At 45.9% G+C, this 256900-nt stretch overlaps 2 protein-coding genes across 7 annotated transcripts; one reads left to right on the forward strand and one right to left on the reverse strand.

Annotated features, from left to right (window-relative positions):
• The first annotated feature begins 112696 nt into the window (after positions 1 to 112696).
• On the forward strand, positions 112697 to 204006 carry AIFM2 (AIF family member 2, ferroptosis suppressor). Of its 5 annotated transcripts, none has more exons than XR_015878842.1 (11): positions 112697 to 112797; positions 125225 to 125407; positions 127927 to 128042; positions 137893 to 138012; positions 147422 to 147514; positions 148831 to 148939; positions 190642 to 190797; positions 192276 to 192476; positions 195170 to 195339; positions 198383 to 198488; positions 203675 to 204006. XR_015878842.1 is itself a non-coding variant. In XM_088475346.1 (10 exons), exons 2-9 carry the CDS (start codon positions 125233 to 125235, stop codon positions 195322 to 195324), a joined length of 1125 nt encoding a protein of 374 aa, XP_088331472.1. In that variant the 5' UTR covers positions 112697 to 112797; positions 125225 to 125232; the 3' UTR covers positions 195325 to 195339; positions 203675 to 204006. The 5 variants fall into 5 exon arrangements, 2 of the variants coding, with proteins under 2 accessions (XP_088331472.1, XP_088331480.1); XR_015878843.1 differs by having other exon boundaries at positions 203740 to 204006; XR_015878844.1 differs by lacking the exon at positions 148831 to 148939 and having other exon boundaries at positions 190647 to 190797.
• On the reverse strand, positions 202814 to 243279 carry MACROH2A2 (macroH2A.2 histone). 2 transcript variants are annotated; one of them, XM_088475378.1, is made up of 9 exons: positions 224987 to 225043; positions 215615 to 215839; positions 213049 to 213155; positions 211399 to 211596; positions 208651 to 208758; positions 206934 to 207033; positions 205376 to 205465; positions 204431 to 204605; positions 202814 to 203513 (listed from the first exon to the last, which is right to left on the reverse strand). In XM_088475378.1, the coding sequence occupies exons 2-9, from the start codon at positions 215784 to 215786 to the stop codon at positions 203348 to 203350; spliced, it is 1116 nt and encodes a 371-aa protein (XP_088331504.1). In that variant the 5' UTR covers positions 215787 to 215839; positions 224987 to 225043; the 3' UTR covers positions 202814 to 203347. The 2 variants fall into 2 exon arrangements, with proteins under 2 accessions (XP_088331504.1, XP_088331496.1); XM_088475370.1 differs by lacking the exon at positions 224987 to 225043 and adding an exon at positions 243053 to 243279 and having other exon boundaries at positions 202818 to 203513.
• Between the last annotated feature and the right edge of the window lie 13621 nt (positions 243280 to 256900).

Below are 256900 nucleotides of genomic sequence, written 5' to 3' on the forward strand. Positions count from 1 at the left end.
AAAGGGCCGGCTGGCTTGACCGTTAAAGGGTGCTGTAACCCCCAAAGTACACTCCAAACCAAAAAAATATATATTTTCTGTGTTTGTGAATTGTGTGCGCAGTAGCCGCACGTGCATTAACAAAGTAGTGCCAAGCATGCGCCTGTGTCATAAGTAAAGGGCCAGCTGGCTTGACCGTTAAAGGGTGCTGGAACCCCCAAAGTACACTCCAGTCAAAACCCCCCCAAAAAATATTTTCTGTGTTTGTGAATTGTGTGCGCAGTAGCCGCACGTGCATCAACAAAGTAGTGCCAAGCGTGCGCCTGTGTCATAAGCAAAGGGCCGGCTGGCTTGACCGTTAAAGGGTGCTGTAACCCCCAAAGTACACTCCAGTCCAAACCAGAAAAAAAATTATTTTCTGTGTTTGTGAATTGTGTGCGCAGTAGCCGCACGTGCATCAACAAAGTAGTGCCAAGCGTGTGCCTGTGTCATAAGTAAAGGGCCGGCTGGCTTGACCGTTAAAGGGTGCTGTAACCCCCAAAGTACACTCCAGTCCAAACCAAAAAAAAAATTATTTTCTGTGTTTGTGAATTGTGTGCGCAGAAGCGCACGTGCATCAACAAAGTAGTGCCAAGCGTGCGCCTGTGTCATAAGTAAAGGGCCGGCTGGCTTGACCGTTAAAGGGTGCTGTAACCCCTAAAGTACACTCCAGTCCAAACCAAAAAAAAAAATATTTTCTGTGTTTGTGAATTGTGTGCGCAGTAGCCGAACGTGCATCAACAAAGTAGTGCCAAGCGTGCGCCTGTGTCATAAGTAAAGGGCCGGCTGGCTTGACCATTAAAGGGTGCTGTAACCCCCAAAGTACACTCCAAACCAAAAAAATATATATTTTCTGTGTTTGTGAATTGTGTGCGCAGTAGCCGCACGTGCATCAACAAAGTAGTGCCAAGCGTGTGCCTGTGTCATAAGTAAAGGGCCGGCTGGCTTGACCGTTAAAGGGTGCTGTAACCCCCAAAGTACACTCCAGTCCAAACCAAAAAAAAAATTATTTTCTGTGTTTGTGAATTGTGTGCGCAGTAGCCGCACGTGCATCAACAAAGTAGTGCCAAGCGTGCGCCTGTGTCATAAGTAAAGGGCCGGCTGGCTTGACCGTTAAAGGGTGCTGTAACACCCAAAGTACACTCCAGTCCAAACCAAAAAAATATATATTTTCTGTGTTTGTGAATTGTGTGCGCAGTAGCCGAACGTGCATCAACAAAGTAGAACCAAGCGTGCGCCTGTGTCATAAGTAAAGGGCCGGCTGGCTTGACCGTTAAAGGGTGCTGTAACCCCCAAAGTACACTCCAAACCAAAAAAATATATATTTTCTGTGTTTGTGAATTGTGTGCGCAGTAGCCGCACGTGCATTAACAAAGTAGTGCCAAGCATGCGCCTGTGTCATAAGTAAAGGGCCAGCTGGCTTGACCGTTAAAGGGTGCTGTAACCCCCAAAGTACACTCCAGTCAAAACCCCCCAAAAAAATATTTTCTGTGTTTGTGAATTGTGTGCGCTGTAGCCGCACGTGCATCAACAAAGTAGTGCCAAGCGTGCACCTGTGTCATAAGCAAAGGGCCGGCTGGCTTGACCGTTAAAGGGTGCTGTAACCCCCAAAGTACACTCCAGTCCAAACCAGAAAAAAAATTATTTTCTGTGTTTGTGAATTGTGTGCGCAGTAGCCGCACGTGCATCAACAAAGTAGTGCCAAGCGTGCGCCTGTGTCATAAGTAAAGGGCCGGCTGGCTTGAACGTTAAAGGGTGCTGTAACCCCCAAAGTACACTCCAGTCCAAACCAAAAAAAAAATTATTTTCTGTGTTTGTGAATTGTGTGCGCAGTAGCGCACGTGCATCAACAAAGTAGTGCCAAGCGTGCGCCTGTGTCATAAGTAAAGGGCCGGCTGGCTTGACCGTTAAAGGGTGCTGTAACCCCCAAAGTACACTCCAGTCCAAACCAAAAAAAAAAATATTTTCTGTGTTTGTGAATTGTGTGCGCAGTAGCCGAACGTGCATCAACAAAGTAGTGCCAAGCGTGCGCCTGTGTCATAAGTAAAGGGCCGGCTGGCTTGACCATTAAAGGGTGCTGTAACCCCCAAAGTACACTCCAAACCAAATAAAAATATATTTTCTGTGTTTGTGAATTGTGCGCGCAGTAGCTGCACGTGCATCAACAAAGTAGTGCCAAGCGTGCGTCTGTGTCATAAGTAAAGGGCTGGCTGGCTTGACCGTTAAAGGGTGCTGTAACCCCCAAAGTACACTCCAGTCAAAACCCCCCAAAAAAATATTTTCTGTGTTTGTGAATTGTGTGCGCAGTAGCCGCACGTGCATCAACAAAGTAGTGCCAAGCGTGCGCCTGTGTCATAAGCAAAGGGCCGGCTGGCTTGACCGTTAAAGGGTGCTGTAACCCCCAAAGTACACTCCAGTCCAAACCAGAAAAAAAATTATTTTCTGTGTTTGTGAATTGTGTGCGCAGTAGCCGCACGTGCATCAACAAAGTAGTGCCAAGCGTGCGCCTGTGTCATAAGTAAAGGGCCGGCTGGCTTGACCGTTAAAGGGTGCTGTAACCCCCAAAGTACACTCCAGTCCAAACCTAAAAAAAAATTATTTTCTGTGTTTGTGAATTGTGTGCGCAGTAGCGCACGTGCATCAACAAAGTAGTGCCAAGCGTGCGCCTGTGTCATAAGTAAAGGGCCGGCTGGCTTGACCGTTAAAGGGTGCTGTAACCCCCAAAGTACACTACAGTCCAAACCAAAAAAAAAATTATTTTCTGTGTTTGTGAATTGTGTGCGCAGTAGCTGCACGTGCATGAACAAAGTAGTGCCAAGCGTGCGCCTGTGTCATAAGTAAAGGGCCGGCTGGCTTGACCGTTAAAGGGTGCTGTAACCCCCAAAGTACACTCCAGTGCAAACCAAAAAAAAAAATATTTTCTGTGTTTGTGAATTGTGTGCGCAGTAGCCGAACGTGCATCAACAAAGTAGTGCAAAGCGTGCGCCTGTGTCATAAGTAAAGGGCCGGCTGGCTTGACCATTAAAGGGTGCTGTAACCCCCAAAGTACACTCCAAACCAAAAAAATATATATTTTCTGTGTTTGTGAATTGTGTGCGCAGTAGCCGCACGTGCATCAACAAAGTAGTGCCAAGCGTGCGCCTGTGTCATAAGTAAAGGGCCGGCTGGCTTGACCGTTAAAGGGTGCTGTAACCCCCAAAGTACACTCCAGTCCAAACCAAAAAAAAAATTATTTTCTGTGTTTGTGAATTGTGTGCGCAGTAGCCGCACGTGCATCAACAAAGTAGTGCCAAGCGTGCGCCTGTGTCATAAGTAAAGGGCCGGCTGGCTTGACCGTTAAAGGGTGCTGTAACCCCCAAAGTACACTCCAGTCCAAACCAAAAAAAAAAATATTTTCTGTGTTTGTGAATTGTGTGCGCAGTAGCCGAACGTGCATCAACAAAGTAGTACCAAGCGTGCGCCTGTGTCATAAGTAAAGGGCCGGCTGGCTTGACCATTAAAGGGTGCTGTAACCCCCAAAGTACACTCCAAACCAGAAAAAAAAATATTTTCTGTGTTTGTGAATTGTGTGCGCAGTAGCCGCACGTGCATCAACAAAGTAGTGCCAAGCGTCCGCCTGTGTCATAAGTAAAGGGCCGGCTGGCTTGACCGTTAAAGGTTGCTGTAACCCCCAAAGTACACTCCAGTCCAAACCAAAAAAAAAATTATTTTCTGTGTTTGTGAATTGTGTGCGCAGTAGCCGCACGTGCATCAACAAAGTAGTGCCAAGCGTGCGCCTGTGTCATAAGTAAAGGGCCGGCTGGCTTGACCGTTAAAGGGTGCTGTAACCCCCAAAGTACACTCCAGTCCAAACCAGAAAAAAAATTATTTTCTGTGTTTGTGAATTGTGTGCGCAGTAGCCGCACGTGCATCAACAAAGTAGTGCCAAGCGTGCGCCTGTGTCATAAGTAAAGGGCCGGCTGGCTTGAACGTTAAAGGGTGCTGTAACCCCCAAAGTACACTCCAGTCCAAACCAAAAAAAAAATTATTTTCTGTGTTTGTGAATTGTGTGCGCAGTAGCGCACGTGCATCAACAAAGTAGTGCCAAGCGTGCGCCTGTGTCATAAGTAAAGGGCCGGCTGGCTTGACCGTTAAAGGGTGCTGTAACCCCCAAAGTACACTCCAGTCCAAACCAAAAAAAAAAATATTTTCTGTGTTTGTGAATTGTGTGCGCAGTAGCCGAACGTGCATCAACAAAGTAGTGCCAAGCGTGCGCCTGTGTCATAAGTAAAGGGCCGGCTGGCTTGACCATTAAAGGGTGCTGTAACCCCCAAAGTACACTCCAAACCAAATAAAAATATATTTTCTGTGTTTGTGAATTGTGCGCGCAGTAGCTGCACGTGCATCAACAAAGTAGTGCCAAGCGTGCGTCTGTGTCATAAGTAAAGGGCTGGCTGGCTTGACCGTTAAAGGGTGCTGTAACCCCCAAAGTACACTCCAGTCAAAACCCCCCAAAAAAATATTTTCTGTGTTTGTGAATTGTGTGCGCAGTAGCCGCACGTGCATCAACAAAGTAGTGCCAAGCGTGCGCCTGTGTCATAAGCAAAGGGCCGGCTGGCTTGACCGTTAAAGGGTGCTGTAACCCCCAAAGTACACTCCAGTCCAAACCAGAAAAAAAATTATTTTCTGTGTTTGTGAATTGTGTGCGCAGTAGCCGCACGTGCATCAACAAAGTAGTGCCAAGCGTGCGCCTGTGTCATAAGTAAAGGGCCGGCTGGCTTGACCGTTAAAGGGTGCTGTAACCCCCAAAGTACACTCCAGTCCAAACCTAAAAAAAAATTATTTTCTGTGTTTGTGAATTGTGTGCGCAGTAGCGCACGTGCATCAACAAAGTAGTGCCAAGCGTGCGCCTGTGTCATAAGTAAAGGGCCGGCTGGCTTGACCGTTAAAGGGTGCTGTAACCCCCAAAGTACACTACAGTCCAAACCAAAAAAAAAATTATTTTCTGTGTTTGTGAATTGTGTGCGCAGTAGCTGCACGTGCATGAACAAAGTAGTGCCAAGCGTGCGCCTGTGTCATAAGTAAAGGGCCGGCTGGCTTGACCGTTAAAGGGTGCTGTAACCCCCAAAGTACACTCCAGTGCAAACCAAAAAAAAAAATATTTTCTGTGTTTGTGAATTGTGTGCGCAGTAGCCGAACGTGCATCAACAAAGTAGTGCAAAGCGTGCGCCTGTGTCATAAGTAAAGGGCCGGCTGGCTTGACCATTAAAGGGTGCTGTAACCCCCAAAGTACACTCCAAACCAAAAAAATATATATTTTCTGTGTTTGTGAATTGTGTGCGCAGTAGCCGCACGTGCATCAACAAAGTAGTGCCAAGCGTGCGCCTGTGTCATAAGTAAAGGGCCGGCTGGCTTGACCGTTAAAGGGTGCTGTAACCCCCAAAGTACACTCCAGTCCAAACCAAAAAAAAAATTATTTTCTGTGTTTGTGAATTGTGTGCGCAGTAGCCGCACGTGCATCAACAAAGTAGTGCCAAGCGTGCGCCTGTGTCATAAGTAAAGGGCCGGCTGGCTTGACCGTTAAAGGGTGCTGTAACCCCCAAAGTACACTCCAGTCCAAACCAAAAAAAAAAATATTTTCTGTGTTTGTGAATTGTGTGCGCAGTAGCCGAACGTGCATCAACAAAGTAGTACCAAGCGTGCGCCTGTGTCATAAGTAAAGGGCCGGCTGGCTTGACCATTAAAGGGTGCTGTAACCCCCAAAGTACACTCCAAACCAGAAAAAAAAATATTTTCTGTGTTTGTGAATTGTGTGCGCAGTAGCCGCACGTGCATCAACAAAGTAGTGCCAAGCGTCCGCCTGTGTCATAAGTAAAGGGCCGGCTGGCTTGACCGTTAAAGGTTGCTGTAACCCCCAAAGTACACTCCAGTCCAAACCAAAAAAAAAATTATTTTCTGTGTTTGTGAATTGTGTGCGCAGTAGCCGCACGTGCATCAACAAAGTAGTGCCAAGCGTGCGCCTGTGTCATAAGTAAAGGGCCGGCTGGCTTGACCGTTAAAGGGTGCTGTAACCCCCAAAGTACACTCCAGTCCAAACCAAAAAAAAAAATATTTTCTGTGTTTGTGAATTGTGTGCGCAGTAGCCGAACGTGCATCAACAAAGTAGTACCAAGCGTGCGCCTGTGTCATAAGTAAAGGGCCGGCTGGCTTGACCGTTAAAGGGTGCTGTAACCCCCAAAGTACACTCCAAACCAAAAAAATATATATTTTCTGTGTTTGTGAATTGTGTGCGCAGTAGCCGCACGTGCATTAACAAAGTAGTGCCAAGCATGCGCCTGTGTCATAAGTAAAGGGCCAGCTGGCTTGACCGTTAAAGGGTGCTGGAACCCCCAAAGTACACTCCAGTCAAAACCCCCAAAAAAAATATTTTCTGTGTTTGTGAATTGTGTGCGCAGTAGCCGCACGTGCATCAACAAAGTAGTGCCAAGCGTGCGCCTGTGTCATAAGCAAAGGGCCGGCTGGCTTGACCGTTAAAGGGTGCTGTAACCCCCAAAGTACACTCCAGTCCAAACCAGAAAAAAAATTATTTTCTGTGTTTGTGAATTGTGTGCGCAGTAGCCGCACGTGCATCAACAAAGTAGTGCCAAGCGTGCGCCTGTGTCATAAGTAAAGGGCCGGCTGGCATGACCGTTAAAGGGTGCTGTAACCCCCAAAGTACACTCCAGTCCAAACCAAAAAAAAAATTATTTTCTGTGTTTGTGAATTGTGTGCGCAGTAGCGCACGTGCATCAACAAAGTAGTGCCAAGCGTGCGCCTGTGTCATAAATAAAGGGCCGGCTGGCTTGACCGTTAAAGGGTGCTGTAACCCCCAAAGTACACTCCAGTCCAAACCCCCCAAAAAAATATTTTCTGTGTTTGTGAATTGTGTGCGCAGTAGCCGAACGTGCATCAACAAAGTAGTGCCAAGCGTGCGCCTGTGTCATAAGTAAAGGGCCGGCTGGCTTGACCATTAAAGGGTGCTGTAACCCCCAAAGTACACTCCAAACCAAAAAAATATATATTTTCTGTGTTTGTGAATTGTGTGCGCAGTAGCCGCACGTGCATCAACAAAGTAGTGCCAAGCGTGTGCCTGTGTCATAAGTAAAGGGCCGGCTGGCTTGACCGTTAAAGGGTGCTGTAACCCCCAAAGTACACTCCAGTCCAAACCAAAAAAAAAAATATTTTCTGTGTTTGTGAATTGTGTGCGCAGTAGCCGAATGTGCATCAACAAAGTAGAACCAAGCGTGCGCCTGTGTCATAAGTAAAGGGCCGGCTGGCTTGACCGTTAAAGGGTGCTGTAACCCCCAAAGTACACTCCAAACCAAAAAAATATATATTTTCTGTGTTTGTGAATTGTGTGCGCAGTAGCCGCACGTGCATTAACAAAGTAGTGCCAAGCATGCGCCTGTGTCATAAGTAAAGGGCCAGCTGGCTTGACCGTTAAAGGGTGCTGTAACCCCCAAAGTACACTCCAGTCAAAACCCCCAAAAAAAATATTTTCTGTGTTTGTGAATTGTGTGCGCAGTAGCCGCACGTGCATCAACAAAGTAGTGCCAAGCGTGCGCCTGTGTCATAAGCAAAGGGCCGGCTGGCTTGACCGTTAAAGGGTGCTGTAACCCCCAAAGTACACTCCAGTCCAAACCAGAAAAAAAATTATTTTCTGTGTTTGTGAATTGTGTGCGCAGTAGCCGCACGTGCATCAACAAAGTAGTGCCAAGCGTGCGCCTGTGTCATAAGTAAAGGGCCGGCTGGCTTGACCGTTAAAGGGTGCTGTAACCCCTAAAGTACACTCCAGTCCAAACCAAAAAAAAAAATATTTTCTGTGTTTGTGAATTGTGTGCGCAGTAGCCGAACGTGCATCAACAAAGTAGTGCCAAGCGTGCGCCTGTGTCATAAGTAAAGGGCCGGCTGGCTTGACCATTAAAGGGTGCTGTAACCCCCAAAGTACACTCCAAACCAAAAAAATATATATTTTCTGTGTTTGTGAATTGTGTGCGCAGTAGCCGCACGTGCATCAACAAAGTAGTGCCAAGCGTGTGCCTGTGTCATAAGTAAAGGGCCGGCTGGCTTGACCGTTAAAGGGTGCTGTAACCCCCAAAGTACACTCCAGTCCAAACCAAAAAAAAAATTATTTTCTGTGTTTGTGAATTGTGTGCGCAGAAGCGCACGTGCATCAACAAAGTAGTGCCAAGCGTGCGCCTGTGTCATAAGTAAAGGGCCGGCTGGCTTGACCGTTAAAGGGTGCTGTAACCCCTAAAGTACACTCCAGTCCAAACCAAAAAAAAAAATATTTTCTGTGTTTGTGAATTGTGTGCGCAGTAGCCGAACGTGCATCAACAAAGTAGTGCCAAGCGTGCGCCTGTGTCATAAGTAAAGGGCCGGCTGGCTTGACCATTAAAGGGTGCTGTAACCCCCAAAGTACACTCCAAACCAAAAAAATATATATTTTCTGTGTTTGTGAATTGTGTGCGCAGTAGCCGCACGTGCATCAACAAAGTAGTGCCAAGCGTGTGCCTGTGTCATAAGTAAAGGGCCGGCTGGCTTGACCGTTAAAGGGTGCTGTAACCCCCAAAGTACACTCCAGTCCAAACCAAAAAAAAAATTATTTTCTGTGTTTGTGAATTGTGTGCGCAGTAGCCGCACGTGCATCAACAAAGTAGTGCCAAGCGTGCGCCTGTGTCATAAGTAAAGGGCCGGCTGGCTTGACCGTTAAAGGGTGCTGTAACACCCAAAGTACACTCCAGTCCAAACCAAAAAAAAATATATTTTCTGTGTTTGTGAATTGTGTGCGCAGTAGCCGAACGTGCATCAACAAAGTAGAACCAAGCGTGCGCCTGTGTCATAAGTAAAGGGCCAGCTGGCTTGACCGTTAAAGGGTGCTGTAACCCCCAAAGTACACTCCAAACCAAAAAAATATATATTTTCTGTGTTTGTGAATTGTGTGCGCAGTAGCCGCACGTGCATTAACAAAGTAGTGCCAAGCATGCGCCTGTGTCATAAGTAAAGGGCCAGCTGGCTTGACCGTTAAAGGGTGCTGTAACCCCCAAAGTACACTCCAGTCAAAACCCCCCAAAAAAATATTTTCTGTGTTTGTGAATTGTGTGCGCTGTAGCCGCACGTGCATCAACAAAGTAGTGCCAAGCGTGCGCCTGTGTCATAAGCAAAGGGCCGGCTGGCTTGACCGTTAAAGGGTGCTGTAACCCCCAAAGTACACTCCAGTCCAAACCAGAAAAAAAATTATTTTCTGTGTTTGTGAATTGTGTGCGCAGTAGCCGCACGTGCATCAACAAAGTAGTGCCAAGCGTGCGCCTGTGTCATAAGTAAAGGGCCGGCTGGCTTGAACGTTAAAGGGTGCTGTAACCCCCAAAGTACACTCCAGTCCAAACCAAAAAAAAAATTATTTTCTGTGTTTGTGAATTGTGTGCGCAGTAGCGCACGTGCATCAACAAAGTAGTGCCAAGCGTGCGCCTGTGTCATAAGTAAAGGGCCGGCTGGCTTGACCGTTAAAGGGTGCTGTAACCCCCAAAGTACACTCCAGTCCAAACCAAAAAAAAAAATATTTTCTGTGTTTGTGAATTGTGTGCGCAGTAGCCGAACGTGCATCAACAAAGTAGTGCCAAGCGTGCGCCTGTGTCATAAGTAAAGGGCCGGCTGGCTTGACCATTAAAGGGTGCTGTAACCCCCAAAGTACACTCCAAACCAAATAAAAATATATTTTCTGTGTTTGTGAATTGTGCGCGCAGTAGCTGCACGTGCATCAACAAAGTAGTGCCAAGCGTGCGTCTGTGTCATAAGTAAAGGGCTGGCTGGCTTGACCGTTAAAGGGTGCTGTAACCCCCAAAGTACACTCCAGTCAAAACCCCCCAAAAAAATATTTTCTGTGTTTGTGAATTGTGTGCGCAGTAGCCGCACGTGCATCAACAAAGTAGTGCCAAGCGTGCGCCTGTGTCATAAGCAAAGGGCCGGCTGGCTTGACCGTTAAAGGGTGCTGTAACCCCCAAAGTACACTCCAGTCCAAACCAGAAAAAAAATTATTTTCTGTGTTTGTGAATTGTGTGCGCAGTAGCCGCACGTGCATCAACAAAGTAGTGCCAAGCGTGCGCCTGTGTCATAAGTAAAGGGCCGGCTGGCTTGACCGTTAAAGGGTGCTGTAACCCCCAAAGTACACTCCAGTCCAAACCTAAAAAAAATTTATTTTCTGTGTTTGTGAATTGTGTGCGCAGTAGCGCACGTGCATCAACAAAGTAGTGCCAAGCGTGCGCCTGTGTCATAAGTAAAGGGCCGGCTGGCTTGACCGTTAAAGGGTGCTGTAACCCCCAAAGTACACTACAGTCCAAACCAAAAAAAAAATTATTTTCTGTGTTTGTGAATTGTGTGCGCAGTAGCTGCACGTGCATGAACAAAGTAGTGCCAAGCGTGCGCCTGTGTCATAAGTAAAGGGCCGGCTGGCTTGACCGTTAAAGGGTGCTGTAACCCCCAAAGTACACTCCAGTGCAAACCAAAAAAAAAAATATTTTCTGTGTTTGTGAATTGTGTGCGCAGTAGCCGAACGTGCATCAACAAAGTAGTGCAAAGCGTGCGCCTGTGTCATAAGTAAAGGGCCGGCTGGCTTGACCATTAAAGGGTGCTGTAACCCCCAAAGTACACTCCAAACCAAAAAAATATATATTTTCTGTGTTTGTGAATTGTGTGCGCAGTAGCCGCACGTGCATCAACAAAGTAGTGCCAAGCGTGCGCCTGTGTCATAAGTAAAGGGCCGGCTGGCTTGACCGTTAAAGGGTGCTGTAACCCCCAAAGTACACTCCAGTCCAAACCAAAAAAAAAATTATTTTCTGTGTTTGTGAATTGTGTGCGCAGTAGCCGCACGTGCATCAACAAAGTAGTGCCAAGCGTGCGCCTGTGTCATAAGTAAAGGGCCGGCTGGCTTGACCGTTAAAGGGTGCTGTAACCCCCAAAGTACACTCCAGTCCAAACCAAAAAAAAAAATATTTTCTGTGTTTGTGAATTGTGTGCGCAGTAGCCGAACGTGCATCAACAAAGTAGTACCAAGCGTGCGCCTGTGTCATAAGTAAAGGGCCGGCTGGCTTGACCATTAAAGGGTGCTGTAACCCCCAAAGTACACTCCAAACCAGAAAAAAAAATATTTTCTGTGTTTGTGAATTGTGTGCGCAGTAGCCGCACGTGCATCAACAAAGTAGTGCCAAGCGTCCGCCTGTGTCATAAGTAAAGGGCCGGCTGGCTTGACCGTTAAAGGTTGCTGTAACCCCCAAAGTACACTCCAGTCCAAACCAAAAAAAAAATTATTTTCTGTGTTTGTGAATTGTGTGCGCAGTAGCCGCACGTGCATCAACAAAGTAGTGCCAAGCGTGCGCCTGTGTCATAAGTAAAGGGCCGGCTGGCTTGACCGTTAAAGGGTGCTGTAACCCCCAAAGTACACTCCAGTCCAAACCAAAAAAAAAAATATTTTCTGTGTTTGTGAATTGTGTGCGCAGTAGCCGAACGTGCATCAACAAAGTAGTACCAAGCGTGCGCCTGTGTCATAAGTAAAGGGCCGGCTGGCTTGACCGTTAAAGGGTGCTGTAACCCCCAAAGTACACTCCAAACCAAAAAAATATATATTTTCTGTGTTTGTGAATTGTGTGCGCAGTAGCCGCACGTGCATTAACAAAGTAGTGCCAAGCATGCGCCTGTGTCATAAGTAAAGGGCCAGCTGGCTTGACCGTTAAAGGGTGCTGGAACCCCCAAAGTACACTCCAGTCAAAACCCCCAAAAAAAATATTTTCTGTGTTTGTGAATTGTGTGCGCAGTAGCCGCACGTGCATCAACAAAGTAGTGCCAAGCGTGCGCCTGTGTCATAAGCAAAGGGCCGGCTGGCTTGACCGTTAAAGGGTGCTGTAACCCCCAAAGTACACTCCAGTCCAAACCAGAAAAAAAATTATTTTCTGTGTTTGTGAATTGTGTGCGCAGTAGCCGCACGTGCATCAACAAAGTAGTGCCAAGCGTGCGCCTGTGTCATAAGTAAAGGGCCGGCTGGCATGACCGTTAAAGGGTGCTGTAACCCCCAAAGTACACTCCAGTCCAAACCAAAAAAAAAATTATTTTCTGTGTTTGTGAATTGTGTGCGCAGTAGCGCACGTGCATCAACAAAGTAGTGCCAAGCGTGCGCCTGTGTCATAAATAAAGGGCCGGCTGGCTTGACCGTTAAAGGGTGCTGTAACCCCCAAAGTACACTCCAGTCCAAACCCCCCAAAAAAATATTTTCTGTGTTTGTGAATTGTGTGCGCAGTAGCCGAACGTGCATCAACAAAGTAGTGCCAAGCGTGCGCCTGTGTCATAAGTAAAGGGCCGGCTGGCTTGACCATTAAAGGGTGCTGTAACCCCCAAAGTACACTCCAAACCAAAAAAATATATATTTTCTGTGTTTGTGAATTGTGTGCGCAGTAGCCGCACGTGCATCAACAAAGTAGTGCCAAGCGTGTGCCTGTGTCATAAGTAAAGGGCCGGCTGGCTTGACCGTTAAAGGGTGCTGTAACCCCCAAAGTACACTCCAGTCCAAACCAAAAAAAAAAATATTTTCTGTGTTTGTGAATTGTGTGCGCAGTAGCCGAATGTGCATCAACAAAGTAGAACCAAGCGTGCGCCTGTGTCATAAGTAAAGGGCCGGCTGGCTTGACCGTTAAAGGGTGCTGTAACCCCCAAAGTACACTCCAAACCAAAAAAATATATATTTTCTGTGTTTGTGAATTGTGTGCGCAGTAGCCGCACGTGCATTAACAAAGTAGTGCCAAGCATGCGCCTGTGTCATAAGTAAAGGGCCAGCTGGCTTGACCGTTAAAGGGTGCTGTAACCCCCAAAGTACACTCCAGTCAAAACCCCCCAAAAAAATATTTTCTGTGTTTGTGAATTGTGTGCGCAGTAGCCGCACGTGCATCAACAAAGTAGTGCCAAGCGTGCGCCTGTGTCATAAGCAAAGGGCCGGCTGGCTTGACCGTTAAAGGGTGCTGTAACCCCCAAAGTACACTCCAGTCCAAACCAGAAAAAAAATTATTTTCTGTGTTTGTGAATTGTGTGCGCAGTAGCCGCACGTGCATCAACAAAGTAGTGCCAAGCGTGCGCCTGTGTCATAAGTAAAGGGCCGGCTGGCTTGACCGTTAAAGGGTGCTGTAACCCCCAAAGTAGACTCCAGTCCAAACCAAAAAAAAAATTATTTTCTGTGTTTGTGAATTGTGTGCGCAGTAGCGCACGTGCATCAACAAAGTAGTGCCAAGCGTGCGCCTGTGTCATAAGTAAAGGGCCGGCTGGCTTGACCGTTAAAGGGTGCTGTAACCCCCAAAGTACACTCCAGTCCAAACCAAAAAAAAAAATATTTTCTGTGTTTGTGAATTGTGTGCGCAGTAGCCGAACGTGCATAAACAAAGTAGTGCCAAGCGTGCGCCTGTGTCATAAGTAAAGGGCCGGCTGGCTTGACCATTAAAGGGTGCTGTAACCCCCAAAGTACACTCCAAACCAAAAAAAATATATTTTCTGTGTTTGTGAATTGTGCGCGCAGTAGCTGCACGTGCATCAACAAAGTAGTGCCAAGCGTGCGTCTGTGTCATAAGTAAAGGGCTGGCTGGCTTGACCGTTAAAGGGTGCTGTAACCCCCAAAGTACACTCCAGTCAAAACCCCCCAAAAAAATATTTTCTGTGTTTGTGAATTGTGTGCGCAGTAGCCGCACGTGCATCAACAAAGTAGTGCCAAGCGTGCGCCTGTGTCATAAGCAAAGGGCCGGCTGGCTTGACCATTAAAGGGTGCTGTAACCCCCAAAGTACACTCCAGTCCAAACCAAAAAAAAAATTATTTTCTGTGTTTGTGAATTGTGTGCGCAGTAGCGCACGTGCATCAACAAAGTAGTGCCAAGTGTGCGCCTGTGTCATAAGTAAAGGGCCGGCTGGCTTGACCGTTAAAGGGTGCTGTAACCCCCAAAGTACACTCCAGTCCAAACCAAAAAAAAAAATATTTTCTGTGTTTGTGAATTGTGTGCGCAGTAGCCGAACGTGCATCAACAAAGTAGTACCAAGCGTGCGCCTGTGTCATAAGTAAAGGGCCGGCTGGCTTGACCGTTAAAGGGTGCTGTAACCCCCAAAGTACACTCCAAACCAAAAAAATATATATTTTCTGTGTTTGTGAATTGTGTGCGCAGTAGCCGCACGTGCATTAACAAAGTAGTGCCAAGCATGCGCCTGTGTCATAAGTAAAGGGCCAGCTGGCTTGACCGTTAAAGGGTGCTGGAGCCCCCAAAGTACACTCCAGTCAAAACCCCCCAAAAAAATATTTTCTGTGTTTGTGAATTGTGTGCGCAGTAGCCGCACGTGCATCAACAAAGTAGTGCCAAGCGTGCGCCTGTGTCATAAGCAAAGGGCCGGCTGGCTTGACCGTTAAAGGGTGCTGTAACCCCCAAAGTACACTCCAGTCCAAACCAGAAAAAAAATTATTTTCTGTGTTTGTGAATTGTGTGCGCAGTAGCCGCACGTGCATCAACAAAGTAGTGCCAAGCGTGCGCCTGTGTCATAAGTAAAGGGCCGGCTGGCTTGACCGTTAAAGGGTGCTGTAACCCCCAAAGTACACTCCAGTCCAAACCAAAACAAAAATTATTTTCTGTGTTTGTGAATTGTGTGCGCAGTAGCGCACGTGCATCAACAAAGTAGTGCCAAGCGTGCGCCTGTGTCATAAGTAAAGGGCCGGCTGGCTTGACCGTTAAAGGGTGCTGTAACCCCCAAAGTACACTCCAGTCCAAACCAAAAAAAAAAATATTTTCTGTGTTTGTGAATTGTGTGCGCAGTAGCCGAACGTGCATCAACAAAGTAGTGCCAAGCGTGCGCCTGTGTCATAAGTAAAGGGCCGGCTGGCTTGACCATTAAAGGGTGCTGTAACCCCCAAAGTACACTCCAAACCAAACCAAAAAAAAATATATTTTCTGTGTTTGTGAATTGTGTGCGCAGTAGCCGAACGTGCATCAACAAAGTAGTGCCAAGCGTGCGCCTGTGTCATAAGTAAAGGGCCGGCTGGCTTGACCATTAAAGGGTGCTGTAACCCCCAAAGTACACTCCAAACCAAAAAAATATATATTTTCTGTGTTTGTGAATTGTGTGCGCAGTAGCCGCACGTGCATCAACAAAGTAGTGCCAAGCGTGTGCCTGTGTCATAAGTAAAGGGCCGGCTGGCTTGACCGTTAAAGGGTGCTGTAACCCCCAAAGTACACTCCAGTCCAAACCAAAAAAAAAATTATTTTCTGTGTTTGTGAATTGTGTGCGCAGTAGCCGTACGTGCATCAACAAAGTAGTGCCAAGCGTGCGCCTGTGTCATAAGTAAAGGGCCGGCTGGCTTGACCGTTAAAGGGTGCTGTAACCCCCAAAGTACACTCCAGTCCAAACCAAAAAAAAAAATATTTTCTGTGTTTGTGAATTGTGTGCGCAGTAGCCGAACGTGCATCAACAAAGTAGAACCAAGCGTGCGCCTGTGTCATAAGTAAAGGGCCGGCTGCCTTGACCGTTAAAGGGTGCTGTAACCCCCAAAGTACACTCCAAACCAAAAAAATATATATTTTCTGTGTTTGTGAATTGTGTGCGCAGTAGCCGCACGTGCATTAACAAAGTAGTGCCAAGCATGCACCTGTGTCATAAGTAAAGGGCCAGCTGGCTTGACCGTTAAAGGGTGCTGTAACCCCCAAAGTACACTCCAGTCAAAACCCCCCAAAAAAATATTTTCTGTGTTTGTGAATTGTGTGCGCAGTAGCCGCACGTGCATCAACAAAGTAGTGCCAAGCGTGCGCCTGTGTCATAAGCAAAGGGCCGGCTGGCTTGACCGTTAAAGGGTGCTGTAACCCCCAAAGTACACTCCAGTCCAAACCAGAAAAAAAATTATTTTCTGTGTTTGTGAATTGTGTGCGCAGTAGCCGCACGTGCATCAACAAAGTAGTGCCAAGCGTGCGCCTGTGTCATAAGTAAAGGGCCGGCTGGCTTGAACGTTAAAGGGTGCTGTAACCCCCAAAGTACACTCCAGTCCAATCCAAAAAAAAAATTATTTTCTGTGTTTGTGAATTGTGTGCGCAGTAGCGCATGTGCATCAACAAAGTAGTGCCAAGCGTGCGCCTGTGTCATAAGTAAAGGGCCGGCTGGCATGACCGTTAAAGGGTGCTGTAACCCCCAAAGTACACTCCAGTCCAAACCAAAAAAAAAAATATTTTCTGTGTTTGTGAATTGTGTGCGCAGTAGCCGAACGTGCATCACAAAGTAGTGCCAAGCGTGCGCCTGTGTCATAAGTAAAGGGCCGGCTGGCTTGACCATTAAAGGGTGCTGTAACCCCCAAAGTACACTCCAAACCAAAAAAATATATATTTTCTGTGTTTGTGAATTGTGCGCGCAGTAGCTGCACGTGCATCAACAAAGTAGTGCCAAGCGTGCGTCTGTGTCATAAGTAAAGGGCTGGCTGGCTTGACCGTTAAAGGGTGCTGTAACCCCCAAAGTACACTCCAGTCAAAACCCCCCAAAAAAATATTTTCTGTGTTTGTGAATTGTGTGCGCAGTAGCCGCACGTGCATCAACAAAGTAGTGCCAAGCGTGCGCCTGTGTCATAAGCAAAGGGCCGGCTGGCTTGACCGTTAAAGGGTGCTGTAACCCCCAAAGTACACTCCAGTCCAAACCAGAAAAAAAATTATTTTCTGTGTTTGTGAATTGTGTGCGCAGTAGCCGCACGTGCATCAACAAAGTAGTGCCAAGCGTGCGCCTGTGTCATAAGTAAAGGGCCGGCTGGCTTGACCGTTAAAGGGTGCTGTAACCCCCAAAGTACACTCCAGTCCAAACCAAAAAAAAAATTATTTTCTGTGTTTGTGAATTGTGTGCGCAGTAGCGCACGTGCATCAACAAAGTAGTGCCAAGCGTGCGCCTGTGTCATAAGTAAAGGGCCGGCTGGCTTGACCGTTAAAGGGTGCTGTAACCCCCAAAGTACACTCCAGTCCAAACCAAAAAAAAAATTATTTTCTGTGTTTGTGAATTGTGTGCGCAGTAGCCGCACGTGCATCAACAAAGTAGTGCCAAGCGTGCGCCTGTGTCATAAGTAAAGGGCCGGCTGGCTTGACCGTTAAAGGGTGCTGTAACCCCCAAAGTACACTCCAGTGCAAACCAAAAAAATATATATTTTCTGTGTTTGTGAATTGTGTGCGCAGTAGCCGAACGTGCATCAACAAAGTAGTGCCAAGCGTGCGCCTGTGTCATAAGTAAAGGGCCGGCTGGCTTGACCATTAAAGGGTGCTGTAACCCCCAAAGTACACTCCAAACAAAAAAATATATATATATTTTCTGTGTTTGTGAATTGTGTGCGCAGTAGCCGCACGTGCATCAACAAAGTAGTGCCAAGCGTGTGCCTGTGTCATAAGTAAAGGGCTGGCTGGCTTGACCGTTAAAGGGTGCTGTAACCCCCAAAGTACACTCCAGTCCAAACCAAAAAAAAAATTATTTTCTGTGTTTGTGAATTGTGTGCGCAGTAGCCGCACGTGCATCAACAAAGTAGTGCCAAGCGTGCGCCTGTGTCATAAGTAAAGGGCCGGCTGGCTTGACCGTTAAAGGGTGCTGTAACCCCCAAAGTACACTCCAGTCCAAACCAAAAAAAATAATATTTTCTGTGTTTGTGAATTGTGTGCGCAGTAGCCGAACGTGCATCAACAAAGTAGTACCAAGCGTGCGCCTGTGTCATAAGTAAAGGGCCGGCTGGCTTGACCGTTAAAGGGTGCTGTAACCCCCAAAGTACACTCCAAACCAAAAAAATATATATTTTCTGTGTTTGTGAATTGTGTGCGCAGTAGCCGCACGTGCATTAACAAAGTAGTGCCAAGCATGCGCCTGTGTCATAAGTAAAGGGCCAGCTGGCTTGACCGTTAAAGGGTGCTGGAACCCCCAAAGTACACTCCAGTCAAAACCCCCCAAAAAAATATTTTCTGTGTTTGTGAATTGTGTGCGCAGTAGCCGCACGTGCATCAACAAAGTAGTGCCAAGCGTGCGCCTGTGTCATAAGCAAAGGGCCGGCTGGCTTGACCGTTAAAGGGTGCTGTAACCCCCAAAGTACACTCCAGTCCAAACCAGAAAAAAAATTATTTTCTGTGTTTGTGAATTGTGTGCGCAGTAGCCGCACGTGCATCAACAAAGTAGTGCCAAGCGTGTGCCTGTGTCATAAGTAAAGGGCCGGCTGGCTTGACCGTTAAAGGGTGCTGTAACCCCCAAAGTACACTCCAGTCCAAACCAAAAAAAAAATTATTTTCTGTGTTTGTGAATTGTGTGCGCAGAAGCGCACGTGCATCAACAAAGTAGTGCCAAGCGTGCGCCTGTGTCATAAGTAAAGGGCCGGCTGGCTTGACCGTTAAAGGGTGCTGTAACCCCTAAAGTACACTCCAGTCCAAACCAAAAAAAAAAATATTTTCTGTGTTTGTGAATTGTGTGCGCAGTAGCCGAACGTGCATCAACAAAGTAGTGCCAAGCGTGCGCCTGTGTCATAAGTAAAGGGCCGGCTGGCTTGACCATTAAAGGGTGCTGTAACCCCCATAGTACACTCCAAACCAAAAAAATATATATTTTCTGTGTTTGTGAATTGTGTGCGCAGTAGCCGCACGTGCATCAACAAAGTAGTGCCAAGCGTGTGCCTGTGTCATAAGTAAAGGGCCGGCTGGCTTGACCATTAAAGGGTGCTGTAACCCCCAAAGTACACTCCAGTCCAAACCAAAAAAAAAATTATTTTCTGTGTTTGTGAATTGTGTGCGCAGTAGCCGCACGTGCATCAACAAAGTAGTGCCAAGCGTGCGCCTGTGTCATAAGTAAAGGGCCGGCTGGCTTGACCGTTAAAGGGTGCTGTAACACCCAAAGTACACTCCAGTCCAAACCAAAAAAAAATATATTTTCTGTGTTTGTGAATTGTGTGCGCAGTAGCCGAACGTGCATCAACAAAGTAGAACCAAGCGTGCGCCTGTGTCATAAGTAAAGGGCCGGCTGGCTTGACCGTTAAAGGGTGCTGTAACCCCCAAAGTACACTCCAAACCAAAAAAATATATATTTTCTGTGTTTGTGAATTGTGTGCGCAGTAGCCGCACGTGCATTAACAAAGTAGTGCCAAGCATGCGCCTGTGTCATAAGTAAAGGGCCAGCTGGCTTGACCGTTAAAGGGTGCTGTAACCCCCAAAGTACACTCCAGTCAAAACCCCCCAAAAAAATATTTTCTGTGTTTGTGAATTGTGTGCGCTGTAGCCGCACGTGCATCAACAAAGTAGTGCCAAGCGTGCGCCTGTGTCATAAGCAAAGGGCCGGCTGGCTTGACCGTTAAAGGGTGCTGTAACCCCCAAAGTACACTCCAGTCCAAACCAGAAAAAAAATTATTTTCTGTGTTTGTGAATTGTGTGCGCAGTAGCCGCACGTGCATCAACAAAGTAGTGCCAAGCGTGCGCCTGTGTCATAAGTAAAGGGCCGGCTGGCTTGAACGTTAAAGGGTGCTGTAACCCCCAAAGTACACTCCAGTCCAAACCAAAAAAAAAATTATTTTCTGTGTTTGTGAATTGTGTGCGCAGTAGCGCACGTGCATCAACAAAGTAGTGCCAAGCGTGCGCCTGTGTCATAAGTAAAGGGCCGGCTGGCTTGACCGTTAAAGGGTGCTGTAACCCCCAAAGTACACTCCAGTCCAAACCAAAAAAAAAAATATTTTCTGTGTTTGTGAATTGTGTGCGCAGTAGCCGAACGTGCATCAACAAAGTAGTGCCAAGCGTGCGCCTGTGTCATAAGTAAAGGGCCAGCTGGCTTGACCATTAAAGGGTGCTGTAACCCCCAAAGTACACTCCAAACCAAATAAAAATATATTTTCTGTGTTTGTGAATTGTGCGCGCAGTAGCTGCACGTGCATCAACAAAGTAGTGCCAAGCGTGCGTCTGTGTCATAAGTAAAAGGCTGGCTGGCTTGACCGTTAAAGGGTGCTGTAACCCCCAAAGTACACTCCAGTCAAAACCCCCCAAAAAAATATTTTCTGTGTTTGTGAATTGTGTGCGCAGTAGCCGCACGTGCATCAACAAAGTAGTGCCAAGCGTGCGCCTGTGTCATAAGCAAAGGGCCGGCTGGCTTGACCGTTAAAGGGTGCTGTAACCCCCAAAGTACACTCCAGTCCAAACCAGAAAAAAAATTATTTTCTGTGTTTGTGAATTGTGTGCGCAGTAGCCGCACGTGCATCAACAAAGTAGTGCCAAGCGTGCGCCTGTGTCATAAGTAAAGGGCCGGCTGGCTTGAACGTTAAAGGGTGCTGTAACCCCCAAAGTACACTCCAGTCCAAACCAAAAAAAAAATTATTTTCTGTGTTTGTGAATTGTGTGCGCAGTAGCGCACGTGCATCAACAAAGTAGTGCCAAGCGTGCGCCTGTGTCATAAGTAAAGGGCCGGCTGGCATGACCGTTAAAGGGTGCTGTAACCCCCAAAGTACACTCCAGTCCAAACCAAAAAAAAAAATATTTTCTGTGTTTGTGAATTGTGTGCGCAGTAGCCGAACGTGCATCACAAAGTAGTGCCAAGCGTGCGCCTGTGTCATAAGTAAAGGGCCGGCTGGCTTGACCATTAAAGGGTGCTGTAACCCCCAAAGTACACTCCAAACCAAAAAAATATATATTTTCTGTGTTTGTGAATTGTGCGCGCAGTAGCTGCACGTGCATCAACAAAGTAGTGCCAAGAGTGCGTCTGTGTCATAAGTAAAGGGCTGGCTGGCTTGACCGTTAAAGGGTGCTGTAACCCCCAAAGTACACTCCAGTCAAAATCCCCCCAAAAAATATTTTCTGTGTTTGTGAATTGTGTGCGCAGTAGCCGCACGTGCATCAACAAAGTAGTGCCAAGCGTGCGCCTGTGTCATAAGCAAAGGGCCGGCTGGCTTGACCGTTAAAGGGTGCTGTAACCCCCAAAGTACACTCCAGTCCAAACCAGAAAAAAAATTATTTTCTGTGTTTGTGAATTGTGTGCGCAGTAGCCGCACGTGCATCAACAAAGTAGTGCCAAGCGTGCGCCTGTGTCATAAGTAAAGGGCCGGCTGGCTTGAACGTTAAAGGGTGCTGTAACCCCCAAAGTACACTCCAGTCCAAACCAAAAAAAAATTATTTTCTGTGTTTGTGAATTGTGTGCGCAGTAGCGCACGTGCATCAACAAAGTAGTGCCAAGCGTGCGCCTGTGTCATAAGTAAAGGGCCGGCTGGCTTGACCGTTAAAGGGTGCTGTAACCCCCAAAGTACACTCCAGTCCAAACCAAAAAAAAAAATATTTTCTGTGTTTGTGAATTGTGTGCGCAGTAGCCGAACGTGCATCAACAAAGTAGTGCCAAGCGTGCGCCTGTGTCATAAGTAAAGGGCCAGCTGGCTTGACCATTAAAGGGTGCTGTAACCCCCAAAGTACACTCCAAACCAAATAAAAATATATTTTCTGTGTTTGTGAATTGTGCGCGCAGTAGCTGCACGTGCATCAACAAAGTAGTGCCAAGCGTGCGTCTGTGTCATAAGTAAAGGGCTGGCTGGCTTGACCGTTAAAGGGTGCTGTAACCCCCAAAGTACACTCCAGTCAAAACCCCCCAAAAAAATATTTTCTGTGTTTGTGAATTGTGTGCGCAGTAGCCGCACGTGCATCAACAAAGTAGTGCCAAGCGTGCGCCTGTGTCATAAGCAAAGGGCCGGCTGGCTTGACCGTTAAAGGGTGCTGTAACCCCCAAAGTACACTCCAGTCCAAACCAGAAAAAAAATTATTTTCTGTGTTTGTGAATTGTGTGCGCAGTAGCCGCACGTGCATCAACAAAGTAGTGCCAAGCGTGCGCCTGTGTCATAAGTAAAGGGCCGGCTGGCTTGAACGTTAAAGGGTGCTGTAACCCCCAAAGTACACTCCAGTCCAAACCAAAAAAAAAATTATTTTCTGTGTTTGTGAATTGTGTGCGCAGTAGCGCACGTGCATCAACAAAGTAGTGCCAAGCGTGCGCCTGTGTCATAAGTAAAGGGCCGGCTGGCATGACCGTTAAAGGGTGCTGTAACCCCCAAAGTACACTCCAGTCCAAACCAAAAAAAAAAATATTTTCTGTGTTTGTGAATTGTGTGCGCAGTAGCCGAACGTGCATCACAAAGTAGTGCCAAGCGTGCGCCTGTGTCATAAGTAAAGGGCCGGCTGGCTTGACCATTAAAGGGTGCTGTAACCCCCAAAGTACACTCCAAACCAAAAAAATATATATTTTCTGTGTTTGTGAATTGTGCGCGCAGTAGCTGCACGTGCATCAACAAAGTAGTGCCAAGCGTGCGTCTGTGTCATAAGTAAAGGGCTGGCTGGCTTGACCGTTAAAGGGTGCTGTAACCCCCAAAGTACACTCCAGTCAAAATCCCCCCAAAAAATATTTTCTGTGTTTGTGAATTGTGTGCGCAGTAGCCGCACGTGCATCAACAAAGTAGTGCCAAGCGTGCGCCTGTGTCATAAGCAAAGGGCCGGCTGGCTTGACCGTTAAAGGGTGCTGTAACCCCCAAAGTACACTCCAGTCCAAACCAGAAAAAAAATTATTTTCTGTGTTTGTGAATTGTGTGCGCAGTAGCCGCACGTGCATCAACAAAGTAGTGCCAAGCGTGCGCCTGTGTCATAAGTAAAGGGCCGGCTGGCTTGACCGTTAAAGGGTGCTGTAACCCCCAAAGTACACTCCAGTCCAAACCAAAAAAAAAATTATTTTCTGTGTTTGTGAATTGTGTGCGCAGTAGCGCACGTGCATCAACAAAGTAGTGCCAAGCGTGCGCCTGTGTCATAAGTAAAGGGCCGGCTGGCTTGACCGTTAAAGGGTGCTGTAACCCCCAAAGTACACTCCAGTCCAAACCAAAAAAAAAATTATTTTCTGTGTTTGTGAATTGTGTGCGCAGTAGCCGCACGTGCATGAACAAAGTAGTGCCAAGCGTGCGCCTGTGTCATAAGTAAAGGGCCGGCTGGCTTGACCGTTAAAGGGTGCTGTAACCCCCAAAGTACACTCCAGTGCAAACCAAAAAAATATATATTTTCTGTGTTTGTGAATTGTGTGCGCAGTAGCCGAACGTGCATCAACAAAGTAGTGCCAAGCGTGCGCCTGTGTCATAAGTAAAGGGCCGGCTGGCTTGACCATTAAAGGGTGCTGTAACCCCCAAAGTACACTCCAAACAAAAAAAATATATATATTTTCTGTGTTTGTGAATTGTGTGCGCAGTAGCCGCACGTGCATCAACAAAGTAGTGCCAAGCGTGTGCCTGTGTCATAAGTAAAGGGCTGGCTGGCTTGACCGTTAAAGGGTGCTGTAACCCCCAAAGTACACTCCAGTCCAAACCAAAAAAAAAATTATTTTCTGTGTTTGTGAATTGTGTGCGCAGTAGCCGCACGTGCATCAACAAAGTAGTGCCAAGCGTGCGCCTGTGTCATAAGTAAAGGGCCGGCTGGCTTGACCGTTAAAGGGTGCTGTAACCCCCAAAGTACACTCCAGTCCAAACCAAAAAAAATAATATTTTCTGTGTTTGTGAATTGTGTGCGCAGTAGCCGAACGTGCATCAACAAAGTAGTACCAAGCGTGCGCCTGTGTCATAAGTAAAGGGCCGGCTGGCTTGACCGTTAAAGGGTGCTGTAACCCCCAAAGTACACTCCAAACCAAAAAAATATATATTTTCTGTGTTTGTGAATTGTGTGCGCAGTAGCCGCACGTGCATTAACAAAGTAGTGCCAAGCATGCGCCTGTGTCATAAGTAAAGGGCCAGCTGGCTTGACCGTTAAAGGGTGCTGGAACCCCCAAAGTACACTCCAGTCAAAACCCCCCCAAAAAATATTTTCTGTGTTTGTGAATTGTGTGCGCAGTAGCCGCACGTGCATCAACAAAGTAGTGCCAAGCGTGCGCCTGTGTCATAAGCAAAGGGCCGGCTGGCTTGACCGTTAAAGGGTGCTGTAACCCCCAAAGTACACTCCAGTCCAAACCAGAAAAAAAATTATTTTCTGTGTTTGTGAATTGTGTGCGCAGTAGCCGCACGTGCATCAACAAAGTAGTGCCAAGCGTGTGCCTGTGTCATAAGTAAAGGGCCGGCTGGCTTGACCGTTAAAGGGTGCTGTAACCCCCAAAGTACACTCCAGTCCAAACCAAAAAAAAAATTATTTTCTGTGTTTGTGAATTGTGTGCGCAGAAGCGCACGTGCATCAACAAAGTAGTGCCAAGCGTGCGCCTGTGTCATAAGTAAAGGGCCGGCTGGCTTGACCGTTAAAGGGTGCTGTAACCCCTAAAGTACACTCCAGTCCAAACCAAAAAAAAAAATATTTTCTGTGTTTGTGAATTGTGTGCGCAGTAGCCGAACGTGCATCAACAAAGTAGTGCCAAGCGTGCGCCTGTGTCATAAGTAAAGGGCCGGCTGGCTTGACCATTAAAGGGTGCTGTAACCCCCAAAGTACACTCCAAACCAAAAAAATATATATTTTCTGTGTTTGTGAATTGTGTGCGCAGTAGCCGCACGTGCATCAACAAAGTAGTGCCAAGCGTGTGCCTGTGTCATAAGTAAAGGGCCGGCTGGCTTGACCGTTAAAGGGTGCTGTAACCCCCAAAGTACACTCCAGTCCAAACCAAAAAAAAAATTATTTTCTGTGTTTGTGAATTGTGTGCGCAGTAGCCGCACGTGCATCAACAAAGTAGTGCCAAGCGTGCGCCTGTGTCATAAGTAAAGGGCCGGCTGGCTTGACCGTTAAAGGGTGCTGTAACACCCAAAGTACACTCCAGTCCAAACCAAAAAAAAATATATTTTCTGTGTTTGTGAATTGTGTGTGCAGTAGCCGAACGTGCATCAACAAAGTAGAACCAAGCGTGCGCCTGTGTCATAAGTAAAGGGCCGGCTGGCTTGACCGTTAAAGGGTGCTGTAACCCCCAAAGTACACTCCAAACCAAAAAAATATATATTTTCTGTGTTTGTGAATTGTGTGCGCAGTAGCCGCACGTGCATTAACAAAGTAGTGCCAAGCATGCGCCTGTGTCATAAGTAAAGGGCCAGCTGGCTTGACCGTTAAAGGGTGCTGTAACCCCCAAAGTACACTCCAGTCAAAACCCCCCAAAAAAATATTTTCTGTGTTTGTGAATTGTGTGCGCTGTAGCCGCACGTGCATCAACAAAGTAGTGCCAAGCGTGCGCCTGTGTCATAAGCAAAGGGCCGGCTGGCTTGACCGTTAAAGGGTGCTGTAACCCCCAAAGTACACTCCAGTCCAAACCAGAAAAAAAATTATTTTCTGTGTTTGTGAATTGTGTGCGCAGTAGCCGCACGTGCATCAACAAAGTAGTGCCAAGCGTGCGCCTGTGTCATAAGTAAAGGGCCGGCTGGCTTGACCGTTAAAGGGTGCTGTAACCCCCAAAGTACACTCCAGTCCAAACCAAAAAAAAAAATATTTTCTGTGTTTGTGAATTGTGTGCGCAGTAGCCGAACGTGCATCAACAAAGTAGTGCCAAGCGTGCGCCTGTGTCATAAGTAAAGGGCCGGCTGGCTTGACCATTAAAGGGTGCTGTAACCCCCAAAGTACACTCCAGTCAATACCCCCCAAAAAAATATTTTCTGTGTTTGTGAATTGTGTGCGCAGTAGCCGCACGTGCATCAACAAAGTAGTGCCAAGCGTGCGCCTGTGTCATAAGCAAAGGGCCGGCTGGCTTGACCGTTAAAGGGTGCTGTAACCCCCAAAGTACACTCCAGTCCAAACCAGAAAAAAAATTATTTTCTGTGTTTGTGAATTGTGTGCGCAGTAGCCGCACGTGCATCAACAAAGTAGTGCCAAGCGTGCGCCTGTGTCATAAGTAAAGGGCCGGCTGGCTTGACCGTTAAAGGGTGCTGTAACCCCCAAAGTACACTCCAGTCCAAACCTAAAAAAAAATTATTTTCTGTGTTTGTGAATTGTGTGCGCAGTAGCGCACGTGCATCAACAAAGTAGTGCCAAGCGTGCGCCTGTGTCATAAGTAAAGGGCCGGCTGGCTTGACCGTTAAAGGGTGCTGTAACCCCCAAAGTACACTACAGTCCAAACCAAAAAAAAAATTATTTTCTGTGTTTGTGAATTGTGTGCGCAGTAGCCGCACGTGCATGAACAAAGTAGTGCCAAGCGTGCGCCTGTGTCATAAGTAAAGGGCCGGCTGGCTTGACCGTTAAAGGGTGCTGTAACCCCCAAAGTACACTCCAGTGCAAACCAAAAAAAAAAATATTTTCTGTGTTTGTGAATTGTGTGCGCAGTAGCCGAACGTGCATCAACAAAGTAGTGCAAAGCGTGCGCCTGTGTCATAAGTAAAGGGCCGGCTGGCTTGACCATTAAAGGGTGCTGTAACCCCCAAAGTACACTCCAAACCAAAAAAATATATATTTTCTGTGTTTGTGAATTGTGTGCGCAGTAGCCGCACGTGCATCAACAAAGTAGTGCCAAGCGTGCGCCTGTGTCATAAGTAAAGGGCCGGCTGGCTTGACCGTTAAAGGGTGCTGTAACCCCCAAAGTACACTCCAGTCCAAACCAAAAAAAAAATTATTTTCTGTGTTTGTGAATTGTGTGCGCAGTAGCCGCACGTGCATCAACAAAGTAGTGCCAAGCGTGCGCCTGTGTCATAAGTAAAGGGCCGGCTGGCTTGACCGTTAAAGGGTGCTGTAACCCCCAAAGTACACTCCAGTCCAAACCAAAAAAAAATATATTTTCTGTGTTTGTGAATTGTGTGCGCAGTAGCCGAACGTGCATCAACAAAGTAGTACCAAGCGTGCGCCTGTGTCATAAGTAAAGGGCCGGCTGGCTTGACCATTAAAGGGTGCTGTAACCCCCAAAGTACACTCCAAACCAAAAAAATATATATTTTCTGTGTTTGTGAATTGTGTGCGCAGTAGCCGCACGTGCATCAACAAAGTAGTGCCAAGCGTGTGCCTGTGTCATAAGTAAAGGGCCGGCTGGCTTGACCGTTAAAGGGTGCTGTAACCCCCAAAATACACTCCAGTCCAAACCAAAAAAAAAATTATTTTCTGTGTTTGTGAATTGTGTGCGCAGTAGCCGTACGTGCATCAACAAAGTAGTGCCAAGCGTGCGCCTGTGTCATAAGTAAAGGGCCGGCTGGCTTGACCGTTAAAGGGTGCTGTAACCCCCAAAGTACACTCCAGTCCAAACCAAAAAAAAAAATATTTTCTGTGTTTGTGAATTGTGTGCGCAGTAGCCGAACGTGCATCAACAAAGTAGAACCAAGCGTGCGCCTGTGTCATAAGTAAAGGGCCGGCTGGCTTGACCGTTAAAGGGTGCTGTAACCCCCAAAGTACACTCCAAACCAAAAAAATATATATTTTCTGTGTTTGTGAATTGTGTGCGCAGTAGCCGCACGTGCATTAACAAAGTAGTGCCAAGCATGCGCCTGTGTCATAAGTAAAGGGCCAGCTGGCTTGACCGTTAAAGGGTGCTGTAACCCCCAAAGTACACTCCAGTCAAAACCCCCCAAAAAAATATTTTCTGTGTTTGTGAATTGTGTGCGCAGTAGCCGCACGTGCATCAACAAAGAAGTGCCAAGTGTGCGCCTGTGTCATAAGCAAAGGGCCGGCTGGCTTGACCGTTAAAGGGTGCTGTAACCCCCAAAGTACACTCCAGTCCAAACCAGAAAAAAAATTATTTTCTGTGTTTGTGAATTGTGTGCGCAGTAGCCGCACGTGCATCAACAAAGTAGTGCCAAGCGTGCGCCTGTGTCATAAGTAAAGGGCCGGCTGGCTTGAACGTTAAAGGGTGCTGTAACCCCCAAAGTACACTCCAGTCCAAACCAAAAAAAAAATTATTTTCTGTGTTTGTGAATTGTGTGCGCAGTAGCGCACGTGCATCAACAAAGTAGTGCCAAGCGTGCGCCTGTGTCATAAGTAAAGGGCCGGCTGGCTTGACCGTTAAAGGGTGCTGTAACCCCCAAAGTACACTCCAGTCCAAACCAAAAAAAAAAATATTTTCTGTGTTTGTGAATTGTGTGCGCAGTAGCCGAACGTGCATCACAAAGTAGTGCCAAGCGTGCGCCTGTGTCATAAGTAAAGGGCCGGCTGGCTTGACCATTAAAGGGTGCTGTAACCCCTAAAGTACACTCCAAACCAAAAAAATATATATTTTCTGTGATTGTGAATTGTGCGCGCAGTAGCTGCACGTGCATCAACAAAGTAGTGCCAAGCGTGCGTCTGTGTCATAAGTAAAGGGCTGGCTGGCTTGACCGTTAAAGGGTGCTGTAACCCCCAAAGTACACTCCAGTCAAAACCCCCCAAAAAAATATTTTCTGTGTTTGTGAATTGTGTGCGCAGTAGCCGCACGTGCATCAACAAAGTAGTGCCAAGCGTGCGCCTGTGTCATAAGCAAAGGGCCGGCTGGCTTGACCGTTAAAGGGTGCTGTAACCCCCAAAGTACACTCCAGTCCAAACCAGAAAAAAAATTATTTTCTGTGTTTGTGAATTGTGTGCGCAGTAGCCGCACGTGCATCAACAAAGTAGTGCCAAGCGTGCGCCTGTGTCATAAGTAAAGGGCCGGCTGGCTTGACCGTTAAAGGGTGCTGTAACCCCCAAAGTACACTCCAGTCCAAACCAAAAAAAAAATTATTTTCTGTGTTTGTGAATTGTGTGCGCAGTAGCGCACGTGCATCAACAAAGTAGTGCCAAGCGTGCGCCTGTGTCATAAGTAAAGGGCCGGCTGGCTTGACCGTTAAAGGGTGCTGTAACCCCCAAAGTACACTCCAGTCCAAACCAAAAAAAAAAATATTTTCTGTGTTTGTGAATTGTGTGCGCAGTAGCCGCACGTGCATCAACAAAGTAGTGCCAAGCGTGCGCCTGTGTCATAAGTAAAGGGCCGGCTGGCTTGACCGTTAAAGGGTGCTGTAACCCCCAAAGTACACTCCAGTGCAAACCAAAAAAATATATATTTTCTGTGTTTGTGAATTGTGTGCGCAGTAGCCGAACGTGCATCAACAAAGTAGTGCCAAGCGTGCGCCTGTGTCATAAGTAAAGGGCCGGCTGGCTTGACCATTAAAGGGTGCTGTAACCCCCAAAGTACACTCCAAACAAAAAAAAATATATATATTTTCTGTGTTTGTGAATTGTGTGCGCAGTAGCCGCACGTGCATCAACAAAGTAGTGCCAAGCGTGTGCCTGTGTCATAAGTAAAGGGCCGGCTGGCTTGACCGTTAAAGGGTGCTGTAACCCCCAAAGTACACTCCAGTCCAAACCAAAAAAAAAATTATTTTCTGTGTTTGTGAATTGTGTGCGCAGTAGCCGCACGTGCATCAACAAAGTAGTGCCAAGCGTGCGCCTGTGTCATAAGTAAAGGGCCGGCTGGCTTGACCGTTAAAGGGTGCTGTAACCCCCAAAGTACACTCCAGTCCAAACCAAAAAAAATAATATTTTCTGTGTTTGTGAATTGTGTGCGCAGTAGCCGAACGTGCATCAACAAAGTAGTACCAAGCGTGCGCCTGTGTCATAAGTAAAGGGCCGGCTGGCTTGACCGTTAAAGGGTGCTGTAACCCCCAAAGTACACTCCAAACCAAAAAAATATATATTTTCTGTGTTTGTGAATTGTGTGCGCAGTAGCCGCACGTGCATTAGCAAAGTAGTGCCAAGCATGCGCCTGTGTCATAAGTAAAGGGCCAGCTGGCTTGACCGTTAAAGGGTGCTGGAACCCCCAAAGTACACTCCAGTCAAAACCCCCCAAGAAAATATTTTCTGTGTTTGTGAATTGTGTGCGCAGTAGCAGCACGTGCATCAACAAAGTAGTGCCAAGCGTGCGCCTGTGTCATAAGCAAAGGGCCGGCTGGCTTGACCGTTAAAGGGTGCTGTAACCCCCAAAGTACACTCCAGTCCAAACCAGAAAAAAAATTATTTTCTGTGTTTGTGAATTGTGTGCGCAGTAGCCGCACGTGCATCAACAAAGTAGTGCCAAGCGTGTGCCTGTGTCATAAGTAAAGGGCCGGCTGGCTTGACCGTTAAAGGGTGCTGTAACCCCCAAAGTACACTCCAGTCCAAACCAAAAAAAAAATTATTTTCTGTGTTTGTGAATTGTGTGCACAGAAGCGCACGTGCATCAACAAAGTAGTGCCAAGCGTGCGCCTGTGTCATAAGTAAAGGGCCGGCTGGCTTGACCGTTAAAGGGTGCTGTAACCCCTAAAGTACACTCCAGTCCAAACCAAAAAAAAAAATATTTTCTGTGTTTGTGAATTGTGTGCGCAGTAGCCGAACGTGCATCAACAAAGTAGTGCCAAGCGTGCGCCTGTGTCATAAGTAAAGGGCCGGCTGGCTTGACCATTAAAGGGTGCTGTAACCCCCAAAGTACACTCCAAACCAAAAAAATATATATTTTCTGTGTTTGTGAATTGTGTGCGCAGTAGCCGCACGTGCATCAACAAAGTAGTGCCAAGCGTGTGCCTGTGTCATAAGTAAAGGGCCGGCTGGCTTGACCGTTAAAGGGTGCTGTAACCCCCAAAGTACACTCCAGTCCAAACCAAAAAAAAAATTATTTTCTGTGTTTGTGAATTGTGTGCGCAGTAGCCGCACGTGCATCAACAAAGTAGTGCCAAGCGTGCGCCTGTGTCATAAGTAAAGGGCCGGCTGGCTTGACCGTTAAAGGGTGCTGTAACACCCAAAGCACACTCCAGTCCAAACCAAAAAAAAAATATTTTCTGTGTTTGTGAATTGTGTGCGCAGTAGCCGAACGTGCATCAACAAAGTAGAACCAAGCGTGCGCCTGTGTCATAAGTAAAGGGCCGGCTGGCTTGACCGTTAAAGGGTGCTGTAACCCCCAAAGTACACTCCAAACCAAAAAAATATATATTTTCTGTGTTTGTGAATTGTGTGCGCAGTAGCCGCACGTGCATTAACAAAGTAGTGCCAAGCATGCGCCTGTGTCATAAGTAAAGGGCCAGCTGGCTTGACCGTTAAAGGGTGCTGTAACCCCCAAAGTACACTCCAGTCAAAACCCCCCCAAAAAATATTTTCTGTGTTTGTGAATTGTGTGCGCTGTAGCCGCACGTGCATCAACAAAGTAGTGCCAAGCGTGCGCCTGTGTCATAAGCAAAGGGCCGGCTGGCTTGACCGTTAAAGGGTGCTGTAACCCCCAAAGTACACTCCAGTCCAAACCAGAAAAAAAATTATTTTCTGTGTTTGTGAATTGTGTGCGCAGTAGCCGCACGTGCATCAACAAAGTAGTGCCAAGCGTGCGCCTGTGTCATAAGTAAAGGGCCGGCTGGCTTGAACGTTAAAGGGTGCTGTAACCCCCAAAGTACACTCCAGTCCAAACCAAAAAAAAAATTATTTTCTGTGTTTGTGAATTGTGTGCGCAGTAGCGCACGTGCATCAACAAAGTAGTGCCAAGCGTGCGCCTGTGTCATAAGTAAAGGGCCGGCTGGCTTGACCGTTAAAGGGTGCTGTAACCCCCAAAGTACACTCCAGTCCAAACCAAAAAAAAAAATATTTTCTGTGTTTGTGAATTGTGTGCGCAGTAGCCGAACGTGCATCAACAAAGTAGTGCCAAGCGTGCGCCTGTGTCATAAGTAAAGGGCCGGCTGGCTTGACCATTAAAGGGTGCTGTAACCCCCAAAGTACACTCCAAACCAAATAAAAATATATTTTCTGTGTTTGTGAATTGTGCGCGCAGTAGCTGCACGTGCATCAACAAAGTAGTGCCAAGCGTGCGTCTGTGTCATAAGTAAAGGGCTGGCTGGCTTGACCGTTAAAGGGTGCTGTAACCCCCAAAGTACACTCCAGTCAAAACCCCCCAAAAAAATATTTTCTGTGTTTGTGTATTGTGTGCGCAGTAGCCGCACGTGCATCAACAAAGTAGTGCCAAGCGTGCGCCTGTGTCATAAGCAAAGGGCCGGCTGGCTTGACCGTTAAAGGGTGCTGTAACCCCCAAAGTACACTCCAGTCCAAACCAGAAAAAAAATTATTTTCTGTCTTTGTGAATTGTGTGCGCAGTAGCCGCACGTGCATCAACAAAGTAGTGCCAAGCGTGCGCCTGTGTCATAAGTAAAGGGCCGGCTGGCTTGACCGTTAAAGGGTGCTGTAACCCCCAAAGTACACTCCAGTCCAAACCTAAAAAAAAATTATTTTCTGTGTTTGTGAATTGTGTGCGCAGTAGCGCACGTGCATCAACAAAGTAGTGCCAAGCGTGCGCCTGTGTCATAAGTAAAGGGCCGGCTGGCTTGACCGTTAAAGGGTGCTGTAACCCCCAAAGTACACTCCAGTCCAAACCAAAAAAAAAATTATTTTCTGTGTTTGTGAATTGTGTGCGCAGTAGCCGCACGTGCATGAACAAAGTAGTGCCAAGCGTGCGCCTGTGTCATAAGTAAAGGGCCGGCTGGCTTGACCGTTAAAGGGTGCTGTAACCCCCAAAGTACACTCCAGTGCAAACCAAAAAAAAAAATATTTTCTGTGTTTGTGAATTGTGTGCGCAGTAGCCGAACGTGCATCAACAAAGTAGTGCAAAGCGTGCGCCTGTGTCATAAGTAAAGGGCCAGCTGGCTTGACCATTAAAGGGTGCTGTAACCCCCAAAGTACACTCCAAACCAAAAAAATATATATTTTCTGTGTTTGTGAATTGTGTGCGCAGTAGCCGCACGTGCATCAACAAAGTAGTGCCAAGCGTGTGCCTGTGTCATAAGTAAAGGGCCGGCTGGCTTGACCGTTAAAGGGTGCTGTAACCCCCAAAGTACACTCCAGTCCAAACCAAAAAAAAAATTATTTTCTGTGTTTGTGAATTGTGTGCGCAGTAGCCGCACGTGCATCAACAAAGTAGTGCCAAGCGTGCGCCTGTGTCATAAGTAAAGGGCCGGCTGGCTTGACCGTTAAAGGGTGCTGTAACCCCCAAAGTACACTCCAGTCCAAACCAAAAAAAAAAATATTTTCTGTGTTTGTGAATTGTGTGCGCAGTAGCCGAACGTGCATCAACAAAGTAGTACCAAGCGTGCGCCTGTGTCATAAGTAAAGGGCCGGCTGGCTTGACCGTTAAAGGGTGCTGTAACCCCCAAAGTACACTCCAGTCCAAACCAAAAAAAAAAATATTTTCTGTGTTTGTGAATTGTGTGCGCAGTAGCCGAACGTGCATCAACAAAGTAGTGCCAAGCGTGCGCCTGTGTCATAAGTAAAGGGCCGGCTGGCTTGACCGTTAAAGGGTGCTGTAACCCCCAAAGTACACTCCAGTCCAAACCAAAAAAAAAAATATTTTCTGTGTTTGTGAATTGTGTGCGCAGTAGCCGAACGTGCATCAACAAAGTAGTGCCAAGCGTGCGCCTGTGTCATAAGTAAAGGGCCGGCTGGCTTGACCATTAAAGGGTGCTGTAACCCCCAAAGTACACTCCAAACCAAATAAAAATATATTTTCTGTGTTTGTGAATTGTGCGCGCAGTAGCTGCACGTGCATCAACAAAGTAGTGCCAAGCGTGCGTCTGTGTCATAAGTAAAGGGCTGGCTGGCTTGACCGTTAAAGGGTGCTGTAACCCCCAAAGTACACTCCAGTCAAAACCCCCCAAAAAAATATTTTCTGTGTTTGTGAATTGTGTGCGCAGTAGCCGCACGTGCATCAACAAAGTAGTGCCAAGCGTGCGCCTGTGTCATAAGCAAAGGGCCGGCTGGCTTGACCGTTAAAGGGTGCTGTAACCCCCAAAGTACACTCCAGTCCAAACCAGAAAAAAAATTATTTTCTGTGTTTGTGAATTGTGTGCGCAGTAGCCGCACGTGCATCAACAAAGTAGTGCCAAGCGTGCGCCTGTGTCATAAGTAAAGGGCCGGCTGGCTTGACCGGTAAAGGGTGCTGTAACCCCCAAAGTACACTCCAGTCCAAACCTAAAAAAAAATTATTTTCTGTGTTTGTGAATTGTGTGCGCAGTAGCGCACGTGCATCAACAAAGTAGTGCCAAGCGTGCGCCTGTGTCATAAGTAAAGGGCCGGCTGGCTTGACCGTTAAAGGGTGCTGTAACCCCCAAAGTACACTCCAGTCCAAACCAAAAAAAAAATTATTTTCTGTGTTTGTGAATTGTGTGCGCAGTAGCCGCACGTGCATGAACAAAGTAGTGCCAAGCGTGCGCCTGTGTCATAAGTAAAAGGCCGGCTGGCTTGACCGTTAAAGGGTGCTGTAACCCCCAAAGTACACTCCAGTGCAAACCAAAAAAAAAAATATTTTCTGTGTTTGTGAATTGTGTGCGCAGTAGCCGAACGTGCATCAACAAAGTAGTGCAAAGCGTGCGCCTGTGTCATAAGTAAAGGGCCGGCTGGCTTGACCATTAAAGGGTGCTGTAACCCCCAAAGTACACTCCAAACCAAAAAAATATATATTTTCTGTGTTTGTGAATTGTGTGCGCAGTAGCCGCACGTGCATCAACAAAGTAGTGCCAAGCGTGTGCCTGTGTCATAAGTAAAGGGCCGGCTGGCTTGACCGTTAAAGGGTGCTGTAACCCCCAAAGTACACTCCAGTCCAAACCAAAAAAAAAATTATTTTCTGTGTTTGTGAATTGTGTGCGCAGTAGCCGCACGTGCATCAACAAAGTAGTGCCAAGCGTGCGCCTGTGTCATAAGTAAAGGGCCGGCTGGCTTGACCGTTAAAGGGTGCTGTAACCCCCAAAGTACACTCCAGTCCAAACCAAAAAAAAAAATATTTTCTGTGTTTGTGAATTGTGTGCGCAGTAGCCGAACGTGCATCAACAAAGTAGAACCAAGCGTGCGCCTGTGTCATAAGTAAAGGGCCGGCTGGCTTGACCGTTAAAGGGTGCTGTAACCCCCAAAGTACACTCCAAACCAAAAAAATATATATTTTCTGTGTTTGTGAATTGTGTGCGCAGTAGCCGCACGTGCATTAACAAAGTAGTGCCAAGCATGCGCCTGTGTCATAAGTAAAGGGCCAGCTGGCTTGACCGTTAAAGGGTGCTGTAACCCCCAAAGTACACTCCAGTCAAAACCCCCCAAAAAAATATTTTCTGTGTTTGTGAATTGTGTGCGCAGTAGCCGCACGTGCATCAACAAAGTAGTGCCAAGCGTGCGCCTGTGTCATAAGCAAAGGGCCGGCTGGCTTGACCGTTAAAGGGTGCTGTAACCCCCAAAGTACACTCCAGTCCAAACCAGAAAAAAAATTATTTTCTGTGTTTGTGAATTGTGTGCGCAGTAGCCGCACGTGCATCAACAAAGTAGTGCCAAGCGTGCGCCTGTGTCATAAGTAAAGGGCCGGCTGGCTTGAACGTTAAAGGGTGCTGTAACCCCCAAAGTACACTCCAGTCCAAACCAAAAAAAAAATTATTTTCTGTGTTTGTAAATTGTGTGCGCAGTAGCGCACGTGCATCAACAAAGTAGTGCCAAGCGTGCGCCTGTGTCATAAGTAAAGGGCCGGCTGGCTTGACCGTTAAAGGGTGCTGTAACCCCCAAAGTACACTCCAGTCCAAACCAAAAAAAAAAATATTTTCTGTGTTTGTGAATTGTGTGCGCAGTAGCCGAACGTGCATCACAAAGTAGTGCCAAGCGTGCGCCTGTGTCATAAGTAAAGGGCCGGCTGGCTTGACCATTAAAGGGTGCTGTAACCCCCAAAGTACACTCCAAACCAAAAAAATATATATTTTCTGTGTTTGTGAATTGTGCGCGCAGTAGCTGCACGTGCATCAACAAAGTAGTGCCAAGCGTGCGTCTGTGTCATAAGTAAAGGGCTGGCTGGCTTGACCGTTAAAGGGTGCTGTAACCCCCAAAGTACACTCCAGTCAAAACCCCCCAAAAAAATATTTTCTGTGTTTGTGAATTGTGTGCGCAGTAGCCGCACGTGCATCAACAAAGTAGTGCCAAGCGTGCGCCTGTGTCATAAGCAAAGGGCCGGCTGGCTTGACCGTTAAAGGGTGCTGTAACCCCCAAAGTACACTCCAGTCCAAACCAGAAAAAAAATTATTTTCTGTGTTTGTGAATTGTGTGCGCAGTAGCCGCACGTGCATCAACAAAGTAGTGCCAAGCGTGCGCCTGTGTCATAAGTAAAGGGCCGGCTGGCTTGACCGTTAAAGGGTGCTGTAACCCCCAAAGTACACTCCAGTCCAAACCAAAAAAAAATTATTTTCTGTGTTTGTGAATTGTGTGCGCAGTAGCGCACGTGCATCAACAAAGTAGTGCCAAGCGTGCGCCTGTGTCATAAGTAAAGGGCCAGCTGGCTTGACCGTTAAAGGGTGCTGTAACCCCCAAAGTACACTCCAGTCCAAACCAAAAAAAAAATTATTTTCTGTGTTTGTGAATTGTGTGCGCAGTAGCCGCACGTGCATCAACAAAGTAGTGCCAAGCGTGCGCCTGTGTCATAAGTAAAGGGCCGGCTGGCTTGACCGTTAAAGGGTGCTGTAACCCCCAAAGTACACTCCAGTGCAAACCAAAAAAATATATATTTTCTGTGTTTGTGAATTGTGTGCGCAGTAGCCGAACGTGCATCAACAAAGTAGTGCCAAGCGTGCGCCTGTGTCATAAGTAAAGGGCCGGCTGGCTTGACCATTAAAGGGTGCTGTAACCCCCAAAGTACACTCCAAAAAAAAAATATATATATATTTTCTGTGTTTGTGAATTGTGTGCGCAGTAGCCGCACGTGCATCAACAAAGTAGTGCCAAGCGTGTGCCTGTGTCATAAGTAAAGGGCCGGCTGGCTTGACCATTAAAGGGTGCTGTAACCCCCAAAGTACACTCCAGTCCAAACCAAAAAAAAAATTATTTTCTGTGTTTGTGAATTGTGTGCGCAGTAGCCGCACGTGCATCAACAAAGTAGTGCCAAGCGTGCGCCTGTGTCATAAGTAAAGGGCCGGCTGGCTTGACCGTTAAAGGGTGCTGTAACCCCCAAAGTACACTCCAGTCCAAACCAAAAAAAATAATATTTTCTGTGTTTGTGAATTGTGTGCGCAGTAGCCGAACGTGCATCAACAAAGTAGTACCAAGCGTGCGCCTGTGTCATAAGTAAAGGGCCGGCTGGCTTGACCGTTAAAGAGTGCTGTAACCCCCAAAGTACACTCCAAACCAAAAAAATATATATTTTCTGTGTTTGTGAATTGTGTGCGCAGTAGCCGCACGTGCATTAACAAAGTAGTGCCAAGCATGCGCCTGTGTCATAAGTAAAGGGCCAGCTGGCTTGACCGTTAAAGGGTGCTGGAACCCCCAAAGTACACTCCAGTCAAAACCCCCCAAAAAAATATTTTCTGTGTTTGTGAATTGTGTGCGCAGTAGCCGCACGTGCATCAACAAAGTAGTGCCAAGCGTGCGCCTGTGTCATAAGCAAAGGGCCGGCTGGCTTGACCGTTAAAGGGTGCTGTAACCCCCAAAGTACACTCCAGTCCAAACCAGAAAAAAAAATATTTTCTGTGTTTGTGAATTGTGTGCGCAGTAGCCGCACGTGCATCAACAAAGTAGTGCCAATCGTGTGCCTGTGTCATAAGTAAAGGGCCGGCTGGCTTGACCGTTAAAGGGTGCTGTAACCCCCAAAGTACACTCCAGTCCAAACCAAAAAAAAAATTATTTTCTGTGTTTGTGAATTGTGTGCGCAGAAGCGCACGTGCATCAACAAAGTAGTGCCAAGCGTGCGCCTGTGTCATAAGTAAAGGGCCGGCTGGCTTGACCGTTAAAGGGTGCTGTAACCCCTAAAGTACACTCCAGTCCAAACCAAAAAAAAAAATATTTTCTGTGTTTGTGAATTGTGTGCGCAGTAGCCGAACGTGCATCAACAAAGTAGTGCCAAGCGTGCGCCTGTGTCATAAGTAAAGGGCCGGCTGGCTTGACCATTAAAGGGTGCTGTAACCCCCAAAGTACACTCCAAACCAAAAAAATATATATTTTCTGTGTTTGTGAATTGTGTGCGCAGTAGCCGCACGTGCATCAACAAAGTAGTGCCAAGCGTGTGCCTGTGTCATAAGTAAAGGGCCGGCTGGCTTGACCGTTAAAGGGTGCTGTAACCCCCAAAGTACACTCCAGTCCAAACCAAAAAAAAAATTATTTTCTGTGTTTGTGAATTGTGTGCGCAGTAGCCGCACGTGCATCAACAAAGTAGTGCCAAGCGTGCGCCTGTGTCATAAGTAAAGGGCCGGCTGGCTTGACCGTTAAAGGGTGCTGTAACACCCAAAGTACACTCCAGTCCAAACCAAAAAAAAAAATATTTTCTGTGTTTGTGAATTGTGTGCGCAGTAGCCGAACGTGCATCAACAAAGTAGAACCAAGCGTGCGCCTGTGTCATAAGTAAAGGGCCGGCTGGCTTGACCGTTAAAGGGTGCTGTAACCCCCAAAGTACACTCCAAACCAAAAAAATATATATTTTCTGTGTTTGTGAATTGTGTGCGCAGTAGCCGCATGTGCATTAACAAAGTAGTGCCAAGCGTGCGTCTGTGTCATAAGTAAAGGGCTGGCTGGCTTGACCGTTAAAGGGTGCTGTAACCCCCAAAGTACACTCCAGTCAAAACCCCCCAAAAAAATATTTTCTGTGTTTGTGAATTGTGTGCGCAGTAGCCGCACGTGCATCAACAAAGTAGTGCCAAGCGTGCGCCTGTGTCATAAGCAAAGGGCCGGCTGGCTTGACCGTTAAAGGGTGCTGTAACCCCCAAAGTACACTCCAGTCCAAACCAGAAAAAAAATTATTTTCTGTGTTTGTGAATTGTGTGCGCAGTAGCCGCACGTGCATCAACAAAGTAGTGCCAAGCGTGCGCCTGTGTCATAAGTAAAGGGCCGGCTGGCTTGACCGTTAAAGGGTGCTGTAACCCCCAAAGTACACTCCAGTCCAAACCTAAAAAAAAATTATTTTCTGTGTTTGTGAATTGTGTGCGCAGTAGCGCACGTGCATCAACAAAGTAGTGCCAAGCGTGCGCCTGTGTCATAAGTAAAGGGCCGGCTGGCTTGACCGTTAAAGGGTGCTGTAACCCCCAAAGTACACTCCAGTCCAAACCAAAAAAAAAATTATTTTCTGTGTTTGTGAATTGTGTGCGCAGTAGCCGCACGTGCATGAACAAAGTAGTGCCAAGCGTGCGCCTGTGTCATAAGTAAAGGGCCGGCTGGCTTGACCGTTAAAGGGTGCTGTAACCCCCAAAGTACACTCCAGTGCAAACCAAAAAAAAAAATATTTTCTGTGTTTGTGAATTGTGTGCGCAGTAGCCGAACGTGCATCAACAAAGTAGTGCAAAGCGTGCGCCTGTGTCATAAGTAAAGGGCCGGCTGGCTTGACCATTAAAGGGTGCTGTAACCCCCAAAGTACACTCCAAACCAAAAAAATATATATTTTCTGTGTTTGTGAATTGTGTGCTCAGTAGCCGCACGTGCATCAACAAAGTAGTGCCAAGCGTGTGCCTGTGTCATAAGTAAAGGGCCGGCTGGCTTGACCGTTAAAGGGTGCTGTAACCCCCAAAGTACACTCCAGTCCAAACCAAAAAAAAAATTATTTTCTGTGTTTGTGAATTGTGTGCGCAGTAGCCGCACGTGCATCAACAAAGTAGTGCCAAGCGTGCGCCTGTGTCATAAGTAAAGGGCCGGCTGGCTTGACCGTTAAAGGGTGCTGTAACCCCCAAAGTACACTCCAGTCCAAACCAAAAAAAAAAATATTTTCTGTGTTTGTGAATTGTGTGCGCAGTAGCCGAACGTGCATCAACAAAGTAGTACCAAGCGTGCGCCTGTGTCATAAGTAAAGGGCCGGCTGGCTTGACCGTTAAAGGGTGCTGTAACCCCTAAAGTACACTCCAAACAAAAAAAATATATATTTTCTGTGTTTGTGAATTGTGTGCGCAGTAGCCGCACGTGCATTAACAAAGTAGTGCCAAGCATGCGCCTGTGTCATAAGTAAAGGGCCAGCTGGCTTGACCGTTAAAGGGTGCTGTAACCCCCAAAGTACACTCCAGTCAAAACCCCCCAAAAAAATATTTTCTGTGTTTGTGAATTGTGTGCGCAGTAGCCGCACGTGCATCAACAAAGTAGTGCCAAGCGTGCGCCTGTGTCATAAGCAAAGGGCCGGCTGGCTTGACCGTTAAAGGGTGCTGTAACCCCCAAAGTACACTCCAGTCCAAATCAGAAAAAAAATTATTTTCTGTGTTTGTGAATTGTGTGCGCAGTAGCCGCACGTGCATCAACAAAGTAGTGCCAAGCGTGCGCCTGTGTCATAAGTAAAGGGCCGGCTGGCTTGACCGTTAAAGGGTGCTGTAACCCCCAAAGTACACTCCAGTCCAAACCAAAAAAAAAATTATTTTCTGTGTTTGTGAATTGTGTGCGCAGTAGCGCACGTGCATCAACAAAGTAGTGCCAAGCGTGCGCCTGTGTCATAAGTAAAGGGCTGGCTGGCTTGACCGTTAAAGGGTGCTGTAACCCCCAAAGTACACTCCAGTCCAAACCAAAAAAAAAAGTATTTTCTGTGTTTGTGAATTGTGTGCGCAGTAGCCGAACGTGCATCAACAAAGTAGTGCCAAGCGTGCGCTTGTGTCATAAGTAAAGGGCCGGCTGGCTTGACCATTAAAGGGTGCTGTAACCCCCAAAGTACACTCCAAACCAAAAAAATATATATTTTCTGTGTTTGTGAATTGTGCGCGCAGTAGCTGCACGTGCATCAACAAAGTAGTGCCAAGCGTGCGTCTGTGTCATAAGTAAAGGGCTGGCTGGCTTGACCATTAAAGGGTGCTGTAACCCCCAAAGTACACTCCAGTCAAAACCCCCCAAAAAAATATTTTCTGTGTTTGTGAATTGTGTGCGCAGTAGCAGCACGTGCATCAACAAAGTAGTGCCAAGCGTGCGCCTGTGTCATAAGCAAAGGGCCGGCTGGCTTGACCGTTAAAGAGTGCTGTATCCCCCAAAGTACACTCCAGTCCAAACCAGAAAAAAAATTATTTTCTGTGTTTGTGAATTGTGTGCGCAGTAGCCGCACGTGCATCAACAAAGTAGTGCTAAGCGTGCGCCTGTGTCATAAGTAAAGGGCCGGCTGGCTTGACCGTTAAAGGGTGCTGTAACCCCCAAAGTACACTCCAGTCCAAACCAAAAAAAAAATTATTTTCTGTGTTTGTGAATTGTGTGCGCAGTAGCCGCACGTGCATGAACAAAGTAGTGCCAAGCGTGCGCCTGTGTCATAAGTAAAGGGCCGGCTGGCTTGACCGTTAAAGGGTGCTGTAACCCCCAAAGTACACTCCAGTCCAAACCTAAAAAAAAATTATTTTCTGTGTTTGTGAATTGTGTGCGCAGTAGCGCACGTACATCAACAAAGTAGTGCCAAGCGTGCGCCTGTGTCATAAGTAAAGGGCCGGCAGGCTTGACCGTTAAAGGGTGCTGTAACCCCCAAAGTACACTCCAGTCCAAACCAAAAAAAAAATTATTTTCTGTGTTTGTGAATTGTGTGCGCAGTAGCCGCACGTGCATGAACAAAGTAGTGCCAAGCGTGCGCCTGTGTCATAAGTAAAGGGCTGGCTGGCTTGACCGTTAAAGGGTGCTGTAACCCCCAAAGTACACTCCAGTGCAAACCAAAAAAAAAAATATTTTCTGTGTTTGTGAATTGTGTGCGCAGTAGCCGAACGTGCATCAACAAAGTAGTGCAAAGCGTGCGCCTGTGTCATAAGTAAAGGGCCGGCTGGCTTGACCATTAAAGGGTGCTGTAACCCCCAAAGTACACTCCAAACCAAAAAAATATATATTTTCTGTGTTTGTGAATTGTGTGCGCAGTAGCCGAACGTGCATCAACAAAGTAGTACCAAGCGTGCGCCTGTGTCATAAGTAAAGGGCCAGCTGGCTTGACCGTTAAAGGGTGCTGTAACCCCCAAAGTACACTCCAGTCAAAACCCCCCAAAAAAATATTTTCTGTGTTTGTGAATTGTGTGCGCAGTAGCCGCACGTGCATCAACAAAGTAGTGCCAAGCGTGCGCCTGTGTCATAAGCAAAGGGCCGGCTGGCTTGACCGTTAAAGGGTGCTGTAACCCCCAAAGTACACTCCAGTCCAAATCAGAAAAAAAATTATTTTCTGTGTTTGTGAATTGTGTGCGCAGTAGCCGCACGTGCATCAACAAAGTAGTGCCAAGCGTGCGCCTGTGTCATAAGTAAAGGGCCGGCTGGCTTGACCGTTAAAGGGTGCTGTAACCCCCAAAGTACACTCCAGTCCAAACCAAAAAAAAAATTATTTTCTGTGTTTGTGAATTGTGTGCGCAGTAGCGCACGTGCATCAACAAAGTAGTGCCAAGCGTGCGCCTGTGTCATAAGTAAAGGGCTGGCTGGCTTGACCGTTAAAGGGTGCTGTAACCCCCAAAGTACACTCCAGTCCAAACCAAAAAAAAAAGTATTTTCTGTGTTTGTGAATTGTGTGCGCAGTAGCCGAACGTGCATCAACAAAGTAGTGCCAAGCGTGCGCCTGTGTCATAAGTAAATGGCCGGCTGGCTTGACCATTAAAGGGTGCTGTAACCCCCAAAGTACACTCCAAACCAAAAAAATATATATTTTCTGTGTTTGTGAATTGTGCGCGCAGAAGCTGCACGTGCATCAACAAAGTAGTGCCAAGCGTGCGTCTGTGTCATAAGTAAAGGGCTGGCTGGCTTGACCGTTAAAGGGTGCTGTAACCCCCAAAGTACACTCCAGTCAAAACCCCCCAAAAAAATATTTTCTGTGTTTGTGAATTGTGTGCGCAGTAGCAGCACGTGCATCAACAAAGTAGTGCTAAGCGTGCGCCTGTGTCATAAGCAAAGGGCCGTCTGGCTTGACCGTTAAAGAGTGCTGTATCCCCCAAAGTACACTCCAGTTCAAACCAGAAAAAAAATTATTTTCTGTGTTTGTGAATTGTGTGCGCAGTAGCCGCACGTGCATCAACAAAGTAGTGCTAAGCGTGCGCCTGTGTCATAAGTAAAGGGCCGGCTGGCTTGACCGTTAAAGGGTGCTGTAACCCCCAAAGTACACTCCAGTCCAAACCAAAAAAAAAAATATTTTCCGTGTTTGTGAATTGTGTGCGCAGTAGCCGCACGTGCATCAACAAAGTAGTGCCAAGCGTGCGCCTGTGTCATAAGTAAAGGGCCGGCTGGCTTGACCGTTAAAGGGTGCTGTAACCCCCAAAGTACACTCCAGTCCAAACCAAAAAAAAAAATATTTTCTGTGTTTGTGAATTGTGTGCGCAGCAGCCGCACGTGCATCAACAAAGTAGTGCCAAGCGTGCGCCTGTGTCATAAGTAAAGGGCTGGCTGGCTTGACCGTTAAAGGGTGCTGTAACCCCCAAAGTACACTCCAAACCAAAAAAATATATGTTTTCGTTGTTTGTGAATTGTGTGCGCAGTAGCCGCACGTGCATCAACAAAGTAGTGCCAAGCGTGCGCCTGTGTCATAAGTAAAGGGCTGGCTGGCTTGACCGTTAAAGGGTTCTGTAACCCCCAAAGTACACTCCAGTCCAAACCAAAAAAAAAATTATTCTCTGTGTTTGTGAATTGTGTGCAAAGTAGCCGCACGTGCATCAACAAAGTAGTGCCAAGCGTGCGCCTGTGTCATAAGTAAAGGGCCGGCTGGCTTGACCGTTAAAGGGTGCTGTAACCCCCAAAGTACACTCCAAACCAAAAAAATATATATTTTCTGTGTTTGTGAATTGTGTGCGCAGTAGCCGCACGTGCATCAACAAAGGAAAAGCGCCAAGCGTGTGCCTGTGTCCCATAAGTAAAGAGCCGGCTGGCTCATTTCTTAAAGGCTGGTGTAACCCACAAAGTGCACTACTCTCCAGCAAAAATAAAAAATATTTTCTGTGTTTAGCCGCACGTATATATCAAATCGATATAACATAAATGGAGGACCAAACTTTCTCCGATAAAAATAAAATAGAGAAAGATCAAGAACCACTTCCTCCTAGTGCTGAAGCTGCTGCCACTAGTCATGACATAAACGATAACATGCCATCAACGTCGTCTGCCAAGGCCGATGCCCAATGTCATAATAGAGGGCACATACAATCCCAAATGACAAAGTTCAGGAAAATGACCTTGAAAAAAAAACATTTAAATCAGCTGAAGAGAAACGTAAACTTGCCAATATGCCATTTACGACACGGAGTGGCAAGGAACGGCTAAGGTCGATCCCTAGTATGTTCATGACTAGTGGTTCGGCTTCACATGACGATGGAAGCCCTCCTCCCACTAAAAAAATCAAAAGAGTTAAGCTGGCAAAAGCACAGCGAAGAACTGTGCTTTCTAAGAAGATATCACAAATCCCCAAGGAGAGTCCAAGTGTGGTGGTGGTTGCGATGCCTGACCTTCCCAGCACTGGACGGGAAGAGGTGGCTCTTTCCACCATTTGCACGCCCCCTGCAAGTGCTGAAAGGAGCACCCACAGTCCACTTGCTGATATGCAAATTGAAGATGTCACTGTTGAAGTACAACAGGATGAGGATACTGGTGTAGCTGGCGCTGAGGAGGAAGTTGGCGAGGAGGATTCTGATGGTGATGTGGTTTGTTTATATCAGGCTCTGGGGGAGACAGTTGTTGTCCGTGGGATGAAAAAGCCCATCACGGTCATGCCTGGGCAGAAGACCAAACATTCCACCTCTTTGGTCTGGCAATATTTCTATCCAAATCCGGACAACAACTGTCTTGCCATATGTACCTTATGTAAAGGTGGAATAAGTAGGGGTAGGGACGTTAACCACCTAGGAACATCCTCCCTTATACGGCACCTGCAGCGCGTTCATAATAAGTTACTGTCAAGTTCAGAAACTTTGGCTAAGACCGTAAGCAGTCCAGGGACACCTAAATCCCGTTGTCCTGTTGTATCCAAGTGCCTGCAAACCACACCGTCAACTCCCTCCTCGTCAATTTCCTCCTTAGTCAGGATCGGAAGTAGTCCTGCAGGCCATGTCACTGGCATGACTGACTCTCCTATCCGGGATTCCTCCGGAGGATCCTGCATTGCTACGCCTCATGCTGCCGCTGCTGCTGTTGCTGCTGCTGGGAGTCGTTCATCATCCCAGAGAGGAAGTAGGAACACCACTACTTTTACTAAACAATTGACCCTCCAACAGTCCTTTAAGTACGACAGCAGTCATCCTGAAGCAAAACGTATAACTGAGGCCTTGACTGCTATGTTGGTGTTAGACTTGCGTCCGGTATCCGCCATTAGTGCAGTGGGATTTAGACAATTGATGGAGGTAGTGTGTCCCGGTTCCAAATCCCGTCTAGATTCCACTTCACTAGGCAGGCGATACCGAGACTGTACAGAAACGTCAACAAAAGTGTCCTCAGAGTCCTGAAAAATGCCGTTGTACCCAATGTCCACTTAACCACGGACATGTGGACAAGTGGAACAGGGCAGACTAAGGACTATATGACTGTGACAGCCCACTGGGTAGATGTATCACCTTACGCAGCAACAGCAGCAGCGTCACCAGTAGCAGCATCTCAGAAATGCCAGCTCGTTCCAAGGCAGGCTACGCTGTGTATCACCGGTTTCAGTAAGAGGCACACCACCGACAACCTCTTAGAGAAACTGAGGGAAATCATCGCCCAGTGGCTTACCCCACTTAGCCTCTCCTGGGGATTTGTGATATCTGACAACGCCACCAATATTGTGCGGGCATTACATCTCGGCAAATTCCAGCACGTCCCATGTTTTGCTCACACAATAAACTTGGTGGTGCAGAATTTTCTGAAAAGCGACAGGGGCGTGCAGGAGACGCTTTGGGTGGCCCGAAAAATTTCTGGCCACTTTCGCCATTCAGCGACTGCGTGCCAAAGACTGGAGTGCCAGCAAACACTCTTGAACCTGCCCCACCATCATCTGAAGCAAGAGGTTGTGACGCGGTGGAACTCAACCGTCTATATGCTTCAGAGGATGGAGGAGCAGCAAAAGGCCATTCAAGCCTATACATCCACCTATGACATAGGCAAAGGAGGGGGTATGCACCTGACTCAAGCACAGTGGAGAATGATTTCCGTATTGTGCAAGGTTCTCCAGCCCTTCGAACTTGCCACACGTGAAGTCAGTTCAGACACTGCCAGCTTGAGTCAGGTCATTCCCCTCATCAGGCTTTTGCAGAAGCAGCTGGAGAAAGTGAAGGAGGAGCTAAGACAGAGCGATTCCGCTCGGCATGTGGGACTTGTGGATGAAGCCCTTCTTTCGCTTTGCCAGGATTCCAGGGTGGTCAATCTGTTGAAATCAGACCACTACATTTTGGCCACCGTGCTCGATCCAAGGTTTAAAGCCTATGTGGTGTCTCTCTTTCCGGCCGACACAAGCCTGCAGAGGTGCAAAGACCTGCTGGTGAACACACTGTCAGCTGAAGCGGAACGTGACACGTCAACGGCTCCTTCTTCATTTTCTCCTGCAACTGGGGCTGCCAGGAAAAAACTTAGGTATCCTAAGCAACCCGCTGGCGGTGATGCAGGGCAGGCAGGACCAAGTTTGGACATCTGGTCCGGACTGAAGGACCTGGCAACAATTTCTGACATGTCTACTGTCACTGCATATGATACTGTCACCATTGACAGAATGGTGGAGGACTACATCGGTGACAACATCCAAGTAGGCATGTCAGACAGTCCGTACCTGTACTGGCAGGAAAAAGAGGCAATTTGGAGGCCCCTGTACAAACTGGCTCTATTTTACCTGAGTTGCCGCCCCTCCAGTGTGTACTCCGAAAGAGTGTTTAGTGCAGCCGGGAACCTTGTCAGCGAAAGGCGTAGGAGGTTGCTTCCACAAAATGTGGAGATGATGTTCATAAAAATTAATTATCAACTCTTCCAGGGAGACCAGCCTCCAGAACGTACAGAGGGACCTGTGGTGGTGGAGGATTCCAGCGGGGACGAGTTAATACTCTGTGAGGATGAGGATGTACACAACACTGAAGAGGGTGAGGAATCGGTAGATGAGTGTGAGGATGACATCTTGCCTCCGTAGAGCCAGTTTGTCCAGGGACAGATTAATTGCCAGCTTGTTTTGTGGGGGCCCAAACGAACCAATCATTTCAGCCACAGTCGTGTGGCAGACCCTGGCGCTGAAATGATTGGTTTGTTAAAGTGTGCATGTCCTGTTTATACAACATAAGGGTGGGTGGGAGGGCCCAAGGACAATTCCATCTTGCACCTCTTTTTTTTCTTTGAATTATGTACTGTTTGGGGCCTAGTTTTTCAAACTGCCATCCTGTCTGCCACTGCAGTGTCACTCCTAGATGGGCCACGTGTTTGTGCCGCCCACTCGTGTCGCTTAGCATAGTCATCCATCTACCTTGGTGCAACCTTTTGGACATAAAAACACTATTGTGAGATGTGAGGTGTTCAGAATAGACTGTAAATGAGTGGAAATTAAGGTTTTTGAGGTTAATAATAGCATAGGAGCAGAAAAATCAACACATTCTGTGATTTTAGCTGTTTTTATGCTTTTTTTAAAAAAAATACAGATCCAAAACACAAAACCCAGAACCCAAAACACCGAAGGGTGGTTTTGGCAAAACCAATCCAGATCCAAAACACGAAGAAAGATCCAGATCCAAAACCAAAACACAAAACACGAAAAGTGGCCGGTGCACACCCCTAGTTTAAATCAGTTGGGAGTAAGAAGCAAGCAAAATAATTACAAACCAATAATATGAATAATAATTCATGAGCTATAGTGCTGGTCAATTCAATTAGAGTCAAGTTGTCTTTGCAACTGCTTAGAAATGCGGGAAACGCCATTGGAACTCATCCCTCTTACTCCACAATCTCACCCCGGACATGATTTTTGTAGGTATCAGGGAGACCAGAGCTACTGTAAGTGCGGCATATAGCCTCACATAGTCACGTCTAATTGAATTGAGCGCTATGGGCCTGATTCAGAGTTGTACACTATGTAAATGTTTTCGCCGTTCAGAGGTTATCGGCCGTCGGCGCATCTGTCTGAGTGGCACTGCGCATGTGACAAAGTACATTACCGTAGCCGCTCACAGACAGTATTTATTCGTAGTGTGATTGACAGTCGGGGACGTTCAGTTTTCATGGTGGGCGATTCATATAGCAGAAAATGATAGAGAAGGCAATGTTTGGTTATGGTGAGGCAGTGGTGCAACTTTGTATCATGTTGACCATGAATGAGAACAGAAGCAAATCAAAATGTAAAGTGCATCTGTGGGCTCAGGGCTGTAAAATTAAAGCTAAGTTAATATTTGCTAAATAATTAACATACACATTATGGGGGTGACTCAAGGTCCAACGCTATTGCTATCGCAGCTGCCACCATGACAGCAGCTGCGATAGCACTATTATGGTAATGCAGCAGGAGGCACCATGCCTCCTGCATGCATTACTGTTCTGAGCTGCATCCATGGACGTAGCATCGGAACATCTGCATGATCTTCTGCCGGCTGAGTGACCCATGGGATCACTGAGGCCGACGAACGCAATTGCTCAAAAGAGGCCAGGAAATCTCTGTCAGCCGATGGAGATCTTATCCTCTTCCCTCCTCCCCAACGGCAGTGACACGCCTCCGTTTGGGGAAACAGAGGCTGTTGCTGCCCCCTCCCTGCCCAGAAATGGCAGCAGACTGTAAATCACTGACAGTCTGCTGCCGCTCTGCGTGCGATCATGCAGGACCCTTACTGCACATGCACAGTAGGGGGTCTTGCGCCGGCGCAGAACGACACAATGGGTTGATAAAACCAAAAAATGATGCTAAGGGCACATCTCTGAATTAGCCCTTATGTTCCTTATATGTATTTTTTTTTCTGTTGCTCATTTATGTTCAACAGTCAATGACATTACCATTAGATTATCATTAGATTGCTGGGGTCTCTTCATCGGAATCAGTATGATTTACCGGCAGACGCAAGTCCGGCGGTTGGAATCCCGACAGTGGCTGCCCGACACGGGTGAAAATCCCGATCATCCCTAAGGTAAGTATAGACTAACCTAATTCCCTCCCCTAACCCTCCCTTAGGGGTGCCTAACCCTAATCTTCCCCCCAGTGCCTAACCATAATCCCCCCTCTAAGTGCCTAAACCTAACCCCCCCCTTCCCCGTCGTCTAACCCTAAGTCCCCCAGGGAGGTGCCTAACCCTAACTCTCCCTCCCCGCAGCCTAACCCTAACCTCCCGGGGGGGTGCCTAACCCTAAGTACCCCCGGGAGCCCTAAACCTAACCCTCCCCCCCCGCGGCTGTCGGCACCCAGCATCCCTTCGATCGGGATGCCGGGCACCGGTAAAATGACAGGTGTCTAGATTTAGACGCCTATCATTTAACCCTCGCCGGGATAAAGCAGTCGGGAATCCAGCTGTCGGGATTAGGTCCGCCGGCTTCTCGACTGCATACCTCTTCATCAGGCATGTTATGATTTAAAAACTGAAATGCCTGATTTTCTACACACAAGTATACTACAGAAATTATTATAACCTCGACACAGATGGGAAATGTATATGTAATCAATGTATAGTTATACAAGCACAAGTAAAAGTACTGCGGAGATAACAACATTTTGTTTCAGGTATATTGTGTGTATACACAATTTTCTAAAGACTTGGAAAGTATTTCAACTGAATCACAATGTCTCACTGGTGATAAAAAATAATGAGTAGGAAGTTGGAACACTGGCATGGGAGCAAGGGCCCAAGCTGCATCCCCATATAACAACACATGTGCTCTTGCAGGTACCTCCACTGTCATAGACGCCACCTCTAGAACCTTACCCAGATCATGCCGATGACTATGGATATTTCTGTAATATTTAGAGACTTTTATAGTGTTATGGACATTACTGTGATCACAGAGACTTTCATAGCACTATTAGATGTCTGAATGGGACTGGGGAACTCCACCCTGGATGACACAAATGGGAAATCCAGTAATTATGAGTATTCAACAGGGGGTAGTCTCTATGCTGAATATGGGTGCCTCTGCCCTACCAGTCACTATTTTTGTGTTGCAAAGAGGGCAGTGGCTTTCTCAGAGAAGCCAAGAGAAGGGTACTCGCTCTGCTGGAAAGGGGATGACTATTCGGAAATACCTAAATGTTAGTAGGATCTATGTAAAGATGTTACTTTGTGCATTGAGAGGATATTTATGCAATGTTGCTCTATATATGTATATGAGGATTTCTGTGGAACATGGTGTGTTGATTGTAAAATGTGGCGTTTTCATATCTTTACCTGAGGTTACGTTAGAGGGAACCTGTTTCACATTTTGCAACAGGACCAGTTATAATATTGGGTAGAAAATTCAGCAAGCTGTCAGCAGATGCACTGTGATCTCCATGTAGATGGTCACCTACCCATTGGCCACACCAGGGGACACACATACATACGTGACGAAAGGGTGGATGCCCTGAAACGTGACATTGACGACAAAAAATACACTTGGTATGTGAGATCATTTTTCTGGAGCCCTTGGAGTGCTGTGTCTTCTTTGGATGGTATGGGAAACATTTCACACAAGCACCAGGGCCAGCTGTATGGGACAGTGCGGAGTGCTGGCAGTTTTGGGACTGTATATATATGTATATATATACAGTCCCAAAACTGGGACTGTATATATATACATATATACATATATATTGTGATAGAAGCACTGGAGAAGTGTGGAATGGCTTCTATGTATGTCCTAGGTTCCTGTCATATGTGTTCTGAAATCCCCAGGAGAAGTCTGTTTCGGAAAAACAGACTAGAAATGTTGGCTTTAGAGAAAAGCCGGTTTGGGTACTGGGGGTGTGGATGTGAGGAGAGGGAGGGCTCCATCCTCAGACCACTCCAGGTTTTGGGTCTTTCAGCCTGGTAAGAGGCTCATTAGGGCTTGCAGCTGGAAATGACTAACAAAAGCTGGGTTTGTTTGTGGCTGAGTGTCTCACACCTGGAAGAGCAGGCAGACTAGCCTGTTCAGAGACACTTGGTTACTTTCCTTGTAAGTACTGTGAACGTGTTTTGTTGATGGTGAGGGCAATAGGCCCTACCATTATTATAGAGAGGGAATCTGCTGTGTAGCTAGTGCCCAGCTGGGCTAGGACTTATGTTTATGTTTTGTTTATGGTTATATTCATTTGGCACAATAAAGACTGGCGCCGACCAGTTTGTACGAGATCCCCAGACTTGTATCCTGTTTCTACAGCTGCTGTGTGTGTAAAGAGGGAGTCCTCTCTTGACTGTGTCACATTTGGTGGAGAATGTGGGCAATCACACACTGAAATTGCAGCAAGGAAAAATTTTTGTTTAAAATTTAAAGGGACAGACACAAATTCGTCAGTGTGGATATAAAGTTGTGTGCTTTGAAGTCCATAGAGGTGGCATCTGCAGATGCTTAGTTAAGCCAGATTCTGCTTCCAACCTACACCCCAGGACAAAATGGAGGACATTGTTAAAGCCTTGCTCCAAGCTAAGGCAACTCAGCAGGAAATGAACAAACTGCAGCAAGAAGCTACCAGGGCTCAGCAGGAATCCACTCAGGTACAACCATTGGCCTTGGAGGTAGCCCAGAGACAACAACAAGTCACCATCGAGGAAACCCACCAGGCCATAGCAGAAAACAGCCAGGCCATAAAAGAGGTGGTACAACAGCTTTGAAAGAACCACTGAAAGAGAGAAGTGGCCTAAAGAGCAGTGGGAAAGTCTTGTGGCACCCTTCCTGTCTAGAGAACCACAAAAGACCTACTATGATTTATGCCTGGATGATGTCAAGGACTATGCAAAGTTAAAATGGGAGATCCTAACTCGCTTGGGAGTCACCTCATTTATTCGGGCCCAACAAGTCCACCACTGGGAGTTCCAAATGGAAAAACCTCCACGCTCACAGATGCATGACCTCGTCCATCTAATCAAAAAATGGCTGCAGTCCGAGATGCTGACAGGATCACAGATTGTGGAAAGAGTCATGATGGACTGGTATCTGCGATCACTACCTGCGTCTCTGCGCAAGTGGGTGAGCCATGCAGACCCTAAGTCCGCAGACCAGCTAGTCGAACTGGTGGAGAGGTACGTGGTGGCTGAGGTGCTGATGAGTGTTCCCCACTGAGCCCTGATGGTGCATCGGCGAACTCCCATTGACACTGGTAAGACTGTTCCAGGGGATAAAGGTGCTGGGCGGTGGAATGTACTCAAGACTGGGGGTGTGGAACCTGGAGATGGGCCAGCCAGGCCAGGAAGGTTCCTTTCCCGTAAAAGACTCGATTATAATATGATTCAGTGTTTCCGATGAGGTGACTTCGGCCATATTGCAGCTAATTGTTCTCTTACCTATGCAATGTGACACTGCTCATGTATACCACAGGGAGTCTTTCTTTGCACAGCCAGCTTGTACTGCTGACCGGCGGGCTGAGACTGTTAAGCACATGTGTGTACTCACTGTAGAAGGCAACCATGTAGAGGCTCTGTTAGATTCTGGTAGCCTGGTGATACTTATGAAAGCTGAGCTGGCGAACCCCTTGAAGCATAAGGGAAAACTGTTGGTGTGACATGCATACATGGGGACACTCACTATTATATTACTGTAGAAGTGAACATCGAGACACCATGTGGTTCCGCGATAGTCTCTGTGGGTTTGGTACGTGGCTTAATGTATGATGCAATATTGGGGAGAGACTTTGCTCACTTCTGGAAGTTGTGGGAAAGCCGTTTTTGCACAGAGGTAAATCATCCTGACTCATTTGAGAAGGTTACTGGCGTAGTAGCAGAGGAAGTTTCTTCAGAGTCAGAGGTGTTCCCATTTTCTAGTTTGATTGGTGAACTAGAGTATGCGGAGCGTGATGGTGGCTCGCCAAGTGATGTGCCTCCCACTGAGGTGGGAAGTGTTGTTAAGCCAGTTGATCATCTGCATGATTTAGAGGTCAGAAGAGAGGTCTTTGCCGTGGAGCAGTTAAATGACCCTACTCTGGTAAAAGCCAGGGAGAATGTCAAGGTGATCAATGGTAAACCCATAGACCCCGATAGTCCTTTGTCATATCCTCACATGGTAGTATGTCAGGATTTGTTGTTTCAGGTGACTAAGAAGGGGAAAGATATTGTGGAACAGCTAATAGTTCCCAAAGCTTACAGAAGAAGAGTGTTGGATCTAGCCCATGGTCATATAACTGCAAGCCACCTAGGGGTAGAGAAAACCACTGAGCGAATTATGCAGAGGTTTTTTTGGCCCGGGGTCCATAAAGAGATATCTGACTATTGTGCATCCTGCCCTGAATGTCAGTATCATGCGCCAAGGCCACATTTCAATAGTCCCCTGCTTCCGTTACCCATTATTGAGGTTCCGTTTGAAAGAATAGCTATGGATTTGGTTGTACCATTAATGAAATCTGCCCGGGGCCATCAATATATTCTGGTGATAATGGATTACGCTACCAGGTACCCGGAAACGATACCATTACGCAATACATCAATCAAGACCATTGCTAGAGAATTAGTCCATGCTTTTAGCAGGTTGGGAATACCTATGGAGATCCTGACTGACCAAGGTACCCCATTTATGTAAAAAATCATGAAGGAGTTTTGCCGCCTGTTTAAAATTGACCAGTTAAGAACCTCTGTATACCATCTCCAGACCGATGGGTTAGTGGAGAAGTTTAATAAAACTTTAAAACGCATGCTAAGGAAAGTAGTGGACAAAGATGGTAGAGATTGGGATTACTTGTTACCTTATTTGTTGTTGCCCATAAGAGAGGTTCCCCAATCCTCCACAGGGTTTTCCCCTTTTGATTTGTTGTACGGGAGACATCCAAGGGGGTTACTTGACATTGCCAAAGAGACATGGAAGGGGCAGTCCAGTCCGTATAAAACAGTTATTGAGTATGTTTCTCAAATGCAAGACAGAATTGCTGCTGTGGTGCCGATAGTAAGAGAGCACTTGGAACAGGCCCAACAGAGGGGAACAACCGCAACTTTGCTCCTGGGGACAGAGTGTTGGTGTTGGTTCCCACAGTAGAATGTAAACTTTTGGCTAAATGGCAAGGACCCTTTGAAATCTTACAAAAAGTGGGGCAGGTCAATTATAAATTTTACCAGCCGGGGAAAAGAAAGCCAGAACAGATATACCATGTAAATCTTATAAAATCCTGGAAGAATAGAGCAGCACTGTCAGCCGTCTGAGCCCCTCCAGTAAACCCAGGGCCCATGGTACCCGAAGTGACAGTGGCAAAAACCCTGTCAGCCAGTCAACAGCAGGAAGTTAAGGAATTTCTGATCAGAAATAGGGTGCTGTTTTCTGACCTACCAGGGAAAACCACAGTCATCAAACATGACATAATCACTGACCAAGGGATTAAGGTTAACCTAAAACCCTATAGGTTACCAGAAGCCAAAGAGAATCAGTGTCAAAGGAAATTTAAAAAATGTTAGAGTTGGGTGTAATTGAAGAATCGCATAGTGAGAGGTCAAGTCCCATTGTGCTCATTCCAAAACCCGACAGGGGTGTGTGATTCTGCAATGACTTCCAGAAATTGAACAGTGTGTCAAAGTTCGATGCCTACCCTATGCCTAGGGTGGACGAACTAATTGAGAGGCTGGGGACAGCCAGATATTTAACTACTCTTAACTTAACCAAAGGGTATTGGCAAGTGCCATTAACTGAGAACGCCAAAGAAAAGTCCGCTTTTTCTGCACCAGAGGGGTTGTTTCAATACAAAATGTTGCCCTTTGGGCTACATGGGGCACCTGCTACCTTTCAAAGAATGATGGATAGGATTCTAAGGCCCCATAGACAGTATGCTGCTGCTTATCTGGATGATGTGGTCATTCATAGTCCTGATTGGCAGTCTCACTTGCCCAGAGTACAAGCAGTGTTGGACTCCATCTATAAGGCAGGTTTGAAAGCCAACCCAAAAAAGTGTTGTCTGGGGATGGAAGAAGTAAAATATCTTGGGTACACCATTGGCAGAGGTTTGATAAAGCCACAGCTCAATAAGATTGAGGCAATCCAAAACTGGCCATGACCCTGAATAAAAAGCAGGTGAGATCCTTATTAGGGATCACTGGGTATTATAGGTTTATACCCAATTTTGCCACCATTGCAGTCCCACGGACTGACCTTACCAAAGGCAAACAGAAAGTCATGGTCGAATGGGGTCCTGAAGCAGAGAAGGCTTTCCAGGAGTTAAAAATAGCATTATGTATCCAGTCAGTTCTGATGACCCCTGATTTTGACAGAGAGTTTGTTGTACAAACCGATGTGTCAGATGTAGGCATTGGAGCGGTCCTGTCCCAAAGCAAAGAGGGTGAAGAACACCCGATTCTCTTCTTAAGCCGGAAATTAAATGTACATGAAAGAAACTATGCTACGGTTGAGAAAGAAGCATTGGCCATAAAGTGGGCGTTAGAGACTCTCAGGTACTACTTGGTGGGGAGAAAGTTCAGATTGATCACTGACAGTGCCCCTCTGAAGTGGATGTCAGAAAACAAGGACAGTAATACAAGAATAACGAGATGGTTCTTGGCATTACAAACCTTTACATTTACAGAACACAGGCCAAGAAGCCAGTTGGCCAATGCAGATGATTTGTCACGTGTCCATTGTTTGGGGGTTGCAGTTGTTACGCCCCACAGGTCGAAACAAAGGGGGAGATATGTGATAGAAGTACTGGAGAAGTGTGGAATGGCTTCTATGTATGTCCTAGGTTCCTCTCATATGTGTACTGAAACTCCCAGGAGAAGTCTGGGAAAAACAGACTAGAAATGACGGCTTTAGAGAAAAGCCGGTTTGGGTACTGGGGGTGTGGATGTGAGGAGAGGGAGGGCTCCATCCACAGGCCACTCCAGGTTTTGGTCCTTTCAGCCTGGTAAGAGGCTCATTAGGGCTTGCAGCTGGAAATGGCTAATATAAGCTAGGTTTGTTTGTGGCTGAGTGTCTCACACCTGGGAGAGCAGGCATACTAGCCTGTTCAGAGACACTTGGTTACTTTCCTTGTAAGTACTATGCATGTGTTTTGTTGATGGTGAGGGCAATGGGCCCTACCATTATTATAGAGAGGGAATCTACTGTGTAGCTAGTGCCCAGCCGGGCTAGGACTATTCATTTGGCACAATAAAGCCTGGCGCCGTCCAGTTTGTACGAGATCCCCATACTTGTATCCTGTTTCTACAGCTGCTGTGTGTGTAATGAGGGAGTCCATCTACCCCAGGAGAGGGACCCCTATCCTGACTGTGTCACAATATATATATATATATATATTTATATATATGTCACTCACCAGATTTTGCACATATGTAGTATTAAAGTTTAATCCTCACATAATGAAATGACAGGAATAGCACTCAACGTTTCGGTCCAATCAGGACTATCCTCAGGAGATACAGCAATACACTATACACAGCAATGTCAACCAGTCCAAAGAGATCCAGCAATAAACTGAACCCCATCTGATAGGCCCCTAAATACCCCAAATAATGAAGCAGTGGTGTCTTAGAACCAACCAATGTCCACCCTGGAACGCAGTGACATAATTAATTAACATTATTTTTGTTAACACTCGATACTAATCTTAAATGGTGCTCCAAGTAATCCGCTCCTTAAGCCACGTACACACGGAATGATATGCTCTATGAGTGTTGTCCCTTCACTTGCCGGGCTCAATGTCGCTCCGGACATTGAGCATACACATTGAACGATATCATTAACGATATCATTCAGTGACGTCACCAGCCACAGTCCCCGAACATGCAGGGTCTGACGATATCGTCAGATTGGCCTGTATGTTCGAAAGATGGCAGATATCGTTAACAATCCGCGGAAGCGCACATCATTAACGATGTCTTGCATACACACGGAATGATATTGAACGGTATGAACGATAACGATATAGTTATCATTCATATCGTTCACAATATCGTACCGTGTGTACGCACCTTAACTGTAATGTGTTCGAAAAATTACAGTTAGGTGCAGATAGGTTGGAGCAACATTTAAGATTAGTAATGAGTGATAACAAGAATATCACTCATTGATAATATGTAATATTTGTTAGGATATTGCACTATCACCGATTGTGTACCGTCCTCAATTGGAATCTTCATTCTCCAGCAAAAGGGTTACATAATGTTTCCTTAATGCTTGCAGTTGAATACATGAACCACATATACACCCTTAATTATGGAATAGAAATTTCACATTTTAGGTCCAGGCCTGGAAATAATTGATATGGATCTAAAAACAGCTGTGGGCTTATAATTTGAAGGTGTGGGTTTTTTCACAGAAAATGACAGAACATACTAATGAGTAGCTGTATTTTTAGATTGAGGAAAACAACTTCTATTTAAGGAGTCTAGAACTCAGACTGTCCAGACAAAGGACAGTACAGTGTGAGGCAGTAACAAGTGGTGTAAGTGAGGCCAGCTATATTGCTTGTTGTACTGTTCGGATCGAAAGATCAGGGTAGGCTTACATAGCCATTGTTTGGTAGCTACAATATAGGAAATTAAGTTAAAATGAATGTTTGCATCACAATGAATGATTTCATTTCTAAGTTTGCTATTAATTAGATACCGTACAAATTGCTAAATTGTATGTCATGGTGTTTAACTATCAGGTGATGACAAAGGCCCTCATTCAGACCCGGACGCAAGTGGCCATTCGTACGTTGGGCGAACGTAAAAAAATATTTAAATTCAGGCACACGCTCGTATTTTCGTTCGCATCAAAACATCCTCCCCAAACTCAGGCGACCCCTCCTCTAACTAACGAGCGTGCCAAATAGCGAGCGTACATCCCCGAAGTGGTTTGAAGGGAACGCACGCACTAGTACTACCCGGAAGTTGGACTGTCACATTTCGATTAACTGCTAGTTTATTCTGCCTACCTCCCTCAATCGTAACATGCCAATCAATATATCAATTAGCTTAACTGTTTTTTTTTTTTTTTTAACACAATGCAATAAACTTTATTTATGTCCGTGTTTGTGTTTACCCGCAGAATACGTACGGCTTAAACATTGGCTTTTAATTGTCAAAATACATGTTAGCCCCTATTAAATAATTGTTCTATTTGTTTTTATACCCGCATATTTCCTGGAGTTCATTTCTTTATGTAAATTTGCTTACGCATGTCACTGCATCAAGCCTATCATAAGTCTCCACAGATTTCTGGCCCTGTCGAACACATGACTCATACACTAACCAATAGAATTGCTCCTGTTAATTTCCTAAATACATTAGCCAATCATAAAATTTGGGAGCACTTTATCAAAAATGATTTTTAGGAAAAACTCCATTGCCATCATGAGAGCCTCCGCATTCACCAGGCGCGAGCTGCTGGTGCTTACGGAGGTGATGGATAGGCGGATCACCAGCCAGCCTCCACCCATCACCAACCACGAGAAGCGATCCGCATATGCGGAGGTTCGGGCCCGCCTGCGCTCCTTCAGCTCACGCCGCCATATCGGGCAGCTGGAGCGCAGGTGGTCGGACCTGCAACGGCGGACGCCCCGCTTGCTGGCATGCTTTCGCATGCAGATCGCTGAAAGTTTAATGGATTGTGGTTTTCATGTTTGTCTTTGTGGCCCTAACTGCATGGCCCTGTTTTCCCTGTATTTCATATTTATTCATTCTCCTCATATCTGCATGGCCCTGTTTTCCCTGTATTTCATATTTATTCATTCTCCTCATATCTGCATGGCCCTGTTTTCCCTGTATTTCATATTTATTCATTCTCCTCATATCTGCATGGCCCTGTTTTCCCTGTATTTCATATTTATTCATTCTCCTCATATCTGCATGGCCCTGTTTTCCCTGTATTTCATATTTATTCATTCTCCTCATATCTGCATGGCCCTGTTTTCCCTGTATTTCATATTTATTCATTCTCCTCATATCTGCATGGCCATGTTTTCCCTGTATTTCATATTTATTCATTATCCTCATATAATTTTTTGTTTTGTTTTTGGGGGTGCATTTGAAATTGTTTTTGGGCGCGGATTTGTGTTGGAACTAACCCCAATTTGTTTCCCATCTTTTAGGGGCCCAGCGAAGACTACGCCGTCAGCGTCCGGCCAGACGACGATCACGGCCACTCTCCCCAACCCCCATCCAACACTCCAACTCCACTCCTTCCCCTATTCCCCACTCCTCCCCAGCCTTCCTACACCCTCAGCCAGATTTTTCTGGCCTCCTTCCCCTCCGTCCCAATTCCCCCTCTCCTCCAACCACCCCTCTTAGAATGACCCCCTCCCCGGAGTCGGTCATTACCCCGCCCCGATCTTTGGGGAATGGACCCACCTCCGAGGAGGACGATGGAGGGCCTTCTGTAGCTGGCGTTGGGTCTTCCGGTATGTTTTTTTTTGCCGTTTTTTATCGTCACAAACTGTATGTAATCATGGTTGTTGTTTTTTTTGTGTTTATTTTCCCAAATTTTGTGGTTTTGGGCGATTGCCGTAACCTGTTACTGCTGTTTTCAACATACACATAGCACACCTGTCGGAATTTGGACATAGGCCTTGTATTTTTGCCCTACACCATTTTAGTTTGATGAGTTTTAATGCAGTTTTTTTTAAATGTTTTTTGTGGTTTTTTTTTTTATTTTTTTTTAATGTGGTTTCACTATTGTTGTATTAATCCCCACACTTTTCTCACCCACAGAGGAACAGAGGCTTCGGGCCAATTTATCCGCCTGTGTGGCCCAGATGCACAGCAATATCATCGGGGTGCTGGTGGTCCTTGACCGTATGTCGGTCCTCCTTAGGGAGTAGTTTTTGATTTTTGGCCCATTCTGTAAATAAATTGTTCTGTTTGAAGTTACGTTTTGGCTCATTCGTTTTTTTCAAAACCACATATTGTTTACCCTGACATAAGTAGAGTGCTCCTGCAAGGATTTAGAATTTTTGTCAATAAGAGTGTGTGTTGTATTTTTATGTCAAACAGCCACAAGAAACACCTAACAGTACAAATCTGATTTCCCTTTTTTGGTGTAGTCACAATTAGATATTTCTACATTTTACAGGTTCCTAGTTGGTGTGCAAGCAGCTTAGGGCAATATTACGAAGCAAAAGGATTGTACAGGCTTCCTTTCGGTGTTGGTTTACTTTGGACCCTGAATAAAGAAAACATTTTCGCTCAAATGGCATCAGTACTGGATTACCCCTTAGTCAAATGTAACGTGTGTGAACCTGGTTACACTTGGTGGTAACGTTCCAAAAAAGGGACAACATTTCACTCTCCAAACATTTATTATCAACATAACTGAAAAATCAAAGTGGTCACTCACAAACAAAACACACAGTGATAATCTCAAATACAACACATACCAAAAAAACCACATCACAAAAAAAAAATCAAGAACTGGTTGACGAAGGACCATGCCAACATGATTCCACATATATGGTGTGGCAATAAGGGTTCCAGAATATATCCCCAAAATATCCACATACAGGTTTTGTAAGGGTAGCAGGAAGTAGTCATCGTTGGAGTGCCTAAGATTATGTAAAAAAACAGAAGATGGAGAAAAAAATTAGTCAAAAATTAGATGTTCTCAAACAAACCCAACCACATTAGGTATCAACACTGTTTTTTTTTCAAATAATTACCTAAAAAATCTGGCCACCACATCATCGCGTATGGCCCCCCCACATACTGACCTCCGACCAACCTCGGGGGGGCCATCCTCAGGTAAGGCATCCTCTGGCTGCATTGGGACCCCACTCCTTATGGCAATGTTGTGAAATATCCCACACAGGACCACAATTTTCGAAACCATATCTGGCAAATACATGAGTTCGCCACCAGAGCGGTGGAGGCATCTGAATCGGCCTTTTGAAAGGCCGATACAGCGCTCCACCACTTGCCTGGTGGCTGTAAGTGCGGAATTATACTCACTTTGTGGCCCTGGTGTGGGAGCCAAATAAGGAGTGAGCAGGCAGGGCGTGCAAGGGTAGCCACTGTCTCCTGTGAAAATGAAAAGTCAACATCAGGCTCACTCTGTATGAAGCTTAACATTGTTATGTACTAAAGGTCTCCACTTACCCAGAAGCCACGCATCACCAGCTTGTAGGTTGGTTAATTTGTGCCATATCCCTGATTGCCGGATGATGAAGGAGTCATGTGCACTTCCTGGTAATTTTGCATTCAGGGACAGGATCTGGAGGGATGCATCACATACCACCATTACATTGAGGGAGTGATAGTGTTTCCGGTTTCTAAATATTGCCTCCAGCCATGCTGGAGGCTGAAGTGGTATGTGAGTACCATCCACAACCCCTATGATGTGTGGGAAGCTAGCTATTTGGTAAAAATTGGCCTTGGCCACACTAAGGGCACCCATATCCAAAGGCATTTGAATAAAATGATGGAGGTGCTTGAAAAGTGCCTCCATCACTGCCCTCAGGATCCGGGAAAAGGAGGATTGTGAGATGCCCGCCACTATTCCCACCGTTGTTTGGAACGATCCTGAGGCACAGAAATATAACACCGCCATAAATTGCGTAAGTGGTGGAATTGCTGTAGGACTGTCAATTTGCCGCTCAAGATCACTCTCTATTAATGAGAGAGTGTCTATGATGATTTTTGGAGGAAGACGGTATCGTCTTAAAACCTCATCATCTGGCATTCCAAAAGGGGTGACACGTGTTCGAAATATCTGGGGCCTTGCACGCCTACGATGCCTACGCCTGGGACGAGATTGAGGTTGGTCGGCTTCCGGGAGCAGGGCCAGAACAATCCGACCCATATCAACCTGAAATGACAACATTGGAATGTCAGCCTTTTTACCCCACCCACTAAAAATACATGTAACTTTGCTTGAAAATACCATCCATTGATGCTTACATGCCGGGGTATTGTCATGATATGTTGTAACTGCAAATAATAACATCAAAAATATACATCATTTTATGCTGGCCATGTCATTATCACAAATTTAAGCAAGACAAAACATAAAAGGGGACACACACACATTTGGGCAAAGAGCAAAACGACGTTGCGCACACTACGTCAAATTGAGGCCAAATGTAAGCAACCAATGCTCCAGCAAAAAAACAACATTTTTAAGGGATGAATACACATTTCACAAAGCGCTAATTATTTCGCAAATACAAGGCACAATAGGAAGAAGTAAAAATGCGCTAATTATTTCGCAAATACAAGGCACAATAGGAAGAAGTAAAAATGCGCTAATTATTTCGCAAATACAAGGCACAATAGGAAGAAGTAAAAATGCGCTAATTATTTCGCAAATACAAGGCACAATAGGAAGAAGTAAAAATGCGCTAATTATTTCGCAAATACAAGGCACAATAGGAAGTAGTAAAAATGCGCTAATTAGTTCGCAAATACAAGTCACAATAGTAAGTAGTAAAAATGCGCTAATTAGTTCGCAAATACAAGTTACAACAACGCCGCATAAATAAATAAAAAAAAAACATAGAGTTCGATTTTGCACAAACAAACGTTACATGTGTAAGGCCAACCAAAGTTGCGTACAGACAAACAAGAACATTTCAAATACAAATACAAGGCACAATAGGAAGTAGTAAAAATGCGCTAATTAGTTCGCAAATACATGGCACAATAACGCCGCATAAATAATGTTAAAAAAAACACAGAGTTCGAATTTGCTAAAAACAACGTTACATGTGGAAGGCCAACCAAAGTTGCGTACAGACAAACAAGAACATTTTCTAAACAGTTTAACAAATGAACTTACCAAGAGATAATATATAAGAAACCGGACCAAAATGTCTTTGGGGCAGAGCCAAAATAAAACCTAAGAGAGATGAAATGACGGGAAAAACTTATTAGAAAAATCGACACCAGAATGAGAGACAAATTGACCCAAAGTTAGACTTCCCCAAAGTTACCAAAACTGGAAACGACCAAAAAATTAAAAATGGAAAAAAAAGGAACGGAAAACAAAGTAAAAACCAAAAAAAAAGAAAAAACCCACAAAAAACGCAATCTCCGACACCAGCCAACAATCAACTCCAACCAACGTAACCTCCAACATTCAATAAACGCCACCTCGAGTCGAGACGCCAAAAGCCATAAATAGTGTTTCGTTTCCCGCACAAATTAAGGAAGGATCAGAGGAACGCACAATCAATGATGCGGCCGCAAAATAAGGACGCATGTATAAATACGTCACGAGACAAAAACACATTTCTGGTGTATTTCTAGTTTGAACATCACACATGGCTACAGACCAGGGAAACAATGGACAACAGTCAGGCGGTAAGTATTTCATGCATTTTGACTCAATGATTAATTAGAAACATAATATTGTGCAAGTTGTGAATTCTGCAAATTTACCCAAATAGGTGAGGAGGATGACATGGAAGAGGCTGCTGGGCCCAGTATTCCGGGCAAAGCTGCCAAAAAGAAAAGGCAGCCACAATTCACAAGAAAGGAGATGGAGGTTTTGATTCAGAAGTGTGTGGACATCCTGCCACAGGCAGACAGGAATATGAGTGCAAGCCAGAAGTGGAGAATGTGGGAAGAGGTAGCCGTGGATGTCAATAGGGTGGGTGATTATGTCCGTCTAGCCCGGGATGTCAAACGGCGGTAAGTAAACACTTGACCACCCTAAAACCAAATAAAAAGTAATGGTTCCAATTTAACCAACAGATGGCAAGACTTCAAATATCGCCTGAAACAAAAAATGGCAGACAGGGCTAGGCATGCAAGGGGGACAGGTGGAGGTCCCACCCCTGTGTCTTTGGAGTTTACTGATTTAGAAGAGCTGGCACAGGGGTGTGTGCAGCCTGTGGAGGTGTTTGGCGTGTCCAACATGGATACGGACATGCCAGACTTTGCGGCTCCTCATGTTGTCCCAGGTAAATGTTGTGATGTCACCAACTGTGAAATGTTATTGTGCCAATATGTAGATTCTAATGTGAGTCTTTTCTCATTTTTCCAACAGAGACACAGGCGGATGAGTCTGCTCCAGAGGGGAGCCTTGGCCGCAGAATTTCTGCTGGCTCTGCAGGGGAGGAACCAGTACATCCGGCTGAGGACCCTGCAGAAGCCAGTCCTGGGCAATCCCCCTCGCAGGCAGTGTCCCTCCTCACAGAACTCAATTTTAAATCGGATTTCCATACGGAGATTCTGCAGAGGATGGACGCCAGTTCGGTACGGGTGGCTGAGGCCCTGGAGCAAAATGCTGCGGCCAACGTGACCATTGGTCAGGCCCTGGCGGAAAATACCAGGGCCAACATCCGCATCGCCACTGCCCTGGAGCAGCTCGTTCGCCAGCACATGGTGGAGCCGACCTCCCTTCCTGCCGGAACATCAGGATCCTCCACCTCTGGCACAACATCAGCCAATCCTCCAAATGTGCCTAGTCCAGAGGCCACAACATCTGCCTCTGGACAGGCCAGCCCGATGACATCCCGGACCCGGTCTGGCGCCCTCCCTCCCCCAGCCAAACGGGCGAAAAAACGGTGACACCATTGGCTACTTTTCCAACACTCCTTCTGTGCTTGCCTCATATTCCTTTCTGGCCAAAACTTCCCTCTCCTTTCTTGTGAATTGTTTTTAATTTTTGCATTTACGTTTACCCAAAAATTATTGTTTGCACAATTAATAAATATTGTGGAACACTGCCAAAAATGTTGGAGTTCAATATGTGTATTTTTTTTTGGGTGGATACCAATAAATTTACCAGAAATGTACGACTTTGTATTCTGACATTATTGAAAAAATGGGTTACTTTTAATCCGGGCCCACAAGCCAACAACGTTCAAAATAAAAAATGACACATTGAAAAAAAAGTGCTCGTTAAGGAACGTTTAAAACATTACCTAGGAGGAAAAAACACCTTGCAAACACAAAATGAGGGACCAAACCTAAACATGATGACATTATTGTTACAATAGTCCAAAAACGAACACATTGCGGCCAAAATACACCCCCACAAATGTACGCTAATTGATTGTGTAATCCAGACATTAGCAGCTATGATTTCCACCTGCGTTCGGATTTGTGCTATCCAAAAAAACTGCTTTCAAAACACATACCAAGCCGGTTTTCAATCCAACACTAATTGAGTTTCTGACAAGCCGTGATTAATCGATGCAACATCGTGGAGTGCCGGGACGGAGGAGAAGGCCATCGCCACTGTGGTCGAGTTATCCAGCCCCTAAGCTGTGCGAGCATTTTGAAGGGAAAGAGGATCATCCAGTGACGTATGAGTTGGTACGAACACATTTGACGTTCGCATTTGTTAATGTATGTACGCCCAAAAAACGCCTCGCCACGCCTGCGTTTTTCCATCTCCACCCCCGTCAACGCCCAAAAACGGCCTGTTCTGTCAATCACATTTGACATGTCACTTCCTGTACGCTATTTGACGAACGAGACAAAAAAGCCTCGCAATCTGCCGTACGCACATGCGCAGTGTAACACCGACGCATGCGCGGTTACTCAACATCGGAACGCAACGAGCGTACTGCCTCTAACGAACGGCTCTGAATCAGGGCCAAAGGTAATAAGAAGTATTACAAAGTACCACATAGCCAGAAGGAAAGAGCAGGCTTTATATAATATTATTATTTATTAATTAATAAATGTATTTATTAATATTCTATATTTATAAAAATAAACTGTTATTTCATATGATGAAATTATGATACACTAAGGGGTCTATTTACTAAGCAGTGTTAGGAAACAAAGTGAAAAGTGATAAAGTGCCAGCCAATCAGCTCCCAACTGTCATCTCACAGGCTGTGTTTGAAAAATGACAGTTGGGAGCTGATTGGCTGGCACCTTATCACTTTTCACTCTGTCTCCTAACTCTGCTTAGTAAATAAACCCCTAAGTGCACCAAAGGCCCTTAACCATCTGGATGTTGTACTTTATAGTACCTCTCAATATTAGGACCACCAATTAAAATGTTAAGCTGTTTAATTTGGCACACCACTGCAGCCAGCAACCTTTACCTGCCTCCCCCTGGCATTCATTAACCATCTCAATGGCCCATGGGAGAAGCTGCTGCGGCTGGGCACGTGCAGCTGCTCCCCTTGGCCATCTTTGTGAACACCATAAGAACACCATAAGAGGAGTTGCGGCACTTGTGCTCCCACTGATAGCAGCAATGCAGAGACAAGGGTTCTGGGCACTTAGAATTCCCCCCTGAGTGTGCCACTCAGGGGCGGATCTAGCGGCGGTGCAGCCGGTGCCTTGCACCGGGGCCCGCCGTGGTGCAGGGGCCCATGGCCGCCTGTATCCGACAGCGCCGCCACCGCTACCCGCCGACCTGTTCCCTTTTTAAGTAATTGGATGGAGCCGGAGCTGGCCGCTCTGGCTCCACCATGACACACAGTAACACCCGCCGTCCTTGTGTTGACACAGCGCGTGTGAGACGAGATCGAGAGGAGCGGCGCCGGGGAAGAAGCGGTCTCTGTCAAGAAGAAGCCGAATTGAAGGTAAGTGACTGTGAGTATTGTTAGTGGCAAAACAAATCCTGGACGGGCAGCGGGAGGGGGTTTACGGGCAGCAGACGGACGGACCACCACCACCACGTGTGACAACTGACAAAAAAGGCTGGGCTGCGCAAGGGGGGGGCTGGGCTCGGGCATTGTGGGCAGCTCTGTTGCGGTGGCCTGTGGTGGTGAAAATAAAAAGGCTGGGCAGCAAGGGGGGGGAGCAGTATTGCGGTGGTGCGTGGTGGTGAAAAAAAGAATATGCTGGGCAGGGAGGGAGGGGGGTGTTGCGGCAGAGAAACTGGATTTGACTGGGGGGGAGGAGTGAGATGGTGAAAAACAAAAGGCTGTGCAGCAGGGGAGGACAGAGACTGGATTTATTGATGGTTATGACTAGAATGGGCTGCAGGGGACCTGTGATGTCACACCCATGTGACCCGGCATGAAAGGGGGAGGGGTGGGGATGTTAACGGGGGACCAAAAGTGTCCCCTTGCGGGCTCGCCAGAGTTTGTTCACCCTCTATGCCCTCATGGATGGTAACGCAGGGGCGCTCCAGCCCTCCTGCAGCGCTCACATGGTTGATATGTCACAGCGGTCCTTTCTGCACATTGGCCCTGATTCAGAGCCGGACGCTCTGACCAGAACGCTCGCTCTGAATCAGGGCCCACCTCCATTAATATGGAGCGTCCTCCTGGACGCTCGTATAGCTGTGGGTCACCACCCACAGCATATACGAGCGTGCAAATTGATGGTCGTGATGGTCTTGACCATCGCGACCATCGAAACTGCGAGCAAAAGCCTGCGGTTGGGTTTTTCAACCGCAAGGCCAGGAGTGATTTTGGCTCTATCAGAGCCAAAATCACTCCCACTGACATCACTAGTGATGTCAGTGGGGCCGGCTTCAGACGGTAGGCGTTCCCTTGGGAACGCCTCCGTCTGGCAGGCACGCCCCCGGCACGCCCACCAAAGGGGGCGTGCTGTCAGTCACCATCGACAGCACGCCCCCTTTGATGAGACACTCCGAGCGAAGGAAAGTCCTTCGCTCGCCGGGTCTCGTGCATGCGCATGACAGAGCTCCCTCCGTCGTGCGCATGCGCAGTGGGGACCATCGACCCACTTGCGAGCGGACAGCCGCTCGCGAGTGGGTCTGAATGAGGGCCATAGTATCTAGCGGAGTGAGGTGGTGAAAAACAAAAGGCTGTACTGTAAACATGCTTGAAAGGAAGTAAACAATGCAACAAGGTCCTGACGTCTCTTGTTTTTCTTCTGTGGGTTTGTCTCAGATGTTGGGGTGTGGTTGTGCCAGGAATGGGGGGGGGGGCCCAAAGCATATTCTTGCACCTGGGCCCACCACTCTCTAGTTCCGCCACTGGTGCCACTGATTTCAACTCTGCGTCAGACTGTCCAGACACAATGATAAACATCTGTTGTTCACACTTCCTATGATTACTGATAATTAAGGGGGGGTCCAAAAGTATAATTTACAATCTAACTTGACACTAAGAAAGTTAGGAGTAAAGGATTTGAAAGGAATTCAAACAGAGGGTTTATGGATTAAGGGGCCTCTTTATTTTCCTGACTTCCCCTGAAAGTTTCCATATGATTTAAGTAACTAGGCTATTTAACAAAGCTGAATGCAGGAGATATCTTCTGCTCTAGTCAAACTAATGCTGCTAACAGCACTCCCCATTATTTTTTTTTCAATGGGGACCACTGCCTGGGCCTAGTTTGGGGAGTTGTTTATTATATATTAGAGAAGTATTTACAGTATTAATGATGTCTAACAGTGAATGTGTGTTTTGGAAACAAACTTATTGGCTATAATGAGCATACGTGGATGTATCATAGGTTGCAGGCACATGTGCTACTGGTGTCGTTCTGTACTATTTTGCGATAGTTGCAGCTTTGTATGTACTCACAGTTTTTCTTAGTGGACTGCAGTTTGGGGTGCAATTGCCTCAGCCTCTTGGGCATGCTTTGTAAAAATGTTCGGGTGGGGGTGCCAATGGGTGCCCAATATCTGTGACCTAAGAAGAACTAATGGGTTTCCCATCTTAACCCAAAGGAAATAGAATTAAAAACAGTATCTCCGGCGCTGAGAATGGTTCATATATTATATATATATATATATATATATATATATTCTATATAAATACCATCAATTAAAAATATGTCTTCTAATATGCTACTAAAATAAAACCTTTTTGTTCTTTAAAGTGCAAAATAGCATCCAATATAAAGTTCTGTTTGGGAGTGTATAACATAACGTTGTTCTTTTTGCAAAACACAAAAAATTATCCCAGTCATTTGTGAGATCTATTGAGTGCAGAGTTTTAAAACTATTGCTCCAACTCCAGTCTTCCCGCCCCTCCAGGGAGGCAACATGCTCTGTTCCAACATGGCCATCAAAGTCACTACTGAGCATGTGCAGGGGTCATCTTGTCTTTACTTTGTAAGAGTGACATGACAGTACTCTCGTACTTAGCTTCTAGAGAAAATCTGGTTAATACCTACTTACTGTTCCAGCATCCTGCACCACTACCCGTTTGCAGTATACACTCACCGGCTGGTTAGCTGCATAGAACCACACTCTGCTCAAGCTTCGCTCCATCACCAGTGTGCATGTAACAGTGAGTATGGCTGTACCTTCTATACTTTAATAAACAAAAGCATTGGTTAAGTGACTGGGCTGTTCATAGTATGAGTCTCCCGCTGGTGAGTGCCTATATAACTCTGCAGTATCAACACCTGCACACACATCATTTCCAACAAAATTCTGGTTTTCGGTGCAAATTTGTCAGTCATTTTTAAAATGAAAATGATATTGAAGGCAAAAGCTGGCATGTTTTGCCTTTAATATCACTGCCATTTTAAGAAAATCAATGCCAAATTGGTACATTTTTAACACTCCCCAATTCTGATCATACATGTGTAACTGACTGCCAGCCATGAAGGTGTAAATCCAATTCCACAGCGTGATTCTGTTTGAAGACTCTGTAGTAGACTAGTAACTGACATTGGGCAGTTAACATTTAGAGTTACTGTATATTTTTATGATTTATAAAACTCGATACCACAATATATTATCTCCTCTATTTATGTATTTCATCAGTCAGTTTAGATTGCCTGCTAAGAACAGTGATATTTGGTTTTGCAACACAGAGATTCACTGCATGCAAATGCATGAGGCGCTCAGGAGTGTGACCTGTGAATGGAGACTCTGTGCAGGACTGCCAGCAGTGCAGAATAGTTATTGCTTAGAGCGTCCAGAACAGAGGCCTTATGTTCAGCAAGTTGCAGATTCTAATGTGCAGTGTGAAGGAAGAGTGTTTGCCCTATCAAACTGAGCACATTATTAAGTAGGGTTTCAATGATCACATTAATTACGATCTACAGAATGTACAGGATGCTCTACCACAAGCTTCACTTGGATTTAAATAGCTTTTTCTTTACAAGTACAGTACAGATAAAGTGAGGATGGAGGGATGTGTTTAAAATACATTAATACATCTTAGTGTATTTTGTGGCTTAAATTTTATGTCCACCCTCAATAAATGGTATGTAAGCATTTAGCAGCCAAGCCAACATAATGTTATTTTTAAAAGCGCTTTACAGCTTTGAAGGACCTGCTGCCTCATCCAGTTCTGTTTATGTGACATATTTCTTGCACGTCCAGCTCAGCTGTTCTTGACAACAATATAGTTTATATTTTATTATTATCCTTTATTTATATGGTGCCACAAGTGTTCCGCAGTGCCTTACACAGTACATAAACAAATAAGTGAACAAGAAACCAGTGACTTATAGTACAATACAATGCAGGACAAGCACATGGTTTATAAACATTGCTGCATTAGCGATCATAACACTCAAATAAGCAGCTGGGTGTTAGCAACCAAGTGTTAGGTGCCCTTTTGCAGGGCCGGTGCTACCACTAGGCAGCTTTAGGAGGCTGCCTGGGGACGCCGCCCAGTGGAGGGTGCCGCTGAGTCCACAAAAAGGATTTTCAGTCCAAGACAGATTAGTGTAGGGTGTGTGAGGGTAGTTTTAATGAGTGCTGACAGGGTTAGTGTATGTGTGTGGATTTAATGAGTGATGGCATGGTGAGTATGTATGTATGTGGAGGGCAGTGGCGGACCAGGGGGGGGTGATCAGGGCGATCGCCCCCCGTAACACAACTGCAAAATATATTTTTTTTCTTCCTCCATAAGGGGGCGTGTCCATGGACCCACGATTAGGCCACACCCCCTTGACCCAGCCGGCTTTCTTCAGGGACATGTGTTACGTGTCAAGTGCTCAGGAAGAGGAAGAGCCTGAGGAGCAGGAGCACCAGGAGCAGTAGGATGCCGAACTGGAAGAAAAAGGAGCAGTTCGGCTGCAGAAATTAAGGTAAATTGGAGGGGGTTGGTTGTTGAGGTTACTCGGGGAGACAGGATGACAGGAGCCTGGAGGGGAGACAGGATGACAGGTTGCCGGAATGTTGGGGGGCTAGAGGGGACACGAGGCTGGAATGACATGTGGCTGGAGGGGACACAGGGGGCTGAAGGCTGGAATGATGAGGGGCTGGAGGCTGGAATGACAGGTGGCTGGAAGGGACATATAGGGCTGAAGGCTGGAATGATGAGGGCTGGAGGGGACACGGGGCTGAAGGCTGGAATGACATGTGGCTGGAGGGGACACAGGGGGCTGAAGGCTGGAATGATGAGGGGCTGGAGGGGACAGGAGGCTGGAATGACACGTGGCTGGAGGGGACACATAGGGCTGAAGGCTGGAATGACAAGGGGTTGGAGGCTGGAATGATGGGGGCTGGAGGGTACACAGAGGACTGGAGACTGGAATGACAGGGGACTGGAGGGAACACAGAGCAGTGGAAGTTGGAATAACGGGGCTGGAGGGGACACAGGGGGCTGAAGGCTGGAATGAGAGGGGGCTGGAGGGGACACTGGGCTGAAGGTTGGAATCAGATGGGTCTGTAGACTGGAATAATGTGGGCCTGGAGGGGAAAGAGGGGGCTGGAGGGTACAGAGGGCTGGAGGCTGGAATTACATGGTTGGAGGGCACACAGAGGGCTGGGGGCTGGAAAGATGAGGTTGGAGGAAACACAGGGGGCAGGGGGCTGGAGGGGACCCAGGGGGCACATTTCTGGTTGAACTTCTGTTGTATGATGATGACAATGATTATATTCCTACACAAACAGGCATCTTCCGGACCATGTGATCTTCAACGTGAATAGTGACTACTGATTGAGCACACTGCCCACGGAGGACCAATTTCTTCAGATGTTCCCCATTGCCAAGAAACCACCATATAGGTGAGTTTTTATTTAGTACACACAAAAACAGTATTGATTTTTTTGTCCTTTTAAGTGGGGCACCAATGGAATTTTCACCCTGGGCTCTACTTGGTCTAGAACTGGCCCTGATATGACACACAAGGTCCCCCTCCTACAGGTGACTAAAACCAGATTAATGAGGAGTCTGAGGACACAGGTGACACGTACCTCACTCCCAGTGGTCCCATTGAGATCCCTGATGATGGACGGATCACCGACACGGTGGCAAGCACATCCTTGCCACCACTGCACATACACACACACCGCCCCCCCCTAAAGCAAGAGTCTAGATCCGCCCCTGGTGGAGGGTAATGGGTACTGACATATATTGGAGCACAGACGTGTGGCATAAATATATTGGGGCATGGACAGTTGGCATAATGTATTGGGGGCACAGCTATATGGCATAAAAATAATTTGGGGCACATATGTGGCTTATGTACTAGGGGCGTTGTTTGGCATAATTCATAGCTATGCGGCATACAATCGCTTGCACAGCTGTGTGGCATATGTAATGGGGGCACAAATGTGTGGCATATTATGTATTGGGGCACAATTGTGTGGCATATTATGTATTAGACCCTAATGTATTAGACCCTAATACATAATGTGCCACACATTTGTGCCCCAATACATAATATGCTACCCATTTATGCCCCTAATAATTAGGGGCATAAATGGGTGGCATATTATGCATTGGAGGCATTGATGTGTAGCATAATTATGAATTGGGAATACAGATGGGTGGCATATAATGAATTGTGGAACATAACATTATGCATTGGGGGCAGTGTTATGAGGCACAGTATGATTTTGGGGCTCTACTGTGTGGCATATTGTAAAATAGCATCACTAATATGTGGCATAGTATGAATTGGAGGGAGCAGGGGTGGTGGGTGAAATGTTAGTCAGAGTGAGGGAAGGAGAAGCACATGAGGGAAGAGGGCCCTGCTTGTGAGAACTTACATTCTAATGCTAGTATCAGTCCTTACTCTGGGGTTCAAGTGTACTTCTGACTGTGCAAGGACTGGGACTCCCACTTTGAGCATCTATAGAAGCTGTAATAACACTTGATTCGTCTTTAGACGCCACCATTGGTCGAACCATCAAAATTTGCACCAGTCCTATGGCAGGTGTAGATCTTCTGTCGGAGTATGGCCTCCTGTGTAGAAATTAGGCGTCCGGGTACGCAACCATTTCAGAGAGACTTGCCCGCAACATGCAGTACCAAAAAATGGCTGAACATCGGGATTGCGTGCGTCTCAGAATCAGGCCAGGAACTGATAAATAATAAGGTGTAGTGACAGTTCCCAACACCAGGAACAGTTTCAGTCTAGGGTAAACAATATATTTTTCTGTCTTTATTGCCTAAACTTCCATTAAAATTCGGCAAGGTCACAAAAACAAAGGACCTGATTCCGAGGTGGACGCTAAAGCAGTAGCAGGCGCAGCCATTGTGCTGTCTACTGAGAAGCCCACCGGCTGCGGCTGTAATCCACTGCGGTGCACAGATAGTTGCACCACTGATCAGACATCGGCTGCACCATCGGACATTACAGCAACTCTATGTTTGCTCAGAAGGTCCATGGCTGCTGGTGCCAGCGATTCTGCATCTACCGACGCAGCCCCTGATACAGGCACTCCCCCGACATGCATGTCGCTGAAAGCCAACCCCCAGTTACTGCCCGGGAACACCTATGGAAATTGCATTAATAGCATGGATCTCCCTGCAATTCTGTTCTGTGCACTCCCCCCCCCCCACCCCCCAGTAACCATTTTTGTCACATGCGCAGTGCAGATGTTTGCAGTCTCTGAATCAGCCCCAAAGACACAAGGTCAAAAATTCCTCTTACAGGAGTCTACTTTTCTATTTAGCAGGGTGGTGCTAGCTGTAGGTTGTTATAGATTAAACTATGACCTTTCAAAGCCTGCTTAGGTTCACACCATCCCTTTAAGCATACATGGGATTGAGCTTAAAACAGTGGTTCTCAACCTTTGTGGCATTATTACACATCTGATGCTAACACGGATGAGACGTTATTCATTTTGTGCGACACAGATGTGTTGAAAATAAAATACTGCAATAAATAAACCCAGAATCATGATTACGTATTATAATATTATAATTTAAGCTAATGCAAATAACAGCTATTTTATTTAATTTAGAACTAAAAAATAGATCACATGCTATATAATCAATATAAGTTCAAATGACTTTGAGAGTTTTCACATGTTGCTTAAAAATTCTTGTGACTCGTCCTCCCTGCTGGTGTCATAAGGCAGAAATGTGACCTGACACATGGGTGGGAGTTCTTGCCCTACGACTTAAATACTTTCATCTACATCTCACAGTCTCATAGTTTATCACCAAAGTCTCAAAGCTAGTTAGCTGGGTCCCTTTCAACATGTTCTCCCCAATCTTATTTTAAATGTTCCGGGCCAAATTATTATATAAGCAGATGGAGCTGTAGTTTCAGGCCCCATTCAGAAATATGCCCAATGCATTTTTAAAACCTTGTTGTTGTTTTTATTTTTAATATGAGAGGACTTCAGAGGGCCCATGGTTTTGGATATGGGGTGGGGAGGGAGTGAGGCACTGTCAGTGGTTATCTCATTTTAATATAGGGAATAAGATCAGATGGATTGATACGGGATGAAGATGGATTTTTAATTGAAGGATGTGGAATTATGGAAGGGACTGGGACATATGAGGCTATGGGGGAAGTGGAAATGTTGTTCGCTGGAATGATGAGAGATTGGAAGCAAGGCTCCGCGAGATAAGCATTGCAGTGGAGCACCGGGTTGAGGAAGTGACTCCCTGCTGCTTGCCTCTATCCGCTGCACCTGACAAACTGTATGACAAGCTGACGCAGCTTAGCAGTATCATGGCGGGTGGACTTGGCAGTCACTTCAACAATGATCCACCCCCCACCCCTTTCCTCCCATGATCTGTGCTCACAAGTCACTACCATTCACCAGCCAGACTGATAGGAGTGCAGCTCGTGCATGCTTGCAGGCAGAGCCGTAACTAGACTTTTTGGTGCCCTGTGCTAGAGAGAGCATTGGTGACCCCCCCACAATTTTTTTTAACAGAGACATAAGATAGTGCACCTGAAAAAGGGGAATGGCCTCATGGGGAAGGGCCAGGGAAGAGATAAGAGAGGCCAGGAGATGCTGGGGATAAAATAAGAAGAAGCTACAAATGAGAATGATAAAAAACAGGGAAATTGACAGGCCCAAACAGCGCACTCTGCCCTGCGGTGCCCTGTGCCATAGCACTGGTTGCACTACCCTAGTTACGGCCTTGCTTGCAGGACGTCAGGCGCGCTGCACTAATGAGAGCAGACTCAGCAAAACAGATAGCAGGACTGCTGCAGGAGGCTGGCTCAGTAATGGCGGACAGCCGAAGGAGTCTGACACAGAGACAGCAACCTGAAAAGGAGTGCCCTGCAGAAGACAGAAGAAAATAGTTGAAGAAATAAGGTGTTTTATTATAAATGTTTATAGTATATCTCAGGGCCGTAGCTAGGGTAGTGCGGCCATCACACAGGGCACCACAGGTCAGGGGGCGCTGTTTGGGCCTGTCAAATTTCTGTTTATTATCATTCTTTCTTGTAGCTTCCTCTTATTTTATCCCCAGCATCTCCTGGCCTCTCCTATCTCTTCCCTGGCCCTTCCCCATGAAGCCATGGCCCTTTTTTGGGTGCATTTTATCCCTTTGAAAAATGAGGGGGGCACCAAAAAGTCTAGTTACGGCTCTGGTATATCTATTTATCATGGAATTATTTAATTAAGAAAAACTGTTGTGGGTTAAAGATAATGGTAGGGGGTTGGCCATGTATATGTGTATATATTTAATTGAAAATATGAATTATTATATTATGATTACTTATAATTTAGAATGTATACACATTAATTATTATAATTAAAAACATAATTTTGTGCATTGTAGGTATTGCTGCACAATGAGGACCTTCTCTCGTTACTCTCTGACAGACTGATTGGAGGAGAGTGATTGTGAAGTAAGCTTAGATTTCTTTTTTGTTATGTTATTAATGCAGTTTCTACAACATATAAGAGTGAAAAAAATGTCACAATCTAATTAGGAGCGAATTACTTGTGGCATTAGAGACATGTCAAAAGGACATATTTGTAGGAGGGCGCAAATTTATAGTTTGTAGGAGATGCCGAAGACCCTAGCACCGGCCCTGATTGGAAGGAAGATTGAATAATATTAGAGTAAGAAGTAATGGTATGAGATAGATATGGAGTAGCATAGTGACATAGCGGTTACCATCACAATTTGGGTTACCTGGCTTCTGACACTTTTGTGTGTGTGTTTCTCCATGTGATAGGGAATATAGGGCCTGATTCAGACCCGCTCGCGAGCGCTGAGCGTTCGCAAGCGGGTCGATGTTGCCCAAGTGCGCATGCGCACGACGGAGGTGGGTCCGTCGTGCACATGCGCGAGACCCGAATAACGACGGCCAAGCTGTCGTTATGGGTCTCGCACCAAAGGGGGCGTGCTGTCGATGGTGATTGACAGCACGCTCCCTTTGGTGGGCGTGCCAGGGGCGTGGCTGCCCAGACGGAGGCGTTCCCATGGGAACGCCTACTGTCTGGGGCCGGCCCCACTGACATCACTAGTGATGTCAGTGGGAGTGCTTTTGGCTCTGATAGAGCCAAAAGCACTCCAGGGCTTGCGGCAGCGAGACCCTACCGCAAGGGTCTCGTCGCAAGCCCGATGGTCGCGATGGTCTTGGCCGCTCGCTATAGCTGTGGGTGGTCACCCACAGCTATGCGAGCGGCCAGGAGGCCGCTCCAAAAAGTAGGAGGGACGGCCCTGATTCAGAGCGAGCACTCTGTCAGATCGTCCGGCTCTGAATCAGGGCCTAAATACTCTCTGTGAATGCTGCATAATATGTGTGCCAATAACTGTTAGTAAATACTACGTGAGAAGGATATGGATGAATGGGTGTGAGACGTGATGATATGTGGTGGAGATGAAATGTTGTGAGATGGAACTATGTAATACTGGAAGGAAGAATTAATAATATAAGGTGAAATGGGAACGATATCACTGTACAACAAATTAATACTTTTAATTTGTTTCCTTTGTAAAAACAGTCATACATTACTAATTTGAGGTGAAGAAAAACTAAAATGATTTCAGAATGTTTTTACTAGCTCTATTTATTGAGCTACACTACTTGCACTATACTGTATGTACATTAGTGATATAGGGCCTGATTCAGACCCACTCGCGAGCGGCTGTCCGCTCGCAAGTGGGTCGATGTTCTGGACTGAGCATGCGCACGACGGAGGGAGCTCCGTCGTGCGCATGCGCCAGACGCGACGAGCGAAGGAAAGTCCTTCGCTCGTTGTGTCTGATCAAAGGGGGCGTGCTGTCGATGTTGATTGACAGCACGCCCCCTTTGGTAGGCGTGCCGGGGGCGTGCCTCCCTGACGGGGGCGTTCCCACGGGAATGCCTCCTGTCAGAAGCCGGCCCACTGACATCACTAGTGATGTCAGTGGGAGTGATTTTGGCTCTGATAGAGCCAAAATCATTCCGGAGCTTGCAGTTGAAAACCTCAACCGCAGGCTCCGGCTCGCAGTTTCGATGGTTGCGATGGTCAAGACCATTGCGGCCATCAAACTGCACGCTCGTATAGCCTGTGGGTGGTGACCCACAGCTATACGAGCGTCCAGGAGGACGCTCCATTTTCATGGAGGGCGGCCCTCATTCAGAGCGTGCGCTCTGAATGAGGGCCATAGTCATAGTGAAAAGCTATTTTAAAATAATCTGATATTTTCTTGATAGAAAATAAATAACAGTTGTTTTAATTCAATCACTCACAAATAAGAACACAAAACGAAACAAACATACAGCATACAAAACAAACATACAGCATACGAAACAAACATACAGCATACAAAGCAAACATACAGCATACAAAACAAACATACAGCATAGGAAACAAACATACAGCATACAAAACAAACATACAGCATAGGAAACAAACATACAGCATACGAAAGTACTATCTAATATAGTGGCCTTTTCATGGGGGTGCTTTCTCTTTGCTTGTCGCTTGTACTCCTCTTCTGGGGCATCTCTTGTCACTGTCCAACAGTAGTGATTCACCTACCCTGATATCTTTATTCCATTGCTGAAATGTCTGGGTGGAATCGCTCACTATGCTTGTCACTCAGTGCACCACAGTTATCTTGTGTGGGTAATCCCGTGAATCGCATATATTTGAATAGGGGAGGGGACAAATAACTGATTCATTTAATTGGGTCATTAGGCCCCGCCCCCTCTGCACGGAACGCAGATTGCTGGTAAGATTCTCTCCATTCTGCCCACTTCACTAGGAATACCCCTACATCGTCATAAATGGGCTATATCTCGGAACTCAGGGCCTGATTCAGAGCCGGACGCTCTGACAAGAGCGCTCGCTCTGAATCAGGGCAGTCCTACCTATTATTGGAGCGGCCTCCTGACTGCTCGCATGCTGTGGGTGACCACCCACAGCTTATGCGAGCGGCCAAAAAGATGGTCGCGATGGTCAAGACCATCGCGACCGTCGGGCTTGCGATGAGACCCTTGCGGTAGGGTCTCGTCTGCCACAAGCCCGGAGTGCTTTTGGCTATATCAGAGACAAAAGCACTCCCACTGACATCACTAGTGATGTCAGTGGGGCCGGACCCAGATGGTAGGCGTTCCCATGGGAACGCCTCCGTCTGGGCAGCAACGCCCCCGGCACGTCCACCAAAGGGGGCGTGCTATCACTCACCATCGACAGCATGCCCCCTTTGGTGCGAGACCCATAGCGACGGCTTGGCTGTCGCTATTCTTGTCTCGCGCATGCGCATGACGGAGCTCCCTCCGTCGTGCGCATGCGAACTAGGGCAACATTGACCCGCTTGCGAGCGCTCAGCGCTCGCGAGCGGGTCTGAATCAGGCCCTCAGAGCTAACTGAGAGTTTTCAATGTCATATTCATTCTTTGCATGCTGAAATCATAGAAGTAACTATTTTCACATCGGAAACATTGTCATTGTTGTGCAGTGTATTAGATGGAGATGGAGTGATATGGAGCAGGGAATTGAGATGGACAGAGAGAGCAGTTAGAGGAGGATTTGAGACTGTAAGCAAATTAAGAGCTGGCTGTTTGCATGTAAATAAGTGCTTTATATTGAGACTTAGGGCCTGATTCAGACCCACTCGCGAGCGGCTGTCTGCTCGCAAGTGGGTCGATGTTCTGCACTGAGCATGCGCACGACGGAGGGAGCTCCGTCGTGCGCATGCGCCAGACGCGACGAGCGAAGGACTTTCCTTCGCTCATTGTGTCTGATCAAAGGGGGCGTGCTGTCGATGTTGATTGACAGCACGCCCCCTTTGGTGGGCGTGCCGGGGGCGTGCCTCCCTGACGGGGGCGTTCCTAAGGGAACGCCTACCATCAGAAGCCGGCCCACTGACATCACTAGTGATGTCAGTGGGAGTGATTTTGGCTCTGATAGAGCCAAAATCACTCCGGGCCTTGCGGTTGAAAACCTCAACCGCAGGCTCCGGCTCGCAGTTTCGATGGTCGCGATGGTCAAGACCATCGCGGCCATCAAACTGCACGCTCGTATAGGCTGTGGGTGGTGACCCACAGCTATACGAGCGTCCAGGAGGACGCTCCATAGTTATGGAGGACGGCCCTCATTCAGAGCGTGCGCTCTGCTCAGAGCGTACGGCTCTGAATGAGGGCCTTAGTTTATTTACAGAGCAAATGAGTTTTATATGCAGGGCCTAGTTTATTTGCAGAGCAAGCCATGAGCGTTTACAGATTTAAATATTAGCTGAGTGCAGGAAGAACAAACTCAAAAATTCAATCAACTTACCTTATGTATTTGGACTGTGGGAGAAGACCAGAGCATCCAGAGGAAACTCACACAAATATAGCCTTGGTGGGAATTAAACCCATTGCCTCAGTGCTGAGGCGTCAGCTAGCTATTGCCCCACTGTGCTGCCAACTCTTCATTTTACTTACATGCTGCTACCCTCAGTAGGTATAAGGGAAGATGGTGGGGAGATATACGTGGCAGAAGAGCCTGATTGTTAAGTACTCCCCAAGCCCTCCATAATGCTAACCTTAGCCACAGAAGACCAGGCCACACAACCCCGTTGGCACAGCAATGCTAGCAATGAGCTGATCACATATTTTAGGAGCCTATGGCCCGTTGTCTTGGACTGTATATGATCAATAAAAGTATGTTATGAATTCTGTTTTTATGACCATTGGTTAATAGCCTCCTACAGGAAAAGTGTAGTCTAAATAGTACATTCTGTGGAGAGCGATACTGCACACACTCCATTTTCTTCCTCCAGGGAGGTTTCATTCCCTGTTTCAAGATGGTTGCCGGAGTTAGCTACTGCGCATGCACAGTGCCATCTTGTTCACTGTGTTGAGTATCATAGTGGGAGACAGTAGTCTCCTACTTAGCTTCAGAGAGCCCCTGGTATTACCGCCACCCACAATGCCTTCCAGCATCCCTGTACCACAGTGACTGGGTACCAGATACAGTCATTGGCTGGTGAGCTGTATATCACCCTGCTCCACTCAAGCTCCGCTCCATCAAACCAGTGTATAACAGTGAGTACAACTGTATCTCATATAACACCAATAATGATAAAGTGACTAAATAACAAGTTTTGCGTAGACACATAGACTCTGATCAAAAAGAGTTGATGGAGATTTAGGATTGCCTAATTTGTAAATATTGATAGAAACAGGAGGAAGGAAGGCTGATTCAGGGAGGCTGATTCACTGATGGGGGTCTAGCTATTATCTTCTAGAAGGTGCTAGATAAATGTTAAGTAGAATCTCATTGGTTGCTATGGGCAACATCTCAACTTCTAAAAACCCGCACTTTATTAAATATACCCCTTGGAGTCTGTTTAAAATAAATCTGTGAAACTGTGGAGGAGAGCAACATAAGGGAGGAATTTAGTGGATGAAATCCAAAACTGAAAAGCTTTATGATCCAGGCCCGGTGGGAAATGAGATTGTTCCATAGAAGATTCATCATGATAGGGTTCTCATCTAGGGAGAATGACCGCGTGCAGAAATCCCAGGTTGCAATGGACAATTTCAGAGTGGGCGGGAGCTTGATGGCTGAGGTCTGTCAGTTGGGTTGAGCCAGAATAACGTGTGTGGGGAGAGATATCCAAACATGCCAACCTCAAGGTCAGCCCACAGGCATGTGTGACGTGGAGCATGACTGAGGATTGCTTGGATTAAGTGGTAGCTAAGTAATACTGTGTATGCTTGGCACTCCAAAGCCGCCTTCTCTCTGGTGCTTACATAGATTTCGGAGGCGGACTCCCTGACCAGATGAAGTGCAATAATCTGCGGTCTAAGGCCCTCATTCAGAGCCGTTCGCTATTTGTGGTCGCTCGTTTAAAAACAAGGGGTGGCTATTCAAATGATCCGTACGCACATTGCAGTGTGTTCACACCTCTAAGTCTGAACGAACGAGCAAAACATACGCTCGTTTATTTGTTAAAAACGCCCCCTGGCCGCACGCATCCTACGTCATGTCCGCTATTTATTAGATTAATCGAGTACATCGACCAGCGTATGAACTGCTCGCTATTCTTGTGGTTGGTGTTTGCTACCACAAATTTGCGTGCAGTTCTGGCTATAAAATAACCCAGTGACGTGGTCAATGACGCTGCTGTTTTAAATATACACACCCATAAAACGCCCGTTTTGACCTTTAAGCACGCCTGCGTTCGGATCTCCACTCCCCATTTTCAAGCACCTTCCCCTGTTACCACCCACATACGCCTCATTCTGTCACTCAAAATAGCAGGCACTCGCTATATAGCGTACAAAGGATTTTCGGCCGCACTGACTGGTTCGCGCATGCGTACTAAAAAGCGTACGCATGCGCAGATGTGCAAACATCGCTCGGAACGAGCGTACTGCCGCTAACGAGCGGCTCTGAATGAGGGCCTAAGTCTCTCGTATCGCATGGGACGGCAGTCTAACCGAAGAGTCTTAAAGAGATAAAGAAGCCGATGTAAAAGGTTCATCTTGATTGTGGCTATTCTGCCAACCCATGATATGTAGAGCCTGTCTCAGGACTGCATATCATACTTAATGCTCTTAATGTGTTTTACGAAAATTAACTGCGAATAGGTTGCCATAGGAAGAGGTCATAAAAATTCAGAAGTACTTCAGGCTGCCCACCTGCAACTTACACTTGTAGGTCTCTTTCAAATGGGAGAGATGAGGAGCGGGGATATTAAGGGTAAGAATCTCATTCTTATCTGAGTTTATTTTAAAGTTAGAGAGGGAACCAAAGATTTCTATTTCCCGCAACAGCATAGGGAGTGAGGTGCAAGGATTAGAAAGGGTGGAGTTAAAATAGAGGGATGCAAACCCACAGGGGAAGGGACCTGAAAAACCAATATCACAGAAGACATGGTGCATGATGAGCCAGCTGACTTGGATAATATCTAGGGCTAAAAACCAGCAACTTGGTGGCCAGGAATAAAGCCGACCTGGTTGAGGTGGATTAGAGTAGTGAAGCCCTGGGCCAGCCTGATCACAATACACAATAATTTTAGTAAACAATAATTTTAGTAAACAATTTAAGGTCAACACAGATAGAATAGATGAAATCAACGTAATGAGCAGTGATTATAGGCGCCTAGAACTTTTTTTCTGCTGCAGATAAATTGTCATATAACTTGGATTACCGGTTTACTCCGATTCCACTAATTCCTCGTTTTACAAAATAGGACAAAACACAAGTCGACCTCAGTCTTCTCGTGGCTCCGAACTGGCTTCGGACTAGTTGGTTCTTGGACCTTCAGTTCCTCCTGGCAGAAGTCCCGTGGCCCCTTCCTCTTTCCCGGACCTTCTGCAACAGGGTCCTTTCGTCCACCCCAATTTAGCAAAACTACATTTTACAGGGTGGCTCTTGAACTGATATCTTAGGATGCAAAAGCATCCCAGACTCTGTTTTTTCTTTCCCACCATGTTTAGCGCCAGGAGACCGGTTTCGGCTGCGCATTATCATCGCACCTGGCGCTCTTATGTGACATGGGTACCAGTCGGGGCTTTCCGTCTAGAAGTTTGCGGTTGTTCCGTTGTTTTTTTTTTTTCTCTAGACCAGATCAGTTTCTGGCCTGCGATTGGGATCTTCTAAAGTGCAGGTTTCTGCTCTTCTCATTTCTTTCACCGTAAGTTGCTCCTCATTTCTGAGATGCAGCCGTTTCTTCAGGAGGTGTTGCGGGGGCAGCCACCTTTTGTACCACCTATGGCTCCTTGGGGCTTCTCTTGGCTTTGGCTTCGGCATGCAGAGTTTCAGAATTTGAGGGCTCTGTTCCATAAGCGTCCTTACCTTGTGTTTCATGCTGATAGGGCGGTACTCAGGACTGTAGCCGCTTTCCTCCCTGAAGTGGGGTCGGTTTTCCACATAAGCCAACCTTTTGTGGTGCCTCTTTGGTGGAGGACTCGGGTGTGTCTTCTACCCTGGATGTGGTTCGAGCTCTCCGCAGTCAAGTTATGTCAGTAATGATCGTCGGTCAACACATTCTGTGGGTGCGGGTGCCTCCACTTTACAATGGTGCCATGCGGCCACTTGGTCATTGGTTCACAAGTTTTGGCCGCCTTGTTCTGCAGGTCCCTCAGAGCACCCCCGCCCGTGGGGAAATCTTTGGGATGTCCCCAGCGTAAGCACCTCCAGTGTCCCCTAGTGGATGAAAGAGAAAATGGGATTTTGGTACTTACCGGTAAATCATTTTCTCTGATTCCACAGGGGACACTGGACGTCCACATCAGCATTCTTCGCCTGCCTGTTAGTTCCGTATGTTGTATGGTTTTGTTGTGTGATATTTCTCCTTTTCTACTTCAGGGTCCATAGGGTATCCACAGGATACCTTGGAGTATAGGTGTGACGTCAGTCGCTGGGCACCATAGAGTTAAGCTTTTCAGCCTCCCAGAATGCACTAGGGTCCCCCTCCTATACCCCGCCCCCGAGCCAAGGCACCTCAGTTTAGTTAGGTGCCCGGCCGGCGTCGGGTGCACCTGTCGGAGTGGGGGCTAGAAGAGCCCCTGAAGCTTTCTTCAGTGCAGCTGTGGCTGCACATCTGGATGTACAGCATGGACAGTCAGTCCTGACGTCCATGCTGTCTTCCCTACACCCCCGCCGGTACCAGAACGCCGGTACCGATCCGGGGATGCTGGTGAGCATCTGGGGTCACAGCTAGCGGTGACCCCAGATGTTCCGGACCATGGCCGGATCCAAGGGGGACAAAGGTAAGCAGCGGGGTCCCGCGGTGGGTCCCCGCTGGTCACATGGTCCTAAGTCCCCAGGCAGGGGGCTCCCTGGGGACTGGCTGCAGGGTGGAGCCAGGCGACCAACCTGCGCTTTCCACTACCCCCTGGGACAGCGGACCGCAGCAGAGCGGTAGCGCTGCGGCGTCCCAGGGGTTAAATGCATGCCAGGGGAGCGCGCCTTCCCTGTCTCACAGCCGGCGCCTCCCCCGCTGCACACAGCCCTCTCTGCATGCTGCCGACTGGTCCTGTGGCAGCGCTCCTCCCCCAGGCCAGCCTCCTCTCTGCTCCTCGGTGGCCATCTTCTCCAGAACGCATGGTGAACGCTGCTGGAAGCGCTGGACGGAAGCATCGTGGTCTGGGTCCCCCCGCATACCTCTCCTCCGCTGTGGTCAGGTCTGTGTATGCAGCGCTGTGTCCTACCAGGCCCTGTGTCTGCGTAGTTGAGTGATCAGCGCTGTTAGTGCAGGAATTGATTTTCTTTGCATTGTATGTGACTGTGCTAGCGCTGCTGCCTGTAACTTTTCTCTAAACTGTCAGCTTTATTACTGTCCCTGTTCTTTCTGCTAAGCCCTTGCGGTGCGGTGCTGCAGGGTGGTCTCTCGCCTATTTAAGTTATAATTGGTGAGAGAGGTCACATACGTGGTGCCATCATGTCCGAAAGTGATTTTCCCCTCCGGCTACAGTGTACTACGTGTAAAGTACCGTTAGCGGAGGGGGAGGGTAGCGCGGAGGGCCTTTGCCAGCAGTGTTTGTCCATGGCGCGGCCTCTTACGGTTACAGCACCGGTACAGGAGCCGCCCTGGGCTTGTTTTGCTCAGGCGCTTACAGACTTAGTGGGCCAGTTAGCTCCGCAGCCCGCGTTTACACCGATGGGTTTATCCCAGCAGTCAGTGGTGTCGTCACCCATGCAGGGTTTCCCACGACAATTGGTGGTACCCCACAGTCTCCTTATTTCCCCCACTCCCGGTTTCTCAGGAGCCAGCGTGGGTTAACTCCCTGACGAGTTCTGTACAGCACTTGTCGGATGTGTTGCAAGGAGAGTCTGTGATGCGGCCGCATAAACGGCCGGTGGCGTCTCTGTCGGCTCCTTATGAGGATGACGAGGGGACGTCTGATGATGGGGAGATTCTGGATCCTTACGATCAGGAACCTCTCCATACTAAGGACGCTGATGCTAAGTCCAAAGTATATATTCCTGGACTTATTCGGGCGGTCCGCACAGCCTTGGTGATTGAGGACGAAGTTCCCCCAGCGGCTAAATCTAAGTATGCCTTTTTCAAGGATGTGAAGGGCGATGCCACAGTCTTTCCTCTTTCGGGTCAGTTGGTGGACCATTTAGAGGAGGCGTGGAAACAGCCTGGCAAAAGATACCAGCCGCAGAGACGCCTGGCGGTGGCTTATCCATTCGCGGATAATTATTTTGCAAAGTGGGAATCCCCTCCACAGGTGGATTCTCACGTGACCCGTCTTGTCCGTAGTGCCACATTGCCGATGCCATCCATGTCCTCCCTTAAGGATGCTACAGACCGCAAGGTGGAGATCTGCCTGAAGTCCGCTTATTCCCTTGCGGGGGGGGCAGCACGGCTATGGCCATTTGCTGGGTTGCCAGAGCGATGGAGCGCTGGGCGGATTCATTAGAGGCTTCTTTTGATTCCGACTGTCCGGCCGAACAGGCGGAGTTGATTGGCAATCTCCGTGATTCGGCCACCTACATCAACGAGGCAGCCCTAGACATTAGTACTCTGGTGTCTAGGATTTCTTCAGCAGTGGTAGCTGCTCGTCGCACCTTGTGGCTGCGATCCTGGAAGGCGGACGCAGATTCCAAAAAGGGTCTGGAGGCGTTGCCGTTTACCGGAGAAGTTCTCTTCGGTCCGGATCTGGATAAGATTGTGGCCACGCTGGCGGCAGCCAAATCGGCTTGTCTCCCGTCGGCCGCTGCTCCTTCTGATTCTGGACCATCGTCCTTTCGGTCATCTAGGGCCCAGGGCAGGCCCAAACCACAGTCGTTTCCTCAACAGGCTGGTCCTAATAAATCGGCCAAGCCCTGGAAGCAGGCATGGAGTACCAGACGTCTGGCCCCCAAGCCAGATGACAAGCCTGCGGCCTGACGGTCCGGGTCTCCCTTTGGGGGATCCCAAGGTGGGAGGCCGCCTGCTGCAGTTCGCCCAGTGTTGGTCGACCACTACGACAGACACTTGGGTTCTGGAGGTGGTTTCCCACGGATACGCCCTCTCCTTCCGGCACAGACCCCCGGCTCGATTCTTCACCACGGGTCTACCATCAGAACGGAACAAGGCTACGGAGCTGCGGACGGTATTGCACACTATGCTCCAGGCTGGAGTTATAGTGCCTGTTCCATTCTCCCAGAGGGGCCAGGGTTTCTATTCAAATCTATTTTTGGTACAGAAACCCAATGGTTCATATCGTCCGATTCTCAACCTCAAAGCACTCAACAAGTCTTTGCGGGTCCCGAAGTTTCGGATGGAGACCCTACGGTCCATCATTCTGGCGCTGGAACCTGGGGACTACATGGTGTCATTGGACATACAGGACGCTTACCTGCATGTCCCTATTCTTTTGCGCCATCAACAGTTCCTCAGGTTTGCAATCCGCAGCGACCACTTCCAGTTTCGGGCGTTACCTTTTGGCCTGGCGACAGCACCACGTGTTTTCACCAAGGTGATGGCGGTCATGGTGGCTTCTCTGCGGCTGCAGGGAGTCCGCATGTTGCCATACTTGGACGACCTGTTATTGGTGGCAGGATCTCCAGAGCTCCTGTTACGCCACTTGGACCTGACCATTGCACTGCTGCAACGGCACGGCTGGCTAATCAACTGGCAGAAGTCCACTCTAATCCCGTCTCGGAGGATTCTGCATCTTGGAGCCTTATTGGACTCGGGACAGCAAAGGATATTCGTGACGGAGGACAAGATCTCTGCTTTACAGTCAAGGGTGCACAGTTGTCTGCACAGCCGCCGGGTGTCCTTACACTCGGCGATGAGGTTACTGGGCTCCATGGTGTCGGTGTTCGACATGGTGGAATACGCCCAGTTTCACTCCAGACCTCTGCAGCACCTGATCCTGTCCAAGTGGAACGAGCTGCCTCAGTCTCTGAAGTCCCAGACGATTGTGATCACCCCGGAGGTTCGCCTGTCCCTTGCATGGTGGTTACAGATGACCCACCTCAACAAGGGACATCCGTTCTGGGTTCCAAATTGGGTCCTGTTGACAACGGACGCCAGTCTTCGGGGCTGGGGAGCAGTTTCGGGTCCACACTTGTTCCAGGGCAGGTGGACGCCGACAGAAGCGGAGCTTCCAATAAATATCTTGGAACTCCGTGCGGTCTTCAATGCTCTCCAGCAGGCACAGCGGTTTCTCCAGGGTCACCCGGTGCAGGTCCAGTCGGACAACGCTACCACCGTGGCCTACATAAACAGGCAAGGAGGAACTCGCAGTCGGGCGGCTCTCGTAGAGGTCTCTCGGATCCTGGTTTAGGCGGAGCGCAATCTTCCGGCCATATCATCCCGAGAGTGCTAAATTGGGAGGCGGACTTTCTAAGTCGCCAGGACGTTCATTCGGGGGAATGGTCCCTGCACCCGGACGTTTTTCAACTGCTGGTGGACAGGTGGGGTCTTCCAGAGATCGACCTCATGGCGTCCCGGCACAACAACAAGTTGCCGGTGTACGGGTCTCGCACAAGAGACGAAGGGGCGTCTCTGGTGGATGCTCTGTCCGTCCGGTGGACATTCCGGTTCGCATACCTGTTCCCTCCGGTCTCCCTTCTTCCACGGGTAATCCGGAAATTCAAACAGGAAGGAGGGACGCTCCTGTTGATAGCTCCCGCGTGGCCCAGACGGCACTGGTTCTCAGACCTTCAGGGTCTGTCCGTGGACAGTCCTCTGCGGTTGCCGCTACGACCGGACCTTCTGTCTCAGGGTCCTTGCCTTCACCCGGACCTGACTCGGCTGTCTTTGACGGCGTGGCTGTTGAGACGGCCATGCTGAGGTCCCGGGGGTTTTCCAGCTCTGTGGTGCGTACCATGTTACGAGCTCGGAAACCGTCTTCCGCGAGGATATACCATCGCGTGTGGCATACGTTCTTCCAGTGGTGTCGACCGAGAGGTTATGCACCGCGGGAGTTTCGTCTGTCTCGGATTCTCGCCTTCCTGCAAGCGGGACTAGATCATGGGCTTCGCCTTGCTTCTTTGAAGGTACAGGTTTCGGCCCTATCTGTCTGGTTTCACCGTAGGATTGCTACAATCCCGGATGTGCACACCTTTATGCAAGGTGTTCTCCGCATTCAGCCGCCCTTTGTTCCACCTGTGGCGCCTTGGGATTTGGCTGTGGTCCTGAGGGCTCTCCAAGGACCGCCGTTTGAACCACTGGGCTCAGTGGATCTTAAATGGCTAACAGCTAAGACTGTTTTCCTTCTGGCCATTGCTTCGGCCAGACGTGTTTCTGAGTTAGGGGCTCTTTCTTGTAGACCCCCTTTCTTGGTTTTTCATGGGAACAGGGCAGTACTCCGCACTCGGCCCGAGTTTCTTCCCAAAGTTGTTTCACAGTTTCATGTTAACGAGGAAATCGTTGTTCCGGCCTTTAACTCACCGGGTCTTTCCGTGGGTGAGGCCTCTTTGGATATTGTGCGGGCCTTAAGGACTTATGTTGACTGCACTTCTTCGTTTAGGAAGTCGGACGCTTTGTTTGTCCTCTATGGCTTCCGTAAAAAGGGTTGGCCTGCTTCAAAGCAAACTTTGGCAGCCTGGATCCGTATGGCTATTTCTGAAGCTTATCTTCATGAAGGCCTACCGGTCCCTCCTTCTCTGAAGGCTCATTCCACTAGGTCTGTGGGTCCTTCGTGGGCAGCTCGACGTGGTGCCTCGGCAGTTCAGATCTGCAAGGCTGCTACGTGGTCCTCTGTCCATACCTTCGTGAGGTATTACAGGTTTGACACCTTCGCCTCTCAGGATGCTTCCTTCGGGCGGCGGATTCTCCTTTCTGCACAGGAGCGTCCCCACCCTTAAAGGATACTGCTTTGGGACATCCCCAAGGTATCCTGTGGATACCCTATGGACCCTGAAGTAGAAAATATGAGATATGGTAAGAACTTACCCTTGTTATCTCTATTTCTACGAAGTCCATAGGGTTCCACAGGACTCCCGCCCTGTCGCACCTGTGCTGCAGATGGGCTTTGCTCTGGTCACCGGTTTTCCGTCTCCCTCTGGTGAGAATGTGATTCTTGTATGTGTCCAGATCTTTTTTCTCTCTCTTCCTTCTCCTCCTCCGGCCTATGGCTTGATAACTAACTGAGGTGCCTTGGCTCGGGGGCGGGGTATAGGAGGGGGACCCTAGTGCATCCTGGGAGGCTGAAAAGCTTAACTCTATGGTGCCCAGCGACTGACGTCACACCTATACCCCAAGGTATCCTGTGGAACCCTATGGACTTCGTAGAAATAGAGATAACAAGGGTAAGTTCTTACCATATCTCATATTTTCACTCCTATTGTTCTCCATCTCCTCTCGGCCTTCATTTTCTAAAGTGAGGGTTGGTGGGGAATAGAGGGGGAGGAGCTTCACACTTTTAAATTAATTAGTGCCAGCTCCAGCTAACCACGCCTCTATACCCCAGCGTAAGCACCTCCAGTGTCCCCTGTGGAATTAGAGAAAAGGATTTACCGGTAAGTACCAAAATCCCATTTTCTCTATTCTTCTAAGTATTACAGATGTGCGTATGGTAAAATGGGCGTCCTTATGTGGTGCTGAGTCTGCATTGCGATCGCAGTGGTTTGGCTTGCTATCGTAGTTGAACTGCATGCATACGCAGTATTGCGGTCCGTAGTGAATCAGGCCCAGAGACAGCATGCAGTATTGTGACACGTTATAGTAAATAGTATGGTAATGGCAATCAAACAATGAACGTCGCTTAGTTTATTGTACTGCAATGCACCCATATTTCAAAACGCCATGGAGGAGATGTTATAAGTGCACTTGTAGTGCTGATATTGTAATCCGTGTGTTCGGCGCTCACTTACATTGGTCTAGGGCTGGCTGACCAGTTGATAAATATCACCTCCTCCTGACAATAGTGTAAATGTAGACAACAGACTGACGCATTTCTCCTTCTATTGGGGAGGTTTCATCAAAGGTTCTATACATATCTTCTTGTACTGTGTTACAGCAATCCTGGTAGTTAGCAGCAGACAGGTTTAATGTTACTTTACAGTGGTATTTATTCTTGTTATTTTAAATTGGTGTTTATTCTTACATTGTTTATATTTACATATAACTGTATACAGTATTAGCTTCTGACATTGGTGGGTGTAGTGTATGAGGAGAGTCCCTACATGTTAGACTTATCCCTCTTTTTTTTCTTACTCTCAACAACAATAGGCTCCTTTTATGTAGCCAACTGAGGACTTAAAATAAAGAGAATTTATTGATGCAAAGCAGGGAGGATTAGAATTTCTACTATGAAAAACACTTTAAGGAATGAAAGGTAAGGGGAAGTCAGGCAAGATCTGCAACACCTGAGAGACTCACTCAAGAACTGCCAGATGTGCAAACCAGAACCCACGTATCACGCAAAGGACCTGCAGGAAGTCTTCGCTGACACGAGGACCAGGACAGCCGTGCCAGTGCTTGCACAGTAAAGATTGGATGGAACAGTTGGGGTGTGGCATAAAAGATCGACAATGTAAGGTCGACAGACGACAGTCAATGGGTCGACACCAAATGGTTGACATGCAATAGGTCGACGGGGGCAACAGTGCAGAAGATCGACGGGCTTAAAAGTTTGTCAGGTTCAAGTGGTCGACACAAAAATAGTCAACACCTTTTTCTTGTAATTTAACCCTAATCCTAACCCTCCTCCTAGTGCCTAACCCCAACCCACCATCTAGTGCCCAACCCTAACGGTCCCCTCCGATAGCCTAACCCTCCCCAAAGTGCCTGACCCTAGCCTTAAAAATGTTGAAAAACCATAAAAAACGTGTCAATCATTTGTGTGTTGACCATTTGAACTTGTGGCCCTTTTTTATATATATTCTTTTATTTAGAGTTGCAAAATATAGATTAAACATACAATATAAATATTAAATCAACAACACACCATATACAGATGCAAATATAACAAATCAACAATTACAATTACTTGTCGCCCTTTTAACCCTGTCGACTCTCTGCACTGTCAACTTTTTGTCAGATGTCCTTTTATAAATTTCAACATTTTGTCCATGTCAATCATCTGGGATCGACCTATTGACTGTCGACCTTTACATTGTCGATCTTCTATCCAGATTCCAATAGTTGATAGAAGCAATACTTTCCTATGAACTCATTACAGAAGTCAATGGGCCTGATTCAGAGGTAGACACTATTGCAATCGCAATAGCGGCAGTGATAAAATGCAATTACTAGGTTCAGCCTTTCCCTTGTTTACTAGCTGCACCTGAATGTGCAAGCACTGAAACGCCCACTTTCAGGGGCATATTCAATTGGGAGCGATGTTTTACCGCATAAAATCATGCAGACTTCGCACCCAAATTCGGATCAGGGGGCTGCTGGGAGTCGAGGGGGCTGCTGGGAAGCCAGGGGGCTGTTGGGAGATGTAGTTCTCCCTGCTGTTGCCTCCGGGAGGGGCTCACACACAGAGGGGTGAGGGTCACTCAGACACTTAAACACACACAATCACTCACACATACAGTACTTACACACACTCATACACACTCACACACGCTGCTGCAGAAGACCGGGTCCCGACAGCCTGGAGGAAGAAGACACCTGCTTAGGAAGGAGTCCCAGAGCAATTCCCAACCATTGGTCGTTCTCTGGAGGTGTGATAAAAAAACCTCCCGACGCTCAGTAAAAATAAAAAAAAACCTGCTCCTAATTGAATAGTAAAGGTCTTGCACCTGTGGGAAATTTTTACTGTTCTTGCACTTAAATGAATACCCCTCTCAGCACCTGCAACACCGCCTGTGTTTAAAGACACTCAACCATCGGCGCACCATCGCGTGCACCATTGACACTTGCACCAGCCTATGGCAAGTGCAGTGTCTCCATCTGAAGTATTCTGAGAGCACAGCCACTTTCACTGACACGCCCACAACATGCCCATGACACACCCACAACACTCCCATAACACGCCCATGCGCTTATTTTATTTTGTATTCTTTTCAGGCCACCTCCCAATCCACACCCAGGAATGCCTGTGGTTTTCCCTCGCCAGTATTGTTACCAGCGATCCCGTACACACCAGAGCATTTGTGCCTATACACAGGATAACACATGCATTCATCGTAGGGGTTTTTTGAACTTTCCACAAATGTGTAGTAGCAAATAATCGCTCAACTACGTGAACATCAGCATTACGTGCAGTTAGCGTGCACCTCTGAATGGGATACGTTTAATATCCTGATGGCGGGGATTCCGGCGGTCACAATGCCGAAGCTGGAATCTTGACACTTACCGGTGCCGGCATTCCAACTGCCGGAATCCCGAAGTTAAGTAGCAGGATTTGGGGGGAGGGTTAGGGATTAGGGTTAGGCACTAGGGTGAGGGTTAGGCACCAAGGGGGGAGGGTTAGGGTTAGGCACCGGGGAAGAAGAGTTACGTTTAGGGACTGGGGGGAGGTTAGGTTTAGGCACCGGGGAGGGAGTGTTAGGTTTAGGGACTAGGGGGGAGGTTAGGTTTAGGCACCGGGGAGGGAGCGTTAGGTTAGGAATACTTACCTTCAGCCGTCGGGATGCTAACCTAGTTGGAATGCCGGTGTCAGGATTCTGACTGCTGGGATCCTGAACGCCGGCATCCCGTACCCATCCTCTCTGAATCAGGTCTGATGTATGCAAAATAACACTTAGATAAGATATGATCATTTAGGAATAAAGTACTGTGGACTGATTAAATGAAAATGTAACTTATTTGGCCACAAACATAAAAGGTACATTGGAAGGAAAGCAGTTGGAGGGTTTAAAGAAAAGAGCGCCCTGCCAATCATTACACATAAGGGTGACACGGTTATGTTTTGGGGTTGCGTTACAGCCAGTGAAACAGAAAATAATTCCTGGTTAGAAGGAATAATGAACTCAACTAAAGATCAACAAATCTTAGAAGCTAGTGTACCAGAGAAGGTGAACAAAGAAACTGAAATGAATAATTCAGCATAACCATCCAAGTCATACTGCATGCAAAGTCAGTCATGAAGTACTTACAAGGATGAAAGATGATGGATTTGGAATGGCATTCACAGCACACTTAAATATTATTGAAAATTTGTGGGGAGATCTCAAACATCTTGGGAGGAATGTAATAGACTGAGATTTTAACCGATCATTTGCAGATACTGCCATTGAAAAGAATAGGAACACTAATTGATCAGAGTACCACAGCTCCAATGCTCTGACCAATCAGAGCACTCCTATTAATTTCAAGTGCAATGTTCGCAAAAGCCAGTCGTTATCGTCAGTCCCAATGGAGAAGTAGTGCATCATTCCATATAAGGCTTCATTTTTAGCCAAGACCATTTTTAGTGGACTAAGGGGGTCATTCAGACCCGCTCGCGAGCAGCAGTACACTCGCAAGCGGGTCGAGGGAGCTCCATCGTGCGCATGCGCGAGACCCAGGGAGCGACGGGCTCTCCATCGCTCCGGGTCTCGCACCAAAGGGGGCGTGCTGACGATGTTGATTGACAGCACGCCCCCTTTGGTGGGCGTTGCGGGGGGCGTGCCTGCCAGACGGAGGCGTTCCCATGGGAACGCCTACCGTCTGAAGCCGGCCCCACTGACATCACTAGTGATAGAGCCAAAATCACTCCTGGGCTTGTGGCAGGGAGACCCTACCGCAGGGTCTCCGTCGCAAGTCCGATGGTCAAGACCATCGCGACTATCTTTTTGGCTGCTCGCATATGCTGTGGGTGGTCACCCACAGCTATACGAGCGGCCAGGAGGCCACTCCATTTTCATGGAGGAGGGCCCTGATTCAGAGCGAGCGCTCTGGTCAGAGCGTTCAGCTCTGAATCAGGCCCTAAATGCTTACATAGACCGAAGCAGACTCCTCCCAATGGAATTAAGTGAATAATAAATGGGAGAAAATTAAGAGGGCCTGCGGAAGTTTTAATTTAATAAATGGCTTTTTTATATGGTGCGTGCATTCTGTATTTATTGTATTATTTTCTTTACAGGTGCACCGCAGGTTAGGGTTGCTATATTTAAAAATAAATAAATACAGTATATTCGGGACACACTGCAGGTGTGGCCAAATCCAAGAGGTGTGGCCATGTCCCCTCTTGAAAAAAGTTTTAAAAATACTATGCACATGGCCGCGAACTCAGCACAGGGGTTGCTCCAGGGCCCTCACAGCAACAGTTTTAGCTGATTTACTGATCAGAAAGGCGGATTTCATGTGCATATGCTGCCCATCCAGTAAATCCATCCCTAAGTATATCAGCTATAATCCCACAGCTGTGTAATTAATCAAAGAGAATAGATATATATTCACATCACTGAGCTATTGAGCAAATAGCATGAAGTGATCCTCTGGGATTTTATGGGAGACAATTAGAATAGAGCTGGGTCACCCCATGTACTCCCTAAGCACCATGTTAATCAGTAATGGTTATATGATACAAAATGCCTATTCAGGGCCGGCTCCAGGGGTAGCCGCGTGCTGTGCCTGCTCTGTGTAAAGTGCCTTTAGTCGCTCGCGGAGAAGCTGTGCGAGACAGAAAATGGGGGCGTGGCCTGTGGCGTGACATTGTTTGGGCATGTCTCCCATGTAACGTGAGGCTGGGGGAGAGCCCAGTACTCCGTCCCTAGCTGGGCTTCCCCCTGCCCTCTCTCAGCACTGAATGCATGCCACACGCATGCGCGCAGCATCCATTCAGCTACTCCGGGGTCCAGCAAGCCTGGAAAACCTGTGGCTCTCCAGCTATTGTGAAACTGCAAGTCCCAACATACCCTCCCACCGATCAACTGTTAAAGCATGCTGGGACTTGTAGTTTCACAACAGCTGGAGAACCAGAGGTTGGCCAGGCCTGTGATAGAGAAAGACCATTATCTTTCAAATCTGGATTTTTTGCTTTTTAAAGCAACATTAAACGTCAAGTCCTCACTAAGTGCCAAAAATGTCTAAATCTATTATCATTTAATAAATAACCAATAGCAGATTTTACTCTTTCACTAGTTATTAAAACAAAATCAAGGTAACATGAAGAAGGCGTTTGTGTGAAAAAGTAAGTACATCCCACGATTCAATCGTTTTTAGAACATCCTTTAGCAGCAATGAAATCGGATTTTACTGTTTGAGTTTATCAGTCTAGTACATCATGTGTGAGGGACTGTGGCCTATCCTTCCTTATAACATGGTTTCAGCTCATTGATGTGATTCAGAGATGGACGGAAATGCACAGCTGCACACAAGCGGCTCCACAATTCCATCCATTAAAAATGCAAATGCAGAAAGAAACGTCCTTGCTGCATTTGCGTGATCCCAGCGCTACGACCCAGGTCGCAGCCTGGGGTCACCATCGGGACAATCGCGACCATCGCTACCCGCAGCCTGGCCGGGTCCTAGCAGCCTGCGAAGCCAGGAAGTCTGTGTGCACCCACGCAGACTCTGGCCTCGTCCCTCCCGGAAAACGGGGGCGATATGATCCCATTTCCGTGAATGCTGCCAGAGAACGCCCCCGCTCCGCCTCCCATACGCCGCAGCCTGTCAATCAGACTGCGGCTGGGAGACACTACGAGCGGACTCGCAGTCGGAGGGCTGCACATGCGCAGTACACCCTCTGCGCATGCGCAGTCCTCCCACCATCGGAGATGTGTGCTGACCATCGCGTTAGCGTACATCTCTGAATCAGGCCCTCAGCTTTCTGAAGTTTCAGCCTCAATGAAGTTGAAGTCTAGGCACATTGACTTAGGGCTTGATTCACTACGGATCACAATTCTGCTTATACGCACTCAATGCAGTTGCTAATATCAGCTGTGCTAGTTAAATGTTTGCATTCACATTGCGATCGCAGGCAGACATAAGGACGCCAACTTCCCTATACTCACATCCGTATACTATGGCATCATAGTGAAACAATCGGTAACATCGGACCCATAGGCACACTTGCACAAGCCCTGACCTTACTCAGAAATTGCCAACAGCCACGCACACTATCAATGCTATGGCTGCTTATGGCCACGCAGTGGCTAATGCACTAGCACACCTGCGTTCGCTCGACCAACCCCCGTCACCACCCACAAACGGCACTTCCTATCAATCACTCTGCTCTAGGTCTGCGTAGCCCCTGTAATCACAGTTCCGAACGCAATTGCTAGTTCGCGCACGCGCACTGCATGCACAGTACACAACAATCGACCGATTGCATGCGTATAAGCAACTGTGGGCCTGATTCAGACCCACTCGCGAGCGGCTGTCCGCTCGCAAGTGGGTCGATGTTCTGGACTGAGCATGCGCACGACGGAGGGAGCTCCGTCGTGCGCATGCGCCAGACGCGACGAGCGAAGGAAAGTCCTTCGCTCGTTGTGTCTGATCAAAGGGGGCGTGCTGTCGATGTTGATTGACAGCACGCCCCCTTTGGTAGGCGTGCCGGGGGCGTGCCTCCCTGACGGGGGCGTTCCCACGGGAACGCCTCCCGTCAGAAGCCGGCCCACTGACATCACTAGTGATGTCAGTGGGAGTGATTTTGGCTCTGATAGAGCCAAAATCACTCCGGAGCTTGCGGTTGAAAACCTCAACCGCAGGCTCCGGCTCGCAGTTTCGATGGTCGCGATGGTCACGAACATCGCGGCCATCAAAATGCACGCTCGTATAGCCTGTGGGTGGTGACCCACAGCTATACGAGCGTCCAGGAGGACGCTCCATTTTCATGGAGGCCGGCCCTCATTCAGAGCGTGCGCTCTGCTCAGAGCGTACGGCTCTGAATGAGGGCCTGTGTTCCTTGCTGAATCAGTTATTCAACAAACTTTCATCCTTATCTTTTTTCAGCCATTTTGTTGTAGAGTTGCTAGAATGCTCAAGATCCTCTTTCAGTAAAGCTTCAGTTGTCGGAAAGATGGGCTCACATTTTTCTCTAGAATAATATTACAGGCAGTTCATGGTTGGCTAAATGATTGTTAGTTGTCCGGGTCCTATATGGCTGCAAAAACATTGGTATTACTGTTTGTCCTTGGGGCTGATGAGGAGTTGAAGGTAAGTTTGTTTTGTCGGCATATCTTGTGTATTTTCGCACTGCGCACACTCCCAAGCAAGAATGAGGACATTTGACGTTAGGTTATGAGCGTGAGGACATGTTCTGACAACTGTTTTGTTCTTTTTTGTATACAGGATATGAACTAATACAACATTCCTGCGTTAGAACAATAATTTATGGTGCCTGTCTAAATAGAATTCAAACTTCATCAAACTATATAAGACCTACTCTTCCAAACATTATATTTTCAGAAGTCATGCAATTGTCATCTTCAGTTCCATCAAAGCAAACCAAGCATGGCATTAAATTATACAAAGACCCTGGAAAATAAATCATTCCAAATATATGAGGTAAAACGCAATAAACAAAAGTTAGCAGATGGCCCAATCCCTCCTGCAAATAAATGGGGAAGCTATACAGGAACTTCTGTAACTTTTTAGATCAAGGGCACCGGATTGGAATAAAGACAGTTCCTACACTAGTTTTCACTTCTCAAAATTCTAGTACACAAAACATATTTGTTTTTTTGGGGAAAACAAAATATTGGCCACATATAATGGAAGTAAAACAAGATATAAAAAAATACAGCATGGAACTACTTGTGTGTAAATATTTGTTCATTCGGCGTGTACAATAAGACACACATTAGTGCCTGAGCATGGTACAGCAACAGAGATCAAACAACTTGTGTGTATACAGCACTATATTACACATAATGGCGGAGTTGAGGTACTATACACCTGACCACATAAGGGCCCTCATTCAGAGGTGGTCGGAGGATGCAAACGGTCGCTCAGAAACTGGGCGGCCGCTTGCATCCTGACCGGCCGCCTCTGTTTCGGTTGTTAGGCTGTGGCTTTACACCCACAGCTCTAACGACCGCTAGGGTGATGGTCGCAATGGTCATAGACCATCGCGACCATCGGGGCTTACGACGAGACCCTAGGGTAGGGTCTCACTTGTGGTAAGCACCGGAGAGCTTCTGGAAACGCCTCCGTTTGGGCTGCCTTCCAAACGGGGCGAGCTGTCAATCAACATCGACAGCTCGCCCCCTTTGGAAAGAGACCCGCTACGACCGGCGCTGTCGGTCATAGCGGGTCTCACGCATGCGCACGAAGAAGCCGGCTCCCTCGTGCGCATACGCACTGGACAAACATCGAGGCGGCCATGCGGTCGTAGACCGTACAGCCGCCTCTGAATGAAGCCCACAATACCTGGCAATATTTTTCATTGCTTTCCAATGACATACAGGCCGACTTCAGAAATGGATGCTAATGCAGCTGCGACTGCGTCTTTTTCCGCAGAGCGACTGTGTGTTTATGGTAATGCTGCAGCCAATGGGATTGGTACAGAGACGCCCACTGGCTATGGCGCTAATCTGCTACTTTGCATATTAAGTCGCACATTGACCGCACATCGGTCACACCATCGAACATTGCACCAGCCCTATGGAGGCACAGAATGTCCTTCAGAACATGGGCACCAAAATCGGTGCAACTGCAGAAACACGCCAGTGACACACCCACGTCTGGCTGGCCACCCCCCTCTTACCACACAGGAATGCCCACTGATATTGCCTCTCTCTGCTTTCATTTGTTCTGCAGCTTTCGGAGGTAACCATCGGAATGCATGCCCAGGGCGTTTCGGACACTTGCGCAAACTGAAAAATGTGTCCATTTGCATCCGACATTGACACCCTGAATCAGGCACTCTGCTGTTGAGCAGGTGAGGCAGAGCACATTGGGCCTCATTCAGAGGCGGTCGGAGGATGCAAGCGGTCACTCAGAAACTGGGCGGCCACTTGCATCCTGACCGCCCGCCTCTGTTGCAGTTGTTAGGCTGTGGGTTAACACCCACAGCTCTAACGACCGCTCGGGTGATGGTCGCGATGGTCAGAGACCATCGGGGCTTACGACGAGACCCTAGGGTAGGGTCTCACTTGTCGTAAGCCCCGGAGAGCTTTAGGCTCTGTCTGAGCCGGAAGCTCTCCACTGACATCACTAGTGATGTCAGTGGGGCCTCCCCCAAACGGCAGGCGTTCCCATGGGAACGCCTCCGTTTGGGCTGCCACCCCCCGGCCCGCCTTCCAAACGGGGCGAGCTGTCAATCAACATCGACAGCTCGTCCCCTTTGGAAAGAGACCCGCTACGACCAGCGCTGACGGTCGTAGCGGGTCTCACGCATGCGCACGAGGGAGCCGGCTCCCTCGTGCACATGCGCACTGGCAAAACATCGAGGCGGCCGTGCGGTCGTAGACCGTACGGCCGCCTCTGAATAAGCTCCATTGTGCTTTCTAGATCAGGGGAGGGCAAATATTTCACTTAACAATTTTTTTTTCTTTTTTTGAGGACTGCACATTAAATAGTTTTTGTTACAATACCTCATAAAAATGCAGTAAGATTTTTTTTTTAAAGAATCTGATCGTTAAACATTTTATATGGTGAACACAGCACTGAGATAATGAGTTTAGTTACCAACCATACCCAATCTGTGTGGAGTTTGTACTTTCTCCCTGTGTTTGTGTAAGTGTCCTCCAGGTAATCAGGTTTCCTCCCACATACCAAAAACATATTGATAGGTTACAGTAAATGTATTCTGACAAAATTAGCCTTAGGGGGAGTTGTATTAACGGCGATATCGCCGATGCGGTACATCCCCCTTGACTTTGCGTACATAACGCGGTTCATTACCGCGGTATGTACCAAGGATTTCACAAAGGACAGCTCTCTCGATGAGAGCTGTCCTTTGCGATGCTGCCGGGCAGAGGGACTTCTGGGTTGAACACCCAGAAGTCCTTCTGCGCATGCGCAGAAGGCCGCGGGAGCTCATGGGAGGGATCCGATCGGATCCCTCCCAGCCCCGAGCGTCGCTTTAGAAGTACACAGGCTTCTATTTTGTAACGCCACCTGAAGGTGGCGTTACCTAGCGACGCGAAGCAGCAGAATGCAACGCATTCTGCTGCTCAATACATATGGGGAATGCGGTAAAACCCCTGAAAACTGCATTTTCGGGGGTTTTACCGCATTTTCGCCGTAAATACATCTCCCCCTTAGTGTGTATGCTTGTATGTTCGGGAATGTATGCTGTAGTCTCTAATATTGGAATCGGTATGGAATCCCGGCTGCCGCATGGCCGGCACTTCGATTGCTGGCAGCGGCAGCCTGACAGATCAGCAGAGCCCGGCAGCGGAGGCCCGACAGCGCTGGAAATCCCGATCGTCCCTAAGGTAAGTATAAACTAACTTAACTTAACCCTAACCCTCCTTAGGGGTGCCTAACCCTAACCTTCCCCCCCAAGTGCCTAACCCTAATCCCCCCTCTAAGTGCCTAACCCTAACCCCTCCCTTCCCTGCTGCCTAAGCCTAAGTCCCTTGGGGGGTGCCTAACCCTAACCTCCCCCTGGGGGTGCCTAACCCTCCCGGGAGGGTGCCTATTCCTAAGTCCTTCCTGAGTGCCCTAAACCTAACCCCCCCCCCCCGTGCCTGTCCGCTCGCGGCGCCCGGCATCCCTTCGAACGGGATGCCGGGCGCCGGTATCCCGGTGTCGGGTAAATGACAGGCATCTAGATATAGACGCCGGTCATTTATCCCACGCCAGGATAAAGCAGCCGTGAAGCCGGCTGTCTGTATTAAGGCAGCCGGTTTCCCGACTGCATACCCTAATATTATGTGTGATGGTCATTGCTATGGTGAGAATGAAGGGAGACATTCAAAGAAAATGTCTAGTATAACTGATACGTCTGCAGAGGATTGTGCAGCTTTTGTAAGTAGTTTGCAGAGGGAGCCAGCACAGTGACTATACCGGATATAGACTTCTTTAGACTGATTTTAACTCTATAGGAGAAATGCAGACAATAGGTTTATGGCACTGAATGCCCCTCACCACCACAAATGACAACCCCACAGCAACTCTCCTCACCCCCACATAACTCACCACATATCTACTGTACTATATGTAGAAGATGTCTACCGTGCCGTGTAATATATGCTTCTGAATATTGCTAATAGCTCGCTCTAGGCAACATTTCACCCACAATGCCTGATCCCTACGATTCATAATATGTCATGCATCAGTGTCCCCAATCTTTTATATCAAATTCATTGGACTGTTTGTTTGTCTGTCCAGTTTTGCATTCAGACACAACTGCACCGATTGGGATGAAACCAGCATGAGCTGGTCCAGTTGGATCCTGGTCAGGCGTTAGGGGGGTTAGGGTCCCGGTCAGACCTCCCGTTGGTGTATGCTGGGGAGAACTTTGATCCAGGGAGTCTATTCTGGGCCTTCCACTGGATGGATTTGGATGAAAACTTCACAGAGGGGCGGTAATTGGTCTGGGATGCTTAATGGAGTGGTTGGGGTCCCGGTGGGACCTCGCGGCGGAGTGCACTGGGCAGAACTTTGACCCAGGTAGCCTGTTCTGGGCTGTCCACTGGATGGATTTGGATGACATCACATAACTTGGACGACTAGCACACAAAAGAATAATCACAATAGAACAGAGGGCCTGATTCAGAGCCGGACGCTATTTGCGCTTGCTCGTTCAGAAAAAGGGGCCGGCTATTTAAATTGAGCGCTCACTCTTTGCGGTCTGTTGACGCCTCTATGTCTGAGCGAGCGAACGAAACATGCGCTCGCTATTTTGTAAAGACGCCCCTGGCCGCTTGCATCATATGTCATCTCCGCAGTGCTTGTGGTTGGTTTTCCTACCGCAATCATGCGAACAGTTCAGGCTAAGAAACAACCAAGTGACGTGGTCGATGACGCTGCTTTGTTAATTATGCACACCCTTAAAACGCCCGTTTTGACCGTTTGGCACGCCTGCGTTTGGATCTCCATTCCCCGTTTTCAAGCACCTTCCCCTGTTACCACCCACAAACGCCTCATCCTGTCACTCAAATTAGCAGGCACTCGCTATTTTGCGAACACACGTTTTCCAACCGCACTGACTGGTCGGCGCATGCGCATTATGACCCATACGCATGCGCAGATGTGCGAACATCACTCGGAGCGAACGAGCGGCCGCTTACGAGCGGCTCTGAAATAGGCCCTGAGTCAAGGGCAGATAGCTAAGAAGTGTAACAGTTAACAGAAATCAGTAATGCTGGCCATACACGGTGCGATGCACCGTGTAGTGCGACTGCTGATCCGTCAGCAGACAGATCGTGCTGTCACTGCCGGCATTCGTGCGGTCCCCGCAGACCGCACAATATGTCGGCTCCCCCTCCACCATTTGAATGGGATTGTACATCGCATCCCAGGTCAGATGGTTTTGCAGGAAGACCTGGGGATGTGATGTACGACCCCGCGGGAGCGCGCAGCACGATATCAGGTACGATATCGTGCCCATACACGGCACAATATAGCACCTATATCGTGCCGATCCGTCGGATCGGCATGTATATCGTGCAGTGTATGGCCACCTTAACAATCTGAGGTCACGACAACAGCAGGCAGAGCAGTAATTCGAGCTGGGTCAAATACGAGCACGGTAAGGGCAAGAGGATAACAGACAGGCGGAATGCTGTAACAGCAATGTGTGTGTGCCATGGATCACTTTATAAAGCACCTGTACCCAATCATTGATAAACATACAGCTGAGGCTGGGAATGGCCTCATGACTGTTAATTCTGAGAAGTAGTTAAAGTACAGAGGGCCTGAGTCAGCAAGGAACGCAGTTGCTAATATGCACGCAATCGGCCGATTGTTTCGTTCTGCACATGCATATGCATCGCAGTGCGCGTGTGCAAACCAGTCATTGCGATCGGGGCTGCTATCGTAGTGACTATGCAGATCCATTGCAGAATGATTGACAGGAAGTGCCATATGTGGGTAATGACTTAGGGGTCTATTTACTAAGCAGTGTTAGGAGAAGTGAAAAGTGATAAGGTGCCAGCCAATCAGCTCCCAACTGTCATTTTTCAAACACAGCCTGTGAGATGATAGTTGGGAGCTGATCGGCTGGCACCTTATCACTTTTCACTCTTCACTTTTCACTTCTCCTAACACTGCTTAGTAAATAGACCCCAGAGTGGTGGTCGGCCGAACGTAGGCGTGCCAGTGCATTTCAACAGCATTGCATATGCGTGCATAAATTATCCCCTGCGATACCATACGCAGCCTGAAGCCTCATAGCGTGCGCTGAAGTTAGCAATTCCTGAGTGAGGTCTGACCTGCCTAAACTGTGCGTGAGGCTTCGATGGTACTCGATTGTACCGATGTTTCGCAGTCTTGCTAAACATTACGGATGTGTGTGTAGGTGAAGTGTGCGTCCTTATGTGGTGCTGCGGCGGCATTGCGATCACTATAGATTAGCATAAATTCGTAGTAAAATTGCGTGCGAATGCTATATTGCAATCCGTAGTGAATCAGGCCCTGATCTCTAACTCTGACACCACTCCTCACAGTATAGGGCAGGATTATGGCACACTGGTTAGAACTGATGCCTCACAGTGCAGGGGTCATGGGTTTGCTTCAGACCGCAACCCTATCTGTGTGGAGTTTGTATGTTCTCCCCATTACCCATGCTCTGTTTGCCTTAGTTACCTTTGGATACTCCAGTCTCATCCACACACTAGAGCATACTTGCCGACCTTTTGGCTGCCCACTCCGTGCGGGGGCAGCCAGGTCAGCACTGTGGGGAGCGTGGCATGGCAGAGGTGGGGGTCTGGGGCGTGACGAAGTGACCACTTTCTCATAGCCCTTGCCCGCTAAACAATGCCACGATTACCGGCAATGAGAAGCAGGGGGCAGAGTCACAATGACATGATTCATGACACATTGGGAAATGGGCATCCCCAGGTGGGTGGCTCCAGCCATCGGGAAACTTGCCCACTGTTCCGGGCAGCCGGGAATGCCACACAATTTTTGTGAGCCTCCCGGCGCCGTTCTGGGACGGTAGGCAAGTATGCTCTAGAGACTTTAATAGTTGGTTTTTTGATAAAATGTGTGCCTATGATAAGTAATGTACTGTAGATTGTTAGCTCCACTGGGGCAGGGACAGATGTGAATGATTAAATATTCTCTGTAAATGCTACATAAATAGGCATAAAATAAATAACTGTTAATAAATTATGCATTCAGTAGAATAGTAGTAATTTGACAAGTGACCTTGATTACTCTTCTTTCATTATACATGATGTGTTTGCATTGCAGTTCACATTATTGTACAGAACTCAAAAAAAGCTATAATAAAGAAAAAAATGCACACTACTGTTAACTGTTAGAATCAACAGAAGGCCAGTAAACAAAGCTATACTATAGAGCAGTGGTTCCCAAACTGTGAGCCACGGCACCCTGGGGTGCCTCGGGACACTTGCTGGGGTGCCTCAGGTTGGTGGTCCAGCACCAAATCAAATTCTTTATGGTCAATGTAATGTAAATATGTGGACAAACAGAAGCGCAACCCTGTCCACCATCACATAACTGACCCTAAGTGTGATAGCTAAGCACAATTTACTTCACTACATATCTTACTAAATTTCCAATAACAAACTTTTGGCTTAGGGGGTGCCGTGAAAACAATGCTGATACTCTAGGGCTCCGTGATTAAAAAAAAGTTTGGGAACCTCTGCTATAGAGGAATTACGCCCTCTAGTGTACTGTCTGAGAAATTACATGAGGGGGAAATGTACTTTTTGAGCAGTTTTGAATCCACAGCATGTAAGTACACATCACCAAGCACTAGATTTACTATCCAGAAGTGCTGGTGGTGTGCTGCAATCTATAGATTGTAAGCTTGCGAGCAGGGCCTTCCTACCTATATATCTGTCTGTTATTATCCAGTTTTGTTCTATTAATGCTTACAATTGTAAAGTGCAACGGAATATGCTGCGCTATATAAGAAACTGTTAATAAATAAATAAATAAATGTGTGGTGGTTTCAAATCCTCTAAATTGCATTTGGCTTAGAGGAAGCTGCCACTAGCTGGTTGTGGCAAATTAATACATACTTAAAGTAATAACTCATCCTTCTGAGCATCAGGCCCCATGTAAGTACGGCATATAGCCTCACTTAACACGCTTCTAATTGAAGCAACCCCCTGGAGATGCACAGCCCAGCACTAAAGAGCTAAAAGTCAGTGGGCACCTCCTGGTACCCCCGGATGCTGGTCACCATGGAATTAGTACATGCTGGGGCATTATTTTATTTTTGTGAGATTAAAGGTGCCCTTGAGCTTATTCTATGTCTATTTATGATTTTTTTTTTTAGTTCTCATAATAACCCCCCCGTTCCCAGAAGATCGGACCCCATGCTGAGTACCCTGGGCTGTTACAGGAGTGAGAGAGAGGTATTAATTATTTTTTATCTTCATGTAGTGAAATATTTACTTGTTACACACAGCTAATGGTAGTCCCCGTAGACTGCATGTGATTTAACGGTTATGAAACCGCTAGACGTTGCCGCACATCACCATTGGATTGGGGTTTTCACCTTCTAAATACCTGGATAGTAAATCATGCGGCTTGGAAAGCGTTGGTTTTAAAAACACCTCCAAAAAATTAAACATTGAATTTTCCCCTCAGATAGTTTTCACCGAATACCTTGTCACCCATCCACTGTACCTTATTTGAAATCATTTACAAATGCATTGGTTGTCACTGCCACATCAGTCCCAGCACCACACAGATCCTATCTAATGAGCTCTGGATATTTATCAAGCATCTACAGTAAATGCAGTAAGTTCAGTGAGTAGGATACAACAAGCTAACGTTGGTGAAGAAAAGCAATTCATGTGGAAATCTTTTCAATTTTGTCGAATATATTAAAAAATACATTTTCATTTTAGTTTATCTGAATGAGGTTATAGCACATTGCCTTCACCCTGGGCGGACTTTATCTGGCCTAAGTAACAAAACATAGTAAATGGAGCTTTAAGTGCAAGAAAAAAATAAAGAATGGTTGTCTGTCAACTTTAATCCATCACCGATTACGTACTATAAATATATATATAATTTCTCAAAAAACTCAGCCAGAACTAACATTTATTTTAGCATGTTCCGCCAAGTAGCAAAATATTTTTAGAGAAGAGCAGACATTTGAACGGAATTACTCATAGGCCCACAATTTGGTCTAACATGGTTCATTTGTCCAAATGACGGGGCTTTCTGAAATTATTTACTTTTTGGGCAATGTTCTTCCTTAGAATCAGCTGACTCCTCCGGACTGCTTCAAAGTTAAATATTAGTAGAAAAACATATTTAAAAATAAAATGTGTCAGTTGGCATGACAGCATCCACTTTTATCTAACCGTCCTAAAAGGAACAGTAAGCCCTTCAGTACACGAGAGGTGTAATCTCATGCATGCAGAGCAGCCTGGTAGCCACAGGGTTAAAGGTAGATTCACTGTAGATTCAGAGCATCCTGTTGGGACAGAGCTCATCAGTTTTCGGAACCAATGAAGGGCAGACAGGCTCAGCCATGTGTATAAGGAATATTCCTAGCTCCTACTGTTTGCTTTGCAGAAACAACTGTACTCTTGATATTTAGTATACAAGCCCCTTGTGCTTTCTCGCTGCTGTAAGAAAACTCCTCGAACTCCCAAGAGAAGTCTGTAACTTTGCTCTTTAAATATGGCTGCAGTTTTATTGCTGGAAATGAAAAAATAATACTTTTAAAATAAAATTAGTTTTCTTCGCAGCCAGTATGTAACTGAAGAAGTTTGGAATAAAACTGTGTATTGTTACCTACTGCTGCATGTAGCATTCCTGACTATAGGATTATTAGAGTTAAAAATATATATTTTTAGAAGTTTACTGTGTCCAGTTAAAGAGTAATTGCATATTTGAAAGTTCTTCCTCTCTCATTTTTACATTGATAACAACTGTTTAACATACCTCCCAAACTTTACACATGCCAAATCAGCTCAAAATAGGCCATACCTCGGATCCAACCAAACTCTGCCCCTGATGTACCCAAACCCCTGTCCAATCTGTCAAAACATCCACTTTTGTTGAAAACTCCGCCCCTTTCAATACTCACAAATTGGGGCTGTCCTGCGAAAAATCGGTAGGCATGTATTAAGTGATCAACTGCTAGTCAATGGTTTACACCAGTATGTGAAATAAAGTAGGGTGTTTTTTTTTTCTTAAATAACTGTTTCTCCCTACTCCGTCATCGGTAAAGTCCGCGGCCACCGTGGTTCTCTTCAGCTGAGGTAACAACCTCCGGCCGTGATCCCGATTTCCACAGTTTCCCACTCAACTGCCAGTTGTGGCCGTTTAGCCCGTTTGCCACTGGTCTTCCCATCCTAGAGCCTCTGCAAAAGCACCCTCTTTTTCATTAACCTGGCAGCTATTTCACAAATAAATACTATACACAGTTAATATAGCAGTTTACACTTGTGCAGTCCAAAATACAGAGGCATTACAATTTTCTTTGTCAAATTTTAAGCCATTATCTAACCACTCTAATAAAAAGCCCCTCAGGCCGCTTTATATGCCTCTGAGCCCCATCATGCCCCTTTATATTCCCAGAGACCTCTATTGCCCCTATATGCCAACCCAGAGCCCCCTCGTGACTTTAATGCTAGATTTCCCAGACACCATCACTCAGGGATTAACAAGCCTCTGGACAACACTTTTGATTTACGGACTGTCCAGGGGAATCCCGAACGGTTGGTAACCCTACCCCTCAGCTCACCCTGTGTTACATTCATTACCATTCCCTCAGCTCATCCTGTTACATTCATTACTGTTCCTTCAACTCCCCTGTGTCACGTACATTACCGTTCCCTCAGCTCCTCCTGTGTTATATACATCTTTGCCCCCCTATTACATACTTTGCTGTCCTCCTCAGCTCCCCGTGTTACATACATTGCTGCCAAACCCCTGTGTTGCATACATTAGACTGTGTCTGTCATTTTCTCACTACTGGACATGCTGAGGGGTGGGAAGAGGCAGGTTGAACGGTGGGAGGAGGTGGGCTGTGGGGCTGATGGAGCCTTGTAGAGGGGTGGGAGGAGGCAGGCTGAGGGAAGGAATGGAGATGAGCTGAGGCAGAGCAGCAGCAGCAGAAAGGACCCTGAATTCCGGACACCACCCATCCAGGACTGTGCAGCCTCCGGACATCACTGATTATTTCCTGCTGTCCGGAGGAATCCTGTACAGGCGGTAACAATTCCTGCACCTCCTTTTAGGTTATTCTATGCTTCCAAGTACTGTGCTGTTTTATGTTCCAGCCAGTGCTGTGTAGATATCCTGCAAGCCATTGTTCTGCAAACCTATATTCTGTTTCTGCTCTTCCTGGACCTAACTTTGAGTATTATGTAAACCTGCTAACCAGTATTCATGTCATACTTGCCAACTCTCCCTGATTGTTAGGGAGACGCCTTGAAATAATAGCAATCTCCCTGTCTCTCTGAAGAGTCTAGAAGGTAAATTTACTAAGAATCGAGTCTGGGAGAGTTTGCTTTTTTTTTTCAACTTGATTAGCTTCACCTTAACTCGGGTGATTTGAAGCTCCTGAGACTCGCAAATTTACAAAGAAGGGAGTTTAGCTGATAGTGAGATGGTCGATGGTGAAGCAGAACGAGATTTCTCTGCTGAGTAGCAGGGTTTGCAGGAGATTACTCACCCAAGTAGCAGGTTTTGCAGGAGATGACTCACCCGAGATTGCAGTGTCTTCTCTCTGCAAAACTCTCCAGAGCAAGCAGCCTGCACATATCAGTGAGATGTGTAAGCTGCTAGTGTTGTACCTGTCAAAAAACGGGTTAAAAGTGTAAAAAAAAAATTACACAGGGACCCCCCCCTCCCTAAAGCTTAACTAGCACCAGGCTTGCCAGCCTGTCCTGGTTTCTAAGATTACGGGGAACAAAATGTGTCGGGTTCCCCCGTAATTTAGAAACCAACACTAGGCTGCAGGGACAGTCCTGATTTTAAATATAGGGCGGAAAAATTTGCGTAGGGTCCCCCCTATGTTTAAAACCAGCACCAGACCCAAAACAGCCAGGCTGTAATGCCACAGCCCGGAGACCCTTTCACCGGGGCTCCGGGTCCAAAGCATTAGCAGCCCAAGCCGGTCAGGCCAAGCCGGGGATCTCAGGGGAGGTGGGGCACCCCAAAAAAGGGGTCCCCCCTCTCCCTTAACCCCAGGATTGGTCTGAAGCCTGGGACTCTTCCCCGCAACCCTGGAGCGTTGGGTACGGGGGTAATAAAGTGGGGAAATATAATTAAACTATTGTATTTTAGAGTGGAACTACAGGTGCCAGCATGCTGCCCTTTGGCACTTGTGGAACTACAAGTGCCAGCAGACAGGTGGCACCTGTACCCCCACTGTAAAATAAATAGTTAAAGAAAGACAAAACACACACACCGTGCAAAGTATAACTTTATTACACACACCTACCCATTCACACATACTTACCTATACCAGATGTTTCTGTCCCCTTCTCCAATAGAATCCGTGTTGTGTGTAATAAAGTTATACTTTGCACGGTGTGTGTGTGTTTTGTCTTTAACTATTTATTTTACAGTGGGGGTACAGGTGTCGCCCATCTGCTGGCACTTGTAGTTCCACGAGTGCCAAAGTCAGCATGCTGGCACCTGTAGTTCCACTGTAAAATACAATAGTTTAATTATATTTCCCCACTTTATTACCCTCGTACCCAATGCTCCAGGGTTGCGGGGAAGAGCCCCAGGCTTCAGACCAATCCTTGGGTTAAGGGAGAGGGGGGACCCCTTTTTTGGGGGGTCCCCACCTCCCCTGAGATCCCCGGCATGACCTGACCGGCTTGGGCTGCTAATGTTTTTGGACCCGGAGCCCTGGTGAAAGGGTCTCCGGGCTGTGGCATTACAGCCCTGCCGTTTTGGGACTGGTGCTGGTTTTAAATATAGGGGGGACCCTACGCAATTTTTCCCCCCCTATATTTAAAATCAGGACTGTCCCTGCAGCCTGGTGTTGGTTTCTAAATTACGGGGGAACCCTACACATTTTGTTCCCCTTAATCTTAGAAACCAGGACAAGCTGGCAAGCCTGGGGCTGGTCAAGCTTTAGGGGGGACCCTATGTCATTTTTCTCGGATATTTAAATTTATTTTCTATATTTACAGGCAGAAACATACATGGATCGCAGTGATCTGTGTATGTTTCTACCAAACTCACAGATCACAGGCAGGGGTATTGTTTTCACGAGTTTTTACAGGAGAGTTTTCCCATCTCATGAGAGTTTCGAAACTCTCTGCTTGGTAAATTCCAGAATCCTATCTTCACCAGTGAAAAGGTTCTCAAGTTTTGCCGATGGTGAATTGAAGAGAGTTTGCTAACTCTCCAGTATTTTCCCGTAGCAAAGGAGATCTCTCTCCCAAGTTTGACTCTCAGCTTAGTAAATTTACCCCTAGTAATCTCCCTGATTGCACCTTACCCCAATTATCAAGCTGTTACATAAAAAAAACACAGATATATACATTCAAATTGCATCTATTAGTATAATTTCCCTGCATTGGTTATAAGGCACAATGATCACTATGGCTACATGCAATTTCGCAAAAGTATCAGTGTGTTTTCATCAACATGTTGATCTTACTAACTGCTTTGGGGCTAACTTTCATTTGGGTGTAAGTCAGTTTTATGACACGTCTCTCAGATGTAGAAGTACACGTCCACTTTACCGCCGCGCTCATAGGTGCTGCTTTCACAATCTACCTGAAATGCTTTTTCAAAAGCAGGCAAGTATGATTCATGTTCTTATTTATCCTGGGCCTGGCCGTTACCATGTTTCAATTTGATAACAGTTGATAACAGTTTGCATCCTTCTGCAAAAAGTCTCCATCATCCATCCTTTGCATTTTGTAAGCACCCAGAAACTACATTTTATTCATACCCTGCCATATTCTTGTGTGTTATTGTTTAATGCAGTCTGAGACTAATGTGGGGTACACAAATGATATACTGTATGTATCAGCCGCCCGCCCAATCAGCCGCCCGATAAGCCTGGCAGAAGGAATCAGCTGTGATGTCATTGTCGCTGGTTCCTACGGCCAGCATATTGGTCAATCGGTCGGTTGCCCGTGCACACAGGCTGATGTGTATGATATATATTTCAGATATGTTGCATCTGCCGTGCTGCATAGCCAACACAATATATCTGTGTATGGCATAACCATTACAGTAGCCCTCGTTCTTTAAGACACCTGTCATATGCCCTTACTATTATGTCATATGCACAGTATTATGCATCCTGCATGTCCATTACTTTGCCTGTTAGCATGTCTTTGTGATACAGTATGCTCTACTTCTCCACTGTACATGTACTGTAGCTATGTGTGGGCCTTATGAATAGAAACTAATAATAATAATATTATTATCATCTGGCAATTAAGTGGGCATTATCTTTTAGCAACATGATCCTGATCCAAAGCATCACAAAACATGTGCACAGCTACAAATCACTGCACCTTACAGATGTACTATGAGGAAGAAGTGCATTTATAAACACTTTACCAAAATGTAAATCCTCAAATACCTGCAACTGCTACATGTAATAAAGGCATTGCTAAGGTGCCTGCACTCATAATATTAAAAACCAGAAATTAGGCTAATTTAGGAGTAAAACAGAAGCATTTAATTTAATAGTTGGGCCTTAAGTGGCAGGAGTTTGAAGTTTTGACGTAACATCTACACTTGTACACAGTGCACCTCTGTATACACATAGACATGCTTCTAGTTTGCACAGACATCTTTTGAGAGAGTGGAAAGCAGGCTTGCACTATGGATAGTGTAAATGACAGCGTGATGCATTGTGCATCAATATAAAACCATCAATGTATAGCCGTCAATGACTGAGTGTTGCGCATACGCAGTCTTGGCCATTGGCCTTGCAAAAACCACTTGCCATAGACCATCGATAGTGGCAAACCATCAATGGTAACGAGCCATCCCTATTTTGCTTGTGCTTATTATGACTATGGGCCTGATTCAGAGATGGACACAATGCCGATGTTTAAGCAGTTGAACGATTATTGGTGATCTGCACATGCATTAAGTTCCTTATGACGGCAGTCTCAGCGAGGATTTGGCCGCAGTGTGATTAACAGGGAGCGTTTTCTGGGAGGTAAAGGGGGAGTGGAAACAAAAACACAGGCGTGTTGCAACCGTTTTGGGGGGTGTTGCATACTGCGACTGCGATCATGTATGCAGTTGCAAATGCTCTGGCGTCTCAGCTCTGGCAGCCATTCCCAGGATCCATTGGGTTACTCAGAACTTTGATAATCAACTGATCTGCAACCAATGCTGTGTCTTTGTACGCAATTGTTTAGGAGTAGCTAGGAGCCTCAATACAATTCGCAGCAGGGATGACATTAGCGTACATCTCTGAATCACGCCCTAACGCCCTGGTGCAGAACTCAAGGTATCTTCAGATGCCTCCAACTCAGCATATCAGTGTAAATATTCTAATTTAACATGTAACGTATTAGAACTTTATTTTAGACGTGTTTGTGTTGCATACTACAATCACTAGATGGCAACATTGCTCCCGGTGTCCACAGGCTGAAAGACTGCATCCTTGTAATGTTGAGTCATGCTCGTTGTGCAAATCTCAGCGAGTTATATAGCTGAAGTTATACAATTATACAGTCAGCTTGCCGGACGGTGCTGTCATAGAGCTGTGCAGGGAAGTGAGCCTCCAACCTTTGAGAGCTCTGGATGTTCGTCAGGGTCTGCTAAAGTCTAATTTTGATTGGTAAGTAGGTGAAGATTTACACTTCTTAGTAACTCATACTGTAGGCAGACACCTAATGCTGGGTACACACTAGACGATGTGTGTACCCAGTGATGGCACAATATATCGGGCAGTCTGTACACACTGCATGATCTGGTTTACGACTCCCCGATATATATCGTTCCTGCACCGCGTCTAGGGGCATAGTGTCGGCACAGCAGATCAGAAGATGTGACGAACGACGTACAAGAGTGCGCAATCACTTGTAAACACTGAGCGTTGTGGCCGATATATCGTTCCAATTATTTAGTGTGTATGAATCTTAAGATTCTTCTGTTAAATCCAAATGTATTTATTAAAATAAGATGAAATTCCACTTGCCACACATTTTGCCCTAAGCAGAAAAGCAATAAGTGTGCAGCTGTGCATTTTTACACACAAGGGTGATTGTTAAATAATATATAAAGTACAGTTTGATGCTCTGAGGAAGCACTGGGGAATACTGTATATAAAACCCTTCCACTGGGACTGAAATCTGTCACAGAAAAATGCTTATCAATGTACAGTATTTCTGTTATATAACAGGGTATCACCTGTTCCTTACACAATAAGGGGTCTATTTATCAAGCAGTGAAAAGCGTGAAGTGAACCAGTGGAGAAGTTGCTCATAGCAACCAATCAGCTTTGAAGTAGCATTTGTCAAGTACAGCCTATACAATAATAGGTAGGAGCTCCATTGGTCCACTTCTCCACACTTTTCACTGCTTGATAAATAGACCCCTAAGTCTGTTAAAGTTTTCAAAGCACTCCCTAATGAAGTGGTTCCCAAACCCATTCTTCTAGGCACCCAATAACGAACCAGGATTTAAGCATATCTACTTGAGCACAGGTGACTTAATTAGTACTTCTTTAATTTTGTGGGTTTTTTTCTGCAAGTAATCTTTATTGGGTTTTAACAGACAACACCCAAAATTAGCATTCACATTGTGGCAGAAAGAACAAGCACGTGTGACAAAGGTGTTACAAGGAAAATACATGCATGGTGAGACATGGTAGGGTGATTTTGCTACCATGTGATATAGAACACAGCCACAGGTATGAACAAAGTAGATTGCATTTTGATTAAAAAATCTGTGCTCAACCATGAATATCAATAAAACCTGGACTGTTAAGGTGCCTCATGCACCGAGTTTGGAAACTACTGCCCTAATGTAAGTACATTTTGTTTTAATTTTATTTTAGGTACCCCAGGTAAATCAACCCTATGGTGGTCATTTCTTTCAGCTTTTTCTTTTTTTTTTAATCATTAATTCAATTACTTAAAAATGTATTACATTGCTTCAATTTAGTGTGATATTGTGGGTCACATGTTGTTGTGTTTAAACTTTATAGGAGTAGAAGAACTTTTTTGTGTTCCTGATCCTTTTCTTCATTCTTTCTACTGCAGGGTCCATAGGGCTCCACAGGAGACCTTGGGGTATAGGCTGATGACGTCAGTCGTCGAGCACCTCAATAGTTAAATTTGTGCTCCCAGGATGCACCGGGTCCCTCTCCTATACCCCGCCCCCATGCCAAGGCATCTCAGTTTCATAGGTGCTCGGCACGGAGTCGGGTCACTTCAAGGGGGGCTGCACAAACAGCCCCTGAAAATAGTTCTTCTTCAGAGTGGTCAGCATGGGCTGTCCAGTGGACACCCCGCCGGCGCCGAACGCTGGCACGGCACAAGAGATCGCGGCGGGTGTCTGGGGGTTTTGGCTAGCAAAACCCCCAGACGCCCAGGACTGTGGCCAGACAGCACAGGGGATGTTCAGGTAAGCAGCGGGCGGCTGCCCGCTGATATTACAGTCCATTTTACTTCCCAGGGCTGGGGGGTACCTGGGAAGGGCTGCGCTTGTTAACAGGCACAGTGCCTGCGCTGACACTCGACTACCAGGGAGAGGGGGCCACAGCGTGCGGACGTTGTGGCATCCCTGGGGTTAACAGCATGCCAGGGGAGCGGGCCTCTCCTGTAAGGCACAGCCGGCCCCTCCCCCGCTGCTCTGCGTGCCTTTCCACATCGGTCTGGGGGTTGCAGGCAGCTCTCCTCCCTCAGGCACGCCCCCTGTGAGTCCTCCAGCGGCCATTTTATGTGCTAAAACCGGAAGCTGCGGAGCCTAGGTCCCCCTGCATACCTCTCCTCCACGTAGGTCAGTGTATGTAGCACTATTACTACTAAACACAAGGTCTATTTAGTTGATGATAGTGCAGTATAGTGCAGGTGTTCCTGGCATTGTATGTGTCTGTTGCTAGCGCTCTCTGACTGTATCTTTCTCTGTCAGCCATTTTAACTATCCCTGTACTTTCTCTCTCACTAGCCCTTGCGGTGACAGTGCTGCTTAGGGGTTAGTTTACTTCACAGTTCAGTTGTGATTGAGCTGGGGAGTTGACACACACATTAATCATATCTGGCAGTGAGTCTGGACAAGCTGATATCCCCCTCACACAGTCCTGCAACAGGTGTTTGGCTGGACAAAAGGAGGGGGAGATTATTGTGGGAGGATTGTGTACCCTGTGTACCAGGAATGCAGAATTACCTGCTGGGCCCAGCTCTTCTCAAGGGCTTGCTGCACCTCTAGTGACCCCACAATTGGGCTATGCTCCGCAGGTTGCTATGCCATCTACGTCACAGGGGATTCCCCGACAGTTGGTTGTGGCTCATAATATGCCTTTACAACCTACCCCCTACCAGGCGTCACCTGAACCTGTTTGGGTTAATACTCTCTCCAATACGGTGCAAAACCTGACGGAGGTGTTACAGGGGGAGTCCTTCCAGCGTACCGCTAGGAAGGAAGTACTGTCTTCCCAGTCCACGTACTATCAAGATGATGTGTCGACTGATGGTGGGGAAATTCAGGACTTATCTGATACAGAGCTCCCTCAAAAGGAGGTGGAGCATAAGTCCAAAATTTATGTACACGGCCTCATTCGTGCGGTCCGTGTGGCCATGGATATTGGGGATGAGGATACCCTAGCAGCCAAATCCAAGCATGCTTTCTGTAAAGAAGTTAAAAGTTCAGCGACAGCTTTTCCCCTGTCGGATCAGTTAGTTGAACATTTGGAAGAAGCCTGGAAAACTTCAAGCAGGAGGTTTCAACCACAGAAACGGTTGGAGGCCACTTATCTGTTCGAGGAGAAGTATTTCTCTAAATGAGAAACTCCTCCTCAGGTGGATTCTCATATTACGCGCCTTATCAAAAGTGCGACACTTCCTATGCCATCCATGTCATCATTTATAGGATGTTACGGATAGAAATGTGGAGGTATACCTAAAGTCCATTTACTCCTTCTCGGGAGGGGTCGCTAGGCCAGTTATGGCTATATACTGGGTGGCCAGAGCCATGGAGCGTTGGGCTAATGCCTTGAAGGCGTCCTTACCTGCAGAGGCTACCAGTGAACAAATTGAACTGGTAGGTTACCTCAGAGACTCGGCTACATATGTGAGTGAGGCTGCTTTGGATGTTAGTCTCCTGACATCGCGCATTTAATCGGCTGCAGTATCAGCTAGACGCTCTCTTTGGTTGTGTTCTTGGAGAGCAGATGCTGACTCTAAGAATGGGTTAGAGGGTTTACCCTTTAATGGCCATGTCTTATTTGGACCAGACTTGGATGAAATCATGGACACTTTGGCTGCCGCCAAGTCGGCCTGCTTACCCTCAGCCCCAATGCCGTCGGGATCAGGAACTCAGTCCTTTCAGACTTTCCGTCCTCAGAGTAAGGCCAAGGTTCAGTCCTTCCCCAGACCGTCAGGAACTAAGAAGGTCACGAAGCCCAAGAAACAGGCTTGGAGTGTCAGGCGCCCAGCTGCCAAGCCTGACGCTAAACCCGCAGTCTGACAGGGCGGGCCTCTCCTTGGGGGACCCCAAGGTGGGAGGCCAACTTCTTCAGTTCGCCCAGTGTTGGTGTCACACCACAACAGACACTTGGGTAAAGGAAGTGGTCTCTCAAGGGTACGCCATTTCCTTTCAGAACAGACCTCCTCATCAATTCTTCCCTACGGGACTTCAGAGGGATCAGGAAAAGGCATTGGAACTGCAGAAGGTTATACAATCTATGCTCCTGCAGGGTGTTATAGTTCTGGTACCTACGCCCCAGAGGGGAATGGGGTATTATTCCACCCTCTTTTTGATTCCAAACCGAATGGTACATACAGGCCTATCCTAAACCTCAAGTCCCTGAACAAGTTTCTCCGAGTGCCTCGGTTCAAAATGGAAACCCTGCGATCGATTATACTGGCTATGGAACCTGGGGATTTTATGGTGTCCCTGGACATTCAGGATGCATACCTGCATGTCCCGATAGCCTCAGCTCACCAGAGGTACCTCAGGTTTACGGTGTTACAGCAACACTTCCAGTTTCAGGCCTTGCCGTTTGGACTGTCCACGGCACCCAGGGTATTCACCAAACTTATGGCAGTTATGGTGGCCCAACTGCGGCTGCAAGGGATCCACCTGTTGTCCTACCTGGATGACCTGCTGTTGTTAGCCAGGTCTCCGGATTTGCTTCTTCAGCATCTCCAGCTGACGATAACAGTGCTACAAAGCCACGGTTGGTTGATCAACTGGAAGAAGTCCACGCTGATGCCCACACAGAGGATGCTACATCTTGGGGCGTTGTTGGATTCTCAACAACAGAGGATTTTCTTAACCAGGGACAAGATAACCACACTACAGCAGCAGGTTCGCAGCTGCTTACACAGTCGCCGGGTGTCGAATCACTCGGCAATGCTATTACTGGGCTCCATGGTGTCGACATTCGACATGGTGGAGTATGGCCAGTTTCATTCCCGGCCTCTACAGACACTGATCCTTTCCAGATGGGATGGATCTCCACGTCGGATACGTACCCAGACATTGGTACTGTCTCCAGAGGTACGTCTGTCGCTGACTTGGTGGCTACACACAGATCACCTCACCAAGGGCCGCCCTTTTTGGATCCTGGAGTGGATTATGTTGACAACGGCCTCCTGTCCCCAGGAATTGGGGTGCAGTGACAGGTTCTTACCTCTTCCAAGGAAGGTGGAGAATAGAGGAGTCCGTGCTTCCAATAAACATATTGGAACTCGGGGCGGTTCTAAGGGCTCTTCAACAAGCAAGGCTCATACTTCACGGAAACCCCGTGCAAGTCCAGTCAGACAACGCCACCACAGTGGCCTACATAAACCGCCAAGGAGGCACTCTTAAGTCAGGCGGCACTAAGGGAAGTGTCCTGCATTATGACCTCGGTGGAGGAAAATATCCCAGTCATCTCGGCGTTGTTTATCCCAGGAGTCCTGAACTGGGAAGCGGACTTCCTAAGCCATCACGACGTACATCCAGGGGAATGGTCACTTCACCAGGAAATATTTCAGCTTCTGGTGGACAAATGGGGCCTTCCCGAAGTAGATCTGATGGCATCTCGGCACAACCACAAGTTGCCAAGGTACGGCTCAAGGACAAGAGACGTGGGGGGCTCTGTTGGTAGACGTTCTAGTGGTCAAATGGACCTTCCAGTTCATGTACCTGTTCCCGCCATTCTCCCTACTGCCTTGGGTGATTCGGAAGTTCAAGCAGGAAGGAGGTACGTTGCTGCTGGTGGCTCCAGCGTGGCCCAGACGTCACTGGTACGCAGATCTTCAGGGTCTATCCATAGACACTCCGATGCTGTTGCCTCAATGTCCGGACCTGTTGTCCCACGGTCCCTGCCTCTACACAGACCTGAGTCATCTGTCTTTGATGGCGTGGCTCTTGAGACTGCCCTCTTGAGTTCCAGGGGTTTTTCCAGCTCGGTGGTAAACACCATGCTCAGAGCTCACAAGCCTGCTTCTACGAGAATTTCATAGAGTGTGGCACACATTCTTTGAATGGTGTCGACCCAGAGGTTATAATCCACAGACATTTGGATTATCCAGGATTTTAGCATTTCTACAGGCAGGCTTAGATCATGGTCTTCGCCTTGCTTCTCTGAAGGTGCAGGTTTCTTCCCTGTCAGTACTATTTCACCATAGGATTGCTACCCTACATTTATGCAAGGGGTGCTTCACATCCAACTTCCTTTTATCCCACCGGTGGCTCCGTGGGATATGACAGTGGTCCTTAGGGCTCTACAAGGACCACCATTTGAACCACTGGGCTCTGTGGATTTAAAATGGCTTACTATTAAAACTGTGTTTCTTCTGGCCATTGCTTCAGCCAGAAGGGTGTCAGATTTGGGGGCTCTTTCATGTCGTCCTCCCTTTCTGATTTTTCATAGGGACAGGGCGGTTCTTCGTACTTGTCCTGGTTTCCTGCCTAAGGTGGTATCCAGCTTCCACATTAATGAGGAAATTGTAGTGCCAGCCTTTAACTTCCCAGACCTGTCAGCTGGTGAAGCCTCCTTGGGTGTGGGCTCTAAGACCTATGTGGACCGTGCCAACTCATTTCAGAAGTCGGACTGTTTGTCCTTTTTGGTTTCTGAAAGAAAGGATGGCCTGCCACTAAGCAGATGTTGACAGGCTGGATTCGCCTGGCAATATCAGAGGCTTACATTCATGAAGGCCTTCCTGTTCCGTCCTCTGTAAAAGCTCACTCTACTTGGTCTGTGGGTCCCTCGTGGGCAGCTCGTCGTGGTGCCTCAGCTGTTCAGCTGTGTAAGCAGCCACTTTGTCTACTGTCCTCAGGTATTATGCATTCGATACCTTTGCCTCTCAGGATGCCTCCTTTGGGCAGCGGATTCTCCTCTCTGCACAGGAGTATCCCCAAACTTAAGGAGACTGCTTTTGGACATCCCCAAGGTCTCCTGTGGAGCTCTATGGACCCTGCAGTAGAAAATAAGAGATATGGAAGACCTTACCTTTTGTTATCTCTATTTCTACGAAGTCCATGGGGATCCACAGGACTCCCACCCTGTCCCACCTGTGCTGCAGATGGGCTATGATCACCGTTTTTTCCGTCTCCTTCTGTATGTGAGAATGTGATACTTGTGTGTTCCAGAAGTTCTATCTTCTTTCTTCTCCTCCTCCTGCAATTGGCTTATTACGAAACTGAGGTACCTTGGCATGGGGGCGAGGTATAGGAGAGGGACCCGGTGCATCCTGGGAGCACAAATTTAACTATTGAGGTGCTCGACAACAGACGTCATCAGCCAATACCCCAAGGTCTACTGTGGATACCTATGGACTTTGTAGAAATAGAGATAACAAAGGTAAGGTCTTACCATATCTCTTATTATTTATGGATTACTATCTGTTGACTGATGAGCATGGTACAATAAAAGCACAACATTCCTCAAGCACGTGCAAAATAATTACTATTACCACAGCAAACATGTAATTAATATACATGTACATTGCATAGTGTCATTACAAGTATATCTCATGCATATTTATTATGGCAGTTTTTCATAAGCAGACAGTAAGCACTAGGCGCAAATTACTCACGCTAGCCCCATATGGCTGCATACAAAAATTCAAGAGATCGGGGCGAGATTGGGCCATGAGGCGGACGAGATGTGGTGCCGTTGGCAAAATTTCCCCGCTGTTTCAACAGCAAATCACCCCTCTGACTTCTAATTGAATTGATCCTAAGAAAAAAACAACAAAAAAACTGTCATACTATAGCGAATTTCACATTAAATGTTCTGTTTTAATGAAGGTCAAATGGGAAGCTTGGGTCAGTAATGCTAAGCTGTGGCTTTGGTTTGGTAATTGATACATTGGACCAAATGTAATAGGGTGAGAGTTAGAAAATGTGAGAGTTTAGCAGTAAACTTTCACATTGGTCGTGTTTTATCTTCAAAATGGGTAAAACATCTGGATGAGCGTTTAAATCGTGAGTTTTTTAGTCTAAGAACATGCGAGTTTGTATGTTCTTGGACTCTATTACATTGACAGAGTTTTAGAAGTGTGAGGGTTTACTGCTAAACTCTCACATTTTCTAAACTGTCACCCTATTACATTTGGCCCATTGTGTTGTAAGAATGTGAACTTCAATAGCAGCACGGTGGTATAATGATTACATTACTGCCATAGCACTGAGGTCCTGGGTTTGATTCCCACCAAGGCCCTAGCTGTGTGGAGGCATTTTCTTGTGCACGCTAAAAGGGCTGTGAAGCTAAACGCACAATGTAGGGTGTCATTACTGGCATTCAAACACCATCACAATGGCACATCACTGGCATCACCCATAGATCGCTCCTAATTGAAACATCCTCATAGTTTTAGCAAGTTCTTCCTATATGGTACACTGCATACCTGCCTACTCTCCCGAAAGTAGCGGGAGTCTATGGTATTTGCATGCATTTCCCTGCACCTCCAGAAGAGTAGGCAGCCCTCCCACATTTTTCCCACTTCCTAGTGAAGTGAGCACTATAGGGAGGATAATCCTGCGAATCACGGGGAAACAGTGAAGGGGCGGAGCCAGTATGACGTATTTTACTGAAAAACTTAGAGATGCGGGACTTAGAGATGCCACAGTATAGTACTGACCAGTTGGTGAGGCTCTAAGAAAGCCATTAGATCTCTACGCAATGGTCATTCAAATAAAAAAATAAAATAAAGCAAATATATAGTGATTGTCAGAGTTATTAGGAGACAAGAAAATAAAATAAAGGAGTGAAAATTGTTAAAGAGAGAGAGGTGCATGACAGGAAGCGTCGGAATACTGTCCAAGAAGAATTGTTCTAAACCTGTTTGTAAAACATTGAGAAGAGGAACTAAGGGATAATTCAAAAGCAGGGTCTACAAATCAATTACAAAATATGTTAGAGAATGTAGGGTTAAATTCTGGAGCAAGGAAATGATGAAGCTGATGATGCATCTTTCAGTCCATTCAGGGGTGACATGAGGCAGGTGCTTATAGTGGGCCTATTTAAGGGTTGGAAGGAGGAGCTCATGCTTCTTTCATCAAGACGCACTTGGCTGAGGCTACTAACATTCTACAGTACCTCCCTATGATTCACAACATGTACCGGCATACCAGGGGTGCCATCTTGATGGCAAGCAATTTTGGCGTAAGCAGGACTGCCTCCTTGTGACCAAATTTGGCTGCAAAGACATGGAGGTTTGGATGGAAGTCACACAACCCAAAGGGATTGGCAACAATGGCCCAGTGGGTAGACTAAGCCTGCACCAGTCCCTTGCCTCACGTGCAGGGTTCGGTGCTGCCTGCTTGGTTTGTGCTTTGCCAATAATAGTGGTCAGTGTCAGTGAGGCCCACAGTGTCTTTTTCGTCACTCATGACTCCCGGTCACCCCTCCCGTGATTGTAGAAAAACCCCTGGGACCCCCACTGCTAGTAAGCCTGTAGCCAGTGCTGAACCTTAATAAGGCTTTCTTCCTGGTCGACCTGGGTGCCATGTCTTAGGGCTCTATTCATTATGTTAATTATCTGGGTCCGAATGTACCCCAAAAATTAACATTCCAACGCTTCGCGAGCGGCAAAGCAATTCATAATTGCTCCGGCACAGACAACTGATCCGAAAATCAGCTGTCTCCCCGAGTCTTTTCACTGTTCCTTTCAGAGCAGTGAAAGTAGTGCGCCTGCAGGATCTACAGGTCACGTATACGCACAAAAGCCCTAGCGTCTAGCAGAAGGAGCTGGACAGGGGCAGAGGGATCCATAAGGATCCCTCTTCACAAACCGGGACTCCTTCCCACAGGGAAGGAGCAGGTTGCAAGAGTGAATCCTCCGCAGTGTTCATTTTCACCTGCTGTTGTAGAAATTAAGTGATGATGACTAGACCCCTTAATGGTTGGTATGGTACCCTGATGCAGGTGTCACTGACCTTTTTGTATCAGGTTTTCTTTACTGGGTTTCACTCTGCCCTTGGTCGGGGCTGTGGCGCAGGGTTCCCCTCCTAATTTGCAGTCTGCCAAGGATATGCAGGATGTGGTGCATGCTAATGAGATAAAGGAGGTCTTGTTGGGTAGGATGAGCGTACCCTTTGCTTCCCCTCATATAGCTAACCTGGTTTTGTCACCGGTTGGGGTCATTCCTAAGAAAGAGCAAGGCAAGTTTAGGCTCATATGAAGATGCTTCGGGAGATGGGTCAGGGAGGCTTTGCTTGGGAAGGTGGATATTGAGTCTGCTTTACGCCATATGCCCTTGCATCACGACTCTTTTCAGTTAATGGGTTTTCATCTTTTTGATGGCAATTATGTAGACCATTGCTTTACCATTGGGTGTTCTTCCTCTTGCACATTCTGTAAGTGCCTCAGCTCCTCCATACTCTGGTGCATCATTGCTGGGACAGGGGAACACAGTGTGGCACAATACCTGGATGTTTTATTGGTCTTCGCACCTTGCGGAACTGATCATTGTGCGTAGCTGCATTTTTCCGTGCAGTCCTTTTTCCACCATTTGGTGTTCCCATTGTACAGAACAAGACTGAAGGGCCTTCCCACAGGTTAACCTATCTTGGGGTATGACTCAACAATGTAGCTACAGTTGGTGTTGAAGCTTAGGACACAGGTTACTCCATTCTGTGCTTCCTGGCGGGGTATCTCTCTTGTGTTTGCTCTATTTTGCGCACCATATTATTATTATTACCAGTTATTACCAGTTATTTATATAGCGCACACATATTCCGCAGCGCTTTTACAGAGAATAGTTGGCCATTCACATCAGTCGCAGGGACTGATGTGAATGGCCAACTTACAATCTATGTTCCATATCACATGCACACACATACACACTAGGGTTAATTTTTGTTGGGTGCCAATTAACCTAAGAGTATATTTTTGGAGTGTGGGAGGAAACTGGAGTACCCGGAGGAAACCCACGCAAGCACAGGGAGAATATACAAACTCCGCACAGTTATGGCCGTGGTGGGAATTGAACCCACAATCCCAGTGCTGTGAGGCAGTAATGCTAACCATTACACCGTCTGTGCTGCTATCCATGGGGTGCATTTTCTACAGGAAATTGGCAGGAGTAGTGAGGCCTTATCACTACATTTGTCTCATGGCGGAGTTGCTGTTGTATTTGGGTGTGTAGGATTTTTTGCTCAGCTTTATGGGGAACCCAACTATATGCAGTTCTTCTTAATTCGTAAAGGCCTCAAAGGCTCAAAGTCTTGCCCCTGATGCTCCATAGACAATCCCCTTCTGGCTGCATTAATTGATGGCGTGGTGGCTGTGGACGATTTTGAGTTCACTGTTTTCAGCCACAATTTTAAAGCTGGGTACACACTGTAGCGATGTGTCCCCAGACGATATGGCGGTCGACGGTACACATCAGAAGATGTAATGAATGAACCCTCTTTCTGCCCTTCATTACCTTGCACGGCGCTGCATGCGATATTATCTGGATGACATCGCTAACAACCGCGGGTGCAAGCAGATTAGTCGTACACACTGAATGATCCGGCCGATATGTAGTTCTGATTCGTCCGGAAACTACATATTGGTCCGATATCGCTCCAGTGTGTTTTAGTAAATTTACCCCCTGGTCTTTTTTTATTTTTATTTAGAGTGTTAAATATATCCTAATTTGTGGTAAATTTGAAAATATGTGACCAAATGTAATAGGGTGCGAGTTTAGATAATGAGTTTAGAAAAAGTGAGAGTTTTCTCACACTTTTTAAACTCGGCCATTGTAATAGAGTCCGAGAACATGCAAACTCGCATAATTTTCAGACTCCAAAAACTTTCATGTGCTGATAGTTATTCTGCTATCTGAGGAAAAATTGGGATTGACTTATTAGTTATTACATGTCACTGCTTTGTGTGTTTTGAGTTCTGGGAACCAGCTATTCAGTCAGATAAGTAATTTGAGGTTATGATGCAGTTGATGATGCAGTTCTGCTACACAATGCCACGATTACCAATGCGATTCACTCAGTAAGCGGGCAGTTGTGGGCAGGTGGCGACCAGCACGTGGAGACTTGCCTACTCTAACAAATATTCGGGAGCACCTCCTGATTTTCAGAAGCATACCGGCCGTTTCAGGAGAGTAGGCAGGTATGACTTGAACCCAAGGCCCCAGCACTGCCAAGCAGCAATCCTCATTACTGTACCACTGTATTGTAATAACATGTTTTGCGCATTTGAATTTCTCTGATTGTTATATTAAAACAAATTTATGCAAATATTAATTGTGCTTATACTGTTTTACATTAACATATGAAGCATCACAAAAATCCACAGTACAGTGAGAAAGTAGTGCCTAGGACCAACAGGTAATGAACTGGGCATTCAAGAAGCACCATACACTACATAATATATAGTATATGACAAGCATTGTAAAGAACATGTAGGAGGTGACGGTGGAGAAAGAAGGGCCCTGCTTGTGAGAACTTACAATCTGTGTTTAATAATGTAGCATTACATTGCCATTAAGGAGAAAAGAGACCAACATTACAAGTAATAGTGTTCCTTTTGGGTCCCTTTTGTAATAGGGGACATATCAGAAATAAAACATTGATATTTATTTTTTCTTGCTTATTTCTTACTCAAGGGACCAGTATGGGATCCAAGCTGTCGGTGGATGAATCGGTGAGGGTGGTGATTGTAGGTGGAGGCTTTGGTGGCATAGCAGCTGCCAATCAGCTGAAGTCCCATGGAATCAATTTTGTTCTGGTTGACATGAAAGATGCCTTTCATCATAATGTTGCTGCACTTCGGGCTTCTGTAGAGAGTGGTAAGACAAATCTAATGTTTTATTTCTTCACTCCATGGGGTCTATTCATCATCATTTAATTTCTACAATTGTAGAAATTAAGTTATCGGACCATTCATCAAGGAGGTAAAGCAGGAGATATCACAGATATCTCCTGCTAACCTTTCTCTCGCAGAATGGCCCGCTGTCCCCATACACTAGTATCACAAGTATCTCCTACTTACCTTCCTCTCACGAAATGGCCCGCTGTCCCCATACACTAGTATCACAGATGTCTCATGCTTACCTTTCTCTCGCGGAATGGCCCGCTTCCCTAATCACTACTCTCACAGATATCTCCTACTTACCTTTCTCTCGCGGATTGGTCCGCTGTCCCCATACACTAGTATCACAGATATCTCCTGCTTACCTTCCTCTCGCGGAATGGCCCGCTGTCCTCATACACTAGTATCACAAGTATCTCCTACTTACCTTCCTCTCACGAAATGGCCCGCTGTCCCCATACACTAGTATCACAGATGTCTCATGCTTACCTTTCTCTCGCGGAATGGCCAGCTTCCCTAATCACTACTATCACAGATATCTCCTACTTACCTTTCTCTCGTGGAATGGTCCGCTGTCCCAATACACTAGTAGGGGGACAGAATTCATCAAGCTTCGATAATACAATATTTTCGGAGCTTGACTGCGGGAACATTCGCCATCTTCGGATGGCGTTTGCTCTCACAACCCGGAGTCCCAGGTTGCTTAAAAGGGATCCTTTCAGATCCCTCTGCTTCTGTGCTGCTCCTTCTGCCGGACATCAGGGCTCTTGTGCGCATGCGTGACCTGTAGGTCACGCATGCGCACTTGTCTCACTGCTCCGAAAGGATCAGTGAAGCTGCACGCAGAGACAGCTGATTTTCGGATCAGCTGTCTCCGCGCCGGAGCAATAATGAATTGCTCTGGCGCTCGTGGCGAGTTAACATGTTTAATTATCATGGTCCGCCAATAATTAACATAATGAATAGACCCCCATATCATTAAATATAGGGATAGTTAACAAAAGTTCATGTGATCGTGACATGAATAAATTGAGGCCAAGGCATTTCTCACTGACGCAGTCCTTATGTTGTGCCAGGACTTTTTAAATGAATAGGACTTTGAACTTGATAATGCTAATTTATAACAAAATGCTTTTCTGCAACACACATTTTTAAGGGCTCTTTCAATCTCTTTTTCAGTAAAATAATGTAAAAACGGGTATTTTCACTCCTTTTTCACATTATTTTAGTTTCACTGAAATGTATTAGAACTTTTGGCACAGTTTTCATGAAAAACTACTACAAGTTTCTCTAATTCGCTTTTTTTAGCAAGCAGATCGCATTTCACATAATCGGGGGGAATTATTTAGATCGCAACAAGAAATGATTTACATCTAGATAAAGCACATTTTAAAAGTTTGGGTTTTTCCATGATTTCACTAATAATGTCCTATTTTAGTATTACTATTATAATTAAAAGTTCAATCCTGACAGTAACAACTTATTTAAGCATTAAAGACTGCATAGCCACAAGAGGTGATGAAACTACCTTCCAGCACAAATTCTTCGGGGGTCAATCCAATTTGGTGCGAATTGCGAAGTGTGAGTTGCTGTTTCCTCTTCGAATTTGCATAGCGAATTCATTTTGCAATCCAGTTAGCAACGCGCACTCAACCAGTCAGAGTGAATTTGCATTTTTCCATTCGCACCTCCCTGAGGGTGAGAGATGGAAAGGAAAATCTTTATTTTAAGGTAAAAATGTCGGGACACTGAGCTGAACCCCTTGGACACCCCCTAATGATTAATTAGGCAATTGGAAGTTTCCAATTAGCTTAATTAGTCCAATAATTACATGTAATTTTGGGGGGTTAAAAAAAAAATTGCCTCAATTTACCCCAAAATTAACTATTTCGTTCCCAGTATATTTACTGTAATTAAATCCCAAATTTAATTACAGTATATTTTTAAATAAAAATTATTTTTTTTTTTATAATTTTTAAAAAAAATTATGCCCTCAAAGTTCCCCCAAATCACCTTTTTTCCTACTACTTTTTTTTAAAATTTAATCGTTTAATTCATTGGAGATTACAGAAAAAAAAGTTTGTTTTCTATAATTTAAAATCCTTCAGTTCTTTCCAAATGTCCAAAACAGCCTTCTATATGGTCCTGCTAACGAAATTATCAATTTTGGGGGGTCCAGAATGGTCTCCCCACTTTTTCATGCACATCTTTCACATCGCATTTGGCAAACCTCCGCTGTGAGTACCGCGAATAGGCATTTTTTATTGGAATGGAGAATTCTCGGGTGCGCGTATTTGTGCGAAGTCGTTGAGTTTCATGAAACAAACTCGCTACTCGCAATTCGCACCTAATTGGATTGACCCCTAAGAATGAGGAGATGGAGAATGTTTGGCTTCTCCATTTATCATTGTTGTGCAAAAATAAACAAAATCCCAGAAATCAAAATAGTGCATCTCCTTTTGTGTGAGTTTGTAACATTCTTTCTTCCTGTGAAAGGTTTTGCAAGAAAAACATTTATCACCTACAAAGAGTCATACCAAGACAGCTTTATACAAGGCAAGGTGGTGGGAATTAACCTGGAGACCCAGCATGTTCTGCTAGAAAGCAGCGAGGTAACTGCAGTTTATTTATTAATACTTTGTTATATAGCACCAGCATATTCCATTGCATTTAAACTTGGGAACAAAGCAGTAATAAAATGAGACTGGGTAATAACAGACAAAGAAATAGGTAAGAGGGCCCTGCTCGTAGGCTTGCAATCTATAGGGCAATAGGAATTTGATACATGAGTATAAATGCTACATGTGCAGATTGTTCCAACCAGATTGCAGAGGTAAAAGATTCTTTGGTGGGCTATATGATCCAATCACACAGCAATGTTGGCCTGGGGTCAGAGGGTTGTGTGAGTGTAGAAAGATAACACAGTTATGTATGAGTGTTGTATAGATTAGGTTATGTGGGTGGTTCAGGTTCAACTAAAATGTTAGCAGTTATCTCCAACACTGTCACATGTGAAATTAAAGTCCACACGGCTTATACTTAAATGAGAACTTTGAACAAATTCTCTTATTATTTTTTTTATTAATAACAATCCCGCTCAGCAGGGCCGGACTGGGACTAAAAATAGGCCCTGGCATTTAAAACACACAGGCCCACCTCGCGTCAGCATCTGGCTCCTGACATAGGCTCCTCCCCTTACTATTCCTAACGCCTCCCACTTCTTAGTCTATGCTCTTACAAATATAATTATTAGAAAAACATACTAGTATACATCATACTCTGCATTAAAATACACACAATAGAGCAATTTCTGCAAGGGATTCAAACATGTGCCATAGTCAGACATTTGTCATGTGATTGGTTCTGTTAGGTAAAACAGAAAAGGGAAGACATTTTTTGAAATGACCAAGCCCTAGTTTAGCAGTTGTATAGGATTAGATAGTGTCACTGTAGGAATTTTTTAGGGCATGGGGTGCTGAACAAAGAGGAGGGTATATCTATGCACACCAAAGCAGAGCCATAACTAGACAATTTGGTGCCCTGTGTACATAAAGAGCATTGGTGTCGTCATCCACAACCGAATCAGGGAGAGTGCGCGCCAAAGGCACGTGCTGAAAAAAGTTAGATGTGGTCTTGCTGGGAAGGGACGTGACCACACAATAGTACCCCCAATTCAAATTATGCTACACAGTAATTCACCTTCATCACATTACACCGCACAGTAGTGTCCCTTAGTCACATTACACCGCACAGTAGTGTCCCTTAGTCACATTACACTGCACAGTAGAGCCCATTCACTTTATGCCACACAGAACAGTAGAACTCCTTATAAAAATTTTGCCACACAGTAGTGCCCCTTATAACACATTATGCCATGCAGTAGTTGTGCCCTTTATACATGCCACAGTAATGCCCCATAACACACCATGTCACACAGTAATGCCCCTTATAACACTTTATGCCACACAGCTCTCCTCCTGACATAGCTCTCCCCCCTGACACCATATCCCTCACACAGCTCTCGCCCCGACACAGCTCTCGCCCTGACACAGCTCCTCCCCCGACATGATATCCCTCACACAGCTCTTGCCCCGACACGATATCCCTCACACAGCTCTCGCCCCGACACAATATCCCTCACACAGCTCTCGCACCGACACGATATCCCTGACACAGCTCTCGCCCCTGACACAGCTCTCCCAATGACACAGCTCTCGCCCCTGACACAGCTCTCCCAATGACACAGCTCTCCCAATGACACCATATCCCTCACACTGCTCTCCTCCTGACACAGCTCTACTCCTAACAGCTCTCCCTGGGCCCTTGCACAGTGCTCCCCCCAAGCCCTCACAGAGCTCTCCCCCGGGCCCTCACACAGCTCTTCCAATGACACCATATTCCTCACACAGCTCTCCCCATGACACAGCTTTCCCCCGGGCCCTCACACAGCTCTCCCCCTGACACAGCTCTTCCCCTGACACATCTCTCCTCGGGCCCTCACACAGCTCTACCTGACACAGCTCTCCCAATCAATGACACCATATCCCTCACACAGCTCTCCCCCGGGCCCTCACACAGCTCTCCCCCGGGCCCTCACACAGCTCTCCCCCGGGCCCTCACATAGCTCTCCCCCGGGCCCTCACACAGCTCACAGTTTTGTGTACTGAACTTGGTGGGAAGATCTGAGCCAAATGAATTGCTCATCTCTAGTATATAGTATGATTTTTCTAGAGCTATGGCCACAAAATCCAGTATCAGGGTCAGAACAGAGCTGCTGCTAGCAAGTTTGCTGTTTGTGTAAAACTGAGCACTCAATATGGCCAGTCTGGCCATTTGGCAAATGCCAGAAGGGCCGATGGACTGGTCGGGCCACCAGAAGGTCTGGCCTCCCAGCTCTCTGATCAGCAAGATTGATGACATGGCCCGGGGAGTGTCACGAGGTCATGCCCATGTGACTCACGGAATGCCCCTGTGTTGTATGGCCATGCCCCAATGCAGAGTGACCACAAACCTTTCCCCCCATGCATAAGCACAAAGAATCCCAAGCCAACTTTTGCCCCCAGTCCAATTCTGGCACCCATTCAGTGCCATCAGACCAAAGCGCAGCTGTCAGCAAGAAGAGTCAGATTTCTTACCATGAGGTGGATCAATGTGTGATTAGAAAGCTTAGTTCTGTTACCTACTGATTATATTATTTTTACACCCATCAGCCATATCATTAAAACCACTGACGGGTGAAGTGAATAACATTGATCCTCTCATTACAATGACATCTGTAAAGGGGTGGGATATATTAAGCAACAAGTGAACAGTCAGTTGTTGAAGTTGATTTGTAGGAAACAGGTAAAATGGGCAAGCGTAAGGATCTGAGCAACTTTGACAAGGGCCAAATTGTGATGGCTAGACAACGTGGCATGTTCCCGGTATACAGTGGTTAGTACTTGCCAAAAGTGGTCCAAGGAAGGACAACTGATGACAGGGTCATAGGCGCCCATGGCTCATTGATGCACTTGGTAAAGGAAGGCTAGTCTGTCTGGTCCGATCCCACGGAAGAGCTACTGTAGCACAAATTGCTGCAAGAGTTAATGCTGGCTATGACAGAAAGGACTCGCTGTGTATGGAGCTGCATAGCTGCAGACTGGTCAGAGTACCCATGTGTTACAAGTCGCGGTCACAACTTGTCTCCTTCAAGCAGTTTTCCCAGTCAGGAAGGGGTTACTCCTGTTTCTCCTGTCACTAGGCGATCGGCACGTCTCAGGAAGTGACGTGTCATTTACAGTGCTGCGTGATTGGTGCGTCCTTCTATTTGTACTCACTGGACTTTTGCCGACTATAGCATATCTGTGAGTCCCATCGGCTTGGCTGCATGGTCAGCGTACTGTTCCTCCTCGTGGTACAGAATTGGATCTTCCCGAAGTGGCTTCCATGCTACCTCTGGCCCTCCATCTTCTTCTACGGCTTCCAAGCCACACCGACACCGCTGTGCTGCCATAAACTCTCCAAACCGCAGCACCGACTACTAGCTTTTCTACCATCGGCTCTTGCCACACCTTTGGCGCATTTCCCGCACCAACAGCTTCCGTGCTGTTACCAGCTTTCCAGCTTCTTCCATGGCTTCCAAGCCGCACCTACACTGCTGTGCTGCTATCGGCTCTCCAAGCCGCAGCACCAACTATTCATTCCTCCACCATCGGCTCTTGCCACACCTTTGGCACATTTGCCGCATCAACAGCTTCCAGGCTGTTACCAGCTCTCCAGCTTCTTCTATGGCTTCCAAGCTGCATCTATATCTCCGTGCTGCCATCGGCTCTCCAAGCCGCAGCATTTACTTCAAACTACCTACTAACGGCTATTGCCGCACTATCGGCACACAGGCTGCACCATCGGCACATATGCCGCACCATCTCCTCTGAAAGCCATAACATACCATCTGACTATCTGCTAACGGCTATTGCCACACCATCGGCACATTTGCCGCATCAACGGCACATTTGCTGCACCATCGGCTCCCAAAACCATAACATATCATCTGACTATCTACTAATGGCTGTTTCCGCATCATCGGCTCTCAAAGCTATAACATATCATCTGATTATCTACCAACGGCTATTGCCGCACCATTGGCACACAAGCCGCACCATTGGCACATTTGCCTCACCATCAACTCTCAAAGCCATAACATACCATTTGACTATCTACCAACGGCTATTGCTGCACCATCGGCACACAAGCTGCACCATCGGCACATTTGTCACATCATCAGCACATTTGCCTCACCATCAACTCTCAAAGCCATAACATACCATTTGACTGTCTACTAACAGCTATTGCTGCACCATCGGCACACCACACCATCGTCTTCCAAAGCCTCATCTCTCCTACTGTATATACTCCTTCTTCTCACCTCAGGATTCCAGTTGACACTCCTGTAAGCTGCTACTACTCTGAGCAGTAAGTCCAGACGCCCGCCTAAGTACCGGTGAGTGAGTTATCTCTAAGGGAACAACAGGCGGTTGTTAGTGGCGGAAGACCTTGTGGCCTGAAGTTCTAATCGGCTTACTAGGGCTGGTCACTGGCAATCATAATGCCATGCTGATCCCAGTCCACGACTGAAAGCCCCTATAATGGGCATGTGAGCATCAGAACTGGATCATGCAGTACTGTAAGAAGGTTACATGGGCTGATGAATCACGTTTTCATATACATCATGTGACGGCCAAGTGCATGTGCATCGTTTTCCTGGAGAAGAGAAGGCACCAGAATGCACTATGAGAAGAAAGCAAGCCAGCAGAGGCAGTGTGATGCTCTGGGTAATGTTCTGCTGGGAAACCATGGGTCCTGGTATTAATGTGGATGTTACTTTGACACCCACTGTACCACCTACCTAAACATTGTTGCAGACCAAGTACATGCATTCATCGTAACAGTATTCCCTAATGGAAGTTGCCTCTATCAGCAGGATTATGCAACCTGCCACACTGCAAACAGAGGGCCTGATTCAGACCTGCTCGCGAGCGCACAGCGCTCGCAAGTGGGTCGAGGGTCCACCACTGCGCATGCGCACGCCAGAGCCGGCTCCGGCATGTGATGTCAGTAGTGAACTTCCGGCTCTATTAGGGCCGGAAGCTCACTGGGGCTTACGGCAGACGAGACCCTGCACACAAGGGTCTCGTTGCAAGCCCGATGGTCGCGATGGTCGAGACCATCGCGACCATCACCTGGCCGCTGGCAAAAGCTGTGGGTGGTCGCCAGCTCCAATAAAAAAAAAAACACCTTGATTCAGAGAGAGCGCTCTGAAAGAGCGTCTGGCTCTGAATCAGGGCCATAGTTCAAGAATGGCTTGGAGAACATGACAAAGTGTTCAAGATGTTGACTTCCAAATTCCCCAGATCTTAATCTGATTGAGCATCTGTAAAATGTGCTGGAAAAACAAGTCTGAGCCATGGAGGTCCCACCTCGCAATTTAGAGGACTTAATGGATCTGCTGCTAATGTCTTGGTGCCGGATACCGCAGGACACCTTCAGAGGTCTTGTGGAGTCCATGTCAGAGCTGTTTTGGCAGCACAAGGGGGACCTACACTATATTAGGCAGGTGGTATTATTGTTATGACTGATGTGTGTATATATTTATTATGGGAAGTTTAACCTTTTCCTGACCATATAATTTTTTTACAATCTCTCCCCTACAGACTGTAACATAAAAAATTTATAGAGGGGTATTCAATAATGGAGCGAAAAGTCCATGCTGGACTTTCCGCTCCACATCGGAGATTTTCCAGGGATAAAGTATCGGGCGCGCACCCGCTTTATCCCCGTATTCAATATAAAAGCTACGAAAACAGGAACCTGCGAAGTGGGATCTGAGGAAAAATACGAAATTTTCCTGGAATAAATTGTAGGACCCCCATAAACTATAAAAACATGGGGGATCACTATGGGTACCCCCGTTTTTAGCCTGCAAATGAAAGTCGGGGATATATATAGCGGCTGCAGGTGTTTTTTCCCGACAGTGTTGCAGAAGAGCACTTAGGTTATTTTTTTCATTTTTTTTAGTGGTCCCATCAAATTTGGGGTACATGAAAATGTGTACTAGCATATTTTTAAGTCCCTAAAGTCTTTATTTAAAACTTCTGCAAGTATACACCTGCCGCTAATAACCTATTCTAGAAAACACCTGCCGCATATTTGCAGAATAGCCCTGAACCTATTTCCCTATTTTTAAACACTTTTTTTCCCATTTTTTTTTTTTTTCACTCCAAATTTAAAATCATTTTTTTTGGGTGTCCCTATTTTTTTTTTAAAACTTTTTTTGACACAGTTTATTTTAAAATGACATTCCCAGGGATGCAGGCTATTTTTTTTAAGCCTGCACCCCTAAACCTCAGTTCTACACGTTTTTTCGCCACCTATGCAGTGGTGAAAAGTTATCCCCGGTTTTTTTCAAAGACTTTTCGAACCTGCGAAAAGTCTTTGAAATTGAATACGGTGTAAAAACAAAACCAGCGAAAATGACGTCATCGGTGCGAAATTATCGCAAAAACTGACTTTTCGCTCCATATTGAATACCCCTGATAGTGTTATTACATACACTGTACACTGTCTAAGTAGGTTCTTCTTTTGGAGTAGTCCCTTAAATGTACATTATTTTAGTAAGCAGATCGCATTTCCCATACTTGTAATGGGAAATGTGATCTGCTCAAATTTACTAAAATAAATTGTAAACAAATAACTGAGATAATAATGCCACCTGGAGATGGCGTTATTAGTCCCCATTACACTGACATCTTCTTTGCTCTGACGGGCAGAGCAGAGGCGGGAACAGGCGGCACCTAAATAAACTACAAGCTGATCACTGTGAAAATAAATAAATAAATAACATTTTTAAAAAGCACTTATCTGAACCCAAAGGCCGGTGATCGGTGATCTGGTGAGCGCCTCCGTGACTCTGGTCAGCTGATCGCCAGGCTCCTGCTCTGTGTTGTAAACTGAGATGCTGGGGGAGAATTTACAGGGACAGCACTTTCTCGCAAGCTCAGGGTCTCATTCAGACCCGGTCGCAAGCGCTGAGCGCTCACAACCAGGTCGATGGTCAGGCCCTGCGCACGCGCAGCGTCCGTAATGCGTGTGCACAAGCCCCGAGCGAGAGAGAAACTCTCTCGCTCCGGAGCTCGCTACAAAAGGGTCGGCTGTCGATGTTTTAATCGACAGCTTGGCCCGTTTTGTAGGCGGGGCGTGGGGGTGGTTTCACAAACGGAGGCGTTCCTTTAGGAACGCCTACCGTTTTTTAGGCAGCCGCACTGACATGAAGCTCCCTGGGGCTTGCGGCTGCTGAGACCCAACCTTAGGGTCTCGTTGCAAGCCCCGATGGTCGCGATGGTCTTGACCATCGCGACCATTACCCTGGTCTGTCGCTAAGCTGTGGGTGGCCAACCTCATTCAGAATGTGCGCTCGCTTCTTGCGAGCGCCTCTGAATGAGGGCCTCTGGGCCTGATTCAGACGCGCTTGCAAGCGGGTCGATATTGACCCAGTGCGCATGCGCACAACGGACCCGGCTCCGTCGTGCGCATGCGCGAGACCCAGATAGCGACAGGCAATGGTGATGGTGAGCAGGGCCGCCATCAGGGGGGGACTGCCGGGACTAGAGTCCCGGGCCCGGACAGAAAGGGGGCCCGGCCGGCTGCAGAGCTGACAAGCTCTGAGGGCATTTTGAAAGCTGTGCCGGCCGCAAGCCAGTGATAGCTTGCGGACCGGCAGCCAATTAGGAGTGGCCACAGCGGTGGCTCCTGATTGGTTGCCGGTTCGCACACTCCGATTAACTTGCAGCCGGCACTAAATTTAAAATGCATCTGCCTTCCGGCCCCCGGGCCCTGTCTCTGTCCGGGTATGATCGTGAGCGGCAGCCAGTCCGGCAAGCGCCAGCCAGCGGGGAGAAGCTGGGCCGGGAGCAGAACAGCCGGGGGAGAGGAAGGGACAGCAGCAGCAGCGGGGGAGGGAGCAGAAGTGGCAAGGGGGAGAAGCTACCTGCTACAGCCGCTGTGAAGAGGAAGAAGTGCTCAGATGGGCAGGAGAGACTGCGGGGGATCCCACTTCCCATACAGGTACAGAGACTCCTGCTCTCCCTCCCTGACCCTGCTCTCCCACCCTGACCCTGCTTTCCCTCCATCACCCTGCTCTCCCTCCCTGACCCTGCTCTCCCACCCTCACCCTGCTTTCCCTCCCTGACCCTGCTCTCCCTCCCTCACCCTGCTCTCCCTCATTGACCCTGCTCTCCCTCATTGACCCTGCTCTCCCTCATTGACCCTGCTCTCCCTCATTGACCCTGCTTTCCCTCCCTGACCCTGCTCTCCCCCTCCCTGACCCTGCTCTCCCCCTCCCTGACCCTGCTCTCCCACTTTTACCTTGCCTTCCCACCCTCATCTTGCTCTCCCACTTTTACCTTACCCCCCCACGCTCTCTCCCCCTCCCCCTGCTCTCTCCCCCTCCATGCTCTCCCACCCTGACCTTGCTCTCACACACTCATCCCGCTGTCACACCCTCACCTCTATATTATAGATTAACATGTTATAATACCCACCCCCACAGCCCAAACTTTGATATTTTTTTTAAAATGGTTTATGTACCAATTAATGCCACACCTTTGCTATAGCTCCACCCACATTCACAGCAACACCCACCTCTGACAAACTTCCCCCCCATCCCAAGGGGAGGGGCCCTGACTATTTTGACAGTCCCGGGCCCCACAATCTCTGATGGCAGCCCTGATGGTGAGTGACAGCGCGTCTCCTTTGTTGGGCGGGCCGGGGGCGTGGCTGGCCAGACGGAGGCGTTCCCATGGGAGCGCTTACCGTCTGGGGCCGGCCCCACTGACATCACATGTGATGTCAGTGGGAGTGCTTTCGGCTCTGATAGAGCCGAAAGCACTCCAGGGCTTGCGGCAATGAGACCCTACCACAAGGGTCTCGTCGCAAGCCCGATGGTCGTGATGGTCTTGACCATTGCGACCATCTTCCTGGCTGCTCACTATAGCTGTGGGTGGTCACCCACAGCTATACGAGCGGCCAGGAGGCCGCTCTAAAATGAAGGACGGCCCTGATTCAGAGCGAGCCGCTGTCCCTACAAGTGATATGTGATACATGCTTGCGGTGTATTCAAGTATCGCATTGCGATTTGGGGCAAATTTATCACATTCTATTTACATCTGAAAGGCAGATTGTGATAAATATGCCGCATAGTGAAGAAGTACAGGTAGGCCAAATAATAGATTATTTCCTCCAGTTCTCTATCTAGATCTGTGGTGGTTTCATGTGCTTGAGTGAAAACATCATATACGTGTGACTTTCCTTGTTTTTCACATGTATTATATACAGGAATTGAACCATATATGGACACTGTGGGCCTGATTCAGCACAGATTGCAACTATGATCGCAGCTGTGTAATCGCATGCAATGAATCTGCGAAAATATACTAATTTCTGCCACAGCTTAGCCAGAATAGAGACGCCCACTATTGTCTCCTCACATCTGTAATACCTCGCAGTCCTGCGTATACATCCGTACCATTGGAGAACATCGGGCCCTCACGCACAATTACAGCAGGTCTGACCTGTCTCAGAATTTGCAAGTCCCGTCGCACGCAGTGAGTACTCAGGCGGCGTAGGCAGTCGCAGTGGCTAATTTATGCACGCTCATGCAACGGCGTTCTGGCGGATGGCATGCCTGCGTTTCTGCAACCACTTCCCCTGTCACCAGCCCCAAACGCTCACTGTCTGTCTCTCACTCTGCGATGGATTCCAAAGTGAGTACTTAATCGTAGTGTGATCGCCAAGCATGTGCAGTACGCAACAACCGGACTAACTGCGTACGCTATTGCGATCCATGTTGAATCAGGCCCTATATCAGTTCTTTGCAAGCAGATGTTTATTCTTTGAACTATTTGTTTGTTTTGTTGTTGTTGCACACAGGAGCTTCATTTTTCCCACCTCATCATTTCAACAGGGAGCGATGGTCCTTTTCCTGGAAAATTCAACAAAATAGCTACTAAGGCTGCAGCTATTCAGTTATATGAAGATCTGGTACAGCAGGTAAATTGTGGTGTGACTTGATCATATGTATAAATCATTATAACACAGTGATAATTTCACAGCTCTGATATTTCTAAATATTAATTTACTATTCTTCTGTGTCATATTAAAATTATTGTTATTATTATTACTATAAGGTGACACAAGGTATCTGTAGTGACTTGTAAGGGGGTAGAGATAAAAACATATCAGAACTATCTGCTGCCTGCGACTTTACCCACGATGAATCGATTTTGCCAACATTTTTTTATTTTAGGTCTTCTAGTTGTATTGCTTTGCATAGGGGCCCTGTCGCGGGAGTGGCCCACGTGACCAGCAGCGCTATACAGACTGGTGGCAGCAGCGCCTTCACCCACCCCTCACACCAATGTCGCTGTGTGCCCTGTGCCCAATGCTCAGATTGCTATGTAGCCTATTCTATTCAAGTGAGCGTGGGCCCAAAGCACCTCTTCCCTTACCGGCCGCACGCATGGTGCCACACCTATCTCCTGCATTGATGATATATATTGGTGTTCCAGCTAGGGTTATTCTGCAGTGCAACGTGCGAGACTGATTTAGTAATGGTAAAATGTGATCTGCCCTTAATTGTGGTGTCCCGCTGACCTCACCTAACCTCATTCCGCTCCAGCTGTAGCACTGACCTACGGGTGAACCCCCTCTCCTGTTGCCGGCTGACAGCAGTCCGGAGACATTAGTGATTGGATAAAGGGGGCTATCCACTAGACAATTAAGTTGAACGATAATGATCGTTCAATCATTTGCAAATCGTTTGCAAACGTGTCTAAAACGACCAGCGATGCGCGTGCCCGCTGGTCGTTTAGACATCTATCATCTTTCAGACATGCTGGTCAACCTGACGATATCGTCAAGTTCAGCATGTTTCCAGATGATTGATAACCCTGCACTGAATGTCTGCTCGTTCAGTGCAGGCTCATCACACGACTGACAAACGACTGAACGATTACGTAATCGTGCAGTCGTTTTCAGATCTTGTAGTGGAAACCGCCCTTTAGGCTTTTTATGTGCTGCCTCCTCTACAATCTGGTGAGAGACAGTGTGGCAGGGTTTGTCTGTAAGCACAGCCCCTCTGTCTGTCTCCTGATAGCAAAGGATATGGCAGTGAGGCAGGGTCAGCTGGATCCCCATTGGCCAATGGGGAATCATATCCTCCTAACCGAATACCAATACCCTCAGGTGAGCAACATCAATTTTGTTTTTGTTATTACTCAGCTTTAGCTTGACGGATCGAGATGAAACAAAGGGCCTCATTTACTAACGCGTTTTATCACCAAAACAAGTGATACATTTCACTGTGTATGATAAATGCTGCTCCAGCCAATCAGCTCCCAACTGTTAGAAAAATGACAGTTGGGAGCTGATTGGCTGGAGCACCATTTATCACACACAGTGACATTTATCACTCGTTTTGGTGATAAAACTCGTTAGTAAATGGGGGCCAAAGTGCAGTAAATTTGTAGGAATATCCTCTACACCAGAGTTGTCAAACATGCAGCCCTCAAGCTGCTGTGGGACTACATACACCAGCATGCCCTACCACAGTTTTAGCATGCCCTAATAGCAAAACTGTGACAGTGCATGCTTGGATGTGTAGTTCCACTGCAGCTGGAGGGCCACATGTTTGACACCGCTGCTCTACACAATGATGCAGCTTTCATGAAAATCAGATCAGTAGTTTTTGTGCCAACTTGGAACAAATGGACACACCCAACATTCTCATTATATTAGTATAGATTACAGAGCATAGATGCAGTACATCACAGATAACATAGCACAAGTACTGTACAAAGTCAAAGTACAAAACATTATTATAACATGATACAGTAGATGAGTAAACGGGCATACAAAATGACATATATGACAAGGATGCGATTTCAACCAAATTGCATGGCAGCCAGAAGAATTCAGCATAAGATATATGAGACAGGTATGACACATGAACATAACAGTTATGCAGAATAAGATGGAAGAATGCAGCTTGACCAATATGCATCCAGAACCAATTCAGCATAACAGGGACACGTGAGGAAGACAGAGAGTGGAGAGACACGAGACCTTTCCGTAAGAGCTTACATCTTACCTTTTGGCTGCCAGGTCGGCTCTGCAGGGAGTGTGGTGCAGCAGAGGTTAGTGGATATGGGGGCTAAATCGTTGCCCTTCCCCCACTATATAATGCCACGATTACCACCATGATGGAGCAGGCTTGCAGACTTTCTGGCTGCCCCTTCCGGGAGGGAGCAGCCAGGTCGGCATTACAAGGGGGGCGTGGTCATCGTGAGGTGGAGGGGCCGGCCAGGTGATGCGTGTTTGTGGGTGGAGCGGGGGGCGGAGCCACGGGATCGCATAATTTTGCCCCCCCCCCCCCGCTACACAATGCCGATATTACAAAATGACGCGATTTGGCGTGAATCGCTTCATGGCCCCCCCCCGCTGCGGGAGTTTCTAAGGTAAGTGCAGGGGGGTTAAGAGGGGTGGGTGGCAGCCGGGAGGATTGCCTGCCTTCCCGGGAGGTTGTGAGCGGCACCCGATTTTCGGGAGGCTCCCGACCAAATCGGGAGGGTAGGCATGTATGGGGTGGAGCCATGATGATATGATTCAACACATATTGTGTGGATCCTCCTGGCCATTCCAGGAGGGTAGGCAAGTATGGCTTACATTTTAAAGTAAGGCAATAGTATGCATGGGGGGATGGGACAGCCATCTAGTTTGTAAAACTTTTGAGTTATGAAATTACAGGCTGCAGATTGTTTTGGTGGAGTCCATGGCAGGGCCATAGAGAGCTATGTAGGAGGTACTGTTGGGGCGTGGCCTAATCACGTGTGGCAAGGCTATGCCCCCTACAAAAAAGTATTAAATAATAATATTTGTGGCACCATGAATCAGTGCCATGCTCCCCTCAGCCATAGGCAGTGTGCTGGGCAGTGTGATCGCTCCTCCCTCCTTCATTATAAAGTTCAGATAGAGGAGACTGCTGCACTGCTGAGCTCAGCGGCAGCAGCCTCCCAGGACCTACCGTAGCCCAGAACACTGCAGCGTGTGCTGGGCTGGGGTGAGAGAGTCTGCTGCCACGACACTGACAGGTAAGGGGAACGGCGAACCCGGGCCCCCTCAACAAGCCCCGGGTAATTAGTACCCGCTCCTCTCCCTCTCAATATCTATAAGGCTGTAGTGTAGGATGCAAGGACAGATATTAAGGGAGGCTGTATGGCAGGCCAGCACCTGTGTGGAGTGTAGTCTGTCAGAGCCTCAGTAGTGAGTGTATGGTTCAGATACAACGTCCAATGGAGGTGAGAGTGTTCTAGCTCTGATGGCTTCTATGCAGTGCTGTTGACAGAAGAAGCCCATCCCACCAACTGACCTGAGAAACGTCAGGGGCTTCTAGACAGATGGTTGCAGCCTGAGCTGACTCACAGCTGGCTGATTTTGCTTGTGGCAGTTGGAGTCTTACAAGTAGAAATCAGCCTGTAATTCTTTATTTTATTTTTTTTTAATCATGTTTACTTTTGGAAATGTTAAAGTTTACACCCAAAATAAGGGAACATATATTTGAGACAAGTCAAATATGCATCTTCAGAATAAACAGTACAAAAGGACTGGCATGAATGAAATACAGCATTCAAAAGAAGGAACATTAAATATACAATATCAAGTACAATACAAAAAGACAATATGTAGAATTTTAACACATTCAGTGGTCTAGTGTGCAGCAGGGTAAATATAGCATATATGAAAGAAACCAAAAAAGAAATAAAAGAGAGAACAAGGTCAAAAAAAGAGCAGGGAACAGCTTTATAATATATCATGCAGGTAATCCACAGATGCAAAAACCCCTAATAGGATAATATCAACCAGACAGGTTCCTATAATTAAGGATTTAAAATACTCAGGAGCTGTCTAACGAATCACCAGTATTAGCTGTCATTAAAAGGGTGTTTTTTACACATTTTGAGACAAGCAAGTCAAAGACGCCACAGAACCCCTGATGAAGTCGTGATCGACAAAACACGTTGGGTGATTGTGGTCACAATTGACAAAGATTTATTCAATAATTCTGTTCATTATAATTGGGATAATGACAGGTTATATGCTAATAAGAAACATTTTTGTATGTATTTTTTTAATTTTAATAAAGTGTTTTGGAATGATTAAAGTGGTTTGTGTGTCTACTCTCATCTTCCATTGACTTACCATATTGATAGAAATATATAGATTATATTACCAAAGGGGATTGAAATTGTGAATATTAAGCGCTCCTCAGGTTATCATTTAGAATATATATATATATATATATATATTTATTTATATATATATATATATATATATAGTTTGTTTTATTTATGTGTGTTCTATCTATATCACTGCCTACTTAGACGCCTACCTGCTGCAGCTCTAATCCGCCGTGGTGCCGTACAAGTCGCACCTTTGGACAAGGGAGTGACCCCTTGGTTGCTGAAAATGTCTGACTGTATATGGCCATATATTTCAATGCAGTCCCTGACAACAGGCCCACCGACCACAGTAACTCACCCAGTCACCGCCCAGGAACACTTATCGGAGTTGAATGGATCGCCATGCAATTCTAATCTGTGTTCCCTGGTGGTAACCATTAGAACATATGCACAGTGCATGCTCAGGCATCCAGTGTTTTAATTGTGGCCATCTCTGAATCAGGCTCTATCTATCTATCTATCTATCTATCTATCTATCTTTCTATAAACAACACATATAAGAACACCCACCCCCCAATTCACCCCCACCCAATATGACCAAGCCCCCAAATTATGGCATATCTGAATCCCCAAACTAAGTCCCCCCCCAACTACACTAAACTACCAATCTCCCACACACCCAAAAAATGAGGGGCAATGATACCCATGTCCCCAAGGGCAGGCCGAAGAGAGCCCGGCCAGGCCCCGGTAAAAAAGGGGTGTGGCCTAATTGCGGGAGGCATGGCCATGCCCTCTTGCTAAAAAAGAAATAAACAAATAATTTTTGCAGCTCCGCGTAGCGGCGCTGCGTGCTGGTGAGGGGGACGCTGTAAGCCCCCCCAGCCCGGCGATCAGTGGGGGGAGGCGCGATCAGTGTGATCTCTCCCTCCCCACAGCCATAGGAGACTGCTCTGGCTGCTGCAGTCTCGCACTGCAGCCCAGCACAAGCTGTGTGCTGTGCTGCTGTGAGGGAGGGAGGGCGACGCCGGGCCCTTCTAGCAAGCTCAAGGAAAATTGTACCCGCTCCCCCCCTCTTGGCACCCATGCCCAAGGGACAGGGAACACCCAGCCCAGGATCAAGAGACGAGCACAGTACACACCAAAACAAAAGGATAAACTTGCATAACAGCAATAGAGTCAACCACGGAACAAACCCAGGGTGCAGCAGCATAGTAATTAAAGAAATTGTACAGGATATAACAGTAATAGAATCACAAAACATGTGTACGTACCAAAGCAGCAGTAAAACTGAGTAAGGAGCGATAAAATTAATGACTCAATTATTATTAAATCAGTCAGGGAGGATCATCCCTCTCCATGGGCCATAGGTGATGCCATGCCGGGACATCTTGGAGAAAGTCAGGGAAATGAAAGCGACCCACCAAGGACATCCTAAAGCAGGCAGAAGAAAACAAAATGGAAAGCTGGAGACCACGAAACTGACTCTGTACTTAGAGTAATTGGAAAGAGAATTTTTGGAGCACCGCAGAAACAACCTGGAAGACTGTTGTCTTATGATGACTACATACCAACTGGCTCCTGACTCAAGCTAGGCAAAAAGAGCATCAGGATCTTTGTAATCCAGAATTTTAACAATAACTGATTTCAGGAGACTTTCCGGACGAAGGGACTGTATAGGTACATGACAGGCCCAGGCAACAACAGACTGAGGAGTATAGGAGCCATTTGTAGAAGAAGGTATCAACCAGGATTCCAGGATCTGCACAGATGGAGTCCCCTCTGTTATTTCAGGTGAAGCAGCTGTGTTGATAGTGTTACGGCATAGATCTTGACAAACAGAGAACAATTCAGTATGCAGCTCTGCCACTCTGAGGATAGCTTGGAGAAGCTGCTCCATGGTGACCACAGGTTATTCAGGGAAAAGAGAAGAGAACTGCACAGGGCTCAAAAACATTAGAAGCACAACCGCAGGTTCAGCAACACCACAGCCCTTACTCTGCAGGCAAAATCTTCAGCTCCGGAGCCAGGAGCCTCATCAGATACACCGGCTGAAATCCAAGATGGCGGCCAGTGGGAATCGCGGATCCGCAGAAGCCCCCAAAGGATGCCAAAATGACCTGGACAGTGTTCTCCACCTCTTCACCTGCCCAAAAGACCAGTCAGGAGTCAGCTGCAGCGGACACCGGGATCGGATCCAAGACGGCGCCCACCACTAGGAGCGCCTGCAGTAACAGTAAGGGAGCATAGACAAGCTGCAGGACTCCCAAAGCCTGTAGAGGTAAGTATACAGTAGGTATAGAGTTCCAAAAACTGTGTAGGGTAGTGAGGATAGCGCTGGGAGGCGATGCTGCTTGGCTAGGATTACCAGCCCATCATCTGCACTGCTGCCACCCCTTCCCTTACCCTGATCTCATACCTTGAATTCTTGTGGGGAGGGGTCTGGAGGCCGGATATGCTCAAGTCCAGAAGGTGACTTCCGCCCTGTTCAGGGGAAGCTGCACTCCTTGAGCCGGCCCTGAGGCCATCGGCCCTTCTGGCATTTGCCAGAAGTGCCAGATGGCCGGTCCGGCCCTGATCCACAGTAAAAAAAATTGCGGTGTGTATGAATTTAGTATGGTTCTTACATTTCTCTTATGTAATATACTTTATTATGAATCTATTTTTATCTATATATTTAGTATGGATCCGGATTTTGTAGGTGTGCATGTGTGGTAATATTGTGGATCCGGCTCTTCCAATAAATTTAGTATGGATCCGGAATTTACTCTCTCCCATAATAACTCTCTCATAGCTACTGCACTATTTGAACTTAGATTTGTTCGTTTTCCCGCTCTGACTTCGGCTTGGACTGCAGTACAAGCATTCCAGCCATGTTCAGAGGGAGAAATATGTGAAATTCATCTTAAAGCCATGCAAGGATCCATCTTAGCCACCCTACACCTCTATATACAGCCAGGAAGAGCTTGAGACGTCAGCAGCTTTACACTGGATGGTGTTTACAGTGGCAATACATAGTTATGTTAATATAAAGGCAGATAACCCTTTTTATAATTGATAATATTTAGATATCAGAACTTAGACTCAAAGAGGAAGTGAAATATGCTTAATTCAGCACCAGTTTTTCCCAACTCCATTATGGAAACTATAAACAATAATTATTTTCACTTTATTTTTCCTTTAAAGCTGCGTACACACTTAGCGATGTGTACCCAATGCCGATGTCGCGTGCGGCGGGACCTGGCATCGGCAAGTGCATACATATCATCTAGTGCATACCCGGCATAAGTGTCCTCTAAAAGTGTCCTGTAAAGAATGCTAAAGCTATTCCACACAGACAAGTCGCTATATATTATTCGTATTTCTTTTTAGTAAGAGTAGACACTATAGGGCTGGTCATGTAGAATGGCCGTCTGAACTGAGACGTCGGGACCACTTAGACTGCGTCTGCGATCCCGTATGTAGATAATGATATGCCCAGACAATGGCAGGGACCCACCTGTGTTTTTTACCTCCCCCAAATGATCCCTGACTGTCAATGACTTTGCAAGGTAATCCTCACTGTGACCTGCATTGCAAAGGGACCTTGGTGCGTGCACACCGTAGCGCATTCGCAGTCAACCGATAACTGCTCATCTGCGTAAATATCGGAATAGCGTTCATCTCTGAATCAGGTGCAGTGTTCTTAATAGAGTAGTGACACCCAGTGGCCAAATTACCTATGTTCGCCGTTTATAATTTGCCTGGGTAAGATCTGTATGGTGACTGGTACCCCATCAGGACTCAGGTACAGGTAGGTAAAATAGTAACCATATAATAAACACTTTTTAGTTCACTTCAAAGCAAGTTTGACATAAGACCAGCCTTATATTAGAGAATTGGGATACAGAGAAGTTGACATTACACCTTTATACTTCATGTAACATGGAGTGTTCTTTTATGATCATATCTGTTTCTGTTGGAATTCCTGTCTGATTTCTATCAAGTAATGTTGAAAAGAGGAGACATCTCTATTGATCTACAGGCGTTAATGTGTTGCCTTGGTAACGGTCTAAAGAGAACTGTAGTCAGGTAGAAAATGTCACTAGAGACTGAGGTATAATAATGATAAGATTAGACATTGTACAGGATGTGGATATATTTTATCATGTAACCTTCTCTTGCTGTGACTTGGATATATAAATGCTTTATGCGTGCAGAATGCCTCCTCATTCTCCATTTATTAATGATACTAGTTTTAAGTTGCAGTCGATGCAACTTGAAAAAAGCTGCAGACAGCTAGAGGCTAACTGCATTAGTTTTAGTAGTGATAGGATAAGATTATGGGGTCTATATACTAAGTAGTGTTATGAGACAGAGTGAAAAGTGATAAGTCTGTGATAAGGTGCCAGCCAATCAGCTCCCAACTGTCATTTTTCAAACACAGCCTGTGAGATAACAGTTGGGAGCTGATTGGCTGGCACCTTATCACAGACTTATCACTTTTCACTCTGTCTCATAACACTGCTTAGTAAATAAACCACTATTTCTTTTATAATGTCTGCTTTGCAGCAGCACCAGGGGTTAAGGGTACAGCAAAGTAAAAGCGGGTCAGTGCTTTTTGAATTCACCACACCATACATTGGGCCTAGATGATCATTTATGATGGCCAGCTAATGATTTTAGAATGATGATCATGTTGTTTCAGTCCCTCATGGCTTCGCATTGCACTATTGCATTATGACTTGCTGACCTCTAGGGTTTCTGAAAGGTTAATGGCAATGGGCCACCTGGGAACCGTTTGCTTACTGTTTTATGACCAATACAAGTATATTGAATATGGCTCCATCAGCCACTATTCATGGGATAGAAAATGTGAAACTAGTAAACGTTCTGTATTCCATCTTCTTGCACGATTCCGTCTATTCCCATCTTAGCACTGTGATAACTGTGATGGTCGCGCTGGACATTTACTGGGAACCTGCAGGGTGGTAAGCCATTCTTCGTACAACATATGTGGCTCAGTAGTGGTATCACTGTAGACGCATGCTTTCAGGGAATCGTCCTAGGTGACTAGCCAGATGCTACACCAATGATACTGTGTTATTCATCTACACTCTGACAATAATAGATATATAAAATGTTGGTGTAGAATGTTCTTCATCATGAATTGTTCTAATTAATATTTTTTTCTCCACTTTCCAGTGCTAATGGTATTTCTCTTTTTTATTATTATTTTTTTTAAGATTCAGAAGGCTGAACGTGTTGTGGTTGTTGGTGGAGGCTCAGCCGGAGTAGAGATGGCTGCAGAGGTGAAAACAGATTATCCGGAGAAAGAGGTAACAATTTCTAATTATATTTCCATCTTTCATTCTAGTTATAGGGGTAAGCTCCCACCAGGAGGGAACATCAAGGAGAATTGACCAAATATTACAGAGGTTGTGCTGTTTAGTTTTCGTTTTGTTTGTTTGTTTTCATTTAGCTCCAATTGTTATGGTAATAAGATTTAATTATTTAACTGGTACTTTAGCCAATTTTCTGATATATAATTGGATTGGTAAATGGAGAGACCCCATACAGACAGGCGGCCTGACCCGGCACTAATGCTGGGTCGATGATGTCATCTGGATCACGTGATGAGCCGGCGCTTGAAGATGATCTCACCTCCAAGCTCCGGCTCTTCCTAAGCAGAGAATGGGACCTGGGTTACCCATTCACACTGCATCACGAGCAGGATCGAACACGTGTTCAACCCTTCTCGTGACCAGGGTTGAAATGCAGAGTTAGTCGACCCGAGTTTTTTTTCAACCTGTCCCTTTCACACTGCGCAGTAACCCGGAGTACTGTGCGCTCACGTGCAATAACCTGGGTTATTGCTGCTAGTGTAAAAGGGGTATGAGAGGTGCACTGCTATAGACCATCAGTAGGATCAATAAGGAGACCAATATGTACATATATGTCCAGGGCAGTGCTAGGTTGTTCTGCTGCTTCCCCAGGCTCCCAGACTTGCTCCCATGCCCTGGAATGGTGCATACAACTGAAATTAAAACATTCAGCTCAGGCAGGATGGTCCTACTGCCCCATCTAATGGCTTACTGTGATCACTGGTCCTGTATATGCTGGAATTATGACACAATACACTTTGTATGACGCATATTAAAGCTGGTTAAGTGCTAATTATGCTCTTTTCATGGACTGGACACACTCGCTCTAAAATTAAGCATTTGGAAACCCCCCTCTAGAAATCCTTGGGTCGCCACTGTCTCTTGCCAGCTTTATAGTCACAATATGTGTATATGCTGGTTACAATACAATCAGTCAGTATGAAAAAGAAAACCACTGGGATAATCCCCATTGGGTTGTGTGAAGTTATCACCTAGGCTCTGGCCTGCAAACTGGACAAATCCCAAAAGATGAAATGTGTGCAGTGCAGTGTGACGAAATGTGTGCAGTGCACCCTAACTTGCTTAGAGACCTATCCACCAAAGTCCTGCATTACATTTTGAGTTCACAGAGATAAGGTGTAATACAAAGTTCTGCTTACCATTGGTACTGTGTTAACTAAATCTACTAGGCCTACAGAAGGCTCTGAAGGTCCAGCTCTCTCATACTATGACTAGTTAATCATCAGATATTTATATTTTTCACTGCATAGGTTACATTGATACATTCAAAAGTTGCATTAGCCGATGTGGAGCTGGAACCCTGTGTCAGGGAAGCTGTGAAGAATATCCTCCTGAAAAAAGGAGTAAAGCTAGTATTGGGTGAGCCACAATTTTATCTATTTATAATATATAAGCTGGCAATGTTATTTTAGCTTAGGGTTGCTCGACTAGGCCAGAAACAGCCCACAAATCCTTTGTATTGCAATGCAGCATTTTCATTAGCCATAGTAATTTTAGTAAATGAGGACCTCATTCAGAGTCGGTCATAGCGGCCGCACGGTCGTACGCATCCGATGTTTTTCTTTCTGCACCTGCGCACGGCTAGCTGTGCGCATGTGTGTACGAGCTCTACCGATGCAAAATACTGTCGGTCGTAGGGCTTCCGAAATGGAAGTGGCTTGCGAAAGTTGATTGACAGGAAAGTCCGTTTGTGGGTGTATACGGGGGTGGTGGTCTGCAAACGAAGGCGTTCTTCAGCGTTTCCAGGCATTTTAGGGGAGTGCATAAATTATCTGCTTCATACGACCATGAATTGCGGATGCATGACAACGTCACTCTATGAACAGGATGATCGTCCAGGCTAAGGTAGGCAAGAAGCGTCCGTAAGCCACAACAGTACAATCGTTAATCCGATGTTACTTGTGATGTTTCTAATTGGAACCACACAAACCAAGCAGCTAAGATTGGTGCATTGTAACTATTAACACTGCTAATTACCTTGTAAATGATTTCACTTGCGTGTGCATTAGGGAATTCGTAACACAACTGTTTATTTGTGCTTTTTTAACTTATGTTTTTCTGGCATTTTTTAAAACATAGCATTGTGTTTTGCGTAGCAGCCTTTTCAGATACCATACTTTTTAAACCATTTATACATTGATATAGTTAAATATAGAAATTTTGTTAATAAAATTTTGTTTTTTTTAGGAAATTAGCCTTTAATCACAATTTTAGTTACAATTGTTAGGGCAACATTTGCCTATAAATAAAAATAAAAAATAAAAACCACAATTCTAAAATTAAAATAAAAAAAAATAAAAAATGAGCTTGAGACATTGGTGACAAGAAATATGGGGACTGGACAAGAGGTGAGGGAGGAGATATCCAGGGCTACTTGCGTCATTTGGGCCGGCTCAGAGGAAGAGGTAAGCTACGGACAGCCGACTGGCGTGTAACCCGCCGACTGGCCTGGCCAGAGGTAGATGGTATTTCCTCAGGCCTAGGCATAGGGCTCTCCATACTTGCGGGGGTGGCTGTTGGGCTGCCAGAGGTGGTGGTCCTGGGAGAAAGATAATTGACAACAAGCTCATAACAAGCTGATCGATAGTCCATGTAAACATGACATGTGACCATCAAAACAACACATACGGCCACAAACATCAGAACATAATTAGCATACAACGACTGACAGCGCCTGACTATGACTGTCTCGGTCGTTAGATCAGATCAGTTGGTAGCTAGAGGAGGTGCAGTGCTAACGAATGGGCGTCACTTTGTTTACGATCGACCAGCCGTATGATCGCTTCCGTTTATGATTTTGCGGCCGAAGCCCATACGACCGTGCAGCAGCTACGACCGACTCTGAATGAGGTCCTGAGTCCTTACTGTATTTTGTTTTGGTGGTATTTGGCCTTATCTTGCAGTTCTAAAATTTGCAACATAGGACACAATGATAATTGAGAACAAGAGCTTTCACACATGTAGCTCATAAGTTACTTTCGCTAATATCATCCCAGTATGGTCTGGGCCTCTGACTTGTGTGTATACAATACATACACACACACATATTATATATATATATATATATATATATAGCGGGTCAAATCGGTGTCACTCTTCGGGCTTGAAATAAACAGGACATATACACAACTGCCAGACGTGAAAGTCAATGTTTCGAGTTTAATCACTCGTCATCAGGACATACAAATATGAAGTGAAATTTTACCTTATATACCCATCGTCTCACCAGGTGTGCCTGGAAGTCACCTGGGTCAGCATCCGGCTGCCGTTCCGTCTCCGGCGCACACCGATGACGTCATTGGCAGCCGACGCGTCACCAAGGCAACCAGACTCACTCAACACATGTGTGATAATCATAATACAAAAGACATGTACAAACACTTAATAAAAGCGCAGTTAAATAAACATGGATTAAACAATGTGCTGTGCGACAGTAACTAATACCAAAAGATCACCAATTAGTTAAAGATGCCAAATATACTAAGCCAATAAATCCTATTCGATTAATTTATGCATATAAACACTGCACCTCAATAGTTGATCCCATTGGTACATATAAACCGTCTCCCAATAATATATTGATAAAGATACCATTGTTATTGGCTACAATATTTATAGTATAGCAGTATAATATAATTAATCAGAAAAAAGATGTAAATGTTAGATGATCGTTCAGCCCCTTAGGTTTAACAGTATCTAAATAGTAAATCCATTTCGTTTCCAATTGTAATAATGATCTATGACGATCTCCTCCCCGTGGATTCTCAGGTACATTAACGATAATCATGTGTTTAAGATTAGCCATGTTATGTTTTTTCTCAAAGTAGTGTCTTGCCACCGGTTGTTCAGAAGGTTTACCACTGAGAGCCAAGCGAATGGCAGACCTGTGGAGTGCCATTCGCTCCTTAAAGGGGCGAATGGTTTTGCCCACATAACAGAGTCCACATGGACATTTAATCAAATAAATGACATAAGAGCTAGAACATGTCAAAGGATATCTTATAGTATATTTACGTCCCGTATAAGGATGTGAGAAAAATTTACCAGTTATCATATGTCCGCACGTAACACACCCTATACATTTATAACACCCCCCGCATTTCTTTTGAGTGCCCGCAGGGATAGTAATAAGATTAGTAATATCAGATTTTACCAATAAATCCCTCAAATTTTTGTTTCTCTTTAGGCATGGGCGTATAGTAAGATGTTTAAGACTCCTGAGATCTTTATCTTGTTGTACAATAGGCCACAGAGATTGTGTAGTTTTATTGATAATCTTGTTAGCCACATTGTATTTACGTGGCCAATTGATCTTGTTGTCATAACTGTTGTTCAAATTGTTGCTTTTTTGCAAAAGATCTTTTCTAGATAGATTATCAACTCTAGCTCTAGCCTGTTTTAAAGAAGCGGTAGAATATCCTCTTGCTCTAAATTTATTGTGCATATCTTGGAGATCTTTCTCAACCCTATCTGGATCACTAGTGATTCTTTTAACCCTGACTAACTGCGAGTAGGGCAAACTATTTATTGTGGTCACAGGGTGATGGCTAGAAGCCAAAAGGATCGTATTTTGATCCGTTGGTTTAGTGTATATAAAAGTATTGAGCTTGTTCTGTTCCTTGTATATAGTAACGTCCAAAAAATTAACCTGTTCAAGACTGAGATTGAATGTAAATTTAATAGGACAGTTACTACTATTGATCTCTTCCATTAGTGTGATAAAATCACTGTGGTTACCTTTCCAAAATAGGAGCACATCGTCTATATAGCGACAGTAAAAGATGATGTTATCCCTAACATCCCTATTGAAATATAATTTTTTTCTCTATAGTGAACATGTAACTGTTCGCATAAGCCGGGGCCACATGTGAGCCCATGGCACAGCCAGTGCGTTGGAGAAAAAATTGACCATTGAAATAGAAATAATTCCTGTATAACACCTGTTCTAATAGAGACATAAAAAAAGGTGAAATCTGGGCCTTTGTATAAGCTGGTATTGTACAGTAGCTCGTAGGTGGCTTTCATACCATCTTGGTGTGGTATGTTCGTGTACAAGCTAGTAATATCTAACGTGCACATCCAAGTATTAGGTGGTAAGTCCCCCAGTTCCTCTAATTTGTTCAATAACGTGGTGGTATCTTTTAAATATGTGGGTTCTGCCTGTACACATGGCTGTAAGTAATGATCTAAATATTTAGAAATTGAACTGTATAGACTGTCCCTAGCCGAGATAATCGGATGGCCTGGAGGTCTTTCCAGGTTTTTATGAATTTTTGGGACACTATATAGTAATGGCACTTTGGGAAAGTCCGTTTTTAATAACTCCTTAGTATCTAAATCAATGATTTTATTGGTCAAAGCTTCATTCAGAGTAGAGTCCAAGTAATCTTTAAATCGGCCGGTAGGATCAGCATCTAATTTCATATAAACTGGCGAATCAGCTAGTTGTCCATCAATGTCCTCAATGTAGTATGAGAGGTCTAATAGAACAATTCCACCGCCCTTGTCAGCCGGACGGTAAACTACATCCCGATAAGAGCTCATGTCCTTGATGGCTTGTTGTTCTTCACATGTGAGGTTGTACCTTAAAGGGGGCTCCCTGCTGATCTGTTCTAGAACTTGCATATCAAGGATTTTCATAAAACTTTGTAGAGAGATATTATTAGATGGGGGGTCAAAGTTTGATTTCTTCTTAAAGTCTTTAATGGGCATTGTAGTCGATAACCTGTCTTCTTTTCCAAAGTATTCTTTCAACTTGAGTTGTCTGTATAACAGACTTTGTTCTATTCTCCACTCAAGGTGATTAAACTTAGTGGTGGAAATAAAGCTCAATCCTTTATTTAGAACTTGTAGTTGTATATCTGAGAAAGTTCTGGATGACAGATTAAAGACTGTACTTATTTTTTCCGTCCCCTGCCCTTGCCTCTTGTAATGGCCTCGGCGGCATTGGCCCCCTCTCCTTGTGGATCTATGTTTCTTCCTCGCCCAGCACGAGTGGGGGGCGCCGATGTGTGTGTGCACCTTTTGTTGGTTGTTGGCTGTCCTCTCCCGATGAGGTATATGCCTCACTGGACGTTTGTACATCTCTCCTGGAGTGATATTTACGGGGACCAAAATGTCGTGGTCTCCCTGGCTGCTTGTTAGAGCCATTCAACCAACGATAGACCCGCTGTTCCACATAATCCTGATTAACTTTTTAAAATTTCTGTTTTCTGAAGTTAACAAGATCCAGTGAGGCATATACCTCATCGGGAGAGGACAGCCAACAACCAACAAAAGGTGCACACACACATCGGCGCCCCCCTTTAGGGGTGAACACTCGTGCTGGGCGAGGAAGAAACATAGATCCACAAGGAGAGGGAGCCAATGCCGCCGAGGCCATTACAAGAGGCAAGGACAGGGGACGGAAAAAATAAGTACAGTCTTTAATCTGTCATCCAGAACTTTCTCAGATATACAACTACAAGTTCTAAATAAAGGATTTAGCTTTATTCCCACCACTAAGTTTAATCACCTTGAGTGGAGAATAGAACAAAGTCTGTTATACAGACAACTCAAGTTGAAATAATACTTTGGAAAAGAAGACAGGTTATCGACTACAATGCCCATTAAAGACTTTAAGAAGAAATCAAACTTTGACCCCCATCTAATAATATCTCTCGACAAAGTTTTATGAAAATCCTTGATATGCAAGTTCTAGAACAGATCAGCAGGGAGCCCCCTTTAAGGTACAACCTCACATGTGAAGAACAACAAGCCATCAAGGACATGAGCTCTTATCGGGATGTAGTTTACCGTCCGGCTGACAAGGGCGGTGGAATTGTTCTATTAGACCTCTCATACTACATTGAGGACATTGATGGACAACTAGCTGATTCGCCAGTTTATATGAAATTAGATGCTGATCCTACCGGCCGATTTAAAGATTACTTGGACTCTACTCTGAATGAAGCTTTGACCAATAAAATCATTGATTTAGATACTAAGGAGTTTTTAAAAACGGACTTTCCCAAAGTGCCATTACTATATAGTGTCCCAAAAATTCATAAAAACCTGGAAAGACCTCCAGGCCATCCGATTATCTCGGCTAGGGACAGTCTATACAGTTCAATTTCTAAATATTTAGATCATTACTTACAGCCATGTGTACAGGCAGAACTCACATATTTAAAAGATACCACCACGTTATTGAACAAATTAGAGGAACTGGGGGACTTACCACCTAATTCTTGGATGTGCACGTTAGATATTACTAGCTTGTACACGAACATACCACACCAAGATGGTATGAAAGCCACCTACGAGCTACTGTACAATACCAGCTTATACAAAGGCCCAGATTTCACCTTTTTTATGTCTCTATTAGAACAGGTGTTATACAGGAATTATTTCTATTTCAATGGTCAATTTTTTTTCCAACGCACTGGCTGTGCCATGGGCTCACATGTGGCCCCGGCTTATGCGAACAGTTACATGTTCACTATAGAGAAAAAATTATATTTCAATAGGGATGTTAGGGATAACATCTTTTACTGTCGCTATATAGACGATGTGCTCCTATTTTGGAAAGGTAACCAGAGTGATTTTATCACACTAATGGAAGAGATCAATAGTAGTAACTGTCCTATTAAATTTACATTCAATCTCAGTCTTGAACAGGTTAATTTTTTGGACGTTACTATATACAAGGAACAGAACAAGCTCAATACTTTTATATACACTAAACCAACGGATCAAATTACGATCCTTTTGGCTTCTAGCCATCACCCTGTGACCACAATAAATAGTTTGCCCTACTCGCAGTTAGTCAGGGTTAAAAGAATCACTAGTGATCCAGATAGGGTTGAGAAAGATCTCCAAGATATGCACAATAAATTTAGAGCAAGAGGATATTCTACCGCTTCTTTAAAACAGGCTAGAGCTAGAGTTGATAATCTATCTAGAAAAGATCTTTTGCAAAAAAGCAACAATTTGAACAACAGTTATGACAACAAGATCAATTGGCCACGTAAATACAATGTGGCTAACAAGATTATCAATAAAACTACGCAATCTCTGTGGCCTATTGTACAACAAGATAAAGATCTCAGGAGTCTTAAACATCTTACTATACGCCCATGCCTAAAGAGAAACAAAAATTTGAGGGATTTATTGGTAAAATCTGATATTACTAATCTTATTACTATCCCTGCGGGCACTCAAAAGAAATGCGGGGGGTGTTATAAATGTATAGGGTGTGTTACGTGCGGACATATGATAACTGGTAAATTTTTCTCACATCCTTATACGGGACTTAAATATACTATAAGATATCCTTTGACATGTTCTAGCTCTTATGTCATTTATTTGATTAAATGTCCATGTGGACTCTGTTATGTGGGCAAAACCATTCGCCCCTCTAAGGAGCGAATGGCACTCCACAGGTCTGCCATTCGCTTGGCTCTCAGTGGTAAACCTTCTGAACAACCGGTGGCAAGACACTACTTTGAGAAAAAACATAACATGGCTAATCTTAAACACATGATTATCGTTAATGTACCTGAGAATCCACGGGGAGGAGATCGTCATAGATCATTATTACAATTGGAAACGAAATGGATTTACTATTTAGATACTGTTAAACCTAAGGGGCTGAACGATCATCTAACATTTACATTTTTTTTCTGATTAATTATATATTATACTGCTATACTATAAATATTGTAGCCAATAACAATGGTATCTTTATCAATATATTATTGGGAGACGGTTTATATGTACCAACGGGATCAACTATTGAGGTGCAATGTTTATATGCATAAATTAATCGAATAGGATTTATTGGCTTAGTATATTTGGCATCTTTAACTAATTGGTGATCTTTTAGTATTAGTTACTGTCGCACAGCACATTGTTTAATCCATGTTTATTTAACTGCACTTTTATTAAGTGTTTGTACATGTCTTTTGTATTATGATTATCACACATGTGTTGAGTGAGTCTGGTTGCCTTGGTGACGCGTCGGCTGCCAATGACGTCATCGGTGTGCGCCGGAGACGGAACGGCAGCCGGATGCTGACCCAGGTGACTTCCAGGCACACCTGGTGAGACGATGGGTATATAAGGTAAAATTTCACTTCATATTTGTATGTCCTGATGACGAGTGATTAAACTTGAAACGTTGACTTTCACGTCTGGCAGTTGTGTATATTTCCTGTTTATTTCAAGCCCGAAGAGTGGCACCGATTTGACCCGCTGTTTATCTCCACTGTGTGCACCACGGCAAGTACTTACCAGTTATAGGAGTGCCTGCACTCTCGAATTTACATTATATGTATATATATATATTTATATTGTGATAGGATCATTGTTAAAGTGGTCTGTGGCAGGTACATTTGTCCCAGATTCCTGTCTTATGTGTTTTAAACCCCCAGGAGAAAGTCTGCAGTGTAGCAGGCTTGAGTTTCGGCTTTTTGAAAAGCCGGTTTGGGACCTGGGGGTTGTGGGTGAGAGGAGAGGGAGGGCTCCACCCACGGCCACTCCAGGTTTTGGTTATCGCAGCCTGGTAACAGGCTTGTTAGGGTTTCCACCTGAGAGTGGCCAATATAAGCCTAGTGTGTTTAGGGCTGAGTGTCTCACCTGGGAGAGCAGGCAGGGAGTTTGCTCAGAGACACTTGGAAACCTAACTGTGAGTGTTGTGCTGTGCCTTTGTTGCTGGCGAGGGCATTAGGCCCTGCCAGGTTCTGGTAGTGAGGAAACTACCTGCGAAGTTAGTGCCCCGACAGGGCTAGGATTTATATTTATGTTTTCTTTATATTTCTGACATTGTACAATAAAGACTGGTGCCGACCAGCTTGTACTTGCATCCAGACTGGTGTGCTGCTTCCCTGCTGCTGTGTGTGTGTGTAAGGAAGGAGTCCTCTACCCAGGAGAGGGACCCTCTAACCTAACTGTGTCACAATATGGTGGAGAATAGGGGCAACCACACACACTGAAGTTGCAGCAAGAGGAAAACTTTCCATTTAAAAATTAAAGGGACAGACACCCAATTTGTGAGTGTGGAAATAACACTGTGTCCTTGGAGTCCCATAGAGGAGGCATCAGCCAATGCTCAGAGAGGCAAGGTTCAGCTTCCAATCTACACCCCAGGACAAAATGGAGGAAATCATTAAGGCCTTGCTCCAAGCTACAGCAGCTCAGCAGGAATCTACCAGAGCTCAGCAGGAGACTAACAGACTTCAACAGGTCGCCATTGAGGAAACCCGCCAGGCCTTAGCGGAAAACAGCCAGGCCATAAGAGAGGTGGTACAGCACCTGGTCGCCCGGCCCAGAGATGTTAATACTGGTCCTCCCACCACCACTCACTCCGTACGAGCCAGTCACTTCCTCCAAAAGATGACTTCGGGCGATGATGTGGAGGCCTATCTCGCCGCATTTGAAAGAACGGCCGAAAGGGAGAGTTGGCCCAAGGAGCAGTGGGCAAGTCTGGTGGCACCTTTTTTGTCTGGTGAGCCACAAAAAGCATATTTCGACTTATGCCTGGCTGATGCCAAGGACTATAAAAAACTAAAACAGGAGATCCTAACTCGCTTGGGAGTCACCACCTTTGTTCGTGCCCAACGGGTCCACCGCTGGGAGTTCCATAGGGACAAGCCTCCACGTTCACAGATGCATGACCTCGTCCATCCGTCCTCAAAATGGCTACAGCCCGAGACTCTGACGGGACCACAGATCGTGGAAAGGGTCGTGATGGACCGGTACCTGCGATCATTACCCGTGACTCTGCGCAAGTGGGTGAGCCATGCAGACCCTAAGTCCGCGGACCAGTTGGTCGAGCTGGTGGAGAGGTACGTGGCGGCTGGGGAGCTGATGAGTATGCCCCACCGAGCCCCGATGGCGCACCGGCGAACTCCCACAGACACTGGTAAGACTGTTCCAGGGGAGAAGGGTGCTGGGCAGTGGAATGTACCTAAGACTGAGGGTGTAGAACCTGGAGACAGGCCTGCCAGGCCAGGAAGGTTCTTGCCCCGTAAACGACTAGACATTAATATGACTCAGTGTTTCCGATGTGGTGGCTTCGGCCATATTGCCGCTAATTGTTCACTTACAACTGAACCTATGCAATGTGATACTGCTCATGTCTACCACAGGGGGTCTTTCTTTGCACAGACAGCCTGTACGGCTGACCGGCAGGCTGAGACTGATAAGCACATGTGTGTACTCATTGTAGATGGCAACCGAGTAGAGGCACTGTTAGACTCTGGTAGCTTGGTGACACTTATAAAAGCTGAGCTGGTGAACCCCTTGAGGTATACAGGGAAAACTGTTGGTGTGACCTGCATACATGGGGATACTCGATATTATGTTACGGCCGAGGTGAACATCGAGACACCATGTGGCTCTGCTATAGTTTCTGTGGGTTTGGTGCATGGTCTGGTGTACGATGCAATATTGGGGAGAGACTTTGCTCACTTCTGGAAGTTGTGGGAAAGCCATTTTGTTCCAGAGGTGAACAACCCCGATCCATTTGAGAAGGTTGTCGATGTAGTGGAGGAGGGAGTTTCTTCTGAGTCAGAGTTATTCCCTTTTTCTACTATGGTTGGCGAACTAGAGAATGCGGAACGTGACGGTGGCCCGCCAACTGATGTGCCTCCCATTGAGGTGGGAAGTGTTGTTGGGCCAGGTGATCGTCTGCCTGATTTAGAGGTCAGAAGAGAGGTCTTTGCCGTGGAGCAGTTGAATGACCCTACTTTGGTAAAAGCCAGGGAGAATGTAAAAGTAGTTGATGGTAAACCCGTAGACCCTGATAGTCCTTTGTCCTATCCCCACATGGCAATGTGTCAGGATTTGTTATATCAGGTGACTAAGAAGGGGGAAGATATTGTGGAACATCTAATAGTTCCCAAAGCCTACAGAAGAACAGTGTTGGATCTGACCCATGGTCATATAACGGCAGGCCATCTAGGGGTAGAGAAAACCACTGAGCGAATAATGCAGAGGTTTTTCTGGCCCGAGCTTCATAAAGAGGTGTCTGACTTTTGCGCATCCTGCCCTGAGTGTCAGTATCATGCTTCCAGGCCACATTTTAAGGGTCCACTAGTTCCATTGCCTATTATAGAGGTGCCGTTTGAAAGAATAGCGATGGATTTGGTTGGACCCTTAATGAAGTCTGCCAGGGGACACCAATATATTCTGGTCATAATGGATTACGCTACCAGGTACCCGGAAGCGATCCCGTTGCGCAATACGTCAACCAAGGCCATTGCCAGAGAGCTAGTTCATGTCTTTAGCAGGCTGGGTATACCCAAGGAGATACTAACTGACCAGGGTACACCGTTTATGTCAAAAGTCATGAAAGAGTTATGCCGCCTGTTCAAAATTGAACAGTTAAGAACTTCGGTTTATCACCCCCAAACCGATGGGCTGGTCGAGAGGTTTAAAAAGACGTTAAAACACATGCTTAGGAAAGTGGTCGACAAGGATGGTAGGGATTGGGATTACTTATTGCCGTATTTATTGTTGGCCATAAGAGAGGTTCCCCAGTCCTCCACCGGGTTTTCACCCTTCGACTTGTTGTATGGGAGACACCCAAAGGGGTTACTAGACATTGCCAAAGAGACATGGGAGGGGCAGTCTAGTCCTTACAAAACGGTGATTGAGTATGTTTCTCAAATGCAGGAGAGAATTGCTGCGGTAGTGCCGATAGTGAGAGCGCACCTGGGACAGGCTCAACAGGCACAGCAGAGGGTATACAACCGCAATGCTCGGTTACGCAGCTTTGCTCCTGGGGACAGAGTGTTAGTGTTGGTTCCCACTGTGGAAAATAAACTTTTGGCTAAATGGCAAGGGCCCTTTGAAAGCTTAGAAAGAGTGGGGCAGGTCAATTACAAAGTTTACCAGCCGGGGAAAAGAAAGCCGGAACAGATATACCATATAAATCTGTTAAAGCCCTGGAAAGATAGAACGGTACTGTCGGCCGTCCGAGCCCCTCCAGTAAATCCAGGGCCCTTAGTTCCCGAAGTGACAGTGGCAAAAACCCTGTCGGCAATTCAACAACAAGAGGTCAAGGAGTTTCTGATCAGAAATAGGGTGCTGTTCTCTGACGTACCTGGGAAAACCTCGGTCATTAAACATGACATCATCACTGACCCAGGGGTTAAAGTTAATCTAAAGCCCTATAGGTTACCAGAAGCACAAAGAGAATCGGTGTCGAAAGAAATTAAAAATATGCTAGAGTTAGGGGTTATTGAAGAATCACATAGTGAATGGTCAAGTCCCATTGTGTTGATTCCAAAGCCCGACGGGAGTGTGCGTTTCTGCAATGACTTCCGGAAAATTGAACAGTGTTTCAAAATTCGATGCCTACCCGATGCCAAGAGTGGATGAACTGATTGAGAGACTAGGGACGGCAAGGTATTTAACCACTCTTGACCTAACCAAAGGGTATTGGCAAGTACCGTTAACCGAGAGCGCCAAACAAAAGACAGCTTTTTCAGCGCCAGAGGGCTTGTTTCAGTACAAGATGTTGCCCTTCGGGCTACATGGGGCACCTGCTACCTTCCAAAGAATGATGGACAGGATTCTAAGGCCCCATAGACGGTATGCGGCTGCTTATCTGGATGACGTGGTCATTCATAGTCCTGATTGGCAGTCTCACTTACCCAGGGTACAAGCAGTGTTGGACTCCATCTATAAGGCAGGTTTGACAGCCAACCCAAAAAAGTGTTGTCTAGGCATGGAGGAGGTAAAATATCTGGGATACACCATTGGCAGAAGCCTGATAAAGCCTCAGCTCAATAAAGTTGATGCCATACAAAACTGGCCACGGCCTCTGAATAAGAAGCAGGTGAGAGCCTTCTTGGGAATTACGGGGTACTACAGGAGGTTTATACCCAACTTTGCCACCATGGCAGTCCCACTGACTGACCTGACAAAGGCAAACAAAAAGTCATGGTAGAATGGAGTCCTGAGGCAGAGAAAGCTTTTCAGGAGTTGAAAGTAGCGTTGTGTTCCCAACCAGTCCTGATGACTCCTAATTTTGAAAGGGAATTCATAGTACAAACCGATGCATCAGAAGTGGGTATAGGAGCGGTCCTGTCCCAGAACAAGGAGGGTGAGGAACACCCTATTTTCTATCTAAGTAGAAAGTTGAATGTTCATGAGAGAAACTATGCCACAGTGGAGAAGGAGGCATTGGCCATAAAGTGGGCATTAGAGGCTCTCAGGTACTACTTGGTTGGAAGAAAGTTCAAATTGATCACTGACCATGCCCCTTTGAAGTGGATGTCCGAAAATAAGGACAGTAATGTGAGAATTACGAGATGGTTCTTGGCGTTACAAACTTTTACATTTTCAGTGGAACACAGGCCAGGAAGCCAGCTGGCCAATGCAGACGCATTGTCACGCGTTCATTGTTTGGGGGCTTCAGTTGTTCCGCCCCACAGGTCGAAACAAAGGGGGGGGATATGTGATAGGATCATTGGTAAAGTGGTCTGTGGCAGAAACATTTGTCCCAGATTCCTGTCTTATGTGTTTTAAACCCCCAGGAGAAAGTCTGCAGTGTAGCAGGCTTGAGTTTCGGCTTTTTGAAAAGCCGGTTTGGGACCTGGGGGTTGTGGGTGAGAGGAGAGGGAGGGCTCCACCCACGGCCACTCCAGGTTTTGGTTCTCACAGCCTGGTAACAGGCTTGTTAGGGTTTCCACCTGAGAGTGGCCAATATAAGCCTAGTGTGTTTAGGGCTGAGTGTCTCACCTGGGAGAGCAGGCAGGGAGTTTGCTCAGAGACACTTGGAAACCTAACTGTGAGTGTTGTGCTGTGCCTTTGTTGCTGGCGAGGGCATTAGGCCCTGCCAGGTTCTGGTAGTGAGGGAACTACTTGTGAAGTTAGTGCCCCGACAGGGCTAGGATTTATATTTATGTTTTCTTTATATTTCTGACATTGTACAATAAAGACTGGCCCCGACCAGCTTGTACTTGCATCCAGACTGGTGTGCTGCTTCCCTGCTGCTGTGTGTGTGTGTAAGGAAGGAGTCCTCTACCCAGGAGAGGGACCCCCTAACCTAACTGTGTCACAATATATATATATATATATATATATATATAATGTATGTGTGTGTATGTATGTATATATATATATATATATATATATATATATATATATATATATATAGAAACCAACATGAACCCGGCACTCAGTCAATAAACGTGATGCTCCGGTGCCTTTCCAAACAGAGAGAATATATAATAGGATACACGGACGGCACTCCTAGAGACTCAATAAAAAATCCACAACGAAGCAACTGTGCTGAAGGTCAACGTTTCAGTGTAATGACACTTTTATCAAGACATACAGAGAACAAACGACATAACATGCCTTAAATACTACTCACCCAGTGTAACAACATCGTGCAGCACAGTCCCAGCGGGAGTCCCATGACGCCACATACGGCGCCTCGGCGCCGACGTCATCGTCATCCCTAGGGGGCGTGTCCGCATCAACAAGTGCAACCATCACCATAGCAGCCTGAGAAAGCATAAACAAAGAGACGCAGGACATATGTATGCAAAAAAGGAAAATTCAATAGCAGTCAAAGGACAAATAGTGTCCCAAAAATAACAGTACAGTCCCCAGATGATCAGACAACTGAGAGGTAAATCCGCTAAGCAAACTAAACGGCATATAGAAACAACAACCATATATACAGTAGTCCGTGCAAACTTAGAAAAAACAAGACTATGAATTCATTTCATTGAGACCTAATGGTCTCAAGGTCTGCAACACGTGTATCCACCTGGACTCATGTTGTAAAAGGGTACGTCCCCTGTCACCACCTCTATTATGTGGTGGAATCCAGTCAATAATCTTGCAGCGAAGCATTGTCAGCCCATGTTTGAAATCCCTAAAATGTTTAGCGACCGGTTGGTCCATGGGTCTACCTTCCAGAGCTGCTCTAATGCTGGAGCGATGGAGAGCCATATGCTCCTTTAATTGACGGGTAGTTTTACCTACATAGAGGAGCCCACACGGGCACCTGATGTAGTATACTACATAACGACTAGCGCAGGTGACTGCATGACGTATGTAGAACTTCTTACGAGATCGTGGGTGTAGAAATACATTGAGCGTTTCCAAATGGCTACAGGTAATGCAGCCAGTGCATCTATAATTACCTGGCTTCCTAGTCAGGAAATGTACAGGCATACTAGCACCGTGCTGTGAGACATCATTATGTACCACATTGTCCTTAATGTTGCGTCCCCTTTTGAAGGAGGATACAATTCTAGAGTTTTTCATCATGTCCAATGAAGGGTCATCGGTGACCAGAGGCCACATTTGTCTGGCCTTGCACATTATGGCCCCAGAGCTCGGTGAAAAATCTTGTACCCAAATCATTTTATTTTGATCAACAGTTCTTACAGTTGAATTCAACGCTGCCATTCTGGATACTCTTAACGCTTTAAGTTTAGCCTCCTTTAAGGCCCTTGGATTATATCCCCTAGCCAGAAATTTCAGAGACATTTTATCAATTTGAAGAATCACATCTTGAGGATCATTACAGATACGTATGATCCGTAAAAACTGGGAATACGGTAGGCCTTTCTTAAGGGCTGGTGGATGGAAACTCTCTGCCCGTAAAAAGGTATTTCTATACGTGGCTTTAAAGAAAATAGAGGTATTAATCTGTAGATCATCTCCAATAGTAATTGCCACATCCAAGAAGTTGATGGACGTACAGCTGTGCTCAAATGTAAATTTAACAGCTGCATCACAAGTATTGATCTCCGACATTATGTTGATGAACGTTTCAGCCGAACCAGTCCAAAGAATAAAAATGTCACCTATATAACGAAAGTACGCTGCGATGAGATCCTGTGTGGCTGAACCAGAAAAGAATAGGTCCCTCTCAACCTCGCACATGAACAAATTGGCGAAGCTGGAAGCCACACAGGATCCCATCGCACAACCAGATTTCTGCACAAAAAAACTTATTATCAAATAAAAAATAATTCCTAGATAACGTGAGTTCCAGAAGTGTTAAAAAAAACGAAATGTCAGGACCTGTATAGGCTGGATTGTTGATAAGAATGCGTTTGATAGCCTCCAGTCCTCGTTGATGAGGTATGCAAGTGTAGAGGCTTACAACATCAACTACACACATTAATTGTTTGGAGGGCAGAGGGGATAACCGTTGTAAATGTAAAATGAAAGAAGTGGTATCTCGAAGTATGGTGGCTTGGGCTTGTACGACTGGTTGTAGCAGAAAGTCAAGGTACTGGGATACTATGTAGTATAAGGAATCCCTTGCGGCGATGATAGGCCTTCCCGGAGGAGTGGTAGCATTCTTGTGCAATTTAGGGATCGTGTATAGGATCGGAATCTTGGGCCAATCCTGTATTAGAGCATCATATATATTCTTTGTGATCACGTTGTTGGATAATGCTGTATTGAGAATGTCGTCAAGTTCTTTTTTGAATGCTAGAGTAGGATCACCACTTAGCTGTTGGTACACCACAGGATCTGACAATTGATTATATATTTCTTGTTTACAGTCCAGTGTGTTTTGTACAATGATCGCGCCCCCCTTGTCTGCAGGGCGGATGACTATATCTCTATAGCCACTAAGATCCTGTAGTGCCCGCCTCTCCCTGCCGGACAAATTGGATGTATTGGGCATCAATGAATTGTGTTTATCCTTCTCGGTCTGAGCCTCAATATGCTTCTCCATGCAGTTAGTAAAGTGTTTAATGGCTACATTACTCGAGATAGGATCAAATCCAGCTTTTTTAGCCACTGGAAAGGCCGGTTGGATAGAGGGCTCAGAAACACCAAAGTGCTCCTAAGTCTCATTTTTCTGGTGAATCTATGTAAGTTGATAATGTCCTTGAACGTGTTGGAGCCATGTGTCGGACCAAAAGATAACCCCCTGCTAAGAACTGCAGTTTCATCTTCCGTTAAAATGCGAGAGGACAGATTGAACACTACATCTTCTTCTTGTAGACCCTTCTTGATCGACCTCGTCCACTGGCCTCCCCTGCGGGTTTTGGTTCTGCCTGTGTGTCGGTTCTGGCCCGAGTACGAACCCCTAAAGGGGGGTCTCTGTGTGGATTTGTTGCCAGCTACCGAGGCACATTCCGTATCACTGGAAGAAATAGCTGTAGCTTATGAATCAGTTTCCAAAGGGAATTTTCGTGGTTTATATCTCTGTCTCCTATCAGGGTTCTGTCCTCTATTGTTAATCCAACTGTACACCTTCAATTCGGCATAATCACGATTCACGTTTTTTTAAACGTAATAATTGTGCTGTAAGTTGCTCCACAGATTCCTCGCCTGCAGTAGTTTCCAAGTTATCTTTAAACAAAATGTTTTCTGCTTCCACATCAGAGAAGCCAAGTACTTCACCCAATGGTAATATAATGTTAGAAAGTCCCGCAATCTCAGTGTTTTCTTGTGTCTCCGTCATACCCCCCAATAAATGTAGAGGAGGTGAAAGACAACAATACCTTGTGAGGTAATTGAATAATGCCCACTGTGAACTAAAGTGAAAACAGAGATAAGGTACTTGATAAACAGAAGACTGGTGCCTTGGTCAAACTGCCTAAACACAAGTGATGTGAGAAGGCAAATGCAGAAACCAACATGAACCCGGCACTCAGTCAATAAACGTGATGCTCCGGTGCCTTTCCAAACAGAGAGAATATATCATAGGAAACACGGACGGCACTCCTAGAGACTCAATAAAAAATCCACAACGAAGCAACTGTGCTGAAGGTCAACGTTTCAGTGTAATGACACTTTTATCAAGACATACAGAGAACAAACGACATAACATACCTTAAATACTACTCACCCAGTGTAACGGCACAGTCCCAGCGGGAGTCCCATGACGCCACATACGGCGCCAACGTCATCGTCATCCCTAGGGGGCGTGTCCGCATCAACAAGTGCAACCATCACCATAGCAACCTGAGAAAGCATAAACAAAGAGACGCAGGACATATGTATGCAAAAAAGGAAAATTCAATAGCAGTCAAAGGACAAATAGTGTCCCAAAAATAACAGTACAGTCCCCAGATGATCAGACAACTGAGAGGTAAATCCGCTAAGCAAACTAAACGGCATATAGAAACAACAACCATATATACAGTAGTCCGTGCAAACTTAGAAAAAACAAGACTATGAATTCATTTCATTGAGACCTAATGGTCTCAAGGTCTGCAACACGTGTATCCACCTGGACTCATGTTGTAAAAGGGTACGTCCCCTGTCACCACCTCTATTATGTGGTGGAATCCAGTCAATAATCTTGCAGCGAAGCGTCAGCCCATGTTTGAAATCCCTAAAATGTTTAGCGACCGGTTGGTCCATGGGTCTACCTTCCAGAGTTGCTCTAATGCTGGAGCGATGGAGAGCCATACGCTCCTATAATTTCTACACCCACGGTCTGGTAAGAAGTTCTACATACGTCATGCAGTCACCTGCACTAGTCGTTATGTAGTATACTACATCAGGTGCCCGTGTGGGCTCCTCTATGTAGGTAAAACTACCCGTCAATTAAAGGAGCGTATGGCTCTCCATCGCTCCAGCATTAGAGCAACTCTGGAAGGTAGACCCATGGACCAACCGGTCGCTAAACATTTTAGGGATTTCAAACATGGGCTGGCAACGCTTCGCAGCAAGATTATTGACTGGATTCCACCACATAATAGAGGTGGTGACAGGGGACGTACCCTTTTACAACATGAGTCCAGGTGGATACACGTGTTGCAGACCTTGAGACCATTAGGTCTCAATGAAATGAATTCATATTCTTGTTTTTTCTAAGTTTGCACGTACTACTGTGTATATGGTTGTTGTTTCTATATGCCGTTTAGTTTGCTTAGCGGATTTACCTCTCAGTTGTCTGATCATCTGGGGACTATACTGTTATTTTTGGGACACTATTTGTCCTTTGACTGCTATTGAATTTTCCTTTTTTGCATACATATGTCCTGCGTCTCTTTGTTTATGCTTTCTCAGGTTGCTATGGTGATGGTTGCACTCGTTGATGTGGAAACGCCCCCTAGGGATGACTATGACGTCGGCGCCGAGGTGCCGTATGTGACGTCATGGGACTCCCGCTGGGACTGTGCCGCACGATGTTGTTACACTGGGTGAGTAGTATTTAAAGTATGTTATGTCGTTTGTTCTCTGTATGCCTTGATAAAAGTGTCTGTCACGGCCAGGGTATTTCAGCATGGCGCTAGGCGAGTGTTACCTGTGAGGTCATTGTGGCGCGGGCTGTCTGGTGGCGGAGCTGGTGTCTGGCGGGGGGCTTTGGCTGCGCGCGTTGTTGTGCGGGCCTGTTGTCACTCTGCGCTGGTAAGGCCTGGCGGCGTCTCCATTCCGTTTGGCATGGGCGCCGCCATCTTGCCTTCTGGCCATGTGATGCGGCTGGCCAATCCTGGTGAGTCACATGTTCCCTCCGGCCAGTAACAGCACGGCATGGGGTATTTAGGAAGGGTCAGTGCCTTCCTTCTTTGCCAGTGCAACGTGTATCTCAGCCCAGCTGAGAGGGAGTTCTCTGTGCTTTCCTGTTCCTGTGAATCCGCTGTCTGCCAGTCTGCCTGTCAGCTCCTAGCTCCCACTGGACTACCCCGCTACCTCCATCACCCTTGCCCATACCTGAGTGCCTGAGCCTGCTGACATCCTGCACTTCAGTTCACTATCTGCAAACCTGGCTTGTTTGTTTTCAGTTTCACTACCTGCACACCTGGACTGCTCTAATTGTTTCTACCTGGACATTAACCCTTTTGCTCCCACCACAGAACTCTTGTGCACATTTATATTTTCCTGGACTTTTATTTACTGCCACATTTTATGTCTACTCGAGCACTTATTAAAAATCCTAGTTTTATTTACAAATCTGCTTCTGTGATCGCTCCTGCTACCACCCTGGGTCCACAAATAACCCAGAACGTAACAGTTTGCACTGGCCCCATGGAGCCGGCCACGGATCAGGAGTCAGGAGTGGATTTGTTCAGGTGCATTTCTGGTCGATTAGAAAATCTGGAAAACGTGCAGCATCAGATGGCTAAATTTCTGCAAGAGATGTCCAAGCGACAGGATAGTTTGCAAACTTCCTTTTCTACCCCTGAAGTACCAGCAACTACATCCGCATCAGCGTCTGGGAATACAGGAGGCAGATCATCTCCCCGCTTACGTCTTCCTTTACCAAATAAATTTGACGGCAATCCTAAACTCTGCCGAGGATTCCTAAATCAGTGTGACATACATTTTACCCTGCAGCCTGACAACTTTCCAACTGCAAGAACTAAAGTGGCTTATATAGTCTCTCTGTTATCCGGCCAGGCCTTGGAATGGGCTTCCCCACTCTGGGAGCGCTCAGATCCACTGCTGGATAATTACGCAGGCTTTGTGTCATCCTTCAGGAGGATTTTCGATGAACCTGGGCGTACTGTATCAGCATCATCAAACATCATGACACTGAGACAAGGGGTCCGTCCTGTCAGTCAATATGCCGTGCAATTTCAAATTTTAGCATCAGAGCTCAAATGGAATGAGGAAGCCCTCACCTTGGCCTTCTGGCATGGGTTGTCAGACCGACTAAAGGATGATCTAGTCACTCGAGAGCTTCCTACTAATCTGAACGACATGATTTCGTTGTGTATCAAAGTTGACCTACGCTTCAGGGAACGTCAGGCTGAAAAAAACAGAACTGACCGGCAAAGGTCATTTACCCCCTCCATTTCTACCCATCCCATTCCTTCTCCCACTGAAGAGGAGCCTATGCAGGTGAATCATACACACCTCTCCAAAGAAGAACGTCAGAGAAGAATGCAAAAGAACCTCTGTCTGTACTGCGGAGAATCTGGTCACCTGCTGATCTCCTGCCCCCGTAAACCGGGAAATGCCAAATCCTAACTGATCCTGGAGACATCAAGTTAGGAGTTATGAACCCGTCTCCAAAAATTAAAGATTTCACGATTACCCTAGCCTTGGATCTTAAACCCAAACCTGTCTTTGCTTCTGCTCTAATCGACTCAGGAGCAGCCGGAAATTTCATAACGTCTAGTTTCATTGATAAATTTCAGATACCTTGTTTGTCTCTCAACCATGCTATCTCTCTGACCTCGATAGACGGACGCCCTCTGACTAACGGGATAGTCACCAAAGAGACTCAACCTGTATTGGTCCGAATTGGGGCACTTCATTCTGAGTCCTTAAAATTCCTGGTGATATCAGAGGCCTCTCAAGAAATTGTTCTCGGTCTACCCTGGTTACGTAAACATCATCCCAGGATTGATTGGAGTTCTATGCAGATTCTGTCATGGGGTATGGACTGTCAGAAATCCTGTCTTCCAAAAATTCGACCTGTGAGAAAGACAGTTTCATTAGTTTCTTCTGCCATTCCCAAGGAATATCAGATGTTTGCCGACGTTTTCTCTGAACAACAAGCAGATATCTTACCCCCTCATAGGGAATGGGACTGTCCAATTGAATTGATACCTGATAAGATGCCACCTCGTGGTCGTACCTATCCGCTGTCCTTGCCTGAGACTCAAGCCATGACCGAGTACATCCGGGACAACCTGGCAAAGGGGTTCATCCGCCCTTCTACTTCACCTGCCGGAGCTGGGTTTTTCTTCGTTGGCAAGAAGGACGGTGGTCTAAGACCATGTATCGATTATCGAGGCCTTAATGACATTACTGTAAAAAATCGATACCCTCTTCCCCTGATTTACTGAGTTGTTTGATAGGGTCAAGGGCTCTGTCATTTTTTCTAAATTAGATCTAAGAGGGGCTTACAACCGCATTCGTATCCGAGCTGGCGATGAATGGAAGACCGCTTTTAATACCAGAGATGGACATTTCGAGTATTTAGTAATGCCTTTTGGATTATGTAACGCCCCTGCTGTCTTTCAAAGATTTTCCGGGATCTGTTATATGTTTCGGTTGTTGTCTATCTGGATGACATACTGATTTTTTCGCCCTCTGTGGCTAAACATCAAGAACATGTTAAGGAAGTCCTGACCCGTTTGAGAGAAAACCACCTTTACTGCAAACTGGAGAAGTGCGTCTTTGGAGTGCCCAGTGTACCTTTTCTCGGCTATGTAATATCTGGCTCCAGTTTAGAAATGGACCCCAAGAAGGTACAAGCAATTCTGGATTGGAACCGACCTCAGACACTGAAGGCCATCCAGAGATTGTTGGGCTTCGCCAATTATTATAGACGCTTCATTAAGGGATTTTCTACACTGCTGGCTCCCATTACAGCCTTGACTCACAAAGGTGCTAATCCTGCCCAATGGTCACCTGAGGCAGAGTCTGCCTTTCATCTTCTAAAACAGGCCTTTATCTCAGCACCAGTTCTTCGACAACCCGATCTGGACCGGCCTTTTTTGTTGGAAGTAGACGCATCATCTGAAGCTGTGGGAGCAGTCTTATCTCAACGTTATGAGGACAACCGAGTCCATCCGTGTGGGTTCTTTTCTAAAAAATTCTCTCCTGCCGAAAGGAACTACGCCATAGGTGAGCAAGAACTACTAGCTGTAAAGTTGGCGTTGAAGGAATGGAGATATTTGCTAGAAGGCGCCAAGTTTCCATTTACTGTATTTACGGACCATAGAAATCTCCTATTTCTCAAAAACCTCCAATGTGTGAGTCCTCGTTTGGCCCGCTGGGCAATATTCTTTGCCAGGTTTCAGTTCACCCTGACTTTCCGGTCTGGAGCACTTAATCAGAAGGCTGATGCCCTATCGAGAGCTCTCCTCTGTGATGATCAATCTGAAAATCAAAGCAATACCCCTGTCTTGGAATCAAGAGTTTTCGCTGCATTACAACTTCAGCCTCCTACGGGAAAATCATTTGTGGCCCCGGAATTAAGGAAGCAGCTTCTCACTTGGGCACATTCCTCTCGCTTCCCAGGGCACTCAGGCACTCGGAAGACCTTGGAGTTCCTGAAAAGACACTATTGGTGGCCTTCCATGAAGGCAGATATAATGGAGTTTATCTCTTCCTGCTCCTCCTGTGCCCAGCATAAATCATCACGACAAGCTCCAGCTGGGGAATTGCTTCCATTACCTACTCCATCGCGTCCATGGACGCATCTCTCCATGGATTTCGTCACAGACCTGCCAGTCTCTCAAGGTTTCAACACTATCTGGGTTGTAATTAACCGATTTTCTAAGATGGTCCACTATATACCGTTGAAGAAGTTACCTTCTGCCCCTGACCTGGCACAGTTGTTTGTCCAACACATATTTCGTCTACATGGCCTTCCTGCTGAAATTGTCTCTGACCGTGGTTCTGGAGGGCTTTGTGTTCTGTTCTTCAAGTGAAGTTAAACTTTTCCACGGCCTACCATCCGCAAAGCAACGGCTCCACCGAGAGAGTTAATCAAGATCTAGAGACTTTCTTAAGAATTTTTATGTCATCTTCCCAGGACAATTGGGCTGCCTTGCTGCCGTGGGCTGAGTTTGCACATAATGCTTCCTACCACTCGTCAACTAACCAAACGCCATTTCAGGTTGTATATGGCCTTCATCCTCGTGTTCCCGAATTCCGAAGCCTGCCTGTTTTCGATGTTCCGGCCGTGGAGGACACGGTGCGGAATTTTGCTGCCATCTGGACTCAAGTTCGGTCTGATTTGTTGAAGGCATCCTCTCGCTATAAGACCCAGGCCGATAAGAAGCGTAGAATAGTTCCACGCATGCAAGTTGGAAGCCAGGTCTGGTTATCCACCCGGAATCTTCGTCTGAGGGTTCCTTCTATGAAATTTGCACCACGCTTCATCAGTCCCTTCTCCATAACAGAAGTCATTAATCCAGTGGCCTATCGTCTACAGTTACCCCCATACCTAAAAATCCCTAATTCCTTCCATATTTCCTTATTGAAGCCCCTGGTCCTGAATAAATTCCATAGTGCTCTACCTGCTTCTCCTCGAGTCCAGACGGAGAGAGGAGTTGAGTTTGAGGTCACCCAGATCTTGGACTCTCGTCTACGGAGAGGTCATCTACAGTATTTGCTGGACTGGTGATGTCCACGCTCCCACGCTCATCAGGAGATTCCATTCTGCCCACCCGGAGAAGCCTGGTGAGTGTCCTGAGGCCACCCCAAAAGGGGGGGTACTGTCACGGCCAGGGTATTTCAGCATGGCGCTAGGCGAGTGTTACCTGTGAGGTCATTGTGGCGCGGGCTGTCTGGTGGCGGAGCTGGTGTCTTGCGGGGGGCTTTGGCTGCGCGCGTTGTTGTGCAGGCCTGTTGTCACTCTGCGCTGGTAAGGCCTGGCGGCGTTTCCATTCCGTTTGGCATGGGCGCCGCCATCTTGCCTTCTGGCCATGTGATGCAGCTGGCCAATCCTGGTGAGTCACATGTTCCCTCCGGCCAGTAACAGCACGGCATGGGGTATTTAGGAAGGGTCAGTGCCTTCCTTCTTTGCCAGTGCAACGTGTATCTCAGCCCAGCTGAGAGGGAGTTCTCTGTGCTTTCCTGTTCCTGTGAATCCGCTGTCTGCCAGTCTGCCTGTCAGCTCCTAGCTCCCACTGGACTACCCCGCTACCTCCATCACCCTTGCCCATACCTGAGTGCCTGAGCCTGCTGACATCCTGCACTTCAGTTCACTATCTGCAAACCTGGCTTGTTTGTTTTCAGTTTCACTACCTGCACACCTGGACTGCTCTAATTGTTTCTACCTGGACATTAACCCTTTTGCTCCCACCACAGAACTCTTGTGCACATTTATATTTTCCTGGACTTTTATTTACTGCCACATTTTATGTCTACTCGAGCACTTATTAAAAATCCTAGTTTTATTTACAAATCTGCTTCTGTGATCGCTCCTGCTACCACCCTGGGTCCACAAATAACCCAGAACGTAACAGTGTCATTACACTGAAATGTTGACCTTCAGCTAGGGGTGAGCGGGTTCGGATTTCTGAAATCCGAACCCCCCCGAGCCCCCCCGTTCCGAGTCCGATCCGAGTCAGGCTCGACTTTTCCCGCCTGACTCGGATCTGAAATCGAGGCAAAACGTCATCGTCCCGCCTTCCGAGTCTCGCGGGTTTTGGATCCTATATAAGGTACCCGCGTCGGCGCCATTTTCTCACTCGGCTGTGGACAGTGAAGAGGGAGGGTGGGAGTTAGGGCTGTGTAGTGTAGTGTAGTGCTGCTGTTGTCCACTACTTCAAAGTCCATGGGGGCTGGCTGTGTTGTGCTGCTGTTGTTAATAGGGGCTGTGTCCACTACTTCAAAGTCCATAGGGGCTGGCTGGACTGTGTTGTGCAGTCAGTTCTCCATAGGGGCTGTGTCCACTCCAAAGTCCTGTGCAGTGTCCCAGTCCTAAAGGGGTGCTGTAGTGTTGTCCAGGGGGTGCTCTGTCCATCAGGGGTGCTCCCCCCAAGTGCTAAAAAAATAATATATTTTCTGTGTTTGTGAATTGTGTGCGCAGTAGCCGCACGTGCATCAACAAAGTAGTGCCAAGCGTGCGCCTGTGTCATAAGTAAAGGGCCGGCTGGCTTGACCGTTAAAGGGTGCTGTAACCCCCAAAGTACACTCCAGTCCAAACCAAAAAAAAAATTATTTTCTGTGTTTGTATATTGTGTGCGCAGTAGCCGCACGTGCATCAACAAAGTAGTGCCAAGCGTGCGCCTGTGTCATAAGTAAAGGGCCGGCTGGCTTGACCGTTAAGGGTGCTGTAACCCCCGAAAGTACACTCCAGTCCAAACCAAAAAAAAAATTATTTTCTGTGTTTGTGATTTGTGTGCGCAGTAGCCGCACGTGCATCAACAAAGTAGTGCCAAGCGTGCGCCTGTGTCATAAGTAAAGGGCCGGCTGGCTTGACCGTTAAAGGGTGCTGTAACCCCCAAAGTACACTCCAGTCCACACCAAAAAAAAAATCATTTTCTGTGTTTGTGAATTGTGTGCGCAGTAGCCGCACGTGCATCAACAAAGTAGTGCCAAGCGTGCGCCTGTGTCATAAGTAAAGGGCCGGCTGGCTTGACCGTTAAAGGGTGCTGTAACCCCCGAAAGTACACTCCAGTCCAAACCAAAAAAAAAATTATTTTCTGTGTTTGTGAATTGTGTGCGCAGTAGCCGCACGTGCATCAACAAAGTAGTGCCAAGCGTGCGCCTGTGTCATAAGTAAAGGGCCGGCTGGCTTGACCGTTAAGGGTGCTGTAACCCCCGAAAGTACACTCCAGTCCAAACCAAAAAAAAAATTATTTTCTGTGTTTGTGAATTGTGTGCGCAGTAGCCGCACGTGCATCAACAAAGTAGTGCCAAGCGTGCGCCTGTGTCATAAGTAAAGGGCCGGCTGGCTTGACCGTTAAAGGGTGCTGTAACCCCCAAAGTACACTCCAGTCCAAACCAAAAAAAAAATTATTTTCTGTGTTTGTGAATTGTGTGCGCAGTAGCCGCACGTGCATCAACAAAGTAGTGCCAAGCGTGCGCCTGTGTCATAAGTAAAGGGCCGGCTGGCTTGACCGTTAAAGGGTGCTGTAACCCCCGAAAGTACACTCCAGTCCAAACCAAAAAAAAAATTATTTTCTGTGTTTGTGAATTGTGTGCGCAGTAGCCGCATGTGCATCAACAAAGTAGTACCAAGCGTGCGCCTGTGTCATAAGTAAAGGGCCGGCTGGCTTGACCGTTAAGGGTGCTGTAACCCCCGAAAGTACACTCCAGTCCAAACCAAAAAAAAAATTATTTTCTGTGTTTGTGAATTGTGTGCGCAGTAGCCGCATGTGCATCAACAAAGTAGTACCAAGCGTGCGCCTGTGTCATAAGTAAAGGGCCGGCTGGCTTGACCGTTAAGGGTGCTGTAACCCCCGAAAGTACACTCCAGTCCAAACCAAAAAAAAAATTATTTTCTGTGTTTGTGAATTGTGTGCGCAGTAGCCGCACGTGCATCAACAAAGTAGTGCCAAGCGTGCGCCTGTGTCATAAGTAAAGGGCCGGCTGGCTTGACCGTTAAAGGGTGCTGTAACCCCCAAAGTACACTCCAGTCCAAACCAAAAAAAAAAATATTTTCTGTGTTTAGCCGCACGTATATATCAAATCGATATAACATAAATGGAGGACCAAACTTTCTCCGATAAAAATAAAATAGAGAAAGATCAAGAACCACTTCCTCCTAGTGCTGAAGCTGCTGCCACTAGTCATGACATAGACGATAACATGCCATCAACGTCGTCTGCCAAGGCCGATGCCCAATGTCATAGTAGAGGGCACATACAATCCCAAATGACAAAGGCCCTCATTCAGAGCCACTCGCAAACAGCAGTACGCTCGTTGCGTTCCGATGTTGACTAACCACGCATGCGTCGGTGTTACACTGCGCATGTGCGTACGGCAGATTGCGAGCTTTTTTTCTGTCGTTCCTAAAATAGCGTACAGGAAGTGACATGTCAAATGTGATTGACAGAACAGGGCGTTTTGGGGTGTTGACGGGGGTGGAGATGGAAAAACGCAGGCGTGACGAGGCGTTTTTGGGGCGTACATACATTAGCAGATGCGAACGTCAAATGTGTTCGGACCGTCACGTACGTCACTGGAACATCCTCTTTCCCTTCAAAATGCTCGCACAGTTTAGGGTCTGGATTACTCGACCACATTAGCGATGGCCTTCTCCTCCGTCCCGGGACTCCACGATGTTGCAGCGATTAATCGCGGGTGGTCACAAAAGCAATAAGTGTTGTATTGAAAACCGGCTTGGTATGTGTTTGGAAAGCAGTTTATTGGGATAGCACAAAACCGTACGCAGGTGGAAATCATACCTGCTAATGTCAGGATTACACAATCAATTGGCGTACATTTTTTTGGGGTTTTTTTGGCCTCAATTTGTTGTTTATGGCCTATTGTGACAATAATGTCATCATGTTTTAATTAGCTCCCCTTTTTTTTTTTAATGTGCAATTTGCATCGTTATGTGATTTTTTAAACGTTCCTTCAAGAGGCCTTTTTTTTATACAAATGAAATGGTTTTTGGTGTCCTTTTTTGCCTTTAGGGCCAGGATTAAATGTAACCCATTTGTACAATAATGTCACAATACAATGTCAGATTTTTTTCATAAATTTATTGTTTAAACACAAACCAATTGGCATAATAATTTTTTTTTTTTTTCTGCCAAAGATACTTTTTTTCTAAAAAAAATAATCAATAACTGATAACATAAACGTACAAAAATAACTTAAAAACATTTCATAAGAAAGGAGAGGGAAGTTTTGACCAGAAAGGAATATGAGCCAAGCACAGAAGGAGTGTGGGAAAAGTCGCCATTGCTGTCACCGTTTTTTCGCCCGTTTGGATGGGGGAGGGTGGGCGCCAGACCGGGTCCGGGATGCCATCGGGCTGGCCTGTCCAGAGGCAGATGTTGTGGCCTCTGGACTAGGCACAGGGCTAGGCACATTTGGAGGATTGGCTGATGTTGTGCCAGAGGTGGAGGATCCTGATGTTCCGGCAGGAAGGGAGGTCGGCTCCACCATGTGCTGGCGAACGAGCTGCTCCAGGGCATCGGCGATGCGGATGTTGGCCCTGGTATTTTCCGCCAGGGCCTGACCAATGGTCACGTTGGCCGCAGCATTTTGCTCCAGGGCCTCAGCCACCCGTATCAGACTGGCGTCCATCCTCTGCAGAATCTCCGTATGGAAATCCGATTTGAAATTGAGTTCTGTGAGGAGGCCCACTGCCTGCGAGGGGGCACGCCCTGGACTGGCTTCTGCAGGGTCCTCAGCCGGATGTACTGGTTCCTCCCCTGCAGAGCCAGCAGAAATTCTGCGGCCAAGGCTTCCCTCTGGAGCAGACTCATCCGCCTGTGTCTCTGTTGGAAAAATGATAAAAGACTCACATTAGAATCTACATATTGGCACAATAGCATTTCAGAGTTGGTGACATCACAATACTTACCTGGGCCAACATGAGGAGCCGCAAAGTCTGGCATGTCCGTATCCATGTTGGACACGCCAAACACCTCCACAGGCTGCACACACACCTGTGCCAGCTCTTCTAAATCCGTCAACTCCAATGACACAGGGGTGGGACCCCCACCTGTCCCCCTTGCATGCCTAGCCCTGTCCGCGAGTTTTTGCTTTAGGCGATATTTGAAGTCGCCCCATCTGTGGGGAAAAATGGAAGCCATTATCCTTTGGTTTAAAATGGGGTTTGTTTTTAGGGGGGCAAAGGTTTACTTTCCGCCGTTTGACATCCCGGGCTAGACGGACATAATCACCCACTCTATTGACAGCAACGGCTACCTCTTCCCACATTCTCCACTTCTGGCTTAGACTCATATTCCTGCTGCCTGTGGCAGGATGTCCACACACTTCTGGATCAAAACCTCCATCTCCTTTCTTGTGAAATGTGGCTGCCTTTTTTTTTTGCCCGCTTTGGCCGGAATACTGGGCCCAGCAGCCTCTTCCATGTCATCCTCCTCACCTATTTGTGTAAATTTACAGAATTCACAAAATCACAACTTGCCTAATCTTATGTTTCAAATTAATCGTTGATAGAAAATGCATGAAAGACTTACCGCCTGACTCTTGTGCATTTTTTCCCTGGTCTGTCGCCATGTCTGAGGTCCAAACAAGAAATACACCAGAATTTGAATGTGTTTTCGTGACGTATTTATACATGCGTCCTTATTTTGCGGCCGCATCATTGATTGTGCGGCCCTATGATCCCTCCTTAATTTGTGCGGGAAACGAAACACTATTTATGGCTTGGTGGGTCTCAAGTCGAGGTGGCGTTTTTGGATTGTTGGAGGTTATCTTGGCTGGAGTTTATTGATTGCGTAGAAAGGAGTTGGAGGTTGGAGATTCGTTTGTTGGTTAGATTTGCGTTTTTTTTTCCGTTATCTTTGTTGGTTTATATTTTTGGGACCTCGTTTGTTGATTTGGTAAGTTTTGTGAAGTCTAACTTTTGTTCAATTGTTGTTTCATTGTGTTTCGTATATTTTGTAATTTTTGGATACCTAATTTATTCTATTTTAGATTTTGTTTATTTTCGACCCCAAAGACCTTTTGATTTTGCATCTTAGATATTTGCTCTTGGTAAGTCCATTTTTTATCTTGTATTAGCGAACTAATTAGCGCATTTTTAGTAGTTACTCTTGTGACTTGTATTAGCGAACTAATTAGCGCATTTTAAACAGCTTAATAATCATTCTAACTTTTTGATGGTTTAGCTTTCGCTTTTTGAGCCAACATTTCGACCCGTTTTGATGTACTGTGTTAAATGTTGCTTTGCGGTTTTGCTAAATGGGTGTTTGGCATATTTGAACTTTGGTCTAGCACAAAATGTATCCACAAAAATGCACAGAGTGAAATGTGTCAAGTAATTTTGTTGTTTTTTTTCAGTTTGGACGTATCATGACAATACCCCGGCATGTAAGCAGCAATGGATGGTATCATCAAGCTAAGTTGTTTTAATATAGTTTTGGGGTGGGTCAAAAGCCTTACTTTGAAATTTTTGAATTTCAGGTTGATCTGGGGAGGATTGTTCTGGCCATGCTCCCGGAAGCCGACCAACCTCAATCTCATCCCAGGCGTAGGCATCGTAGGCATGCAAGGCCCCAGATATTTCGAACACGTGTCACCCTTTTTGGAATGCCCGATGATGAGGTTTTAAGACGCTACCGTCTACCTCCCAAAATCATCATAGACACTCTCTCATTAATAGAAAGTGATCTTGAGCGGCAAATTGACAGTCCAACAGCAATACCACCACTGACGCAATTTATGGCGGTGTTACATTTCTGTGCCTCAGGATCGTTTCAAACAACGGTGGGAATAGTAGCGGGCATCTCCCAATCCTCCTTTTCCCGGATCCTGAGGGCAGTGATGGAGGCACTTTTCAAGCACCTCCATCATTTTATTCAAATGCCTTTGGATATGGGTGCCCTTAGTGTGGCCAAGGCCAATTTTTACCAAATAGCTGGCTTCCCACACATCATAGGGGTTGTGGATGGTACTCACATACCACTTCAGCCTCCAGCACGGCTGGAGACAATATTTAGAAACAGGAAACACTATCACTCCCTGAATGTAATGGTGGTATGTGATGCCTCCCTCCAGATCCTGTCCCTGAATGCTAAGTTACCAGGAAGTGCACATGACTCCTTCGTCATCCGGCAATCAGGGATATGGCAGAAATTAACCAACCTACAAGCTGGTGATGCGTGGCTTCTGGGTAAGTGGAGACCTTTAGTACATAACAATGTTAAGCTTGATACACAGTGTTCCTGATGTTGTCTCTTATTTTTCACAGGAGACAGTGGATACCCTTGCATGTCCTGGCTGCTCACTCCTTATTTGGATCCCACACCAGGCCCACAAAGTGAGTATAATTCCGCACTTACAGCCACCAGGCAAGTGGTGGAGCGCTGTATCGGCCTTTTAAAAGGCCGATTCAGATGCCTCCACCGCTCTGGTGGCGAGCTCATGTATTTGCCGGATATGGTGTCGAAAATTGTGGTCCTGTGTGGGATATTTCACAACATCGCCATAAGGAGTGGTGTCCCAATGCAGCCAGAGGATGCCTTACCTGAGGATGGCCCCCCCGAGGTTGGTCGGAGGTCAGTATGTGGGGGGGCCATACGCGATGATGTGGTGGCCAGATTTTTTAGGTAAGTTTGACCCAAACTACAGTGTTTATACCTAATGTGTTTGTGTTTGTTTGCGAACATCTAATTTATTTATTTTTTTTCACCATCTTCTGTTTGTTCACATAATCTTTGCCACTCCAACGCTCACTACTTCCTGCTACCCTTACCAAACCTGGATCTGGTGATTTTGTCCATATATTCTGGAACCCATATCGCAACGCCATGTTTGTGGAATCATGTTGGCATGGTCCTTCGTCAACCAGTTCTTGATTTTTTTTTTTTATTAACAATTTTATTTGTATGTGTTGTATTTGAGATTATCACTGTTTTTTTTTTTTGGGAATGACCACTTTGATTTCTCATTTATGTTGTGAATAAATGTTTGGAGAGTGAAATGGTCTTCCTTTTTTTGGACGTTAACAGCAAGTGTAACCAGGTTAACACACCTTTCAATTGACTAAGGGGTAATCCAGTACTGACACCAGTTGATGTAAACTGAAATATGTTTGCAGGTTCCCAACCCACACCAAAAGGAAGCCTGTCCAAACCTTTGGATTTTGAAGATTGGCCTAAGCAGCTTGCACACCAACTAGGAACCTGTAAAATGGCGAAATATCTAATTGACACTACACCCAAAAAGGGAAATGACATTGTTACTGTTATGTGTTTCTTGTGGCTGTTTAACATACAAATACAAAATACAATCTAACTTTTAAAAAAGGGAAATCCTTGCAGGAACAGTCTACTTATGTCAGGGAAAACTATTTGTGTTTTTGAAAAAAAGAATGAGCCAGAACGTATATTAGAACTACAAAATTTATTTACAAAACGAAAATAAACAAAAAAAACTACTGGCGAAGGATGCCAGACAGCCGGTCAAGGGCCACAAGAATGCCAATGACATGTTGGCGCATCTGGCCAACACAATCGTCCACCTCTTGTCGACGCCTCTGTTCCTCTGTGGGTGAGAAAAGTGTGTGGATTAATAAAACAATAGGGAATCCACATTAAAAAAACAAAAACACAACGAAATCACTCCTAAACCGAAAAAAGAAAAACCAAAACAAAAAGGGGGTGCTGGCAAAAATACAAGGCCTATGTACAAATTCACACAGGTGTGATATGTGTATGTTGAAATCAGCAGGAAGAGGTAAAGGCAAACTGCTAAATCACCAAAAGTAAACCAAACAAGCACGAATAAAGGCACGACACATGATTACATACAAACAGTTTGTGGTTAAAAAAAATGAGAAAGAAAAACATACCGGGAGCCAAAACGGGAGCTCCGGAAGTCCCTCCATGTTCCTCCTCGGAGGAGCCTTCATTCCCCAAAGAACGGGGAGGGGTAATGATGGACTCCGGGGAGGGGGTAATTGGAAGAGGGGTGGGTGGAGGAGAGGGGGAAGTGGGACGGAGGGGAAGGAGGCCCGACAGTTCCGGGAGAGGGTCTGGGAAGGCTGGGGAGGAGTGGGGTATAGGGGAAATATTTGGGGTGGAGTGTTGGCTGGGGGTTGGGGATAGTGGCCGGGAATGCCGTCTGGCCGGACGGTGACGGCGTAGTCTTGGCTGTCCTCCTAAAATATATCAAACAAATTGAGGTTAGTTTCTGGGCAAATCCGGATCCCAAATAAAAAAAAAAAAACCAGCAACAAAAAACATGCAAAAAGGAGTAGAATGAAAAAAACAGAAATAGAGGGAAAACAAGCACACGCTGATATGAGGACAAATAATTAATAGGACAGACAGGAAAACATGCACACGCAGATATGAGGACAAATAATTAATAGGACAGACAGGAAAACATGCACACGCTGATATGAGGACAAATAATTAATAGGACAGACAGGAAAACATGCACACGCTGATATGAGGACAAATAATTAATAGGACAGACAGGAAAACATGCACACGCAGATATGAGGACAAATAATTAATAGGACAGACAGGAAAACAAGCACACGCTGATATGAGGACAAATAATTAATAGGACAGACAGGAAAACATGCACACGCAGTTTGCCCCACAAACACAAACATGAAAACACAATACATAACACTTACTTTCAAGGATCTGCATGCGAAAGCATGCCAGCAAGCGGGGCGTTCGCCGTTGCAGGTCTGACCACCTGCGCTCAAGCTGCCCGATGTTGCGGCGTGAACCCAACGACCGCAGGCGGAACCGTGCCTCCGCATACGCGGAGCGCTTCTGCCGGGTGGTGATGGGTGGAGGCTGGCTGGTGATCCGCCTATCCATCACCTCCGTAAGCACCAGCAGCTCGCGCCTGGTGAATGCGGAGGCTCTCATGATAGCAATGGAGTTTTTCATACAAAACATTTTTGATAAAGTGTGGCAAAAATTTCTGATTGGCTAATGTATTTTGGAAATTAACAGGAGCAATTTTATTGGTTAGTGTATGAGTCATGTGTTCAACAGGGCCAGAAATCTCTGGAGAGTTATGATAGGCTTGATGCAGTGACATGCGTTTGCAAATTTAAATAAAGAAATTAACCCCGGAAAATATGCGGGGATCCACAGCAATAGAACAATTGTTTAATTGTGGTTCACATGTTTTTTGAACAATAAAAGCGAATGTTCCATCCGTACGTATTCTGCGGGTAAACACAAACACGGACAAGAGTAAAGTTTCTTGCATTGTGTTGAAAAAAAAAACAAACAATTAAGCTAATTGATACATTGATTGGCATGATACGATTGAGGGAGGTAGGCAGAATAAAGGAGCAGGTAATCGACATCTGACAAGGCCACTTCCGGTTTCACTTGTGCGTGCGTTCCCTTCAAGCCATTTCGGGGATGTACGCTCGCTATTTCGCACGCTCGTTAGTTAGAGGAGGGGTCGCCTGAGTTTAGGGAGGAATTTTAGATGCGAACGAAAATACGAGCGAGCCATTGAATTTAAATAATTTTGTACTTACGCCTAACGTACGTGCGCCCGCTTGCGAGTGGGTCTGAATGAGGGCCAAAGTTCAGGAAAATGACCTTGAAAAAAACATTTAAATCAGCTGAAGAGAAACGTAAACTTGCCAATATGCCATTTATGACACGGAGTGGCAAGGAACGGCTAAGGTCGATCCCTAGTATGTTCATGACTAGTGGTTCAGCTTCACATGACGATGGAAGCCCTCCTCCCACTAAAAAAATCAAAAGAGTTAAGCTGGCAAAAGCACAGCGAAGAACTGTGCTTTCTAAGAAGATATCACAAATCCCCAAGGAGAGTCCAAGTGTGGTGGTGGTTGCGATGCCTGACTTTCCCAGCACTGGACGGGAAGAGGTGGCTCTTTCCACCATTTGCACGCCCCCTGCAAGTGCTGAAAGGAGCACCCACAGTCCACTTGCTGATATGCAAATTGAAGATGTCACTGTTGAAGTACAACAGGATGAGGATACTGGTGTAGCTGGCGCTGAGGAGGAAGTTGGCGAGGAGGATTCTGATGGTGATGTGGTTTGTTTAAATCAGGCTCCGGGGGAGACAGTTGTTGTCCGTGGGATGAAAAAGCCCATCACGGTCATGCCTGGGCAGAAGACCAAACATTCCACCTCTTTGGTCTGGCAATATTTCTATCCAAATCCGGACAACAACTGTCTTGCCATATGTACCATATGTAAAGGTGAAATAAGTAGGGGTAGGGACGTCAACCACCTAGGAACATCCTCCCTTATACGGCACCTGCAGCGCGTTCATAAAAAGTTACTGTCAAGTTCAGAAACTTTGGCTAAGACCGTAAGCAGTCCAGGGACACCTAAATCCCGTTGTCCTGTTGTATCCAAGCGCCTGCAAACCACACCGTCAACTCCCTCCTCGTCAATTTCCTCCTTAGTCAGGATCGGAAGTAGTCCTGCAGGCCATGTCACTGGCATGACTGACTCTCCTATCCGGGATTCCTCCGGAGGATCCTGCATTGCTACGCCTACTGCTGCCGCTGCTGCTGTTGCTGCTGCTGGGAGTCGTTCATCATCCCAGAGAGGAAGTAGGAACACCACTACTTTTACTAAACAATTGACCCTCCAACAGTCCTTAGCGAGGAGGATGAAGTACGACAACAGTCATCCTGAAGCAAAACGTATAACTGAGGCCTTGACTGCTATGTTGGTGTTAGACGTGCGTCCGGTATCCGCCATTAGTGCAGTGGGATTTAGACAATTGATGGAGGTAGTGTGTCCCCGGTTCCAAATCCCGTCTAGATTCCACTTCACTAGGCAGGCGATACCGAGACTGTACAGAAACGTCAGAGAAAGTGTCCTCAGTGTCCTGAAAAATGCCGTTGTACACAATGTCCACTTAACCACGGACATGTGGACAAGTGGAACAAGGCAGACTAAGGACTATATGACTGTGACAGCCCACTGGGTAGATGTATCACCTTACGCAGCAACAGCAGCAGCGTCACCAGTAGCAGCATCTCAGAAACGCCAGCTCGTTACAAGGCAGGCTACGCTGTGTATCACCGGTTTCAGTAAGAGGCACACCGTCGACAACCTCTTAGAGAAACTGAGGGAAATCATCGCCCAGTGGCTTACCCCACTTAGACTCTCCTGGGGATTTGTGATATCTGACAATGCCACCAATATTGTGCGGCCATTACATCTGGGCAAATTCCAGCACGTCCCATGTTTTGCTCACACAATAAACTTGGTGGTGCAGAATTTTCTGAAAAGCGACAGGGGCGTGCAGGAGACGCTTTGGGTGGCCCGAAAAATTTCTGCCCACTTTCGCCATTCAGCGACTGCGTGCCAAAGACTGGAGCGCCAGCAAACACTCTTGAACCTGCCCCGCCATCACCTGAAGCAAGAGGTTGTGACGCGGTGGAACTCAACCCTCTATATGCTTCAGAGGATGGAGGAGCAGCAAAAGGCCATACAAGCCTATACATCCACCTATGACATAGGCAAAGGAGGGGGTATGCACCTGACTCAAGCGCAGTGGAGAATGATTTCCGTGTTGTGCAAGGTTCTCCAGCCCTTCGAACTTGCCACACGTGAAGTCAGTTCAGACACTGCCAGCTTGAGTCAGGTCATTCCCCTCATCAGGCTTTTGCAGAAGCAGCTGGAGAAAGTGAAGGAGGAGCTAAGACGGAGCGATTCCGCTCGGCATGTGGGACTTGTGGATGAAGCTCTTCATTCGCTTTGCCAGGATTCCAGGGTGGTCAATCTGTTGAAATCAGACCACTACATTTTGGCCACCGTGCTCGATCCTAGGTTTAAAGCCTATGTGGTGTCTCTCTTTCCGGCCGACACAAGCCTGCAGAGGTGCAAAGACCTGCTGGTGAACACACTGTCAGCTGAAGCGGAACGTGACACGTCAACGGCTCCTTCTTCATTTTCTCCTGCAACTGGGGCTGCCAGGAAAAAACTTAGGTATCCTAAGCAACCCGCTGGCGGTGATGCAGGGCAGGCAGGACCAAGTTTGGACATCTGGTCCAGACTGAAGGACCTGGCAACAATTTCTGACATGTCTACTGTCACTGCATATGATACTGTCACCATTGACAGAATGGTGGAGGATTACATCGGTGACAGCATCCAAGTAGGCATGTCAGACAGTCCATACCTGTACTGGCAGGAAAAAGAGGCAATTTGGAGGCCCCTGTACAAACTGGCTCTATTTTACCTGAGTTGCCCCCCCTCCAGTGTGTACTCCGAAAGAGTGTTTAGTGCAGCCGGGAACCTTGTCAGCGAAAGGCGTAGGAGGTTGCTTCCACAGAATGTGGAGAAGATGATGTTCATCAAAATGAATTATCAGCTCTTCCAGGGAGACCAGCCTCCAGAAGGTACAGAAGGACCTGTGGTGGTGGATTCAAGTGGGGACGAGTTAATACTTTGTGAGGATGAGGATGTACACACTGAAGAGGGTGAGGAATCGGAGGATGAGGAGGATGAGGATGACTTCTTGCCTCCGTAGAGCCAGTTTGTGCAGGGACACATTAATTGCCAGCTTGTTTTGTGGGGGCCCAAACGAACCAATCATTTCAGCCACAGTTGTGTGGCAGACCCTGGCGCTGAAATGATTGGTTTGTTAAAGTGTGCATGTCCTGTTTATACAACATAAGGGTGGGTGGGAGGGCCCAAGGACAATTCCATCTTGCACCTCTTTTTTTTCTTTGCATTATGTACAGTTTGGGGCCTAGTTTTTCTAACTGCCATCCTGTCTGCCACTGCAGTGTCACTCCTAGATGGGTCACGTGTTTGTGCCGCCCACTCGTGTCGCTTAGCATAGTCATCCAGCTACCTCGGTGCAACCTTTTGGACATAAAAACACTATTGTGAGGTGTGAGGTGTTCAGAATAGACTGGAAATGAGTGGAAATTAAGGTTATTGAGGTTAATAATAGCATAGGAGCAGAAAAACCTACAAATTCTGTGATTTTAGCTGTTTTTATGCTTTTTTTCAAAAAAATACAGATCCAAAACACAAAACCCAGAACCCAAAACACGGAAGGGTGGTTTTGGCAAAACCAATCCAGATCCAAAACACGAAGAAAGATCCAGATCCAAAACCAAAACACAAAACACGAAAAGTGGCCGGTGCACACCCCTACCTTCAGCACAGTTGCTTCGTTGTGGATTTTTTATTGAGTCTCTAGGAGTGCCGTCCGTGTTTCCTATTATATATTCTACATATGCAGAGAGGTCCACACTCTTGTCAAAGTCCGCAATTTGCTGGGGTAGCCACCCGTATAGTACAAAAAAAAGGTAGCTATTGTTCCAGGGTAGGGCCTTTTGGGGTTCAGGTACTTGAGAAAGTTACAGTTTTTAAACTATTAGCCCACAAGTGCCCCATTATAGAGATAGGGAATGTCAACTTGCTGAGCAGTGTCAGTTGGTGGCCTCCTGCTGGCAGGGCCGGTTCCAGGGGTCTGAGCACCCTGCGCCGGCCCAATACATAGCGCGTGACAGAAATTGGGGCGTGGCCTCATTACCATAGTAGAAGTTTATTACACACTAAACACACACGTTACTCACCTTCTCCCGGTGATTGGTCCCCTTAACCAATAGAAGTACACGGTTATCCCTAAAAAAAATAAAAAAATACTCACCTATGACCTGGCGCAGGTCGGTCCTCTTCTCCAGTAGAGTCCCAGCCCGACAAAACATAAAATGAGAAACGCGACCCACGGACATTGGAGAGATGTATGTGTTTCCACATATATCTCTTCCCTGGCAAATGACGGAGACCTCGGTTACGTCAGTTGCCGGGCCACCAGCCAATCATAGGCCGCTCTAGAGTAAGTGGCCGCTGATTGGCTGTGAGTCGTGTGGCTGTCAATCAACAGAAAGTTAGATGAGACTGTGAAAATACAATTTCATTTCTCCATGGTTGTAATATCATTCGGCTTGCTTCATAACCAGTGAGAAAGGTATTTGGGGTTGTGATGAAGACTTGGCAATCAGTAATCAGGCAGCTAATATTAAAATGAGTGGTGAACTTTCAGTTTCATGTACCACCAGATCTAAAATATGGAGGGTCTTCTGTGGGCAGCTGCACTTAGGAGTCTGCTCTGTAATCTGTTTTGCTGCATCGGCAGCCGGTATAGAATAGAAGCATTTGGCTTGTTTAGTCTGCTCATTTTATTGCTATTAATTGTTTAGTGATTTAAATTGCAATTACTGTATGCCAGAGGCTGTGTGTTGCTGATCTGAATGATATACATGAAATACCTAGAGTGTTTATACTACATTAAATAAGGCTTCCATACTCTCTCACTGTCCTGCCACCAGTTACTATCAGGAGATAGCTGCTACTCTAACCAAATAGACTCATAGTGATGAAAACTTGACAGACTTGCTTGTGTGCTAGATTTAAATAAAGGGGCACCACCAGTGTAATCACAGTGACTCAGATGATTGCTTCCTCAGTTTTTTTACCTGTAAGGGTCGTATCATAACCTGCGAAAAATACAGCAGATTTTGGGGACATCTGTCTGTACCCCATACAAAAGCTATCTAACATAGGAAATCACTTTAGAAGTGTTTTAGTTGACCTAATAAAAGTATTTTGGATATGGTGTATTCTCATGTGCGAACAGTTCGGCAATAGGTTTACACGATAAGCATTTTTGCGAAAACATAACATTGTCCTTATGATGCGGGGGACAGTTACTGTCTGTAATGCAGATTGGAGATAATACACTCCTTTTTAACATGGCTGCAGTGTAATATATAGTTACAACCAGTGGCCTTTTTACCTAGGGGCTGCAGCTCTCCCCTTCCCCAAGTAAAATCCACCACACCAGTGACAGCCTGGCAGTGGCTTCCCATTGGAATTGTTGCCTGTTAATCACAGCCGGACAGCCAAACCCAGGGGGAGGTTTTTTTCTCCCCCTGATGCTGTCAGTCTGGACTGCAGTTAGCAGATAGATCACTTCCAATGGGAAGCCACACCCCTGCTATAACGGCAGCCCAATCTGACTTCTAGCGGCTTTGTAAGGCGCTGCGGAACACTTGTGGTACCATATAAATAAAGGATGATGATAATAATAACGGGCTGCAGCCAATGCAGCCCCTAGAAGCCTGATTATTGCTTTATGTGCATGTGCGGGGTCGCGATGCTATGCATGTGCACATTTCAGAACAGTGGCTGCCACAGGAGATATAAGTAGGAGCCACCACTGGTTACAAGTATGTATTATATTTTTAAGGTTAACTAGTATTTTGGACTCATCATTTGCTCGGTCTCTAGCTATTGTGCACAGCATTGCAGGTTTTTGTTTTCCATCTGTCCCTCCTTTCCCCCCTCCCACTGTCTTTAATCTGTATCCCCCTCCTTCATCTGTCTCTCATCTCTGACCTCCCCCATTCCCCACTGGGAGGAGCTGTGGGAAGAAGAGGCGCTATCTGTACAGGTGTCCAGTGAAATGGCAGCCAGTGAGAGCTGTGAGGTGAGGAAGGGGGCAGCTCTCACTGCGCTTGTGTAAGACATTTATTAGGATTATATAAAAAATATTTAAAATGTTTTGATTTTGAGGTTTATATTTATTATAGATGATGTACAGCATAAATAATGCATAACATCACAGATTATACCACATGCTTCTGCATTGTTTAAAGAACTAGTTAAAGCACTATGTTTAGATCTGAACTGTACTAATTTCTGCTAATGCTATTTGTTGCACCTATTCTACTGTACACTACCAACCAGCAGCTTTACTGTTTTATTTGAGACACTTTACTGGACAAATAATAATGATAATGCATATATATAGTCCCTCTTATGATATAAACCGCTTGGTAAATGTGTCTGCTTCTAATGAAAATAAGGCAAACGTGCACCACCTGGCGATAGCTGTGTGCCAACTCACCTTACTGCGGTCTTGAAATGTCTGGACCCTTCGTCCGAACGTCCTCGGAATCTGCAATAGAGGTCCTCCTGATGGATGGTTGCTAGTCCCCGGCCGGGTGAAAGCACAATAGGAGAGTTAATGCTGCTTACTTCTTGCCGTGATAATATGAATTGATGTGGGATCCTTAACACGTTTCGTCACAACCCACGTGACTTTTTCACCTTTTGAAAAAGTCACATGGGTTGTGATGAAACGAGTTAAGGATTGCAGATTCCGAGGACGGTCGGACGGAGGGTCCAGACATTTCTAGACCGCAGTAACGTGAGTTGGCACACGGCTAACGCCAGGTGGTGCACGCTTGCCTTATTTTCATTAGAAGCAGGCACATTTACCAAGCGGTTTATACCGTAAGAGGGACAATATATATATATATATATATATATATACACACACACATGCTGGCATACTCATATTGGATATCCAAGTCCTTGGGACTGATTGTTGGGAATTTCCCTATTGAACAACAATTCAGTTAAGTCTTGCTTGCATAATCCATTTTTTGGCATACACTGCATGTTTTCAGGATTACCCGGGCTACACTCTATGACTTTATGTGCTGATTGCTATACTTCTACAGTGAATCCTTCATTGTGGGGATCAAATCGATACTTTTAAACAGAAAGGTTTTTTATTAGAATTGACTGCTACGTATTGCAACATCTTGGATTGACTTTTTTCTTTTTTAGCTTTCAATTTGCTACAATTTTTTTACATTAGAAGACCTTCTAAGTCTTTTTATTTTACTGTTTATATATGTATCATTTATGGTTTTCTTCTACCCTTCTTCCCTTTCATACTATGTTTATTCTATAAGCTTTAGATTACGGATAACACTGTGCATTTTACTGTTTAGTAATTTTGGATATTAAATATGTGTGACCTCATAATATGGCTCTATAATATATGTTAGATATCATACAATCAGCGCGGATGATTATAATTTATTATTATTTGTACCTTTAAACCTGCACAGGATTTTTTTCGGATCTGCTGTAGGGTCTCTTGGACCTAACAGGTGCTTAGATTGCTCCTTGGGAAGCGCCTTGGATTTTATTTATCTAGTTCACTTTACTGGACAAGTATGAGCAAGTAGTAAGAATTATGTTTAACTGTTGTCACCCATTATTCAATAGGGCAGAAGGTCATCAACCTGGAAGAGTTGACCTGGAACAAGGTTCAGGAGAATATGGAACTGCAGTTGGACAAGGACACACAGCCGATCTCTTCTGATTTAATTCTCTGCTGTACAGGAATGAAGATTAATTCATCGTGTTACATTGATGCTTTTGGTAAGAACAAGAGTTTCAGATACAGAGTACATGGGTATCAGTTACTAATTGTTCTAATGCAATTGTAACCTGACCACATCACAGGTTTATTATACATAAAGGAACTGGAACAGGTAATAATAAAAAAAATGTAACCAAATAAAATATCCACAAATATCCTTTAGGGACAAAAAAAAAAGAAAAGATGCCAATATAAATATAATGCATCCTCTAATTAATTTTTTATATAAATTAATAAACAAAGAGGATCTAAAAAGTAAATAAATGATAGATCTAAGTAATAGCTAGTGTCGCTGATTGATCAAAGCCAAGAATGCTTTCTAGTATAGACTGCATCCAGATACAAATGCTGCAGTGTTGTACAACAAAATCATCTATGAGGACCATTCAAATCTCCTACAAATCTCAAATTAAATCTCCTAAAAATAAAAAAAAAATATCTGTGAGGACACAAATATACCACAATAATAGATCTGCTAAACGAATTTAATGTATTTATACAGCGAGTTACTTGACTCAAATTAGCTAAACGAGCATGTTTTCTTATAGATCTGAATTAGCTCTGGACGGGCTCTACAACTATAGTATGAAGGCAAATAGCTTTCTTGGAAGGAAGATCAACATTATACCACTTTTACACCAGAGCAAAAACCTGGGTTATTGCTGGGTCTACCCGGGTCGCAGCTTAGTGTAAAAGGGTCCCTGAAAAATAACCTGGGTCAAGTGATCCGGCAATCCAACCCAGGTAGCTACCAGGATCGGACCCAGGATGGACCTGGGTAATGGTGCAGTGTAAACGGTGCAACCTGGGTTATCCGACCTGGGTCATGCCTAAAATGAGCTGATTGGTGGTTGTGGAGCAGTCACCTCCTACTTTTTATGACCTCACAAGTTTAGCAGGGCAAATCCGGATTCGGTGTGACCGGGGTGACCTGAGAATAACCCAGATTGGTGGTGCTGTGTAAACGGTGTCTGACCTGGGCTGAAACCATGTCTGAAAATCCAGGTCGGACCCAGGTTTTTGGTGGAAAAGAGGTATGTGTGTGTGACAGAGTGCACAAATACTCTACATATATTTTATACTTTTCTGAAAATGAGCTTGAAGATCATTACAGTTAATATTTGATGATACAGGAATGCTATCTTAAAGGGGATTCCTGCCTATTGCGTGTAGATATCATGTTTGTTGCCTGTATCCATGGCAGTATTACTGGGCTGCTGGCAGAAGAGGGCGAGGAGCTGAACAGAAAGTATAACACTAGGCAGGGCTGTAATGAATGGCTAGCATAATGTATTGGAACTGCTGTAAGATAAAACATTGTAGATTTAAGGTGGCAGACCACTTGGAAAAGTCACACATTTGACACCGGAATATTACATGTACATTTCGAGAAGGTGGTGCTCAACATTACTAATCTAGTTGTGACTGTTTAAACTTGTAATTTAGAATGGGTATTCTCATTTTCTTTTTCATTAAGGTGACAAAGTGGCTAGCAATGGAGCTCTTAAAGTTAATGAATTTCTTCAAGTGGAAGGATACAGCAACATTTATGCAGTGGGAGACTGTACTGATTTAAGAGAACCGAAAATGGCTTACAGTGCAGGGAAGCATGCCAAGATCGCAGTGACCAACATTATCAACAGCCTTCTGGAGAAGCCACTCAAGCCCTATAAGACAGGTACACAATTTTTGATAACTGCATTTATGACCAATGGTATTTGAATAAAGTGGAGAAAATGCGCTGGCAAGGTACCCGAGGACTCAACTCCATCAGTCAGCTGCATCGTTTCTATGTCATGGCTCGTATGTCACTTCTTCCCAAAGCCAGCACAAACCATTTGTGATTTTGGCAGCTCGCGACCTCCTCCAATCCTAAACTGGCTCCGGCTGTCCCGATTAATGAAAGCTATGCTAGAAATCCAGTCCTGCTTGGTCTTTATTTTTTCTGATGCTGCAATCGGCAGGCTCCACCACCACTGACTCCCTCACTGCTCGTGTAGAGGTAGGGCAGTGTGGGTGTGTGTGTATATATATATATATATATCTCGAGAGAGAGGTATATAATATTTATGCATGGATACAATCATACTTACTGTGGATGACTAAGTATGTGGACAACCCAAATATTAGCAATAGAATAGACAGTACTATCGAAGTTGTGACTTTTAATGTGGTATGGTCACCTTTCCAAAAAGTCAGTTGCCGTCAAGTTTCTGCCTTGCTAGAGCCTAGTCACAAGTAAGTGCTATTATGAAGTGGAAATATCTATGAGCAACAACAGAAAAGCCGCGTAGCAGTAGGCCACACTAGGTCACAGAACGGGACCATTACGTACTTACAGTAAGTGCATAAAATGTATCTGTCTTCAGTTGCAACACTCTCACTATCGAGCTCCAAACATTCTCTGGAAGCAGTGGAGGATTGGTCATGGTGAGCTTTGTGCATTGGATTTCCATGGCCGAGAAGTGCCACACAAGCGATCACCATGCAGATTGGCTAGAGTGGTGTAGAGCACATTGAAGTTACACTCTGCAGAAGAGGAGGTACATTCTCTGACAAATAACACTTCACCAACTGATATTTTGATGGATGAATCAGGGTTTGGCAGATGCTAGCAGAGATTTCCTGACTGAATGCATACTGCCAATGTAAAGTTTGGTGGAGGAAGAATAATGGTTTATGGCTGTTTCTCATGTTCCACAAGCACACATGGTTGGGACATTCGGGTATCCAGGAGATAGATAGATGACGGACAGAACTTGGCTGTATCTTTCTTTCTGTAAAATAGGGAGTTTTTGGACAGGCACTGGATGGTGACAACAAGATCAAATGTAACCACCCTGACTTGGGTGTGTCATGTTTCACGGAAGTGTTGTGGTCGTGTATCAAAAGCTCTGTATGAATCTAAGACGTGTGCACAGGGAACAAAGCCTGTTCCTGACGTAAAGGACTGATGCGGCGTGCACAAAATCAGTGAGCACATATTTTTCTGCTTGCACACACACAAACCCCCAGATTAGTTGTACAGATTCTCACAGCATACGATAGGGGGACATATGGTGCATACACACAGTCAGATTTCTCTGGTCGATTGGAACGATAACGTTTCTGGCCCCTTCAAACAATGGTCGATGCGCGGGCACAGACGGTCGATATCGACCATTGCCCGTGCATGCAGGCCAACCTGGTTGATATCGACCAGGCTAGCATGTTTACTATAGGGATCCACGATCGTTGATCGCAGGTTATTGTAGTAGTTGGGGGGGTTGATGCATGTGTTGGATGTTCAATATCAAACATCCAACACATGCAGGACGATCAGATAACGATTGTTATCTGATCGTCTCCAAGTCTGACCGCGTGTACCCTCCATTAGAATGAGCCCCATAGTGTGCCATTTGATACCAGTCTACATGACCCCCCTTACCTGTGTTCTGCCTATTTCAAGTTTGTAGCAGAAACGTCAGCGGATGATGATGCTCGCCTCCTTACACACTGGCTATTATTACCAATCTAGATTTTAGTCCTTTTTTGTTCTAAGTCCACTGAGTGTGCTGTAGTGAACCCAGTTACTCTTCACTGCATTTAAAGCAGTTGTAGGACAATTATTAAAATGTTACAACCCTTTAAGCACAGCAGTTACCAATATTGGGCCCGATTCAGAGTTGTACACCATTTCCACTGCATCGGCAAATTTATACACCGCTATTGTGCGAAAATATGCCAATGTCACAGACACTGAGGAATGTATTGAGGCTCCACCAGTGGCTTCGCAAATCCAAGCATCTGCTTAGAAAGATGCGGCATCGGTCGCAGATTCATTAATAGTTGGTCTCCTGATTAACCCTATGGTTGGACAGAATGACCACGTGTGCTGAGACGCCGGAACAATGATTATTATGTACGGGATCACAGTCGCAGGACATGACACGGCTCTGAAATGGTTGCAACACATCCACATTTTTTATCGCCACTCCCCGTTACCTCCCCCAAACGCTCCTTGACAGTTAATCACACAGCGAGTAATTAGTTGCTGCGATCGACTATAGTAATGTACCTTGACGCATGCGCTGTGCATACCGATAATCACTCAACTGCAAAAATATTGGCTTAGCGTACAACTATGAATCAGCCCATTATCTTTAGGTGCAACCAGACATTTACTATCATTGCTTAATTCGTTCTAAATTGATTTAGCTGCATTGTATGTATTCTAGCATATACTCAGTGCCTGCTTTCCCAACCACTAATACTAATGTCTATTAGCATATAGTTAGACAGAGGTGGATGAGTATCATTCTCAACTTTTTTGGTTGTAGAGAAGAAAGAAATACAGTTATTGTGGTTACTTTTCTATTTCTTTTTCTGTAGGTGCAGTCAGTATGCTTCTGTCAATGGGCCGAAACGATGGAGTAGGGCAGTACAATGGTTACTACATTGGTCGTGTGTTCGTCACCATGTCTAAAAGCAAAGATATATTTGTTTCAAAAAGTTGGAAAGAAATGGGACAGAAGATGCCCAAATAACTGTGGAAAAAAAATGTACGTTCTATGTATTCATTGCTAATTCCATAAAATATTTTGCTTTCAAGCAGAACACTAGTTTTTTATACATTAAACTACTACCTTAGCCTTATAGACCAATGAATGCCCAATCTGAGTCCATATTCAAGCAGCTGTCATTCATCATTAAGTGCTCTGAAACACAAGTGGAAATCTTTTTCATGTATAGTATTAATTTTACACATTATTACAAATTATATATATTTTCATTTGATCTGATGAATACATGTTAGATGTTTGACAGCCGCACTAATCAAACTATTTTTTTTTTTTTTTTTAAATGCACAATCATTGGACTTGTATGTATCATCATTAATCTGGGTATTAAGTAATCTATAAATAGGGGTCTGCTTTTGTTATTCAGATTTCGAGCTGCAGCTGTGTCCTCATACACCTATCCTTTTTGCGCGAGATGACTGGCGTAATTTAGACACTCCGTCGCGGGTAGCGATTCCTGTGCTTGCAGACTTTCGCAATAATTTTGCGTATTAAGTAGCTGATCGTGTACTAAGGGCCTGATTCAGAGATGTACACTGCAGCACAACAGCTGCGTCTTTGTACGCAGTCCTTGTGTTACAATATGCAAAAGCTGCATGAGGCGGCCTCTGTAATCCGCTGCTACATACGGAGAGCCTCAGGTCACTCAGAATGACTGGTGTAATCATGCTGCTACATACGGAGAACATCGGCTCACTCAGGATGCCTGGTGTAATCCGCTGTTACATAGAGAGCCTCTGGTTACTCAGGATGCCTGGTGTAATCCGCTGCTGCATACCAAGAGCCTCGGGTTACTCAGGATGACTGGTGTAATCATGCTGCTACATACGGAGAGCCTCGGCTCACTCAGGATGCCTGGTTTAATCCGCTGTTACATAGAGAGCCTCGGGTTACTCTGGATGCCTGGTGTAATCCGGTGCTACATACAGAGAGCCTCAGGTCACTCAGGAAGCCTGGTGTAATCCGCTACTACATACCGAGAGCCTCGGGTCACTCAGGATGCCTGGTGTAATCCGGTGCTACATACCGAGAGCCTCGGGTTACTCAGGATGCCTGGTGTAATCCGCTGTTACATAGAGAGCCTCAGGTTACTCAGGCTGTCTGGTGTAATCACGCTGCAGAGGCCAGGAAATCTACATTGGAATAAGCAGACCCTCAGCACGCCTTGGAAAGGGGGCAGACGTCCTTGTTAGGAAGAGGTCAGGCCGTCGCTCATATCAATCATGCTAGTTTAGGGGGCACTGTGACAGTCTTCGCAGACACCGATCTGCACATATGCAGTACACATCCAGCGCATGCGAGTTACACATAAACCATTGGGTTGGCAATTGGCATACAAGACTGAATCAGGCCCTAGCTACTGTGTTTAGGACTAATACTTATTTTTTTTGTTGAAAAGGAATTGATATAAAATAAACTAAGCCATGCATGCTTATGCTTAATTGACTACTTTATACTAATCTTAAACACAGTAGTACACTTGTTATAAAGTAGCAGATTAAGCAAAACAATGCATGGCTTAATCTACTTTAGTATATTGTGTTGTAAAGGAATTTATATAATCCTAAACATGGTACTTAGGGCCTGATTTAGAATTGTACACTAATCGCATCGCCGCTGCGTCTTTGTACATAGTTTTGATGCAAAATGATGCTAATACCGCCTCCTGATGGCTTAGGTGATCCGCTGCTGCGTCCAAAGATGCAGCACCGGATCACTTGTGTGATTAGACATCAGGATGTCTGGTGTACGCAAACCATCGGGTTTGGGTACTACTTTGCATCAGGCTCTTAGTACATTATTTGCAAATTATAACACAAAAATCAGGATAAGCTATGCAATCTGAGTAAAGGCATGACAGAAGTCCTACAGCAGGCCTGGCCAACCTGTGGCTCTCCAGCCGTTGTAAAACTACAAGTCCCAGCATGCTTTATCATGCTGATTGGTGGGAGGGGATGCTGGAACTTGTGAAACTACAACAGCAGGAGAGCCACAGGCTGGCCAGGCCTCCCCTTCACTATAGGATCTCTGGGCCTGATTCAGACCGGGTCGCAAGCGTTGAGCGGCCACAACCGGGTCGATTGTGACCCAGAGCACATGCGCACGACGGAGTCGGCTCAGTCGTGCGCATGCGCGAGACCCGGATAGCGACGGGCAATCCGTTGCTCCGGGTCTCGCACCAAAGGGGGCGTGCTGTCGATGTTGACTGACAGCACGCTCACTTTGGTGGGCGGGTCGGGGGGGTGGCTGCCCAGACGGAGGTGTTCCCATGGGAACGTCTACCATTTGGGGGCGGCCCCACTGACATCACATGTCAGTGGGAGAGCTTTCGGCTCTGTTAGAGCCGAAAGCTCTCTGGGGCTTGCAGCCACGAGACCCTACCACAAGTGTCTCGTCACAAGCCCGATGGTCGCGATGGTCTTGACCATCGCGACCATCATCCTGGCTGCTTGCATTAGCTGTGGAGGCCAGGAGGCCGCTCCATTAAAAAAAAAAAGACGCCCTCATTCAGAGCGAGCGCTCTGTCAGAGCGTCCGGCTCTGAATCAGGGCCTGTCTTTTGCCTTTTTACCCAGATTCCTGAATTTTGTGCCTTAATTTGCTAATAATATAATAAGTAGTTAATTAATAATGTATGAAGTACTTAGGATTAATATAGCACATTAAGCTGCAAAATCCGGGGGCTAGTTGGTGCAATCTGAGGATAGATGCATGTGGACACATCTGCACTGGACTTTTATGACTTATCTCAGGAGTGGAGGGCATGATGAAGATGACAGGAGTCAGACATGGTGCCAGCAGACATGGAACATGTGAATCCACAGATCTCTATAGCAGTGACCTCCAACTGTTAGGCTCCAGCAGTCATATTTTCAGTGTATTGCTTACAGGACTCCTGGGATTTGTCCATGCTTGCATTGATCATCTTTAACAACATGTTTGTTTAGTTCATTGGATGAAAATGGCAAGTGCCATACATATGGTTCTTACCGTATATTCAAGACTTGTTTTTGCATGTACTGTAGGTATGATGAAAGTCGCAAGAAAACACAACCCCATTTATTTATGAGCAAGTTTTAGGTCTTGCTGTGACCGCAAAGTTTCAACAAAGGCGTCCATTTACGGTAACAGGTACAGAAATGCAATGTTGAATTTGAAACAGCACTGTTTATGTGAAGTCAAACTGGACCGGACACCATACTTTGGGGTGTTCTATTCTTCCGTGAGGGATCGCAGAGCTTTTTTTTTTTTTTTTTTTTCACCCGCTATGACATGGTATTCACACAGAATCTTAAAAGCAACCAGTTTTTGCTAGTGTGCATGAAAAGCATTAAGATATCTGCCATGTGAATGAAACACAGCCACTTTGGCTCACCATTATGAATCTGAGGCTAAATAGAATTCAAAGTTGCGGTAAGTACATTCGGTAATACAGATATTACTAGGAACCCAGATAGGAAGAGCTTCAACTGAAGTTACATCTGACCTATAGGAGCACAGGGGTAGGGTATGCACAGACCCTGCTCCACTACTCCCTGCTTAGTTTATTATAGCAATTACCTGGCTGTGTCTTAATTGTGGCCTGAAGATGATATAGACCGTTGTGCTTCCTTTAGACAAAGTTACCCTCATGTCAAATCAATCAGCAGTCTGCTGGAGTGTCCTAGTGGCAGTGCATTTGGACTAAGATGCATTTTCGGACTAAAATATACGCCTGGAACTAGCATAGTGGCACGGGGCATGGCGCTCAGAGAGGGGCTGTTTGGCATGACTGCAGCAATGAGTAGGTCACATACAAGTTTACAGTAAAACTAGGCAACACATAGCTCATTACAACAACCACACAATAAATTAATGAAGAATAACAAATGCTTCTCTGAAAGCAAACATAATTCAGTGCAGATGCAAGGGCTGCAAATGATCATGGAGGAAGAGCGGTTACTAACAATGCAACCTTTCAATATAATGGAAGTAATTAAGGCTGAACTCCGCTACTATTTTCACAGTCATGTGGTGACGTACATCAGCAGTGCTTACCACAGCCTCCAAATCTAAAGGTGCATACACACGTAACGATTTTTTGAACAATTTAACTATAACGACGTAGTTATCGTTCAAAAAATTGTTCAGTTTCTGAGTTATAACGATGAACGATTATCGTTCAGTTGGTCAGTCAGAATGAACTACAAATGGGAACGCGCATGAACGATTTTCATTAAGGAAAGTTACAAAAATTGTTCATTACACTTTAAAAAATCTGACAGAAAATCGTTCATAAAATCCCTGGTAACAAAGTCGTTGTGTGTGTATGCAGCTTTACAGCTAGGTTAAATGAACAATTGCGATAGGTAGCGTACTACATATCCTAGCAGTTGTGCCGTTAGTGCATGCTAAAACTGTAGCATGGCACTACGGATGTGTAGTTCCAAAGCAGCTGGACTAACGTGCGGTGCCTACCCCTAATTTAAAGCATGCAATGATAGCTCTAATTCATATAGTCATGCGATATAGATAACATAAGACTGTTTGTGTTTGTTTTGGTGAATAACATATGGTTTTAGACAAATCTAATGTGAAATATCTCAAATTTGCACTTAATCCCGCTACTTAAGCAATTTTAATATCATAAAGTACTCATGTAGCATTGCTCCATAGCAGCCATGTGGCACATTCAGATCTAAGCAGGAGAACCCCCTGACCTGACAGCAGTGTCCAGCACATGAAGTAACACTTACTGTAAAATGTCACTATTAGCTCATGTAAGAAAGAAGTGGAATTAATATTAGGGGACAATCTGTGATGATTATTGTAACCAAACGGTGTCATCACTAACAGCCATGTATTCTAATAATAATAATAATGCAAACGTGACAGAGGTCATTTCATTGTAGAGTGTGTAGCGTTCAATATATAGAATCGTCTGATGAACGCACATGCTGTGTGGGGAAATGCATAAGGTCTTGTGGGCTGTATACAATCATGGAATTGCTGACTGCACCCTGGTGTCCATGTACCCAGCCCCTGAGACGGAGCTTACTCAGCGGAGAGCAACCTAAGGTATCACTAACATTGGATGTGCTGCTCCTATTAATAAGTGACTTTATTGCACAGCAAACAGCAGCTGGTTATATACCTGGAGCAGTGCTTTGTACAAGTGGAGAGACTGAGGAGAAATACCTGAGAGCTGACTGACACTATATGAGACTCTGCCTGTCTCTAACGAAATCAGCAGCATTGTGACTTCAGCATTATAGGGTACAAATTACTGGCGATTTGTACAGTCATTGTGGTTGTAATGTGCAATCTTATTACTCAGTACACCGCAGATATTGCAACATTTGACCATTTTTCCCTTGCCAAGTGTGGTTTTATTGTACATCCCCTCCTGATCAGTGTGATCATCTTTACTTTTATTATGTATTTAAAATAAATGTTTAGGCTTTAGTATATTCATATACCAGACTCTGTTTACTTATATTATAGATACAGGCCAGAGCAACGCTTTTGTTTGTGAAACTTCCAAATTATGAACAAAGAAAAAGCAAACACCTCCACCTGTGTGAGTGCTGCTGGCCTGTCTCTAAAATGAATACTTTTTTATATATATACACACACACACACATTACATATATTATTATTTATCGTATATTTCTTAGAGATGTTCAGACTAGGATCAGTTCGGATTTTCCCACCAAATAGTCCATGAAAGATGACGTTTTTCCTCTGAGAAACGAAATTTGGCGGGAAAAATCCGAACTAATCCGAGCCTGCACATCTCTAGATTATTTATGTTGTGAGTGGCACCCTTTTGTTTACTGCTACCATTCAACATTGCCTAATACTTACGTAAAGCAGCAAGTGCTGTCCTGAGATGGGTCCCTTGCTGTAATCACTATTGGCAAAATCCAAGGCAGCTTAAGAAAAAGGCCTGTTTCCCAAAAATTCATGAGGGAGACAGACCTGTGACCACAATGCAGACAGAATGAAAAATATGTTTAGACTTCTAATATCCTTGCTCTTGCTGTGTGCTATATATGCTCATTTCATGAGCATATATCGCAAAGTATTGAGAGTCCCTTTAATCTCCATGTAACAGCTTTGACATAATGGATGTAAAAGACATTGCTAAAATTACCCGAATGTTGTGACCCACCACCTGTGATCTGGACCCTGCCTCAACCAAGCCTGTCATAGAATGTATGAACATGATTGGCCCTGTATTTGCAATATTAGTTCAATGCTCTTTGCAGACAGGCATTTTTTCTGAACCACTAAAAGAAGCAAAATTGTTAGACCACTACTTAAAAAACCTAAATTAGACCCAGACTGCATAATCAACTACAGACCAGTATCAAACCTTCCTTTTCTAGGAAAGATTATTGAGAAAGTGGTGGCAAATTAACTAGAAACTTCCTGTCAACCCATGATATTTATGATCCATTCCAGTCAGGAGTATACAGTAAGTTATGACTTGAAGTCCCCCATGAAACCTAGGGGTAGATTCTCGAAAACTACTAAAAAAAAAAAAAAAAAAAAACTAAACCGGAGGTGTTGACCATAGCATCCAATCAGATGTTAGCTTATATTTTCTACAATACAATAGATAAATGATAGATAGAGGCCCTGATTCAGAGCCGGACGCTCTGACAGAGCACTCACTCTGAATCAGGGCCGTCCTTCTTAATTTTTAGAGTGGCATCCTGGCCGCTCGTATAGCTGTGGGTGACCCACAGCTATAGCGAGCGGCCAGGAAGATGGTCGCGATGGTCAAGACCATCGGGCTTGCGATGAGACCCTTGTGGTAGGGTCTCGTTGCCACAAGCCCTGGAGTGCTTTCAGCTCTATCAGAGCCAAAGGCACTCCCACTGACATCACTTGTGATGTCAATGGGGCCGGCCCCAGACAGTAGGTGTTCCCATGGGAACGCCTCCGTCTGGGCAGCTACGCCCCGACACGCCCACCAAAGGGGACGTGCTGTCACTCACCATCGACAGCATGCCCCCTTTGGTATGAGACCTGGAGCGACGGCTTGCCCGTTGCTATCCGGGTCTCACGCATGCGCACGACGGAGCCGGCTCCGTCGTGTGCATGCGCACTGGGCCGACATCGACCCGCTCGCGAGCAGGTCTGAATCAGGCCCAGAATCCGATTGCTTGCTACTGACAATACCTCCACTTTTTCCTTTTAGGGGTTTTAGTAAATCCATGACCTAGTTTCCTATAGTGTCTACAATTTATTTTTCCCTGAAATATTCCCATATCTGCAATGGTGTACTACATAGCAACACTTGTTTATAGGCGAAAGCAGCTTTAATTTCATTGTCTCTCTTGAGGCAGATGCAGAAATGCCACAAGATGTCAGGAATATTAGGGTACGTGAAATGGATTGTATGACTATACCAAGGTTACCCATTGAGCAGTATTCGGTGAAGGCTGCCAGACACATTTAAAAAAATAATAATTCCCCAAGTATCCCAATAAAAGAGGACAAGAGACACAAATTCTAAGAAGATTGCTCAGGTTTTTTTTTGTTTTTTTTAAATAATATTGTGGTCTTATTTCTCTTGTAAAATCCAATACTACAAATCTAATTTCAAATGAAAATTTCAACTGATTTAACACTAAATCTAAAATATTAAGATAGGAAAAGTAAGAGGAAACAGTGGAAACTACATCCTCGAAGGATAAAACAAATAAAACATGGTTGATGACGACAGAGGGGTAGATTTTTTCAGGTTCTATAAAAATGCAAAGGGTGTGCTGGCTTGTTACAGAGAGAGAGGAGGAATTAATTATGAGAATTGTTTAGCCCAAACAGACCTCTTCAACCATGTGAAAATAAACTCAAAAGCTGTCCTCAAAGCACAAAACGTCAAACGTGGTTCACACCTTCTTACAATTCTCACAATGACTCATCAGCTCTAGGCCTCCCAATCCTCTTGTGGGATTACAACCATCCTTGTCTGAAGTTGCTCTTGTGAGGACTCGCTTCTACTTTGTGTCGAGCTTGGCCATTTCCTGCACATAGATGCCAATGCTTTCGCTGTCAAACAGCAGGAAGTAAATATTCTTCACAGTGGATGAGCTGGAGGAGCCAAAGTGGCTGGAGATAGCTCGTAGAATGACCTGAGCCGCCGTCTGCTTGGGGAAACCGTTTCTGTGTGATTGGGGAAAGAGAAGCAAAATGGTCACAGCTATCAACATTAAAAAGAATACTCGTGTGCATGATCTCCTAGGGCTTGTTTACACCAAAACTTTGTGTGTCATTAAAGAAGTATTTTGTATTTTTATCTTAAAGTTTTTTTTTTTTTTTTACAGAGCTATAAATCCACAGTCAAGAATGAAAATGCAAAAAACAAAACTAATTCTGGTTCCATTTTCAGGACACACTATCACTGAAGCCTGCACTTCATGTATTTCCTCCAAGCCTTTCTGGATGGGACCAAGCCAGGGTGTTGCGTAAAATCATTGGACATGTTTAATAAATACACTGCCTGGGACTATCAGTAAATCAAACACTGCGATATACAGAGACTTATAAATTGTTTTGTGAGTGTTTTATCCAGGGGCTCAAGTACTAGGGCAGGGTCTGAATCAATAAACATTCTATTCAAACTGCTGCATAAGATGTTGCTGCTATAGTACTGGAGATATTTAAGACTCTGCAAACACATGGTAATATTTTCCCAACATAAAATATATATATATTATTACCGCTTAAGTTTTTAAAATGCTCCTTACTAACAAACCAAATACTGCACATAAGATTTCTAAACTATCTTTGAAGACATTCACATCCAGTGAGGGTGGTCTCAACGTCTCCAGGAATAAACTAATAAGGCTAATTTTTGCACTAAAGTGTAAAACGTGCACTGAACCACAGTAACTGGGCACTTGCTTTCATTCCCTGACATGCACATATAAAATCGGATTACTAATTGGTGGATGTGCAGGATTTCAAATGTGCCACTAAAATGTAATTAACATAATTAAGAGTCAAGTTTAAAAAGAAGTTTGGGATAAAAGATAAATATGATGACTGGTTGATGAGTGAGTGTACAATATTGCATATACCTGCCACTAGGGAAAGAAGGAAATGCCACAGATTTAAGCTTCTTTTCCTCGGCAACAGATAAACAGTTCTTGATGGTCTTCTCCAGCTGCTCTTCACACTTGTCTGACCCCCACTGTGGGATGTGGCAGTGGATGACAAACTTGGCTGCTAGTCCATTTGCTTGACTGAAGGCAGCTAAGGAAGAAAATGGGAAAAGGCATAAAAAAAAGAAAGAGATGTAGTCTGAGACATTAGGACCATATACTTAGAAATAATAGAATATTGTTCCTTCACTTTCTTCAAAAAATTGTATTTCAGTAAAGTATTTTCCTACAGAGATGTGATCATTTTGCCCAAAGACTAGAACAGAAATTTTACAAAAGACAAAAAAAAAAAAAAAAAGCGTAATAAGGGTAATTTACAAGCGCAGAGGTTTGATATCACACACTTACTTGCCTCTTCCCAAAAGTACCCATACTTTATGGTGAGAGCATGTATTTCTGCCCAAGAGGGCGGCATCTGCGGGGGTTCAGTCTGACTATGTGGGATGGGGGGGGGATTAGCATATTGGGGGCACTCATTGTTAAGTGCAGATTAGGTATATTTTATAAAAAAATAGAAATATACATTTCCTTTTGTGGGATGGGATTACTGAAATAATATCTGCGAGAAAGTCCATTCAACTCTCTGGCTGGTCATAGGTTCTGGTTACCCAACCCCAGCCCTACATTTGTATTATGACACCTTTTGCACCCTCCAAAGTACATTTCTTGGGTCATGAAGAGTGTATACAGAAGATCCATACACATGTAACAGAAACAGTCCCAATGCCCCATCAGTCGCATCACTTGTTTAGGACATGTCTACTGTTCATAAATAACCTATAGAATACACATTATCAAATAATAAAAAGCATAAAAATAAAAAAATAATCAGATTACAGATGATTTGCTAGATTTCTGTACCTGCAGTCAGCTCCAAGGGTCCATGAGATTTGCGGAGCTCTTTCACAGCTTCAAGGAATTCTTTTCCTCCAGCCTTCTCCAATGCGTTTCCTGCAGACAATACCAAACTGAGCACATCAGCATTTCACTCTCCATAAGCTAGAAATCAGGGCCTGACTCAGGGGTGGGCACTATTGTAGTCTCTACTGCGTATTGTTGTGCAGTGTGACTGCAAATTTATGCTAATGCCGCAGTCGATGGCTCCCTACTGAGATGCCCACCAGTAGCTGTACGTAAAACGTTGCACCACCGAACATTAGAGCAGCCCTGTATGCTTAGAATGTCCTTCTGAACAGGGTCACCAGTACCATTGCAACTGTAACGTTGGACGCAGCCGTTGCCCACAACACTTTGCGCTTCTGACTCGCCACCTGCCTGTATCATCCCAGGAATGCCCCCTAAAATTGGCTCGGTCTGTGTCCAAATTCGTTCTGCGACCACTGGTGGAAACCATAGGAGCTTATGTGCGGTACAAAAACATTGTACAAACATCAGCACTGCGTCCAGCTCTGAATCAGGCCCTCAGACAGATAAGCGTGTTAATGGCTGCATAAGACAGTAATGGGATAGTGCAGTAACACATAGGCAAGCAGATGGACAGAAGGAAATCACCACTAACAATGGTTTAGCACAGTTAATAAGATCCAATTATAGTAGTAGTAACAACATGGTTCAGAAAATACAAATAAAAAAATGATACAGCCTATGAGGGTGATCAGGGAAGGTAGGTACCTGAATGCAGGTCTCCAGCTGGACATCCTTTCCCTAACTTTGGGCTAGATTACTAAGTGTTTCTGAGTGATTTTGACACCAACATTTAAACGGCAACAATATTAAATTCATGCAAATATGCATATTTTATATTTAATATTATTGCCATTTTAAATTTCGGAGTCAAAACTGCAGTGAGTTGACAGCTTGCAAAAGCCTCCATTTAGTATTTCGAGCTCTCTATGTGCAAAGATGGCTATCTGTAAAAAGACAAATGTACTCTCTTATGCTAAATGTTTTATTTAATGTAGTGAATGGGGTGGTTGTAAAGCGGCAGGCGAATGGACTGCGGAATAACATTTACACATTGCCCCTACTTTTCCACCTGGGTACACTTCTATTTGATGAGAGGTCTCCAGAGAGCAGAAGGTAAGTGCACTGCGCTATTACACCACTGCAAAACCAAGGAAATATGGGATGCACATGGATTCATGGATATTGTTTCTCATTTGCACCTGTGCCCACTGAAAACCAAGGTCTTTAAAATACATTAAATGAACACATTGCATTTATGCAATTACTTCTCAGAGATGTTTGATAAAATAAGGGTTAAACTAGCAGTTTATTTTTTTTTAAAAAGGCTTTAGACTAGCAATTGTGCACAAATTAGCATACAGATTCAGGTACCTGCAAGAAGTAGGTTCTCAGATTCATACCCTAACAAGCTGGCTATATATAAGTGACTCATGAATTTGCTATACATTGAATGACAGTACAAGGAAACACTGCACATCAGCAGAACATTCACCTATATCTTCCTTGAGGTCAATTTCTGCTGTAGTTGGGTGGATAATGCCTTCAACCTTCATTGATCCTATGTGACCAAGGTCACTCTGAGTCAAGGACAACTAGTGACAAAGGATAAAATGTAAAACAAATGTCATGTATTCAAACAGAAAATCTGTAACGTAAAATACAGAGGGTTTGTAACACACAAATGTTACAGTCTGAGTTGCAGGAAGTGGCAAAATATCGGATTTGTAGCCACGAAATTTAAAGCAGCGATTTTTTTAAAAGGTAAATCCAACCTGGTTGTACCAATTGCCAATGTAAATATTGAGGGAGCCAGTATCTGCAAATGCTTTAATTTCTGAATATTAGCTCCTTTTGTGCATATAGAAAAAGAAACAATTTGTCTCTGCCAGTATAAACACTCAGGATTCCCAGAAGCTGATATTAATTGTCAATTTATTACATATAAAACTGAACTGCAGTTCAAAAATAAAATAAATTCAATATCATATATAAAACACATATTTCTGCATATATACTACAACAATTGGCTCAATACATTGCAACATATGGTATGTGAATAGATCTTAAAAGTTCACTGAAAGCTCCCAAACAGCACTTGGATAATGTATCTCTCTATTAAATGATGATAGAAGTTATATTCACCAATCCAGACACCGATGACAAAACTGTGTGAAATGTCTCTGCAAGAATAAGTACATGTGATCTCTAGTAAGTGGCATAGCCGCACAACTTGGAGCCACCTGACAGGTTATCAGATCTCCTTGTTTTAGCCACGCTATAGAAACAGTTCCCGGCTAGTCCTGATAGTAAGGAGTATTAAAAAGTGAGTATAGCAGCACTGTGCTCCTTTTGTGCATGTCAGATATTTCTGTGATATTTTATTTTTTTTTAGAAAAAAATGGAATGTGTAAGTGTACGCAAACATACAATTTATGCTAACAGTTTGTAACAAGCTTTGTAATGCCATTTTAGCACTTTGGGCCCGATTCACAGGTGGCTGCATGCGTGACGGATTGTTCCCGGATTCGCAGCTGCGATAATATGCAAATGCTACTTGCAGCCTTCTCCTTGTGTACTTACGAGTGATGGAAAGTCCCGAGGAGCCAACTTTCAATGTCGGTGGACTGTAGAAATCCGATGGTGGGCTCAAACTCTAGACCATCGGTGCACCACCACGATGACCACCGACATGACCGGTGCAGTGTTTCCTGAATTTTCTCTAAACGTTGCCTCTGTGGTTGTAGATCTGCGTTTGAGAACGCAGCTGCGCTCACTGACACATCCATGACGCTCTCATAACACATCCTTTTTTTTGCGTTCACATCAAGCCGCCTCCCAGTCACCTCCCAGGAACATTGATGGCTTCCATCTTACATGGGAGCATCACGTACGCAACAGCTATCTCTGCGCATGCGCCATAGGGGTTTCTAGGACTTTTTGCGCATGTGTGGTAGCAAATATTCGCTCAGCTGGGCAAACATGGACACTGCATCCACCTCTGAATTGATCCCTTTGTTAGTGCTACAAAAGCAGCCTATGACCTGACGGATGTGGTGTTCTGGGTTTTGCAGCACTCTGAAGTGACCACATGATTTCAAACTAACACTGCCACTGGTATCAAATGCAGATCTATCACTTTCTACATGTTCTGATAAATACAGATTGCTTTTAACAACCATCATTGACCAGTCCAGAACAAAATACATCACCTTCTGCCCAAGCAAGAGACTCTTCGATGACAGGATGGTGAAACCGTCTCCAGGTCCATCATCGGATGTTGAACTGGATGCTCCTTCCTTTCCATCTGCTTGTTTGTCCTTTTAAGAGGTACAGAATAGTCAGTTTAGTGTTACTAAGACATTGAATAACTATTTGATGAAGAGGGCATTCTTTTTTTTTCCCTTTTAAAGTAACCTAGAACGTGAAACACACTACACGAGTGATTTCCTAACTGGTTGCCATGGGACACTTGCAGAGGTGCCATGAGTTGGTGGTCCAGGTCCAAATCAAAATTATTTATGGTCAATGTGATAGGCAAAACCAGTTCTGGTAGACACATATGTAGGCAAACAAAACTCTACCCTGTCCACCATCACATAACTGAGCCTAAGGACAACATGTAAGCATAATTTAATTATATTAATAACCTTAACTGAATTTCTAAATAAGAACCTTTGGCCTAGGGGAGCCGTGAAAAAAATTCTGATACTCTACGGCGCCAAGATTCAAGAACGTTTGGGAACCACTGTACTAAACAATAGTACTTACATAATTTCTGATGAGACAATTCATTATATCGCAAAACACGGCATTCAATATAATATATATATATCTGACATATGAAACCCTATTAATACAGATGTGTCCTCATACATCTAGCCTCCAGCCCTTCTAGTCGTACCATGCCGTGGCGTGATTTGGTAGCGCAGAGGTCTTTTCGTGCAACATTTTACCTTCAAATGCATCTTACTCGTACAGCGATGCGAATAGATATCATAAGCAGCTTCTGCTGAGTAAAATGACATGCAGCATGCTTATGTTCTGTTTGCGACTACGGGTGTATCTGCATGCAAAATGTTATGTTAGCGTGTTATTACTGTAACACTCTAATGTAGCATTTTGCATGCAGATACGCCTGCAGTCGCTCACAGAACATAGGCATGCTGCATGTCATTTTACTCAGCAGAAGCTGCTTGTGCTACCTATGCTGTGTGATTAAGATGCATTTGAAGGTAAAAAGCAGCACGAAAATATGCTTGCCGCTACAGAATCTCACGGAGCTCCCGTGTGTAGCGCAACCTGTAGCGCACGGAGGATAGATGTATATGGACACATCTGTACCTAGTGCAGAAAACACAATAACTTTATCTCATATATCAAAGCAAACAGCTTTAAAGTGTCACAAAATTTACCAATTACAGCTGTTAAAAGCTAAAACTTAACCACTATCTGGGCCATCTATTAATAATAATTATTAAAATTGTGCAATGAAAATAGCGTAAAGTGATGTGGGAAATAATCACTGGTATAGATAACATAACTACACAATGAACATTTGTAGATTTGTTAAGTGAATAAAAGTATTAACTTCGTATGGTATTAAAATGTCACCTCGTACTTTTTATGTTATGGATGTCTCCTTTTGAATGACGTTTGGTGGTAGGTACTATACCTGGGGCTGACTTACTGTGTGTCACCCTTGATGAACCCACGGCCTCCAGAATGGGGTATGGGGGATTACTTGGTACAGTGCACACAACAGTATATTAATAAATGTAGATTTGGCCACAACGTGATGAATCCACTCAACCGCCACATCCTTATGCCATCTCAGCAGGCAGGTAATTAGGGCATGCCAAGTCACTGCTCCAATAGTAACTATAGTCACTATGGATATAGGCCCTGATTCAGAGCCGGACGCTCTGAAAGAGCGCTCGCTCTGAATCAGGGCATTTTTTTTTGGCGCGGCCTCCTGGCCGCTCGCATAGCTGTGGGTGACCACCCACAGCTATTGCGAGTGGCCAGGATGATGGTCAAGACCATCGCGACCATCGGGCTTGAGACGAGACGCTTGTGGTAGGGTCTTGTGGCCGCAAGCCCCAGAGAGCTTCTGGCTCTAATAGAGCCGGAAGCTCTCCCACTGACATCACTGGGGATGTCAGTGGGGCCACCCACAAACGGCAGGCGTTCGCATGGGACCGCCTCCGTTTGTGAAGCCATCCCCACGCCACGCCTCCCAAATGGTGCGAGTTGTCGATCAAAATCAACAGCCGGCCCATTTTGGTGCGAGACCCGGAGCGACGGAGCGCCCGCCGCTAGCCGACTCTCGTGCATGCGCACGTCGGAGCCGGCTCCGGTGTGCGCATGCGCAGTGGACTAACATCGACCCGCTCGCGAGCGCATAGCACTTGTGAGTGGGTCTGAATCAGGCCCATAGTTCAGAAACCATGCAGTAGAGGTGGACACATCTCGCTGCATCTTCCGCTACAGATCGGGCTTTCCTTGTTAAGGTACATTTCGTCAAGGTTTCCACAAAACAGAAAGTGGTTGTCCAAGAGGAGGCACCAACATCAAACAGCCGGTGGAAAAGGGTAAGTATATTTTACTAACATTTATGTAATTGTCTTCTAAATTACTAGATCAACATCTGATGGTGTAAATAAGTGTGCTTAAGATAGTAATTGCGCAGTTACGCTAAGCTGTAGCAGGCCGCCCGTACACACAGCCAGATGTGCTGATATATCTGAAAGATATATCGGCATCGGCTGTTGCTACAGGGCCAATGCGATATGTTCGTGAATAACTTAGTTCACAGACATATCACCTGTACACACATACAGATACACCATGCAATATGTCATTCATCGGCTGATTGAACGACATAATGCATAGTGGGTAACCAGGATTACTGTTTTTCTTCAGTAAATTAGACTTGTTATCACCACTATTTTGTTTACCTTTTTGAGTAGTTTGTTTTTCCCAGATTTTGGTTTCTTTGACATTTTGTCCATTGATTTGCCACCCTTTTTCTTTTTCTTCTCCACAGGTTGAGAAAGGATGGTCTCTTTGCCACGAGAGCCGCGCTTTTTAGCCAGGAGCTCAGGGTGAATTCTTGGCAGGACACCGCCGCTCGCAATGGTCACCCCTCTGAGTAACTGAAATGAAGGAAATAGGTGGTAAAAACACTGGTGGGGCAGCTTCAGCTCAGCTGTTCTCCTAGATGACCAGCACAGATTTCCTATGCAGTCTCTCTGTAGCCCAGCTGGTAGCAAGGGCTTCTGCACTCACGGAGAACAGCAGCAGCATCAATTCTCCTCACAGTTGAAAGATTGCACAGGAAGATTTGTGGCTGGGTTTTGACACTCCGTTAGTTGCCAAGAAAATGATGTCTTCAAAGCAAAGATAAAAAAAGGGGGTGAAGATCGATAGATTTAAATGTAGCCAACATCATTGTGGTCATTGATTTTCTATGGATATGCACAAAGGTTACACCAGTACCATTTTATTGTTGGAATAAATGTTCCTCCATGCTGGGGCTGGTAACCACTCTAGATGTACCTCTTCAGCCACAATGTCTTGTCACCTTTATCTGTGCTGTGCAAAATACAGGCTAGCCATGTTATCAATCATGTCCTGAAAGCATTGTCCATTATGATAGATACAGTGCTATGAAACAATTATACTACTTTGGGGTTGCTTCAATTAGGCTCTGGATCACGATCCTGCATTGCAGATTTTTGTACGTCCCCCATATCAGAGCTCAATGGAGATTTTGCTGCATTTCCAAGGGTACCATATATGGGACGTATACGTGCACCCATGCATTGTGACCCCTAACTGAACTGACCCCTATGATACAGTTATTAGAGATACAGGGCCTCATTCAGAGGCGGTCGGAGGATGCAAGCAGTCGCTCAGAAACTGGGCGGCCACTTGCATCCTGACCGCCCGCCTCTGTTGCGGTCGTTAGGCTGTGGGTTAACACCCACAGCTCTAACGACCGCTCGGGTGATGGTCAGAGACCATCGCGACCATCGGGGCTTACAACGAGACCCTAGGGTAGGGTCTCACTTGTCGTAAGCTCCGGAGAGCTTCTGGCTCTGTCAGAGCCGGAAGCTCTCCACTGAAATCACTAGTAATGTCAGTGGGGCCTCCCCCAAACGGCAGGCGTTCCATGCCACCCCCCGGGCCCGCCTTCCAAACGGGGCGAGCTGTCAATCAACATCGACAGCTCGCCCCCTTTGGAAAGAGACCCGCTATGACCAGCGCTGTCGGTCGTAGCGGGTCTCACACATGCGCACGAGGGAGCCGGCTCCCTCGTGCGCATGCGCACTGGCAAAACATCGAGGCGGCCGTGCGGTTGTAGACTGTACGGCCGCCTCTGAATAAGGTCCACTATGTCTAGTATGTATAACACTTGAGCAGCAAATTACTTCTCACAAAGTACAAATGTTATGTATTTATTTATATGTTAGTGAAGGGAGAGTAAAGAGCACACCGAGCAAATGTTATATGGGATATAAACAAAATATTCTCCAATATTGGACAACAGCATTTTATTTCAATCTAGTGTGTGATGGTCAGTGCTGCACAATGTAAGCTAGTACCTGATTAAGTTCTTCGTCATTGGCGACTGCTAAAAGGATGTGTCTTGGCGTAATTCTGCCCTTCTTGTTGTCTCTGGCTGCATTTCCTGCAAGCTCCAAGATTTCAGCTGCGAGTTAACAAAACGGCGATAAGCAATGAATCCACAGTAATTCACTAATTGTATCAGAAGGAATGAATTATAGTCATTATGCAGATAATAGTAATCATGCCAGAATATATACATGCTCATATTTGGGGTTTTACTGTTCTTTCTTAGCATTTCTTTTTCCCCAAGTCATGTTCCAACAGCGATAGCTGGACTAGAGGAAGTTAGCAGCAAGAAACTGTATGATATCATCTCCACAAGTAGCAGCTGACGTTTTGGGACAGAAGTGAAGCAACTTATAAGAGATAGAACAACGATCATCCTTGCTTTCATTGCTATAGCAGGTATGTCAGACCGGAATGCCTCTGTAACAGTTACGATGGTGTTCCACCAGAGCGATCCACACAGCAGAGACAGCTATGGCAGCCTTTCACCAGCTGTCGGCACAGCACATAACATCTTTTGTGTGAGACATCCTTCAGCCTAGGGGTGGGCAATAAGCGGCACACTTAGCTGTTGTAGAACTATACATCCCAGCATACCCTGCCACAGTTTTGCTATTTGGCCATGCTAAAATGGTTGCAAGGCATCCTGAGATTTGTAGTTCAATAACAGCTGGAGGGCCGCTTATTGCCCACCCCTGCCGGTCTAGCCAAAACCTGCTCATATTACTAGGACAAAAGCTTTATAAACCAAAAAAAAAAAAAGTTTTGAAGAAGTAACCTGCAGAAAGAAGGACAGCATTAATGATGGCTGGAGGGGACCATAATACTCTATGGGGGAGATGCTATTGAGTATAAGGTACGCAATGTTCCACAACATACATAGCTATGAGGTGAAAACAAAAATGAACTAGGGTTTTCTGGATATTTAGCGCCAGATCATCACATCGAAAAATTAATCTACCCCTAGGCTAGAAACTATTAGTAATTTTATCAAATGCTATGGACCAAAAATAAAACAAGTGATTTTGAATCCAGGGAGTTCCACCACACTTCTGATAAATGTCATGTGAGTATTTTTAATGCATTCCTCCATAGGAACCTATGGGAGGGAATTCAATTCTTTGTGGGGATGTAGTTCCTGGGTTAAGTGCCCAAAGCTATTCAATTGCCTGTGCGGTAAACCCGTGACTAGCCAATGAGGTGCGAGCAGTAATCGGCTAACTAGTGCCTCAGGGTTGTTTGCTATGTTACTGCATGCGGTAAGGTGCATCTCACAGCTTAAGCGCAGACAACTGAATCGCTCTGGGTACGTAACCCGGGAGCTACAGAATTTGTTTTCCCTCAATGATCACTTGTCTTAGCTTGGTTATTCTTCTTTCAAGCTCAAGTGATGCCAACTGAGCAACTACCAGCTCAAAGTGTAAGTACACGGTCTGCTAATAACCTTCAGTCTCCAGCGAGGTATTTTTACTGGGAGAAGTTTAAATGCTTTCTACACAACTCAATTTATTTCTATAGAGCATTTTAAAAAGTTGACGCTCCTTGGTTTTGCATACATCTGCCCTGTGTTCTTCATATTGCATGCTTACTCACCGCATCTAGGATCCAGGAGACACCTCCACTAAGTAGCAGTATGCCTGACACACCTTAAGAGAAGGACCCTGCAAAAATGTAGACTTTGGGCCCGGTTCAGAGATGTAGGTTAATCCGAGGATGAGCGCACATCTCCGATAATTAGGGGTCTGCGCTCTGGGTATTGCTCCTACCACTTTACAGCCACTCTTTTCATTACATTACATATTCCTGGTTTTCTCCTAAAATACTGCTGGTTTTGGCCTCATTTATGACTTCAATCAATCATGAGAGAGAGGGGACATTCTTTATTACAATTTTGTGTGTTACATTTTTTGTGTCTCTCAGCAAATGTATAGGCAGCTTAAAGACGGTGCAAAAAAATTATGCCCTTTTGTGATGTGGAAAGGGCAGTAGCACTTTACAAAGCAAGGAACACCCTTAAAAGTATGCCCTCTCCACCAATCTCACTCCGCAAAATGATATCTTGCCGGTGCACCTAATCTGCACAACTGATTAACCATATTGCTCCTATGCAAATGCTGCCAGTGTACTGTACAAAGTAATGCGCTTTGGTGAAAATCATGGGGCACCTGTGCAAACTAAAGTGCAGAGAGTAATCGGTGGCACCAAGAAGAGGTAGTTGTCACATGCCAGGCTGGAACTAGTTTCAACAGACTCCTCTATTTCAGCTTCTTTATAGACCAGGGAGACACTTACCTGGCCGCAAACCTTCAGCAAGCCGGAGGGGAGTTGAGGTGTGTACCGGTAACGTTTTCTCATAGAAAAAGGCACTGGCGTTACTTATACTAAGATGTAAAAAGTCAATTATTGTGTACTTCAGGTTGGAGCAGACAGATAAACTTTACCAGGGATCCCGACCGATCACTGTGTAATTTCCATTGAACTATGTCCTAGTAATATTGGTGTAGGAGAGAACTACTGTAGGTAGCCATTTCTTACCTGCCAAGTATTCTATGACAGCAGCCATATATACAGGGGCTCCCATGCCTATCCTGTACTTGTGTGTGCCTCTTCTCAAGTACCGCATCATTCTACCAACTGGGAAGATGACTCCAGCCCTGGCTGAGCGGGATAGTTTGGTGGTTTTCTTCTTCCCCCCTCGAGCAGACATGTTTGTTGCCTGGTTCCCGTCTCTATAAACTGGTCAGTTGCAAGGTAATGTGACTGTAAAATAAGAGAGACATCTTATATTTAAAGGCTGCGACTCCTAGGTCCACTTAAAATAATGCCACTAAGTCATGCCCATCACCACGTCTTATGGGGTCCAAACACACACAAAAAAAAAGAAGGATTCCCGATTCTGCGTTTTACCCCCTCTATTTAACGATTTTCCAATACACCAATGTGTGCCCGTACATTGCCGATATGTACCAGAGATGCAGATCATATTCACAGAAGAACGGATCTGCCAATAGTGACAGGCTCATCATTCTACTAGTAACGGTCTGCAAAACGACTGATCGGTACCGTACACTAGAAATGTACAGCCCCGATTGGTCGTCGAAATCCAACATGTTGGACAACCTGATTCACCAATTTCAGAATCACAGTCGATGAACCCCATACATTGTGTAAAAAAAAATATCAATCAATCAATCTGTAAAATGCAGAATTTCCCCAATTGATTGCTGATGTATGGGCGCCATTTCCCTAAAAAAAATTTACATTTTTTGAAAGTTAGCAAGAAAGTGGCAACCTGAATGTAACAGTAATGTTAAACCAAGTTCATAATTACAGTAAGTTCTAGTGATTTGGAGGGAATTAAAAAGAACTGTGTAAAAAGTATATGTAGGGACAAATTAATTAATTTAGTAACATAGTGGAAGACATAAGTGAAACCAGTCACATAGTTCCATTAGAACAGGAACAATGGGCCTTCATAAACTCATTTGTAGTAGAAATCCAATATTCAGATCTAAGGCCCGATTCTCTACGGAACGCAACTGCAATAGCGATTACGCAAGCAGTTCAATTGCAATAGTACATCCGTAATGTTTAGCAAGACTGCAAAACCATCTGTGCAATAGAGTACCATCGCAGCCTCACACACACTTGCACAAGCTCTGACCTTACTCAGGAATTGCTAACTGCCACGCATGCTATGAGACCACAGGCTGCCTAGGCCATCGCAGTGGATAATTTATGCACGCCACTGCAATTGCAATGAAACGCACTGGCACTCCTGTGTTTCACCGACCACCCCCCTGTCACCACCGACAAACTACTACTGGGGGCACTGAATCAGGCTGGACTACTACTGGGGGGGGGGGGCTGGGGTTGGCAACTACTACCGGGGCACTATATAAAGGACACTGCATAGGGTGGACTACTACTGGGGGCACTATATAAAGGGCACTGCATATGAGGGGAGGGGGGGGGGACTACTACTGGGGGCACTGCATAGGGTGGGACTACTACTGGGGGCACTGCATAGGGGGATCACTACTGGGGGCCTGCATAACGGGGATCACTACTGGGGGGCCTGCAGAGGGGGGGCAGTTATGGGACATAATTAAAATTGTAGAAGGGGCAGTTATGGGTTACAATTGTGTGAGGGGGCAGAGTCTAAATACCGCAGAGTCTAAATAGCTTAGTGGCCCTCGGCTTCGTTTAATTTTTTTATGTGGCCCACACTGCCTTAAAGGTTGAAGACCCCTGCCGTAGACAATAACGCAATGAAACACCTTCAAATACTACAAATAACCAATTTTTTCAAGCATAGCTACATTAATGTAATGTTGGTTCTGGAAAAATGGAAGACACAATCTTGTGCTACAATGTATATCACAAATTAAATACTTGCCACTCAGTAATGTGATCCTACCCACAGACATGACACGCTGTAAACAAAACAGTCCAAGCTGCATTCTGATATAGACTGTATCCCAGGGAAAGCAGCAAATATATACCTGATGGTGCGTACACACTGGGCTATAAAGTGGACGACTGAACGATATCGTTATCGTTCAGTCGTCCACTTTATCGTCCATTTTTAACCCCAAAAAGATGAACAATGACGACGACGCGCGTTCCCGCGGGTCGTTCGTCATCATCGTTCATCGGGCTGACATGCAGGCCAACCTGACGATCTCGTCAGGTTGCTGCATGTCAGGGAATGGGGGAGAGAGCCCGGCGCTGAACGATATCGTTAATGATATCGTTCAGCGGCTGTGCTCAATGTCATGAACGACATTGAGCACAGCCTGCCGGGGACAACACTACACGATATCGCTCAGGGAGCATATCGTGTAGTGTGTACCCACCATGACTCTTTACGATCTGTTACTATCACTATTGCCTCTTCTGACACCATCTAGTATATCATACAACTCAGTGACGAGCAGTGAGGTAAATGGCTGGGGAGGCACTGGCTAGTATCAGGGCCAGATATACAGATACATACAGTATATGAACTCTGGGGTTCATGTGGGCATTATACAAAGGTGCAGCAGTATGTAGTGCATTATTGCTTCTACTTACTATTAATTTTATACTCCCGGGAGTTATTTATTATTGTGGATTATCTATTATATTAATAATTATTATTATTTTTTTTTATATCATTTGGAATTGTGTACTTCCAGTATTTGAGGCACCACATAGCATTACACTACCTTTGTAGCAGCAGTATGCAGTGCTGGAAACTTGCTGAGTTTTGACCAGGGATGTGTGGAAGAGAGACAGGTGAGGCAGTGCCTCACCTGCCATACACTTTTTACTCCAGGGTTTTGACTATAAAAATTATTAGAATAATACAAAGGAGATATTTATAATATTTTCTTTACATTTTTCATACAATTTTTATAGTCAAATCCCTGGAGTATACCTAAGTATGACAGGAAAGGCTCTACCTCACCTGACAGCACATCACTGATACAACTCCATAAACGGTATGCAATGTAGCCCCAGAGCCAGGGTTACCATCTCTAGAGAATACTTTTCCAAACAATTAACATGTGCGCCATTAAAATCTGTCTTGAACTGAAAATAGAAACAGCATTGACAAAATGGGGATCATGGACTGGAAGTAAAGGCTTTCCTACCAATTTAAAAATCATTGTCTTCTTTTCTAATATCAAACAGCAGACAATTACTGGCCTCAACTGGGTTCTTACTGACAGGGCTATTCTTTTACAGTCAGTAATCCATTCTCAGAACCAGTACGTAATACAGCCTCAGTGCCAGCTGACTAGTACAATCCCATGAACGGTCTTTAGATCCTTCAGATGACACAGACTCACCCAACCAACCACAACCAAATACACAGTCGTGTTAATAATCAAATCAGTTCATATGTGTCAGAACAATGCCTGGTATGTAACCAAGATGGTGCCTGGATCTTTCCAGGCATTATCTTGGGGGGGAAACAAAAGGATAAAAATATACATTAAAAAAATGTCGACCTTTGTATGTGGCTCAGGCTGCCTCTGCCATAAAGCAGCTGCCTAAGGCACTGGAACTGGGGGTAGGTGTAGAGGCATTCTACTGAATTAGACACTCATTCTACTTCATGTTGGTGACAACGGCTGTAGAGCACAGCATATTGCTCAACCGGGAATCTAGTCTACTGTCTGGTGCAGTCTTGGCAGCCAGGCTGGGTGCCCCTCCCTACCAGCCAGTCAGTCAGGCAAGCTCTACCCCCGAAGGAGACAAAAGGCTAACCAGCAGTATAGCTGCAGTGATCAGAAGTGTAATCAGGTAAGAACTGGTTAAACACTCTGAGACAATACATCAAAAGGTAAAGACATATTAGGGCAGGGGTGGCCAACCAGTCAGAGGCAAAGAGCCAAAAAAATAATCTGTAGTCAAGTTAAAGGGCCGATAGCATGTGTGCGCAAAATGGGGTGTGGCCTAGCTGTCACAAGTCTACACCCCATTTTTATGCACACGCCTTTGGTTTGACATTTGCAGGAGCATGACCTTATGCAGGGCCCCCTGTAGTTGTTCCCCATATGCAGAGAGTCCTGTAGTTGTGCCTCATATGCAGTGCTCTCTATAGTTGTGCCCTATCCCAGTACTTACCTCATCAGATCCACGCTGTCAGCACTCCTGCTCCTACTGTCATGCTGACTGGATCTAACAAGATCCAGCAGGCACGCAGGCTCCTCACATCACAGGTGAAGTCACTGGGAACGTTGGCCTCTGAAGTGATCAGAGACTTCTTTAGCCTCTGATCACTTCAGAGGCCAGCGTTCACAGTTGCAGTGGGGGTCTGCCGAGCCGCATCACAAAAACACAAGAGCCGCATGAGGCTCAAGAGCCGCGGGTTGGCCACCCCTGCCGTAGGGATTCTTCAACCCACAAATCTAATATTTAGAATACCACAATATTTGGGGTAGGGAGTAAAGAAGAAGGTTAAAGTGGAAATAACAAGGAAAAAAAATATACATTATACATTGGATGTTTGAAGTGTGTATCATGGAATTAATGAATTAAGAAATATAAAGATAACATATACGAAGTGGAAGTAAACACATTTAAATAATTTACTGATTGATTACCCATCACATAATGATCATACAAAAGGAATAAAAAGGACAGTGACATATAATATAGTAATTTCACATAGAATACAATACAAAAACCATTAGTCAAAAACACATTTAATCCAAAGTTAAATAAAACGCCAGTGCCAAAATATTATTACATTAAATACCTACACAAAAGTAATTTCCATGTAATTATTGTGTTCAATAAACAAGCTATTGTAGGTAAGCTGTTAAGGATGCATGGAGCACTACTATGTGCCAAAGTCATAGGATAGCAGTATGTAAATGTAAAGGGATGTGGCATCACTGTACTTTGATGTCTTGGAAAAGGCCAGATTTACATCAGTTGTAATTTGACATCTCATGATTCAGTTTAACCACCGGCTAGTATGCTCATTGCAAGGCGATGTGAATTATTGAAGTTCGAAATGGGCATGATAGTGGGTGCCCGACAGATGGGACATTCAACATTACTCGATCTACGGTGTCACAGAAAGCATTACCACCCACCGTAAACAGCGCAGTGGCTGACCACTGGTGCTTAATGATCGTGAACACAGGCATCTGGACAAGCCACATTGGCTCAAATCACGCCCACATTCAATACAGGAGGTAACAGATGCATAGAGTGCCCCTGCTAACACTACAACAGTAGACATAGTGTATCACCTGGGCTTGTGACGTCGCTAAATGGACCCTGGAGGGCTGGCAACATGTGGTGTGGTCTGGTGGGTCATGGGTCAAGTTGTTTTGGACTGATTGTAGGGTTCATGTGTGGGGCAGACCCCAGGAGGCCATGGACCCCAGTTGTCAACAAAGCACCGTGCTGGCTGGTGCTTTTTCCATGATGGTGTAGGGTGTGTTCACATGGCATCAGCTGGGTTAGCAGGTCCGACTGAACAAATCAATGACCTGCAACTTCTACGTTGCATTGCTTGATGACCATTTGCAGCCCTTCATGTACCCCCACAACGATGGAATATTCCAGCAGGATAATGCACAGTGTCATTGGTCCCAAGTTGTCCAGATATGGTTGAGGAGCATTCTGGAGAGTTCCAACAAATGGTGTTGCCATCACGTTCACCCGACATGAACCCAATCAAGCATTCATGGGACGTGGTGGAGAGGTCCATTCTCACCCAAGATCCTGCACTTACAAATATAAGGGAGCTGTGGTTCAACATCTCTCCAGAGGTCTTCGGTCCACTTGTGTAATCAATGCTACTTTAGATTGCTGCACTTTGCCGGGCTAGAGGGGCTCCTACACGATACAGTACTGACTTATCCCATGACCTTTGGCATTCAGTGTATAGGAGTCTATTTATTGATGGAAGTCTTTTCGCTCGTGAAAATGGGATAGGGCTCCTAGCGGTCTACTAAAGGGATGGAGGTGAACAATGCCGGAGTCATTATTCACAATCATTTTTCCCTCTATTTAATACCAGGTACACACTTTGACAACGGATCGGCCACCATCAGAGTGGTCGATTGGTAAGTGTGCATAGCTTACCAAACGGCCGCTCGATGTATCTAGGCAAACATCACAACTGGGCGGTCATTTACATTTGCCCGCCCAGTTGAGATGTCAGATATATCAGCATCGACTGTGCTGCAGGGCTGACCTGATATGTCTGAACAACGTCATTCACAGACATATTGGGTGTACACACCCACCAATGTACTCAGATATATCGCTTGTCGACAGAACGAGCAATATATCGCCATGTGTGTACCCAGCATAAGAATCCTCTTACGGCTTAATGCCACCAACTCTGGATGACAATAGCAGAGGAAACCCACAGAACATATGTATAATATGCACATATAGATAATAATGCTATTTATTTTCTCAAAAGGTCTCAGGCCTTGATTCAGCAGTGCACTGCTGAACGCAGATTCCCAATTATCGGGAATCTGCGCATGCACAGGGCCCATTCTGCGAGTATGCAGAATGGGCCCTGTTCAATCGCACGCAAGCCCTTGAATGCCTCTGCCTGACTGACAGGGGGCGGCCAGTGTTCCCAGAAACGGGAGTAGCGTGGACGTATGCAGTCTACTGGGCTCGCAAGCCGGCCAGCCTGAGTAACCTAAGGCTTACTCAGCTGTCCGCCAGCCCAGTGTCATCCACCATCACGACCATCGATGGCCGCGATGGTGATGCCAGCCTGCGACCTCCGCCGCAGTGCTGGGATCGCAAATGCAGCAGGGGCTGTCATACATCTCCTACTGTAGCGTTCCCGCTAGGCTGTTTTAGCGGGGCGCGGCGCCCTGCCCTCTTTCTGGAAGGCAAAAAGCGCCCCTGCCCTCCAGAAGGAGGGCAAAAAGCACCCTGCCCTAACAGCCTGCGGGAACTGTCTTTACCCGCGGCGGGTCGCAGTGTCCCGCAGGTGAAGAAATGTGCGGTGACCCGGTCACCGCCGGAGAATAGACGCCGGGCGCATGCGCCCGGCATCTATTCTCCCTGTCTGCAGGGCTTGGGGGCTGCCCGGCGTGTCCGTAAGTGCCGGGCACGCCCCCAAGAGTGACGAAAAGGGGACGCGTCTTATAGACACATCCCCTTTTCGATGACCACGCCCCCTTCTCGGACACGCGCACGAACGTGCCCTCTCTAGCAATGCAAATGCAGTAGTAGTGTTCACTCTAGCTCCGGCGCGAGGCAGGGTGCCGGAGCTAGAGTGAACACTACTACTGCATTTGCATTGTTGCAAGAATCGCAATTGCAAAGCTGCCTACGTGCAAGATATTGGTGGACTGGAGCACGAGCAAGCATGTGGATCACAGCCTTGCCAGCCAACCAAAAAGGGGTCAGTTACATGGACGTATCTATAATAGATGCAGGGCGCACCTCTGGGTACAAGGTAGTTCACATTGCTCACTCTGCGCCCACAGACTCATATATTTACCTCTACACCGAGTCCTCTGCTGCCATCGATATCTTCGGGAAAATGGAGTCGGGAAAATGTTCCCGGGATCTGTGCATGCACTGTAGACTCTGGCACAGTGTCAATGTTTACATGGAGAATATGTCAGCTAGATAGGAGGGGGCATGCATGGAAGCTGCGCACAGGCCCCCATCTCTCTTAAACCACCAAATGTCAGTTATTTTACTAAAGTTAAGTGTCAAGTGTGAGGGGGGCCAGCAAGTGGGCATTGGGGAATTAGGAACAGTAGGCCGAAACTTTCACTAGGGATCCGAGAATCCTAGCACCAGCCCATGACCCCGGACAGATGAAAATTAGAATTTGGTGCTGATTGAAAACTTGAGTTAGGTGTAAGTTTAGAATTTTATTTACAGTTTAAATTTAGGCTAATATTGTTCCAGAATGGCGGGAATTCAATTAGCTGCAAAATATATACCTGCTAGTGACAAGATGGGGGTATGGCATCATTGGGAAAGTGGTGTGATATTATTGGGACGTGACTGGTAAATTCCTAGGACCGGTGCAAGGTTTCTAGGCGCCCTAGGCAAAACTTCATTCTAGTGCCCCTGCTCTCTTCAAAACACTCGTCCCAGTCAAATACATAAAACCACACTTTTGGCCGAGTCTTGGTCACAATATTTCTGTGGATACTGTGGATTTCCTTTACATCCTGAAAAGCCACTCCAACACTGACTACTTTTACTTTTTATCTCTGGTAATAATTTGAGGGCAACTACTAAACACTATACTCAGCAGAGAGAGGCAGGTTACCTTTACATTTTTGTACATACAGTAGCCCTATGGTGCTGCGAACAAAAATCCGCGAGTGCACAAAGGTATCGCAAGAGTGGCATACAGCACTTACTCGGCTGCAAGGGAAATCGCAACTACAGTAATTGGATTGAGCCCTATGTGTGTGTGACATTGAGAAGAGGTTAAGCACATATGCAGGTCATATATATGGTTTACACCTGGAGACAGTGCGTCCCATGCAGATGACACTTTTGATAGAGAGACACAGATACAATCTCACATGGAGATCAGGATGTCCAGAGTCTTCCATGGGGACAGGACGAGGCACTGGGGAGTAATGGGGGGCTGGGACAAAGAGCGATGAGTAATTGGGGGAGACGGTGCGTGCATGCAGACAGCAGAGGTGGATGAGAGAGAACAGGGTAAGCTGCTGACACTGGGGACCAGGCAAGCAGATGGGAGTAGGAAAAAAGGAAAGAGATGGGGGATATGCAACAGGTTTAGGCAGACTGGTAAATATGGGGTGTAATAGTTCAATACTGATGCACTACACAAAATAATAAGGATGTGGAAAGGCAGGGATTAATGGAGGCAATGAATCAGGGGGCATTAGCGGCAGATGGTATGCAGGGGACGTGACGGCACAAGGCATGGCCGGATTAAGCCCTCGGGGGGCCCAGGGCACATAAAACAGGGGGGCCCTCCTCCTCTTGTCAAGGCCGCCCCTTGACTTTGTCTGCTGTGTGTGCTTCCCCCCCTGCATCTCCATGAGGCAGCAGCATAGTTCCTGTGGGAAGGCAGACTTCGTAAACTCCTCTCGGGCAGTGCAGAGACCAATTCTGCAAGTCTCCAGCCTCTGCTGCCAACAACAGGTCTTCTAGCAGCAGCACAGCAATTGATGCTGGGAGGGGAGGCTGCAGACGAACAGAAACGTTCGAGGACAATAGCAGGACCAGCAACAGGAATCTTTTCCCCCTCCCCCAGCCAGAGGCCCCCTTTGTGTCTCTCCAGAAGCCTCAGCACCGCCATGTGGCTCCATAGCCTAAGATAGCTTCCCTTTGACCCTCTACAGCCTCAATTACAGAGCATATAGTCTCAGCCTCCCCCTCTGTGTTCCCCTCTAACCTCCCTGTCTTTTCCTCACTTACCTGAATCTTCTCTTTATTCCTCCTCAGCGCGCTCATGACGTCACGTTACGCGCGCAGGGCAGGTTTAAAAAAAAAAAAAAAAAAAAAACCCACTTTATTGTGCCTGGTCACGTGATCCCGGCCCTCTGTGCCTGATTATTTCAGCAGCGTAGCCTCAGGGAAGTCCGGCAATAGTCAGTGCAGTGAGTGCACTATTCCTGTCATGGGAGGAGGAGAGGGCCCTGACAGAGCCCGGGTGCAGGCGCTAGCCAGTCACATCAGCGCTGACAGACCGGGTTGCCGGGACAGAGACCTACACTGGCAACAACCTGTGTAAGGTCATGTATAGGGTAGTGGCGGCTACTGCTGATTAAACCCGCAGCCTACACCAGTCACCAGGTCTTTTTTTTTTTTGCCGATTTATCGACACCCTACCCTCCAGGAGCCGGCGCTCTAGGCAGCTGCAAGCTGCCTATTGATAGCGCCGGCCCTGCCCATCATCATCCCCATACGTAATACCCATAGCTGCCTACTTCATACAGCTGTGTACCGTCTGCTTACATATCTGTTTAAGGTGCAGTTGGGTGTAGTTGGCAGATACTCCCAAGTGTGCAGATTTCAACAGGCACATCTTATAATTTCTGCAAGCAGAGTCTTGTCTTATTCCTATTTACATTCTACACTAAAGAGACAATTTAATAGAAGTGTCTCATAGGAACAGATCAATAATTTAGTTATATATAATGCAGTAACTGGCAGGTATATCTGAAACATAACACATAACCCAATTGTTATATCTAAAGCACAAGGTGATAGAAGATAATTAATCAAGTGGTTAAAGGCATTTATAGTGTTCCGGGGATAATTTGCATGTCTATTATTAATAAAAAAAATTAATCTGCTAAGAAATCAATTCATGCGTATGGCCACCCGTCAGAATGTAATTTGATTTCTGGCTTATTTAATGGGATTTTTCTTCATAATGTCAGAAAATGATTAAATATGAGGTACTGGATTGCTCTCAGAGAATGGAAGTCTGAATGAAGCTTTCAGTTAATGGTATTATATTATTTTTTGGAATTCACGTTAGAAGTGAACTAATCATCCTGGGATTTTAAATGGCATAAACAAACATTGTATTTCATTTAATAGTAGGAAAGTGAAAATGCTTGTTGTAACCTGTGTGATTTATGAAAATGTATATTTAGTTCATAAAAGTCTACAGCATGATCTCCCATGCACCAGAAGTAGGGGGTGCAATTTTCTGCTGTCTGAACTTGGAAGAAGGTTAAAAAAAAAAGGAAGGGTGAAAACAAGAGGTAGAGAGAAAAGGGAAGGATAAGGGGTGAGAAGGGAAAGTGAAGGTGCCTACACACTTGGCGATGTGCTCACGATCCGGCGAGGTGTCCGATTTCCCCTTGAATTCTCCCCATCAGTCGTGGGCACGATTTGGTGTTAAAAAACTGTCCATTGTGACAAACGATCTATCGTGCCTCCTAACTATTCCAGTGCATCGTGACTTGAGACTGGCAAATCTGCCCTACAGCACGGCAGATCTGAAGATGCGATGTACGACCAGCGGGCACGCGCAACGGCATCGTGACTGTACACTCACGATTTGGGCATACTTTTCACGATTTGTCGACACAATCTTCGAAATTGAATGTGCCATTGGGGATTTGCATCAATGGTTGGTATCATGGAAAGTATCATACTGCAGGGGAGGATGGGGGTCGGCAGCTGAGTGGCAAAAGACAGGAGATGGGGCTAAATTGAGGGCCAATCAGTTAGGGGGCAGGACTGAGTGCTGTTCCAGGGCTTAGTGCCAAGCTCATCCTGACCTCACAAGGAGGGGAAAAGAAAAAGAATGTCTATGGTATGGCGCACAACAAATGTAATAGAAAATAAAAATCAATCTTTATTAGATATGCACTAAAATGCCCCCACATGGGACATGACCATCGAAATAGAGGTTAAAAATAGAAAATGATAGAAATTAGTGATAATAAAAAGGAGAACCCTTGCTGTGTGACCGTATTTTAATTCTTGAGTCCAAATATGGGTGAAACTCTCAGTCTCTGTGTCACTTGCTTAAGTAGAAAGTAGCAACTTGAGTTGAGTGGCTTTATTGTCCTGAAAAACCACTCCCCTATAGTAATTATTGTAATTGTAAAATTGTGAGATCGTGTACTGTAGTTAATACACAGGCATGTATTGGTCAAAGGTCTTTCTACATATGTCCTTATATCTGGGCAATCTGAAGAGCCTCGCTGTTATAGGGGATTTATTACATACTCCCTTTGTATTTAAATGTAAGCATGTATCAATTCCGAGTATATTCATACATTTGTCCTTATATCTGGACAATCTGAAGACCTCACTATTATAAGGATTAATTACTCTCATGTATATAGGAGTTAGCATATAAGTGAGCTACTGCTGTTGTAGCTATACTGTAGATAATATAACACGCCGACACAATGTTGCAGAGCATAAATTAGTAACAAATGACGGAGATTCTACACACCCATTTTGGCTAGCAGAATGTCACAGTTATCTTACTGGATATTAGTATTGGAACCAGCGCCCTGTGGAACTATTCATCACAATATTAGAGTCAGCAGGTGAATAAACTACTGCTGTTGTGGCTGTGCTATATGTGCTATTCACCCACAGCCTATGCGAGCGTCCATGATGATGGTCGCGATGGTCTTGACCATCGCAACCATCGAGCTTGCGACGGAAACCCTGCGGTAGGGTCTCGCTGCCGCAAGCCCTGGAGTGATTTTGGCTCTATCAGAGGCAAAATCACTCCCACTGACATCACTAGTGATGTCAGTGGGGCCGGCTTCAGACGGTAGGCGTTCCCATGGGAACGCCTCCGTCTGGCAGGCACGCCCACAAAAGGGGGCGTGCTGTCAATCAACATCGACAGCACGCCCCCCTTGGTGCGAGACCCCGAGCGACGTATTCCTCGTCGCTCGCCGGGTCTCGCGCATGCGCACGACGGAGCTCCCTCCGTCATGCGCAGTGGGGGAACATCGACCCGCTTGCGAGCGGGTCTGAATGACCCCCTTAGTGCCAAGCTCCCAGTGCAGGAGAGGAAAAAAAAAAAAAATTCCTTTTCTGCCATCAATGGTGGATAACCATCTGATCTCTGCCATCGATGGCAAGACCATTAACTACTGTTGGCCAACCATCGATGGTCATCCCTTCAGTAAAAGTTGGTCCCGCGAGCAAAGCCTAGAGGGTACAACTTACAGAATAATATGAAGCTATTGAGTCACTCAGACTTTTCAGCAATCAGTCTCTGATGGGGCTGGAGCACAGAGTTTTTAAACTTTTAGGGTAGTCAAGACTTTGGGATGTATTACCCTCATTGGGCTCGATTCAATTGATCGCGATGTAAATAGCGCCAAGAGAGCTCCCGGCACTATTCAATTCTGTGCGATTAGGTCGGGAATGCCCATTCTCCCCCTCTCTCACCTTAAACAGGGTGTTTAGTCACGATAATGGGCATTCTCCGACTAAATTTCCTGGCGCGATGCTGTTTTCCCGGCGCTAAGGGCAGATAACAGCAGGGTGCGATAAGAAAACCTTAACAGCGCGCTGAATTGAATTTACTTTGCAATCAATAGAATCAAGCCCATTGTACATGGTTACTACTTCCTTGCACACTGGGGCCCCTACAGAGGCCTGGGCACCAGTCATCTGTACCTGCCGCTCCCCGTTCTGAGCCTCTGGTTGCTTCCTCCCCTTGGGTGGAAACTTCTACTCCTTGGAGTGTGGCTATGACCCCATAGACCAGTGGCACACCACCAGTCCATAAAACCCACGTAACAGCAGCAGCTGCACAGGTAAGCAATGCTGCTACTCTATGTAAGCAGTACAGGTGGGGGAGCAGCGTGACAATCAAGACACTGAATGAGCGACATTATGTCTTTGGTCAGTACACCCTGGTGTCCTAGTCACACACCTAGGTTGGCACCGTTCTTGTTTGTTTCAGATCAGATGCTTCTTACAAACAAAAGATGCAACATCAATCGCATATCAGCTGCGCCTTGAAACTTCTGAGCAACCTTATGGGGTCTCAGAATGTCTGTCTCAACTAAGATGCCGGGGCTAGTCCCACTGCAGTGGTTAATTAGCACGCATCCAGAAAATGGTGGTGTTTTTGCAGTCACCCCCCCATTACCTCCTCCAAATGGTCACTAGCTATCATTCAATTTGCAAATAAATCCTCACTGCTTCCGCCATCACTAATGAATCACCAAGCTTACGCAGTGCGGCTGTGACACGTGTTCTGGCAAAAAAAAGAAACTCGCTCTACTGCGTCTGACATCCTCTGAATCAGGCCCATGGTAATTGGAGACATTTATCTTGGCTGTTTTGAGGGCCGGCCAACTTATTGGTCAAGTTGAATTATACCTTAATTTCCACAAAAGTAGGTGGAAATTGACACTTTCACACATCTCACAATGAAACTCAAAATAAATTACACAATACAAAGCAGTTGAGAAGATATGCTATTAATTTATTATGTTCTTAACCACTTTGCACTATGGCACGTCTCAATAGTATATACTGTATTTTTTTTTTTTTTTATTAAAACGGCAAGATTGTGAACCAAACCAAATCTGTGAATGGGTTGGGTATGGGATGCTGGCGCTGAGGATCCCAACAGATATACTCTGTGTATATTCCACCAAGATATACTTTGTAGTTATTGTTATGGCATAAATACACCTTTCAAAAACTAAACAGCCGTAATCTAGAGTTTCTCTGAATAAAATCTACACTTAATGATGGGTTGTTTTTATTTGTTTCTTGCTAGTCTGAACTGACATAAAGGATCTGATTTTGAGTTGGACACAGTCGCATCTGCGTCTTTATGCTAATGCCGCTACACAGTCTTTCACTGGCAGAGGTCCGTGCCTTCGAAATACTGATTGGTGAGTCTATGCCCTATGGCAGGTGCAGTTTCTCTGTCCATGTATGGCCTCCCGTATGAGCGTTGCAGCGCCTTTATATGGAACCACCTCCAGAACGCCTCAGACACTCCCATGAGATGAAACATCTCCATTCTTCTTTTTACCCAGCCCCAATACTTTCCAGTCACAGTCCCAGTATGCCCCTCACAGTTCTACTACCGTGCGTCCAATTCTGAACTGCAACTCCGTACGTACAAAAATCGCAACTGACTCGGAATCAGACCCAAAATGTGTAGGAATATTACCGATAGCTCAAGAAGTCATACAATTCTGAGAACTAGACGATTTCCACAATACATGAGGGTTCTCCTGAATTAATTTAAGCCAGGATGGGGTATGTCTGGGCATTATACCACCCTATTCTTTTAGAAGGGTAGTGTACTACAAAGGGAGACATAGCATTTGAAAATAGGAGACTATCCTCTTTCAAAAAGGTCCCCCTTAGCCCCTCTGAAAGCCAGAGGTTATCCCAAGCGGCCCCTGAACTGTATTAGGCTACACAAACACAATTCTCTCCTACATGCACCAAGGGACTGAGGGCCTGATTCAGAGCCGCTCGTAAGCGGCCGCTCCGAGCGATGTTCGCACATCTGCGCATGCGTATGGGTCGTAATGCGCATGCGCCAACCAGTCAGTGCGATCAGAAATCGAGCGCTCGCCAAATAGCGAGTGCCTGCTAATTTGAGTGACAGGATGAGGCGTTTGTGGGTGGTAACAGGGGAAGGTGCTTGAAAACGGGGAGTGGAGATCCGAACGCAGGCGTGCCAAACGGTCAAAAAGGGCGTTTTAAGGGTGTGCATAATTAACAAAGCAGCGTCATCGACCACGTCACTTGGTTGTCTCTTAGCCTGAACTGTTCGCATGATTGCGGTAGGATAAACCTACCACAAGCACTGCGAGCAGTTCAGACGCCTTTCGATGTACTCGATTAATCAAATAAATAGCGGAGATGACGTAGGATGCGAGCGGCCAGGGGGCGTCTTTACAAAATAGCGAGCGCATGTTTCGTTCGCTCGCTCAGACATAGAGGCGTCAACAGACCACAAAGAGCGTGCACTCAATTTAAATAGCCGGCCCCTTTTTCTGAATGAGCGAGCGCAAATAGTGTCCGGCTCTGAATCAGGCCCTGATTACCATTGTGAATGAGGGCAGTGCAATATTTCTTTTGTCTTCAATAAAGCAGAAGGAAAGTAAAAGAAATATGAAAACTTCCTACACCGTACATTTCATAAGTGGCAGATTTCCTTTAGTTTTCTTTCAGCAAGCAGCGCGCAGGATGTGGGTGTGGTGCGGATAAGTCTGGGTGACAGAGTACACTATTACAGGACAAATTTTCCTAAAATAACTGGATCTACTTTCCAAAACTCCATAATATGACCATATCTGCATATGGCTCTTTTTGGAGCATTGCTTTAAAAAGGAAATTCTAAGACTTATGTTCTTGGTGTCTGTACAAATGGCCAATCACAAAACACCTGCTCCCACATTCATACGTGTTACTCCAGTACAGAACCATTCTACACTGGATCCTTACTATGAAGCTTGATAGGAACTTAAATACACTGTGCACAACAGGAAGTAACAATGTTTTTGTATGTATTGACCTAATTACTATTGACATTATGAAAGACCAGAAAGGCAAGATTAGGGAGTGATGAAATAATTATATCTATTAGATGCTTCCACCTTGGGCTGTGTTCCACGCCTTTCATGTAGAATTAACAAAGTTGAAGGAAATCTTGTAGTTGAAATCAACTTATTTAAATATTTTTGAAGTCACACAAACTATGGGGGGAATACAACTTAAAAAAATGGACGTGGTTTGCTGTCCCGGAATGCAAATTTTGCCTCGCACCCTATAGAGGGCAGTAGGAAAACATGCAATGTCGGGGCTAATGCAATTAGTCAACACATGCTCTGCTGGACATAGCGGCAAAGCCTGGCAGCACATCATGTTGTATTGAAACCCCCTATAGGAATGCAATGCTCATAATATAAAACCCTCATTTTAAATAAAGTGCCTGACTCAAATTGATATTTACCTGTATAAAAATACTACACTAACGCGGCAATCATTTTTCTGTGCTAATAGGCAAAACTTAGATACTTTGCACATATTTAACACATTTTAGTCGAGTAAGAGCTAGAATCCATTCATACAGTAGCATGAGAATTCAGTGGCCTCAACAGAACAATGTAATGGTACATACACACGGACAGATATGTCAGATGAACGATTTGAACGATTTTACCAACAATTTGAACGATTTCAGACAGTATTAAAATGAATGGAATCATCCAAATCTAACTACAAACACAACAGATGTCAGATATAGTCATCTGACTAACGGGAACGCGCATTGTTCATTGTTGTAGTCACACATGTCAGATTTTCTTTCAGATATGAATGATTGAACGATTTTTACAATCATTATCGGTCAGATCTGACAGAAAATCTGACATTGGGGGTCATTCAGACCCACTCGCGAGCGGCAGTACGCTCGCAAGTGGGTCGATGTTCCCCACTGCGCATGCGCACGACGGAGGGATCTCCGTCGTGTGCATGCGCGAGACCCGGCGAGTGAAGGACTTTCCATCGCTCCGGGTCTCGCACCAAAGGGGGCGTGCTGTCTATGTTGATTGACAGCACGCCCCCTTTGGTGGGCGTGATGGGGGCGTGCCTGCCAGACGGAGGCGTTCCCATGGGAACGCCTACCGTCTGAAGCCGGCCCCACTGACATCACTAGTGATGTCAGTGGGAGTGATTTTGGCTCTGATAGAGCCAAAATCACTCCAGGGCTTGTGGTTGAGAAACCCGACCAGAGGGTTTCACTCGCAAGTCCGATGGTCAAGACCATCGCGACCATCTTGTTGGACGCTCGTATATGCTGTGGGTGGTGACCCACAGCTATACGAGCGTCCAGGAGGACGCTCCATTTTAATGGAGGAGGGCCCTGATTCAGAGCGAGCGCTCTGGTCAGAGCGTCCGGCTCTGAATCAGGGCCATTGTGTGTATGCACCATAACAACGTTTGGGTACGTGGAACGTGACAAAGTAACATCCACAGGAATGCCAGGACCCAAAGTTTCCCAGCAGAACATTGCCCAGAGCATCATAATGCCTCCGCTGGCTTGTCTGTTTCTGATCCTGGTGCATCTTTCCCAGGTAAACGACACACACGCTCCTGGTTCTCATGATGTAAAAGAAAACGTGTTTCATAAGACCAGGCCACCAGGTCCAGTTCTGATACTCACCTGCCCAATGTAAGCGCTTTCGGTGGTGGACAGGGCTCAGCATGGACACTCTGACTGGTCTGCGGCTACGCATCCCCATACGCAGCAAGCTGCGATGCACTGTGTGTCCTGACACCTTTCCATAATAATCAGCATTAGCTTTTTCTGCAATTTGCACTATAGTATCTCTTACGTGGGACTGGACCAGACGGGCTAGCCATTGCTCCCCAAGCCCATCAATGAGCCTTGGGTGCCTAACCCTAAGTCCCCAGGGGTGCACTAAACCTAACCCCCCCATCCCCGGCTACCCACATACTTACCTCTGGCGTTGGACGATCGGTCCGGTGTTCTGTCTGGGTAACGGCGTCAGGATTAACATAGGCGTCGGCATTTCGACGCCTATGTTAGATCTCTTGCCGGGATTAGGCTGTCGGTATTGAGAACGGCGGGCATGCGTCCACAGGGAACACCCCACAAGACCTATTTTGGAGATGCTCTGATCCAGTCGTCTTGTCATCACAATTACTCATTGCATAATATATCCCACCCCTGCCATTGTAATAAGATAAACAATGTTATTCACTTCACCGGTCCATGCTTTTAATGTTATGGCTGATGAGTGTATATTTATGCTACTCTGTATGATCATTTAGTTCAACATAAGGTTTCATTCAGTGTGTTTAAACTTATGATATGAAATATTGAAACATTCTCACAAAAGAACATTGTTACTAACAAATTGGTACCTATATATAAAAGACTGGCGAGACACACTAAAAGGGAAAAAGTGGTAAAAACGCAGAAAACTCCAGTTTTTAGCGTTCTGGCTGCATTCCCCATATGTGCCGAATTCGAGAATGCGATAATTTTTCAGAGCTTGGACCTGTTAGGCAACGGCACCTATAGATGTGTTGCCTAATAGAAGTCTGTGGGTTTATCACCACAATGGTCACTGAGAGGGATCCCATTGGATCCATCCCAGTGTCCCCCGTGGATCCCGCATCACCTGGCACACGTGCAGAGGGACAACTGAGGGGCTTCTGGGTCATAAACCTGGAAGTCTGAACATCACAAAGGATAGCTCTATATGGAAGTGCTGTCCATTGCAATTTTAATCATAATTCTAGGTACATAGCGTTAATAAAGCCAGTATGCACCCTATAAGTGTCGGGATGTACCGCATCCAAAATGCAGTAGTGGTGTCCGCACACAAGAGAGCGTTGTCACACAATCCGAGAGTTATGCGATCAGGAACATGGGTGTAGCCAAACCAGAAGAGATGCAGCAATGCATTTCTAAGTTTAGCAGCCGAATCTCTTGCAGCCTCTTAGTATGACTCAAAGTTGACCACACACTGGCCAATCACAATTATTTCTTCACTGTGCGGGGAGGGCCTGGGGACAGCCCTGCATCTCCGGGGATTCTGGGCTCGCCACCGGAGTCATAAAAAGGGGAATGTTCCGCGAGGCCATGCCCCATTCACAGTGAGTCCACGCTCCATTTTGGGGACGCGGGAGTCCCAATCCTCATCTTTACAAAGTTGGGAGGTATGTTATAATGCATATGCAGCATTGTCAAAATATGTTTAGCACATATATCCTATGGAGGGGTTTGATCACGCAGACCAGTAAGAAGCTAATATCTGTGCACTCACCCTCTCCTACCCCCATTTCAGCTTTGATGGAGTCAGAATTGGGGTTGGAATCCGATCCAACACTCAATGGCACTTTGTATCCTCCTTCCCCTTGCTACACCCCTTTCCAATTAACGTTATCTTGTTAAGAGAACCTTAATGTTGTTTAATCAAATTTGAACAGCAAGATCAGGGAATAAATATATTAGTATGCGCGGCATTTGAAAACTATGCTAGTTGTCATGCCTGAAGAGACAATAGATGTGGTAGTAATAAAATAATAGAGACTCCATAACAATATTGGCTGAATAAACAACCCTTAAGACGCTTGGGAAATTTGAATCTCTCATGAACAAAAGCACTTGGGATGATTCTTGATTTCATAGTATGAACTGCATTTAAATATAATCCCTCTCCCAACAGAGCCTACTAGCTGTTAGCAGCATGTACCAATTTACAGAACTGCAATAAATGTCCATGTCAGATCTTATGCTGATATATAAATCCACCATTATGTATACAGTATCTATCATCTAATTTAGAGGTTGTGTACTATTTGGTACAGATAGTAAAATCTACCCCATACACCACATATATACTTGTTTAGATAGTGATGTTATTAGAGGCCAAGCAGGTGCTTTCAGATGCATTCCCCTCTATTTCATCTCCATCAATCAACTTGTATTAAACAATTCATAATGCAGCTCGTACGATCACGGTTTCCTACAGTGAAACCGTGATCGTACGGTGATATAAAGAGCGATTCACACAGACATTCTTGATAATGTAGAGTTAATGCTCAACAGATCATAGAAGCAGATTGCTGTAGATTTTTCTGGCTGTGCTCAGTTGAAAATTCCTTAGTTAGCCTTTAGTGATCGTCATAGGGAGCAGCTCGTTGTCACTGGCAGGTAAGGCAACACCAGTGACAATGCAGGTTAAACAAGCATGGTTAACAAGAGAGTGCACTTGCTTTTTTAGTGGAGACATCTACTTCTCTAGCAAATGGGGTAGACCGCATCAAATATATAACGCTACAGCATATTCAATCACAACATCAAGTGCTAGTCGTATGGGGTAATTGGAACCAATGAATCCCAACTAGTTTCAATGCAAATATATATCCCGGCAACACTCTCCTTTACACAAATACGTCTCCAGTGCCCTCCAATTTCCGGTGGGTGAGAAAGGACAAATACGCACGGCAAATTAGGCCTCACTCATGAATAACGACACAAGGCAGTGGCTCAATGGGTATGTAGTTATGAGACCAGTGGCTGCCATGCCGCCGGTCTCAATCCCGAACTGAAAGTCTGATTCGGGACTTAAAATAGGCTTTGAAACACAGATGCCTATCTTAAGGACGCCAGCCCGAACGAGGCAAGTCCGGGGCGCCCTTACTGTTAGCTGCGTGGGGGGAGGGTTAGTTTTAGGTAGTATAGCGGGGATAGCATTAGGTTTTTTTTTTGGGGGGGGGGGGAGGAGGCTAGGGTTAGGCACCCCTAGGGGGGAGGTTTAGGATTAGGCACTACTGGGCAGGGGGATTAGGATTAGGCACAAAGGGTGGAGACTTAGGTTTGGGCACTAACGGGGAGGGTGCAGGGTGGGGAGGGTTAGGCTAAAAGAAGGGAGGGTTAGGGGAGAAGGGGGGAGGGTAAGTATACTTACCCGACCCGTCGGAATACCAACCATCAGGATGCCGCTGTCGGTTTATTGACAGAAGGCATCCCGACTGCCGGCATTACATACCGATTCCGCTCAATGACCCACATTTCAACGTAGTGAATACATTTTCCACAGTGAGGAAAATTTATTTGCTAAATTGAAACATGGGCCATTAAGGCACTACCTTTGATAGATAGATAGATAGATAGATAGATAGATAGATAGATAGATAGATAGATAGATAGATAAAGTACCTAATATTGTAATATGTTAAGTACAGTTTAATATAACAAATATTTGTATATATGTGTATCAGACGTACACTTATTTACGGCTTTTACATGACTTCCTCGGTGGATAGACATACGAGGTGTGGCTATTAAATAATGAGACTGTACTTGTAAGAAATAAACCATACTGCGTGAGTTGAAAGGGAGTGGGGAAACATTGACCTTGGGCTATCTCAAAACGGTTTTGCAAGTGTCACCCCTATCACACTGAAAGCTTGTTTAAATTGAACAAAATGCCCAAGAAATGTTCCCTATGCTAACCAAGGCTTACAGGGCAGATTGTATGTCATGTACACGTGTGTCTGAGTAGCACAAAAGATTGAGGGGTCTATTTACTAAGCAGTGTTAGGAGAAGTAAAAAGTGATAAGGTGACAGCCAATCAGCTCCCAACTGTCATTTTTCAAACACAGCCTGTGAGATGGCAGTTGGGAGCTGATTGGCTGGCACCTCATCACTTCTCCTAACACTGCTTAGTAAATAGACCCCTTAGTGATGGTCGTGACAATGTAAAAAATGATGAACATCTCAGAAGGCCTCGCACATTAAAAACAAATGAAATGTGGAAGACATTTAGAAATTGTTCGAATTGACTGTCGACTCCGAATGATAGCAGAAATGGTGAGCATCGATAAACAACTATTAGGCAAGTTTTGCATCACAAAAAACATTTGTGCTAAGATGGTTCCAAGGTCCCTGCCGAGCAGAAAGAAAACCACATATCATTTGAAATTTTGTACAGGGATATAATTCACCTTTATCTTAGTATGCACTTGCTGACAAATTTAAAGAAAACTGCACCGTCTCTTAAGATTTTCTTCAAGCAGCCTGCTTACATACTTAAGGACAATGGTTTGTTGTATTTAATATTGTGCATGTTATTCAGATCAATAGCACCACACACATATTGCTCTGCATGATCTTTTTGGCCATTTGATAAAGTCCTTTTGACTGAAAAGCGTTAAGTAGCTGTACAGCGTCTGAGGCATTATCTCTTGGACTGCCTGGTCGAATTCACCTTGGATGGCAGGAAGTAGAATTGTGTAACATCTTAGGCCGGGTACACATCAGAACAACATGTATCCCAGCCGACCTGATGCAAGGATAGATGTGGCGGCCGTACACACTGCACGTTCCAGTATATGACTATGCGATATACCCTTCCATCCCATATGTGGTGGACAGGTTTGCCCTTCTGTTTGTCCACATATTTATATTACATTGACTATAAATAATTTGATTTGGTGGTGGACCACCAACCTGAGGCACCGCAGCAAGTGTTCTGAGGCACCCCAGGGTGCCGCGGCGCACAGTTTGGGAACCACTGGCCTAGTGCCATCTATTGTTGTTACAAAAAACGGCATGCATCTCCTGCCCAAAGTGGCTGGGGGGCGCACTGCAGTATGGGAGAAAGCAGGAAGAACGGTCTCTTCCAGCTTATCTCCCCTTAGGCCTCATATCAAGCCATCAGTTTATTAAATAGAGCTTGTGTGCAGCCCCCATTGAAACCTACGGGGACTACAGCACTGTTATTAGAGAAAACTAATTAAAGGCTGGGGGAGGGGGGGGGGGGGGAAGAGTCAATTCAGTGCGCTGTTGATAGCTCCGGGAAGGAGCTCCCGGAGCTATTTAATTCAGCGTGCTCTTATGTCCGACAGTCAGAAATTAAGTTGGGTGTTTAGTCACGAGAACTGTCATTCTCCGGCTAAGGTGCCGGCCGCGAGGCTGTTAGCTAAGCCAGAAAACAGCCCCGTGACCGGCACTTTAGTCGAATTTCCTGAGGGTGCGAGGAGAAATCAGTAGTCGGACTAAACAGCGCGCTGAATTTAATAGCTTCGGGAGCTCCACAGCGCACTGAATTGAATTCCCCCTTTTGTTTACTAAATAGACCCCATAATGCAGGGGTTCCCAACCACGGTCCTCAAGGCACACTAACAGTTCATGTTTTAGGGATATCCATAATTGAGCACAAGTGACTTAATTAGTACCTTAGTTATTTTGATTTAACCATCTCTGCACAATCATGGATATCATTAAAACCAGGACTGTTAGTGTGCCTTGAGGACCGAGGTTGGGATTCACTGCCATAATGTGTTAGTAGACCGGGTACACATTAGGCGATATATTGGACAATGTCATTTTGAGGCAAATTGTAACAACATATCTTTCACATTGCATTTTGTGTACGCTCAATCGCACGTTCACATGAGTCGATCATCGCATCCTCACATATAATGTGCTGCACGTTATATGGGAAGATGTCATAAATATGTGGTGCACATTATGCAGTGGGTATACTCAACCGGAAAACCACAAGATAGATTGGTCCAATCCTTCCTCTGAAGACATCACCTGAACTGCCAGTGATCTACACGATGATTGCATTGTGCGTACAGGAGTAAAGGTTAATCGGATACTATATTGTGCAGTCGTCGTAAGACTGCATAGGAAGTACGCTCTATATAGTGTGTTCTGGGATGAAGGGAAATTTGAACGACCATTGCAGCTTTTGTACGACGTTCTGGTTGGGACCTATTATGATGAAATTCAACTTGACATGGTGGATGAGCACGCATTTTTGCCAAATATGTGCTAAGAACCTCATTCATACTCCATGCCTGATTCCGATACGCTAATGCAATCGCTGCTGCATTCTCTCACGGATCACAGTTGCTAATGCCTTCCAAAGTTTAGCCGAGCATAGGGACGCCCACTGCTGCCTTCTCATATCCGTCCGACAACGACCAACAGCATAAACATCGGTACCATCAACACATCGGGAAGTCACGCAGCTTGTAAGTCAAAAGTCTAACAAGCCGCAAACACTGCAGCTCTCCTGACTCGCACAGGTCTCTCATGCTGTGAAGGAGATTGCAACGGCCAATTTATGCACACCCATGAAATGGCATTTAAATGGTCCAACACACCTGCGTTTTTGTAACCAACCCGTTACTGCCCCCAAACAGTGACTAGCTGTCACTCATTTTGCAAATGGTTCCTCTGTACGAGCGTATTCGCAGTGCAATTACTGCGTGTGTAGTGGAGTGTGGCCTTGCACGATGGCAAGCAATAGCTCAATCTGAGTGAATATCGGCTTTGCTCTGAATTAGGCCCAAATAAATTGTAGAGTTTATCATAATTGTTTTGATTATCAGCATTCTTAGTGCGTACAGGGCGGGATGCACGACGCATCGCATTTGCGATGCGATGAATTCCGCTGGTCATCGCATCATTGGCAACGCCGGCATGCAAGACGATCCCCGCAAAAGGACCGCTCTGTCGGTAAGAGCGGCCCTTTGTGGTGGAGGGACTTCCGGGTCTATGACCCCGAAGCCCCTCTGGCGTCCTTCTGCGTATGCGCAGGGGGGGATGCTGGGAGGAATCTGATTGGATCCCTCTATCAACACTCGGCGGAGAGATGCCCATAGACTTCTATGGGTAATGCTATCAGGAAGATGGCGTTACCCACCGCAGCCAAATCCCGGAGTACATCGTACTCACTCCGGGGCTTGGTGCACATGAAAAATGTGGTCAAACCCACATTTTCGGGGTTTGACCGCATTTTTACCCTTGATGCATCTCGCCCATAGTGTGCACATGCATTTTCCTTTTCCTGCATGGCTCTACAAGTCTGACGATAGTAGCACTTCTTATTGGGTGGAATGAATCAACGCTAAAAATGCAACCAACTCCCCGAAAATGCCGTTTTCCATATGCACCAAGCTCCAGAAAGCGAAGCATGCGATGATTAGCGAGATACATCACATCCAAAATGCAATGCTTGATGCATCCCGTCCATGTAATTGTGTGTGGAGTTAGTATATTCTCCTCCCACACTCCAAAAATATACTGGTAGGTTAATGGACTCTCAACAAAAAATGAACGCTAGTGTGTATGAGATAGGCAATACACTGGGGCAGGGACTGATGTGAATGGCCGAATATGTATACGCTATATATACATAACTGGTAATAAATAAATAAGGATATTCAGTCCAAGCCCACCCCCTTTCCAAAATAACCAAACCAGTCAGAGTGAGGCCTTACAAATGATTGTTGTTTGTTCTGTGTTATTAAAGTCTTAAGTTGGGTACACACTAGACTATGTCTGGTGTGTACTGACCTCGCTCGCAACGGGACCCGGCAGCATGGCCCCCGCTGAAGACATTGCTCGTCAGGCCTACATGGCTACATAGGGCTCAGAGCAAAATTTACTGAATTCGTGTTCAGAGCGGGCCGCAAGGGTTGAGAGATACAGTGTCATAGCCGGCATTTTAACGCCAGGGCAACTCGCACCCTTCGCCGCTAATTGGATTGATCCCATATGTGGATAATCAGGATGGAAAGCCAGTTGATAACCCTCATCAATACGTACATACACAGCACACAATCTTTTTTTTTATTTAATACGTTGTGTTATTTCTGAACAGTAAAATTATAGTTTCAAAATAAAAATAAAAACAATATTCTGTAGCAAACATCATTCACATCCTCGTAGAATATACTCTCCTACAAAGCCTAAGGCTATGAAAAATCAATTTGCTTGATTGACAAGACACTCAAACACAGTTTACTGTAGAGATAACTATGGATAATAATAGGACTAGAAGAAATGCAATCAAAATAAATGACTGAGGAAAATATGAAAGTTTGCAGTTTATTAAAATACAGATATATATATTTCTGATTGGAATTTTACTTTTTTATATTATAAAATAATGGATTCATTTATTTAATGCAGCGAAATGCATTCCATTCCATAGTCAATGTGCTCTTCTTTTTTATTTAAAAATACAGAACTAGAGAAGTAAAAGATTTACAGATGGCAGTTACATATTCATTTTCTTTTTTACTCCAGCTGCATCTATCAGTCTTGCAGTCAATCTGCTTATTTTTATGATCAAGAAAAATTATGATGACATCTGAAGTGCCACGGATTAGGTAAAAGACAAAGCATAAATGGTATTTATTATGAAGCTGCAAGTTGCGTTACAATAACAAAATGATCCTGACAAAGTGCTATAAAGCCTTTACTAAAAAAAAGAAAAATAGGGTGAAATAGAAGTTTCGATTTAGCACTTCTGCAGAGCAGAATGAATGAAACCGTCAGTGTATACACACAAACAAAGCCTGTCTGACCATGTCTATACTGTAGACCACATAGCATGTAACGCTGCAGGGAAAATGGAGCCTGGACCGTCGGTAAATGCAAGTACAACGTATAATTGTTTTTAAAAGACTGGTAAAAACATTGAGTGTCTGCCTCTTTAAGAGGCCTAACTACAAAACCACATACAGCAAAGCCTACAAATCTGGATTATCCATGAAAATATTCAAATAAACCTTTATGAAATGACACATCCTTTACACGACCACCCACGCTGGTTGCAATCACTTGAATCACAAAAATATTTAATAAATGCAGAGAAACAGACATATTTAATTAAAGTACAAAAAGACCAGTAAAAAAAAATGTAATGTTTGATGCAAGAAACCCCCTGAGGCAGATAAAAGGAGGGGTGGGCAGGCCTCAGGGGAAGAGAAGGAGGATCAACCATAGAAGAATACTGCAAGAAATATTCTATATTATCTGTTATATGTGCACACTTCCATTCCTTGCTCGGTACTCCATACTAATTGTGCTTAATGTAATCAGAGAGATCAGATGAGGGCTGAGGAGGGGGAAAGTGGCTATATACCTGATAAATATACACACCACGATGGCTTTACAGTTAGATCGGAAATAAATGCTTGCAATACACAGCATAAATTAATGATCATGTGTGTGTGAGCCCAGCTACAGTACACAGGCCCAGGAAGTGGATGTGATCCATGGTGTAACAATACAGCCAGCAGCAGCTGAACCACAGAAGCATATACGATAGACATCCTGCTTGTTCAGCCACTAGAGCTACAGTCATATATATGCAGCACTTATGAGATGAAAATATTTCATCTCCCCGCCACCAAATGCAACTGTAAACAAGAGAGAAGGAGCCTAATAAAGGAGTATTAAATAGCTTGCATTGCAAGAGGGGGTGAGAAGCCTATTCCTGTCTCCTCCCCTTTACTGCTGGGTACTCATTTTTTTTGCTGTGTTTAAATCATAATCCACATCAGGGTCATTTCTAATCATAGACATCTCATAGCTAGGCTACAGGGGTGGCGCTTCCCCTTTAAATGTATCTGCTTTTTCTGTTTGAACCGTGCTGTTTGTGCCTATTATTTGCAGAGCAGCAGCCATTCATTGAAAGCGATCTGCACACCAGGCTTCTTACCTTTCTCTATAGACTACTCCTATCCCTCCTGTCTGTTTCCTCCAGGAGATGCCAGGCTGCAACTTGGAGAAGGCTGGGTCTTCTGTTTTTTTATTGTTCCTATTGTTGTTATTTTGGCTTTTGTATCCTCTCTATTATTTTGTTTTCTTCCCTCCCCCCCCTGCCGGTGTGTAAATGGAAGCTCTGAAAGCTGATAGTAAAACCAGGAGGTGGGACACAGGGCAAGAAGAGCGAAGGGAGGGAGGCGGGGAGAGGGGACAGACCTAAAAACAGATTCAAATCTGTTGCCTCCCCTAGGTGGAGTTCAGCAGCCTTCGGGCCCAGCATTGCTGGATGAGGGGGAAGTTTGTTTTCCTGCTTTCTGTGTGTGGCGTGTGCTGCAGACATGCTGGGTGCTGTGACTGCTGCAGCCGTGTTGTGTGCCTCAGGCGTGCTGGGGAGATGTGCTAAAAGGAATGACAGTCTGGTCTGCATAGACGGAATGCCAACTGACTGACTGTAATGGGACCTGACTGTATACTTCAAAAAATTCTTCAACCTATGCACTATATCTTCAGCACACTTCTTGCTAAGATGATTTCACATATATTACCTTTGGAATGTCAAGGAATGACGGCCGTTTACTATGGAATGACCTTATGCAAAAAGGTCAGAACAGCGCATATGTCCCATATAAAGACCCTGATTTTTCTGTGATCACTTAAGCGCACACACTAATCCCTTACCGTATGCGTCCGCCTATACATGTCACATACTGTGGAATGATGGCCGTTTACTATGGAATGACCTTATGCAAAAAGGTCATAGCGCATATGTCCCATATAAAGACCCTGATTTTTCTATGATCACCTAAGCGCGCACACCAATCCCTTTCCATATGTACGTGCCTGTACCCTACTATACATGTCACATAATGCGGAATGCAGCAGTGTACTATTGAATGACAAGTTTTATTCGCCATCCCTATGCAAAAATGTAATTAAAACAGTGCATATGCCCCATATAAAATTACCAGATTTTTACATGATCACCTAAGTGCACACACTAATCCGTTTCCATATATGACCGCCTGTACCCTACTATAAAGGCCACATAATGTAGAATGACGGCAGTTAACTACGGTATGATAGCTGTTTTGTTCGCCATCCCTATGCAAAAGTTCTGTTAAAACAGTGCATATGTCCCATATAAATAACCAGATTTTTCTAGGATCACCTAAGCGCACACACTAATCCCTTTCCATATGCGCCCCACTATATATGTACCCTATTATACATGTCACGTAGTGCGGAATGATGGCCGTTTACTATGGCATGACAGCTGTTTTATACACCATCCTTATGCAAAAATATCTTTACAAAATGGGGTTGTGATATAAAAGATAGATAAAAGGTCGACAATGTCTAGATAGACACCAGTTGTTACACAGGCAATAGGTCAACAGGGACAAAAAGTTGACACACTAAAGGTGCGTACACAGTACACGATATGCTCCCGAGTGATATCATATAGTGTGTCCCTGGCAGGCTGTGCTCAATGTCGTTCATGACATTGAGCACAGCCGCTGAACGATATCATTAACGATATCGTTCAGCGCCGGGCTCTCTCCCCCATTCCCCAACATGCAGCAACCTGACGAGGTCGTCAGATTGTGCTGCATGTTCAGGCGATGGACAATGTTGGAAACGACCAGCGGGAGTGCGCATCACTGGTCGTTTCCAACATAAAAGTGCACGATTACTGAGAGATTGCATGATTACGATGTCGTAATCGTGCAGTCGCTCAGTAATATCGCCCAGTGTGTACCCACCATAAGGGCCATATTCAATTTGAAGCGAAAAGTCCGTTGCCAGACTTTTCACAGTCATCGGAGGTTTTCAGGCCCGTGTTTCCCCCTATTCAATTTAAAATCGGCGAAAAGGAATTCTGCAAAAAGTCCTGTCATTTTTGGGGAAATCAGCCTGACACCCCCCAAAAGATGCTCTGACATGGGTGTTCACTATGGGTACCCCCGAATAGCCCTGCAAAAGTTATTTGGGTTTTTAAATGGTCTTAATAGGTTCTATTTAGCGTCTTTGGTAAAGTGGTGAAGAATAGCATTTTGCTATTTTTTTTTGTGAAAAATAAGTAGTCCCATCAAATTTGGGGTACATGAAAATGGGTGCAAGCATAGTTCCAAATCACTAAAGTCAAACTTTAAAGAGCACTCAAAAACACACCTTCAGCAAGCACCTGCAATAAAAGAAAACAAACCTCCCCCATACTTGCAGATCCCCTCAAAGGCTATTTCGCTAGTTTTTGAATTGGTACCTCCACTTTGATCTTTTTCAACCACATTTTCAAAGTGAATTTTTGGGGTGTCCTTTGTGTTAGTACAAAGGGTGCAGAGTGGTTTCCGCACCTCTGCACCCCAAATCTGCACTTTTATCCGCCGGGTATTTATAGGTGAAACTTTATCTCCTATTACATTGCATTGCGTTTTCGCACCGGCGAAAACACGCAACAATTGAATACAGGGATAAGTGAAAGGCAGCGAAAATGACGTCATCGGCTAAAAAGTATCGCTAACGGCTTTTCACCGCTAATTGAATATGGCCCTAAAGGTCGAGATGGAAGAAGGTCTACAGGTACAAATGGTCGACAGTGTCAAAAGTTCGACATAAAAATGGTCGACACACAAATGGGTGACATTTTTTTTTCTAACCCTAATCTTCACCTTAACCCTCCCCTTGGTGCCTAACCCTCCCTCCTGGTGCCTAATCCTAACCATCGGGGTAGGTGTCTAACCCTGATCATCCCTTCTCGTGCCTGACCATTGGGGTAAGTGCCTAACCCTCTGGTAAGTGTCTAACCCTAAGGTGGGTATTCAGTTTGGAGCGAAAAGTCCGTGCTGGACCTTTCGCTCCACATCGGAGGTTTTCCGGGGATAAAGTATCGAGCGCAAGCCCACTTTATCCCCATATTAAATTAGAAATGTGCGAAAACGGGAGCCGGCGGAAAGGCAAGTTTTGCAAAAAAAACGGAAATTTTTGGGAATTGTACCTGGGACCCCCCTAAAGATGTCCAGACATGGGAGATCACTATGGGTACCCCTGTTTTGGCTGCTGAAGGGAAGCCGGGTTTTTAAATAGCTGCGGCAGGTGTTTTTTTTACGCCTGTGAAGAATAGCACTTAGGTTTTTTTTTTTTTTTAAATATGCCCATCAAATTTGGGGTACATGAAAATGGGTGCAAGCATATTTTTAAGTCCCTAAAGTGCATTTTGAAAATTCTTCAAAAATCTGCCGCATACTTGGGAACCTCCCCTGAATTAATTTTACCCCAAAATTAAATTCTTTTTTTTTGGGGTGTCCCTATTTTTTTTTCTATTTTTTTTTGACACAGTTTGTTTTTAGGGGCTATTCCCAGGGGTGCAGGCTATTTTTTTTTTAAAGCCTGCACTTTTTTTCGCCATGTAAAACATGGTGAAAACTTATCCCTTTTTTTTTCAAAGACTTTTTGCACCGGCGAAAAGTATTCGAGATTGAATACGGGGATAATTGAAACATGCGAAAATTACGTCAACTTTTCGCAGCCTAATTGAATATGGCCCTCTGAAAAACCTATCCCTAACAGAAAAAAAAATTGTTGAGCATTTGTGGTTCAAACCATTTTTATGTTGATATTTGGAGCCTGTCAACCATTTGTACCTGTCAACCTTCCATGTTGACCGTTAGTGTGTCAACCTTTTGTCCTTGTCGACCTATTGCCTGTCTAACAACTGGTGTCTATCTAGAGTCTAGGGGTTCCCAACCACGGTCCTCAAGGCACGCTAACAGTCCAGGTTTTAAAGATAGCCATACTTGGGCACAGGTGTCTTAATTAGCACTTCAGGTATTTTGATTTAACCATCTGTGCTGGAGCATGGATATAACTGAAACCTGGACTGTTAGTGTGCCTTGAGGACCGAGGTTGGGAAACACTGATCTAGACAGTGTCGATCTTATAACTATCTATAGTCCGGATACAACAAAATGTTTACGTGTCATCAGGGGCGTATTAAGAGGAGGGGGCCCGTGTGCAGTCACCATCCGGGCCCCATCTTCTATGCCCAGCGACTGCCAGCGCACTGAGTGCAGCAGAATCCAGGCAATAGAGTACTGTGCCAGAGTCTACTGTGCATGCGCAGATCACTGCGGAAATGGCGCGGCAGCCATTTTCCTGGTGATTTCCCTACTGCGGCTGTGCAAAACGCCTGGAAAATTATCAATTTGTATAGCAATGCTACCGCTGATGTGGGACTCCGGAGAGGTAAGTATTAATAAATGGGTGCAGAGCGTGTGGTGTGGGCCTGTGTGCACCGCACAGCCTGCACCCATTGTAGATACACCCCTGTATGTCGTATCAAGATCTCGATTCTCCTATTTGAATTTTGGACTTTGCTGCACCCCAACCTCTGCAGCCGCCACTGCCCATATGCCAGATCTATACGAAACAAGACTGCTACAGTTACTGACCTTATTGAATCTTCAGATCTTACCTGTAGAACAGAGAATTGGCTAGATGAAAATGCAGCACCTATCTTGGAAGCTGCAGTTCTAACAAATTATTCGGTCATACGCAACCCACGACTAAACTGTAGGTGAGGTGGAGTGGCCATCTGCTTTAAAAAAGCACTTAAACTTAGGGTCCCAATGGAAATGACTCATTTGAGTGCATCGCTGCTCGGTGTTCTACAGAATTATGATTCAGAGTACTTCTCATTTACCGCCCCCAGGGAGATGGAAAGATATTTCTACAAGAATTTGCAGATCTTGTTGCTGGACTAGTTTTGGAGCATCCAAGATGGCGGATCATAGGGGATTTCAATCCATGGGTTGATGAGCTCTCACACCTTGGCCAAGACCTCCTGTGCACAATGAATGCTATGGGCCTCACACAAGTCTTTCCTTCTGCCACACATAAAAGTGGTCATACTCTTGATCTTGTTTTCCAGACTGGATTTTAAGTCTCTGACCTATACATACTACCACTCGTGGTCAGACCACCACTCAATTCGCAATCCCTCGAAATAGAACTTTACCCATAGAGTCAACCAGGTATCTTCCAAGGAGGGGTATGATTCCCCAGGCTTTGCAGCAAACCTGAATCTCTCTGCAGGAATGAGGGCCTGTGAATATCCTATTTCCCTAGTCCGTTACTATAACAGGGATGTGACAGCTGCAATGGATATCGCCCCTATGCGTATGCGACCCTGCATACCATACCATCAACAGTGTTGGTGAACTCATGAAAGGGGTCGTAGACTTGAAAGGCGATGTTGGAAGACTAACCTGGTAGATGATAAGTTAAAACTAATTAAACATTTCGGAGAATTTCAAATCAACAACAGAGTTTCTTTCAAATTAGATCATGACAGCAAACAATAGGCCAGATCAGCTTTTCCGTACAGTGGAGGTGCTTTGTAAAACAGCATGCATGTAGCCTGATGAATCCCTTTCCCATTCAAGTTGAAATGAGTTTGCAAAATTCTTTGCAGATAAAGTATCTTCCATCTAGGCTAGATTCCTACAGTGTGTCAGGATCCAGCCTCGGATTGGCCTTTACTCATCGCTAGACTGGTGTCTTTAGGCTCCGAGGCATTCAGACGCCAGTGGTAGTGGTGGGTTATGGCTGAGGATTCTCCCTGGGGTCCGGTATGTCACGACCCAGGTTTCGCGGCGTGGAGGTTTACGGTCCTTCCCGGTGAGGGTACTGTTGCGCGGTCCTTCTGGCAGGGGAGCTGGCTTGTGGAGATTGCCATTGCATGTACGCAGAGCCAGCTTTGGGCCGTCCTGACAGAGGTAAGACTAGTGGCGTCACGGCTGTCTGGGCGCCACCATGTTGACTTTGGCCATGTGACATAGCAGGCCAATCGTCTGTGGGTCACCTGCTCTCTCTGACATATCACGTTCTGTTGCTGGGTCCTTAAGGGTGTTTGGAGCACTCTGTGTTTGCCAGTGCAACGTGTTTCACAGCGGCAGCTGTGAGAGAGAGTTCCTGCGCTAGCTGTACCTGAGACCTGTGTTCCGATACTTGCCCTAGCTCCTTGCCTGCTTTCAGCTCCCTGCAATCTGCACTGCTCTGCCTTGCCTTGCACTCTGCTAGAGATCACCCTGCACGTTCCACCAGACCCACTCCTGTCTCCACAGTTAACCCATTCCTGTACAGCCAACATCATAGCATTTCCAGATATCCCTCTCAAGCCATTACTCTGCATACCCGGATTTCCATTTCACCTTTACAGCCTATCTGGATTCACCTTATTCATCTCTGTCACCGTGCTCGACATTTATTTATAACCACTCACTACAGTTTCCTCCTGCTACAGTTATTAGTTTGTTATTACTGGACTTTAGTTATCTTTTGTTCATTTCTACCAAAAACCACATTAAACTACTTACTTTTCAGTTTAAACCTGTTCACCCCGGGTCCACAACAAACACTGGGCCTGATTCAGAGCCGGACGCTATTTGCGCTCGCTCATTCAGAAAAAGGGGCCGGCTATTTAAATTGAGCGCTCGCTCTTTGCGGTCTGTTGACGCCTCTATGAGCGAGCGAACGAAACATGCGCTCGCTATTTTGTAAAGACGCCCCCTGGCCGCTCGCATCCTATGTCATCTCCGCTATTTATTAGATTAATCAAGTACATCGAAAGGCGTATGAACTGCTCACAGTGCTTGTGGTAGGATTTTCCTACCGCAATCATGCGAACAGTTCAGGCTAAGAGACAACCAAGTGACGTGGTCGATGACGCTGCTTTGCTAATTATGCACACCCTTAAAACGCCCGTTTTGACCGTTAGGCACGCCTGCGTTCGGATCTCCACTCTCCATTTTCAAGCACCTTCCCCTGTTACCACCCACAAACGCCTCATCCTGTCACTCAAATTAGCAGGCACTCGCTATTTTGCGAGCGCTCGATTTCCAACCGCACTGACTGGTTGGCGCATGCGCATTACGACCCATACGCATGCGCAGTTGTGCGAACATCGCTCGGAGCGAACGAGTGGCCGCTTACAAACGGCTCTGAATCAGGCCCACAGACTCTTAAGCTGCATACACACACAACGGTTTTGTTACCAACGATTTTATGAATGATTTTCTGAACGATTATCTGTCAGATTTTTTAAAGTGTAATGAACGATTTTTTTGAACTACAATGATTTTTGCATATTCCATTAATGAAAATCGTTGAGTTGACAAGTCTGACTGAACTACAAACGTGAACGCGCATAACGATAATCGTTCATCGTTTGACTCAGAAAATGAATGATTTATTCAAACGTTTATCGTTAAATGATATAATTTAACGATAATCGTTTGAAAAATCGTTGTATGTGTATGCACCTTAACAGTTTGCACTGGCCTAATGGATTCGGCCGCTGGACAGGAGTTCAGAACAAATTTAATTTAAGGCAGGGCTTCTCGCCTGGAAGGATTGGGAACCGTGCAACAGCATTTAGCACAGTATATGCAAAAAATGGCACTCCGTCAGGATACCTTACAAGTTACACTAACTACTCCAAGTATGCCTGCAGTTACTCCTGCTTTCACTTCTGTGGCATCTGTCTCTGGAGTTCCTCCTTGTTTGTATTTACCTACACCTGGCAAGTTTGATGGCAATCCTAAACTGTGTCGTGGATTTCTCAACCAGTGTGATGTACATTTTACTTTACAACCCTCCAATTTCCCTACTCATAAAACCAAAGTTGCATTATTGTGTCTTTATTGTCCGGCTCAGCTTTAGATTGGGTTTCTCCGCTCTGGGAGCAATCAGATCCGCTACTGATTAATTACCCAGAATTTTTAACATCATTCAGGAGGATTTTTGTTGAGCCCGGAAGAACCACTTCTGCTTCTTCCAGTATTATGAATCTGAAACAAGGTACCCATCCGGTCAGTCACTACGTCATTCAGTTCCAGACGTTGGCATCAGAGCTCAGATGGAACCAAGACACTCAGGAGTAATACTTCCGTCCCCAAAGCAAAATTACTCTGTCTTGTCCATAGCTCTAGACGTTAAGTCTAGTACTGCATTCGTATCTGTCCTCCTGGATTCTGGGGCAGCAGAACATTTCATGTCCTCTCGTTTGTCAGATAAATTACAAATTCTTTGCATCACCTTGGTTCCTGCTATCTCTTTGACCTCTATCGATGGTAGACCTATTGCTAATGGAACTGTGTCTAAGAGAACCCAATCTATTCTAGTTCATATCGGAGCCCTTCATGTTGAACATATCAGCTTCTTAATCATACCCAAGGCTTCCCACGAGATTATACTCGGATACTCATGGCTGCGTAAGCACAATCCCAGAATTGATGCAGGTTCTGTCATGGAGTGAGGAATGTCTGGGGTCTTGTCTTCCGAAGATTCGACCTTTGAGAAAAATTCAGACGTCAGAGGCCCCATCTATACCTAAAGAATATCAATCATTTACCGATGTTTTCACTGAAAAACAAGCTAACATCTTACCTCCTCATAGAGATTGGGATTGTCCTATCGACTTGTTGCCTGGGAAGACGCCTCCCCGTGGTCGGACCTATCCGCTGTCCCTACCAGAAACCGGCACCATGTCGTAATACATTCAAGAGAATTAAAAAAGGGGTTTATCCGACCATCTACTTCACCTGCTGGAGCGGGATTCTTCTTTGTTTCTAAAAAAGATGGAGGTTTGAGACCATGTATAGATTATAGAGGCCTGAATGATATCACGGTGAAGAACAGATACCCACTACCATTAATCACTGAATTATTTGACAGGGTCAAGGGATCCATGATATTCTCCAAGTTAGATCTCCGAGGTGCATACAATCTCATCCGTATCCAAGCAGGTAATGAGTGGAAAACAGCATTCAACACAAGGGACGGTCATTTTGAATATTTGGTCATGCCGTTCGGGCTGTGTAACGCCCCTGCTGTTTTTCAAGGTTTTGTTATTGAGATCTTTAGGGATCTCTTATATGTCTCAGTTGTTGTCTATTTAGATGACATTTTGATTTTTTCATCCTCTCCTGAAGAACCCCGCAATCATGTTAAAGAAGTCCTGTCTTGTTTGAGAAAGAATCAACTGTATTGTAAGCTGGAGAAATGTGTGTTCGGTGTATCAAGTATTCCATTTCTTGGATATATCATTTCCGGATCAGGGTTGGAAATGGACCCCAAGAAAGTCCAAGCAATCTTGGATTGGTCCCGTCCCACGTCTTTGAAAGCCATCCAGAGACTTCTCGGTTTCTCCAATTATTACCGACGTTTTATTAAGGGATTCTCCTCCTTGGTGGCTCCCATCACGGCCTTAACTTGTAACGGTGCTAATCCTGCTCTATGGGCCCCTGAGGCGGAGACAGCCTTTCAACTTCTCAAACAAGCCTTTGTCACAGCTCCCATTTTGAGACAACCGGATGTCAATAGGCCATTTTTATTGGAAGTGGATGCTTCGTCTGAAGCAGTGGGAGCTGTCCTGTCTCAGCGCTTCGAGGATAACTGGATTCACCCATGTGGTTTCTTTTCAAAGAAGTTCTCCCCTGCAGAGAGCAGGGGCTATTAGCTGTCAAGTTGGCTTTAGAGGAATGGCGGTACCTCCTAGAGGGCGCTAAGTTCCTTTTCACTGTTTTCACAGACCACAGAAACCTTCTTTTCCTGAAAAACATCCAATGTGTAAGTCCTTGTCTGGCCCGATGGGCAATATTTTTTGCCCACTTTCGTTTTACCCTGACGTATCGTTCTGGGGCTCTCAACCTGAAGGCAGATGCCTTGTCACAGTCACTGTCCACTGAGAGTGGTCCAGAGACACTGCGGAGTACTCCCATGCTGGAGTCAAAGGGTTTTGCAACTATACAACTACAACCACCTGTTGGGAAGACATTTGTAGCCCCAGAGGTGAGAAAACAGTTGCTGACATGGCTCACTCGTCTCATTTTGCTGGTCACTCAGGCATTCGCAAGACCTTGTATTTCCTGAAAAGATGATATTGGTGGCCATCAACGAAGACCGAGGTAACCGAGTTTATCTCATCCTGTACCCTGTGTGCTCAGCATAAATCTCCTCGACAGTCTCCAGCCAGTGAATTGGTGCCCCTTCCTGTGCCATCTCGTCCATGGACACATCTGCCCTTGGATTTTGTGACGGACCTGCCAAGTTCTAATGGATATACCACCATCTGGGTGGTAAGTAGATCGTTTCTCTAAGATGGTCCACTACATTCCGTTAAAAAAGTTATCTTCGGCACCTGATTTGGCTCATCTATTTGTACACCATATATTTAGTCTACATGGACTTCCTTCAGAAATTGTCTCAGACCGAGGGGTCCAATTTGTGGCAAAATTCTGGAGAGCCTTCTGTTCTGTCCTACAAGTGAAACTCAACTTCTCCATGACCTATCACCCTCAAAGTAATGGGTCCACTGAGAGGGTGAATCAGGATCTCAAGACCTTTATGCGAATCTTTATGTCTTCATCCCAGGACAACTGGTCTGAGTTCCCTGGGCCGAATTTGCGCACAATGCATCGTATCATTCGTCTACTAACCAAACTCCTCTCTATATTGTATATGGACTTCATCCTAGGGTCCCTGAGTTCCGTAGTTGCCCACCTTCGATGTGACAGCTGTGGATGCCACTGTACGGAACTTTGCTTCACTTTGGTCTCAAGTGCGGGCTGCTCTTGTTAAAACCTCACTGCCATACAAAGATTAGGCAGATATGAAGTGAAGAAAAGTTCCTCAGATGCGGGTCGGGGATCAAGTATGGCTTTCTACCTGCAATCTTTGCCTCAAAGTCCTGTCTATGAAGTTTGCTCCCCGGTTTACTGGACCATACTCCATTACAGAGATAATCAATCCAGTCTCTTATCGTCTTCAGTTCCCGTCTTATTTAAAGATTCCCAATTCCTTTCATATATCTTTGCTCAAGCCACTACTTCTCAATAAATTCCTCAGTGTTCTCCCTGTTCCCCCCAAGGTCCAAACTGAATAGGGAGTGGAATTTGTCTCAGATTCTGGATTCTTGTATCCGCCATGGTCATTTGCAATACCTGCTTGATTGGAGAGGCTATGGTCCGGAAGAGTGTTGTTGGACTAGAGCTGAGGATGTCCATGCTCCTGAACTCGTCAGAAAATTCCATTTGGATCATCCCGATGCCTAGAAAGTGTCCTGTAGCCACCCGTAAGGAGGGGGGTACTGTCACGACCCAGGTTTTGTGGCGTGGAGGTTTGCGGTCCTTACCAGTGAGGGCGCTGTGGCATGGTCATTCTGGCAGGGGAGCTGGCGTGTGGAGATTGGCATTGCATGTACGCAGAGGTCTGCCAGCTTTGAGCTGTCCTGACAGGGGTGAGACTAGTGGCATACGCATCACGGCTGTCTGGGCACCACCATGTTGTCTTTGGCCATGTGACATAGCAGGCCAATTGTCTGTGGGTCACCTGCTCTCTCTGGCCTATCACGTTTTGTTGCTGGGTCCTTAAGGGTGTTTGGAGCACCCTGTGGTTGCCTGTGCAATGTGTTGCACAGCGGCAGCTGTGAGAGAGAGTTCCTGCGCTCCTGTACCTGAGACCTGTGTTCCGGTGCTTGCACTAGCTCCTTGTCTGCCTTCAGCTCCCTGCAACCTGCACCACTCTGCTTTGCCTTGCACTCTGCTAGAGATAACCCTGCACCTTCCACCAGACCCACTCCTGCCTGAACCTTTCTCCACAGTTAACCCATTCCTGTACAGCCAACATCGTAGCATTTCCGGATATCCCTCACAAGCCATTACTCTGCATACCCGGATTTCCATTTCACCTTTACAGCCTATCTGGATTCACCTTATTCATCTCTGTCACCGTGCTGGACTTTTACTTATAACCACTCACTACAGTTTCCTCCTGCTACAGTTATTAGTTTGTTATTACTGGACTTTAGTTATCTTTTGTTCATTTCTACCAAAAAACACATTAAACTACTTACTTTTCAGTTTAAACCTGTTCAGGTATTTACTCGTGTCTCCACCCCGGGTCCACAACAAACACAGACTCTAACACGGTAGGACCTCCATGCGTGCTTCCTGACTCCTGTGTTAGCAGGCATGGGCGCAGCCATGTTGGTTCATCTCACCTGACCAGTTTCCTCCAAAGGCAGCCTTGCATGTCTCCCAGCTGATTTTGTGATTCAATGACCAGCTGCCTAGGGGTATTTAGGGCCGACTCCTGCAACAGGAAGTTGCTGTTCAACTTCACCGTATGACTGTATGTAGTCATTCCTAGTGACAACTGGCTTATGTTCCAGAGGCTCTATTACTTTCCTCTCTATTACTTCCTTGAGATGCACAGGACGAGTTTGTCCTGTGCGTCACAAGTTGCACCGCTGTACATTCCGTTCCTGTGTCCCATACAAAGTTCTAGTTTGTCCTGTGTGTCTCAAGTCACATCCCTGTGTACCAATCTCTGTCATTTGCCAGTGCATCCAGAGCCGCAACTTTGTGTACAAAATACACATCCTCGTGTACAAATCTCCATCTGCCAGTGCGTCCGGAGCCGCATCTTTGTGTACAAAATACACGTTCCTGTGTACTAATCTCCAATTCAGCTGCCAGTGCGGCCGGAGCAGCACCTCTGTGTACAAAATACACTTCCTTGGGTATGAATCCTAACGTCACCTGCCAGTGTGTCCAGAACCACACCTCTGTGTACAGAATATACATCCTTGTGTACTTTATCCCGGTCTTCAGTACTAACCCTGCTTCCATTGCTGCGTGTTACTCCCAGTGTTCCCTGTCTCAGTTATGTTCTGTATATTGTTCTAGTCTTCTGTCACAGCCAGGTACCTGTCCAGAGGGCCGCGACCTGCTCAGAGGGGTCACTGGAGAAAACCACCAAGTGGATTAGACTCCGCGTCTCTTGGCAGGTCTTGCCAAACCTGGGTTTGACCACAATTGGGAGACTTAGTCTATCACTCCCGTCATTTCGATGCAAGTATCCAAAACCCTTGGTTTCTGACCTCATCAGAGGTAATCTCAGGGCCTGGTTGTGACACAGTGCCATTAAAAGGAGTGCCAAACTACCAAGCCTGCCAAGATAAGCCACCTGTCTCCATGGAACAGCTTTGACATAATAGATGTAAAAGATATTGCTAAAATTATCCAAATCTTTTTCCAGTGTTTGTTTTGTGGAAACCCAATACAAGTTGCTCTACCGGTGGTACAGATGTCCTGATACCCTTTCTAAGATGGGGATTGGTGCGCCTAATATTTGTTGACACTGTTCCAACGCCTCGGGTAACCCACTTCACATCTGGTGGCAATGCCCTACACTCCAACCCTTTTGGAAAGAGGTGCTTGACCTTTCTGCTAAAATTATAGGGGAATCTGGGCCTGATTCAGAGCTGAACTCTCTGACCAGAGCGCTCGCTCTGAATCAGGGCCCTCCTACCTGTTTTAGGAGCGTCCTCATGGACGCTCGCATAGCTGTGGGTTACCACCCACAGCTTATGCGAGCGTCCATGATGATGGTCGCGATGGTCAAGACCATCACGACCATCGGGCTTGCGACGGAGACCCTGCAGTAGGGTCTCGCTGCCGCAAGCCCTGGAGTGATTTTGGCTCTATCAGAGCCAAAATCACTCCCACTGACATCACTAGTGATGTCAATTGGGCCGGCTTGAAACGGTAGGCGTTCCCATGGGAACGCCTCCGTCTGGCTGGCACGCCCACCAAGGGGGTGAACTGTCAATCAACATCAACAGCACGCCCCCTTTGGTGCGAGACCCGGAGCGACGGAGAGCCCGTCGCTCTTCGGGTCTCGCGCATGCGCACAACGGAGCTCCCTCCGTCGTGCGCATGCGCAGTGGGGCAACATCAAC

This window comes from Taudactylus pleione, unplaced genomic scaffold (genome assembly GCF_031769625.1).
Source record: "Taudactylus pleione unplaced genomic scaffold, aTauple2 ptg000016l, whole genome shotgun sequence".
In the NCBI taxonomy this organism is placed as follows: Eukaryota; Metazoa; Chordata; class Amphibia; order Anura; family Myobatrachidae; genus Taudactylus; species Taudactylus pleione.

Bases quoted from the DNA above. Each gene is read 5' to 3' on its own strand.
- AIFM2 (XM_088475346.1), top strand. From the start codon at position 125,233: ATGGGATCCAAGCTGTCGGTGGATGAATCGGTGAGGGTGGTGATTGTA. The intron at 125,408-127,926 runs GTAAGACAAATC...TTCCTGTGAAAG, and splicing joins TCGGGCTTCTGTAGAGAGTG to GTTTTGCAAGAAAAACATTT. The intron at 138,013-147,421 runs GTAAATTGTGGT...ATTTTTTTTAAG, and splicing joins ATGAAGATCTGGTACAGCAG to ATTCAGAAGGCTGAACGTGT.
- MACROH2A2 (XM_088475378.1), bottom strand. From the start codon at position 215,786: ATGTCTGCTCGAGGGGGGAAGAAGAAAACCACCAAACTATCCCGCTCA. The intron at 208,759-211,398 runs GTAAACAAAATA...ACCTCTTAAAAG, and splicing joins AAAACAAACTACTCAAAAAG to GACAAACAAGCAGATGGAAA. The intron at 203,514-204,430 runs GTATATGCAATA...CCAATCACACAG, and splicing joins CCTTCTTTCCCTAGTGGCAG to AAACGGTTTCCCCAAGCAGA.